Below are 222859 nucleotides of genomic sequence, written 5' to 3'. Positions count from 1 at the left end.
CATTTATTTTAAAGTAATTAAACATAATCTGAAATATTTCAAGGCTTCCTCATTTTATTAATTTTATAATTTCACAATGTTTTTAACTACCAAATCAATATTCTAAATATATATTGAAATGTTAAAAATGCTAGACACTGTTTATTATAAATGTCAGAATGAAAATAACTGACAAAGTAAATCATTTTTCAATGGTGTTAACGCTTTCTTAAAATTAACTTTGTTTAATCTTTTATAACATTTGCAGTAATTTCATTAGGCATCATCTGCTGATCCTTTTATTGGCCTTATCTTGTTGTTATTGCTGCACAGGAGGAAAACGTTTGTCCAGAGCTCCTCTTGCAGGCATTGAACTCATCCCAGTTTGATGCACTCAGGGCATGTGTCTGTGTTCTGTGCTTCAGTAACATATATGGACAATATTTGAAACAAATAAATGGAATGGTGGAAGAAAGGCTTCGAGAACCGTACTTCCACTTGTTCACATGAATCAGTTACTATGTTATGATATTAGACGAGAAAACATGAACAGCATTTGATTGTTCCTGCAGAGGAACCTTGAGCCTTGCTGCTGCCTGTTGACTGCAGTGAGGTTTACAAGTTAATTTCAAATGTTACCAGTCTTGGTAAAAAAAATCATATATGGTGCCTCAGCTGGAGCCAGGTAATTAGAACATACACGGTGTTTATATCTGAAGGCATAAGCATTATATAATTGGCTTGCTACTATGTGTGAGAGTGTTCTAATGTATTTATGACAGCTAATCAGGCTTAGTGAAGCTGGGTCATCCCTCAGTTTTGTTGGTGTGTTTATTCATGGAGAGCGGAGATAGAGGGACACATGTTTTTTTTCTGCTGGGTTAAAACAGACTTTGTCTTCTGATATCAATAACCTAAAGATTGAAGATTCATTAAATGGGATTTACAGCCTCACAGACCAACTTAATCAAAAGGGTAAGTCCTGAACTTGAAAGGTTTGTATATTTATGTTTGTTTTGTCTTTGCAAACTATACACTGTTTGTATAGAAAACACCGGGCAGACAAACAAAATGACAATGCTCATAATTATAGCACACAAATACAGTTAAAGAAAACTGTATCTTTAACACAAACAAACAAAGAATTGTGAAGGAGATTGTCAGAAGTGCGATTTGGTCCCGTGCATTGCATCTAACCAAGGCTGATCTTTCGGTGGGTTTTCTCTGCAGGATGATGCCAACCTTACCCTCACACATACCTGTACCCCGACCCGCCTATTCCCAGGCCAGGGAGAACCTGGTGAAAGCTATTCCTCCCAAGCTCCTCTGTCTGCTGGCCTGTGGAGGAATAGACTGCCGCTATGAAGGACCAGTATGCTGGAAATTAAACCAACAAGTCATCCGAGGCCTTTTCTCCTCCTGGTGGGACGACAGGGCTGTAGGCCTCATAGTAGCTTTGTGGTGCAAGTCATAGTGAAAAAAAACATCATGAGGTGCTTTACAGGTTATCAGAGTTGTATTGCTCAAGTTGCTGAGAATGAGTAACTGATGATAGTTCCAAGGCAATTGCAATTGGTTACTTACTTTGGGAAATAACTTGCAAGATTTCCAATTGTTCTGTCTTTTCAGCACCGTGTCATTCATGACTGATTCACTCACTAAGATGACCTGAGATATACTCTGTTGGATGTTCCTGAAAAATAGGAAGTTAGTCCTAAGTTAGCTTCTCTCAGTAAACAAGAGTTTAGTGAAGCAGTAACAGAGCTGTTCTCGTTGGAGAAAACTGCTAAATTAGTTAACTGGTTTCAGCAGGAAATATGGACGTTACAGTAACTCAGGCCTGTTTAACAGTGCTGAATATGAACCTCTCCATGTCTCAGGGTGACGGATGACATAATTGCCATGGCTCGACCCTCCAACCATCTGATTGAGAAGTACAACATCATAGATCAATTTCAGAGGTATTTGATATTCAGTAATGCCTGTGAAGGGAGTAGTGGTAGTCAGTATGTATTACTATGATAAAAGATAGGTTTGACCGCTTGTTGCCAAGGATACATACTGTTACTTTATTTCTATTTTTTTATTAACTCTTGTTAATATCACATTCTAATGCCTTTAAGCAAATTACTCATTGGTAAGTGTCATCTCCATATTTGTCATTTTGTTTCTCAGATTAAACATCAGATCTGTCATCAACATGCAGTTCCCGGGGGAACATGCTCACTGTGGACCTCCTCTGGACCCGGATAGTGGTTTTTCGTATTCTCCTCAGATCCTCATGGATAATGACAGTAAGAATTCCATTCCCTTAATTAAAAACATGTTTAATGTAGAGGCACTATCTAAAACAGAACTGGTTGCCTTTGTTAAAGCTGCGTCGAGTGAAACGTGTACATAGATTGGACATTTGTGCCAATTAGGCAGCAAGTCATTACAGTAGTATGACTCTCTGATTGTACTACATCCCTAACAAAGAAACAGTCACCTGAGTTAACACAACGGACTTTACATTACACACCTAAAACATCTATTACAATTCAGTTCGTTTATGTAGCACTAATTACAAAACTACCAGCTCACAGCAGGTCACTTTAACATGAAACCTCCAGCAGGATCAGGCTGTGTTTATTCTTGGGATCCTCAAACCTTTTCGCAGTGTGTAGCACCTGAGAAGATGTTGAGTTCTTCACGTACCACCATCAGAACCACCCTGAACACGTGGTTGTGGAGGCTTTCCTGTTTAGATGAAAACAGTTCACAAAGGGGAAATGTTTACACCTCATATGGGGATTATTCAATGCTCATTCTTTGCCAGCCACACTGTACAAATCATTTATAACAGGCGTCTCTTTATCATTCATAAATACACTGAACCAGAACGATAACACTAACAATTGTGTTCCATCAAAGTAACAAAAGTAGACACAAGATACTTTGAGTCTTTTCATATTTGTGTTGTAAGTTATACAGTTTGGAACACAGCAGATATTTAAAAAAAAATATATATATATATCTGCTGTAAGTTTCTACACCTACCAATAGAGGGAGCCCACTGTTGGTAGTATGTCTAACAGTTTGAGACTCAATAAGTTAGGAAGAGAGAGAAGATCGTGACAAAAGGCAGAGAGCAACAAACAAACAAGCTTCTATCAGACAGTGAGCTATTCCCCTCACTGCACATTTGATTGAGTTATCACGCAGACATCACCAACTTCTAGCTCCACAGTCAGAGATCGTGCCGGGAGGTACAATAAGAGCACAGAGATGAGACAGACACATAAAGTCAACTATCATCTGTGGTGACATTTGAATGTGAGGGTACTTAAAGCATCAGTCTATTAATTTAAAAAACAACTTTTTCTTGCAGTTTTCTTCTACAACTTTGGGATGCCAGATTTTGGAGTGTCATCTCTTGTTGGTGTGATTGACGCTGTGAAAGTTTTGACCTTTGCCGTGAAGGAGGGAAGAGTCGCTGTGCACTGCCACGCAGGCCTGGGGAGGACAGGTACGATCAAATGTACATACGGCATCTCCAGTGGTCACATCAGTATCGTGGTATGAGCAACTTCATAATATGCTCTGTGTACGCTCCGTTTATCTGCCTGTACGAAACTTTTGTCTTTCTTTTTAACAGGAGTCCTGATAGCCTGTTACTTGATCTACACTTTGCGCATCAGCCCAAGTGAGGCCGTCCACTTTGTGCGGATTAAACGTCCTCGTTCAATCCAGACCAGGGTGCAGATAAGCCAGGTGTTTGACTTTGCTCGCCTGCTTAGTACACAATTGGTCCAGTATCCAGACCTGAGGCTGAGGCATGGAGTCCCGTTCACCTTGCAGCACCACCTGAACCGACAGGCACTGCTGCTGCATGGTCAGGAGGCCCGCAAGCTCAGGCACACACCTAAGGTCAGAACTCTGTCATTATACTAATTATACTATTATACTGCGCTAATTCTCTGTCGTGGCCAACATCTGTCTGTGCGTTAAAGACATAAATCTACTGCCCCTCTATATGATTCCGTCTTTGCTCACATGCGTAGGTGGTGTACCTGCTCTGTGTGCATCTGTCCTGCTTAGCCCTGGGGCTCCCCCCTCCTCCAGAGGTCCATGCTGAGCTGGAGAAGAGGTCAGAACTGAGGGCATTAAGCAGCACTGTGAAAGAAACCCTGGTTTCCAAACAATACTTGCCCTTGCTGAGGGAAAATCGTAAGTGCTCGTGGACAGGCTCAGGGTCAGTGTCCTCCTGGGATGAACCGCTGGGATTCCTGGAGAGGAAGAGAGAGGTGCTGCTGGACAAACGCAGCTACAGTGACTCCGACCTCAGCAAGATCACAGTAAATGAGGTGAGGCCTCAGAGTATGCATCTAAAATAATTGCATGACTGGATTGTCTCTTACGATAGAAGCTTTTTCTCACTTTGTTGCGTTGTGCCCTGAAGGACCTGAAGCTGAACTCATACTGTACCTTTGCACTTGGAAAGGAGACAAACTGGTGTGTACAGGACCTGATACGAGCGGATCTGCCAGTTAGTCCAGTCCATGCTTTACGTTCGTCAGACCACCAGACTACCAAAAAGGAATCTTACACACTCAACATCACAACATCCAACATGAGGACAGGCAGCAGCTGTGCTAAGAGATCAAAATGTGCAGCGAAAAAGACACTTCTCAAGTATAATTCCAACATTGAGGTAAACTACTCCTACTGGTCGAACACAGTTTAAAAGACACAGGACACTTTGATTTGAATGGTTCACAACACTTTGATATCCATCACACAGTTATACAGAAATCCACATCATCCAAGCCCAACCTCCATGGCCCGTCCCATTGCGAAAGCGATGGCAGAGCAAGGTCCTCCAGGAGAAACCGTTCTGCAAAGGTCGGCTTTATTGCAGGTAAAAACGACAACGATCAATTTTCATTTGCCAACAAAGTCAATGTTGAGATGAACGTTTGTACAATCTTATTATATCAAAAGTAGACTTTGTCAAGTTACTGTGATTAAAAAAAAAAAAAGAATCAAATGTACCACTTCACTCATTTCAAGTCTTGACCACCAAAATATAATCACAACATGCAAACTCCCAACAAAGAAAGTCCACGCTGAGATTCTTACCCAGACTGTCTGGCTGTAAACCTATTTGACAGATTGACACCATGCTGCATCACGTCTATGAGGGGAACAGTAATGCATTGTAATAAACTTGATTTTACATTTGAAAAGTCACTTTCTACACCCTGCCTCTCTTATTTACCAGGAGGAACTGAACAGCAGTGAGTGTGGCTGGGCTCTGCTTGTCACCGAGTTAGACCCTCATGTCCTCTGTTGCCTCTTATGGACCTGGCTGGAGAAGTTAAGGGTCAGAAGGCACCAGAATTTCTAGAAATGCACGTTTTAACATTTCATTCTGTGGAAACTATAGCTCTCGTTCTGTTTTTTCCAACCTTATGCAGGATCCCGTTCTGAGTGCTGAGGATGTGGAAAAGTTGAGTGTTGGAACAGGAAAGAGAAGAGAACTCAGTGGGCTTAAAAAGGTAAAAAAGTAAATATACGGGTGCCATTTTTTCTTCATTCTGTACTACAAATCTCTTTATCAAATATACTAAATGTTGTTTTCCATATTGCACGACTGCAGGCTCAGAGACATACCATCTATTGTCTGCTGAGCTGTGTGAGTACAGTGACCAGCCTGTGTCCTCACAGAGAGGATGCAGTGCTGCATCGGCTGATGAGGGCACTTACAAGGGTGAGACAGTGCGCAAAGTATAAACAAACAAAATACCTGTGCTCCTTACAATATGAAGGACATATACTGATTTGTAGAGTGATTGTACTATATATTTCCACGCCACAGCGCCCCCAGGAGGACGTGGAAAGCCTCACATCTCTAATGAAAGTCTTGAAGAGCAGTATGAGAGAAGCCTTCCACAGCTGCAGACATACAGGGACCTGCAGCAGGAGTGATACACCCTGAAAACTGCAGTCATTTTATTGTCATTGTTATTTCCTTCCTAGTTTGTCTTTTTCATCATCTCATATATTTATTTAGTAAAACCTAGATTTTTGGGGGTTTGTTTGTTTTATGTTTTTGGATTTGATTTCTCTAAAAATAGTCTTAGTGTTGTATCTGACCACAGGAGCATTTTAAAAGAAGTTATACTATTGAAATGTCAGTTGTTTTTTTTGAGATTTCTACGCATGTGTCACACAAAGCAAAAACTTCAATGTATTCAATGTGACAAATATTTGCCTCTGGTTAACAAAACGTAATAACAAAAGACAAACATTTGAACTTTTGAAGTTTCCAAACATTGTGACCTACTGTACTTTTTTTATTTGTATTTTATAAGCTTACACTGTGTGGATTAAATCCAAACAGTATTTCAGTTTCCCTGATTTAATTAAAGTGTGGGATAAATGAAATTTTTATCTAATGTTATAATCATCTAAATGAAGCAGTATCTTATTGTGTCTTTGTTTTGTGTTTGATGTGTTTGGTTGTGTGATGCAGCCTCAACATTGTCAGTTGTCTTTCCCTGTTCACAAAGAAACAGAAATAATAAAATACTGATAACTGTCTGGTGAAGGAGGTTCTATAACGTTTTATGTGTTGTTGATATATTGTATGTTTCAATTTCATTGCTTCAGTATCAACACCATGGAATATGCATGACTGCAATGTGCTGTCACACTGATTGTCTCAGTAAAGCCCAGTATGAATGTTTTTCACAACACCAGTCCTTTTCCCATCATTAGGAATATTAGTTGTTTGTTTTTTTTGCTACTTTTGGGCACAGATGCAAAGAGTATCACAAATGTGTAGTGGAGTTCAATTACAGTTACATTGCTCAAATTGTACAATATTACAAGAAAAAGCAGTGTTTAGTAAAAAACAACAACAAACAAAGTGAAAGCACAAAGCACTTTACTTAAAAACTATCCATCCACCTTGGTTGGAGGAGCTGATCCAAGCTGATGTTGAGGGAGGGCAGGATACACCCGGGACAAGTCTCCAGTTCAATCCAGAGCCACACAGACACACACTCGCATTCACACTTACTGTCAGTTCAGAGGCTCCAGGTTAACCTCAAACACATGACAAGGTTAAGATCTAAGCTTTGAAGTCTCTTCTTCATATCTTGGTTACAGATAGTTTCCCTTTTATACAGTAGCTTTGGATTTAACACCGACTGTCTCACATACCCACCTATGCAACAAGAACAATAAACCTCCTTTCATTGTCAGCCTAATAATCCATTGGAATCACATCCAAGGTAACTTTTATCTGCTCCCTGGCACTGTGACACGTTGTGTTTGTAATGGCTTTGATCATATCATTGTTTTACCAACTACCATTATTTAAAGACATCAGTGTAACCTATATAAAAAAGCTGTATTGATTTAAGACGAAATTTGGGATGATTTATGAATAATACAAGCCTTTGTCCACACCAGGTTATGTATACATGTATGTGCACATATTGCCCAAAGTGTGTCGTGCTTATGGTGTATTTTCAAATGTCTTCAGCCTGGAAAGTTAAAGCAAAGTCATTTTATTCAACACTGAATAAACCTAACAACAGTGACACACACAAGCAATATGTGTTGTCAGAGGTTTGTTTTGAATGGTATGGAAACTCTGATACATTAGTCAGAGCCAGTTAAATCGTCAGAGTGTGCTCACAATGAGTCTCAATGGCTTTCATGCCTCATAAATCATTTACACCATCTGCATAATGTATTTTATGTATTCATGTTCCGGGAATTCCTGCACAGTTCACACAGAAATTCATACCCGGCACAAAATGAGCATGCCGATCAGAGCAGGCGTCTCCATGGCAACGTTGTCATAGTGAAGGTGACCAGCACCAAAACAATCTGTGTTTGGGTTCAATGCACATGCAGCATTCAAGACCACAACCTGACTCTCACAGCAGGACTCATAATACGGTAAAACCATTTCTTAAAGCGCACATCAAGATTTGTATTTATTTATTAGAAAGCTTGTTTTTGGCAGATTTCTCTTGGTGTACAATAGATCTTGGTGCTGTAACAGTCTTTTCTCTTGCCATAAATACAACAGGCCTTCATTGCAGAGCAGGATATCATACGTACCTTACTCAGCCTGAAGTTGTTCTTAGCCCAGAAAATCTGTTGAAATCTTACCGTTGGCTCTGAATGTGCTGTCTTCAATATTAAGTAACTTTTGAGTGCTGTTGAGTGTATAACATTGAAATGATGTCTCTTTAACTGCGGAGGGCTCTGAGAGGAGGAGGCTTTGAGAAAGCAACACATTAGTTTGTTATAAGCATTACCAACTGAGAGTGTGTTTAGATTTATAATGATTTTTGATGACAAAAACAAAAAAATGTCTTTCTCTAAGGGAAATGCCCACCGCTGAACCTTGGGTTGGGACCTGGAGGCCCCATAGGCGAAGAGGGCCTATAGCTGCCCAATATGGGAGCCCTGGGCCCAAGTATGGACTGCCTGGACTTACAGGTATTGCCAAAATGAAAAGGCCCTAATCAGTGTCATACGTTGACCCATCTTTTACTCTGTACCACTTCTCAAGTTAGAATAACACTTAGCTCAGCTAACAGCAGTGCAACTGAGACGTTGTAGTTACACAACAGGGCTAACACAAGCATCGCTCCAAACAATTGGTCAATTGATGACACACTGTCAGGCCACCCGAGGGCCAAATTGTGAGCAAGCGTATGCAATGTACCCAGATTTATAGCTCAAATATCGATGAAACTGTTTTAATCAAATGTTAGTGTAATGCTGTTATTGAAATTGCTCAAGCAAATTATATTTTCCTATAACCTGTGAAACCATGAATGTTTGTGTTTTGTTTTTTAAACGGGCTCATGGGCCACTCAGAATGGGAGCGAAGGCCACTTTGTTAGGTCTGATATATAAGATTCATTTAGTTACTTATTAAAGTTACTCTACCAGGAAAAACTCTTTCAAATATACTTCCCATAAAAGGTATCACTTCTGCACAGAGAATAAACAATACATGAAAGACCATTACCACTCTTGTCTACAAATTTACCTAAATCTGTTGCCTAAACCAATCACACCAAAGTCGATATGTTGACAAACAAATGGGAATTTGTCGCCATCAAACTGTTTTAATATTTCGCTACCTGACGTTATCTTCAGAAACCTGCCGCATGGGTTCCTGGGATATCAAAGATGGTGTTGCAGCAGCTCTCACGAAAATATCAACATTTGACCGATTCAGCCTGAAAAAATAGTCAAACTTTCTCAAAGAAAGAGTATTCAAGTCACAAGAATAGTCTTAAATGTTGAAAAACTGAGCGTTAATCGACTTCGAGTGGGAATCGTGATCTCACGAGATCAAATGTACAAATGGGATCTTGTGACACCCGGGGATTTTATGCAAAATTTAAATGCTGGAAATACGTGTTTGTATGAGTGTAAAGACGAATTTCCTTCAGAAAAGTATTGACAATGTATTAGAGCTGTACGTCGACTACTAGAACTGGCTCCTAAAGTTTTCATTTTTCCCATGTGGATTCTGGTAGAGGAACTTTAATTACATTGGGACTGTGGGGGGTAGTTGGGAATACCTGTAGAAACCCCACAGGCACAGGGAGAACATGCAAACTCCATAATGAAAGGCTCCATGTTGCATTTACAATTCAGTAATGTCAGTCTCATAAGATATACTAAACAATTAATTAGGAATTTGATTAATTACAATTACCAGAATCAGAAAAAAGTATGATTCCAAAAATTGTATTTATTCACAATGAAAACAAGAGCATGGGGGCAGTCAGTGTCTGCAGGAAACCCTGCAGTGAGATCCTCACATTCCTGAGAGTCTGACTCCACATGTCATGACTTTGTATCATGACATGAAGATTGTCTTTCCTTAGAAATGAACCAACTTTTCTGTGGTCTTTTGAGATCCCACCAATAGTAATCTGTCCTTGATACAGGTGGATCCAATCATGACCCTACCAGATTCAAAGCTCCGGCGTTTAGCGTGGGGTTACGTCATTGTGAGGTCAAAACTCAGTGCTCTCCTGGACCAACATATTTAATCCCCTCCAACGTCACCAGAACTGGCCGAGATGGTACACCTGCGTTTTCACTCCACAGCCGTTTGCAGAACCAAATAATATTCAAGGGTCCTGGGCCAGGTCTGTAAAGTCCTTGAAATATGAAAAAAAAAAAGATTTTTCCTTTTATTTCATGTTTTAACAATATTGACACTGAACTCTATCTGACTGGCTGTCATCATTACCTTCATCTTCATTTCTTCTGTGTTTCAGGACACTATGCCCCAGAGCAGGCAGGAAAGTCAGTTTTCCCCACTGCCCCTGCTTACTCTCTGTCTGGGAGGAGTAAAGATCGCAGTCGAAGCCAAACACCAGGTGCCATACTTATTTGAGGCGAGCATATTGTAAGCTGTGAATTAAAAGGACAATGCATGTCAACTTTATCTGTGGCTCGTACTTCAGGTCCAGCTGCCTACTCTCTCCCTCCTGTGCTGGGGTCAAAAACTGTGACTACACCTTCAGCCCCAGCTTCTTCAATTGGTCGTCGCAGCAAATCTGGAAGCTTCTATGAAGACCTACAGAAGGTGCATGGAAAACTTCATTAAAACGCTTTGGAAAAATCTGAAACTCTACATTCATTTAATCTGTACTTTTCTTCCTCATTCAGACGCCTGGACCTGCAGCCTATAAAGTTGTCGACCCCTACAGTTACAAACAAAAACCTCCCAAGTTCAGCATAGCTGGTCGTCACTATGCTCCAGAAGAAACCATAAAGAAACCAGGACCAGGAGCCCACTATCCTGAAAAAGTAAGAAACGTCATGAAGACCTTTGTGATTTCAAGATCGTTACATTCGGAGTTTGTTCATTCGTTTGTGTTTCTTTACAGGTGACTGTCACAAAAAAGGCAGCTCCAAGTTTTTCCTTCGGCCTTCGTCACTCAGAATACACCACACCATTCATTTTGAAAGAAAACGATTAATGGAAACTAGAATCCACATACCAGTCTTGAAATAAAGCCTAAAAAACTAAATTCTGATGGGAACAGAGAATTGGACCGAGTCAATACCTTAAGTAGGTCACAAAAAACATAATAAAAATGAAAAAGAAAAATCTAAGGCACTTTCCATTATCTATGTTCAGAGCAATTTTTCCTTTCTTTTTTTGGGGGGGAAAAACCCAAATTTTTCCAGTTTTTTCCATCTTTAATCCATAATTATTTAAGCTTTGTATATATTTGATCTCAAACAATGACTTACAAACCTGAAAATGTATTCATTTTTGTAAAAGAAACAAGAATAAAGCAGCCTATAGTGGACAAGCAACTGTAGAAATGTATCAATTCATCAAAAGACTGAAGGGGATTTTATTCTTTGGGAATCCCAACAAACATTCTAATCATAAGGAATGACAAAACTAAGAAGGAAAACTAAATCAATGAAATTGCCTTATTCTTCCTCAATCCCCAACTAGAACACATGTTCATTTATACATAAATACAATATACACGTGTATATAAACTGCATGAATAGGCACCAGATTACACATGAATACAGAGTGACTGGTTCAGACAGTGACTTTTGTGCAATTGCAATTGCCTCAACTCCTGACTCAGGAGGACTAAAGAAGCGGAGAAAGATTGTTAAATCTGTATCCACAATGATCAATACCCCCTCCCTCCCTTGGCGGAGCTTTTTAACCAACACTGTGCATGCAGCAGTACTGGCATCATCAAAAACGGTCACCATCTTTCCCACACGGCTTTCTTCTTACTACCATCTTGAAAAGGTGCAGGCGTTTCTTCCAGCAGGCGGTAAGACTCATAAACAATCTGTGATTGGAAATAAAAAAAGAAAAAAGAAACCTAAATAGGCTCTGCGGTCTGAGGTCTGGTGCAGCATATGCATAAGACAGTTGATTCTGGTCCTGGATAGGCTTGTGGAGATGAGAATAAAATCTGCTTTAAAGAGGTGGTTCTTTTGTGATTGTCCCAGGTACTTATGTTCAAGAAAGAGGTGGGAAAAAATGGTTTCAGGGAGGCGTGGTTGAGGAAGGGCTTCAATCACTATGATATGAAAGTGGTCCTCATGGTGGCTGAGTACCCTGTAACTTGCCCTGGTACTGAGGAATGCTAGAAGAGGCTGTGGTATTATCCCCAGCCAGGGCATGGCTTTTCTGTTTCCTCCAGGTCAACCAAGATAACTGTTTGAAAATGCATTCATATATACTTATGCTATATACAGTATGTTTGATCTTATGTGGGCCAGACCCTTAAATAACTTTAATATTTAAAAAAAAAAGTACTCAAAAATCTCTCTTTGTCAGTCTGTCTGTTTGTTTGTCTATCCTGTCCTTTCCTTTCCTCTCCTCTCCTCTATCCCCTCACTCCAACCAGCCAGCAGAAAAGCCCTCACCTCTGAGTTTGGTTTCTGCAAAAGTTTCTTCCTGTTAGAGGGAGTTTTTCCTTTCCACAGTCGCTGTGCTTGCTCACGTGGATCTGCTGGGTTTCTCTCTGTAAAAAGCACCCAGAAATGACTGTGTTGTATTTGGTGCTATATAAATAAAGTTGAATTTAATTGAATCATTAAGAAGTTCATGTTTCATTGACTATACTTTTACAACACATGGTACATTTAAAATTTGTATAAAAAAGAACCACTTTTTCAACAATATTATGCCTCAGTTCACCATGTATGTTACAAATGACACATTTCAGAGGCCTTTTTATTATTATACTATTTGCATCTTGGAAGGCATGAAACATTTGGCCACATGTTGAACTCAAAAATATTGCAGACTAGTTCATATTATTAATGAGTTCTAGAAGTTATCTGCATATGTAGACATATTTCTTTGTCTGTGTAGTAATCCTGATCACCTGAATTGACTCACCACATAATGATGGGAACTCGGTAGAGCGCTTACCTTTCCCAACACCACCTTGCAACATTAAGGTCATATGATGTTCTGTTGGTTCCCATTCTTTTGTGCTACTTAGAGCGAGTTGGCATGTGATTGGCTCAGAGTGGAGAAGGGGGGCAGGAAGAAGAGTTAGCAGTGGCAACAGACGCTGATCTCCTTTGATCTCGTCCATGAGGTGCCTCTTATGGAACGTTGTATGGGACTTTTTTTGTTGTTGCAGTTTTTGGGGGATTTATTCAGAAATGGTTAATTCTTAGCATCACAAAATCTAATGGATTGGTCCTTGGATGATGACAAATCATTCCCGAAGACTTCATGTAATCCAGGTTAATAGTTTTTGCAAAAGGTGGGTCAAAATACACACACACACACACACACACACACACACACACACACACACACACACACACACACACACACACACACACACACACACACACACACACACACTTTACGAGCTGGGATGTGATCTGACGCACCAGCTTTTGCTCGCGGACCGTATGTTTGTTAACCATTGGTCCTCAATGCAGCCATGCCGCTCAGTCATTGGAATAAAAATAGAACCGGCAATAGTTGTTCACTCAGTGAAGAAAAAAATACTTGGAAAAACCAACGAATTGATCTTGTTAGCTAAGAAACGTATATTAGATTTTTTTCCCCAACGAAAACGATGCTTTCGTTGAGCATTTCAGACAGGCACATATAAGGGCAGCAGGATACATATACGGAGGTCCTGCGAGCGTCCCCGTTGCGTAGGAACGAAAATCCTCAGAGTCCCTCGCGCTCCCCGTCTTTACACGTCGATGACGAGAAGCCTCATAATACTTCTAATCACAGGACTTCCAGTGACATTTGATGGAGTTTAAGAGTTGCAGTTGACGGTAAATCTCCTACAGCTGTGGTGTGCAGGCGTCCGGTAATCATTAAAAACCGACACGGTCCACGTTAACGTCAGCTAACTGATGACAAGCTAACTCACCAGGTGACAGTAGCCCTTCAATGTAAAGTCCTCCAGGAGCTCAACTCGATCTACCTGAAAGGACTGAAGTCAATCCACAGGGAGAGAAAGGGCGAACATGGCTGGTGATGCATCCAGCATCCCTGAACTGGACCAGAAGAAATATGATGGGGACGAACAAGTGAAGATTATCTGTCTCGGAGACAGCGCAGTGGGCAAATCTAAGTGAGTATTTATTTATTTATTTATTTATTAGCTTTATTTTAACCTCACATTATCTGCTGAGCTCTCACAGTGTTTGTCCTCCCCCCACAGGCTGATGGAGAGGTTCCTCATGGACGAATAGTATCCTTCTGCAGCTTCACACAGTTCAAATACATGTTTTCAATATTTATATTGAACCACATGTATTCAATCAGAATCACAGAGTCCTTCGTGTATCATCATAAAATATAACCTCCCTGTCAATTGTAGGCTGTTTACCATGATTCATACCACTGCATGAACCAGATTCTGTCCGCAACCCACAAATCAAATAACTGTAACTTTATTAGACTTTAATTTGTAGCTGCTTTCTACTTGCTTGTTGAGTCTCACAAACATTTAGAATGACACAAAGACAATCATCTGGGAAATGAGTTCCAAACCATTTGTCCTACTGAGAAGATAAGGTCCTTAAGTCTTATGGCAGCCGTCCTCAACAGTTATCAACCTATGCGTTGACTCTGTATAAGCACACAGCAACTGTAGGAAGCATGACTGTAGCAGTTGGTATGTATTCTGAATTAGTTGAAAACAATCAGGAAACTCCACATTTGAAACAATCTGACTTTACATCTGTACGTTTTATTGTTGACCCACAGATTTCTGGGATACAGCGGGCCAGGAGAGATTTCAGAACATGCACCCGTCATACTACCACAAGGCACATGCATGTATCATGGTAAGGCAAGCTGTGTAAAACATACATTATTCTCGATAATTCCATAGCACATAGGAGCACATAGTCCTGATTTTGGCAGTGGGAACATAGAAAAATGTTTTAATAATTCCCCTTGGATGTAAACAGGTATCTAAACAAAAGCAATTATAATGTTATGCGATTCTTTGTGTTGAAATGTAGGTAGTGAAAGTTAAAATCTGTCAGTTGAATTGTAAGTAAATGTAAAGAAAGAACAGACATTCTGCTCACCTACGTTAATAAAGTAGCTCTTAAATGTTCAGATGGATCACTTTGGTAAACAGTTATCAGAACATACATCGCTCGACTCTGATCATATGGAGGCTCGCAACGGTATTCATACCCCTTGAACTTTTTCACATTTTGTCAGATTAAAACCACAAACGTAGATGTATTTTATTGTGATTTTATGTGAAAGACCAAAACAGCATGCAGCATAATTGTGTGAAGTGAAAGGAAAACCATGCATGGTTTTCAATTTTCCTATTTTTTTCCAAATAAAAAAACCTGAAAGGTATGGTCTGCAAAAGTATTCCTCCTAAGTTACTCTGATCCTTGTTAATAAATCTCAGTATAAATACAGATGTTCTGTGTGACTCTGGATCATACATTTGTGGTTGTAATGTGACAACATGTGGAAATGTTCAAAGAGACACAGTAAGTACATCAAATGTACCTCCTGAACCTGAGACACAGTCATTAAAAAAAAAAAAAAAAAAATCTGACCTCTCTTTAATCACTCAGGTTTTTGATGTACAAAGGAAGATCACATACAAGAATTTAGCCAACTGGTATAAGGAGCTGAGAGAGTACAGGCCAGAGATCCCCTGCTGTGTGGTTGCCAACAAAATTGATGGTGAGTATGATGATAGTGTTTTATTTATAAAGAGTTACGCTCGCCAAAAAAAACAAAAAAAATGACTGTGACATGATTTATTTGCAGCAGCAGCAGCAGCAGCTTTGTCGTGTTTGTGCAGCAGACTTGATATTTGCTTTCTCACATTCGCAGCTGACTTAAAGGTGACACAGCGAAGCTTCAACTTCGGGAAGAAGCAAGGGCTTCCTTTTTACTTTGTATCAGCTGCAGATGGGACCAACGTCGTTAAGGTCTTTGTTGATTTTTCTCCCAAGGTTTTACAAACATGATTGACTGTCAAACTAATTCCTCTTATGACTTAGAATAGTCTCATTAAAGCAGCACAGTACTTGACGTGCCTCTTTGTGCTGATTGTTTGGATTGTCACTGTCTTATCAGGTGTTTAGAGAAACAATCAAGAGAGCCGTAGACTACAAGCAAAACCCCAGCGACTTCATGGATGAAGTACTGCAAGAATTAGAGGTAAACACAATAAGACGGCTGATGTGCTCAAAGAAACTAGTATTTACTGCCAAAGAGGGACGAGTGTTTCACTGCATGCTCTAAGAAACCTTGTAATTGGTTTGTAATCCCTCTTTCATTGTATGGATAATAGACACTTTACAGACACTTTACCAGGAACTCACTTCATTTGAACTGCAGTGTTTGTGAATCTTTTGTAGAGGTTGTTTTTTTTAAATGTGATGACGTTCATCTGGTTTTTGTGGTCAAAATGAATTGTTGTGATTACCTTTCAGAACTTTGACCTGGAGAAGGAAGAAGAAGATTCCGAAGCAGGTGGAGAGGGATTGAAAGCAGAGAGTCCGCAGTTGGGATGAAACATGTTTAGAATCATCTAATGGATAATTGGTCCTTTTTCTGCAAAAGTGATATTTCATGTTTTGTGACTCCATCAACAGGCAGTGGTCTTTGTTATTCTGGTGGTTTGATAGTGAGATTGTTTCATTGTCACCGCTGCTGCAGGATGGCAGAGTCATTCAGTTTCAGTCGTTTATGTTGTGAATGTAGGAACATCTGACAAAACTGTATTACCCTTTAAGTGATATTCTGTTTTTCAAATGAATTCAAACAAATTAATTGTACAGGTGTGAAATTATTTGATATCGTGATGCAGCGGACAACAATAGTAAGACAGCTCCTCTCTCACTATGTTGTACACAGAAATGTACATATGGATGTATTTATATGTGACTGCAATGTGTGGCATTCATTAATAAACATCTCTGGAACCTTTGTAACGAATGAAACGCTGAAGAAAGAGGATGACACACTTTGTTTTAATTATAAATTTATTACATAATATAACAAACATATATCTCTGTGGTGGAGGTATCCCGGGCAACAGCTCAGATCTTGCCTCAGCCTTCGCCATCGCCCCAGCTCTGTTCGCATGAGGAATACTAGGTAGCTTGTGGGTAAATTGGGATGTTTAACTGGAACTTCCCTGTATCAAAAAATGTCAGAGGAACTTCCATACCCTAAGCTTTCAGGCGAGGGAAAAGTCACAGATGGGCTGCCTGGTTGTTGGATGCAGAGAAGGGGCAGTCGAGCTGTGAGACAAGGTCGAGGCATTGCAGCGATACGTCCACCGTTCTAAACTTCACAGTGCAAACAAGGAGAAAACCAACGATGAAAGAAAAAACCTTTTTGATGATAAGATCACTGGTCCCAGCGCTCGCCGTATCCCAGTGGTTTTTTATTTTTCTTAAAAAGGTCACACTGCTCCCCCTACGCTATGTAGATTGTGCTTTGTTGATTATAAAATAAGACAAAGATAACTCTCTGTTGAACTTATTTGACCTAATGATGTGCACGTCTGTTACACATTGCTCATTTTGCATTCTGCATACGTAGTAAAGTTACACAGCAATCCAACCAGGTATTCACTACAGCATTTATTCTTTTACCCAGGCCAGCCTGTGTCTGAGCTCAGACTGTACACGTGTGCACCTCTCATGTGTTTCATCTGCATCTATTTGGGAAGAAGAGCCTCCACCAGAGTCAAATCAAGCAAGTGTGTTACTGTCGCAACATTTAAATTGAAATGCTGATGCAAGTAGATATAAACAGGATATGTATATGTATATATATATATATATATCCTGTTTTTGTTTTGTTTTACAAAATAAAAATGACTGTCATCCTACCTGCAGGAAAAAAAACAAAACAGGAGGATCTAACAAATGTGTGTTGTTCTCAAGATTTCCAGGAGATGGCACCACATTATCATATTACCTATCAGCAGTAGACTGCCGTAACTAAGATAGTCCTAAAGCAAAGACAAATATACAGTTAAAAGTTCCTTTTTGGCACATTTTTCCTTTGTGTTGTTTGTTCCTCACTGGGTCGCCTCATACCGCACAGCCAAAAACTCAGAAACTGAAGGTCTGAAAAAGGAAAAAGGAGTGCTGCCAGACAGAGTGGAGGGTAAGGAGCGCAAAATGCCATCTGGGAATGGGAGTACAAAACAGTGACACTGCATAAGCTGCACCTACACAGTTACAAGGTGAGTCGTACATATTGGGAGTATAAAATGTGACGGTGATCATTGTTATCTTGTGGTAATCTCTGTTGTTTCTGTCTGCCTGCCGCTCCCCCCTCTGAGGAAGAACAGTCCACTTCTCCAAGGCTGCAAAACAAGGATGCAGAAGGATGACGTTCAGTCAAAGATGACTGTACCTGTGCACTGTTCCGTTTGTGTGTCTAGATTTCTGAGTGTGTTTGTGTGACACAGCCACTGCCGGGAATCTCTGATGGTTTTACAGTAAGGCTATAGTGGACTCCAAAGATGTAAACCCTAACAATTGACCACACACTCTCTCACTGTCACATACACTCACTCTCATTGTCTCACTCCCAAACAAATACACAACGAAAATGAAAACAAGCGTCTTGCACACACACACACACAAACACACACACACACACACGTACACGGTGAAGAGGAACGACCACACAGATTCAGGGAATCCAGATGCACACATGCGCTTGGACGATGGGTGGCTTTTATGTTAGCACCTTGTCACCTTGTTTTGTGCAAAACATCCCCTAGTTCATAGTTCAGAGTTCAAAAGTTCAAGAGTTCATAGAAAGAATAAAATCTGCTCACCTTTTCCACAGGTGGTTAACTATGCATATATGCCAAACATTCATATATAGATCTATATACTTTTGTTTTTCAAAAATTTATATGAAATCTATCATATATACATTGCTTGTGATAAAAAAAAGCAAATATTTTTTTTTTTTTTTTTACAAGTTTAAGTATGTTTAGAATGGACAGGATATTTTTCCTTTTTTTTTTTCTTCTTCTTCTTCTTCTTCTTCTTCTTCTCTGTCACTCTAAAATTTAAATGAGTGAAAAGTTAAAGTACCATGTTCCACACGCTACAAAATCTACCCACAGTGTCCGAGGGTAACAAATCATCAACACATACCTTAAAAGAATAAAAATCAAAAGGTCCAAATGAATCTGAGGACACAATAACACTGAAGTTAAAAGTAAAATAAACAGTGAGGTCAAAGTGAGGCAGTGAGTGCTATTCTTACAACCCCGATACAACAGTATAATCCGCCTGTTGGCATTTACTGATTTGCAAAAAAGAAAAAAAAAAAGTGCACAAGAATTTTCACCAAGTGAGACCTCCTTGGTCTACTAAATGCTGATGCGCAGAAGTTTTTTTAATGGTAAAACACAGTTCTTGTAAGAAAAAAAAAAAAAATGCTTTTAGTTTGTTGCGCGAATAAAACTCACTGTTTCTCACTGCCAGCAGAAGCTACTCATGAGTACAATTGTAGATTTGTATTGTTGAAAGAAAATCTTCAGTTGAGTCTTTCAACTCTTTACAAGCTGGACTCTGGACTATCAGAGCTCTGGCTGCCACCGTGTAAAATATCATGTTACTCATTTGGACAATGGTAACAAAAGAACAAAGCAGCAACAGTGTAAGACACTGCCAGGTTGTAAAATACAGAATTTTCTTTAAGACCTGACAAAGGCTTTCCCATCCCCACAGCCTGAGGATCTACAGACATATACTGCGACAGCGATTCAGCAGGGCATGGCAAGCTTGCAAATTTCTTTTCATTGGTTATGCACCCAGTAAAAGATGTTATGGATTCGCCTTCATTGGTTCACATTCCATGTAGAGGAACCTGAAAAAATGATGCTGATTTCTGTTATCTGGTCCGTCAATGATTCTTTTCTCACTATGGGCGCTTAAAGATATACCAGTGTTCTCTTCCAGGGTCGCAGGGATGGAAATTTTACAAGACGCTCTTTCATTCTTCAGGATGCATTGGCATTTGAACGTAAGAATTTGAATATATCTTGTTGAAAAAGCTGAGAACCTCATCATGCTGGTGCCACAAACTTCCATCCCTGAGTGATAAACAGGCAAAAGCGAAGGAGACCCTCATTAGCTGGCTCATTTGGTGGCCCCCTCCAGTATTTCACGGTGTACAAAACTGTGACAGGACTGCCAGCTGTGAGAATCTGTAGCTGAAGCGGTAGGGATGGGTGTCAGCTGAGGTCTCAGCCTCACATTACGGGATGCCCTTTAGTATGAAGGAAGACCATAAGAAAATAAAAACAAACAACAAACTCTTCATCCAAAACATGATGCAACTCGTCATGCTACGTTTCAAGAAAGGGTGACTTTAAAGTTGTATACCAATGACAAAATTTCATTTCTGTATCTATATACTTTTTTCTTTCAAATATATATATATATATGTATATATATGTATGTATATAATTGGTAGAAATGAGTAAACTATTGGTGGAATAGATTTAAAGATTTGTCTCTGCCTTCTATACTAAAAACCAAAAAAACAGGCGCAGATTAATTTATTACATTTCCTCTTCGGACATTGGATTTTTTTCTTCTGAAAGCTATATTAGATACATATATATTATATAATATAATACCTATATATAATATTCCCTTTGGAAAAACCAAAAAAATTGATTATGAAAAAAGCCACGAGTGTTGGTTAAACATTCTCCAAATATAATAGATAGCACAGTCAGGGTACCAAGGCAGAGGGGTTTTCTCCTGTGGTTTACTTTGTGGAGCTCCTCCTCTGGGCTCTGAAGTGTTCAGTTTAAAAACAACAGCAGGTATACAGAAGACGCACCTTTCAGAGCTGTGTCAGCGCTACGTCCGTATAGCACTGCGTTCATCTTTGTTGATCTCTGTATAAATATTTTTGAAAGGCAACTGAGCTTTCTGTTTGGAACCATTCGTCCAACTCCTCCTTTACTCAAACTGTAAAGGGCTTTCAGAGGCCTAACAGATGGAGGGCGGGTATAGAGGTAGAGAGGAGAGAAGGGAAGAGTGGGAGATAAAGTGTGGTCGTTACTAAGGAAACAACTGAACCTTTGACAAATCAAAAATTTTAACTGGAGCTCATGCGATTCTACTCAGCATAGACAGACCAGATCTTATTTTGAGGTCTGATCTGATGGGCTGCAGGCAAAGGAGGAGGGCAGACACTACGTAGCTGAAGGCGAATGTATTGACTCCTCCTCTTCAGTGCAGTGCGAAGTGCAGGGTGTTAATGCAGAATGAGAACATGAAGTTCACATACTGAAAGTAAAAGCAGCCGGAGTAAAAGAAGAGCGGCCCTCGCTGTTCCTCACATTTTCATCAGCTCTGTTTCTCTCTCACTCTGTCTTCGTCTTCCTCCATCTGTTGCTCCGTCTCAGGGCAGGGGTCAGCTCTCCAGCAGCTGTTTTAGTGCTCGCTCAATGTTCATGCGATGTCCCACCCGTGTCACTCCCAGCTCAGCAAAGTCATCCTTGGTAAGAGCCGGCAGGTGTGAGCCTTCGATCTCATGTTCCTGAAATCCTGCTCTGTGCTCCCCCAGATTGATGCTTTCCAGCCAGTCTCCAACGTCATACTTGTTCCAAAGGTGGAGGGGTTTTTGGTGGAAAGGTCGCAGGGTCAAGAGTGGCGACCCCAGCCCGGGGGAATGGGAGGGTGATGGGGACGGGGAGCGAGAGCGGGATCGGGCACTTGCACTCCGCATCACAAAGCGCACCTCCTTGGGCTCCTGGGGTAGGCTGAGGCTGGAGGATTTAAGGATGGTCTGTGGTAGTGTTGTCGGTGAGGTCGGCAGGCCGAAGCTCGAGAATCGTCCGAGAGGGTCGCCCCGGTCAGGCGAGCCTGAACCTGGGCTCGGGGTACGTCGGGTGACAGGGTAACGGCTGCCAGGGCGAATGGTGAATGTGGTGCCGTAACTTCTCTGGGAAATGGTGTGGAGCTCGCCTAGGCTGCTGAAAAGTCTGGTAGAGACAGACAGAGACAGAGACAGAGACAGACAGGATGTTTGAGGGATGTTGGCAAAAGACATCATCAAGAGAAGAAGCGTATTTATATGAGCTGCTGTCAGTCATTTGAAGGTTTAAGTTAGTGTAGCACTGAAGTTAATAGTCTGTTATAAGATGCAAACCAGTCTCAAATTACAGCCAAATTAAAGCAGCGAGTTTCTGTCACTGATGCTAATTTATGACGTTTCGATGCGATTTACAAGTTGGTGAAAAGATCCAATTGTTTACTATTTTCAATCCGCCTGTTTTTGCTGAACGTTTCTCTCCTATTGTAACTCAGAACTATCGCCCTGGATGCTAGACCATGTCCTTGTTACTGTGACCCACAACTGTAAATGCTGTAGAATTAAACAAACATAATGATAGAGTTATTCTGTTCTCTGAAACTACAATATAACACAAACATATACACACACACACACACACACACACACACACACACACACACACACACACACACACACACACACACACACACACACACACACACACACACACACACACACACATAGACATTCATCCATATAAGTGCGATTTAAAAGTAGATTTCTCTACTTGGTTTTCAGCTTCACATTTCACACGAGTTGCAACTTTTCTCATTTAAGAAAAATCACACACTGTGAATGTGCCTTTGAAAAACCAATGTTGACGGAAGATGGATGACATTTATTATGTTTTTAAGGCCATGTGGGAGACACACATTGCTGACTTTCTTCAAACCTTATTTAGACTCATTTACCATGGAGGAGCAGATGCTAGTCATATCAGCGAACCCAGCCTAACCTCTTAGCATGAGAACCAACAACTGTAATGGCAGGGAACTACAGTAGTTACTCCAGATTTCGTTGCAGGTCCAGTAAATGTTGGTTTTCCACCTTTTTGCATCTAACTCTATATTGACAAATATTAGAAGTAAAAATGTGAGGATACTACTGGCCCAATGAAGGAACTGATGGCCTGAAAGGGGGATGAACTACAGATTCGGGTTAGCATGACAGCTTCACCTTTCTTGACGCAAGCAGGGGGGAGAGCAGAGAGGCCTAAATGTGATAAAGAAACTGAAGTGGTGACACATTTATTCATGCATGTTGGTGAGAGTGCCTCGTGCGAAGTTCCGCTGCGGGTTTCGAATATGGGCGAAAGTCGGGACTGAGAAGTGTAATGGAACAAAAGTGGCGCGGCGGCAGAGGCTGGATAAATGATCAGACTACAAAAAGCCGACGGGTATGAGATGAGCTCCATGCGCACTTACACAGTCGTCCTGCCCTCCTGGGCGCACAGTCAGTTCTAGACCAATCAGATCAGAGCAGCAGGGCGGAGCATGCAAGGTGAGCAGAGAGAGAGCAATGGGAGATAATGTTAGCATCACTCCATGAGACGCAGCCTGCCAACCAGACTGTCAGTCGGCTTCACCGGCTCTGCTGTCTTTGACATGCTCTTTGTATGTTGTCAGCCACATGTATGTGACAGTAACGGTGACCCTGTGTATCGATGTGCATGTGAACATACGTGTAGTTGAGTTGCTGAAGTGTCAGCGTAACAAAGACAACAGAGTCGGCCCGAGCACTAGAGGGTCTGACCAGCGGGCTGCATGAGAGAGCAATGAGCACACTGTTCACATATCAAACACTGCACAAAGGAAAAACAAACAAATAAACAAATATGGAAAGAAAACAAATAAAAGGAAGGCACATGTCTCTTGACTATTTAAATAGCCTTTTGTAAGGATTCTGAATTGATGGGGATGTTAAATCTTCTCATTTGTAAGTGTGTGCAGTTTACATGTGCATGTGTATCACGGCTGTGTATTGTTGTGGTTTTGCATCTTTTTATGAAACTTAGAGTCTGTAATACGCACAACAGTCAGTGACCATGGCCATCCTTAACATAAACACTGAAAAACAAAACAAATTTATGCAATTTACACAAGCAACAAAGAACAGGGAACTAAAGAACACAAATGAAATCTAAAGACAACCACAAGTTTCTGAATCACAAAGAGCGTGTGAACGAGGTGGATACAAGAAAGGCGAAATACAGCAGAGTGGCTTTTAAGAGATTTTAAATGGGGCACAGAACTGATGGGGTAAGTGTTGGACGGACATCACAATAGAAGTGGTGGGATGTTTACATTGGATGCCCTATGCTGGGTGAGGAGAAACTAAATGCAGAGAGAGAGAGAGAGAGAGAGAGAGAGAGAGAGAGAGAGAGAGAGAGAGAGAGAGAGAGAGAGAGAGAGAGAGAGAGAGAGAGAGAGAGAGAGAGAGAGAGAGAGAGGTATAGAGATAATGGTGTGCATGATCATCTTTGTTACAGCCAAGGGAAATCAAGAGCCAGGATGGTGATGAGGGTGTTTTCTGAGAGCATAACCTCAGCAGAGGGTGAGTTTAATCAGAAGAGGGTGTTACACGGAATGATCTAATGGATGCAGTGGCCTTCCCCATCTACCGATGTTGTTACGGTACAGATCAATGACAGGTGGTTGATTTCAGCCCAATCTTCAATCATGACTTCATATTAACTTGTGTGCACCCACGTAACTTATTTACCAAATTGTGACACAGAGTAATAACGAAAGTAGGATACAAATGCAAATGATGGCCTCAATCCACAACAATCCAGCAGTTATGATAGATTAAACCCTTACAATGTTGACAATCAGCAACAAGAAAGCAAAGTGCACTATTACAGGACAGACATTTTGGATGTGTGGTGTCTGTCAGCTCCTCCCGCTGATGTCAGCATGTCAGGAAAAATATGAACGGATCTATTATGACTTCCCTTTTTCAGTCTAAGAAATCAGCATTGAAATAAGGTGAAAAATCTTCTATCCCTGTTATACACATTTAAATAGAGACCAAAGAGTAGGAGGAGCGCGGCTATAAAAATCCACATCAACTGCGTCTGAAGAGTGATTACAAACTCCTGAAGTCTTTGTAAAGCCAAGACAGATGAATGACTTAATGGCTATAGTACTTTTAATTTAATATGCGTAAGTGTCTTGGCAAAACTTCACTGGACGATGAAAAACAACAGCATTTGTCCTAACATCAGATGGCATAAAACCATGTCCAGACAGAGACAGATTATTGCACATCCAAGCCAAATCTCAAAGAGATCTGAAAAAAAAAAAAAAAAAAAGCATCCACCACTGATTCCATGAGTAATCCAAGTCACACATTCAGACCTTTTGCACTTTGCTTGTCATTAACTATGCTGTTAATGCCAACATCATAAGAGGATGGTTATAACATGACACACCATTGTAACCCAGCTATATTCAAATACTACATACAAATACATCCTTAAATCTTTGATGTTATCACTGATTATGAAAGGACGAGGGACAGTGATAAGAAAGAAACTGCAGTTTCTTATCTTATCAGAGGGATAACAGTGATGACAGCAAGGAGCTGTGGATATGAGGATGTATCACGTCTTATTTGAACAAAGACTCGAACAGCGGGAAAAGCTTAAGGAAATGCTAGAAGGGCAGCTACTAGCAGGGTCATAGGTTAGAGGGGAGAGTGTGTAAGAGATGAGGAAAGGCTTTCTAGAAGTACATGCCTCTCAGTCTTGTTACCTTGTTTGCACCAACAGATGAACTATCCCACACACACATATGCACACGCGCACACACACACGCACACACACGCGCACACACGCACGCACACACACACACACACAAATTAGATAACACCAACTTGTTGACTACAACTCTCTACTGTTAACAACAAAGATCATTTCACAGGAGGCCAACGAGTACAGCTGTAACTATGGAAACACGAAGTTCAGACCCAAGACCACAGCTATCAACTGTAATCTCACTGTATTTCTGAAACCCAATTTTTTTTCTTGCAAATAGAAAAAAAAGAAATTCAATAGTAGTGCTCGCTTTCTGAAATCTGCCTCTTTTATACAGATTTCTTCAGGAGCCGCTAAGAGATCAGGTGATGCAAACAAGGTAACAAATAGCACAGAAAATACATGAAAATGTTTAAAGGGGTTGTTTTCCTTCAATAGGTTTAGTTAATCGGCTTGTCATTGGAAAAAATAATTGGAAAAAAAAAACCTTTGCTTTACCCTAGGGTTCATAACCTTAAGGTTTACCCTCTTCGGTGTCCTCACATCTGCAGAAATATAAAGGATTTCATTTTACTTTTGGATGAAGTGTAAATAAAGGGAACGCCACAGAAAACAAATAACAGCACAGTGCTTCAGATGCATCGAATAACTCCATAGTTGTCGGGAGAAAATGTTCTTCTACACCTCATTTGACTTTTTTAGGAATAATTCTCAAACATACTATGTAGTTTGAATTAAGTACGGCACCTATTATCTATGTTGTTGCACTAATACTGTCAAAGACACTGATGGAAACAATATTAGTGATCTCTGATCTAATTAGCACATACAATCACAGTAGACTGGCTTAAATAAAGATTGGTTAGCAGGTTAATATTTTCACAGTAAATATTGTTCTAAGTAATCAAAGTTTTGCACTAGAAAAACAATTGTTTAATCACATTGATAGTTTAATCCATTTTCTCATTGATTTCTCATTGACTTTTCTTATTGTTACAGGGCACTTTAAATGCTTGCCACAACTGAGCTGATTTATATGCGTTAAACTTATATTTTCTTACCTGGCTCCTGCCACTGGGGACTTCCTCCCTGGGTCAAGTGATGCTCCCAGCGGTTCTTCTCCTAATGACCTAGTATCTTTATTTAGCTGCTGCAATCGTGAACTGAGTTCCCCCATAACAGACGGTTTTGCTCCCTCATCTGCACCCAGCCCCAGTCCCAGCCCACCGAGGTTACCCAAACTCCCAATACCAAGCCCTATCCCTGGACCACGGGGCTCCACTGGGTCCCCCCACAGCTTGGACCTCCGCTGGAAGAGGTAGCGTGGTTTGGTGGGGGCTAGACCAGTCACTGAGGCAGAACCACCTGAGGGGAGCCCAACTCCTCCAGCTGCAGCAGCAGCAAGAGCAGCAGCCTGTTGCTGTGATAGCAGCTCGCTGTCAGAGCTCTGTTTGAGCAGAGGGTCCCTGAAGGTGACGGAGCCTTTACTGCCTCCTATCTGGGACTTGAGTCGGGGCTTAGGAGGCACTGGCGGCTTGTCGAGCACAAAAGTCTGCCCGTCGGCATAGGAGGTGTGCGTGGTGTGTGTGTCGGCAGGCTCGCCGCTTTCTGAGGACAATGTGGACATGCTGGAAACCGTGGAGACGGTGCTGGTGGTCTCGAGATGGTGGTCTCGCTCTCTCTCACTGGAACTGCGTGTGTCAGCCTCCTCGACACCTGAGTCAGCCGCAGAGCCAGACTCGCCCACTGGTGGAGGCTCCAGAGGGTCCGAGCGCTTCCCTGAGACAGCTGCTGCACTTGGTGGAGTTGGGGGCTGGGGAGGCTGAGACTGGGTGGGGGTCACAGTTGGGGTTGTTAGCGTTGAAGGAGTTTGGGGTGTTGGCGTTGTCGGGGTGGTTGGAGACGTGGCAGGTTTAGTTGGGGACACTGGCGTCCCCTGTGCCTGTGCCAGCAGCCCATTAGCAAACTCATCTGGTGGTGGGACAACTCCAATCTTACGGAGCTCCTCCCTTGTTTCCTCGTCACTAGAGGACAACATGGCAGCAGGCAGGGTCACGGTATAGGGGTCCACATCCTCCTCCGAGCTTCCCTGAGCCAGGCTCTTCTCTTGGGCTGGACTGGCAGGACCCTGAGTTTTCGGCAGGGCCTGTGGTTGGGCCTGGAGTTGGGCCTGCGGCTGGGAGACAGTTGGACTTGGGGATTTTGCCCGTGGACTAGGTAATTTACTAGGCTCAGTGGATGCTGGGGCAGGCGCCTGTTCGAGTTCTTCTCCCATCCCAACAGCTTGGCCGTTACTGGTTGCATGAACCATGATTAAACCTGCTGTCTTCTGCTGTGATGTATCCATAATGCTTATCAACATACTTTTTCTATCCTCTAGTCTCTTCTCCTCCTTCCTCTCTTCTATTCTGGCCTCCATTTCTTGCCGGAATGAGACAGGTGATGAAGCCCATTGTGATTTCATGGACTGGGGAATTAAAATTGAGGCTGGGGAGGGTCCAACATAACCCACGGACTTGGCGCTTTTTGGTGAAAAATTAGGGGGCGTAGGTGCTCCTTCCCCATGTGGAGACTCTTTGGTCTGACTGTCAATGAATATTACACCCTGGCCTGCTCGCTCTTGTTTAGTCCGAGGCTCTGGGCTGCTAGTTGGAGACTGGCTCTGGGAGGTCAACGCCCTTTCCCTTGCGGCCAGCGCAAGAGCCAGTGGTGAATTGGGGTCCAAGGGCTTACCTGTAAGAGGATGGATAAAGGTGGTCCCACTAGGTGAGGGGCTAAGAGCCAAAGCAGGGGGGGGCAGCTGTCCCAGCTCTCGGGTCAGCATCCGTTCATCGATTGAGTGAGACTGAGTTAGCGAGGGAGCATCTGAGCTGGTTGTAGATGCTCCCTCCATTGTCCCAACAGAAAGGAAGACAGTGGATTTCCTCCGTTCTTCTAGGCGTCGCTCACGGTCTTTCACTGCTCCAGCTATTGCAGCAGCAAAGGGGCCCTTACCCTGAAACATCATCTCCCCTTGGGCACGCAGACGATCCCGCTCAGCCAACAGCTGCTGCTGGTAGTAGTCTGCACGGCTGGTGTGTGTGTGCCCATGAGAATGTGGGTGTCGTCCTGAGGGTGAACTCTCTCTCGAGTGGGCAGCAGCTAAGGCCAAACAAGCTTTTTCTTGTGCATCTTCCACCTGCAGTGGACAGACATACCCCCCCGAACAAAATCATGTTAAGGTATTAAGGATAAGTAAAAAAAAGAAGAAAGAAAGATACATTTCCAAACATGCACTATACCTGTAGCTGTTTCACCAGGGGACTTTTCTTCCTTTGGGGTTTGGTGGGTGTGTACAGTCCTATACTGAACTGACCCACATTGGCATAAGGGTTGTCAATAACCCGGCCCTTCCTTTTGATTCGCTCTGGTGGAGTAGCAGCAGAAGGACGGGGGATTTCTGTAGGTTCCACAGGTAAATGGGAGGAGTCCTGCAGGATGATCATGGAGCGGGCTTTCTTCTGTCTTTCGATGTGTGAGGCTTGCCGCTGCGCAGCCTCATAAGGCAGGTCCAAGGAGGAGGGCTTGAAGCTGGAGCGTCCTCCTGGCTCATGGCCCTGACTCTGTGTCCTAGATGGCGGGGGAGGGGGACAGAATGCTGGGGGAGGACCAGTGTCTAGATAGTAGGGAGGTGGAGGAGGTGCTGTTTGTGGAGGTGGAGGGATGGGATGGGGCTGTGAATGGTCTCGCAGGCTGTCTGTCATGGAGGAACTGCGGGGAAATCGATGTTCGCCTGCAAGTGCAGACAGCCGATCTTCCTCTGTGGCACCTGATGATGTAGGGAAGAACGCAGATCATCTGGTGTTGTGCAGTTACCTCATGGAAAAGCGCAATTTTATTCAAGCCGAGCAAGCACACAGCTGCTTCATGAAAAATGCACTGAAATAGATCTGTAAATCTGTTTACTAACACAGTTAATAATGTATCAGATGCGTCAAAAACAGCTACATGAAATTTGAGTGAAACACATTCCCAATTTATTTAACAATTAATTCAAGATTTATTTTACGAGTACGCTTGAAAAAATGAAAAACACTCAATAATGCACTGGGATATTAATAATGCATTTCTAAATCTACTTTTGAAACACATTTTGCATTTGCACATCTGCTCTTTGAGTCTATCTTTTAATAAACAACGTTCGAATTGACATTTCTTGAACATTTAATTCGATGCAAGTGTGTATTTGTACCTGCTTTTTACATGTTTTATTCTGCCCAGGTTTGACTCAAGGTTAAATTGCATAAGGAAGAAGCTTCACACTCAACATATTCTTTTTGCGGCACTGATGCCTGCTTTCTATAAATTATTCTTTATCTTTATAAGTGTAGTATATGAGAAAAATCCTGACATGTTCTCTGCTGTACATTTAATCTGACTATCGCTATCCTTATCTGAATATGTAAAAGATGAATGTTTGCTTTACCAAAAGACTTGGTCCTGGACATGCCCTTCGGTAGTTGTATGTGACCTCTCTCAATCCCTGGGTGTAGACCTCCATGTAGAGTCATCCCTTGTCTTTCAAACAGTGACTGCAAAACCAAGAATTGACCTTGTTATTAATAACTCATTTAATATTATAGGGATTCGTAAAACGACATTAGGAATACAAACAACAGAGTAATACAAAGCGGTGTTTGTGTGCAGTGTCACATGTTGTGCCGGCCAGGTGTTTGCAAGCATGGTGTCACTTTCAGTTTGTATGGATGCCAGCTCAGTTGCATATGCTGTCTGCCAATGCGCCGTGTGTGGGTGCACTCACACTGATCTCTGCTGGTGTTATTCTCCTGCTGGTAGGCCGTTGTTTGACTGTGGCTGCTCTGTAATCTGCCTCCGAGGGCTGAGAACGCAACATAGACTCCTGGGATGCCAACATCTCATCTAGTCTCTCTGTTGAGAAAGAAATGAGCCTGAACTAAATACTGAGACATAAGACCATGGAAACGTTGTGTCATCAATCGGCATTTAGTCTCACAGTGAAAAAAAATAAATAAATGCAACGCCTAAGACACAGCTATGCACTATGTTATGCTCTCATGCCCTAAGGTAACAGAGGAAATCACTACAGTGTCTCAATAGAGGATTATTGTGTCTCCTTGTTGACCATTGGGGAGTGCATGCAAAGATTTAGAAGAGACAAAGAGAGAGAAAAAAAGACAGAGACAAAAGAAGAGTTTCAAAGTGTTTCATGCATAATTTGGTTTTGATCTATACTGCCTATATTAATGATGAATCAGATGATTTTGACTTTTTAGAGGAGTGCTACTTTGTTGCCCCAGACTCACCTCCTCTTCTCCTCCGAGCAGAAGCTTGGTGAGAAAAAGATAGCGTCAGCAGAGGAGGGAAAATGACAAGAACAAGCCAAGAGAAGTGACTACTCTAAAAGTTAGGAGACACACCAAGTTTTAATGACAAAGCGAAATCAGAAACATGACAGAACAGGCAGAAGAGAGTGCACACCAGTTCCTTGGTACTCACCCAGTTCCTCGAGCTCAGCGGTCATGGACTTAGAGCGCAGCGTCAGGGTGGTACTGGGAGCTCTTTTGGGTGGCGGGGGAGCTGTGGAGAAAAGGCATGGTGTTGAGGATGAGGTTGAAGGGGCTGTAAATCCTTTGGCTTTGCGGCTCAGTGCTCTCCTCGCATCCCCCAGACGGCCAGCCCATCCCGTCTTCACTGCGTGAATTTTGTCGAATTCAGATGAACTTGACGCCTCACACTGAGACAGGACGTTATTCAGGTTACGGTTAGAACCCAGCTTCTTCATGCTTTGTCCTCTGTTACTTTGATGGCTTATGAATCGGTCAGTCTGTCCGTAAGACTTTCAGTTTCTTAGTCTTTGTGCTGCGAGGATTTCTCTCTGCTGAGGAGCCCATCGGCAGCAAATATACAGGTCAGTCCTCTCCGTGACAAGCTTACGTTTCTGAATGCCCCCATTTAACACAGAACAAAATGTGTCCGCCACAGCAGGCAGAGTGAGTAAAACGTGAGAAAAAAGGAGAAGCAGAAATTCGTCCATCTTACTTTTAATATGCTGCCTGTCTGGAATTTAGCTGATGTGCATCAGACAGGGAGGCACCAACACACCAGCTTCAACACACATGCCCACCCTCCCACTAAGAAATAACTCCTTGAGGGAGGACATAATGGCATGTGGGCTGACAGATGAAGAGATGACAGTAGATTCAACAGCTAAGTAATATGATGTGCTGCAGACTTTCTACCCCAAAGCTCACGGGAGCCTCCCAATCCTACTACACACACAAGACAACTGCGCTGTTACCGTCCCGTTCAAAGCGGTAAATCATATCTCCCAAACGCCTGCTTTCAGAATCAAACTGCAGTTTCTGTCTGCAAGAAAAAGCACTACATAAACACTGTAATTAATCAGAAAGAGAATAATGCAGTTGTGTCCTTAAGCATGTTAGGTCTGTGGTAACAATGTAATGCCATGCAATCATACAGTGCTCACAATGTCACAAACAGCAGCCGTCTCTCCCATGCTTTAACATAGCCAAGTTTCCGAACAAAACCCCACAAGAGAGCGAGAACGGCTCACTCTGTGCAAAATCGACCCTCTAACACTGAATGCACCACTGAAGAGCGATAGATCTCCGAATCCCACTGATGCCCAAATGCCTTAGTGGAGCATAACTATCATGCTGTCGTCAGCAGCTGCAGATCTAGTGTACATCCGCCATCCTGGGTATTATCCATGTCCAACATCTTCTTTTCCTCAACAGCCTGCACACTCCGGTACAGGAGCAGAGGAGATGCAGGAGGATGGAGAAAGCGAGAGGAACAGACACAGACTCCGAGGGAGAGAGAGTTGGTGTTGCTGTAATGTAATGCCTAATTCAAACATGCAGTGTAGTCACCATAGCAACGGTGGCAGTAGTGAGGCCATGCATGGTGCAGAGAGTGTGTGTTTGTGTGCCAGCCTGTGTGTGTCAGCATGTGCCTGTGTATTTGTGTAAAGGTGCAGCAAAAAGATGTGGACTAAGTCCCACTAGTATAGGGCACTCAAAACAGACTGTGGACAAAAAAAATACATTATGGAAAGGTTTGAAACAGGAGTGATTTTTTTTTTCTTTCAGTTTGAAAGAACCAAATACACCCTGTCTAGTCTTCTGCTGTTTGCACACTCGTGTCTCATTACCACCCATCATGTGATTTACATTAATATTAATATATATATATGATTTTTTTCCGAAAAAAATCAAGTTGTGTACATATGCTTGCAAATTATACAATATCATTATTGAAAAACAGTGCACTCATGTAGGTAATGAAATCATTTACGTTTAGGAAACACACCTATTAGGATCATTCTTTTAAAAGATATTTCAATAATTAGACAAACAATTTTTTTTCATTAAACATGAGGGTAAGGCCAGTAACTTATTTGCACTGCTTAGCAAAAACAAACAATTAAACAATTAAACAAACAAACACACATAAAAACAAAACCTGAACCAGGGACCAAGCCGCTAACTTCAAAATGTTAATCAGCGTCTTTCAGAGTTTCCTCTGAATATGATCCAAACAAAATCAGGAGTGTCATTATTCCAGTTGTTTATTGGCTATAACTGAGCTGGGTGGCCAGCACCAATGTTAGGCCACTCCCAAAAGGTGAAGGCCCTCAATGAAAGCGTAAATTACAACGTTAAGTAGCTCTCTTTCCACTTTTGTAGAAAATATAGGCATAGAGTATTCCCTAAATATACAAAACAGAGAGAGAGAGAGTAATATTTTCATCGAACTCACAGTAATACTAATGAAAAATCACTTTTACTGAAATTACATTTGGAGAACTGAGCTCAATCTGCTAAATAAACCCCCAACAGGAGAGTTCAAAGGTTAAAACACCTGTGTGTGTTTCATTTTAAAGTCAGATTTTTCATCAAAAGATGTTAATTTGTACATCTTTATGAATGTCTTACCAAGAGGTGTATGGACAAGTCATAAGAAATAGAAAGACGATATAGATGAAAGACAGACAGAATGAGAGTAAATGGGATCAACAACCGTCTGTAACCGGATGGAGTTGATAGAAACTGGCCAAATGAAACTAGATCGAGCTCAGACGTCATGACAAAGGTACCATTTGCCACATGGAACAAAACATAAAAACACACAACTGCAGTACACAGAGTCCTGAGGTCATTGTGCCAGGGCAGTGTGGGAGCTGAGTAATGGCGAGCTATGGTTGACATGGAAACTACACGAGTTTACAACAGGGTGGTAGAAATCACCGAGACAACAGAAACACACATCTCTTTCTGCGCATAAATCCAACTTATATGAGTGTAATAAAAAATACATTTATTATAAAATTACATATTTTGCATGAGGAATCAAAAGCGCCTTGAACTTGGGAGACAATATGTTTTATTAAAGCCATTCACTGAATGTGTCATTGAAAATAATATAGTAAATAATGGTTAAGCCTGTTCTTGGAAAATGCACCTGTGAGGTTATCATGTGACAGAGTGAATCATGTGATGTCGCATGATCTGGGCACATACATTTTTGTGACATACACCCAGCCGTTTTTCATTATCAACATTCAACTCTTTACATCCAAGTAATGATATTTTGTAGGTATCAATGAATATTCATTTTTGAAAGAGAAAGGACTTGAAATTGCAAAATTTGCACCTTTTGTCATTACCTTTCTTGCGAACAACTTCCTCAGACTCCGGTTTGCGTGTGACAGAGACCACCTTCATCAGCAGTCTGTTGCCTCCTTGCCGGATCAAGGACACCACCTGCTTATGTCCCACCTTCACTACATTCACCCCATTCACCTGAGAAGCAAAGACAGAATGAGGAACAAGACCGAGAGTTTTTAACAGTGTTTCTGATATTACAGCACGAGTCACAGCGATATTTGAATGAATCCTATTTTTCTTCAATATGTAATTTTAAAGTCTATTTTGTTAGAGTCCATATACTGTACGTTAGTTGCAAACCTCCTCAACAGGCCTTTTAAGCATGTGCTAAGGTCTCACATCTACTCTGTGTTCAGCCCATGAAGCAAATGTACATTGAATTAAAATCCGTCCTTATTACCTCAATGAGAAAGTCCCCCGTCCTCAGGCCAGCCCTCCAGGCCACTCCCTCCACGTCCACAGACTCCAGATATTGGAGGGCAGGGAATGCTGGGGTGGGTGTAAATTCCTCAATGGGAGTCTCAGCTGAGAAAAAAAACAAAACATTTAATTCTAAAACCAGCATCAAAACAGCAAGTTACAATCTATAGTTTCTGATTCATTTCAGCGTCAAAACTAAATGAGATTTTCAGAGACTGCAGTCGTATCACAAACATTAAGTTCATTGCATGCTGAAAGAATATTTAGAAAACAATTGATGGTTTAAATTTGCTCTATTTTAATTTCCTTGAAGGCAGTAATGCATTTTTCAACCTTAACTTTACCAAAATAAATAAATGAATAAAGTTGCTCTGTGTTTACTTGTGTTCATTAAAGATGGATACAGAAGGTACAGTGTCTGAGCAGGAACACTGGATGTATGCTGGTGCTTCCTGCTGCATCCAAACAATATTGTTAATGCAGGCAGTACCATGCAAACATATGGTCTCCGTGGTATAGTCCAGTTGAATGTATGTCCTCGCAGTACACACACATACAGTACACACACATACAGTACACACATACAGTACACAGGCAGACTTTGTTAAGTGAGTGCACTATCACAAACTCCATTTAATCTTGGAACAAATCCAACTAAATCACTGACACACGAGAGCTCTCAGAGGACCACTAAGTGAACTGCAATTTTTGCATGTGTGTGCACACGTGTGCATGTGTGCATGCATTTGTGTTTGAGTATGCGAGTGTGTGTTTTGGGCTACATGAGAGTAAAAGAACGACTAAAACAAGGGAGCGGGGTGAGCCAAGTTCCATGGGAGTGAGTGATGGAGCAGTAAAGCACACTCAGACTCCCGGCAAGGTGCCTGAGAATGGTTGCCATGGAAACCAACAAGGAGCAGGGAGCTGGCACGTGCATGAGAAAAATGAATTGTGAGAAAATGAGAAAAATGAATTGAAGTATGGCAATGAAGACGAACAGAAAGGCAACTTCAGTTAAAAAGCGGAAAGTATGACAATGTTTGGAGAAGAAATAAACAGGAAGGATGTGAGGAACGTGGCCGAGAACAGAGAGGAACAAAACGGGGACAAAGTGAGCAAAAAATTAGAGGAATAAGAAAGGAGGGGAAAGAGCAATGTGCCTCTACTAAAACTCAATGCCATGTGTGGGGAACAGATGGGACAGCTCGCTGACAGCTCAGCCAAGAATGACGCTACCAAAGGGGCTACATGCATTCACATGCACGCACACACACACACACACACACACACACACACACACACACACACACACACACACACACACACACACACACACACACACACACACACACACACACACACACACACCCAGAAGCCTGGGTGCATCTGAGTACACAAGCTGAGTGTGGACCAAAGCTGGTTGTGTTGTTGACTCACAAAGTAACAATACAGACTGAGCAATACTCCGTGACTCAGAACAGCAAATGACCTCTCAGACCAAACCCTAATGCACACTGAAAACAGAGAGGCAGGCAACTTGACTGCTGATGGTAGGCGTGTATATGTGTGTGTATGTGTATGTGTGTACGTGCATGTGTGTGTGTGTGTGCGCGTGTAGCTCACCTTTAGCTCCCCGCAGGACAAAACCAAACCCCTCATTTTCTTTCTTCTGTAAAACAGCATTCTTCTCCTCTATGATATAGTCACTGTGAGAGAAAGAGCAGAAGGACAGCAGGTATGACTCCAACACCACCATCACACACAAAGAGATGGGGCAAGTGAGAGGGCAGGAGAGTAAAGGGGGTTGGTCAGTGGGGGCTGAGCAGTAGGAGGGGGTTGAGGAGGTACAGGCGCGTACGCACGCACGCGACTTTTTTCTCAATCAAGTTAAGAGGCAAGCAGGACAACACAGCTTCGGATTCCCAAGAGATGTATTAGTATTTGTAAAGCAACACACACAAACACGGAGGTAAAGAAGCTCGGAACAAGGGAGAGTGTGCTGGTGAGAGAGAGTCCTCGTGATTGAAGTGTCTTTGGGGCAAAACCAAAGAGAGAATCAATCTTCGGGCTGATTCTTCAGATGAAACTGGAGCTGAGAGCACCTCTCTGTTGAGGGCTTTTGTGAAGGAAACTGACAGAAATGGCTCAGATGCAATATTGCGCCCTGACTAATGACAGAGGAAGTAGGACGCAAAACTAAGAGAGCAGTTCATCACTGTCTGATCTTCCTGAGTGTTCAGGGGTGGGTGCTGGTAGATGATAATAACTCGTGGTGCGGAATCGTTTTCTTTTTCTTCTTCCTCTTCTGTCAAGCCGTGCATACATGAGTTAGTCAAGAAGTGAGCAAAGCAGTGTTTAACAGCAACGTGGAAATAAGGATTAAATGTTATTGTGAGTGAAAAATACTATTTTTACCATCGTCTGCTCAGTGAACAGATGAGGTTGGGATTGGTCATATTAAAAGTAATAATGGGGTAATCTAAATTTATGATGGTCAAAGAGCGTGTGTGCGACGAGGGGATTAATTAAATGATCTGTATCACGCCTGAGGCTGAACAGTAAAGCAAAGATTTCAATATAAAATGGAGTAGTTAAAAATTTGCCTGAATAGGCCTCACCTCAGGTGTGAATCATTAGACCTGTCTTTAATTTTCTTTCTACACAGTGTGTAAAATGAGTTAGACTAAAAGGTACACTATCATAAAAGACATATGTTTCATAACATTTGGGGAGTCGTAGCATTGTGTGTCCTGGCCGATAAGGAGGCCTTGTGTTCAAGTTGCAATTCAGTGGCTTGCCGCAGCGTCATTAGTTGAGGTACACTTCACTCTTTCAGACTTACCAGGGGAACACAGAGCTCCTGCCGCTGGAGCCAGGAGACCCATAACAAACCTTTCTGCAGAAGGGAGGTCAAAGGTTTGGTTTCATAAAAAGCTATCTATCTACTTCTGCAGTAGTCATTATGCACATTAAACGGTGTTGGTTGAGCGTCACTACGACGCTTTGTTTGAATCCTAACCCTTTTGTCCTCTGTGCTTTCGTCTCTGCTCCATGGCCCGAAATGCTGCATTAATGCACTGTCCTTGTTCAGAATCTCTATCCGCCTACATAACTCCAAAAACAAAAAAACCCCTCCAAAGTTAGCACTTCTGGTTCCAAATGTTGGATGTTTTCTTTTCTTTTTGATGTTCATGACTCTGTTTTAATGCAACTCACACCTAAGAAATGATGTATCTACTCAAGCCTCTGGTGTTCTTAGTGTCGAATGCACCTGCCAGTTCATGCAGACACACTTCAGTCCATATATGTGATGAAATGGCTGATGAGTATTTAATATCCAGCCACATCTATGGCAAACCATTCCTAAATTATAATATATACAATGTGTTGTGTATGTAGATTGTCACAGGTTAATGGCTTTAGTTATGTTAATTCAACTGGCCTGGAGCTTCGGTGACAGAAATGACCTTTAATGTGGCTAAAATGTAGAAAACAAAGAAGCTGGCATTTATGAGAAGGGTGAGAAAGAAAGTAGAAAAATGCTTTTAGGAACAACCTAACGGATAAACTGTGGCAAAAAAAAGTGAAAATTAACATTCAATCAAAAAAGTGCATGGAGAGCTGCTCGGCTTTCTGCAAGAAAAACTGATATGATGTTACTGGGGACACAGAAAGGGAAAAAAAAAAAAAAACAATTCCAGGACAACAGAAACTAAACTTTAAAGCAAATAAATAAAAAAAATACTGCCATTGCGCTGTACAATTTGAAGAGCACTTCTGAACTAGAACGACATGCACTGGCAGCTTAATGCCTTTAGATGGCAGCAGCTCCATTGTCCTCCATTAGCTTTTCATGCTGGACTTTATGAACCCTGCTCAGACGTCTGTGACATGACCGAGGCCTGAAGAGATTACCGCACATGAACTGCACCCTGATATAGCATGCTCGGCAGAGCAAAAGGTTGTACCTGTATGAGGTGAAGTTGTCGTAAGATCCCACAGTGTAGTGTCTGAACAGTCTCTTAGTGCGGTCCTCCCGAGTTTCTGCAAAACAGATCAAAATCCTTTTAATCAAATCAGACAATCTGGAGTCTCCAGGTTTTTGAATGACAATCCCCCATCATCTTATGACTCTGAAATCACGGTCAGAAGATCTGAAACTATTGTTAAGGTCGAATAGAGTTGCTAAAGTTATTATCATTAATCAGAGGTTTTATTCAGAAAATCAAATGTAAATTACGAGTTTTGATTTATTGACTGGAAAAAAGTACACAACTCACAGAATGGACCACAATTTGTACATTATTACTATGACTAAGTATCAGATGCTTGAGGCCTATGTACGGTGTCTCACAGCAAGGTCAGCCATATTCACTGGTGTGTTGTGTTACTTTGGCATTTACCACAGTAATAAATAAATGATATTGACTTCCACATATTTCAACTATATCATGTTTAAATTCGTCCAGAAAGTACTTCATTGTATTTTTGGAGTAATTTTATTTCTGCTTAGTGACTTTCAGGAAATGCAAAGAAATTCCAAAAATGTCAGCGTTATCTGTCCTTGTTCTTAGTTTATTAGAACAAAAATGTTAGTAACGATTTAGATCTGTGAGCACAGACAAGAATTAAGCTGCCACGTCGATGGAATTATCATTAGCATGCTTCATTTATCATAACCTACCAGACTATAATTATTCTAGGGTAATTCCGTGCTTTCTTTTTTAAACACAAAAATAATTGCATACTTTAGCTTATAAGCGGTTTCTTTAATGACAAATGCCGCACAATGGGTGCTCAGTTAATAAAGCGTGTCAGAGTGTAATACAGTGTGGCAGTGCTGATGGAGATCGATGCCTTCCCCCCTTCCCAATAACACACAATACATCCCTGATAAAATGCAATCTGCTGACTACACAGAGTGTGACCCTTTGAGGCCTCGAGCAGATTTCCAACTAAGTGGGGCTGTGAAAGTAAGGAGCACGATAGTTGATGATGTGTGTGAGTCACTTGACCTACCGGTAAAACTTTTTTTGTCTGTTTTAATATCATTAGGTAAAAACATGGAAATCACTTTACATATATCAAACATTGGAAAAACAAAGTGACTTCCCAAAGCGAAAAATGGAAAGACATCAAAGTGAGTGAGCAGAGGTAGAGTAGCTGCCACCCTCCTTTATCCCGCCCATCTGACAGTGTCCATGAGTGACAGCCTGTCAACGGAGGACAACTTGAAGCTCCGATAACTTCACCCACTGACACAAACAGAAGCTCGGCAAAACGGATTCAGCATTTCTCTTCAAGGTTTCTCTCAACTTTTAACTCACCAACCTCTCCGCTCTTTTATCTCTCATTCTCTTTTGCCCCGTGCAGTTTTCCCCCTCACAACACTTAATTTAGTGATTTCTCTTTTTTTTTTACGTCTCTTCTCTTCTATTTGTTAGACCAACTTTTGTTTGCTGTTTGCTGACGATTCTTTTATTTCTTCTGAACCTTTCTATTTAACTGTTCAGGACTTGATTGAAAAGTAAAATAGATGAATCAGTGGTGGTTAAAGGATAAAAGACAAGCTCGGGGACAGGTGGGTGGCCTTTTGTGTGGGTCAGGAGCATCCTTGATGCCCATTCTGGTGTGTAAAGACGTAGTATTTTGTCTGCGCTGTTAGAGAGTAGAGAGGAAAGAAGAAGGCATATCTGAGGAGAAAATTTTGATGAATCAGCGCTCAGCATCCCATACACGCCCAGAGTTTATCTTTTACAACCGTCACTCAGCTTTAACACACATGCGCATGCACGCACGCACGCACACTTCATTCACCGAGCCTCATTCAGGCTCATCGAAAAACATTCAGAACCCAAAAGAAAGTCAAACGCTGAACAATACCGAGAGCTGGTGAGAATGAATGTACATACCACAACATTACAACAGTAAGGTGTGTGTGTGTGTGTGTGTGTGTGTGTGTGTGTGTGTGTGTGTGTGTGTGTGTGTGTGTGTGTGCGTGCGTGCGTGCGTGCGTGCGTGCGTGCGTGCGTGCGTGCGTGCGTGCATCATGTGATGCCAGATGCAGTTTGAAAATGTGAAAATCGGCTCATTCATCACCACTGTCAAGTGTTTTGTACAGCCCAGAAGCACCTAAAGTAGAGCTCTGATCGTACAGATAACCTCAACTCTACTTCCATCTATCTCACTCACTCACGCAGGAAAGGAAAAAAACTGCATACAAATACAGTTGGCAACTCGTTCGTCTATAACAAACACATTTAAAATTAATGTGGCACAAAAGTTGACTTTAATTTTGGGAGTATTGTAATTCTTAAGCTTATTTTCTCAGTCGTACTTCACCAGCTACTTTGTAAAGAGAAAACTGCTGTTTTAAAGCACTAAGTGATTTTAAATATAAAATGTAATCATTGCCCAGCACCACTTTTGTTAGGATAGCACAATTATAGAAATGCAAAAGTCACAAGGCCATCAGCTGATGTTACCTCATAAAAAAAACACTCCATGATCAAGGGTTGGCTCAGAATGCAGTTTAATAAGTGAACAATGATCCACATCTGGTGGCAGAAACAGAGTCGTCAGTAATGGATTTCTGAGAAACACCTTGTGCACCGCATAGAAATTGGCTGTTTTAAATTTGGTCTAAGAGAATCTTTTTTTATGAGTCGCTGGATGGACACGGATACTAGCTTTATTCAAGGTTAGTGTAAAGTGTAAATGTATTCCTTTGAAAACACTTTATTTTTAGTTTGTTGTTTCTTCATGGGAGGAACACTCTCTTGCAACGTAAAGAAATGTACTTCACATTTTTGATTGGAAACAAGTGAGCAAAGAGGTTGAAATGTGTTTTTAATGAAGCACAAAAGCTTTCTTGTCATTCGTGTTGTGCTCTCAAGGTTGCCGATGTTCTCTGAGCACCTACTGGTCAAAATTCACGAGAAAGTTCACTATACATGAGGACTGTATTTACATATAGAGCTGAACCTCTTCATCCTGTATGTAAAAAGAAATACAAATGGAGTATGGCAAAGTATTAGCCGTGTATTAATCAAGTTAAAAGTATATGGTTCTTTGTTGCAAATAGGTGCGATGAGACTCGGCTTAGGGCCTTTTAGTATTTATGTTGTTGTATAAAGTGATTTCAGGTACTTTCTATGTTATCTTAACACCCTTGAGAAAGTATGAAAAATGGTGTGCGAACTTCAATGATGTAGTCTGTTTTTTGCTGTTTCAGCAGTTTCAAAGTGATTTACATTGTTAGTCACGTTCACCCGATGGAGATGGCTGCCATGCAAGGTGCTCGACCTCCACTGGGAAAACTTTAGTGTCTCGCTCAAGGACACTTTGATGCATGGAAGAGGTGAGATGGAGGATCGAACCATTAAACCTTTTAAATTGAAAGGCGACCTGTTTTACCCGAAGGAACAATACCTCTTACAGAGTACGAATAGTTTGATTATGTGCTGTTGTTGTTGTTGTTGTTGTTGTTGTTGTTGTTGTTGTTGTTGTTGTTGTTGTTGTTGTTGTTGTTAATCAGAGAACATCTTCTAATAGTGTAAGATTCCAGATATTTCTAACTTGATTTATTTTTCTGGTCACATGAGACTTTTTATAGTAAATGTAACGACTCTTTTTATGTTTCTATGCAAGATAGTGATTGGCCACGGCAGCACTTTTAAAAACACTTTCTATGCCAATGTAAATGTACATGGCAAAATATGTATTTTCCTTGGTCCTCACTTTGTTTTGACCTAAAAAATATTAGAGCTCAAACTGTTTGTCCCTCACTTCCATTTCATATGAATCACAACACTTTTTTTTCTCAGAGATAAACACTTGGCGTGACTGAAGGTGGTAATGACTGTTTAAATTTTTGTGTTATGAGTGATAACTCGTCCATAAAAATGTGAAGATGGGCTGTTTGTCGGTTCTCGCGAGTGATGGCTGTCAACACATTCTGTTATAACAGCGATGGAAGCATATTTAGCAAATTCAGTTATGAGTCAAGTTTTTTTTTTTTTTTTTTTATTGTCCTGCGACCACGTTACAGAGTTGTGTTTTATACGTCTCCATTGGGATCTCACGGTGCTTCCCTTTTCTGGACAGATTGTGATACCTTTACCGTCCTTGTCTGAAGGACGCCAGAGCCACATCTCTCTCTCTCTCTCTCTCTCTCTCTCTCTCTCTCTCTCTCTCTCTCTCTCTCTCTCTCTCTCTCTCTCTCTCTCTCTCTCTCTCTCTCTCTGTGTGAGCCCTGCAGAATGACAATTAACCTATGCTGTTTTACAGCTGATAACAACTACACACACACACACACACACACACACACACACACACACACACACACACACACACACACACACACACACACACACACACACACTCACGCACCCAGTTCTCATACAAACCTCGTCATCTTCATTCCCCTCCTCCGTTTTCTCTGCTTTCTATGCGTCTCATTTCTTTTTGTATGCTTTGTTAGTCTACTGAACCCACTGGGACGAGGGGTACGGGGTGGGCTCCTCACCACCTTCAGTACTAAAACTGTGTTTAAATTAATCAGAACAATGTCGGACTCTTTGGTGCGACAACTTCCAAAAACGCCAAACAGTCTGTGAGCTTGTGGGAAAAAAAATAAATAAAAAATGAAGTGAGACTATTTCTTTTTTTTTCTCTTTCTCTTTTGTGCTGTCACACAATGCGCCCGTCATCTGTCGCTCCGCGGATCCGACAGGGAGTTGCTGGAGCGTACAGGTGGACACAAGCCTAACGCACCTCCACACAGCGCGGAGGACATACCTACGTCTTCATTTCATTTTTCCTCTTTATCTTCCCGTGTCTCACAGTGATTTCCTGGTGCACTCGCCAGAACGGGACTTCAGTCTTTTGTTATCGCTGGAAGTAATTAGGCATCCTCACAAAATGGGAGAGTGAGTAAGAGGACAATAAATGAAAAGAAATCTCAGTGCAGAAGAAATACTATAAACGTGATCTTCATGTGTTCTATACATACAGAGAAATCAAGAAAACGGTGCTTCAGTGCTCTGGAAGCAATATTTGACGTCAAAGGTGACAAGGTGGTAAACTGACTGGAAAGACAAGCTGTCGGACACGTACCTTTGGTGTTTGTCACAAAATGTTTCTATGAGCGGATGATCAGTGACAATCATGGCCTGGACTAAGAAACAAAAATGTTTCCTGCTCACCTTCAAACTTTGATGGAATCTTCCATGGCCTAATATCTATCTGTGGTGAAAGTTCCGACAATATCTGTGCAGCAGTTTCCACGTAATCTTGCTAACAGTCATAGAGACAGATATACAAATATACGCTGATGAGATTGTTATCATTATTATTATTACAATGACAATTAAATCTGACTTATTTTTCATGCTATGTACAGTAAATCCTCCTCTCAAAAAAATCAACTATGCAGTTTTTCAGTTGACATATCAGAAATATGTTTGATTAACATGAGCATATTGAGTTTCTTGTTGTTAAATGGTTCATTCGAATACACGTTGTTCAGATAATATGAATAAATGGGATTCAATCTACTTAATACGAATAGATGGAAATGTGTGACATGATTAAATTACATTAACTCAACGAATTATTTTTGTGTTTGTGGAAATGACTGCAAATCTTTTTTTTTCAGTGTAGAGATTGCTGAGCTGATCGAGATGATTAAAGAAATATAATCTAACATAAAGAGAGATTTGGAAAGGACATTCCTGAACCCAGTTGAGCCCATTGTTTTGACTTGCATAACGACTTTAAAGACAACTATGAAAGCATGTAAAGGTTGAAGAGCAAACACAATATTCAGCAGCTCAATTTAATTTGAACAGAAACTTGATGTTCAAAGGTGTCGAACTAAAATTTGACTTTTTTGTGTGAAGCAAACACATACATTGAGTTTGTTACCAATAAAAATGATATCTTTCTGATTGAGAGAGTCACGATCCCTCCTCACGTCACTCGTGAATAAAACCCTGAGATACTTAAACTCCTCCACCTGGCCAAGGTTCCCCCCCCCCCTCCTTACCTGGAGAGGGCATACCATCCTTTTCTGTGAGTGGGACCATGGACTCAGATTTAGAGGTGCTGATCTGAATCCCAACCGCTTCACACTCATCCGCAAAGAGCAGAGACGTCCCCCTCCGGCCCCCCCACATGATGCCCTCCTGCGCCTCGACACCCTGTCTATGAAGATCACAAACAAAAGGGGTGACAAGGCGCAGCCCTGGGGGGGTCCAGCGCCCACCATGGACAAGTCCGTAGTCCTGAGTATACGGACGCAGCTCTTTGTAATTTGGAACTATATAATTCAAATGAATGCAATCATTCAGTGTGATATAAACACAATTTATTTCACAAGGCTGAACAGCATCATCTTGTTCATCAGCTGATTAAAAGGTCTCGCCTTACAAACACTGAGATCAAATAACTGTTGAATACGGTCTCATTGCAGTAGAAATAAAGAGCAGGCAGACAAACGGAGTGAATGAGGAAAAACACTGTTCCTAGATAGAAACTCAATATTCTCCTTTTAGTATGGACAGGCACAGTCTAACAAGGCTCTTTGATCAAAGTACAGACTAAGACTATGACATTGCAAGTACGAACGGTTCGTTATGGAAGACAAGGTTTTATTAACATAAAATTGGAGATGAGATCTAATAATGTTAGCAAGGGGAAAAAAAAAAAAGAGTTCTTCAAAGCTATGAAGTGTGAAATATGAATATTTTGCATGAGAACTACAAGTTAAAATACCACCTGCTCATTCGAATTTCATTCATAAGAAGGGAAGATTCATAGCGGAAAGGGAATTCATAATTGGGACACATCTATGTTGAAAAGAGAATCTCCGGTCAAAGTCTACAAATAGAAAAGTAAAAAATGTTGAAGAGTAAAACATTTTTCATCTGTGGAGCAGGGAAGGGCTGAGTCAAGGCGGGGGTAAATGACAGTGCGAACTAAAGGAACTAGAGAAACACTGAGCCCCTCAATTATCACAATGAGTGGACACGAAGATGACCTTCGACGAGTTCCTTTCTGTAAAACATTTATACTACAAATAGTCAAATAGTCTTTCCTGACGAGAAGCTTTCTCTTTTAGTGCATTAAAGGAAGCTCTCGGTCCCAGTGAGACAGTGCAGTAGTGAACATACTCCTCTGCTAAAACTGGAAGGATTTGTACACATGTAGACAGACTGTGCTACTATATCACCACTCATGCTGAGTCATGATACCAGCTCCTCGCAGTTACACATGGGGGCCGCTTCAGGTCATCCGAGACATTATGTCATCCGAGACATTATGTCATCCTGACACACAACCGAACCACACACACACACACACGAGTCATGCAGGCAGGGTGCTGCCATCAGGAGAGTGCATGGTGTGATGTGACTTACCCCAGAACAGGTCATAGAACGCAGAGTTGGTCTGCTCTGTTTTCACCACTGTAACCACTCCGTCTATCCTGCTGCACAGCACAGGCAGATCTGACACCATGATGGGACAACAGTCCATTTTCCAGGTCTGTCTTCTCAGTCGAGACAAGAGGGTTGTCTCTTCACCTTTTTCCTTGACTCGTCGGAATCAGCGGAAAGAGCTGCTCTCCCTCTCATCTTCGCCGCGAGACAATCAAACGCAGTCTGTAGAGGACCTCAGCGCCATTTTCCTGTTCAAAGACTCACAGTTTTCTTTGTTTCAGAAGCGCAAGCAGACTCCATGACCATGTAGCAAACAGAACTGTGCGTGACTGTCACTGGCCCTAATGTTCCATGTTGTTTGGCCCGAAGCAAACAACTCCAGCATATATTTCACTTCAGCTTTTTCTGCTATCTTCCTCCTCCTCCCATTTGGTTGGTTTGTTGAAGAGCTTTCAGAGAGCTCGTTGTAACTGTGTGAGTGTCAGAGGCAGAGACCAACGCCTATAAATACCTCAGTTCCATCAAAGTGGAAGAAGTTTTGAATAATTCACTCAAATTCAGACAAAAAGAAGCAACCACTGTACAAGAGCTTCAAACACAGCGGTGGCTTATTAACACACACCTTCTAGTGAAGGCCAAGTCACCCAGATGCACATTTACATATTATAGGAGGGAAAGGGAGCAGGAGAGCAGAACCGTTAAAAATAAAAATGTCTGTCTTTAACACTGACTTATCAAGCTCAGCAACAAATCAGTACAATCAATGATAAGTTCGACATGGCACAGATTGATCAATGTGAAATGTGTGTTCTGTTCTGCGTCAGTGTACACTTAAACGTGGTATAAACTAATACTTTAGTTCTAGTAATTCTCTGCTTGTATACTTTAATGTGACTTCTTTGCTGTCCACTTGCAGATATGCAATAATAACAAAACAATAATGTTACTGATTTTAGGAGTGTAAACATTGCTTATTCAGTCACAAAAACTTGGTCAATATCAATAACAGATTATTTGGAATTATATTTGGAAACATGCGAGCCACTCATCAGATGTACTGAAACAGGAACACATAGCAATGTTCTGCATACTTCTCATCCTAAAGCTGGGTGCTACATAATCTGATTATTTCACGTGAGATTTCAAGACAGCAATGGATTAAATCTGTATTAAATCTTCAAATGTGTCTTAATAAACGTGAATGTTCCGCATTTCTATAAAAATGGGTCTCTCTAGTGAGTTTAAACTCAACAGAAATGATACAAGATTGCCATGAAACAACGATATTATGAATGGTGATGCAACAGCTCACCAAGAGCCGATGAGTCCATAGAAAATGAGAATAACTCTGTTGTAAAACAAAAGAGAAGCATGCTAGGTTTGGCTTGAACTAAATGTATATATCAAAACATGCTCAGTACTAAATAATGTGGTGTTCTTGGTGATGGGCAAACATTCAGTCAGATGGGGCTTTTTTTTAAGGCTTTTGGTAAATTGCGCTTATGTTGCAGCATCTGTGTCACACAGATGTGAAGTCATGCAGTGAACAAACAGATCCAACCAACTGTGTCTAAAGATTACTTTCATAGACCAACAACAGCCTGTGAATTGTGTGTGCGATCAGTCATGGCACTGTGAAATAGACTTGGACTTTACCAAAATGCAGCAACCCGTCCATGTCTGTATGTGGTTGTTTATGTTTGTATATGTGCATGTGACCCCGCTATCACCCAGCGCAGCCCCTATCAAATGTGCTGTGCCTCCGCTGCCACTTTCAGACCTGCTTCTGCTTTGATTTAGTGTTCAAATAGCTGTGCCATCTATTATGATTTGATATGGATCTGTCCTCCAGAGAGATAGATGGCTCAACACACTTGACTGACTTCTGATGAAAAGTGCAGATAGTGGCCATCACTCTGGAGGGGACAAACAAACACACCATCCACACGCACGCATGCACGCGCACACACACACACACACACACACACACACACACACACACACACACACACACACACACACACACACACACACACACACACACACACACACACACACACACACACACACACACACACACACACACACACACACACCTTGAGCTATGTCTCTGTAGGGCACTTTGTGTAGACTTTTAGAGGGTTAAATGGCAGGACTCCTCTTGAACTGCTCGTCCATAACACTGACTCAGCTAAACTTTAATACCAAAGACATGCCTTCCAATCTGTGGTTCTCTCTCTCTCTCTCTCTCTCTCTCTCTCTCTCTCTCGCTCTCCAATAAGATGGATTAGTTGGCTATGCTAATCTATCTGCTGACTCCACACAGAATTTAGACAATACCTAAAGCGTGTGCTTGTGCATGCACATACAAGTGTGAAACAAAGTGCCAATTTGCAAGCACATGCACTGCTTTGTTGTGTCAGCATTTGCATACCCAATCTGCATTTTACAAGTCACTGCAATCTGGGCCTGTACCGTTGAATTTATGGAGCTGTGATGGGCCTTTTCCACCAAAAAGAGCCAGGAGCTCGATCCGGGCCGGTGCTCCTTTCCCTTTATTTCTGAAAGGTGGAAAAAAAAACCGGTTCTTCGGCGATTCTCATTTAAGAACTGGCCCTGGCACCAGCCCTGACCTGGCTCCTGGTTCTTTTTGGTGGAAAAGCCCTATGAGAGCACTTTGTCATTGAAGGGTAAATGTTTTTTTTGTTATTTCACGAGCCTGTTTAGTTTAACCTTCAGAAACACTAAAATTACAGACTGAAAGATTCGGAAGCAAAATACATGAAGTGAAACTTTGTTCTGGTAATAAATTACAGCAACGGACGGACACAGTGGGCATGAGAACCTGAGGACACTTGGATCAAAGCAGAAGATTTTCATAGTGAAATTACTACTCTTCAGGTGCTTAGATCAGACTGCACAAGGATCAAGAAAATCACACGAACCGGTTGATTATTTTACCCCCCCTTATAAATTGAAGCGGTGCTTTTATGGTTTGTTACACTACCTGAAAGCAATAGATCCCATGTCCAAATCAAAAAAGTTAACCAGAAATACAAAAATATTACATAATTATGAGGGATGAATGTTACGAGAACATTTGAAGTTGATTTTGATGTGAAACCTGATGTTGCTTCGTAAAGGATGAAAGTTGATGCTTAACTTCACAGCTTCTGTCGAAGTGTCACTGAGCACTTTGCTAAAGCCTGAAGCACGGTTGGTTTACAGACGGTTATAAAATAAAAGAAGAGAAACAACAGTGATTTTCTGTCTCCGCGAGCAAGCAGAAGGGAAGGCGCGATAAGAGGGAAGGTGTTGCCAGCATGTCTTTGGTGTGACTGGCCTTGTTAGAACAGGAAGAAAATTAATATTCATCCCGTTCAGGTGACTTTGTCGATGTGAAGGGTGACGACTGGGCCCGGCTTTGATATGAACATTACAAACTAAAAAAAAATGCAGTGAGAGGGAACAGCTTTGGAGTAGAGAGAAGTAGAGGTGAAAGAGCAAATAAATGTAAAGTAATTGTGTCTGTGCTTCCCAGTTAACGTGGCCTGAGAAAAGAACAAACAGTTCATAATTTCTGGGAAGATTCATGTGAGGCTTTATTTATCCTGAACACGTTTCCTTGTTTTGGGGTTTGAAGGATTAAACCCTCAACATTTTCAATTGATTTCTATTTTATCCAAAAACTACTAAATGCTTTTAAAAGCGACATAAAAATAGAGCTGAAGATTGCAAAATATATGTCATTGCATCTTTCATCATGGCAAGAAAAAGAGCTGATCAGCAGCTGATGTGCTTCAGTTCAAACTTTTCATTTTCACAGCAGAGCGATGCGTTTAATGCTTCACACAGGCGGCATAATTGCTCCTCACTGACGGCTACCGACAAATGAAAAATGCAAAGCCCACCACTGCAAAATTCACTCATAACCCAAGGGCAAATTACGATGCGATACAGAGTAAAAGCATTGTTTAATTTTCTCTTTCTTCCCTGTGTTTTTTCAGGCGTTGTTTGGGGCTCTCCGTCCCCAGTGACTTTGGGAACATCTTCTAGTTCTGTAACCTGAGCTGTCCTTTATCGCTCTCTTTCTTACCCGGAGCTCCACGAACACTTATCTCCCTGGCTGACATAATTTATTAAACACAGAGTTAATCCATCTTTCATTCAAGCCTTTGTATTAGATTTTTAATCATGTAAACATGTTGTGGTATGTGGGCAGAACTGCCTTCTCCAGTTTTCCTATGGGGATTTTTCCTGAGCCAGACGTAAATCAGAATGGCTCTCTAATGAGACGACTGCGCTGAACAAAGCTCTTCAGGGCATGGATAGCTTTGACTAATAATAATAATATTTCCAGCAATACAGCAGGCAAAATATTATTCACAATTGTGCCAATTCAAGCCCATGACTAAGTCTTTTAAGCCCTAAATATCCATAAAAGAATTATTGTTGCATTATCAGTCTTTTCTCATTTTACTGTTGTCAATAAACAAGCCATAACAGAAAAACCTGCATTCATCAGGTCCTAATAACAAATAGGAAACAGCTTCTCATGTTTGACCAGTACGATCTCCTCGTCAATCCATTGCACCATGATCCTACCGCTCCTCAACTCTGTCCTCCATCCTACCCTCCACGATGCTCTGTTCATGTCAGTTTCAGCTACCGCAGCAACACTGATGTTTAAGCATTCTAGGAGAGTGCAGACACACTCCAAAACTTCTTAATGGGCAGGCTAAAAATAGCTCAGGCTGGATCTGACTGGGCTGATTCATGCGGCTGTGAGTCATTCAACTGTGCCGTGGTGTGAGCAGAGCAAAAGAATGGAGTAAACGAGCACAAAAGGAAGACAAATCAAAGTTTGCATGCTTGTAAAGATATAATGCCATTATGAAATTTAAGGACTTCTTATCCCATCAATGAGAATACTGTGCATTTTCGTCCTCTCGGGGAGCGTGTAGTTCCTCGAGGATGTTTGACCCTGCAGCAGGGCTGGAATATGAGAAAAAGAGGGCATACAATCTAATTGGCGAAAACGGCTTCATTAGTCATTCGAGAAAATGTGTCTTTCTGAACACAATATGGACTGAGGGGTCGTCTGGCTGGAGGGGGTGCAGGATCCCAACAGATTAACAGTCCCACTGCCAAAACGAGTGGCGTAGCAATTTGTAAGCATCATTAGAAAGGGAAGAGCAGTTCATACTCACATCATTATTCCCTCCATTACCGCGGGTAAACATCTACTGTTAACCCCCAGACACAGACCAGCATGCATGCTGTGTGTACGTGTGGGAGGGAGCTGGGTGGGATCGGCACGCGGGGAATACATTCAGCATGCTTTATTTATTTGATGACCAACATTGTGCACGAGGCAATGACTGCTAATGTGATACGTTAACATCATTACTATCCTCATTAATAACTCGTGCATTGAATTACTAACTCCAACAATCCCATCACATCCATGGAGACATTTCTGTAATCTCAGATCAACAAGAAGCGGCCAGCGAGCTGAAAGAATTCATACTTAGATTCAACAAACTGAAACACCTGAAACTATAACCTCGTAACTTCTGTACCATGTTGTACAATGTGGAGCTCATGGAAAAACACACCATCACCAGGAGTTGCTTGTGGTGACAGCTGTATGTTAGGTTATGTCAAACAGTCCCAGACTCAATGAGCCATTCTAGAGTCTATTGTTTACAGTAGTCAGTCTATTGCTGGAAACCGCAGAGGTAAAAGAAAAAGCAAACAAAAAAAACAAAAACAGACAGCAATGCACTTCTAGAAGACGAGTCATCTTCTTTCCATTCATTCTATTTCATAAGGCAAGAACTGAGACAGGATTTCACTGTCTGAGGTTTGCTACAGGTGCTGACGCTTTACCCTGACACCTGCCCCAAATTTTAGGTTATTCTTAGGAAGTATGGAGATCCTTCTGTTCAGGCCGGGCTGACAAAAAAACCCAGAAAGACCAAAAAAAGAAAAATCCCAAACATGTAGTCTTATAGAATCAGGTGAAAAATAGGCTGTTAGCCAGTGGTTACCTTGACATCCACACACAGGCTCTCGAGCACAGTGTGACTTCGAGGGAGGAAAAGATGCTATTTCACTTTTCCTAGGAGTAATGAAAAAAGTAAATTGTGCGGTAAGAGAAGTAATAGAAAAAGAATAATGACTAATGAGCATAAATTCACCCAGACATTTTCTACACTGCTTTGTTCAATTTATGGATCTTGATCCAACCTGGCTATGAGTGAGTGCAGAGTCCAGTGAGCGCCGACGTCCAGTCCATCACAGAGCAAACATGGACTGACAGACAGTCACACGCACTGACATTTAAGCTCCATTTGGAGTCACCCAGTAGCTCCAGCGGCATGTTTTTGGAGGTAGGAGAAAACTGTAGTACCTGGAGAAAACCAACTCCTTAACTGGGAGAGCATGCCAGCTGGACACAGAGAACATTGCAGGTCCAACTCCCATTCAAACTGGGGTACATTGTCGCTGTGAAGCGGGACTGCAAATCATTACACCACTATGTATGATGGACATCAACTACATTTAAAGAAAATTGTGAGCACATAACAATTTTTGTTCATTTCAGAAAGACAAGTCCGACTACTGTGAGGCTGTGGTAATTGTATTAGGATCGCCGCTTGGCTCTCTGTCCTGGAAAGCACAGATCATTCGTTTGTTTTATGCAGTCCCATACCCACTGATGATGATTGCGCACCAGCAAATAGTTCAGATCTCAATCACTCATGGAATACAATCACGAATCATTCATTTTCATCTTCATTTTCTCCCCATGTTTTTCCTCATTCATTTTTTTCCCCCCCACTTGTACACATGTTGCCATCTCCTTCTCCCCGTCCCCCCGAGCAGTGGTGGAAGATGAACTACTGACTGCCAGTAGCGCTGGCTGCGCCGAGCGAGAGAGGAGCAATGTGGTGACAGATAACAGCTGAGAGAGTCTGTGATGGTTTAAAGGGCCTCTTTCACATGGTCACCTGCTCCCTTTCTCTTTCTCTTTCTCTTTCTCTCCGTCTGCGTGCTCGCTGCCTCTTCCTGACTCCTCTTACAGACTAAAAAAAAGCTTTTCCCACCATGCTCCAATTTTCTTGCTATTCCCCTGCTACATCAGAGCTCTATCGAACCTGAAGTAAAGGAAAGAGATGGAGGGAGAGATAGTTAGGACGGTACTAATGTCAGTCATTGCGACGTAGAGAGGGCAAGGAGGAGGCGGGGGTCAATTTTATTTGGGCTACTTAATTGTTAAAAATGCCCGTCTTTCCTGCTTCACTAAGCTGAGACATATTGCCCTTATCTTCAGTGACGCCTCAATGGCTGCCTTCAGAAAAACAATCTTGTGTGTGTGTGTGTGTTTGTGTGTGTGTGTGTGTGTGTGTGTGTGTTTGTGTGTGTGTGTGTGTGTGTGTGTGTGTGTGTGTGTGTGTGTGTGTGTGTGTGTGTGTGTGTGTCTGTGTGTGTGTGTGTGTGTGTGTGTGTGTGTCCCACAGTGTATGTAACTGTCATCCTGTGTTGTTCTGCTGTGGTATTACCACTGATGAACAATGGGGAAGAGGGGGAGGAGATTAATTTTGGAATCCTTGTGAACTCAGAAATGTACATGCTAATCAACAGTTGATTAAATATATGTTATATAGTGCGCAATTTCATTCTGATTCATTATGCACGAGTATACTTATAAGTACATTAGTTAAAAAAGACACAGGGACACACAGAGGAAGGACAGGAGAGGTGGGAGACACTTTTAATCCCTGAGAAATGGGTATCTGAGGGCTCAGAGTTTTTCAGGATTTATGAGTGAGTGGGGCTCAATATCAGACCCATCTCCCTCCCTCGCTCCTTCTTTTCCTCTCAACGTCTATGAAAGACACGCTCTGCCATCTCCACTTTGCTGTCTTTTAGAGTATGCTCCACCATCCGTCTCCCTCTGCTATCTGGCCCTTTCTTTCCCACCTTCCCCTATCTTTTCCTCACAATGCATTTAAATGGGGTATTTAGAGATTCTGGCCTTTCTCATCTCTTCACACCTACTCTGAGGTAACCTCAATCCCTCAACAACCCTTTGAAAAAGGAAAATGCCCCAGTTGCTCCAGAAAAAGGTCCCAGGAGATGCATGACAAACACACCGGGAATGGGGAGGATATTTATGACCAAAAAAAATGTCCTTGTCCTATTTCCGATGTACCTGCTGCAGTATGTCATATCTCATTGAACTTTTTTCTTTTGCCAGATGGCTTTGATGATACCTGTTTATGATTCTGCGCAGACTTCAGAGCACGTTGTCACCACCGAGACCACACCAAACTAAATGTACCATCTGCTAATGAAATGACAGTCTAAACAGGGACCGGCTCACATCAATCCGGCGTCGTCCCACCTTACAGAGTTAACGGTGTTTACATCAAAGTGCGCCACAGCAGTATGGTTGAGAGTTTCAGCATGAGCAGCATTTATGTGACGCACACACAATTGGAGGAGCTAAAAATAATAATAAATAATAAATAAGATCTTTAAAATCATGTTTTACATTTGACTTCAAGTCATTAGTTCTTGGCCATATACTATGAATGTGCACTACTGAGTTATCATATCCTGTTGTGGGAGGGGCCAGAGTCCGGCATGTTTCTCCATCTCCATGCTCTTTAACAGTAGTGTGTGGCTCAGTATTAGAATTGCTGCAGTACTTGTGGTCTGCTCCACTTCTTTGAAGTGAGAGTTTTAACTTGGAAGACTTTCTTACTTTGAGTTGAGTTTTCAATGTGGCGACACTCGTTGTGATATGTTAGATGTTGGTTTTTTATAGGATTCAAACGTTTCTTTGACCATCTATTGGCTTGTGACATATAATCAATGTTATTTCGTGTGGATTTTAGGTTGTGGTGCTCTTGTAAAGTACAGTTTGAAATATTTTATTTTATGCAAAAAATTAGGTAAAAAGAAGATAGCTCAGCTTTTCTGAAAGTGTCCATATCGTTTTCAGATTTTTTAGTGTTGTGTTGAAGTGACAAAGTCAATGGCAATGTTGTGGGGGAACAATTAACAGAATTACCAGCAGCTGACAAAGTTTTTCTTTTCTTTTTTTTTATTTATTTACACGGCACACAAGGCAATTACTGTATGGGTTGTTTTTGCAAGTCTGAGGTTATTGTATTACATTAAAAAATAGTAATACTTAAAATGCACCTATGACAATATGACTATATTCTATTACACTAAAGTTTAGAAGTATTTTGATTTAAGAATTATTGCATTCTTCTTCTTACTTTTCACCAGGTGAACCTCCATTTGAATTTGTGCTAATCAAGTGAGCCTCAAAGCTTGACTTAAATTTTTTGGGTTAAAAACTCCAGCTGAGAATATTCAGACTGACACAAAACAAGATATGTTGTTGATGTTTTTCCAGGCAACATTTATTTTCAAATGGCTGCTATGCTTGTGGACACTGCGTACGCAGTACATGTTTCTACATAATTTGATAAAGGAATATTTTGTGCTTGAAATACATGAAAATCATTACAATTGTCTCATGGCAGAACTTCAGCAGTTAAAAGAGATGTATTTAAAGTACGACTACAAAGTATGAGAAAAACAATTGAAGCAGACCAAATCGCAACCATTTTGTGTAAATTAAAAGGCAAAATAGAGCCTTTTTTTCGTTCAGTGTTTTGCATTTTTATTGCTTATTTGACCCAAAGCAACAGAAAAGAGGAAAATGCAGACCAGTAGCAGCTTCGCTTGCAAGGAGTCAAACTGAGACTCGTTTACTGTGAAAATATTTGGCTTAAATATGTGTTGCAACACACGGCGTTAGTTTATTTAGAGCTCAAATTTTGGCATTGTTGGTCAACATTTGGCTTAATTATTGAGATGTCTTTTCAGATCCACTTTGAAAACATTTAGTATTTTACCATTATTTTGTCCTTGTTTCTAATTTCATGCTATCACAGATACATTCCAAATGGCTGCTTTGCAAAAGGACTGTTGTGACTTTTTGACAGAATTTTGACAACAAAGAACAAAGAGTGAGAAAGCACTCAAAGGTGTAACACATTTCATGAAATCACAACTCGTTGCACTGTGTGTGTAGTATACAACATGTGCATGCACTGCATGGGTTTAGGCAGAACTCTTACCTAGCCGCGGATCATACTGCCTCATCTGAACTTCTTCCACGCAGTCTGCTGGGAACCAGCCCGTCCTCCCTTTGACCGTGCCTTCCCAGAACCCTCCTTCTCCTATACTCAGCACTGACAAAGAGAAGAGAAATTGGGTCTAAATCAGTCAAATATTTCCATAAAACAAGTATAGCTGTCATCATTTCAAGGATGTGGAGTCTGCTGTTTCTTGGGAAAGAAACCAAAAAGGACAAAGGGCCATATAGCAGAGTGAGGTATTTAGGTTTTTATGTGCTTGGTTCATAAATTATACAGTGGAGTGTGGAGAGAGGGAGAGAAGAGGAGAAAAGACAGGGGCAAAAAGATATTTGTTTCACAAATACACACAAAGTACACTGATACAAAACATGAGAAACTGCAATTGTATAATATTGGTCTGTGACTAATGTACCATCACAAAATGCTTGGGCAACACATTTTTTTTATTTGTTTAAAACTAATAAATACTTTTGAAAATGTAAAAAAAAAAAAAAAAATGACACAAAGGCAGACCTATATTCCATGTAGCAGTTAAAAACAAAAAAACAAAAAAACAAAAACCAAAGGATGTGTGAGCAAATGAGAGACAGCAATATGACTGAGGGTGAAAGAGAGCAAGAGGGCAGGAAAAAAAATAGAGATCCCTTTAAGTTCCGCTGTGGTAATTAGAGATGAATGTATAGTTGATATCGATCTTCCCTGCAGGACTGAGCCAGCGCGCTCATTTCCACAACACTCATCTATAGCGCACGCACGCACGCACGCACGCACGCACGCACGCACGCACGCACGCACGCACGCACGCACGCACGCACGCACGCACACTCCGGAGATCACCAGCTGGAACTGAAGCTTTGCCTCAGCGAGCCCCTCTTCTTAACCGGTTGCTAGGATACGCCTCTATGATGCTGGAGCTGGCAGGCAGCCTGCTAAATGCTGTAGTCTACTTCCTCCAAACTATATTCCCCTCTGACATGGGGACATATCACCCAAGTGGACTTAATCTACAATGACATGATAGTGAATGCTCACACATCAGCCATCCACAGAAACCCCTGCTATTTCTCACGTGTCTGCATTAAAAAACACGTTTTTCTTCTTTGAAGGACCTGCTACTGCACTCGCCTGAAATTCAAGATCATTCACATCCTGTTCAGAGACACAGGCAGAAACATGTCGGATCACCACGTCAGTACATCACTAGTTATAATTTTGTCCTCTCCTATGTACAAGGTCATACAGTGTTTTGTACCACGTCAACACAAATATGTGCTTTTCATTCTCGACAATGGCCCTTCAGGTATGTATATGCGTTCTCTGTCTTATATGGGTTTTCTGAGGATACTGTGGTTTTGTCACATAATCCAGAGAGACGTTTGAAAGATTAAATAGAGAAATTATTTGATCAGAGACTGTGAACGTGTCTCGGTAATTGAATCTCTGGGTTAGCCCTGTGACAGACTGGCGACCTGCATTTTGTCCAAGGTCAGCTCCAGTCCCCATAACCTGAATTGGAATTGCGATAGATGTCATCCCACAGTCTATGTAATAGATTATTATAATATTCTCATTGGCTATACAGAATAAATAGGTAAGTAAGTTATTTTTCTTTACTTTATTAAGAAATAGCTATCAATTAAAAAGAAAGCCAAGGAAAAGATGTTAATGGTTTATTTTTCTTGTGCTGTATAATCTAGTGTGAATAATTGCAATTAATCATGCTGTTAATCATTAATAATTTCAATGTTAAGTGGAAAATTAGCAGCAATGTCTCCATTAGTCAGGCATAATATTAACATGAAGTTTCAGCTAGAAAGAAAGTATCATTCTGCCTATATTTATTGTTTGTTTTATATATTTTAATCATGTAAAGAAGCTAATTTCTCATGTGATGTCATCACTGAAGCAACAAAACCCAGAGAGGCAAGCAAAGGTCAAGTCAAAGTCCTCATAACTTACAAACAAATCTTCTTTCCACTCATGCGTCAGAAGAGAATCTTCCATGTGTCTGTGTCTCACCAGTTCAGCGGTCCTTTTACAAAGTGCAAACTACTCTCCCCTCAGTCGTGGTACTTGTTGTTATCAAGCAGCTAGAAGGTTTTACAATGCTGCTTGATCTTAAGCCCACTCCAAAACCTTTTATTGGTTTATTGGTCCAAACCAGTACTGCTCAGCACCCTTCCTGTGAACCAGGGCACAAGCATGTACGTGTGTTCAAAGCCAAAGAGGAATAGAAGTTTGGGGGGGGGGGTGGATTTTTTTGCATTAATCAATTAATGTGTGAATTGCAACAATCGCATGTTAACTTGTCCTGCTGTGCTTTTTTTCTTTCCTATTGTAAAAATTCACTTGCATACCAAACTAACGCTGCTCGGCTCTGCCAGGCTAAGCTGTCAGGCTGAGCAGGGGAGAAGCTGTGTGTGAGGGGAAGCACAGTTGTTTATCGACTCCCTGCTGTAAAAAAAAAATAAATACATGACACTCCACACACAGAGGATACATGGACTGATCCCCCTCTCTGATCTCAGCTTAACACAACTTTAGCTCGACTGTCTCCTGAGACCAACTCCTCGCCTGTATTTATTCATGTTTAAACCCTTTTTTCTCTCTCTACCCCCTGCTTCCTACTCTACCCCCTGCACTCCACGACACAAGTCTACAACTCTGTGTTTCTGAATGATTTCCCGTGTGCGTGCGTATCCTCCTCTTCGTCCCTGTCAGTGAGTCTGTTTTCATTGTAGTGGTGTCCCTGCAGCAGACAGGCCTGGACTGTAATGTCTGTTCCACATTGACAGAAATGAATGAAAAGGGGAGACCTCTGATTGATCTTCTTAGACGCCCTCACATAATTTCCTCACTACCCGATCCCCCACTACTAATGCATTTCTGGTCTCTGAGGAACATGTACAGGATGAAACACTGGATATCAGAAAATGAAGGAAAACAAAATGATGCTTATCATTAATCTTCAGAAGTCCCAATAATGTTATTAAACATTGCATTTAGATTATTGTTTTGCAATATCACAGCAACAAGTACTCTTTTCACAGTCATAGCTTTTTCTTCAATTCCGTTGCTATGTGTGCTCCAGCATATTCTAAAATCCTAAACATATGTAGTGTAAATGCAACTCAAAGAGCTCTTTTTCTGTGTGAGTAATATCCACCCTTTACTGCCACACCTTGTTGTTAATGTTCAATGCTGGCATGACAGCAGTCTACATTAATTCAACACGAGCTCACAGGAGCTAAGTGACAGGAAAAAGCTGACACGGTGCATACGTATCTGTGCAGGAGGAATTAAAACGTGTGACCTGTGTTGATCCATTGAAACCACTGTGGGACCACTGCCATGTGAAAATCTACAGCTGTGCATAGTCGTGTGGACAAAAAATCTCATGCAGTCATAGTTTTAGAAAAGTGCAAAAATATTTTTGCAATAGATTGACACACTATTAAAAATGTTCCAATATGTACAAACAGGTTTGGATAGAGTGATATAGAAGATGGATGGATAGAATTATGATTATTCCATATTTTACGAGTCCAACATCACTACATCAGTAGTTTTCTTCAATGCAATCTAATCAAGGCTCAGAACAATGTTTTTCTTTCTATGAAGGTCTGCTCGGGGTCAAATAACAACAGCTCCCAACGTAGGGGCAATCAACACCCCAGCTGGACATCAGCTCTTTTCAGTCTACGGTACAATAAGCGGCCGGGCCAAACACAACTGTATCACCGCAAGCTGTGACTGGTCACGCCGAGTCATCATCACCTCCACAGGTGAAGAAGCATGAGTGAGTCCTGGCGTATGTTGGCACGTATTTAGAAAAATGGTCACACATGATCACGCATAGTTTTACACAGAGATACAAATCACCTTAAAGCGGTGTGTCATGGCCGTTACGATTTCACCCGAAACATGCCAGACAGAATTCAGATTCAAACAGTGACAGTAAAACTTGTCAGATGTTATCCGAACTATTTAATAAAAGTGAGTTAAGATGATTATACTGGAGGCATGCATCACCTGAAGTGAACTTGACTTTTTAATGTGTTGAGAAGGCTTTGTTTGGGTCTGTAAAATGAGCTATAATGTGCAGAAAGTACTCTCCATTTACAACCACACAATGCCATTACTAACTTCCCACTCACAAAGATGGCAAGGTAAATGATTTACTATTCAGTGGTTCGCTTTTGTCATTCTATCTGACAAAAACAACCTGAAAGGCCGTATGATACTATTAAAAATATGGATCTGGATGTTTGGTTGACAATTCCTTTGTTGTAACAGTGATATATCTTATACCATTGTGAAGACTGTTTATTGCTATTTTGAATTGCGCGATATTTATATGGCCCAAAAAAATGTAACGACTTGAAAAGTGCTTTGAACTAAATATCTGCAATTAAATTGATTATCGCTGACCAAATGGTGATAATTATCAATTTACATCATGCAGTCTAAACCACCCATGAAATTATCTTTACGCGACGCCTGAAAAGCCTTCGGAGACAAGTTTCTAGAAAAAAATTATAAATTCAAACCGATTTTTACAATTGTTCAATTCTACCTTTAACTGCCTGACCCAGCAGCTGCTTTTGTCGACAGGATTACTTTTTGGAATGAAAATGAAGTCAAGTTGCAGTGGAAGCAAAATAAAGTGCGATCTACATGATTTCTAGGGCACACAGCAGTCACGAGATGACTGCAGGTAGGCGGGCCGTGGCTTGTCCATAGAAGTTTTAACCTTCAACAATGCAGTTTCATTTCCTTTTATAGACTTAACTTTCACACAGTTTTGGTACGCTGGTAAGGTGTGACGTACAGCCAGACCTTTGTAACTCTGAAATCCTGCACTCCAAGGCCTCACAGTTACTTGTTCTACATTCAGTTTTGTTCTCAATGGGTCATTAGTGGGAAATTCTCAGCTTTCAAAATAACATTCAAACAAAGCATGAAATGTGACCAGAAATGAGAGCAGCATAATAGAAAGCAACCAAGAATGAAACAAAGGGAAAGACTGTGACAGAAAGAGATCTGCATTCAGCAATGACAAAGAAAGATGACAGCCAGAAAAGAAGGGCACTAAAAGAAAGTCATTATTCATGACTGTACAAGAAGTCTGCTGTCTGCTGAAAAGTCTCGTACATTATTGTTCTGTGTGTCCCTGGTACTTCGGTGTTTTGCCCTCTGTTAAGTCAGTCACGACTCCTGGTTTAAAAATAGCAACAGTGAAGATGCAGAGCTATTTATACCCTTCACACACCCAGCCTGTAGGCTTCAATGCGTCCCTGCTAGAGTGTGTGTGTGTGTGTTTGTGTGTGTTTGTGTGTGTGTGTGTGTCTGTGTGTGTGTGTGTGTGTGTGTGTGTGTGTGTGTTTCTGTCTGATGGCTGATTGAGCTCATTTAAATTTTTGCTTTGCTTTGTTCTCTCACTTTAAGCTGAGTCATTCATTTTTTTTTTTTTTTTTTTATGCTCCCTCTCGTCGTTGTGTTTTTGTCCACGAACAAGTCAAACACACGCACAATTTTCACACACACGCACACGTACACACTGGTGAGGGTGACTGTATCAATGGAGCTTGTGAGGAAAGAAAATGCCTTGTCAAAACACACAAACATGTTTCTCCCAGCTAATAAAGGATGCGTCAAATTCCTGTGTTTGCTGCAGAAAGAGACAACAAAGGGATGCAGCTGCGCTGAGAGAAGCTGATGGCCTTCTGCCACAGATGCACTCACACTGATTCAGACAAAAATGCCATGGAGGGTTTGCCAAAGCCAAATACACCTTGATTTCCATAAAACGCCATGATAGGATTTCTGCATGCAGGATTTGCTGCAAAAGGCACAGTAAAACAGTGACATCACTATCCATCAAAACGGCATTGGAGATTGATTAACTGTGCAATTATTTATTTTGCAGCTGCTGAAATTAGTTCAAAGAATGCTTAACGTCTCCTTCCTTCACTGATTGCAGTCTTCGAGTAGAATGTAAACTAGGACACTATAATGAAGAATGATCATATTAAAGTGACCGTAAGTGAATTTGAGAATGTAAACCAAGCTTTTCACTTTATAACACACTAAAGCAGACTGGTACAGTACCTCAACCGTATCACTTAACGTTGGGTAATGATGTTACAGATACAAACAGCTGGAATGAGGTTTATCCATAGGTTGGTGGGCCTTTATCTTTGTGATAGAGCGACATCCTCAACAAGACTTAAAGTACAGCCAGTACTCCTCTATGTGAAGAGGAGCCAGTTGAGGTTGTTCAATATTTCTTTCAACATTCTGTTGCTGCTCTCTGCTGTTCACTCCACGAGTGCTGCTCCACTACTCTGTTAAGTAACAACAACACATGCATACTTCCTGTTAATGTGGAAGTGTAGGCATGCTAGACAAACAACCGCCCCACCAAAAAAAACAACTTATTTTACGCAATCAAAGAATTAAGGGAAATTAAAATTACCTAATGAGACTTCACAAGTATAAATGAACTGCATCAATATAACTCCACCTGTGTGTTTATTAAACCAGGTGAAGATGAGAGTGTTTCCAAAAACAATACAAAATAAAACAAAACAAAACAACGAAAGATGCCAAACCAAAAAATGGTTGAATGGACTGGAGTAGTGAAATCGAAACTTGCAGAGTAAGGCTTTGCCGAACAAAGAGTGTGTATGTACCACTGTCCATACATACAGAGACATGTGTGTGCGTGCGTGCGGCAGAGTACAGTTGTTATTAGATTTGGATTCCTGCAGTCTTTATTAAACCTCAGTTCAGTTCATCCTAATAGAGAGAGGAGCAGAGCTGAATCTTTATGAAACAAGAGAGACACACAACTACAGACATGCTAATACATTCCCGCATGCACGCACGCACGCACGCACACACACACACACACAGGAGAGCAAATGCATCATACAGGAGTACAACAGTGACAGCCAATATCGTCTGCAGTCCTTGTGAGGGAAAAGGCATATTGATGACCTGCAGGGACAACGTGTAGATTTAGGACTACGTGGCAAAAGAGGGTGGGGAAATGAAAAAAGTAAGATATTAGACATGAGAAGTTTAAAGAAAACTGTGAAGGTGAGAATGGAAAAGGCATTGAGGCAGTGGGTATTAAAATACTGGGGTGGAAAAGGTTAAATGGACCCCAGAGTAGATACAAGTCTGGATGGACTACATAGGCCAATAAATAACAAAGGAGAGGGACAATCACACTGCCCTGAGTCAAACGTGTGCTGTGATTCCCTGCATGTTCGTCCTCACAGGACTTCTTATGCTTAAAGGAGGGTGAGGGAGTGGTGCAGTCGCTGGCTCATCAGTATTCCACTGAGAGGGAAAGAGAGCTGGAGGGGGAGAGATAGATAGAGAGAAAGAAAGAAAGAAAAATAATTAAAAGGCAGTTGGAGGCAGAGAGTGTGGGGGCCACAAAAACTAAGAACTAAAGATTTAACAATTAAAAAAAAAAATATTGGTACAGTTAAAAGGTTTTTTGTGAATGACAGCAGAAAGAGTGAAGCAATGGAGAAGGCTGGAGGAATAAAGAAGGAGAGAGGAGAGCGAGTGTTGTAAATTATAGTGGGAGGAGGAGGCGGAGGTGGAGGGAGGGGAGGAAAACTCCAAGGCTGACTCAGAGGGATCCCTCTTCACTTTTCATCTCATCCCTTCCTCCCTCACAGGTTTGAAGGGAGCTACATCACATTCTCCATCTTTCATTCTCATTTGCTTTTTATTCCATCCTTCATTCTGTCTTTCCTTCCGTGTCGACCCTCGGGTAGAGACACAAATAGAACAGGCTAATAGTTACTCTTTATTTTGGGTTCTCTTTTTTGTCTCTCACTCCTGGGCCAAATCACATGAAAGGCTGCCTCTTATGGGACAGAAGTAGGAACAAAATATATTACACATCGTGGTGATTTGTCATTAATATGTGTGAGAGCTCACACCAAACATGCTATGAGGAAATCATACCTTTATAATCTGCCACACTTGCAGAACAAGAACCCAAAACGCAGAGCATCTTTCACAGTATGCAAGTGACTGATTAGCTGTGGACCAAACATTGATCGCCAGTTGATTGGTAATAGATGAGAGATAGATTGTTTTTTGCTGACTCATTAATCACTGAGCTAATCATTTGATTGACCAGCCAGGGTGTCACGTCACGTCACGTAAATGGTGGTGTTTCTGCTGTGATGAATGAATATGCTGTAATGAGACGACCAGCATCCAGACCGCAGCTCTCACATTATAACATGAAGGAAAGACCGGATGCTGACTGCAGTGTGACCTGGGTTGGCAAGTTTACATTTAACGGGTTTGATTTCAGGTAGAAGAGAGATGTAAAGTAGTGAGAACAAATAAGACATGACATTCTGTTTAATTTTTTGTTTTGTCCCAATTAAATTTTCTAATCATCATCTAACATTATGAAATTAATATTAGTTTGGTTTATGTGGAAAATTATTGTAATGAACACAAGCATCGTTATATAATATTGTAATATATATCATTATTTATACATAATATTTAGATATAAAATCCTCCTTGAAATTCCTTTTTGTTTTTGTATCTTTTTTTTATTAATTATTATTATTATTATTATTATTATTATTATTTTATAAGCTACACTCTGATGTATAAATACCAACACTGTATGGATTTTAAATAGCTCGGTGTGAATGAACAAACATACTTCAAAAATCTTGTATAAGGTCTGTATGTCTTTGTGGTCAGTGCACCGATGAGGGACGGGACATTCCTCTATCCATCTTTTATTGACCTTATTCGGCGCCAAAACTAGGGCGCAGCCATATTGCATCATTTTGTCTAACAACTTCCGGTAGGTGAGACGACGGTAGCGTTGTGTCGTTGCTCATAGTAGCAGCTCGTTCTGTACGGTGAACGGGATTGACAGTCTATCTCTGAATTAAGAGTTGTAAACATCGCTCATGTGGATCGATGCTCTGTGGCTTGACAGCTGGCTGTGTGTGGATCGGCGCACCGTGTCTAGCCGCGGCAAGCTGTCTGGTTTGATGGTCCAGTGCTTCGTAGCGAGCCGTAGCTAACTGCCGCTAGCCGCCTGTCGCTGCTCCGGTGCTCTATGGCTGGCTGTGTGTGTGTGTGTGTGTGTGGCTGATCCGGTGATCCGTGGCAGGCCGCGGCTGGCTGTGTTTGTCGCTGCTCTGTGGCTAACCGCGGCTAGCATTACATGCTCCTGGCGGAGCTGTCATAACAACTAGCTAACGAGGGGAAAGCAGCTCAAACAACAACGTTGTGAACATAAAGAGGAGAGACAGGACTGTTGTGGAGCAGCATATGACCTGTGGATTTGTGCAGCACTGTGCAACTTTAAAGCAACATAATCTGATGGAGTAGAAGACGAGTTAGTGCAGTTATTAAAAAAAAAAAAAAAAGTTAGTGCAGACTTGTCCACGTCTCACTGTGCAAAGCTCATGGTTGTAACAAAGAATAGCAAGTTTGAAAGGATTTCATCTTGGTTTATTTCATATAATGATGTTCAAACTTTCCACAATATTGAAGCTGCAGGAACAGCTGGTTGCTCTGCTGGCTGGGACTCGTGTCTGCCTTCAAAAGGTGAATTCTCAGTTTCTGGATGACAGCACATGGTCCTCTATGTAGATACTGGTACACCTCAGTACGCTTAAAATGTATCATAGCTGCTCCGTGAGCCGCTAATGAGAGGACGAAGATGTCACCGGAAGTGACCACAGTCCACTTTCTATGTCGTCCTCTCTGGTCAAAATTAAGGATGAGGCAACAAGGATGAGGCAACAAGATGCCAGTGTTCATGTGTTCCCACTTTAATATCCTGGTCGCAGCATTGTTTGTTGTGTTTTATGTAGTTTTACCGACAAGATAAAAGAACCGGGCTGCCGTCCACCACAATGTAATTTTTAGTAACCGGAAATGCTGAGACAAAATACGGAAGAATGGAGAATTGAAAGTTGGCGGGGCGGAATAAGGCCAATACAAGCTGAATTGGAAGTAGATAAAACCCATACCAGCTTACATTGGTCAAAAGGCAAACTGCAGTTGCAGTAGATCCTCAGTCAATCACACGGGTGGATAACACAGTCAGACATGCCTCAAAGTGAGAATGTCCGGTAAAGGCGGAGGATAGAGCTGTTTAGAAGTTGGATAATATATTGACATGTTTTCAGCAGCTGAAATATACTGGCAAGTTTGTGACATTTTTAGATAACTGAAGAAAAACAAGTCATTGTTACCCATTTTAACACTGAAGAGAGGAGTATGTTGTTATAGTGGCAGCTGTATCATGCTGTGAATCGCCCCTCATTCTTGATGCAGTGTTGAAATGTCATTTCTCTTTTATCGTGCGAGCATTAGTTTAACATGACGAGGTCAGCGCACAAGGTTTTTCTCAAATGTTTCTTAAAGCTATTCTGCCTGACATCAGCAGCTGAGGACTTGACCTCTACCTGTACATTTCTATGCCAATGCATGCAAAGTAACTTGTATCTGTACGGAGAGCAAAACGCCTGTTGCTGAAAACCACTTGGAGTGAGTCCAACTTAAACATTATGCACAACATCGGACATGAGAGAGAAATTGTTAGTCAAAAGCACATCAGTATTTCTGCCGAATATGTATCTGCATCAGTCAATGGTTCCTGTTTATGCCGCTCCTGTTCATGTTTATTCATAACCTGACTAACTCTGCGCGTTCCAATTAGCATTTTGCATGAGGCTACATCTCAGTAAGTTAGATGTATGTTAGGCAAGCGTGGATTTTAATTTCAATGACCGGGTTAGTGTGGGATGATCCTGTCATCGAGGCTGCACCATATGGGGATGCTTGGGAAAACAAACAAACTAAGAAAAAAAAAAAAAAAAAGCCTAAAATTAAAAGATGGGGGTGTAATAGGTGGACAGGTGGTGTGTTCAGCAGGGAGCAGGTAGGTGCGTGGGCAGGACTTTGCATCCTGCTGGTCCTCTGATTGGACAGCAACGTCCTTGCCTTGGGCTTGTGACCCTGTCCAATATCAATAACACACACACACACACACACACACACACACACACACACACACACACACACACACACACACACACACACACACACACACACACACACACACACACACACACACACACACACACACAGCTTGGAACAATATGAATGACCAACGAGTAAAATCTGTTAATAAACTGTCTAGCTTCAGGTCTAGTTTGTGATAACATTAATCGCTCCGGAGGAACACTGGGCACAGACACTGAAGCACTCATCCCCAACACGTTTGTTCCTCAAATGTCTCCCTCACACAGTACATTAATCTCTTGAATATCCTTCTGGTTCTGCAGGCACTGCTTAGCAGGCAGCATGAGGACTATCAGCAGATACTGATAAGGTTTTAAAATGCACTTTTTTCAGGACACAATATTGCTTTCGTCTCTCCTGTGGTGACACTTCACACATCTGTGGCACATATCTGGGCTGGAGGAAACATTAGCCTAATGGATAGAAGCTGTTTGGTTGAGAGCACCTGTAGTCAGGTCTCTAAGTGCATGGAGCAAGGAGGCTTTTGGGAAACCAGCACAAAAACATTAATGCATGCATATAAAAAGAGTATCATTAATCTGAAGGTCCCAAAATGTAAAAGTAAAATTTGTGATCTTTCCGCTGACGTTCTGAGGGCAGCTCAAAGTTCTCCAACCTGAAAACCCGCCTTTTATTTGTTAGTTATATTTTATCCAATCCAAATATTTTCTCTAGATCTTATCTAAGGTATTTATAATTCAGTTGTATTTCAATCACTTTCAATGTCAGTATACCTTTTCCTCCTATAGTATTGATTGCTTTCTTGATCGTACACATTTTTGTCTTATTACAATTTCTTCAATTATATGTACGGTCAATTTGCATGAAAGGTGATATGCAAATAATTTCGATTGATTGATTGTTTGATTGATTGATTGATGGAAAAAAAATCTATGAGTATCCAACAAGTTGGGATCAAATATATTTGAGTAATAGAAATATTTCACCTGTCACACTTTAATCAAAGACACCTATAGAATGGCGTCACCATAAATAAATATCAAAGCACTCGTATTTGAAAACGTTTCTGTAAAGTTTGCACAAAAGGTAAGGAAATGTGTGTTTGTAGTATTACTGGTATTTCTTTGTTGTGACAATGTTTCTTCACTGCATATCTTAGGAGACTGGAAAACCTGTTTGGTGTTCGAAAAGAGGAATTGGCAAATTCTTCATAGGTGCTAAACACACAAATACAACTGTGGTAAAGGAAATACGAGCCATTGTTAAAGAAGGCTTCATTTTGAACAACACAAATGTCCTCAGGTTTTGTCCATAGCTTTGAAAACGTGTTTACATTAAGGTTATGTGATGATAAGCTCATATTTGCCTTTATCGATAGTGTAGCTTTGATGTCCTGAAGTCATAAAACGCTGTCAGACTGTCATATCTCATTACTGTAGTTCTAAAAGGCAGTTTATGTCTTTCACTATATAAATAAAGGTCTCTGAAAATTATACAAATACTTCAATTGGCGCAAGAAAACATAAATAACAGATACAACAAATTGCTCAATGTCTGATTTTTAAAATGAGAAAGAGAGAGAGTAAACTACAGATTAGGAGGATTGTTTTTGGTATCGTGCATTGATATCAGGACAGCTGGTTGCTGAGTACTTGAAAGATGCTGTTTATTTAACTTGTGGGAGGCAATTACTTACACTATACTGCACAGAGACCAGTACCAGGCTCTCTCTCTCTCTCACACACACACACACACACACACACACACACACACACACACACACACACACACACACACACACACACACACACACACACACACACACACACACACACACACACACACACACACACACACACACACACACACACACACACACACACACACACACACACACACACACACACGAGTTCGCACGCCCGCACACATTGCTACAAGCAGACTGCGATGAAGTATAATTAATTCACACTAAGCTCACTGTGGGAAGCTAAAAATGATATTTAGTCCAAATTCCACATTGAGAAGAGAAGTGTTCATTTGCATATAACACACAATGGAGAAATAATTCTATATTATTCATCAGGATCACAACCACCATGGTTTTTCACGAAACTTTGTGACATGGTCATTTTTTTAATCTTCATTTCTGCAGAGCTGTAAGTTCCTGTTGCTGGGTAACAGAGAGATGCCTATGTATTTTAGTTGTTGTTTCTTTTAACACAGGCAATGTATATATTAATATATGATCCGAATACTGGCTCTAGGGATGTACAGTGTTGCAGTATTTAGCACTTAAGGTTTCCCGGTTTTTCAATCTGGAGTTTGCATGTTCTCCCAGTGTGTGCAGGGTTTTTCTCCAGGTACTCTGGTTGTTTTTACTACAGAGCCAAATATTGTTGGGGGGGGACAAAAAATGGCGATTCGTCAGGTGACCTTCTCTGCTCTAGGGTTTATCTAAAAGGCGTCACTGTGCAAAACCTTTGGGCAGGTGTTGTAAAAGTAATAAAACCAGCAAGGCAAAGTCCTAAAATACAACAAATAAAAGAAGCAAAGTGGGTCCTGAAAGTGATAGTGTGGCCCCCACAGAGGGTTCATCATCAGCAGAGACTAAACGACATAATCAAGCCTTTAACTACAAAGCCTGAGCAAGTGTGCTGGCAAAAAAATAAATAATAATGCTGCATAGGAGACAAAGAGTGGTCAAGAACTGATTTTCATTTTGTGAATTTAGTTTTTTCCAAAAGGTATTCTCGCTTTGCAATGTTTTTCTTAACTGCCCCCAATTTTTTTTTTTCTTAAGTAAATGTGTACATGTGATCGAATGAATGCATACATTCAGTCAAGGGTGTTTTCTAGGACCATTAAGTATACCTGCTCTCTTGGTGTGTTCCCAAAGTACATAACTTCTACTTGTACAATCGCTGCATTTTGAGCCTGTGTAAAGGTAGACCTGATCTTAACATTTTCGTCCTTAGAGCTGGTCCAGGTATCCTCCATCGCCCACAGCAGTGTTAATATTCTGCACACACTGGGTGCGGCCAAACCCCATTAATCATGTTTGTGAATGTCTAATCTCAACATTACTTGCACTGGTTTCATTTTCATGGCTGTCCGCAAGATTTATAATGGCGTTTGGAGAACGTGCGTGTGTGTGTGTGTGTGTGTGTGTGTGTGTGTGTGTGTGTGTGGGTGTGTGTGTGTGTGTGTGTGTGTGTGTGTGTGCAGGGAATGTAATACACTGTTACGGGAGCATGCATTTAAACGTGTCACCTTGTTGAGGAGAAGAACGTCCTGAACGTGCAGTTAATGCTCCCCGTGGGGTGGTGCAGCGTGTTGACACAAACATCTGTCCCTTTAAATGTGTGCTTGACTCCCTGTGTGAGTTGTGTTACACACTTACAGATTTGAGGTTGTCCAAGTGTATACATGTGTTGTTGGTTGGTGTCTGAGTGGGCAAAAAAGAAAAAAAAAGAAGCTTGACCTGGTTACAGTGGCATGTGTCCTCACTGGTTACCATGGTGACTATAAGTGGCCTTTCAAGAGATGTCCATCCAGATGATGAGATCAGATTACATCAATGGGAAGGGGAAGAGCAGAAACAAACACTTAGGCGAGCAAGGGAATGAGCATAGAGAGGGGCTGCAGGGGCCGTGGAGTTGGGCCTGAGGGACCTTTTAATGGAGTGAGAGCCAACTGAGTCATCACACACACACACACACACACACACACACACACACACACACACACACACACACACACACACACACACACACACACACACACACACACGCAAATCTGCTAATCTCTGAAGCAATAATTTCTTGAAACCGCCATTACTGACAACAACATACAGACATACATTCAAATACCAGTCCTTCAACACGGTGTAGTATCAAGGGAAATGAGAGTTTTGTGCTCCAGTATCAGTCAGTGAGAGAGGAAGGAAGAACAGATCTCATTACCAACAACAGACAGTCTGCATGGAGAGCGGTATGTGGATGATGCCCCCGCTGAATGGTGGAGAGCAGGGTTGTTTGTCTAGACAAACGCTCTCTCGAGACATTGATTGCAGAAACAGACCGATAGACTGACGATCAGAGTGAAGACTGGGAGTAATTCCAAGCATTTCTTCATCATGGATAAGAAACTGGTCAAGGAAACTATATAAACATGGGGCTCCTATCTCTATTAAGTCTTTGAAACCAAGCAATCAGACCAAGCCCACCCACTGCTCTGCATGTGTGAGTTGTGTGCAATTAGGGGCCCGTTTACACCTGGCAGTGACATGCGTTTTAGGTGATGCGGTATGTGGCAAGCCCTGGTGCAGACTGTTTACACTTGTCCGTATCCTGCGTTTCAGGCGAGCTGTTATTCTGTCCCCAGACAAAGAGTAGGTTTGGCTTTATCTCGGCGAGCTGAGAACAACGCAGATGTTTCCAGAGCTACTGGAGATGTTTTAAATGAAAACACGGCATGCATTGATGATTTTTACGTGTGATTTATTTTCCTGCTACGCCACTGTACTGAAAGCACATTGGCGATGCATGACAGATGACCGTGGTGACCCTGACCAGCTCAGGAAGTGGTTTGAGTGAAAACACTTAAGTGCCTGTTTAAACTCGTCTTCAGGACTCGCCACATGTGATCTGATCACCTGAGTCACGTGCTAATGCCAGGTGTAAACGGGCCCTTAACATGAAAAATGACAAAGTGACTGAACAATACAGGCAACTTTTACTTGATCTTGCAGATTATTTGTCAGATTTTATCACACTACAGATTAATGTAGGACACTTCTGATATGTCTTGTTCAAGCTGAATTCTGCCCAAAAAAAAAAACAGTGTTAATTTTAGATAGCAGCTTGATACATATTGTATCTTGCAAATGATTTTCATCCATAAGCACTTTCTCATCTTTCTTCTAAAAACATAAAAAAAAAAAAGAGAAAAAAACTTTACCTTCTTGTTCATCATAATCATCAGAGTCTTTAGCGTAACCCTCATGGTCCTCATTGCATAGGTTGTCAGCTATAAGGTATTACATGCATTAATACACGACTGATAAAAGAATTACTTCAGCGCAATGATCTCTACAAGACACAAAGGCATCCACACTATTCAAACTAAATGTGCTGACTCACTGACTACAATTAGATTCCTACTGCCATTACTAATCTGTTAGTCCAACATCGCACATTACACACAATTCTGCTACTTTTATAGGAAACCCTAACAGGACATGATAGGGAGTTTCAAAATGGAGTTAATGTTTGCCCACTGCCAGTAAACTGCCATACTGTATAAAAAACACAAAATAAATAAAATGGGACTTTTCAATCAAATGGAGGTTTGGAGAGTATGAGAAATCTCTTCGGATACAAAATGAGGCTTCTTTAACTTAACTCAGTCTCATGCAATGAGCAAAAACTAACCACCAACTAAGTTATAGAAAAACAAAGTAATCAGACATGTCACAAAGTGGTTAAGTTAAGCCGTGGTTTTTATATGAACTATCAAACAATATGGGGGGGGGGGGGGGGGGGGATTGCTACTGGGATTGACTGTATTTACCGTCTGAGTCCAGATAGTCATCTGCAACTACAAGTGAAAGTGGAAAAGGAGAAATTATTACACTGTGCAACATTATGCAAACACACCTCACCGGGATTACAGTATACAAAAGCGCTGAGAACTACAGCATGACTCCCATTGAAAAATAATCAGATAAGAAACGGCAGCTGTGGCATTTTGTCCGTAAAACATATTACTGCGCATACCTCTACAACTCTGTCCTACTGGTGAGTGCGCTACTGCAAGTTCAGCTACTACTTACATATTTAAACATATATAATAATCCTAGACAAACACACAGACACACATCATTTCGACATTTTTACCCAGTCTGAGCTCATCATAGAGATGGTCCTCTTCATCAGCTAGTAATTAACAAGTGCGTGTGTGGAAGACAGGAAAACAGAGATGAGTGTATAAGTGGTTGTGTGTGTTTGGGGGGTTGGAGACTAATTATCTAACTATAACTGAATCATCAACATGTTTGCAGTCCAAAGCACCATCATATCTGGCTTCAGGGCACAAATAATTTTGTTGATTTTCACTTCACAAAAAATGCAAATTCACCTAATCCACAATGAGACCCGAGACAACATGTGCCTGTGTCATTTTATGATTAGTTGTGACGTGTGTGGATCTCCCTCAGGTTGCGGGTGTGATAAGAATTCATAATACACGTGGATTTATGCAGCTTTAAGACTTTGCGTTACACTTTTTGGCTCACCAGTCACTGTGGCTTGTGGGTTTCCAAAAGTTACTCGGCCCTCAAGAGTTTTACGAGCTGCAACTTTTTGGTTGGAAAATTTGCTTATTATCTGATTAAAGTTACTGTGCTATCATTTATCCCCAAGATGAGATTTACAATACTGGCTCTCCTGAACCAAGCAGTATTTCTGTACATCTGCCCCAATTTCAGGCTTTTTTTTTTCTTTTTTCTTTCAATCCATGACATGGCAAACATACTCAACATTTCTTTATGACTGCTAATGCATGTTGCTCCCAATTGCACTTTTGAATTATTACAGGGATTTGGTGCCATGGGCATTTGTCACAAACCAAACCTTTCCTCAATTGAAGTGAATGCACTAAAGGCCGTCAGCGAAGGGGGTACTCTTCTATATGTCTGTTATCAGATGCGGCCGCTACATCATTGTGTCAGGAACTGAAAATAACTTCCTCAGGTGCACTGACAAAAGTCCTGTCATTCATTTTTCTAAAAAAACTGTTTTTCCAGTCATTAATTAATTGCAATTAATGCATTTGAGTTCCAGTCAGATATTTATTTATTTTTTTTGTATTAGTTTAATTTTGTTCTAGCGTTATTGACAAGAGAATGTCAAACTGGCACTTAAAAAGGGTTGCAGACCCTTGCTCATGATCTTTGACAGCATGAACCTTGAAGGAGCTTGTCCAGATGACAAACGAGAGGCTTTTCACCTTAGTATCACTATATAACCTGCAAAATGGGCAGCACATCTCTCCCCAGTCATACTCAAGCCATCTCACCGTATAAATAGTTTCTTCTTCTGTTCCAACACCTTCTCTGTCACTATGCCCGAAGCTAACTAATGAATAAATCAATGATGTGCAGCAAGTGCTCATGGGACACGTAGTCACTCACTGTTGCACTGTGACAAGGTTGTACTGGGTTAAGTTTATTTTCCCACCTGAAGTAGCCGGGTTTTAATGTTTGTGATTATTTCAAGTCGAAATTGGTTATGCACAATGATGTAAAGAGGCTAGACTTGGGATACAAATATACTTATTATATTTGTCTCCAAATTCATTGTTATGAAACCAGAAATAAAATACATATCCTCTACGTCCTGCTTCATTTGTCTTACCTCTTTTTGTCCTCATATTGAGAAAAAGAATCATTACCATTCGGAACTTTGCAATTTATGAATGCAGATGAGATGAACTGCATTATAGATCAAACAGAGTCATCCATCTTTAAGCAACGTATTACCTCAGTCCCAACCTCAAAGACTGTGGTCACCAAAACAATTCATGTGTTCAGAATCTGAATCCCCTGAGTAGATACACAATCACTTCATACCAGCGATCTACTTCTTACATTCTATCTCAAGATCAAAGAAGCACAGGGGATAAAATACCATAATGGTTATGGTGGTCATTGTTGCATAACAGAGCCAGATGGTTGATTTGGCTGGACCATGGAGCTGGCAGCCACGTGACTATAAGCTTGTTTCTTGCGTGGCCAACATGAAAGAATGGCAAAACACCAAATGTCCACGTCAGTGAAATGGTTATGGATTCAGTTATACCAACAAAAAAGTCTGCGACAGCTGATTTGTTCAAGTTAGTTGGAGGCATACCAGCCTGCTGTTGAGTTGTCACATTTACAGTAACGTGTGTGTGATCAACCGTATGCATCACCGTTTCAGACAATGCCCAATCATTTAGCAGAAATCAGGAACTGAATTGTTTTGTTTCTTCCTTGCGCCATTGGCAGACACAATAGTACACTGTGGAAGGGTCAACACGATATGAAAAATGAGGACCGCTACTGAAAGTTTGCAAAAGTAAAATAGCTGAAAGGAAAGACGAGGAAACAAGCAGACGAGGTGTACAGGGGAATCCAGTGGAAGTAGACCTATAGCTGTGTGTTGGTTGTAAATAAGTGATGGAACATAAGGAACATTTGAGGTCTGACTATGAGTGTAGTCCTTCTCTCTCTCTGTCCTTTCTACGGACATGGGGAAACTGTTTCCATTAAGCTCATGTGGGTGTGATCCATGGTGACGCATGTGAAGTGACAGGATGTAGGGTGTGGGGTCAATGTAGAGCTGGGTGTCCGTGAACAGGTGAAAAGAGGAGGGAAAAAGGCAGCTGTGCATTGGGTGAGGGGGTGCACTCTCGGAGTGGAGGGAGAACACACTATATGTATGCAAACATCCAAAAGCACACAGGACCCATTTGAATTTGCATGCCCTCTCCTGGAAGTCATTCAGTCATTCAGATTTCTACTGAGATTGTACACAAATCTCAAGTGGATTCAAACAGGGCCAGGAACTAATTGCTACACTGCAGGTGGAGGGTTGGCACACTGAGGTGTGTGGGAGAGATACAGGGTGAGAAGAATTTTGCGAAGTTTACCTTCTACGTCATTACAGTCATAGTCTTGAGTGAAGCATGGATGGAGACAAGAGCACACACACAAACACATAAAAGCAAAGCCACTGCACCTCTTGAGTAAAAGCAGAAAACGGCACATTCAAAGCACATTTAAAAGTCAATGAAATGATAGTTCACAATCTCAAGCCCAAATGTCACTGGATATGACTCCCAGTTTGGAGAGGTTACAAAACCGCTTTGCCAGCCAGAGGATTAGTGAAGTAATGGTGTGTTTTGTATTTGGAGACGCCACGGGGAAGAGGTGTCTGCCGTCTGTCTTTTCCTTCTGCAACAAAACTAACTTTGAAACTCGTGCAAAAGACATGTCGTCACGGATTTCCCAGGAGATCCTGAACTTCACTAGTGGAGGTGATGGAAAGACGGTGACATGACACAAAATATTGTTTATTCGCAGCAAAAGGGTTAATTGTTAGCCGTTGCCGCATTTACAGCAAAAACATTTCAAAAATTAAAAAATCACATGACACCAGACAAACCTACCTTTGACTCGCTCTCCACGGTTCAGTTGAATCTCTCCCTCCCCCTGTGGTGTGTAGGGCTTGACTACGATGAAAGTACGCCCTGGGACAGCGCTGTACAGTTTCCGTTTAGGCCCACGGGGGCCTGTCAGTGCTGGGGGTGTGTGATGAGGTGGGCTTGGGTCTCGCTGCACTGAACCAGGGCTGTAAACAAACACATAGGTTACTGTGGTGATTCCAGGGAGGTGATAACTGAATCCTGTGGTCACTGACATGGTCGTCAGCGGGACAGCAACCTGGTGACACCCCCTGGTTGTTATAGTGGCCAGGGAGGGATTCATTAGCAACCCACAGTACCTGTCAACAGTCAATAGTCAGTGTTCCATGGGAGAGTCCTGAGAGAGGACTGCCCTCCTCCCAGCCACTCTCACCCCTCTTCTTCTTTTAATTCCCTCACCTCCTTCCGTAATAGCAAAAACAATATCCTTCTTGCTCTCTTGTGCCTCCTCCTTCTATCTTTCCCCTCTCCCTCGCATCCTAATCGAGGTAGAAGCAGAAGTAAGTGATGATAAGAGGAACTGCACTGTGTGGGTCTGTCAGATCCGCCTTGAAGCCCCGCTTAGTCAAACACATCCTGAGTTTGTGCTCCAGCTGAAGTCGTCTCCTTAGAGATGCGGAAATGCCCCTTTCGTCCCCAGTTCCAGATGCTCCAGGCTGGGTTACAGATCTCGCCTCGTCCTTGGGTCCAGGTTCTCCTGCTGTGGAGGAGAGAGGCTGGGTCTGCTCCCCAACTCCAGCTCCCTTTCCCGGGAGTCCCACCGCGTCTGCCTCTCCTCTCCCCTCCACCCCTCACACATACACGCTCGCTCACACACACACTCACACACACTCTGACAATGCTGCTGCTGCTGCTGCTGCTGCTGTTGCGCTCCGTCGCTCCCCTCCCCTTTGACGGCTCGCTCACACTCACACGGCAAAAGCCTTCTATGTGCATTCTAGCTGTGCACACAGGCACAAACAGAGACAGCACCCCCCCTGTTCTAACGCCGCACCTCCACTAGCATGGCATACGCCACCACCAGCATGTCGCTAACACATTGATGACACACACACACACACACTAGTCCCAGAGCACGATTGATCTCCTCCTGCCTGTCTGCGTGAGAGTGTGCATGCGCCATGGCTCCCTGAGGCAAGCTGCGAGTTGGGGTGTGTGTGTGTGTGTGTGTGTGTGTGTGTGTGTGTGTGTGTGTGTGTGTGTGTGTGTGTGTGTGTGTGTGTGTGTGTGTGTGTGTGTGTGCGTGTGTGTGTGCGTGCAGTGGGGTGGTGGGCAAAATGCTCCAGCCCATTTGGTTTAATTGTCGCTCCTCCCTCTTTCCCTTTGCCTTGAATCCCCTCCTTCACTCTGTCACTCTCCTGCTTCCAGTTCACCCTCTTATCCCTCTTCTTCTTTACATTTCTTTGCATCACATCTTTTTTCTACTGTTTTGTAGTGCAGTTCCCTCCCTTCTCTCTCTCTCTCTCTCTCCCTCTCTCTCTCCCTCTCTGTGAATTCTAATACAACAGCACAGCAGCAGAGCTCCGCCTAGTCTCCATTCATCACCAATTTGCCACTGCTCTGTAAGTTACATTCAGCATCATTCTGCTGCTTGTGTTGTGTCAGCCTTTTTCGAAGAATTATTTTCCGGCACACATTAAAGAAAAGCACACATAATTCTTCCATCTTAATTGCACCAATGTGTTTTGTTTTTCTTTACCTGATCAGTCTTGTGATCGCATGATTGTGTGTCTGTGTGTGTTTATTTACTGTAGCATGTGATTTTATTATGCGAAGAACAAAGACACTGATTCCATTCTCTGAACCATTTACGACCATTTTTTCTTGTCTCCCTACCTTTCTGTCTCCTCCACTCTCCGCATGTTCCTCTCTCAGCATATCGTATCAGTTACTTTATAGGTTTCATGCTTTCATTCACCTGATTCCTGCCTGCTGTGCCCTTTCCCCTCCTTTCTCCGTCCTTCTCTCGAGCCCTTTCCTCATTTCAAGCCTTATTTGTGTCTTTCTCGCAGCAAGTCTCTATTGCTTTTCTTGCTCTCCCCATCTCACAGAGCCTCTCTTTCTGTGTCCCTCTCTCTATTGAAACAACGGCTTGTTGACGGCTTTCCAATTACCGCAGGGACTGAGGGGCCGAGATGGCTGCCGCATGTTAATGTCTGAGCCCCGCCACTGAACATCAGCAGCACACACCGTGGTGTGGTTGGAGGGTTGAAAGAAATGAGGCTATATCAAGATGACATAGATGTAAAACAATAGAAAAAATAATCTCTAACAGGATATCCATTTCAGTGACTCAAATCTGCCTCCTCCAGGCACTTAATTCTCCCAGCCGGCACACCTACTGTGAGGTTACATAAACAGTCTGACCCCAGCTGCTCCCTGAAATTGAGCTGATGATAGCTGGGGAGACACATGTTATCTGTGGGTCAGAATGACAGGGAAGGTGGTGCTGGCTCCTGCTCTCTTCTTAGCTTCAATGACTTATTTAATGGACTGAGGATTAAACTGTGCCTTAGCATTTTGGATTAAAATATTTAATTTGATTTGAGTAACTGTGGATGAGAAATAAGAAAACAAAACAGCTCTTATATGTGTCATTGTCACGAGGCAAGCTTGTAACCAAATGTTCCTTGTTGCAAATCCTATGTGACCGAGTCAACTTTGATTGTGACGAAGCCAACATGTTGAAGAGATTTTCACTGTTTTACAAGAGACCAGACCGCTTAAGAATGAGCTGGGTTTTATCTTTGATTATTTCAGATCTTGCAGTTTATCAGAACACTTTGTAAGGCCTTTAGAAATGAACAGACTCTTTTTTTTACTGTTACAATGACCCGAAAGCGCTAATAACATTTACAAGGCTTTTCATTTATTTCTCATCTGTTCCCCAGATAGACATTTGAAATAGTATTCTCATTTTTGTGCAAAGCTGTATCATTTTTTTTAAGAATAGTTAAATCAGTGTAATTCGGTAACTGAACCCAGACCTATATCTCAATTTTATCCCCAGCAAGGATTTTGTTTCCCGTTTTCTTTTTGCATGTAATACCATAATGTTCAGTGTTCACTTCACAAGGGGTACGTCCTTTATGAATTTACACACACACACGCAGGTTTCACACACACACACAAGTGCACATTTATACACAAAGTTCTAATACAGTCTACTGTATTACAAAAGCTCTGATAGTTTCCTTGGACACCAGCCTTGCCTCTGTAACGATGGCAACTGTCAATAAAAGGAGAAATCAGTCTACAAATGCTGATAAGTCAATAATATTCACAAATGCAAAATTTCATTTTAATCAGATCACTGACTCACAGTATTATTGCCGTTTTCAGATTAACACAAGGAGACATCAAACTAGATGCCCCTCCAAATGTGTGGAGTTTAGAATTTGCTGAGATTCAAGTGTGATTGTTGTTATGGACCTTTTTATTTGTAGAAGTATAAAGGCAGCTATCCTTGCAAATCCTTGCAGTGATCCTAAATACTGTAATGTTAAATAGACATTTTTTATACCTTACCATTGCACACTTGTATTAAACGGAAACAGGTCTAGATTCATTATGTTCCTGATTTCCCTTTGGATATTTCTTTAAGTTAACTATTGTTCTTTGAGGTAACTACTGTTACTTTGTTACAATATGTGATAAAGTGACCATGCTAAAATAGATGAATCTGATGAATCACTTACTAATTGCAATGAAGAAGCAGATGTAGAGGGAAACAATTTGAATGTATACAACCTAATAGGATATATAATATACTTTAAATCACACATGTAGAAGGGAAAAGATTCCACTTAGCAGTATAAATATCATAAAGATATATAATTGAGAAAGTAACATGATATTTTAGGTGGTCGCCTAAGTTCAAATAATATTTAGCTGCCAAAAGGAAAACAAATTTTCATCAACTACCATCGATGATATTGTTTAGGCATAGTCTGTGGGAAAATCAAGAGCAAAACTGTTTATGCTCAGTATCGGATGCTTCCTTGAATGAAAGAGCCCAATGACAACAGGTTACAATTTGAACAGCTAAAAAAGAAAAAAAAAAAAAAACTGCCTCCATTGGTTGTTTGAAAGCCTACATGCATTTGAGGATGCACCTGCAAATGTTATTCAATGTCATTTCCACTGATGTTATCACAATAAGCCGCATCAATGTGGCCTTTTTTTTTTTTTACATGACTGCCTCATCTTTTCAGGTAAATGGCTTTTGCTTCACATAGCCGGCTCTCTAAGGTGAGATGAGCTCATTATGAACACAGTCATAGGCTAATCAGCATTACACTTTGCATCCTAATGATCAACAGTCCGTCCTTGCTTTGCTGCACATGAATGAGTATATGCTTTCTCATTGGTTCTTGCTCATCGTGGGAGTGTTTATGGCGATCAAAGAGGATATGGACTCTGCCCGTGGGGCCAAACATATTAGGACTGCATATGGCAAATCTGTTTTTACATAGACAGCTCAAAGCTAGATTAGAAGTACTTGTATTAACAGTGTGATAAGCATAGTATTTTAAACTACACTTTTGTTTGAGAGAGTGAAGGAGCTCAGTGAAACGATCTATGGAGCTCAGTTTGTTTGCTGAACAATCTGTTTTTATGACTACCAAAAACTATTTGTCTTAAATAACACCCCCAGTCTTTATATTCAGCAACAGAACAAAAGGCCCATAGGTCTTAAAGCACTGTTTGAAGCAGATCCAGCAACAAAACTAAAGTAAACTGACCAAACTTTATTAATCCCGATGGGGAAATTCCTTTTTTTTTTCACATTGACCAAACCTATTTCAAGGATGCAGCGTGATCCAGGGAGCTGATGGAGGTCAAGGGTCATGTTTAGGAACCCACAGTGGTGGCATGTCAGCTGTGGGATTCAACCCTTCGAACTCCAGATCCCAAATTCACTTTTCTAACCTCTAAGTCACCAATTGTTATGGCTATTCGCCTTAACATTTTGGATAAATTCCCCCAGGGTGCTGCTCCTGTAAGTGTGGGAAGGCAATATGGGCTCCTATAAAGCCTTCGCCGGGGGAAGATGAGTACAGCCTTAAGAGAATCCTAAACAATTCACCTCCAACTGAATCGAACAGATTTAAGTGTCTTGAGGCCTTGTTTGCCAGTGAAGCAAAGACAGCATGAAAAATTGACAGGTGTTATCTCTGTGGCACCTGCAGTGATGTACAGCAGGGCTTGTGCTGGACCGTCATGGTGAAAAAGGGCCCAACACTGAAAATAAGGGTTTCATTTGATCAGTGTTCCAACTCTCACCTTCGGTCATAAGCCTTAGGAACTGACAAAAAGCAACCAGGCAAAATTAGTATCCTTCACAGGAAACCTCAGCTCACCCGTGGGGACAAGGTGAACGATTAAGATATGCAGAAAAGGCTTGGAATGAAACCTTACGGGCACATACGACTGGAGTCCACCCTGAGACAGACCTAGAACACGCTGGAGGCATGACACATCCAGTCTGGTCTGGTAATGCCTCTGAAACTCTCCAAGAGAACCTGGAAGATGTGGCTGGCAAGGACAACATCGAGGCTACCATGGGTATTAAATTGTTGCTTTTACTTGTACAAGTGGGACCACAAGGTGAAGAGTTGAGAGGGAAAGTAAGGCATTGCTTTGTTACAGATGTGTAATGGTCATCAGTATGTCTACTATATGTACACCATAGCCACCTCGTGATGTAATAAGATGATAACACAAACTGTAATACTCAACACAGCATATTGTCGACTTACTGTGTGTGGTTCATGTGTGCACACGAGGGTTTCAGTATGTTGAATAAACTAACACAAACAGCTGAAGGATCACTGCTTGATCATGTCGTAATCAATACCAGCCAACTGCCCTTTGGTTGTGTTAAGATGGCATTAATATTTTTCACCCCGAGAGCCATTGGTGTGATTAATGGAGAGAGAGAGAGAGGGTCTGGGTTGAACAAGCAGCAAAGAAGAACAGGAGCTAACAAAGAAATGAAAGACAATAACACTCTTGGTTGAAAAACCAGGGACCTACTGATTTCCTGTATCAGTTTTTACTTTCTCATCAATGTTGACAATGATGTGTGTGAGGAAATATTGCCCCGAATACTTTGTCCTTGGTGTTTTCAGGAAACAGGCTTTCTTTGACAACCAAACGTTCAGTCAAACCCAGGTGTAGGTTCAGCCTTTTATTCCTATCCAATCACCGGTGAAAGAATGGGTGCTTCTCATAACGAGACGTCCTAGACAGTTTATGAAATCTGAAACGTCAAACTGGAACAAAGAAGACAATTTTAGCTTTCCGACAATCTATGCAGTCCGAACAGACAAGAGTCACCAGGGTGGCATACATTTGTGACACAAGTTTCTCAGTACTGTCAAAATACACAGCTGTCTCCTTTTTGGTGTTTTCCCCATTGAGTTTGTCACAGCAGATCGCCGTGTCTCCTGTCTCCTCTTTCCAATAACCGATTACCTGCTAGTCCTCACTCTCCATGAACCCCCTCACTGGTCTTCCTCTTCTTCACTTACCAGGCTGCTCTGTCCTAAGCATCCTTTTCTCTACACAATAATCATCTCTCCTATAGAAATGACGAGAACAACGGAAACAGGTTTCTGTCACATTCCCCTTAAACAGTACAACATGAGCTGTCAACCGAATTGACTCATTCTTTGTCCTCAGCTCTGCAACCTCCAGTTCAGCCTCCTGTCTTTTGATCAGTGCCACGATCTCCACGCCATACAACATGGGTATTGTCATAATCGTGCTTCAACCTGAACGGGACCCTCTATCGCAGATCTCTCTTGACACTCGTCTCCATCCTGTCCGTCCATTCAGTACAAAACTGGTGAAAAGCTGATTTCACAATCACTGCTGCATCTGATTCTGGTTGAAAAATAACTGCTGAGATAAGAGTTATACTAGGGGTATATTTTGCTTGTGAGGTAAATACACAATCATTAACTCATAGAATCTGGTCACCTGATGCATTTTATTTCAAATCTTGGTATGTAACTAAGTGCTACAATACAGAGTTCGATCTGACACTGACAAGAAAATGTCCCTTTGAAGATTAATTACCTCTTTCTTCTGACGACACATCATGGTAAGTAGCCAATTAGCCTTCTCTGACACTGGTAAATTTGCTTTGTTCTGATAAAATGCTGCTATTTCATCACATTAGCACTCTGCACAATGTCTGGTTATTTGTTCATTCCCCCAGTTAGATTGATTAAGTCTGCACTTTCCAACATTGATCTCTCTTTGTGATTTTTGTTTTGTTTATTACTGTGTTTCTATTTAGTCTCAGTAAGCCTGTCTGACCTATATGTAGCTTCTCTATTGTCTCCATCTCATGCTCTGCTGGCTAAGCTATGGAGCCTTGGCAACGATGCACACATCTGAGGTAAGGTAAGTGATGGTGAGTTCCACAGGACCTTGCTGGAGTCTGCTGTTGGGCACGTTGTTGACCGGCCAAGCTAATTTCACACTCCCCTGGCACCCATAATGCCTCGAGAGTTACCATGGGCATAAACAGAAGGTCAGAGAGACAAACAGAGAGCAGGAGGGAGAAATATTACAGTGAAAATATTCAAGGACAGCATCAGTCTCACTTGGGTGCAGGTTCTGGCTATAGAGACCAGCTGCTCATTTTGGGTTTTTTATACATACTCCCCACTTTTGTATGTGGTATAAAGGTAAAGCGCACTGAAGAACGAGGTCTAAGCTCCCTGTGTACAGAAGGCCGTTTAGGTCAGGACGCAGCAGACACTCTAAACAATGCCAGCCTTCGTTTGATTTCACTTCGGTCTATTCTGCAAAAGTGAATTTAAGCACGACAAGTCCACTGGCAAAGCAAGGACTGTGTTCATCTGTCAGTGAGTGTTGAAGCTCGTCCAGTTCACATCTAGCAACACATTTAACTTTGGTAAATTGAAAATACAAATGGAATGATTTAAAATGACAGTGTGCCTGTATTAATGACCTAAAGCGCATAGTTAAGTTGCATTTCTTTATGGAAGAACTTTACATTCTCCTGATGTTCAACCTTTGTTGCATGACAAGTTATGCTGACAGCTTTCTTAAAGAACAACAGCCCAATGTTTATGTTCTCTATGTGTGTTTGTAAGTATTTTAAAGAAAGAATGCAAGGTGGAAAATGTGAATGTGCAGATGTGCGTGTGGGTGAGATGGAGGGTTTGTTTAACGGAGTAAAGTGACAGCAGAGTATTATAGAAGAGAGGAGCCCAGCCAGAGCTGTGCCTGTAATGCAATTCCCCTGTCGGACATCAGACTGTTTCACACAAACACACACCCTTTCACACACGCAGTGTGTGGCATCAGGAAATCCCATTAGGTGTGAGCTGTACGTTAAGTGATCTTGTGTTGACATATGACCATAATAAAAAGCTTAACAAACTGAGTGTCCGTAAACCAGTTAAATTTTTTGCTCCGAGATGTGATCAGGGTCCTGCTTTACTGTGCGCGTCGTCTAATGGTTCAGTGTACAACGAAGGAGATTCGTTCCAGCACCCGGCAGCAGAACTACATCTGTGGATTTCTCTATCAATCGACTGACAAGCTGTTTTGAGCGGAGCAGCTTATCCTGCAACGTTACTCATAGCTCTAATTTCAGACTGTATCCACCGTCTTTCAGTGTCTCTCGCACAAACTGACATCCCCACACACAGATTGGCAGTCTTCAATTGGGCCCAGTGGTGATCATTACTAGCCCTTCCCATCTGTCTATCTCCACACTGTAAGTACACGGTCATGTGCACATGGCCATGCATACACGTTTCCCCGTGCAACTGCACACACAGACTTTAAGTGTGTTTTTGCCCTCTGTCCTCCCAGCTGAACAAATGGCGCGTTTCAGTAAAGCTTTTTACCCAAACAGGCCTGTTGTTTACGCCTGTTACAAATCATGTCACATGTCACTGATTATGATACAATACTGTGCCACGCACGCAAGCACGCACACAGGGACACAGACACACATTAAATCAAATTGTAACAGCACTCCTTGAAATCTGTGTTCACTCTGTCATTAGAAATCTGATATTAATATATTGAGATACATTTTCAGATTCAATTTTAAGTCTCAAACTCATATAGATTACTTTACTGGGCAGGTTACAAACGCAATTTCGGCAGCGAAGTGACTTTCACATGTGCTAGAGATTGCTGAATGAATAAATAAGCAAGATCCTGCACTGATTGATGCAATGTCATGTTTATCACCTGGAGCAGAGGGTAGCAGATGAACTAAGAAGCTGATGAGGATTTTTAATGCTCAAGATTAGATTTAAATATCAGGAAAGGAGCATAATCATGAGGCCAATCACATATTATCTATTTACAATGAGTGGCTGCCATGTTTGTCTACCGTGGTGCATAATTTAGGAGAAACAGGAAGAAAGAGGTTGTTTGCAAATCTCTGTCACAGTTACTTAGCTGATTCTAGAAAATGACAGATGACTTTGAAGGGATGTCACAGGAATCGTTACAGACCTGAGTCTTCCACGAGGACCATGTCCATGAGGGTAGCCATGGCTGTGGGAGCGTCTGGGAACTGGCTTGTCCTCTTCATGCAAGTGATGTAGTGAAGGTGAACGGGAATGAGATGATCTGGAGCTGCCGGTGCTCTGAAGACTGCTATCAGGCATTTCCCCATGACGGCTCTGACAATGTGCAAAAGATGCATAAAATGAGATTAAATTGGCCTAAATGTGTAATTTCACATCACTCACAAGTTGAAATTAACAACTGCACGGGTCACTTACTTCTCCGAGGCTGCTGTGTTGTTGCCCAAATGCTGGCAGGCTGCGCAGTGAGGGGACCGGTGAGTGACCTGGGCGTCCGCGGACTTCTCGGGGTGGCGGACCGTGAATGTGATCATGGTCACCATTCAGGTTGTTGTCACTTGCAGAGCGAAGCAAGGAGCGTGGCGAGGGCAGGGTGCCGGGAATAACACGCCGACGGTTGGTGTAGGAAGGGGTCTCCCTGAAAGGCACTGAGAGGAAACGGAAACAACATGGAAACCTTAAAAGCAGATCTGCAGAATTATGAATGGACCATATAATTTGATGAGTGAAAAAATGTAAATACACCCCAACTTTTGATGAGTATCTTTTGGTTATGAGGCTGTGTGGCGAGTCAGATACAAACAGTTTACCAAAGTTTACATAAAGTGCAAGTATTGCAATATATCTGGCTCTGCTGGAAACGTAGCCTCAACAAAATAATTTACTAATCTATAATCCCTCTGTACTTTATAATCTAATATTTAATAGACTCCAGAATAACATGTTTTCACATTATTTGTGAATTCTATTCTATTCTTTTGCTTGATAAGAGAGAAGAAATTTGAGGTAAACTATTTGAAAGACTGGGGCATTACACAGTGTCCACACCAGATGGCAGAGTTTTCCTGTAAGTTGTTTCAGACAGAAACTGTCAAACTGTGCAGGGATCAATCAAACCTGGAAAAAAACCCTTCTCCAGGCCGCTCACAATTCATGGAAACATATTTTCTTCTATAAAATTTCCCTCAATCCAAACCCAGTCGGCTTCACATGCACGCTTACATCTGTGCTGGATGATGTCAACGTGTGACCACTGCTGCTTACTTACCAACATCTGATGCTTTGTGGACCTTAATGATTTCTGCCAGGTCAAAGTTTCCTGCTATAATAGCCACCTATAAGTAAGAAATGTGCAGTGAAAAGCAACAGAGAAATATGTAAGTAGAAAAAAAATAAATAAATAAATCGTTCACGTTTGTAAATTTTTCTTCTTACACTCACTCTCATAAATTATTTACAATTAAGCCCTTTGTTGGCACCATTGTGCAGAAATGGTGTGTGCGGATATGTTGTGAAAGCTGTTCGGATCAGCCTGTCTTTTGTACAAATAAATTATGTTTGTTCTGCACAGGAAATCTGTGTCAGTGTCAATTTCACATGTATTTCATCAACCAGAAAGGCAGGACAACTGTAACCCTGTGTGGGCTGGAGGTATAATGTTGCTTGTGTTTTTCCTAATAGCAATGAATGTTTTCAGCACATCACCACTCAGGTACCTGACACACACGACACAAAGAAACATGCTGGTTATCACACAAACCTGAAAAGCAGTCTGGCTGTTGTAATTCTTTATCTCTTTATTGGCCCCCCGGAACAGCAGCACTCGTGCACAGCTATCCTGAATGACAGAGAGAGATTTATGTGTCAGCAGTGCTATATGTCACTGCCTTTGATTTTTATCAGGAACAAAAACGTATAGATACGAACACAGTCAAGCTCCAACACACAGTAATGGATGGGGTTTGTGTGAGTGCCACTTGCACGCTTCTAATTATTCTCTCCACTAGACGTGGGTGGTATAGTTAGTTTGGAGTGTCGTGATATAGGTTGTGTGTCTGGTTTGTAAGACAATTTTCACATATCACAGCAGATAAAGTGCATTTCAGTATCTTATTAGCTGACTGTATGGCAACACCCTACAGTTATTACATATTAACAGCGACATTAAAAAAGTAAAATGAAAAGAGTATTACCAAGACGAGGTGTAAATATTCAAAAAAAATTTGGACATGGCTGTAAAAAATGTAACAACTAGTGAAGTATAATAATTTGTGTGCAATGCAGGCTGACTGTTGTTGCCAGAGGCGGCATTACAAGTAACCTCTTTGATCACTCTAAAAGAAACAGACTGAGAAAATGATCTGGTAACGACACTGACAAAAGATCAGGAATGCTTCTTGAGAAACCCTCATGGTAACATACTTTCTTTTTCTAATTCAGGAGAAAGTATATTCCATTAGGTGCTTCTTAAATCACAATGTCGACAGTTTTGCTTGACCTGTCAAAGGTTTTATGATGAGAGAGCCCAGGAGGAAAAACATTTCAAGTGCTACAACAGTGAATCCGCACACAAAGAGTGCCATCCAGGCTTTATAAGGACAAAGCACAACGAGCCTGCTTTCCTGATATCCTACATGAAGCGTGATAGATTGCATACTCATGTGGATGCATTGCGTTTTCATTTTGCGTGCCATTTGCAGGACAGAAGAATACCGGTGTTTGTCGTGTGTCAGTTGGCACACAATCCTAGGTGTGCCCCATTAGTATATCAGCTTCCACACATTCGTGCACCATATCAACATTTTCAGTTCGGTAGATCAGGCCTATAATCTTGTTTCCATCACCTCAAGAGACTTCACAGATTTACAGTCATCAACAACAGAGCCTTTTTCAATAACTTGATCTTAATCTTCACTCTGAAGTTCAATAGTTTGGTTGTGGACACTTGCTTTACGTCATTAAGTGCTGTAACAGTGAACAGTGATGTAATGACCCTTAAAAAAAAACACTGAATTATTGCGTTTGTCCGATTACGTCTGGACTTAAAATGTGGACTGACTGCAAAAGTAGATTTTCAAAGTCACTAGTAACACATTGATAGAAAGTGAACGAAAGCTGATCTACTCCTGCATATATACAGAGGGTCGGACGAGAACTAGTGGTTTAGGGAATGCACTAAATATTGACCCGAATTGGCTCACACACACACACACACACACACACACACACACACACACACACACACACACACACACACACACACACACACATATATACATATATATCTTTCTGGCTTCTCATATACAGTATGAAATATAATACAGAGAAAAATATGTACAAAAACAATGAGTTTAAAAACCCATTCACTGATGGCACTAAACCTGCAAGTGATAATGGAAATACAGAAAGTATAAATAATAACATAATCAACACATTAGAGCAACCCTGTAAACAGAGCAAATGCTCATCTAACAAGAACACGATTAAATGAATGAAATCAAGTAATGCCAATTTCAACAAACACAAAACAGAGTGTATTGTGTTTCTCACGTGCAGAATATTCAATATTCTGTTTGGAAATGAGCACAGCCCTCTGGCAAATCAAAGCCCAACTGTAGATTGATAGACAGGGCTCTGCGCCCACGTGCCCTCTGACTGAGGGTCGATATGTAATTTAACACGGAGAGCAGAATTGATAGGACGAGGCTTTCTCTACAATCAGCACAATGACTCCCGTCATCATGAAGTCACACATTAACTGATAACATGTGACTTATATATTAATATCCTTAAAGTTTTGTTCAAGTTGGGCATGTCTGACAACCCATTCTCATATGGACCAGAGCACCCTCTCCTGGTGAATGACACAGATAGTAGCAGCGTGTGTGCTGTCACTGAGACTGTCCTGTCCTGAGCTGCACTGCATGACTGGGGGAGTCAAGTAAAACACACAAAACCTGCATAAGGCCATGTAGACAGAGATAGTAAAGACACCAGAAAATATATAAATACTGCAAATTTTATCCTTAATGCATGAACACTCTTGCTGTTTGAGGCTCCAAACTAAAACAACTAAAACCTACAGTATATGCATATGAATGCCTGTGGCTGTTATATCAGCTAATGCTGATCATCAATGAATAATGCAGCTGCATAAATGCGCTACACGCACTCACATAGAGTCAAATCACAGAAAAACACACACTTTTCAATGTAATGTAAAATCAATATGGCGATAATTATTAAATAAGTCAAAATATGTTCAAATCTCATCATTGTGCATGGCCCTACATGTTTTAAACTCTACCAGTTCATGGAAAAAGAAAACCAAAGACATAATCCAATGGGGCACAATTGCAATGATACAATCGTTTCCTCTAGGCCTGGAGGTTATGTGCAAAATTGAATATGTTAATGTTATGTACTAGATACGTCAATATTATGATTTGTAGCTATGACTCGTCCTGCTTTCAGACTAATTCATTCAAAAATGTACACCGATAATGAAGCTTTTAACAGCAGGAAAGCACAAAACAACGTAGAACAATATAATGAAATCCAAAATCTAGGACAATAGCTGGTCTCATACCACAATACAATATAATATCCACTTGTGTCTCCTACCAGTTATTTTATTAAAATAAGCATTGTTGTCTTTCTTATTATGTTTGTGAGTACACGATAAGTATGAAGACAAGGTTAATTTAATGCATGAATGTTTTATTATGCTTCTTCAAGTGCGTAATTAACAAAATATATCAATGAAATCCTTACTGCTACAGTTCTCTCAATGTAAAGCTGTGGAGACAGGAAGATGTGGTTGTAAAACAGATGCACAATCTGAGAGACACTTGAATCTCAGCTCATTGTATTGTGTCTGATCCTGATGATTTCAAGCATTAGCGTCATAATCAGATATTAGGAATGTCAGGTAGCCACACCACAGTTGAGCTTTTCAATTTGAGTGATTTGGCCACATTTTTTCGAATACAAAGACACACACACACAAATGGAGAGGCCAATTACAGCCTGAGCCATCTGTCTTGCTCTCCTCTCTAAGGCGTCCTATAGGAATTCGTTAGGAAAACCATTCCAGTCCTCCCTGTAGTTGCTACATGTGATTACTTGAGGTAGACAGAAATGCATACAGTAGCGAGTTCGGTCAACTACATCACTCTAACGATGCAGGTCATGTGTAAAGACTGACAGATGGATCATCCCACAGCCACATTTATACTTTGGAGATTTCCTCTTGTGATTAGAATTGAGGCAGGAGATTTGTTTTTTTTTGTAATGGATTGTGACTAACGTTTAAATCACGTAAGATGTGTGATTCAGAATGGAAATGCTTTAAATGAGAGCTGAAAAACACTTCACTGCTGAGCTCAACAGCAGCATAACATAAAATCCCTTGCATAAATGGATGCAACATCTTTTCTTCATGGCTTATTATAAAGTAGTCCGGAGACTTCTTCTGTCCGCCTTGTTGGGGCAGTTCTACTTGTGACTTCTTCAGTTTTACTCATCAGTGTTCTCATTTCCTGTTTTTTTTCTCAATCTTTCATCCATCCAAACTACTGACCATTGATCTTTGGTGCCAGGCACAAGAACCCCTCTTTGCCTTTATTCAATGCCGTGGATCACATCTGCCGATCTGAAGGGTCAGTAAGTAAATGTTTATAGCCAGCCAGACACTGAAAGTGGGATTTTTAAAGCCCTGTGCAGGCCTCTTCTGTCAGTGATTACTATATGTCGTCCGGCCATTCATCCACTCTCTACCTCCTCATTTATCGGTCCCTCTTTCTGACACTCTTTTTTCTCTCTCCATATGGATTTATCGATTTTGTCACTGGACAACTAGTTTCTCAGCTCATTTATTACTGTGATTGTACATAATCATCCAAGGCCGGTCTGCTTCAGGCCTGCTGGAACCCTGCTAAGACACACCACGCCTGGGATCAATCAGTTGAAAGTGGTGTTTGGTCTCCACGAGCAGAATAACAGCCATCCTCATCAGTGGGAAAACACATGAGCTGGGGTAAAGTCTATTACCAAGCGGAGGACTTACAAGAAGCACTACAAGAGAGTGTAAATTAAGCTGTCCATCTTTTCTATCTTTGATTACATTATGCTATCTCAAACACACACAGTCACTTCAGATGACAATGCATTAACTTTATTTTTCACAAAAATGTATTGGAGATTCAGCCATTAAGTTTCAATACAGGCTGTAGCTCATGGTGGGAAATGGGATACCATCTGATCTGGATGTGAGCAAGGGGCATGTCACACCCTGGACATATTGCCAGTCCACCACAGGGCAAGCATCAAGAGACAATTGCACACACTCAGCATGTTTTTGGATTGTTGGACAAGTCTGGAGCAAATGGCAAAAAGTCCCTTGCGCACACAGGGAGAGCATGCAAATCCCCCAAAGTTCAACTGAGTACCTCCCACTACACTACACTACAGTGCTGCAGAATCTAACCCATCTCACTTGAGGAAATCCCCCACCTCGCCCCCAAAACATAGTGTAACTCAAATGCAAAGCACTATTGTACCTTGCCTGACCCTTTTTCAGGGGTGTAGCAGGGCCTCACAACACATTTTCTGTAAAAGATTCATGTTGTGGGATTTGCCGGTCTAAAACAGAGGTATCGCCCCACAACGTGACTGAGAGAACACAGTTAGGTTCCTACAACATGAGTAAAACGAATGCACACTCGCGATGAGCATGTACTGGCATCAGTCATGTGGATGTGTTACAAATGGCTTCAGATAGAGTATTGATATGACACACACACACACACACACACACACACACACACACACACACACACACACACACACACACACACACACACACACACACACACACACACACACACACACACACACACACACACACACACACACACACACACACACACACACACACACACACACACACACACACACACACACACACACACTCCAGAGACTATGGTGTTCCAGTTGAATAGAACAGGGTCATTCAACATCGCTAGAATTAGCTGTGCAGCAGATAGTTAAAATCAAAACATGCAAACACACACAGACGCACGCACACTTGCATGCACGCATACATGCACAAGCATAGGCACGCGCATTTTAACTGTTCATTTGCAAGATAGACTGATGGAAAAAAGGGGAAGATAAAGACACCGAGAGAGGAGAAAAGTGCTCGTTCAATGTTCAGAAACAGGACACCAATCTCTATTTTCAAATGAAGTTACATAAAAGCCTCTTCCAAAGTGCCCAGGTAATTCATTCTTTTCCAGATAGTTAAAACCAAACACACGGGTTTGCTTTGCCTAAGTACCATCGTGGAGTGTACTACTTTTTCCACTGACCTCTTTCCTCAGTTTTTTTCTCGTACTTCTCCAGCCATATTACACCTTCATATATATTTTAAACATGCACTCTATGTTTCTTCTCTATATTAGCAGAACTCCATAAGTGTCCATAATCATATTTTTTTCATTTGTCACTTTGCTCTGCAGGTATATCACACAGTGATATATTATTACCTGAAAAAAAATTGCCTTACGTGGTCAAACTTCCCTCGTGAGGAAGATCTTATTATATAAAACTGGCAGGTATGTGTTCCCAAGGTTTATTTCTGTACAAATGCTTGAAGATGACAGAAAGGAAGAGGAAGCCAGTGTTCTGTCTTTTTGCTGATTACCAACACACACAATGGAACTGAAACAACTGTGAATTCCTTTGTAAATCCAGCCCGATGGATCTGATTCGTCTTCACAATGGAGAATTTAGTTTATCTAAATACTCTTAATTACAAATATTTTAAATTCGACTATGTGGCATTTGTTACCATGACAATGACCGACCTGTCCAGGGTTTATCCTGCCAGCACCCATAGTTGCCTGGGATTATGGGTCATATGCATGGCAGCAGCACGGGAGGCCAAGAAACAAGAAGAACATGCTGAATGTGGTCACTGGACTCATGACTAAACCAGTCAAACATCAGGTGTTTGCAGTGAACGCTGACTTTTTGATCAAGCTGGGGCAGTTTACAAGCCAGCAGGTCCTAGACGTGTTGTTGTTAACAAGCGGATCAAAGGCTTTAAAATGCTGGATGTCAAATTCTTTGGACGGCAGCGTGGGTAACCCGCTGTGTTAGGAGCAGGTGGAACCAGGGCAAGAGAGGGACGAACACGAGTGAAAATCTGTGCGAAGAACAGGATGAGGACACTGGAGATTGTATACTGTATAGAAAACTGCTTGTAATGAGGGAACATTAAAAAAAAAAAAAAGAAACACACGATTTTATTTGCAAAAATGTTTCCAAATATGAGCTTAGTAAAATAGGTGATTTGAAGAATACCAGCTTTAGGACACGTTGCTCAAAACAGATAATTGATGTAAATACACAATAAAACAGAGCCCTCAGTGTATGCGCAGTGTGTGTCTATGAGGACAGCTTAGGAATTATCTTGTCCAGGTCCTCAGTCACTGTCTGACAGCGACTGTCTCCAAGGCATCCATCATAGACAAAAAGCATGAATATATAAAAAAATAAAACAAACTCTGCTTTTGCATTGTCACACAGATTGCATAACAAACTACATGAGAAAAACCTGCCTGGTCTGTAGCCTTTGTACTGTTAGACGTCCACCTGGAACACTTGTCTTTAATATCTCATTTCAGTCCAATATACAAACAAATACAACAGGGAAACTTGCCAAGCGAAGCATTTGCATTAGACTGTGCTTAAGTGCACACATGGGTGAATGTGCATCACACGCCTAGTAGAACAACACGTGGAATGCAATGACCCTTCTAATCTGAAGAAATCTTATTATGACATGTATTTTTTGGATTACACAATAATCCCTGAGAGAGACACGAAGGTTTCACCAGGATCGATGGAGCAAGAAAGTGACGACTGGAAAACTACTGAAGGACCAGCAAAGACCAATACGTACACACTTAAACATCGACCACCCAATAATTTCAAGAAAACAACAGGATATGATGAAGCTACTTGAATTAAGGGCAAAACGTCTCATTTGACATATGACCAAGTCTTGACTGACCTGATTCCGTTTGCTTTGAGATACCTCCTACCTGGACAAATGACAATATGCATAGACACCAAATAATTCAAAAAATCGTATCATATTGCCGCAGTATGTTTTCTGACACTTTTACACTAGGCTAAATTGAGTGTTCTTGAAACTCAAATGATGGGACAATACATCCTTAATGTCGGAAAATCTACAAGAACAAGAAGCTCATATTGTTGGTGAATTATAGATTAGGCCAATAGTTTTAAATCATTTTGAAAGCTTTGAGTTTGTTACTTTGCGCATTTTGCTTTTGTATCCTTGTAGAGAACAGCCAAACTATCTTCTTCAGCAATGAGGTCAAAGACATGATGAAAAGTGCCATTTAATCGTAGGTTCAGACGCTGCCCACATCGTGCACAGATGAGAGAAAGACAAAAAGACGACGATCTCGGCAGCACTCCACCAATTAGAGTGTTATCGTACAGTAAGTAGATAGAAGCCACTCTTAAGATGAAGGCATGACAACCTGTTATTTGTTTGAACTTGTGAAAGTGTATACAGCATTATGATAATGTGAAGAATGATGAAGATGTTGATCCAGAGAGTTTCGAGAATGTAGCCTGTTCCAGACGGAAGCAGCATTAAACTAAAGAAACAAATTACATAATAGCAATTTTCTGAACCAAAATATACAGCAGAGAAGCTGAAGCGCCGATATAATCCCCAATGAACATCTGTGGAGAGACCTAGAGATAGCGGCCCAGACACTTTCCATCTAATTTGATGGCGCTTGAGTGGATCTGCCAAGGACATGAAGGATGAATTAAACTGCTCAAATCCAGGTGTGCACAGCTGCAGATACTTAAGAAGAAGCAGCGCCAAAATGGCTGACACAAGGACGTCTGCAATGAAGTCGCTCATTTGTACATAAGTGACTTTTAATAATTTTGAAAGTGTTTCCACAGACATATATTCACTCTATCATGATATCTGAGTCGGAAGTGGTGACGTTCTTCGTTCCTGCACACACGCCTCATGTTTCACTCTTTACTCTTCACCTCACACGAGCCATGAAGTGATGGTATTTATTTTTACCTGGTTGTAGAGCGCACACACATGCAGAGCCGTGTTTCCAGATGCATTCTGGGCCCCCATGTCAGCTCCATAGAATAGCAGGTGCTCCAAATGCTGCACGTGGCCATAGCGGCATGCCTGAAAAACAAAAAAATACAAAAAAAGATTAAGACATTGTCTTTGCAAGAGTCACTCTGCTGAATTTCCATCAATCTTCTATATTATTATCTCCTCAACATAAACACATCTTGAGTCCGGGTTCAAAAACATACATTTGAGGTTAAATGATGAACTCTAAACTGCCTTTCAATGTAAATGTGAGTGTAGCTTCTTTTCTGTCTTTCTGTGTTCACTCCATGATGGACTTGCAAACCGTCCAGGGTGTGCCATGCCTTCGCTCATTGTCAGTACAAATCGGCTTGAGCGCCTCATGACTTTAAGTCTGATAGAGCAGCACAAAAGATGAATAGATGGATGAATGAACAGCCTATTTCGGCCCGATTTTGTTGAGAAATGAGGAGGTGAACGACAAAGAGGCCATGTTGGATTGTAACCAGAAATATAATTGTTGCACGCTTATGTAACCCAGCGAGGCAAAAGGACATAGTACTGTTTTTGTCAGCTGACCAACCACAATAAGTAAAGGTTATTTAAACAATGAATTAAGACGGCACGCCTGCAGCAAGCCTCTGGCTCTCTCTATTTCACCATAGTGTGTTTAAACAACTGTTAAAAAAAAAAAAAAGCCTACCTGTTCTCTTTGCACCCAAGTTCATTGTAAACTAAATGTGTATAGCAGCATATCATCAAAAACCATATTTATAAATTCCAAAACATTTAAATAAAAAATAAATGAATAAAAAAAAAGGTTCAATCCATTGAACATTCAGCAGAGACATTTCCTTGGGCTAATACCTTTGTCAAATTTTCCTCTCTCCACAGCCTCTTAAAAACAGACAAAATCTTGTTTGTATCACCTTAGGCTAAATGTAAATTTGTGAAGTTTACTCTTGCAAAAGCTGTGCCTTTTTTTTTTTTTTTTTTTAGCTCTTTGGTTTCACCTAACTGAGAACAATAAACTTTTTTATCTGATCTCATCTCCTCTTTCTTTTCTCCCTGGCATACTGAGGTTTCGTCCTGTGTCATTGACAAAAAGAAAAAAAAAAGCACACGGCTCTCCACAGCAATTGTTTTCTCTCTCTCCTGTGTTCTGTCTCACTAAGAGTGTGTGACAGCACACAAATGATGTTGGGATTGTTGTTGGTTATCAGCTTGACTGCAGTGTATTCTATTGTACACAACATATACCACGCGAATACTAATACCGGGAAGGACACAGAAAAAGGGGGACACGTCAGGAGGAGGATGTGGAAGGAATGAAATGGGGACGGACATTTGTGGGCCTGAAGGTCTAGTGGATTTGTCATGCAGTATCTTGTAATTGTAAAATAATTATGACCTGATTCAACAACTCCTCCATTCAAAGCCCAGCTGTGTCCAAACACTGATATGATACATATAAAACCTTATCACCATTCTCCTTTTGTGTAAGTCCCAGCCACGTCAGCACATCAGTCATTGTATTTTTATCTTAAAATCCTCTCACATGGGTGGTTTGTTCATGAAAGGTTGAATTCAACAAATCAAATAACTGTAGAACATCGTCATTAATCACTTTTTTTGCTGCTACATAAATGGCTGCTTGCCACAGAGCCATGCCAGGGCAAGTGTTTCTGTCGCTCCTTTGTGACGTTTCCTCTGTAAAAGTGCCCTGAAATGACTTTGTTGTATTCGGCGCTATATAAATAAAGTTAAATTGATATGAATTCTAATCATATTATGATTGATTAAGAGGATTAGTAGCGGTTTCATTTATGTTCAATAGGTCAAGATGCTTTGTGTCTTCAGAAAATAAAGGAACACTTTAAAAAGGAAGATAATAACACAAGGAAAAATGTAGCTACAACTTTTGTCTTTTTTTTTTTTTTAAACACTGAACTTCTACACACACACACTCATTAGACCCATTTACGATGACAGACATTGTGAATGATTCAATATTAACTGAGATGCTTCCTGCAGCAAAATGGCCCATTACTGAAAGAAGAGTCAGAAGAAGAATATTATTATGGTGCAGCTGTTCAAGTCAAACTGCTGGCATGCCACTAGTCATCGACTGGCTTAAAAACCCCTAGGCAGTTTTCAGAGCGATCAACTGTTGAAATTCAGAAATTGAGTGAATGCCACATTAAATGAAAGAGGAACTCAGGATATTGAATGATGTGTGTATTGGGGAGATGTTATCCTGCCATCACTGTGATGTCTGTGTGCTCACCTGTGCCTTTTATTTTCTTAACAGCCCAACTACACACTGTTTAATAATGATCATTAAATACAAAGAAAGAAGGGAAGATTGCCTTCTCTCTCACTCTTGAATTCACCTGATATCGACAAGCGTTTGTGTTTTGTCCAATGCCACCAGACATCTGAAACGTGCCTTTTGTAAAAGTCTAACTGGCCAAAACTTTTCTCTCCAGTTTTTGACTCCACTGTATTGTGTATTCCTTTTCCGAGCAACATTTTCCCCAAGTTTTCAATCAAATCTGTAATAATTCAGTGTAGCATATTTACTGACCTTTGCTCTAAACATACATTGCGTAGGAACAACTCTTCGTACAGAACACCAGAAGACTTTATTTCCAGATAGACTGAGTCAATAAACAAATAAATAAACAAATGTTGAGTACCAATGTGTTCAGCTCAATGTCGAGCAGCCATGTGCAGGAAGTAAACTAATGTGAATCTCTTTCCAGTGAGGATAAGTAACACATTGCTCACAGGTGCTGCCAGTAGCTTTTGATATTATCAAGAGGAAATAGTGAGAAGGTAGTGTGAAACACATGGGCCAGCGAAAGACTGATGACAACTGTATGCATACACTCTAACAAGGATCTGTACAGAATGTTACATTATAAAGAAGAAATTTGTGATGTATCTCTACAGAACTAACTCCTATGTCATTATAAGTATTATATGTGTCGCTTGGATTTAGTTTCTGTCTTCATGGATTGTCTTTACCTGTTGTTTCTTGTGGTTCTAGTGTTTAATGCGTTTACAGTAAACTGTTTCTCTCTCTCTCTCTCTGCTTGTCAAAATATAATAGTATTCGTGATAATCATGTCAAAATGTTCAAATTGTGCTAATGCACATGATAATGTTGTGTGAATGATCCAGTGCCACTTGAACAAAGTGAGTGCAGAGCCTTGCGATATTTGTTGCGCTTCTCCCTTCGCAGCACACCGGCTCCTCCCACTGCCACATATGCATGAACACACTGACTGTGTGTGGCAATGTTAGAATCCCAAAGCAACTCTACAGGAGTCACAGGTCAGGACGGTTGCGTGGCTCCCAGATAACTTCTGCCCTGATGTTGAACTGCTAATGTTCTGTAAAGTGGGCTGAGAGTTGAACAACGCATTAGTTTGCAGAAAATGTCAAGTCAAATTATTTTGCGTAGACCTGCTCATCTACCTTAAACTCCGACTTTGTGAGGATTTTGTAACAAACAAGGAGAGCAAGTTGCAGGGAACCTTAGAGTTGTGGTTGTGTCTTTAAGTTGAAAGGATCACGGTGCCGGTCAGACCCAGTGATCTGCACCATCACACACCAGAGAGAGTCATCTGAGGTTGTGAACACAACTCTTTTAGTCACAGCCGACATTGATGGGTAGCTGGGATAGGAAGAATTAGTCCGCCGTGGCGACAGTAAGATGGACGGCAGCTGGACAGAGTTCAGTGGAGGTTGGAGCATCGAAGGCAGGGACCAATGGGTGAGCTGGGACTAAGAAAATAAATCAACTTCATTGACTAAATAGAGCCAAATATCCCAAACCACACAATAAAGAAAGTGAAAGCTAAGCTTGGTAGACTGTGCGATTTCAATTAGTTTTATTATTGTTTGAGTTTCTGTATTCCATATTTTAATCCTGGTGTGTAAATTAGATTGTGACAGCCCTACTTGTCTTTATGTTTATAATCATATCATGTTATTGAACTTTAACATTCTGAATCCTTTTTTGGATCTCAAGCCTCGGTTCCATTGCGCAGTGCGTGCCAGTACGGTACGGCAAAGCGTACCCAGACCCCACTCTGTTGTGCAGTCCCACCGCGGAGAGTCGGAGGGGTTAAAAATGTAGGAGGGGTTGTAAATGACGTAAATGATGCAGGTATGTAACGTCATCACGCGACAGTAAACATTGCGGGACCAGCCACAACAAACAAGTTGCACTGCAGCTCAGGCGTTCGACTAAAGACGGGAGCCTCCGTTCTCTGTGACACAGCTTGGAAAACTTTCTCATCCCGAACAGCGATTCCCGCTGAATCTCCTCCTCTCCTGCTAGTGAGAGAATCAGTGTCCACCTCGTCAGCACACCGGGGTGCTGTGTAGCACCGACATTTCAATAAACCCAGTTACGGTATGGTTCTTTCGGTACATCCACAACTTTTGCAGTGGGAACGCACAAAAACCCATACCGTACCATACCGCACCGTACGGTACCGTATCGTACCATACCGCACCGTACTGTACCGTATCATACCAGCCTATTCTGTGCAGTTGAATCGAGGTTTTAGTCACATTAGCATTACATGCTTTCAGTGTCATCTCTTTGTTAATGGTCTAGTTTGTTCCTCCATGTCTGTGTTCATGTGTACTTTAAGCCATGGTCCCAGCGCACTTTTTGTGCCGGGACAGGGCGGGGCGAGATGGGTTTTTGTGAGGTTTTTGTGAGGTTGTTTAATTGATGTCAAGTTTTGTCAACCACCTCTCCAGTAATATGGCTTTAGTCTTGCTGTGTTTCTCCTTGGATTTTCATTATTTCCTCAGATTACATTCTTACTTTAGCGATTGATTGATTCAATATCTTGACCCCGACAATAAGTATTTCTACACGTAAGAGGCTGTTAAGAGATGTTATGAAGAAATGTGAATAGTGTTAAATGTTGTTATACCTCTGAAGTTGCCACTCTTTTTGCTGCTGTTTCTAAGCCATTCCTTATTAGTTCAGACATGTGAATTTATTTCCGATTCATCACGAGCACATGCAGCATATTCCCAGCATTTTACACACACACATCACCTCAAGGCATGCCCTGCTCTGTAAATATCATAGAGGCTAATTGTGCCTACATGGTGTTTTTGTTTGTGTCGGGGGTTTATAGCTCATATCTGCGCGGTGACAGAAAGACACGGGAGGTCTCAAGGTTTCTTGTCCAGTAAACTGAACCAAATAGGCAGCTTCGGGATTCAACACTTCTGTGGCTGACCATGAGTATGGACATAAACAAAGTAGATGCTGAATGGCAGCCTTTAACGTAACTAAACTGTGATAGCATTTCAATCAAATCGTAATTTGGATCAGGCTGAATCTTTTTTTGACAGAAGTCTTTTTTTCAGTACAAAATATTGCACCTTGATGCACTGCATTGCATGGCATTCGCTCCTTTACAAAATTAGTGTTTATGATGTTTGAGCTCATGTGATATCAAGAAAGGATAGATAAACAAAACCAAGTACTTCAGTTCAGACCTAATTGGCCTACAGAGTGTTATTTTATCAGCACTCCCAAGTCCCACCATTTTGCAGCTCTGAGAGCGCATCCACATACGGTTAGTTAAATCTGAACAAACACATTGTTGGCAGTAAATCTGCTGTGTTCATCATGGGACTCAATTAAATCAACATATATACTTAAAAAAAAGCTGGAATATATTAATATGTAAATGAGAACTATAGTGTGAAAGTGTGGATGAGTGTGAAAAGGTCATTCAGCTGCGGCGTAAATATTCAGATCTCTACGCGTGGCATTCCCCTCACTGTGTGTCTTCTCAGGTTTTCAGAACCAGGGTAAAAGAAGAAGCCATTTAACAAACCTCAAGACCACAACTGTAAAAGTCTGATTCATACAGCAGCTGCAACATTATCCATGAAGCATTATGTTTAGTTTTTTTGAATCCTGTCTGTATTCTACTTGTTTCTCATCAAACAAACAAAAAAAAAGGGTCTTTCTAAGACATGCTGCTTTTGTAGCTGTGTGCACTAGCCAATTGAAGCCAAACAAAAGAAAAAAAAAGAAAATGTGTCAGCCCCATTGACAGCTTCGGGAGGAGGAACAGGAGGGGGGGATGATTGCCTCCTCACTTTTTGTTTAATTCATTTGGATAAAAGAGATTGATTTCTTCCCAAAGCCAGCCAGGTTACACTGAGAGGGATGAATGCATTTACTCTATTAGCTAGCTACACAGCTCCCTTCAGGACCGGCCAAACAAATGCAAATTTTGAAATGAAATTGAATAAGAGGAGACGTTACATGTGAAATTCAGAATTTCAGTTGTCTCCACTGTAACCCTGTAACGTGAGCAAAGACAGCTATGTGACATTCTCACACACCTTCATGGATGACCTGTACAAATCAAAGTGATTCTCTCTTTGCATTTTCTTGAGGACATACTTATATGTAGTATGTTGTGTTGCACTACCTGTGTATCTTAACGCAATTTTGTTGTGCGCCAATGGCAAATAAAAATGCCGCATGTTATTTGGTGTTTTATTGAGACACACAGACACATTGTGACAGACAGTCGTCATGTGAAACATCGCACCAGGACAGATTTCCTTGCTTTCATATTAGTGCACAGCGAAACGCAGCTGAAAAGGAAAATGAAAGGAGCAAATGGCATATGTCTAACTCCTTGAAGTTCCCACCAGCACATAGTCTCTACTACATCTTCAATTATGACAAAATAAATTATTGGAAAGAAAATCAATTCGATGAGAACTTGTAGGACATTTCAGACTCGTGATGTCATTTTGAGAAGAAAGAACTGTTTAAGGGTTAAAACCAAGTTTAGAAACAAGACGTTAGGTTTTAGTAGTTTAGCTGATGTTAAAGTTGTTATAGAGTCCTTAGTCATACATGGAAGTGTTAAGTTATTACCTGGTGTATCTCCTGCCAGCCGTTCTCATCCACACAGCCGACCTGGGCGTGATCATGCAGCAGCAGCTCACAGCAGTAGGGGTCTCCTCCCACCATTGAACTGTGGTAAAGAGGAGTCAGCCCCCTGCTGTCTTTGTAATCAGGAGACGCACCCAAGTCCAACAGTGTCTGGTGGGCAAAAAAAAACAAAAAACAAAGTTGCCAGTTTCAACCATGTTTATCATCACCATGAAATGAGAATTTCAGACAGACTTCCAAGTGGTAGTGAAATACTCTAAACTGGACCTGGTAGACATCACACTACATTCTGTATGAATCAAACACTTGATGACCAGTCAAATATAGAAGTTAATTCTAAAATGTTTGAGTAGCTAGTGAATTAAAGCCAAAAGGGTTCATGAGTATTCATTCATTGCATTTGTAGAGATGCTGGCAGCAGTTGGATTTAGTTCAACAGAGTGTAAGTCCTTGTTGCAGGTACAGAATGTACTAAATGTGGAAATGATCAGTTCGAGGAGTAAAAGATATGCAGATTGCTTGGATAGTAGCTGTAGAGTGTAAGTATAGTCAACATTATTGGTATACACTTTTCACACTTTTTTGGAGACACTGACCTTTTTATGTGCTGACCATACTTATGCATGTTACATGGTCGAGTGACATTGGATATTTGTATTATTATGATGATGATGATGAAACTAAGAGGAAATGACAAATTCCAATTTTAACAACTTTGTCTCAGCAGAGAATCAGTTATGTGACGCATATAAACCCTTTCATTTAGGTCACAAGCCTCTTCAAACCAGACACATGCAAGGCCCTTCAGTGGTTACGCTTTTCAGAGAGGGATGTTCAGCCTCACATATTTTGTAATTGCTCAAGCGCCCTCCGTACTCAGCCACAGAATCACCTGCTTCCATAGATAACCTGCGTGCAAGCTCTCCTTCTCCGGAGAGAAAGTTTCCAAGATGGTACTCGGTTGAGCAAAAGAAATTAAAGAGATGAGTCAGCTCCCGTTTGTATGAGTTATACTCACAATAAGCGCTGTATGGTTCTTGCTGCGAACTGCCTTGTGTAGGGCAGTAATACCATCTTTTGTTCTGAAGTCCAGATGTGCCCCTCCACTTTTCAGCACCTTGATGAGGTCTCCACATCCCTCCAACTGTGTTGCCAGCGTTAGAGGACATTCTGTGAGATCCAGGGAGGAGATAGAAAATAAAAATCGATACATTTTCCTCTGACAACGGTCTGCATCCATCTGAGAAAATAAACATCGGTCATTTGAAGCTGTGAGCGTCCGATGACAAAGACGCTTAAAACAGTGATGGTTCGAAATGCAAACTGTGAGTTTTCATTTTCCGCGACTCCCGTTGCTGCAATTGTCACCCTCCGGTCTGACTAAGTGACTGCTTCCTGTTGGTGTTCCACCAACCTACTTTCATGTTGCCCTCACTTCCCGGCTCATCTGCCAGACTACAGGTCACCCAGCAGAGAATTTCCCTCCATGGCTGGACAAACATTTGCATATACATGAGAAGATTAGCAAAGAGAATAATCCAGCTTTATCCGGAATGCAGAAGGCTTATTTCAAAAAATCCATACATGGTCATTTGTGATGAAGACAGAAGAAAAGAAAAACAACGAACAAGAGAAAAGTCAACTCAAGGTTGGAAAAAAAAGACAAGAAAAAAAAAACCAAAGCAAAGCCGAGATTGGTCAATTCCCACCATAGATTCACTCACCTCCTGTGTCCGGGTCATGAAAGTTTGGGTCGAGGCCTCTATCCAGAAACCTTGAGACTTTTTCAGTGTTCCTTTGCTGCACATACTCCATAAACTTCTTCAGGTTTGCCTAATGGAGGGAGACAAGGGAAAAGAGAGAAGGGGAAGCAAAGGAAGAGACAGCTGTGATTGGGTGATGTCAGACTCATGTATCTGGGGATGTTTAATAATGCAGCCCAGAGATGAAAGCTAAAGTCATTGCGCTCTCCTTCTGTGTTTGAAGCTTTTATTTCTGTTAGTCATGCCAAGTAAATGGACCATGTGCAGAGGATATATCAGCTATTATAGGACAGGATAAAAAAAAAAAGAGGAAACAGCCTGTAAAGTGGCACTGAAATGCAGATTCCTCCTTCAGAGTTTTTGATAAAAATGAGATAACAGAGCGACATCTTTCTTCCAGTTCAAATCAGGTGAAAATCATTCAATTATTGTGACAGTGTCTCAAAGTAACTAACACACATCGCTGGGTTTCATTATGAAGGTTTCAAACCATTATAACAAATGAATGAATAAAGCATAATCACAGGCAAAAAAATACAATAAAATACAGATGCAAATCCTACCTTCCCCTGAATATTTGTACATACGCACACAAAGCAGCTTTACATCTGACAAATACCGTTCCAAATGAGCTGCGAATTTAAAGACCATTAAAGGTCTTTCTGAAAAATATGCATTTGAAGGTTGAGCACATCGTGAGCACAAGTGTGATGAAAAACCTGGATAACAGCATCATATCCTTATTACTCAGTTATTTGATAATTGTGCAATGTGTGCAGTATTCAAAGCTAACTTTCATTACTCCCGCATCCTCTCAAGGTTTTACAGCCTCACTCATTACATAACAGCCACACATGCAAGATCCTTCACACGCACGCGCACACACACACACACACACACACACACACACACACACACACACACACACACACACACACACACACACACACACACACACACACACACACACACACACACACACACACACACACACACACACACACACACACACACACACACACACACACACACACACACACACAGACAGAGAAACTACAAACAAACTACATTCTAGAGTACTAAATAGCAGTAACACCTTAAAATGGGCAGATATGAGCATTTATAATTGCAGAGCAGAATAGTCAGCGGATACAGAAGCTCACTCACCATGTGCGGCATCATACAGTGCGTGTCCCTTGTTCTGAAAACTGACACCTTCCAAATTTCAAATCACACACACCCTCCCTCTCCTCACACCAAGGCATCTGCAGCCTGCTTGCCTTTACAAGCCCGCTTCTCCCTCTTACATGCGCCACACTGACACGCTGTGAGGAACTGCCGACTGCTACTCTGTACCATCCCCAAGTCAAACTGAGTGAGAGAAATTCACTATGACTTTTTCCTTTTTTTTTTTCCTTTTTTTTTTTTTTTTTTTGATGTGCTGCGAGGCAGTTGTTATGGTGATGGGACACAAAGACAGCTCTGGTAGCCAATGTACACATGAGTGGGAAGAGCACTGAGGTTGTGTTTGTAAGTGTGCGCGTGTGCGCTTGCGTGCGTGCGTGCGAATCATTTGTGTGCCCTGCATAATGCCTGAGATAATGTCTCGAGGATTGTTTGCCAGTGATCAGCAAGATCTGATGTGTATTTTATTGCCTGTTGAACAGACGAGTGATAAAACAGCTTTGTAATGATTTATCTTCTTCGAAGAGGGTCTTAATAAAGTCTTGCTGTCAGTCTTTCTCCATAACTCACACTTACAAAAATGCACATTTCTGGCAAAACACAAAGAGCATTTAATCCCCAGTCATCCTGACACACTAATTAAATATTCAGAAAATAATCAAAAGGATGACAGTCTGTAATACTTCAAATCATGAGCAACTGGTGCGGTGACTATGCGCAATCTGTGTAATTTGCAAGACCAGTCATTTGCAAAAGAAACTGAACAAAAATATGTTTCAATCATATCCACAATTAGGAAACACGGCAAAAGAAAGTCGTTTAATAGAGTATCTGTTAAGGAGCAGCCATTTGACTCACTTCAAACCCAGTTACATTAACGTGACTTTATGATGAAATGAAAAGTTGACTAGGAAGAAATGAAACCAGAACTGCCCGCACACCAACATTTTACACTCTATATTTCATGCTCAATACATTTCATTCTTTCATCTCTGAGCAATTTGTAAAAGAAAAAAAAAGAAAAATCATGAAACTTTATTCTCTACACCTTTTGATGCCTCCTCTTTCAGTTGCAATTCCATTTCTTTTTGACTTAGTCAAATACTTGTTGTCATGCTACCAGCCTGGAATAGAAACTGCGGGGAAGCTATCGGGCACTAGAAAGAGTGAGTGTTGATGTTATTTCAACCATCTGTGCATGGATAAGTTTTAGTAGAAACCCCTAATAGCAGGTTTTTCTTTTGCATTTTCATTCCCATCCATCATGCAAGCCCGATAACGCACACCCAACATCACCTCGCTGGCAGTCTGACAAGATAGAAAATCTCCCTACACAGTAGTTTCTCAATTTATTCACATTTCATTCGATCAATTGCCAGGTTTTGTATCATGCACACAGCGGGAGGTGAAAACGGTGTTTTTATATAAATCACAGTGTAAGTAAAAAGTAAAAAAGGTACATGAAGGAGTTGTGACAATGCTTTAGAGAATTCCTCCAAAATCCCCCCCCAAATTCTTTCTTAAAAACCTAATATTTATAGCCGAGGTCCAACAGCATGTTTGGCATTAAATCTTTCTTCAAATGGTTTGTGCACCCTAACTTGTATTCCCTCACTCAGACACTCAGTCTCACTTCCCTGCAGATATGTGTAACTCAGTTAGCAGACTGTAGCCTGTGGCTTCTGCTCAAATCCTGCTGCGAGACACTAAAAACTTTGTTGATTGTGGTTATTTTATCACTTCAGAATTCCACACCTACACCGAGCAAAGGTACTCTGGCTCCAACTGTTGTTGGTTTTCAATCAGTTAAAATATTTTTTCATTTTTAAAATTCAGCTGTGCTCATAGGTTTACGGCTTTACTGTATTGTCTTGTTATTTCACATTAATGTGACTTAAAACAATATGAAATAGATATGTAATGATACTGTAAATTTAATGAAATTGCAAATGAACTGTCCTTTATGTAGTCTTCACAAATTCCATCATCAAATGTTGGCATGTCGGCTTTTCTCGCAGTCAGCTCTGCAGCTGCATGACAGACTGTCTGAAGTCACTGCATGAACTGCTGTAAGCTGTCATACTCCGCTAACACAGGAACGCCAATCAATCACAGTAATGGGCGCTCGTCGATAAACTTTGACGGACTCACTGTTGAGGAATAGACATGGACAGGCACTGGCTAAACCAAGGAGCCATAACCAGGCAAAAATATAACTTCTGCTCGTCACTGACTCTAACAAATGCAACAGATGAGCAGAATACAAAGAGAGCAGATACTTTTCTTCACTATTAGCCTTGACAAGAGTCATAAGGAACTTCATATCTTGAGCAGCAATAACAAGAACGAGTCCTGCAGCAGGTTTAAAGCCTACAGAGCCCTGATCCCTACAGCGACATCAAGTCCTGACTCAAGAGCCTCTAAAACAGAGATTTTGTTTAGAGTCTCACCTCTAATATTGTCCTGTGCTGCTTCAAGAAGTTGTACCTTCGGTAAAACATGTCAGAGGGTGTCTATGTGCACGGCTAAGCCAGGAGTCTGAGAGAACACACACAGGAGCTATTAAGTGTATAAAGCGGTGTGCTTGAAGCCTTAATTTTATTTATTTATCTAGTAGATCATATAGAGAGAAATACGTTTTAGTCGAAAGCAACAAAGGAGAACTTATTTCCAAAGCTATCCAAACCTCAAGGAGCAATTTACCTGCCAGGCATCTAAAATCAAATCAAAACCTATTGTATGCACATGTGTATTTCTATTCACAAAAAACTATTGCAGAGTTACAAAAGAAGCTCTGATTGTCCATCAAAAAGAAAGGTACATTTCAGCCAGTGAACTGGCGGGGATCTCCTCAGTCACCACTCAATAATGATAACTAACACAGCAGGAAAACCCGAGTCAACGCTCATCCTTCACTCTGGAGCAATGGTTGTAACATGTCGCTCATCTTAACAGACGCAGTCAAGTAATGTCTCATCTCAATTCCTTCTCGCATTTCACACTTCATGCTAAGCGAAAAGTGCTTTGCACTGGTGTGATAACGGTGACAGTGCTGCAACTTCACAATTATGTAGCAGAAAACTGCATGGTATTGTGGTCTTACCGGTTAATGATTCCATAACATTAAATGAAAGTTAAAAAAAATATAGAGATATACATTTTTTTCAAAGCTTTTCCATTAAGATAAATCTCAAAAGACCATAATGTACTAGATACATTTTCTGATTTATCAGTGCTTAGCTGCACTCATTAAGACCTACAACTTTGAGTCAAAGTGAAACTGATGGTCTCTGCAATTTCTGAACATACAGTCCAGAAGCTCCTTGCTGTGCTGGATCAAGAAAAAAGAGAAGGATGGAATAATGAAGAAAATAAACAGCGAGAAAGAGACAGAGATAAAAGATAGTTTCTCATTGCAGTATGCCAGAGCAAAAAAAAAATAACCCAAAAGAACCTGCAGCAATAATCACTTCCTAGAATCTATGGCAATTTACCAACTTGTTAAACCAGGAGGATAGCCTGTAGTGAAATCTTGGTTCTAGGTATAAGATGTCCTTGCCTGCTTGTGAACGATTATAAAACACTCTTTAACTGCATCATTTGATTTGTACTGCCTTTGATGAGAATTTCATTTTCTTGTCTCAAACATTCTTTTCACATTTGACTCTGAACCTTTGGCTCTCTCTGATATCTCTTTAATATTCTGTTGTAGCAGCGACTACATCTGAATGTGCAAGCAGAGGCAGAGGAGTGTAACTGAAAGCTGACCACAGAGTCACAACACGGTTTAGGGGCTTAGAACAGTGGAGAAAACAGTGCATGGCTTACGGTCTTCTCTTGTACGATTCAGCTATCTAGCTGTTTCACCCGTCTGTTGAACAGAACATTTTTTATTTTTTATTTTTTCAGTGAGAAGCTAGTGCTTAAGAAAACCTCCAGGACATTGAAGACTGGCTTTATTATTCCGAAACCCCATTTCATTCAGGAGCCGTAAATTACAGGTAATTGTCTCTGATCATTTTGGTTCCTGAATATAAAAACGTTGTTGTCTCCTGTAGATATGTGAATTTCTATAGGGACACCAATGAGTGGCAGAAGTTGAGTCCAAGAGCTTCTTTCTAGTTTGCAGGGAAAAGAGGATAACAGCTTCGTCTTTTTAGTTTAGTACCCTGAGGAGGTTCTCATCTCCTTCACCACTGAGGGGGATTATCTGCAACTACCTGATAAAAGCCTGGGTTGGAGGCCAGGAATTACAGGCGGCACACGTCCTCATGTGCCTCTATTCTTTCTTACATTTTTGCCATAGTTTCATCAAAAAGGAAATAGACACTTAGTCCCCTGTTCGATAGCTCCTGTGCAGCCATGCGTGATCTGTGCAGAGCTCAGGATTGTGACGCAAATACAACACTGTATACAGGATGAACATATGTGTGTCAGACACTTTCGCTGCCCTATATTTACACTCATTACCACATGGCCACATAGCCCCTGGTCCCTCACAGCTGGCCTACAGTACGCATCGCCATGGATGAGTAGTAATTAAAATGCTCACCAACATGACGCTTATTCGGGAGGATCATATACTGCCCTGATGTGAGCTGGCCCATAAAATACACACATGCTCTAAACCGTCACAACTGCTTAGGCAGTAAACACGGTGAGCGAGTGCAGTGGGTCACCGGGATGCTCTAGAGAGTGTCAGACTGAAAGGAAAACAGCCTAAACACTAGGGAGACAACGTGAGCTGAGAGCGAGCGTGGATCTAATGCTTTACACCATCAACACCGTGCCATTCTGTCAGCGCCAGAAATATCCCCCAACAGTGTATTGCGAGGACAATTATGACTACATTAAAAAAAATACTCCCACATTCTCATTAGGAAGTCCAGAACTACTATTGACAATGTAAAAGTAGCCATATCGAAAGGTAACAGCTCATAGTACAGGACACTAAAAGTAAGACAAATCTTATCTGTGCCTGTGTTGCAGCTGTGACACAACCGATTTACATGCGACTTCTCTGTGCCTCCAACTCATCAGGTAAACCTTGTCAGCATGAAACTGCCGCCTCTATTCAGCGTGACTGACAGTGACACGGAAACCACTCCTGACAGTGAGTGATAGACTGATAAATCTGACCCAACACTGTCGCTGGGACTCATGCATGACCAAAGCAGCTTAAACTGTTGTTAATTTGATTGAATTAATCACTTGTAAGCACTCTGCTTGGACCAAATGTATGCAGATATTTCAATGTAATGAACAAAACATGCGCAAAAGAGCAATCGCTTGCAAACCATTACAAGAAGGATCACACACTAAAAGTGCATTTCTGTTTTTGTGTGTCATTACATCAGCAAACAGAAACAACCCCATCTGGCACAGAGTGTTCCCGATTCTCTGTCTACTCTTTGTTGACCGTCACTTATATAAAGGCTGAAGTAAGAGCAGGCAGGCCTTGACCCTTGTCTCCCAGATGCTTTGTACTGAGGGCGTGCTGCTGAAGGGGCACTGCATTTTAATTAGACACACAACTTCCTGGGCGATACATGCAGAATCTGGCTATGCAAACAACTCCCACTTACACAACAGTTTTAAGAGAAAAGTGAAAAGGCAATTCACACATCTGCTTAGTGACACAACCCCAAACAGCGTCGTAGATCTCTGTAACAAACAACAGAGGCCGATGTCACAGAATGACCTTAAACGTAAGGATATTGGTTTCATACTTCACACTGAGGCCAATACAAATATTAAAGCTGATGGATAAAAATGTCTTGAGGTTGAGCCGATTCTAATCACAGTGGAGTAAAAAGACAGATTATGTGGTAAACACCACAAACATACTCCCTGTAATTAAGAGTGATAAGGTGAGTCATCTGTGGTAAGAACAAAAACATGCTCAGTGAGAAAGGACGAGGTTCATTTGATTACTTAAGCAAGCAGGGGAAAGGGGTTTATGAAATCCAAAGTTGAAAAACAGACTAAAGCTGGCGCAGCTCACAAAATGGGCTTTGTAGATCGCATAGCATAAACATGGGCTTAATCATTCAAGGCACCAAATGAAAATAATGAGAAGCACACAGTCTTGCCGAAAAAGATAAAAGCGAGAAGGATCATGCAAGCAGACGAAGATGCACTTCAAGTCTTTGGAGAAAGCACAAAGCAGACGGAGTAGAGGTGGTATGCTGAGCAGAGACTGGTCCACTGCATCGTCCGGATGACTCCGGGTTGCCATCAAAATAACACAGGCTTCTGTGTTTGAACCTCTGCTCAAATGGCTTCGCTAGTTTTATTTGCCAGTTTATTCTATAATTCATGGATTTTTTGCAGAGCATGAAGGTCTAGAAGCTTGTTTCCATTAAAAATGTAACACAATGACACTGTGTGGCAGAAACACACCAAAAATATGGGTCACGTGAGATGAAGAAGTAGAAGAGAACACATATGATAAAGAAAAAAAACCCAGAGTAGATAGTGGTAAGATTCAACATAATCTTACCAACAAGGAAATAAATTGCCTCACTCCGTGAATGAACACATGCTGCTATTACACATACACACATACACACATTGTTTTATTACTTCAGGTTGTTTGATCTGTCATATTTTTGTTTCATTAATGACAAAATTGTATTGCATATTAAGTTTGTCCAGGGTCTTTTATGGACAGTTACTTTAAGATCGATGGATTAATGGTTCAAATGTCCAACACGTCAAATAATATAAATTACTTCACAACAGACATTAAACACTTACTTGTCTCAGAATACGAAAAGTCCTTACAGACATCCTTGCCAAGGTAAAACACCAGAGGATAACAGCATTACATACTGGCCAATAAAGCATTTATACGTTAGGGTCAAACTGGGAAGAACAACCTAGTGCCAACTAAAGCCATGTCATGGCAAACAAAATGTGCTTAAATTGCATTTATGTAGTCATATATTCAGACTTTAAGAAAAATGGAAACCAGCAGGGCAGGGATTACTATATGTCATAACCACTGAACAAAGACATGACATTACAAGATTACTTTGGAGGTTTATTACTCGTTCTCAACATGCATGTGCACCCAAGACACGAGGTCAGTAACCTGTTGGGTTACAGTGTGTTTGGTATCCTGCAACCTCTTGTGGTGGGTGGATCAATAATTGCTTTGTGCAAACAGGTGCGTGTCACCTGTTTGCAATACAGCAATTGAATTTCCAATTGCTGTATTGCTGACTTAGCTCAAGGCTAAAGCGCAGCGACTATAGCAGAAGCTAACATGGCAAGCAGTGAACACTTATCCCTTTCACATCTCATGTGGTCACACTTTGTACAGCAACTCCTTGTATAGGAGGTGATATATACTGATGTTTTAGCAGCATCAATTTCTAACATTCATACAGTCCATGTATGTTGAAGCTTTTTGAGACTTAATGTATTATGATTTAGTTAGTTGTATTATAAAACAAAAGGACAGACCCTGAAACCTTGGATAATGTGGTTCGTAGGACATGGAACAACTCGACAATTTGATGTTATGTCTCAGCCACCTCGAGACAAGGTTCAGTAGGGATGGTCCTGGGACATTGAAGTCCACAGTGTCAGGGTATAACACACAATACCTTGATGGTATTGCATACACAGCAGAATAGAATGGGTCACATGATATACAGGAACATCTAGGCTTAATGTGGGTTAGAAGACTTCAAGCCGCAATAAAATATACAATCCAAAGTTGTTGAGAACAGCAGAGATAAGAAGCAAGCCGGAGCTGGTTAAGAAAATCAAACACCGCTGTGGTTGCCACGGAGCAGGAAAGGGGCAGCAGTGTTTAGCAATGTTATGTGAAATTCCCAACTGACAGCAGCACCTGAATGACGCAGCTGGAAGAGATTGAGAAGATCCAGGGCTGAGCGGAGATACTGGAAGCAGTTGTACAAAGTGAAATTCATCATAGTGGCTGTGAACGAACTACATCTGATCATCCGGAACTGAAATGCTGAAAAAGCACTATGATATAAATGTATTGATGTTTGGCATCAATGGCAATGCTATTATGGTCAGACATTATGGTTGCTGCTCCAATCCAAGATAACAGTCTTTCTAAATATAATCCTGATTTCACTTATGTAAGCTCTATACAGTGGAGATATGGTCAACATTCTCGCTTGCACAAGCGTATTCCAGGTAAAACTACAGGTTTGGTGGAATTTCTGTGCCCCTCTTCATCTGAGCAAAGGCAGGTTAAACATGTGGATGAATTCACACAGTGGTACACAGTCTGGGAGTCTGGAGAGCTTTCTGTGCTAAGGTGTTGTCAAAATGTATTTGCATATGTTAAAATGAAACCGTGACACTTTCTAGAGTCCAGAGCAGACCAAGGACACTGCCCAATGTTTTTATTTATATATTTGTGCAAATGTAAGTGTCAATTGGTTTCAGTAGAAAGTTTTCACAAATAATGAATGAGAAAAATAGGCTTTTGCCCTTCTTAGAGGAAACTCTCCGGGAGAAGAAGGTTGGAAACTACTGCATTAGACAGCACGAGATGAAATATTGAGGTATGTATGTACTCCTGTTGTGTATTCATCAGTACATTGTGAAGATATTGTAGTATTACAAGAGGGTAGAGGTGTGACGTTAGATTTTGATACTTTGTGAAAAGCAAGCTATTCTAGCTAGAACTATTCCGACATGAACTGTGAAGTATCAAGTTCATATTTATTTATAATGGGTTTTTGTTGACAATGCTGGGGGATTTTCAAGCTTTACACAAACAAACAAGCACATAGAGTTTAATTTCTAGTTGGGTATAATACTTCTACTACTTTTTGTTCTTCCAGCTCATGCTACTGAATTCCATTCTCCATTCATATTTTCACCTGTTTATTTTCTCTTCATGTTTTCCTGATAGTTTGCCTTCCCACTCCCAGAGTATTTACAACCCATCAGTCACTGCCAACGGTAACTATTTCTTTCAGTCCAACTGCAGCTGCAGTCTCCAACAAGGGACCAACCATTTATAAGCACTTTTTAAGCCTTTACTGGATGACTGTTTGAAGCTCAGAACAAAGACTTCAGTGACATACTAATACTCATTTCCACAGAGACTGTTAGAAGTACATTTAACATCTCATCTCGCTGGTGGATTTAGTCAAGCTGTCAATTAAAGGAACATATTAATTAACATTCTTGGTTTCGAAAGGGTGTTTCTAATCCCCAAAGACACAGGGCCGCTGTAAGCTACTGTAGCTTGGTTAATGTGTGTTTAGTCTGTATTAAGCATTGTGTTCCCGTATTTTTCTATGTCTGTTTGGACCTCAGCACACAGTTTGTGTGTGTGAGAGAGTGGAAGCCTCAGTAATCTCCACTATCCATACCTAACAGGCTTAAAGTGTAATGCTGTCAGCAACAAAAAAGACCAATATACAGTATGACAGAGTGTGGGTTTGATCCCAAGCAGTAGGATTTCCTGTGAGAGGAATCTTCAACCTTTACTGTATGGCAGCAAAATAAGTCGCTGAGTAATTTGATACACCCCTAAGCTTATAGGGAGACTAACACCACACCAAAAAAAATAAAAAATAAAAAATAAAAAAAATGCACTGAGTGCTGAAGTACGAAACTCGTTACACACACAGATGTGAGTGTGCACATAGTCACTGTCACACACACACACACGCGCCCACACGCACAATAACTGATTCATAATTTAGTGCACTAAACACACACACACATTTTATTCATGATGTATGAGTGCAGTAAAAAGCCCACACTCAAAGACAGTGATGGGATGCTGTTACCGTAGCAACATCATCTTTCACATCATTCGACATAAATGTTTCAGCTTCACACCCAATTCACCTTTACACCTCTCAAGCGAAGATTTTGCCAAAAGCTCAATCTTTTCTTCACAGTTTACTCAGTTCACACGAGCCAGTCATTTTAGAAAGTCACTTTGCCATTAACATATCTGCTTTAAATAGCTCGCTCTTTCTATTATCCCTCTGGCCTTTTTGACAGTTAGCATTTTAAAGGGTTCTTTAAGTAAAATTTTCTCGAGTTTATCTATTCTATGCAGGTGGTTCAGTCACATTTTATTGGAGATTTTAAATGATAATCCAAAAAGATAAAAGACAACTACAGAGAGTGGCAAAAACAGAAATGTTCAAATTAAACCATATTGTAGAGCCAGATTCAAACAATCTGCTGACACAGCATACACATCACTATAGTTCACGATAGTATAAAGCTTTAAAAGCATATCTAAATAAGAACACAGTTGGACAGGTACTTTTATTGCCTAAATGTGACAGTAACCTCCACTAACACCGGATCCTCTATGTCATTTCATTGTAATGTGTTGTGTCTAACCTCAGTGGTCCAGCTCCTGGTGACTCTTTCCGAACGAAACAGCATGATGTCTCCTGAGTAATCCCTCACTGCAGCTCTTGATTGATATGTATATTATCCAACGCTCCTCTTGGTGAAGCACTGTTTGGGCAGGCAGGACAGCACCGGCTATTCTCACACATTTATTTGGCTGAAGGCAGTAACAAAACAGACTAAAGCCACAGCTTGCTGTCCTTACTCGACAACACACAAACATGCACAGGCTTATTGTATGGGACCCCACAACAGATTCTGCTGCACACTCAACCACAACCAATTCCACCCACCCTCCTGTCCACACTGGCAGCAGAGCTTTGTTTTGCCTTGCCTATTCCATTGGGACAATTGCGCTTTCTTTTTAACCAATGAATGGAGGAAAAAAAAAAAAAAAAGAAAAAAAAAAAGGAATATTTCAATGTGTGTATGTAGATATTTCCTCTCTTTTGTATTACAAGGCAACACATATTCAGGCACATCAGTCATAAGAGTTTCAGAGTTCCAACAATGGTCAACGCTTCATGTCGATAAAAAAACAAATGGCTATAATGTGAAAATAATTAGGTCAATCACTTTCTCAGATATCCTTTGATGAATGATGGATGAATTACAAAGTGCCCACATTCACTTTTTAAAGCCACATTTGTTAGAAAGACACTGATAAAGATTTTCTTTTCCTGTGTAACATATAGTAATCTGAAAGTTGTTGTTGTTGTTGTTACTATGAGGCAGCAAGTTGTTTTAGCTAATATACAGTTAAGTAAATCGTCTTAAGCCTAATTTTAGCACAAAAATAACTCCAACTTACTGACAGCACACTGCACATACACAAATGAATGACGCACGAGTAGATTGTGACAAAAAACGGATTGAGAATCTGATTCGGACATTTTCACATATTTCCTCTCGAAATATTCCAAAACCAGTTACGCAAGCTATTCACATATTCTGAACGGTCAGTGTGGTGTCTAAGTTACAATTCATAGATTCTACCACATAAAGTAGAAGCGAAAAGCTCTCCTGTTGTTTACACGCATGACTGTCATTTTGTATGTTTTGTAGCTGGTCGGGGAGGATGAGGGGAATGCATGCTGTCATCAGAATCAAACAGTCCAGAGAAAGAAAGAGCTGAATCAGGTCCAGTCATGTGCTTTCAAACTGACACCAGCACACAAGCAGGCAGGCAGCGGGCGGACAGAGCTGGTGGATGAAACGCGAATAAACAGAACGAGGTAAACTGGAGCTAAGCCAAATAAATCCTGTCAAAATAAAGCTGAATCTTTCCCGACAGTTGAACCCTGGCTGCAAAATGGCCTACAGGCTACAGAGAGAGGGTCACCAGTAAGCTCCAGGCGGAGACATGAGGGATGTGGGTAGTGTATTTATTCAGCTTGATGATTATTAGAACTCTATTGTACGTCTTGCCGCTGGCATCCCATTTTACAGTCATGTATTCATTCAGTCTGACCTAGAATGGTATGCCTCCACTTAGCAGTGTGTAAATGCTTTTTTTTTTTTTTCATTCTTGCATCAACTTGGGCGATGAGGTCGTGTCGTCAAACTACAGTTCCAATCAAGATAGAGTTTGATGCGAAATGTTTGTTTTTTCTTGAAACTGTTTAGATAAAGAGTCTTTTTAGAGGCTTTACAAACGAGACATTTGAGTTTGCCCAGAGAAGGCAATTTTATACAGATGAAATGATCTTTAGTCCTTAAACGTTAATCATTAATCTTATTTGAACACAGTATGCTTCAGTTTGTACAGAAAGAATAATAATAATAATAAAAGAAAAAGTATATGAACCATGAATCCAAGCGGTGGAATCAAATTCGATCATGTTCCATTTAAAGTTACAACTCACATTCACATCACCAATGTGAATGACTAAAATCAAGAATTTCACAAGTGTGTAATAACATAAAATAATTGTGCAAATGTTCAGGGAAAGTTCAGTAAGTCCAAGTAGATCTGGTTTACACTATGAACAGCTGCACAGACACATACTCCACATGAGCAGTGCCTACAAGCAGAGAACCACATAAGGCTTACTGGGGTGTAATATGAACAGCCTGAGGCAACGGTTTCTACATGGCCTGGTTTCAGAACATACTGAACAAAACACAATCAATTCCTTTTTTTTCTAATCTGGCAAATCATTGTCGCTTTCTCTTTTTCACACATCCTTCCTCAACACAAAAAACCCAGTCATTGTGAGTAAAATTAGAGGGGGGGGGGGGGATTAGACACTCTTTGTATTGAAAGTTTAACTGTACAGTGCAGCAATTCTTAAAAGAAAAGTCACAAACATAAAGTGACAGCACAGATGTGTTTGGGATGTGTTTGTGAGCCAGTTTATGAGAGATTAAATATCTGTAATTTTATTTAAGACGGTCCCTTTGCAAACCAAATGAGGCAAAGTTGTCTTAAAGGACTGTTCCCTAAACCGGATGAATTTGTAAGCATATGGAATCTAAGTCACTAATAAATAAACTATAGTTTTATGAAGCTCGAATCAAGAATTAAACCCAATTGGAAGGCAGAATACGCATCTGTGTGGTAGATTCAGTGTAGGTGAAATAATCCAGCCCAGATGTGCAGTAGCTCAAGTCCGGTTGTCTGTAGGCTGTCGTGTTGACAGCTGCCACCTGCCAAAAACCTTCACCAACCAAAAGAGACAGCTCTGGGACCTGAAGCTAAGAAAATACTGAATGAACAGCGATGACTTATCCTAACAGATTCATCCAGGGTGCTTTTTCAGCCCCTTAAAGCTTTTCCAAGCAGAATACACGCAAAGTGCGAATATTTCTGCCCGGATTATCAATTGCAGGTGTAGATAGCAATCTGACTACGACAGCAAACGATGAAGAGCACAAGGTGAAGCAGATTTTGTCACCGGGCGAGATATGCATCTCACGCCTGATGTTAATGCATGTGTAAACAAATTTTTCACACGCATACACAAAATCACATTAAGCATGTGTCTGTCACATCCACACACACACACACACACACACACACACACACACACACACACACACACACACACACACACACACACATACACACACACACACCTACAGATGTTTGCCTTACGTTGAGATCAGACAGCAAAACACAACCACTCGCACTGTTCACAGCTGGACACGGACACCGAAATATCACCTAACGTAAACACACGTGCGAGAACAACAGACACACACGGATGCAAGCCCACAGTGAGTAACTGAACCGGTGCAGGGAAAAAAACATTAGCATTCTGTCAGGGTTTCAGACAAGACTGCACCAGCTCCGCTTGCAGCCAACATGCAGCAGAGCATAACAACAGATCCGAAGCCACAGAGAAGGAGAGACGGCGAGAGCACAGACAGGTATGTCGGGATGGGCTGGGGGCTGTTAGTGAGTAACTGAAGACAGATAGTGTGAAAAACAATGAGACAGCAGGGGGGGTCGGGGTTGTGTTCGCACACGTGGAAATGCCAAAAGAAATTAAAGAGATGATGAAAGCAACTGGGGTACCTTACTATTGAGCCTGGCCTTCCTGGCTCCTTTAGTTTTTCTTCTCTTTTTCTCAGCCGGTTGTCTTCTGCCCAGAACGGATCCCATTTCACACACACATGGACGCACTCCAGCATCACACACGCAGTCCCATAGGTCAGCTACGGCTTGAATGCCACAATATACTCCACATGGCCATATCCATCACCCCCCCCCACTCCTCCTCCCCCACCTCTTCGTCCACCCTCCTCCTCTTCTCCTTTACTACCTCTCGTCTTGTCCAAGCAACACGTGCACTCACATGGTCACTCAAACTGTCACCTAACCAGGACGCAGGAAAAATTCTGTGCACGCACAGACAGATGAAGAGACGGTAAGCGGTGATTTTGCGGGAAACTGGAGAGAAGAGGGGGAGAGAGAGAGAGAGAGAGAGAGCAGGAGGGGAGGGAGGGAGGGAAAACTGAGGGAGGAGAGAAAGTGCAAGATAGAAGGAGGGAAAACCACACTAGGATAAGAGAAGTGGGTGTGGTATAAAACTGATGGAAGCTAGAGAAAGAAAATAACCCATATTGTAGGAAGTTCATGTGATCCTAATGTTCCAATAACATGGTAAACTCATAACATTTGAAAATATGTTGGACTACTATGGTTTTATATCTTTGACTTGATAAAATTACCGTCGGCAGAAAATAATATTTTAAAATAAATCCACACTTATACCATGAAATACACGATGAACGTGATGAAATAAAGTACACTTCTACAAATTCACCATCCACCTTCAGTACATTCACACAACGCTGTGTGATCCAGCACCTCTCTGCTGTACGTTCTGGATTTATAGTTATAGATATCTAACACTGTTTCTTGAAATCATCCAGAGAGAGAGAGAGAGAGAGAGAGAGAGAGTTTTCATTTAAAAAAGAAAAAAGGGTTCAAACTTATTTAATTCTATTTTTTATTTTATTTCCAGGAGCTGGCTGCACTCCTGTTTATCTGGACTGAATTGTATTAAGAGATGCTACTACTATTTTAGCGACCCAAATAATATCAATAGCATCAATAACTTACATGTAGTAGTGAAATATAAAAAAAAAAAATTAAAATTGGTTTCTTGTTTGTATTTGTTGGTGTATTTGAATACGTGTTGAGTGTTTTTTTTTCCCCACACAGATATTTTTCCACTTTCTTCAAAGCACTACATTTGTCTTTCTTTCAGAGGATTATCCATACGGGGAGTTTTGTGTGTGAGGGATTCCCCACTGGAAATATTCTCTCATCCTGTGCCATGCAGTTGTATAAGAACATGTTTGTCTGAGTTTATGTGTGCCGGTATGTGGAAATCCCACATCAAGTTTTCATACTGACTGCGGCTGCAATAACATCACATTGATTGAAGGGTTCAAACTGTACAAAAGCGCTGTGGGATCTGGCGTTTCATAACAATATCCCACTGACAGTCAGCAACAATTTCTGTGTGGCTTTATAACAAATTAAAAATAATGCAGGAATTCTCATTCATGAACACAAAAAAGCCGTGCACAATGATACAAAAGGCTCCAGTGTAGGAGGACCAGCAATAGTATGCACTATGTGATTATGGGTGAGAATGTTGCCATGTTGCTTTCGGGCATGAAATCACGCATCATTTTTGGACCACACAGATCGTTACAGCGAAAGATCCAGAACCTTTGACATTTTGATTTCACAGATCATTCATGACAAAAGCATATAAGAGATTCCCTCATTCTGATATATATATATATATATATAAACTCAAAACCTCCAGTTCAATTCTAATATGAAATTTTTTTCAAACAAAATATTATTGGGATACTGTATGTCTTTATTTTTATGACTTACAACATCAAATTATAAAGTGTAAAACATTAAAGGCTTGAAATATTGCAGGTCGCGTGAAATACATTTAAAATACATAAACATTTAACTGTTTGACTTGAATTGAGCAATGTTTCTATTATAGGATACTTTTGTGAGATGCACGTGTTATTCTTATCACGGTGAAATCAAGAGGGTGAAACTTCTAACATTTCTTCTCAAAACTCACATCCATCTTGTGCAGAAACAAAATTGAAAATCAGAATGAATCTTTTTTCGGATCAACCAATATATTTCATTTTATTTACATCTTATTTCATTTTGATTGGCTCCGGAAGTCTGAATTGTCCCCCCCAAAAAACCTGCAGATTTCATGGCACAATTTCTCACATAACCCCATAGATTAGCACCACTGACAGCCTCAGACAAGCTGTTTCAATTCCACACGTCATATATAAGACAACAAGGGCTGATGCTGTGAGGAAGTGTTCATTCTTTTCTGGAATGCAGGTTTTCATGAAGTTTTAAAAAGGGTTGGATATTTATATATAATAGATGTATTGTGATCCACTTTTGTTCACTCTTCTTAAAATGGAGAAATGAATAAACTTCATTAATAAACTGTTTTCCCTATCACTGGAAGCCCTTTGTCACATTGCATGAAAGCCCCTCTTTCTGCAGGCCTGCCTATCACATGGTCACCAGCCCACGCTGAATACCCATACGCACACAGTTTTTTTTTTTCTAATATATACTATGTAGATTTTCCATGAAGCCACCGTGCATGGTTAACCAGGACAGTTGCAGGGTGACAAGGTCTTATCCGGTCAGGCAACTAGAAAAATGAATGGGAAAATCCTATAAAGTATGACCTAATTTTAAACTTTAGCCTGCAGCTAATAAACTCCGTACTAGTAAAGTAGGCTAATGCTTGACCCTTTCTGCCTTGCAGGATAGTGGGCTGCTGGCTGAATGGGGAGCATCATGAGTGCAGAAGCTGCAGCAGCCTCTCATAGCAGGATTTCCCTTTTAAATCTTTAAGTTGTTTGCCTGTGAGAGAAAATGTAGTATTACGGGAGAAGAGGAGCAGGCGACATAAACATCCGTTGCTGTATATCTTTGCAGTCACACTTGGTTGGAGCTAATCTTCACTGATGCAGAGGATACATTTCTTTTTTTTATATCACTACTGTCTAGACAGAAACCTGCAAGAAGAGCTTTTAATATTCAACAACTGCGTTGTATCTGGGAAAATTAAGCATGTGCATTCGTCAGAAATATGAAAAACATGACAAAGGCAGAGCACACTGCTTTTGTAACTTAAATCCTTCAGTAAAATAGGGTCAAAAGCTGGTGTCTGCCTGCATTGACTGCACTGAAGAAGCATCTGAATTTAATCTTCCAAAGACTCAAATGTCCTCAATGGCTCAGCGCTAAAAAAAAACAAAAAAAAAAAAAACGGGGACAATCCCAGACAATTGACATATTATTGTTTGTAAAACACTGAGACAGTAAAGGTGTTTTTCACGTCATTGTTCCAGTGACCTGTGAGGCAGGTCAGTCACAATGAAAGCTATATATAGAGATGACAGTGCATCAAATTAAATTACCACCTAAATTGTGGCTGGGCAGACACTGATCTTGGCTGAGTACATCAGTTAAGTACAGTCACTCATACTTTGTCAGAGTAATGTAGCACAGAAGCAGATGGAAGCAGCTCCCACCAGACTGGTTAAGCAAAGAGAAATATCTGAGAGCATGAGTCATCCCCATTCCCGCTTTCTACATCTCCGTCTCATTCACTCGTTCTCATTGTCTTTCTCTCTGCCATGCTCAGCAGCACATGAGAACACTGCTTGACCAAGAATACAACCTCATTTCCATATTTCATGCAAAAATAGACTGCATGTTCAACGTTTAAAGTAAAGTTCTGGATGATTTCATATATATATACGTGTGTGTGTTTGTGTGTGTGTGTGTGTGTGTGTGTGTGTGTGTGTGTGTGTGTGTGTGTGTACAAATGGTATTTTACTTCTGGATCAAAACTTTATGTATCGTCCTGAATACTAAATTTAACTACGATGAATATACTAGGAAACCAAAGTTAACAGCTTTATAATGTTTTACTTACAGCCATTCAGCCAATCATGAGTGTTAAACCACTTTATGTAGCACACCGTTTTGCTCCCTAAACTCCATTACCAGCATTAACAATACCATCAATCTGTATTATGGGATAAAGATTAGGCTGTCTACAAAGCTAAAGCAGCAATAAGCTGGTAAAATGTTCTCACAAGGAAAAGCATACCAAATAACATTTGTCACACACCCGTTGTAATAGTGCCTTGTGTCGTTTTGCTTTATACTTCTTTCCATGTCATTATGATTTGAAGGCGTCATATTTTAACAGTTTTATTAAAAAGCAGCACATGCCCGATAGCTTTTTCTTTAATCAAGTGGAGTAATACTTTGTACTGCCCAATAGTGGATTATTGGTTCACACTATTAATTGTGTCTCATGTAGACTTCCTGTTGTCCAATGGGGTTTGATACAAATGCATTTTACTTCTCTATTACAACTATGCACAGATAGTTAGATAAACAAATACACCCAAAAGCCACACAAGCAGACTTCAAATATCTACCTGTCCAATAGTTGTCCACACCGAGTTCCTGCTTCAGCCAATTTCCTGATTTATCAGCTGTTCTCCATTGTTTCAACAGACAGTGTATAAAGTTTGCATCACTCTTCTCAGTATGTAAAGTTAATGTAACACAAATACAATTGTTTTGTGATTTATCAGATTGTGTTTTCACTATGAAATATTCCGTTATCCATATTACCCATAACACAAAACTATCAAAGTTGCTGCCGCTACTAGAAAAAAGGAGTCAAGGGCAACATTTAAAGGAGATTTCTTGGCACATTTGAGCATAAAAATCTGTTGTGACGCCTCTGACTGGAAAAATGAGAAACCTTGATGTTTCATTGCAGATTTTGAGGTGGTTTAGCAACAGAAACAGGTTTGATTCACATTTGAATTACATTTATCATGTGTCTGAGTTCACATTTTTCTTACACAAGCCTCTTATTGATTTGCATGAACTGAACAGAGAAATGTGCATTTCTATTTAAATTTTTTCTTTAATAAGTAAAGCAGGAACACACACATCTTCACAGAGAGATTTGGGACCAAAAATTAACTAAAGGTGTTCAGGTCAAGTGTCACATTTAAAGACAAAAAATCCAGCATGTGAATGTGAAATTAAGCAGTTTACGATATAAGAAAACAATAACTTGTATATGTCACGATCAATTGTCCAACTTTTGAAACACTATTTTCCCTATTCCCGACGTTAGTGAAATCACCACCGAGGTGACAAAAGACAGCAAGTTAAACCAGGGTCAAGATTAGTGGGTTCCCGGGATCAGTGTGAAAGCAACATTAGAAAAACAAGAACACAAAGGTTCACAACCATCTGTATCCAACCCACGCCAGGGAATACACAATTCTCACTGCAAGCTGTTGTGGTACATCCGCTCACAAATACATCATGACAAACAAAATATTTTGTGTAATTCACACGAGGCTTTCACTCACTTCACAAAGCTGCACATAAAACCTTATGGCATGTCCAAATAAGAGCGAGCACCGGTCTTACCTTGGTGTGGAGCTTAGATAACTGCTTTTCATCCAGGTAAGTCTGAGTGTAGACGCGTCTCTTGTAGCGAAACTGCAACATAAATACAAAGGTACTTAAGTTTATTTCTTGTATTTGTGAACTGGCTGCCTCACAAAAGTACTAGACCAGAAAGAGACGAGTACACATATATTAAAAGTCATTTAAAAAAAAAAAAAAATAATAATAATGTCAGTATCAGCTTCTCAAAAGACCACGCAGAGTGAAATAATTCATCCGATATTAGTTTGCCTTTTGAGAGAGCAAGCGAGAGACGGGAGGAAGAAAGAAAATGAGAGTTTTGACTCAATAAACTTTGAGTGACATCTCAGGAGAAACTATTTATCTGTGTATGGTTGTCACAACTTTTCATGCTTATCTTCTCCACATATTACATCTTGCTTGAAAACTGACCTCCTTGAAGCTTGTGCATAAAGTATCGATTGCAAAGCAACAAAGGAAAAGATTTCCAGTCTCAACTAAAAATAAAAAAGGCACCAACAAAGCACTGCTCCGAGGGTTCAAAGATGAAAAAAAAAAAAAAAAACGACTTCATTCATTACAGACGGGTGGAAGTATTTTTCAATCCCTCCAGGATATTGTAACTTATTTCTGTGGCCAAAGACAACACTTCATTTAGTTGCCGGTTTTCTATTTGAAGAAGTTAAATGCACTTTGTGGCATTTTGGGGGATTCTTGCGAGGGACGTTGTGCAAAATTGAGGGAAGCTACTAAAAGGAGGTAATATATTTATTAAGTATAATTAGAAACTACAACTGTATTAAGAAGCAACAAAAAAAGTGCTTTTTTTAAAAAAAAAAAAAAAGGTTTAAAAGCAATTTTTGAAAAGGGTCCAACAATAGATGAGGACCATGACAGACTTGACCCACACAGGGTTATACCTTGACAAATGCATTATTCTGTTTTAATATTGGCACAATTGCTTTCACCTCATCATTAGGTTACTTATTAGGTTTAGTTTCTTCAAATGATAAATTGAGGTGATCTGTGTTTTTTTAAGTACGGGGGTTGGGTTTCAGAATATAATAATAATAATAATAAATAGGAATGAGAAGGTACAAACAGCTTGCTTTTGTCATCAAAAGTCAATAACTTAGGAAATTAACCAATAAAAAATGATGACATTTTATAACCATGACAATAACATCACAATCATCAATTAGCATGCAAGCAGAAATTTGCATATTGTTCAAATACCCGCAAACATTTGTATTGTGCCCATCAATCTAATTCAAACAGCCTTTCTAAAGGAGTGTTAAAAAGATGTTTTGATGTTTTATTATGATGGTTAACTCAAAAGCCATAAGACTCTTGTGCTTTGACTGCTGCAAAATGGCTTAGTGATTCAGCACCACTCAGCTCTGATACGATTTTTTCCAACTTGTCAAAAGCCGGATCATTCGATTCATTAGGTCTGCTGAAAACTGCTTGTTTAGTGCACAAGATTTACTGAACTCTGACAGGCTGTAATAGCTTTCAAAGTTTTGTGAGTTCCACTGCCCAGGACTCACAGGGTACCTCCGGTCTCTTGGTGTCCGAGTGTGTGCACATTTAATTACACATCCTGGATGTGCACACATGTGCAGGAGTGCAATCGTAGTCGTTAGGACATTTAGGCTGCTCGTCACATGTAGGTTAAGGGTCGGCATGGGGAAATAAAACATTTGGAGACATATACTTATTGCTGAGGTTAAGATTACAGTGTGCAGCTAAGGGAACTGATGTGTGTCACTGAATGATCTTACAAAGATTGAAATAATGCCTCTAGGTGTGTCAGTATGTTCACATCTGAGTCTTCACTAACGAGTAACAAGGATTGTGAGCTGCTAATCCAGACCTGTCAAAGATCTACACACTGGCCTGAGGGAATAACAGGTTTCTAAACCATACACACACACACACACACACAGACACAGACACACACACGCGCGCGACAACACAGCGTGGCAGCATACACACAAATACAAGAACTGATCAGGATCAGTGTCGGCGCCTGTACATCTGCACTGTAAGCTTTTAAAAGTCAAACTGCGAACTTGAGGGAAGAGAAACAGATGAAATGCTGGGTTCAGACAGAACATAGACAAGAACGAAAGCTATGACGAAAACACAATTGTGGGAATAGTTTCAACTGTTATTTTATTGGCTTCTAAATATTGTATGTCAGACCTGTCCCATTAGCATATCATAACTCTAGCTCTAACTGGCACGCCACCCGTGTCTGACATTTATGATATCAAGAGACGCCATTTCAAACTCCTGCTCCACTGAATTTAATCCTTAAACAGAGACATTAGATCCCATCAGGTTTTTATTCACCATCTACAATCTCCTAAAGCGATGTGCAGGCTTTTGCAATGACATCCACCCCAAAATTTCCTACTCCAAAGATTTTACTTTCCTAAAATCACCCAACACCTTTACACCACTGTCTGTAAAGTGAAATAACGCTAAATACCTGTGATTCTCTCAGATCACAGAGCCATGATGGACAAGTACCACAATTACCTCTAGGAGACAGACAACACACTGTCACCGAGTGCAGCATTATTGCCACAAGGTTTGACTGACATATCATGACAGACAAAACATAGATTGTGCCTAAAATGATTCGCACACACCCTCAGCTGCAGTGTAAAGCAGTGAAGGGCATGTGCACACATTTGCACAGCGTCATGTGACCAGTACAGACACACTTCAGTGGCAATGAGCAGAAATTAATTGAACAACAAGAACGGGAACCATGTGTTTATGAAAAAATATGACCTCAGGCACTCTTGTGTTTTGTGCAGGAAGGTCACCGTGATAATACACGAGATACTGGGGGGGGGGGGGGGCATTCTCCTTTGCCAACTAAAGGCTAAAAGTACAAAAGGCTGCACTTAGCAACTGATTGTCTGTTGTTGTGAGCCCACCTTATATACTATATGAACGCGATTTATCTAAAAACAACCAAATATAATTCTTGTGTTTGGATACTAGTTCAAAACTACACAGTGTTATGACAATAACAGTTATTTGGAAGGAGAGAAAGCACGCGCACACACACACACACACACACACACACACACACACACACACACACACACACACACACACACACACACACACACACACACACACACACACACACACACACACACACACACACACACACACACACACACACACACACACACACACACACACACACACAGATTATGTATATCCCCCCCGTTTCACACTTCTTATAGCCTCATACATACACATGATGCACACCTACCTCCAGGTAAGGTACAGGTGCAATGGATGGGAAGGGATATTCCCTTAGCTGTCTCTCCTCATCCAGAAACTTGCCAGCCTTGCCGTTGTAAGCCGGCTGGAATAGGCCATAGTTGAGCACATCCTTCAGGCTCTGGTTGAGAGTGCACAGGATTCTCTGCTTGGACCGCCAGATTGGAGCATCCACATTGAATTTCATACATTTCTGCAGAGATAAGAGCAAAGAGGGAGGAAGGTGAAGCATGTGTCATTTTTCGGACGATCATATGTTCCATTTTAAATGAAGGAAAACAAAGAGATTGAGGAGTAACAGTTCACTGATATGATTTCACTGATATCTCAAACTTTCAGTGCCAATAAAATGCCCTTGTATTATCAAACCAGTCATAAAAGAGCCTGCTACAACCGAGAGACATTAAAAGAGTATTAAACCTTCATTGTCACGCCTGAGGCAGGATGAAAGCTTTTTTCTTACAACAAGCAACTCCCATAGGTAAAGTGGCATTTGACCATTCGCCATTAGTTTTCTCAGAAGGTCATCTGAAGAGCCAGTGGTAGCTATTACAGTAAACTAAACTAAACTGTAATCTAAGCAAAAACGTTGACAGAATGTTCTTACCTTGCTGACACCCCTTTTTCAGTATCATAAATGTGTATCTACATAAGTGTGCATTATTCATGCTTGTAAAATTAAGTACCGGTATAACAATATACAAGAGCTACTCCAGGTCACAGTCTGGATTCCGGTGGGAGAAATATGGCACACGAAAGACCGTATACAATATGCAATGCATACTGCGCACGCAAATACATCTTTGAGATATCACTCCTGCAGTCCCTCCGAATAGTTTAAGCCAACAGTTAATTATTAGTGGATTATGCTTAATTTAATATGTAAACAAAAGGGCTGTCCACTTTAAAACTATCTGGCTTAGACTGGAGAGCGGAGGGTTATGATGAGGGCAGAGCACTTCCCTCCAGTTACCACATTGTGGAGCCGAAGCTACAGATCAGAGAGAGAGAGAGAGAGAGAGAGAGAGAGAGTCAGACAGATCCATGATCATTCAATCAATCACTGCCAATTGCTGTATTGACTTCAGAAAAATCCGATTCTGCACGTTAATTTTAACTCCCAGACACAAGTGTAGAGAAAATACTTTTTTTTTTTTTTTCTTCTCATGGCAATACAATAAGATCGTCACATGCAAATATCCGAAGCATTAACTTTTGACCTGATGAAAAGTGGCATAACAAACCATTATAAAATCTGTGGGTCAAATGTCATAGGAGTATGCATAATTGGCAGAGTATTACCACAGAGTTGGAGTTTTAAAATATTTATGAGTTCGCTAACAATGACTAAAGTGAGTCCTTTCTGTACTGCTTCAGGCTTCATATAAGGCGTCCGACTGTGGCAAACATAACTTTGTTGTGAAGGGACCAAAGTAATCAGAAATATGTCTGCCACTGAGGCATTCCCATTACTTTTGAAATGGAGGTAGGTTTTGTTTAACCCTCTCCCCATGAGACAAACATTTTAAGATTGGTGATGCATAAGATCACTTGCGGATCAGGACAGCAACCTCTATTTCCCATTATGGCAGTCTTAGATAGCAGTCAGTAATGGAGAACTGCAAACATGCAGCTGCCCTTAATATGATAAACTCTGAAAAATTTACAAAACACAGCAAATGACAGACAATTTATTTCCTTCACATGGGTAAGAAATAATGATTTGGAGCAATTATGAAGAGAAATAATCATTGTATTGTCTGAATCTTTTTAACCAGGTAGAAAGCTTTCCGATTTGGTTGAACCTTGATGAGTAATTCAAGCACCGAGACATCCTTACATGGCCCACTTTTGACATTCAATAACAAATAAGCCCACTCATTATCTGTTCGATTTCAGTCGTGTTTACAATGATTGAGACTCTTTTTATTTTTCCAGTTATCAGTTGACCAGTCAATCCAGGCACGTGCCGTTTTCAGGTCTGCCTCCGTGCCATACTAACATAAAGTCCCATGCAGAGAAATTGAAAGATTTATTATTATTTATGAAGGAGGAGCACCAAAAAAACCTTCATTCCAAAAATAGACCAGTGGCCATTAGTGGTTACTTCTACAGTATATGTAAAAAAACATCCTGCTGATATTGGGTCTTTGTTTTTCACTTGTGAAACATCTTTTTTTTTTTACCAACTCTCTCAGTGAATGCTTTGAATTTTCTTCTTTGAATGCAAATGCTGGAAATCAACCCATTTGAAGTGAGGAAAAATAATGAACCTCTGCAAGGTTATATTTAATCAGTTGCGTGGTGCCTTACCTTGATTATAGTTATAAAAGTGATGGCACAAGATGTACATTTACATTAATACATTTCTGAATAAGTTGTTCTCGGTGGTCCAAAGGAGGAAATAACATGATAAAATAAATACAAATGGAAGTCGGAAAATGATACAGCCTTGGCCAGACAACTCTGAAAATACACATATAGCAGCGCAGTGGTCCAGAGGTTAGCACTATGGCACTGTGATAAACAGGAAAACTGTAGTAATAAAAGCAGGGCTGCTTTTGTTTTAAGTAAACTTATCGGCGTTCATTACCAATGACCATGTCATTATTGTAATTTCTAACAACTCCACGTCGCTCTGTCTTTCTTCTTGTCTGCAATATTTGATTATGATTTCACAAACTAAATTGGATATTTTCTTCCATGACTACTTTATACCTATTGATGAAATGTAGGAGGAGAGATTAGAGGAAAGACATAATCATGAGAAAAGACACATATTTTCTCAAAATAAGTTTTGCAAACAAGCAAGCAAGAAGACCATCAGCAGGAGCGTCACTTAATGCAAATGCTTTATAAAAGATCAATGGCTGGACGTTGTCCAAGACATTTTCTTGGATGGAGCAACTGACTCATATTATGACCGTATAATAACCTAACTGAACTTCATATAAAACAATGGATTTAATTTCAAGCTGATTTTGGAAAAACATTTATTTTTGAAACTCGATCACAAAAATCTTTCAACCGTTAGTGACGTGACCTGATCCCTCTTAAATGTGTCATCTAACTGTTGCATCAGCTGCTTCTTTTGAGTCACTGCAAGTGACCAATCCTCTATTACAGTTGAAGGCAAGAATGAGATAGTTTGTCACATAAAATAAAAAGCTGGGAAATAAATACTCATGAAAAATCAACCCACAGAGCTCGAACAGTTCTTGAAACCAAAGAGCGGCACAATGAGGGGAATTGGCAAGTTTAAACAGATGAATGCAAATTAGTTTTTTTAGGTCACACTGCAACCGTCTGTGCAAAACAAATTTCATTAGCTCATGAATCACATGTAAGGTTCCTCTGTTTCTGTTTTTATGGTTTATACAATAAACCAAAAAATCATGCGGTATCACTATACTTTGTTGATGGTAGTGTCTAGCGCACAAGCAAGGCAGCCACTGTTCAACAAAAACACCACAATCTTAAATCATGTTCCAAGTACTGTTGAATAAATTTGAGTCCCAATTAAAAACCATTAACGCGAGGCTGGGCTCCTCAAGACAAACAACGAAAACAAAGCAGAAAGAATACATCGAATGCACTAGGGTGCAGGGCGATGGCAGGACATTTTAAGCTATTAGGTCATAACAGAAAGTTTCGAGACATTAAGGATATGCATAGAAGTGCTTAGAGCAAATACCACAAGGATCTGCAACAATAACCAAAGCTAAAAGAGAGTATCGCTGATCAAAGTTAGAACTTGACCATAAATCAGACAGAGAAATTCACTAAAACATTATGAGTTACAGCTCAGTAAGGTTTATGCTACAATGGGTGGAAAAGACAGTCTCATAGTAATATACCATTTTGTGCTCTCCTTCTTTTGTGAAAAGCCTAAATGTGAATCCTCGTTACTACAAGAGGTGGCAAGTCAGCAGATATACACTGTTTTGCGATCCGTTTTCTTGTGCGTCTGAAAAACAGGCTTTTCTCAAAAAGTCTAAATGTAAACTATGAATTAATCTCTCCTTTTACTTATAGAGGAAAAGAAAATATATTACTGGAGAAGAAAAAGGAGAAACCAATAGAGTTACACAATCATAGCCTGGGGGTCCGGGTGATGGAGCAGAGTGAGATAGTGAAAAATGTCATTAAACTCTAATATCAATTCATATTATCTGCATTGAAGGACTGTGTGTATGTGTGTGTGTGTGTGTGCGTGTGCGTGCGTGCATGTGCGTGTGCGTGTGTGCGTCTATCAAAGGACACAATCTGACAGCACAATCCATACAAATTTTGGAAATCTTCAGATGGTAGAAACTATAAGATGGAGATGGTTCTTTTGAGAAAATGGACTGCCACTCTTCCAGACTTAAACAAGATTTATTCCTTCTATGTTTCCACAGTACCTACCTCCTCCATGTATGCTGAGCTGGTGCCACAGTAAATGGGATTATGACAAGGATAACCATGTCATTTAACACGGCAGCAAGAAGGTGTCAGTCTTAAAGCACTGCTGCCCGATGGAGCCCAGATATTATTAACTTACAAAAGACGCAGGTGATGGGAGAGCAAATGAGCAACCAGAAACTCTGTTTAACCAGTAATAACTGAAACCAACGACAGTTCAGGGATTTTCTGCTCATTACTTGCAATAAAACAGACACTAAAAGACCCATTAAGAAGATTATGCTACAGAGACAAAACCTACAGCTGCCTGCCAGAAGAGGGGAAGCAGTAGGTGTGCTGATGTGAGCCACTGGTAGGCTTTCTACTGTTACAGTCCTTCAGATAAGCCATCGTTCCTCTCCGGTATCTTGATATGTGACGGTTTATATAACAACTGGTGAGGCGTAGCTAACTGCTGCTCCGTCACATAATATTGTATTTAAAAATGCATTTCATACATTATAAATGAAATACTACTGCGTCTGCTGCCTCTAGTCTGTTGGAAGGCAGGTCATGCAGCTTTAATCCCCAATGGCCAGTTGTTCCTGAAAGATGAGAAAGATGCTGACCTCAAAGTGGTCCTGAGGATGTTAAAACAATTTAAAAGAAAAAGTGTTCATTGCGAGCGATCCATGTAGTTTGTTTTCCCCCTCCAAACCGTCATATATCTTGTTCAATTCCAATCACCTTTCTTGATGATGGAGCAAGTAATTGGTGTTAATATGTATGTGGTAAAAGATGCATGATTCATAAAAACAACACACATGTTGAGTTCTATATTCCCCAAATTAGGGGTGGTTTGAACAATGACAATAATAAAACCATATATAATTTCAGTGTGCATCAGTAAATTATATATTTGATTAACTATACGGGCTAGTAAAACAAACAACTAAAACTATTCAGAAATCAACAATTCTTCAAATGTCCAATCAGACGTATTGCAATAACTATAACATATGACAGAAAGAACTTGCTCATCTTGTGATTAGTATTATATGTAGCACTATTTTTTGGCATTAAAAATTCCTTAAAGAAATAAACGAGGAGGAAACAAGCAGCAGCTGTTATGGCGATGCACAGTTATCTGCTGCTCCAGCCTGAGGTAATAATGTTTCTGCTTTTTCATCCGACTGAGTTGGACAGCCATGTGACAAAAGCAGCTTCTGCCCCAACCCAAGGAAAACAACCGAGAAACCAGCTTACAGAAGATTTACCTGAATTATAGAACACCGCTCTCCAGCAGTACTCTACAAGCATATCAATTTTTAAAAGTGTTTTTACGGGGAAGCATCTGTTTTAATGTTTGATTATCTGTTTTGGACCCCTTTTACTAATTTGCCAAATTAAATCAAAATCACAAGTGCAACCACCTTGCAACTAAATTGTGTAACACAAACTGAGCGGTGGAGATCCTCAAAACCTATTAAGTGCGTGTGAGTAAAATACACCTGCGTGTGTCAAAAAGGTAAATCCTCAGTGAAATGGTCACTGAGTCTTCATCCACTCAAGCGTTCCGTGCTCAGCCATGTGTGACTACATTCTCCAGGAGGAGTCAAGCCCTCGTCTTTATCCTGCACTCACACACCATAACAATGTCACAACAGATCCAACGTAACTCAAAGAAAGAAACTAACACGAAATGTGAACCAATGTTGGATATGTAGTTTGATCTAAGAGTGTGTTTTAACATTGCAGATCATAAATATGGACACGTTTGTTTGAGGGACTATTTACTTTCTATGTGTAAACACACTTATTTCTTTCACATTATACAAATGTAACTGTTAAAAGAAAATGTCCTTGAAATCATCAGAGCCATATAATCTTAATATAACATTCCTGCTTTAATGACTGCAGAAGAGAATGGGAAAAAATAAGATCCATAGGGAGCTGTGGTTAGTTCATGATGTGAGAATAGCAGAATTAGAACAGAAGATACAGCGGCAAGTATATGTATGAGGAGTTTCATAAGATGCCCCACTACAACCACAGAGACATGACTGGTCACAGCACTTTAAGGTGCAGTTGTCATAAATACTGAATCCCAGGTTTTTCTTGTTGTTTTTGTATTCCTACACCCAGTGTTGCCTTTTGTGTTTATCATTGTACCTCCACAGCAAACTCATTCACACTCCGACTGAGATCCGACAACGCGTAACCTTCATATCTTCAGCCTCCCCACTGAGTTCACACTCTCTCCTCAGAGGCGGCGCCTTGATCTTTTGTCTGGTTAAATTAGACACGTTAAGTGAAGGCTGATTGGACAGGAGAACATAGGCTTCAGTGAAGAAATGTGACACAAGCTGTGGTTCAGACGTGTTGAACACGGCAGAACAATGAGCACAGGAAGACAGAGAAGATTGTGTAATCTCAATTAATTACTGTTTGAAATAGTTTGATGCGAGATATGGATCATTGGGAGTTAGGAGATATGAAGCTGACAGGGTTTAAAAGGTATTAGCCGCTCCTTATGGATCTAAGTATCTCAAATAATGGTATTTTCGTTCCTCTTTTTTTTTAACTATGACAGCTACAAAAAGAAGAAAACCGCAACTCATACCATGGGACTTTAATCAAGGGTGTTATTGTGATTTAGCACTAATACCTCAAAGCAAAAATACCCCTGGTTCAAACCTGCTGGCTTTCAGGCTGGGGAAATTGCATATATATATCTTTAGTGTTGTTCAAAAAAAATTTAAGGTAGCAGTTAGCACTCCAACCACACAGAGATCTCAGTTTAAGTCAGAAAGGCCTTTCTGTGTCGAGTTCGCATGTTTTCGTTGTGTCTGCAGGGTTTTTATACTACGTCTTCCTCCCACTACATAAGTATGTGTGTGAGTGTGTTTTAGAGTGATTTTCAGCAAGACAGTGGAGGTTACTGCCTTGATGGACTCATGATGTGTTCAGATAGGTTTACATAACCCCACGACCCTAACCTGGGAAAAGTGGGTATAAATTAGGGAGAAGAAGGTCAGTGAAGTTAGTGTTGGCATTAATACATGCCTGATCCCATGCAGTACATTCACAAAGCTTTGTATTGTACGTAATATATATTTAGACAAACATTTATAATTCATTATAAATATAGATAACGTCCAGCTTTACATTTGACCTCACCAAACCAAAACCTAGTGAATTTGTGGCAGATTTGAGAATTAACCCCTCGTGTTCATAGAGTGATGAATACAGATCTTCTCAAAATATTAGTTATACTAATTTCTGGTTGAGAGCGGTCTGTGCTGAGGCATAAAACTACAAAATATATAGTGGAACATTCTTCACACCTATTCTAAAGACTTAGCACCTGTAAATATTACACAGAGTCAAATTTATAGATGCAATAAAGGTTTTAATAACTCAGTAAACACGTTGGTAAATATCATAGGTTTTCTTCATTAAAATTAAACACCCTGGATTAAGGATGAGCACAAAAATTTAAAGATAATAATATTAAACAATTGAACTCTATACTGAAAATTTAAGCTCAGGACTATTTTAGAATTGTTGTCCAACATGAGTGGCATCTCCATCACGGGAAAATAAAAGACAACCCAGTGTAGATTCAAGCTCAATTAAAAAGTATAAACAGGTTAAGCGAGTATGCACAAACACAAGACGTACCCTTTAAGAGATTACGACAACTGAATTCTAGACAAAGACAAAAAACACCCTACTACTTAAGATGTAGTGTGTGTGTGTGTGTGTGTGTGTGTGTGTGTGTGTGTGTGTGTGTGTGTGTGTGTGTGTGTGTGTGTGTGTGTGTGTGTGTGTGTGTGTGTGTGTGTGTGTGTGTGTGTGTGTGTGTGTGTGTGTGTGTGTGTGTGTGTGCGTGTGTGTGTGTGATGATGTAAGCAAGGATGATGCATGGAGGACATCACTATTGTATCTCTTAAGGCACAGATGGCATCCAGTATCAATAGGAGGAGACAGGGGCATTGTTGTTGCCTTTTAGCACAAAGTGATGCATCAACAGAGAGGAGAAAGAAAGAGTGAAGCATAGTGGTGAAAGAAGAAGGGAGAAGTGCTGAGATGATGGAGTGTAATGACTCTCACACAGCCGTGTCTTCATCTCCCAAGACCTCTGGCTGTCGCTGCCCAGATGACATATGCACTAATTAACACGGCTGAGCCTCCTACTGGAGGTGGGGAGAGCTACGAGTCCTACCCAAAGCTCCGAAGGGATACGGTAATACAGATCACAAATAGAGCAAACATGTGTTGGCTCCCTTGTAAACCAGATTATGCAGTGGGTGAGCTTAATACAGTTTAGTGTTCAGATACTACGATGCATGGTATGTGTGTGTGAGTGTGTGCTCATTCAGTCCATGTCCATCCTAGGTTTATTTGACAGATCAAATTAAAACGCCTCTGTCTGTTCTTATTCTCTCAACTGGTTCTTTTTGGCAGCAGTCCAGAACAACATCAGATGCATGTTTTTGTCTCAGCCTGAGCATCCTTCAGGCATACACTGCCCTGGGATATAAACTAACACTGTTTGACCTTGAAGACCTCTATATGCAGAGTTCACTAACAGCAGCTCTATATAATGAATCAACAGCAAGAAGTATCATTTAAAGAACAAATCTAATTAACAAACAGCAAATATAGTACTTCTAAATTCGGACTGTAGCCTGGAGTCTGCCAGTTTCCACACTATGTAAGAAGTTTGGAGAAGTAATGCAGTCTGACGATGCAAGTTTGATATGGGTCAATGATCAAATGTTCAATCTGCCGCTGCTCTTAAAAAGATTACCGAACCATCTTACAAGATGTAAAAGTTCAGGAAGCAATGCATGCCACAACTCTTTTCAAAGGGGAAAAACGTTAAGCCAAAGAAAGCCCGTCTTACACCCTCATCAGAGGAGTGCCAGAGTGTAAGAGGAGACAAACGCCATCTGATATTAAACACGACATTAGTGGCGTCAGGTTGCACATTACATTCGTGCCACAACACAGAAGAATTAGCATGTCACTTCGCTTCAGATACATGTGCCAATGCAGTGCACACACGTGAAAGAATTAGGAAGTATAACCATCATCTAAAGGACCAGGCATCCTTTTGGTCCTTTGAGTAATAGTTCGATGGGTTTCTTCCTCATTAATGGAGCTTCCTAATGTATCACAACCATGTTAAAGGATTTTTTTAAATGCTTTTGTCGTATCTCCATCACACTACTTGTTTAAATGAGTAAAACTGTATATTAAGACAGAACCTCAGAACAGTGTAGTGCTCTTTAGTCACAGCAAGAACATTCTCGGTTCGAGTCGGAGTTGGGCTGTGGCGATCCAGCACGTTGTCTCTGTGCTGGATTTTACACAAGTTCTCCAGTATCATCCATCCATCTATCCAGGGACCTTCTCGCTGTTAGAAAGAGAATGCCAATCACTATGCAAATGTGCAAGCCTAGTTTCTTCCCGTAGTCCATAGTCATCCATTTGAGGCTAACTAGTGACTCCAAATTGTCCCTTAAGTGAAAGTCTGAGGGTCTCATCTACTAAAGGTTTCCACATAAAAGAAAGAGGTGCAGAATGTATACTGTGCCCACATACACAAAGCGGTAGCTGATTTACTAATAGGACACGCTGAAGATTGCGTCTTACAGACATGCAAAATGAAACACTATCCATTTGGAAAATTTGCCGTCGTGAAAATAGTTTATCTGGGGTGTGATCCAGAACACACAAAATACTGGACGGAGATGAATTAGAGGAAAGAAGAAAAGAGAAGAGAGAAAATACCATTTGAAATATTAAAAATCAATATTGACTTGAATTCATCAATTCCCATGAATTCCCACTTCAACTCTCCTTTTTACGTTGTTGTATAAGTCTGACTGACTCATCACTGTGACATGGCAGCTGTCACAAGCATATTGGAGCTTTTAGGAAAGCTCAAATTCAAGCTTTACATGTTTCTGCTCACCCCTTCAAAGAAACATGTTAACCATCCTTCACTCAATGAAATATGTGATGGCACTGGAGTGCTTGCAAATGCCACCCATTTTTTTTTTTTTTATTTTTCTCCGCTTCCAATCACTGCATGACAGGTCAACCATGAAGCATTGCTGCTGCAAGTAAACACATCACAAGGGCACATCTGGCTGTGGCCAAACTAATAAGAACACAGCATGTCTCCATTTATGTCCATCACGGGCAGCACCACCCACCGTTATAGAATTAGACAGTCATAGATCTTTTGGCATTCACAGGCGACGTCTGTTCACATGCATTGACGTGCGGTATTTGGTTTCAACGTAAATGCTGTGAACAACCCTCTGTTAATCTCAAGCCTAATTGTCGGAAAGTAACAATAGGTGCATACAAAGTGGACTCTCGGGTAAATCTCCAAACGCCATAACACACACTGAACATTGCCCCCAAGGGTTTACATCGGCACTATTACCATCCTGCACCCTTGAGACAAAAAAAAGGGGAAGAATGGCATTGATTCAATTAACTCAGATTAATTGCTACTATCAAGAATCAGACACCTTGAAAGGCACGGTGTGAACACACACTGCACACTCTATTCTCATGGAAATGCTGAGGCTGGGCTTTGCCTAATTATGGACAATGGTGCGTGTTTCATGCTGTCCATTGGATACGAATAGTTGGGTTTAATTTGTGGTGAAGTGGCATGTTGTCAGGAAGCAAAGGTGTCCGTTGGTAATGTAATGCTCAGAGCTATAGCAGCATTATAATCGAGATCTCGGAAACATAAAGGAGCTGGGGTGCCTAATATAATACCAAAATGTGCAGACAATTAACTTATCTACAAAGACAGCCAAAAATTGCAGCAACTCCACAAAAGAATGGTCAAAAGTTGACCGCATTGCCATGGTTACCCTGTTAAAAACTACGCAGCTTGCCGATGTGTGTATCTTAATCTCTTAAAGAGCTTGAACTCTACCTGTCAGTCATGTGCAGGCAAAATTTACAGTGTTGGCTACAAATAATGGTCCTCCAATTCTTGACTATTGTTATTCTTATAGATGGAAATACTTGCAAATGATCCAATCTTGAATAATCACAACATTTATCCAAATGTCTAAAGTTACTGAAAGAAAAAAGGGCTATTGTTATAATATTAGACTAATATTAGAAAAAGATTTTCACAGAGAATAAAAATGTAGCATCAATAGTACCTTACTGCTGGGAAAGTGAAATTGGAGCACTTTCACACTGAAAGCATTCCCACGGCAATGTTCAATAAGGCAGTCCGACTAAAGATTAATGGCAATATCATCACCCACACATGAAATGATGATCGTAATAGTGTGAAACACACAAACATAGAAATCCTAACTATGTATGCCAGGCTAATACAAATAAGCTGTAATCATTTTAACTGATAAAAGGTTTACTTAAAAATGAAAATGGAAATGATGCACAAATGCTGCCGCGGCAGTGAAATCTAATGTATTACTTTTTGACCTTTCCACTGAGAAATTGGAACATTTTGAACTTAGAATGGATTTTGATGGATTTTTTCCCCCCCCCCACAAAAAGATCTGAACTTTGTCACTTGCCAGGTACTCATGAACACATCAGACTTCATTAGGTAATTGATTTATGGGCAGTGCAATCCTATTGACCTGGGAATTGTAGGGTTTGTTTGTTTGTTATGTGAAAAAAAAATGAGTGTCGATGTTGAACAATAGATCCAGTAAACTGTTACACATGGAAGAGGATCCATCACGTCTCTCTGCTTCTGAACCCAGAGGCAGTGAGCATATCAAAGGAATCATAAAGTCTAAGGGCTTCCAAGACATTTTAGAGAGGGACGTGTGTTGAAGCACCGAGTGCGAGGCGACGTTCCTGAGCCTTTCAGCAGCACAATGACCCACAGCACACATCAAGCAGCGCAAAGAAATACGCCAAAAAAGAAAAAGTAGACCTATTTTAAATTGGACTGCAACGCGACCTGACAAAGTCTAAAATAAAACTTTTGTCACCTGTTTCACACAATTGCCATGGTTTTTAGAAACTTGACATCTTATTTAATAGTCCGATCATACAAAATGTGTTTATTTGCATTTTAATGAACTTGGAGTTTGGGAGTCATGCTGTCAGCATTGTAATATACCTACGCCTCCAAGTGTAAACAGATTAGACGCTTCTTGTCAGCGTCTGACCAAACTAAAAATGACTGTACAAACATTTCAGCAAAAAAGCATAATTCCATTATTAAAAATGAATCAAAAGACACAAACACCACATGAGGTTCTCAAGGCCAGTCAAAATCAAATTTAGTGCGATAATGAGTTGACTTTAAAGGAACACCAGTTGTCCTTCATGCACTCACTATAAACTTTGAGGCTATGATTGTTGCTTTTTTCCGACTTAATTTCAGAATGCTTTCATGATGATTTTGATTCCAGAAGAAAAGGGGTGAATACAAGGGAGTTCACATGAGGAATGAAAAGATGTGTCAACAGGAGACCAGTGGGTTGTGGAGAGTCTGAGGACAAGATAAATGTGTATTTCAGAAAAAATTTGAACTGAGAAGCTTAAAAACTGAAACTCGGGAGGGGGAACATAGACTTTCCTCGACAAATAACCCGGCATCTGAATTTATAAAGAGATCACAGACTGTAGACTCCAGCCACGGGATACTAGCAGTCTCTTCAAATTCAAGCATTTAACATTATTTGTACTGCAAATGTGGTAATCTCTGAAAAAAAAGTGTTTAGCACAAGTCAACATCACTTTGGCGATTCACATACAAATAAAAAATAAAAAAAACACTAGATACAAAACATACTTTGAGTCATCAGAAAAAAAAAAAGTGGTCAACTATACTTCAGATCAAAATTGTCAGGTAAGCATGGAAGTACAAGAAATCTGGAGAGAAACTGCAGGTCCTTTAGGCATTGTTGAGAAAGTAATTCCAAAACAAACAACATAAACGCACAAATCATCAAGAAAGGGAAAAAAAACAACAACAACTTAAGTGTGGCAGTCGTCCTTGCCGCCCCGGGGGGGGGGGGGGGGGGGGGCCCACACACACAGACATGGAGCCAGTTCACCATAATTTCTTCTTTAACTAGCACAAATCACCGACTCGACTCACACAGCTACGTGCACTGCTGCACGTTCCTCGGCCTGTCACCGCATGGCCGGGCGGCGCCTCCTTTATGGGTAGAGAGGTAATTAGCACCTGATGAGAGTCAGGTGCGCTGCCTCCGCCTCTCTGCCACATCAAAACAATGTAAAGACGGAACGATCGACACACCAACACATGTACAGCGCTTCGAAGCAGAACTATTCCTGCGCACAATTTCTCCGCTTCTGTCTCCGAAAAAAACTTTCTGTGTGCTTCAAGGACTCCGATGCACACTGCATTTCAAATCTACTCTATATTTTGCTGCATCCTCCACAGAAACAGGACATCCTGCATCTTAACAATCCTATTACACAGCACAAAGCTGCCTGCAGTCTGAAAACAAATCGAAACGCACAGAATACATTATATCATGATTTTTATGGGAGAAACGCCGCATTTCAAGGGGACGAATTCATGCTGCCTCACAAGCTTTTTTTTTTTTTTTTTCTTCCTTCTAAATCTGGTTTTCTTAAATTTGCATGTCATCAGCCAGTTACTTTCGGGGTGTGCCAAGGAGCAGCGCACCCTCACTGGTTGCCAGGGAAACGTGCTGAAACAGTTCAAGAGGGCTCCCTGGTTAAATGTTTGTTGGCACCAATTTTTTTCCATCAACTGTTGAGTAGAGCACACACGTCTCACCATGTCAGGCCGTTATTTCAACAATGCCACAGATCATTTAAAATGTCACGTTGATGAACACTTCTTCTTGAACTTTCATATACACAAAAAACCCATTCAAAAAGTTTCAATAAATGACATATTTCTCTTGATTTCAAAAACGCTTTGGTCTTTTTTGGGGGAATATTGCGATCAAATAACAGGCCATAACATTGTCAAACTGTGTCAAACATGTGTCCACTGTCATCCAAGCAATGTCATTCCTTTAATGGCACCGTCATGTTTGGCAGAGGGGCTGATTTTATATTCTGAATTGAAGCTGCCGGGGAGAATTCTGAACACAAGTCATGATATAGACGCATCACCTGCCAGTGTAATGTGTGTGATTTCCATTGAATTTGAGCTTTTTGATTCATGTTGCTGCCATCCTGTCTTTCCGCCATGACAGCCACATCACTGTGGTAATGGCTTACCTCAGAGCTCAGACAGCTCAACCAGTTGCTAAAGATTTTTCATTTTCACATGCCTGGCACACATGATGTCTTTCAGCCCGTGTCATAGGGTGGCTGATTCTCATGGATCAATTTGAAGGATACTCATTTCCATGAGTCAGTGGCACCCTACCATGGGCAATTTCTTCATTTGATCTTGCACCAGCTGCAGGTGCCCCTTTTTTGTTCCCCTACACTTCGGGGGGGGAAAGGGTGCGCAAACTTTCCAGATTTTAGAGGGCTGACGGATATGTAGGAAATCAACGATGCAACTGCTCTTTTTGTAAATGTGAGGTGATAAAACCAGTTCTGTCAAGATTTTGTATTTCTCCACAAAGTTGTGTTCATTAGGGTTCCTATGAAGTTTGTGTGAATGAGAGCCTTTATTACAACTGCATCGTCTGTTAATCTAATCCAGAGATGAACATGCATCTTCTTCCACTTCCTCTGACTGAAGCACACACACACACACACACACACACACACACACACACACACACACACACACACACACACACACACACACACACACACACACACACACACACACGCACACACGGTGTGGGTCTCAAGTCTGTACGTTTGGTCTTTAAAGCTCACAGGAAATGTCAACACTGTCCACTGTGGCCACTGTGGCTGTTCCTGTCAGACCCGACCAGTCCAGTGGGACAAGGAGGACAGACTACTCTATGCAATCCTGCTGCCACTTCCACGGCTCTGACACTTCACTTCAACAGGTTACTTGCGTCACCCTGGCCATGCATTGTTTAGTTTGGCGTCGAAGATTGAAAGAACTGCCGTTACTTTCATTAAATTCTGATTTTGGCCTTGAGCTAAGAGGTGATGCATTAGTTGCAGAGTGCAGAAACATCCTCTCTGAGTGTGCATGGCCACACTCAGGGGTCAATGCTCCGTCTAACCCACACTGGATAATTGAGTGAGTCACTGATTTAAAACAGTGAAAGAATCAAAGGTCACACTTATCATTTTTTCAAATGGACTGTTAATACGTAAGTCAAAAGTGTAAAACAACACAAAGTCAGGGGACATTATTCTATGAAAGAATGTTACATTATAAATGGACCCTTCACCTCACCACTTCACAATATCTACATATACAGTATGAAAAATTAATGGTGGAGACTTGAATTAGAAACCTTACTTTCTGAATTTACTATCAGGCCTGGGTTTGACATATTTCAAAGGTATCACTCAAACATATTTCACATTATGGCATTAGTATCCTGAAAATGTTTTGTGGTTCTTTAATAGAAGAGACTGATAATGTGGACAATCAGCATGTGCAATATCGGTATATTGTTTGTATCCCAAAGCTCTAGTCAGTTTTGCATACAGAGTACAAATGTTCAACATGGTACACAGAATAAATTGAATCTAGATATAATCTGGATGCACACTGTATAATACACAGGATATCTAGTTGAACCTGTAAAAGAGCTGTATGAGCATTCTGAAAAGAGAAATAGTTTGGTCCATTCCAGTTGCATCAAAAACATTAAACAAACCCTAACTGACATAATCCCTTTCTAAACAGATCTCAGACAAAAACTCAACCCAACAGCCTTAATGAAGATGAGATTTACTGCAGAGCTGCAGGGTTGGTTGAATTAGTATAAACTATGTTTGCCTTGTAGCCGATTACAGAACCAAGTTTATGCAGCATTTTTGCAGCTTGGTAAACATTTGAATTTGTCCCACTGCATCACACAAAAACTCTGAATATTAAGCTGCAGTGACAAGTCACCACACACACACGCACACACACACACACACACACACACACACACACACACACACACACACACACACACACACACACACACACACACACACACACACACACCTTGACATGAACTTGATTTAAAAAGAACCAAACCACATTAGTATCAACTAAAATTCAAACTGCAAGAAAGTGCGACTGGTGTTCCTCTCATCAATAGCTTGAATGAAAATATTGAACTTAATATTCTATGGTTTACTTTTCTTCTTCCCAGGAGCTTCAATCTGAGACTCGACTGAGCCACTTGTACTCGTCAATATATATATATATATATGAATATTTATTTAAGTCCTCTCTTCCATTATTGCTCGACAGAGTATGCCAACAAGATTTATAGTTAACATCAGGCATTAAGAAATGAACCCTCATATTGAGACAAACATCCACAAACCGAAATCAGATACAAACAAAGTCGCCCTGAAATATTGTTTCTTTGCAGTCTGTTTAGGTTCTTACTTAATGTTACCCTTCTCTTTTTTATTTGTTACAGAAATAAAGTAAAAACAGTAAATTGAATGACAACGACAATACATTTTCTGTTTTTCTACTTCATATCAGTGTTTTTAGATTTCTCCCAAGTTTTCTATTTAAATAGCTGCCACCAAAAAAAACTTTTTATTTGATTTTCCCATAGAAATGTAAAAACTTCTAGAAATTTGTCATTTCTATAGAGGAAATTACAGAAACTTCAAAAATTTCAAGTTGGAAAAAACCCTCTACTTTTTAAATACATTCCACAAAAGTTGTTAATGCTTATTCAGTTTTTTGGAGCTTAAATGGATTGTTAGAGTTCCAAAACTTTATCCTGACAGACATCGATACAATGTGACTTCTCAACAATATGGGAGCGAAATCTTTGAAATAAATGCATCACAACTACAGTGATAGTTAATTGGCATTGTACACATCAGGGCAATAAATGCATTTCCTTTTGCCTCAGAAGGAAAACCTTCGGTCCACACCTTTCTCTGGTTCTCCGTCCCAAAATAGTGTTCCCCACTTTTGTAAAATATGCTTCAAACACAGTTTGCATAATATTATATTTATATTTCACTGATTATTTTTGGCCAAATTATATATATATATATATATATATATATATATATATATATATATATATATATATATATATATATATATACCAATTAGCCTTAAGTGCATGCTTAGACTGTGGGAGGATGTGGGAGTACCCAGAGAAAACTAAGCCAGAATAAGCAGCCCTGACTGGATTCAAACCCACAACCCCCTCACTATGAGGTGAGAGTGCTAAATACTGCACCACTGTGCAGCTATTAAAAGGTTTTTAATTCAAAGTTTTAAAGTTTTCTCCAAGTGTTTGCATAATGTCAGGTCACTGTAAAACTGCTGGGCGTTGAACAAATAACCACCGTATATAGTACATAATTAAAATATTTTTTTTTTAATGGATTATGGGAAGCTACAGAAGTACAGTCTTAAAATAGATGAGAAGTGAAAATGCTAATAATACAGTCCCATTTTGTAAAAGTGACATTAACCCTTCCGTGTTCTCTAAAAGCTCCAGTGTAGCTTATCAAGTTATCCTATGACATGGAAATAATTATAATATGAGTGCACAATGTGCATCCATGTAATCAAACCAAGTAATGTGAGAAGCTCGAGACAATATCAAGAACTGTGCTTAAATAATATGAAGCTATGCCTTTGAAAAGAAATGGTCAAGTTAAGTCAAACTGACTTAATATTTTAACGTCGTTAATGTGAATTGTTCTCGTGAAACATGTGTGATTAGGTATTTCTTTATCATAGTGTGTTGTGAACATGTAACCGCAGTCAAAGGTAAATTGTTGTCGTTGTGGACCAGAGTGTGACAGAAAGAGCCAGAAACAGAGATTCAGTTGCTGAGAAATTCATTTCACCTCATATAAAACAGAAGTGCCTGATCTCCCCTGCTGGAAGAGGAATGAAGCAGAGTACTTCTGTAGTGCTGCTTACAGTAAGTGTCTATATTGCCAAGGGATGGTATTGTTTTCCCATTTGCAAGGAAGTGGATAGTATTCCTGTGTTGGCTCAAGGATTGTCTTCAGTGAATCTCAAGAGCACTTGCTACTGTACATATATTATTTCACCTGAACTGCAGACAGTCTCATGAAACACTCCATAAATAGACTGTTTTGTCTCATGGTAAAGTGACACACCAGCCACTAGCTGGAAAAAAGAATCCATATATTAAAATCCACTGTCCCTTTTATGATCATAGCTTAGAATATTACAATGGAGAGCAGTATTCTCCCTTTGCAAATACAATTAATATCTGGACCGGACCTGTGAAAGAAGGACAGTTTGACTGGGCCAATATTAATGTCTCCATATATTCCCTGGCATCTCTCAGACTAGACTCAGAGAAAGACGGAAGAAAACAAAAACACCAAACGATGAAGAAGAAAAGAATTACAAAGAGGGAAGAACAAAATGAAGAACGCCATTAACTGAGCAAAAGGTTAATGAATAAGTAAACTAATCACAGAATTGAATGAGAATCGGCAATTACTGAGTTGAAGCTAACATACTAAGAAAATACTAATGACTAAAAAAGATCAGGTGATTTGCATGAAGAAGATCTGTAAGAACCAGTCTGGTGTTAAATTTATGACATCACTATTTTTAAAGATTTAGAATTAAACAAGCACAAACCAAATATTTCTTGTCCCTGTAGATCGTGACTTTCTCCGAAGGATGACTTGAAAATCCTGGCTTGATATTTTGGTCAAATCTTTACATTGCTGTATATCACTTGAAATCAAATCAACCCTTCTTAAATACAATTCACCTAAAGGGTTAAAAGATTTAAAGGTTTATTGAAAGAAAGAAACAGTGAGTAAAGACGACTACATACTATGTTGAAGACAGCTCATCACACGTAAAAAAAAAAAAACTTATTTAGCTTTAACGTCTAAATAAGTTAACAAAGGGTTTTGTTTGGCAGTTGTGTCTTTTCAAGTGGTTAAATGAAGGGGTCTTGACCACAGAGTGGAGAGAAGACGAGGCTGACCTCGACTTTGATGGCATCGATTTTGTTTTGTTGGGAAAAGCAGAAGATGCTCGCAGCTCAGAGTGAATCCTACGTTTCTTGACATTAAAGAGAATTAAAAACAAAACCAATGGTTTTGACTGCAGCCCTATATTGTCGTTTCCCACATTGATGCTGTAGGAGTAGGATGGCCTGAATTATTTTAAGGCTTTTTTGAGTGATAGTTTACTTCATTTATTTTATGAGTTTCCAAATTCTCTGTTCTCATGTTACAGCATTTACTCTCACGTTGCATCAGAGTCACCACGTTTTCCTCCATTGCCGTGTACAAAAAGCAGTGGACATCTGCACGAAAGACATACTAGGTTAGAACAGACTTAAAAGATAAACCAACAGAAACCCAATTCAAAAAAAGGTTGGGATGGTCTGTAAATGTAAATAAAAACAGCATGCAATGACTTGAAATTCACATAAAAGCCTCGGGCCTTGCAGGACGTGTAAAATAGGTGCCGATGCAACCCCCGTGCCGTCAGAGAAACTAGTTCCTGAACGGTGTGCTAATAGGTTGAACGGTTCATTTCCTGCTTAGTTCTTGGGATGCATGGATGAATTCTTCCCACGAGAATTTCATCCATGCATTAATCCGTCCATCCATCCATCCATTCATCTATTGTCTATACCGCCTTGTACAATTCAGGATTGCGGGATGTTGGAGCAAATCTCAACTGACAATGCGTCGAAGGCAGGAAACTCCCTGAACAGGACACCAGTTCATTACAGGCCAAACAGAGAAATACCAACAGTCACACAATCAAATGTACATCTACAACACATCTTTTCAGACTGGGAGAGAAAAAACAGACAGGCACAGGGGGAACAGGGAAACTCCGGATTTGAACCACTGAACGTTTCATTATGTGTTCGATACCCACTCCACCTATTTCAGACAATTTAAGTAAAGTTTAGTACAGCAAAGAGTTTGGTTTTTGTATTGAGTTTACATGCCTCTTCCTTTTAGCATCATACAGCTTTAACTTGAATTCATGGATTCCACTCGGACTGAACTCACTGATTGTTCTAGTGTCCCTGAGCCCCTGCGGTGGGTTTTAAAGCTGTGCCACCTGTAAGCCAAAGGATCATCAGTGTCCAATATTGACTTCTGGCCCTTATGCACAAAGATTTGTCTGAATGATTTTCTTATACTATATACAATAAATGCTGAGATCAAATCAATGAGGACCACTGCTGGAATTTCATTTCAGTTTTTTTTCATTGGTGAACATGGGTCGGCCCATCTTCACTTCAGGAAGATTCTGTCTCTCTTAAATTCTCTTTTTATACGCATGATACTGACCTGTTGCAATCAAATTGCACAAAAATGTTCCACTGCTCTTTTTGTGGTTTTCTTTAATGAACTGGTGACTTTACTTACTTCCAATATCTGGTTTGTCGTCTGCGTGGTATGGTGACTAAAATATGCAGTAGTCGGAATAGCAAATCACTGCGTCGTGTTTCTATTCACATTTAATACATTGTCCTCCTAACCGTTTTGTAATTAGGGCTGTAAACAAGAGGGAAAGTAAAAAATTGGTCCTTGAACAACTGCGCTTGTAATCATTAAAAATAAATGTTGTTAGGTACACACTATGGCTGTACCTGTCTTATCCTCTCTCTCTCTCTCTCTCTCTCTCTCTCTCTCTCTCTCTCTCTCTCTCTCTCTCTCTCTCTCTCTCTCTCTCTCTCTCTCTCCTCTTTATCATTGGTCAGGACCTTGTGAGCAGACGGACGGCAGCAACAGAGAAAGAAGGAGGAATGAGAAAAAGATGAAAATAAGGGTAATAGGTGTTATACAGGGTCACATTTCTCTCTCTCGCTCTCTCTCTCTCTCTCTTTTTCTCTGTCCCTTGATGGCTGTTGTGGCCAGATGGAGGTAGGAATATGCTAGCCACGTCTTGCGCCTCTACCGCCACTGTGAATGAAACCAAAAATAGCGGCATGAGGACATGAGAGGCTTTCCAGAGGGATGTCCAGCTATCACCGATATAACGTTGCATATGTCAGTCCGTGTGTATTTAGAGAAACTGTCAAACCACTCTTGCGTGAAAGACTAAAGACAGCAGGGAGTTGAAGATATGAAGTGTGGATAAAAGACAGAATAAACAGAAAGAAAGAAAGAAAGACAGGAGGATGCAAAGAGAAAGAGGCTGTGATAAAAAAAAAAAGATATATATCAACACAAGAATTACAAAAGACAATAAGAAGAAAATAGAATGACATAAGCAATAGAAGTAGATATCCAAAGATATCCAAAGCAAGCTCCAGTAGCAGCAACCAACCTGGTGTCACATCATGACTTTATAGTTCATTGCCATGATTTTCAGTCATATCACACACAGTGCTAATAGTACTTCTTTCTCCACTGCAATGCCAACATCTATTTAACCAAACTAAAACACATATAATTCTATACTAAACAAATTAAAAGTCTGAACAAACAACAGATGTACACGTTCTTACCATCCTCTCAACCAACTTAACAGGCCAACCCTGCCGGTTTCTTCCTCATCTCCTCAACAGCAGGTCAAACATGGAGATTTGACTTCACAGGCTCCTCACTGAATCCTCAAATCAATGTTCAGATGTTTCTTCTACTCGGACTACGAGAGGCAATAGAGTGGAATATTGAATTTGCTTTGTGATTCATTAGGCTGCTGACCTTAACTCTACTTTTGTGATGACAAAGTAATTATTAGAATAAAACAAAGTGACATTTATTAAGCCCAACTTTTTTTTTTTCTACATATATTTGCTGGGATTATATGTCGCCATCATGTCGAGGCTGCCATGTATGACTATGAAACTAAGGCATCAATACCTGTCAGAAAGCACAAAATTCAAGTTAATTTCTGACAAGATGGCTGTTGATTGAAAAGTGCACTAGATTACCATTTCCTGAAACAGGGTGGACAATGACCAAAAAGAGGGATTTTATTTTTAACATCAGCAAAATGATATCAGTATTCAAAAACTGAAAATAATGATTTGGGATGTTAACGGAAATGTACAACTTAGGAATTCTAAAATTGAGAAAGAGCAGTGATTGGTGTCATATAGGCTGGAGGCTGTGGCCAGCGGTGACGCGATCTGGGAAAAGACACTACAACTTAGAATGATGAGATGTCCGTCACTGGAGCAAAGTGTTTAACAATGTGGACAGCCGGACTACTTAAGTACAAAGAGAGGCACATGCAGCATCAATAGTGAGGTTGAACTGAAAAGAACAATCCACAGAGCAATGGTACCTGCAGTGCACTAAAACAAAAGCTTGAAAAAAGCCACCAGATATACAAGGTGAACAGTAGTGGCTGAGTATATGGTAGATATAACCCCACAGCGCATATTCCCACAGTGGAAAAATGTCATTACTATTGTAGCAGAAGTACTGGATGGTGACGGGATGCTGGTCGCGTTTCTCAGGTAAGAATAATTTACAGTAGTTTTTAAAGTACTGCGTTCATATAACAAATTACCTGAGAATCTGATAAATTAAGAATAATTGAATTGTTGGCTTGTCCTAATATATATAATTCTATTTAAACTTTGCCAGTCCACAACAATACCTACATGTTCAAAGTTTAAAAGCTGGGCAGTCGAATACCAAAAAAAAAGGAACTTTGTTGGTAGCTTTGACTGCTGACATGACATTTGAAGAGTAGACTTTCTCCAATTTGTCACTTTGGCTCTTTTCACACTTTTAACTCAAAGTGCCAGCTATTTAAACTTTAAAAAAAAAAGAAAAAAGAAACAAAATCAATAAATTCTCCATATAACACCTACTCGGCACCTAAAAGTAAGCAGACAAACATTAAAAACGAGTTGCTGAATATGATGCAGTATTTAGGAGATACAGAGTAATATTTTCCTGAGGTGTAGAGACCAGAAGCATTTCTAAGAGTAGCGAGGATATTGGAGTTATACCTGTAAAGTGGCAAGAAAAATAAATATAAAAACTATGCTGCTGCTCAGTCGCTGCTAAATGTTGGAATAAGTCAATGTTTGCCCACAGGTTTGACTGCAGTGTCTCCAAACTACGCCTTTAATGCATTCATCTGGACCTGGATTTTATGGAGTCTGCTCAAAATCAAAGAAAAGGGCAAACTTACTGCTGCATTTAGCAACATGTTGTGAACCGGTGTGATAAGTACCTAGGTTGTGTTGATTTTGTATTTATCTTTTTTTAATTGGCAAAGAAAAAAAAAATAATTCTATCAATATGCAGTTTCTTAGGTGGATTTCAAAAGAAATTTCACTTTTCGACACCCATTAAAGAAAGTGTCTTTACATAGAGGGAACACAACAGTGGAGTGGTAAGCATATGACCACTGACAGTCGAGGAACACCGTTTCACTCTTGATCCTAGCATCTAATGCTATATTAGGCAAAAAGATAACATTTTGTCTTTGTGAAACAATGGGCACGCCTGGAGATTAGAGCTGGATTGAATGTCTAATTTATGAATGTTAAACTACTGGGTGAGAGCTTCTCCTGTACCGCGGTTCCTCTTCAATGTTCCTGTGTCTGTGACTGTGGCGGTCAGTGTCGAATTAAAGTGATCAAAGAGAGAAAAAATAGTGAACTCTTGAAAGGCTCATGGCTCACTGGGGTGTGTGGTCCCATGAAGGTCCCACCTTCAAGGACTTACAGGCTCTGCGGCCCACATCTTAATCCCAGATCCCACAAACACCTTCAGAGGTCTAGTGTTGACCGGACCTTGAAAAGTCGGAGACGTTTCAACAGCACACATTGGACGAACACAATATCATGTAGGGGCCACACTGTTGGACGTCTTCATGTAATTGTATAATCTCAACGTCAATCTCATTCTCTTAATATCTTACAAATTACAAAGGAGACGACAGTGTCACAATGTTGTGGAAACACAAACTGAAAGTGTGATTAGTGATTCGTGTGATTTTCCTTATTGAACTGTTTTCAAGGTTCCTCCTGAATTTCAAGTGAAAGTTCTGTGGACAGTAGACGTGATATTGGTCTGAACGAGAAGATGCTCAAAGAAAGTTTTGGGGGTTTTTTTCAATGAGGAGAAATTGATAACAGATTCACCCAAACAGGTGTCAAAGCAGCGTGACTCACTGCGGTATGACCAAATACATTTGCAGACTCGAACGCGGCAGCCTTCACTGTCATAAGCGGTTAAATGCTCACATTTCAAAACTTGACATGACATTAAGGAGAGGACCGCAGCAACACTGAAGCAAAAGTGTGGGGGGGTAAGGAAGGCTAAGAAAGCTACAAAAGCAATAGATCTTTATGGAGAATTAATACAAAAACAGTTTAGTATTGTTCCTAATATCTTAGCTGCTGATGAACCGATGAACCAAAATAGAGCACATGAAATTGTACATTTTTCAAGAAGTCGCAAACAGCTTACATAACAAATGTGGATTCTTTTTTGTTTGTTTTCACATTCTCAAAGCGCTTCACACTGTCATATTCACACGTCCACACGCACGTTCACACATCAATGAGGACAGCACCATGCAAGGTGTTCCATTGTGAGAAACTTATGATTCACTATCTCGCTCAGAGACACTTTTGCTCATAAACGTCGAAGGTCATAATGAGTGACAGGAAGCCCCGAGACACTCAGATTGGAAAGTATTAAACCTTTGTATTGTGTAGTTCCAGCTCCAAAATATGATCCGGAGCGCCCTATCTCCAGTGCATGTTTATTCATTGAAAGTATTTGTTCTGGTCACAACATAGACAAGAAATATTGAGACTGGCCTTGAGATTTACTTGGGCCTTCCATCATGAGTTCACATGAAGAAGTTTGAATGAAACGACCCACGAGTAAGATGGGTCCTTGAATTAAGGCAACATCGAAAGTATTAGGAGGAAGAAAAATGTCTGCCAAGAAAAGGGCACATCTTGAAAATGTAGACATTCCGACTGTAACTTTGGAAACAACACATCAATTCAGGTAACATTTCCCCTGTGATGTTCCCTTAAAGTTGATTCATTAAAAGATACTACTAAATAGATAATGTACAGCAGTTCACATCCAAAAATGAAAACAAGAATGAAACACACACTTAATACTAATTACACAGCAAAATTATGAACAATTTAAGATAAAAGGGAAAGATTGAAAAATAAAGTGTGAGGATGAGTTAATTTATACTTTGGCTTCGCCCCACATGGGGGCTCGCACCTCACTACTTTTTCCAGCTGAGAAGAGAAAGTGTTGCTTGGTGTGATCATTGCATGGTACCTCATTGTCCTGATCCAGGCTTGAGACACAGCAGGAGACGTGTAATCCTACTTCAGGCAGACTATTCTAGTGTAATCTGCTGCTCACTCTGAGTACACACAAGTCACTTCTGAGTGCTCCAGAAAAGATTCAAACTGTCAGAATCTGCCCATCTGTCATCTGCTTCAATGTTTGTCTCTCAGACTTTCAGACACTTGGTCTGTTTGTCCTTCCGTCTATCACTATGTCACACCATATGGAGTCTTGGCTTTTTGTTCTCAGACAAAGATTAAGTTGGTGACTGACTCCCTGAAAGTGAAACTAATAATCTGTTGAGCATCTTTACATTACATAAGACAATTAAGGTAAGTTCTCTGAAAATGGGATTAGGATTTATGAGCAGCGGTTCATGTTGGTGTACACGTATCTGGAAGCATGCTCAGGTATGCTCATATCTGTGTGGATGTGTGAAATAAAATGGTGCACGTCCATGTGTGTAAGTGGCACATTTGTGCACGCATGAACGCCTGTGAGTGTGTTGCTGCCCGACTGAAAAACGTTTTTGGGTTGTTGGGGTTTTTTTTTTTACACGCGGCTATTCTGCAGCACCTTTGGGAATTCTTTGCTTTCTTTTCAACTGCCCTCCTTTTATTTCCTGTCTTTATTCCTGGCATGTGTCTGAGCCTCACAAAGACACAATGGGTCATTTCACCAAAACACAATGAGGTAATCAACAACAACAATCAGCCTCTTGCCTTTTCCATCAATGTCTGGATAAAGAATACAGCACAGCGGTTAAACTAAACATCCATCAAAAAGCCAACTTGCTCACTGAGCATAATCATGTAGCAACTATCCACTGTGGTTTAATTATAATATTGCTTAATATAACTCTTTAGTAATGTGACAGTAACAGAGGATGCTATCGTGCATGCCACATGGTATCTTACTAATAGGGAGATCATATGTGCAACACTCACATGGAGAGAAAGAGGGAGAGCACCAGTGCCAGACAGAAAACATGGGGGACAGGATATGTGGAAGTGGGTACTTTATTCTATTCTACAGCCAATAAAGAGAGCATTTTGTCATCTCTGCATTTGTGTGCGGTCCAGTCTGTTTCTGTTCACCACCATTTTAAGATGTGACTTCCAAAGGACATTTAAATGGGAAATGAAGTACTCATAGAGTAAAATAAATACAACAAAACAATTCAATTAGGAATGGTTACTGTTGAGCAGCCCAAATGTGTATGCATCAAGAAAACTGCACTGTCGAGATGTATGCTTTGAAATTATTTAGGATGTGGATGTGTGCCCGGTTCCATATCACCTCCTGCACCAAGCACATTTACCGATGGAGACATTCTTGGTCACGATTTTGGGAAGAGATGGCCAAAGCTCACTGTATACATGAATCATCATAATAAAAGAAATGACTGCCATTATTACAAAGGCATAGGTTACATTATTAGAGAAATGACTGCTTCATTGAAAAAAAAATAAAATGAAGGTTTGGATCCGTTATTTTTTTGGGGGAGATGGAGAACCCAAATCCAGATGCTGAAAGATTGAGGTGAAGTTTCACAGTTCAGGTATAACTATCAAAATATACTACTTTAAGTTATCCATTGAAACTATGCCTTGTCTCGTGCCTCCCTGGAGCCTTTCTCCTTCTTCTCCCTTCCCTCCCTCTCCTGCTCTCACCCTAAGTGGCCAGTTGTCAAAGTCAGCTGAAGCCCAGTTAATGAAGAGGCAGATTTATTAGCGAGACATCAGTGGAAAAGCAGAGGGTGGAATGGTGGAGAGGAATCTCCACAAGCCAGCAAGCAAATACAGACAAAAACTGTGCAATGCCAAAAGGCAAAAAAGAGAGGGAAATGGGAAAGAGAAGTGCTGAGAGGAGAAAGGGCGGTAGGGAGAGACAAAAGGAAAGGAACTGGATCAGTTCAAAAGAAATAAAACAATCTGTAAAGCTGAAAGCAGAGAGGTGGAAAGCATCCAGTCAGAGAAGAAGGGGGAGAGGCAGCTTCCCTCTCTTTTATACTCTGTCTCCAGCAGTGGCTCCAGAACGTGCTCTTACCGTCTGTTGTAGGTCTGGGATTCCAATGCGGATGACCACCGTGTTGCCTGTCGGCTCCTCCATGTGTGCTCGTGCACTGTGACACTCTGCACCGGGACGGAAAGCTGGAACACCGTGAGGAACGGCAACACCGCTGTCCTCTTCCCGGGAGCTGCTGCTGTCAGTGCTGGCCCCCTGGCTGCCGTTTGCTGCGTGTGTGTAAGGGTGTGTGAATGTGTGTGTGTGAGTGTGTGTGTGCTGCTGCTGGTCCTGCCGTGGAGGGCTGGGTGGCTCATGTTTGCTGGCTGCCGGACGCAGAGGCATGCTCCGTGTTAGGGGCTCGGTCTATGTCTCTCTCTCTCTCTTCAGACACACACAAACACGCTCACACACACGCACACACTCGCTCACACACACAGGCACACACATACACCGATGACTGTTGCTCACACTATACACACACAGCGTTTGCAGCATGCATCACTCGCCTGGGAGAGAAAAAGAGGGAGGGAGAGAGAGGCAAGGAAGGAGGGTGGCAGAGAGGGAACGGGCAAAGAGGAGGGGTAATATGATGAAAGAGAGATAGAAGTAAAAACAAAAAAGAAGATAAGTGCACAAGAAATATGAAGCTGACACAACCCAGATGAATCTGGGCTGAAGACAATACATTGATGGGATGGTGGAGACTCACTAATCTGTATCAGTTATCACACTTAAGTTAATAAGCAAGGGAAGAAAAAAAAATACTGTCTCAACAACAAGGATACATACAGAAGACAATAAGAATAATGACGAGAAATAATCCATATTAATGATGATGACATAAAATGAAATCACCTGTGCATGTGTTCTCATTCTTTATTCATGGGGCCATTATTGGTTAATGTGATAAATGAATTCTGGTGTTGATGTTGCACTCTTCATTTTCTGATAATGTCACTGGCGTTGTGGTGGCTTTCACACTGAGGTGACTTTAGGACAGCAAGAGTGTGTGCGTGTGTGTGTGTGTGTGTGTGTGTGTGTGTGTGTGTGTGTGTGTGTGTGTGTGTGTGTGTGTGTGTGTGTGTGTGTGTGTGTGTGGTGACACACTTGTGGTTTCTGGATTGCCTTTTCAGAGCAAAATGATTGACCCCATGGTATTTTGTATGTGGGTTAAGATAGGAGTTTAGACCAAGGTCGTACACATTTTATGATGACAGTGAGGGTGACACATTTTGTTTTCAAAGTTACGGTTGAGGTGAGGTTCTAGGAAAGGCATTTTGTCAATGAAAATCCCTCGTAAAAATAAAGCAGAGAGAGAGAGAGAGAGTGTGAGAGAGAGAGAGAGAGAGAGAGAGAGAGAGAGAGAGAGAGAGAGAATGTCTGTATATATTTGTTCAAATCAATGCAGGGCAGGATTTGGCCTTCATGCTTCACTATCTGTGGGAAGGGAGTTCACTGATCAAAAGCTTCCCTGGTAAACAGTAACACAGGACAAACAGTCAAAAATGTTAATATGTTTTGTTTGTTTGTTTGTGTGTTTTAACCTAAAGCATTTTTCAAATGGGGATCATTTCATTTATGTTTTTGGCATCCAAGTTCAGTGAAGAAGCGAGAGTTTAAAGTCATCCAGGGTTAATAACTGACTTAGTCTAAATGTATAGTAAATTAAGAAATACCAAAGCAGTTTGTTTTGTTTTAGAAAGAAATGTTCTATAGTTTTTATCTTTTTCTTTTTCACATAAGCCAGCCAACGTGATTAATAGTCAAATAATAGAAAAGGGCCAAAGAGGTAAGATTAGGCTCTCAAAACAAACCCGTTTGCAAGGTTACATAAAAATGTAAACATGAATTCAGGCCACATTTAGTCATCTCACAGAAAATGAAAGCATGCATACTCATCCAGTATCAAATATCATCATATTCAACATGTGTTTGCTGCCAATTCTGGAAACTCCATTTGTACTGAAGACAAACCATGGCAGTCTTCCCGATGTTGGGGAAGGTACAATTGTTTACACTATATCTTATAATTATACTCATTCTTCACAAAGAAAGCAATTCTGCCTTTTTTTTTGTGTTGTCTGATTTAAAAATATCCCAACAAGTTTAAAACTAGATTAAGTTATTTATAGAGTGTGCCATGCGTCAGTCCCCTGAATACAAGACTGTACCCTCCATAAAACATTTACATTCATACATATAGTTGGGTACATGTTAAACAACAACAGATCACAGATTAAGTTCAAGCAATGTTGCAAAGAGAACTCAGATGGTTTGCCAATAAGCAATAATGATTCCCCAAGATAGCAGGGGCAGGGCCATATGGGAATTTCATCCTACTTGCATCATACAAGGATAAACTGCGTGGGCAAAAGCGCATGAAGAGATCTACATACAGGGAAAAAGTTATCTGGAGTGGTGAATGAGAGCCAGGTTCAATGTGAAATATAAGTTTTAATTTAGCTTGTTTAAACCACTCTACAGGGTAAATTCAGAAGCTTTTTGAACATTTTCATATAAAGATAGAAAAAAAGGTTTGCTGAATGTATAAAATATGTAAAATACGTAATGAAATAAAACATGTAAGCACAAATATCAAACTACAGTAAAAAAAAAAAAGTAGTCAACTGGAGAAGAAAAAAAATAAAGTGCACTTAGTTTGGCCGTTAAATTGATTGTTTTAACCACAGTATCTCAAACTGGGAGACAACAGGAGCTCCTGGTATAAGGATGGGAGTAACTCAGAGTAGAGTGAAGTTTCTAGGCAAACTAAACCGGTGGGACCAACAACCGGAGATAATGAGCTAACATCTTTCCTTTCAGTAAAATGGTAAGACGGCTTCATGGAGCAGAGAGACTCTTTGGTTAAAGAAAATAATGAGTCAGGGGGAACTTTGTCAGCACACATCGGGTCAGTTTCACAGTTCAGTCTGCTGCGATGATTCACATTTTGATCCATTACACCAAGACAAGGCTGGCAAAGGACAAAAGAAATACTGTGCACGATTGCTTGGTTTTTTTAAAATGACAAATCTAAATATGTGCAGTATTCAAGAGCTTTAAAAGTAAAAAAAAAAAATTTAAACAAAAAAAGCGGAATCACTGCAGTTACTTCATACAAAGCAAGCTGGGTGAACATTGTTTGTGTCTATATTGAATCTATTGGTTTTAGTAATTGTCACCATCAACTGGTTTCATCACCACAAAAGCAAAAACTAGTTGTCTTTAAACCCTTACCCTTTTTTAAATGACAGAAACTCAAATACACTTGGTGTCACTTAAATTGTAAGACATAACAGTCAGACAATGTACTGGCTGTTTTGCACTACTTTAATCTGTAATTCTGGAAGAAACAAAAAAGATTGATGGACGAATAAAATGAAATAACAGTAACTTGCTTTTACACTCATATATCTATGTTTCACATCAGGCTATGATGTTGTTTATTAACTTTGATTCCATAAAATATAAGTACTTGCTTCTGATTCACCTGCCTAACGAAATACATGGGACATAGCTTAAAATATGATAGACCAGGGGCTGAACTACTCAACAATATCGCTCATCATCTCTTAATGAAAGTTTAAAGTTTCCAAAAAATCCAGCCTCTTCAACAGTGTGTCATGGCATCTTACACCCATTGCAATATTTCCCTCACAACAGAGCTATCTTAAACCTACACTGCAGTTTTAAGGATAGCTATAGGTTAACACTGTAGTCTACTGTATATTCTCAGTCCGGCTCCAACTGGTTGCAAACATTAACAGAGTGGAATGGAATTACAAGAAGGCGAGCTCCAACGCCTCAGCTGGCAGCTTCGGCTACTTCTTTCTGCACCTCAGATCTCTTTCACCCCACCCCCTCTCACTCCATCTCTTGCACTCCAGTCCAGTGAAAACAAAGTGAATAATTCATGACCATGCACAGCAGTGTGTGCATGGATCCAGCGCAACGTATGCGAGTGTCTGAAACATCCACAAGGCTTTAAAAGTGAGCTCTAGTTGATAACGTTCACGAGACCCAATGAAATCCACTGCAACCTGGACCTGGACCTGGACCCCTCGTGAAACATTGGTGCTGTGGAAGAAAAAAACAAAAAAGGGAGACGCAGAGGGATGGGGAGAGATAAAAGTAAGCAGCTGGCTCAGGTGGCGTGAAGCGGGGAGGGTCAGAGAGAATGTGGCTGAAACAGTCATTGGGCCGAGAAAAATAAAGAAAAGTGGAGGGAAAGGAGGTGTGGAAGAGAAAAGGGAAGTTCGCAGAGCACTGACAGAAGAAGGCGGCAGAGCCTGGGAGGGAGGGAGGGAGGGAGGGCACGATTACATACAGCCAGTTTTGACAAACCAGCTACATCGCCCATGGGCTGGAGTAAATGTGATAACTGTTCACAGACCCCATCAGAGTCTGCTTCACGCTCCTCTACACCTGGTAAAGCAAATGTCATGGCCACTCACAAACTGAAGTCACCCAGGGCCACATCACACTACACACACACACACACACGCACACACACACACACACACACACACACACACACACACACACACACACACACACACACACACACACACACACACACACACACACACACACACACACACACACACACACACACACACACACACACACACACACACACACACACACACACACACACACACACACACACACACACACACACACACACACACACACACACACACACTTTATCTCTATGTTCCACAACACATTTTCTTGTGTTTTGTTCATCTGCTCGTCTATCCTGTCTGCAGTACCTCACTCTCTCTCACAGAGGAGATGAATGGCGGTAATAAATCGGCGAGGCTCAAAAACGTCAAACAAAGATGAGAAATTTTGATTTTGCTTCTTCAGCAGGTGTTTTGCAGTTTTTGTTTCGTTTAAGCTGTCAGATTTAATGAGCTAATTTTCGTATTTCAATGAAGTTGACTTCTGTAGATATCTATTACGAAATTGTAGTCAATTCATTCAGACCTCCATGCAATGCCATCTCTTTATTCCCACAAAAACCCTGTTTTTACCAGGCGAGAATAACTTGTCAGACTTAATTCCTTCTTTTTCTCGTTTTTCGCTTTAAGTGGGGAGGCAATATTTCTCCCTTCACTCTTTGGTGAGACCTGAAAATGGTGCATGTTTCTGCAACACAAGGTTTCTCAAAGTGCTACACTTTCCTCAACTGCTATCAGGAACTCGGTTGGATGACCAATGGACCGTCAGTGGAAAGCACTGCAGTGTCAGAGTTGGAAAGAGGTTCCCTTTTTCCCAATAACTGAGTAGTCTCAAGACAGAATCTCTGACAGTGGAACTGGAACCTATGCGTCTGCAGCGTATGGATTTGTCTGCAGAATTGACTGGAGAATTTCTACCCCCCTGCCTGAACTGGGGTTTGAATCCCTCCCCACACCTCACCCCAACCAGAACAGCAGAAAGACGCCGCCTCTGAGCCTGGTCCTGCAAAGGCTTCTTCCTGTTAAAGAGTTTTTCCTTTCCACTGCCTCCTATGCTTACTCTGGTGGAAATGTTGAGCTTTTCTTTGTAAAGGTGCTTAGAAATGACTGTGATGTACTGGACATTATAAAGATAAAATTGAATTGAATTGAGTAGCGGTGTTCCAGGTGAAGTGGAGGTCAGTTAGGTACCTCTGTAGATACTGAAAGACTGTACGCGAGTCATTAGAAGCATATTTGATTATGGGAAGTTGACGTTTTCTGACGACGTAATAGTGACAGATTGTTAACATCAATTTATTGGCTCAGTGCTTTATCATTTGACTATGCTAACACCGTACAACAACTATTTGATGGATATTTTTCTTTGGTTTGGACATTAATGACCAATGACAGCAGTTCTGTTCTACCAGACTACGAGGCAAGATTACAATGACTGACAAGTAAAGCAGCAAGTTGTACTTGACATCCCACAGCAAGACTAAGGAGTACACTCCACACAGTGTGATTCTTGTATACATGGATACAAAAGTCTGTTCTTCTATCAAATATGACAATACGTTATCCTGCAATCATGCGAAGGCAACATAGCAAAGTTGACACACAACCAGGTCCAGACTGGTAAACACTGTCATCAAACTATGGCACAATCCACATCATGACAATCACTCAGGGAATCACATCATTTCATAAAGTTGCCGTAGCCAAACACATCACCGACTGAAACTTGTTGAGTTACATTTAAATAATATTATTCACATAGAACCTATATTCCTGACTTGTGTCATGTGAGCAAAGTCAGTCACAGACTCACCTTTAGGTGTTACTTATCCTTGTGTACAAAGTCAAACAACTCGAGGGGATGCCGCAAGTATTTCTGCAAATGACAACTCAAGCTCACATTTGTATGTGAAGCGTAGGGTTGTGTATTTCTCTCTGAACATCAAATGTGTCAGCAGACGTCATGCACAGTCTGAGCTTCTCTTTCTGACACACACGCATGCACACCCTTAAATACAGAGCCAGCTCGCATGGATTAGCCACTCAGTGTAAACAAAACGCTGCCTGACCCATCCAGAGCCCCGAGGCCACATGCAGAGGGCCCCATATGGAAAATTAGCCATGCGCTAAAAGCTTTTGGAATCGATATTCTACAGTAGCTGCACCACATCCCAAAGCCACTGTCTCTATCCAGTTCACATGGGCTGACACAGCAGGCAGATGTGCTCCTCCTCCCATCTCTCTTCGACACACCAACACCTACACACAGCTGACACGCATAAAAACTGCAATGATATTCCTAAGCAAGGAAATCATGATTTTACGCAGCCTATGAGTTAGAATAATGTATGTCTGGATTCTATTGGCAAGGCTGAAAATCTGCTCAGCAAGCTCCTTGAATATGGCTTTTCATACCCCCCCCCCCCCCCCCTGCAGGCAGACCTGGAAATATGGCAAACTGACAGAGAACCCTTTTTTTTTTCTCAGAGGAAAACATTTTTTTGAGGACACTGAAATTGCTATGCTTTGTCAGAAATTTAAATCTGTGCAATGCATCAGCGGAGCAAATGAAACTTTTTGAGGCCATCATTTATAGTGAGCACCATCATTTACTGACACAGCGGAATGCATATAGATCCATAACAATGCAAAATTAAAACACTATAGACAGATCATTTTGTTGGGTAACTAAACCAGCAGCGATTGAATTACATTGCTATGGGATGCTTGCAGGAGCTCAGAGAAAAGCAAACAACATCATTTGTAATAAATCCATTTTCTGACAGGATCTTCACAGATTTTTCTCTTCCTATTCCGGTGCTCCACTTCCTCTGTCTGCCTGTCTACAAATTCTCTCTCAATGGCCGCGGAAAAGTTGCAGACATACCGTATCTGTTGATCTCATGCGTTTCAAGGGATGCTGCTGGAGTGGCAGTGGACTCTTTGATGCAGTCTGCCTATTAATAATCAATAGGGTTCCCCAGAGAGAATTTTCATAAAGCCTGCCAGCCAATTAAGACCTGTTTCACACCCGGTGCTGCATTATCTCTCCACACACCAGCACAGCTTTTAAAAGGAAGGCTGGGGATGCTGGGAGGTCATAGATGTCACTGAGCCAGATTCCAATTAGCGTTATCAAATATGTGTTACATGGTGGCATCAGGGTCACTGCGTTTAACCAGGCAATAATATCACAGGGCTCAATGCTGGTTTTTGTCAAACTATACAGAGGCAGAGAAGGACTAAAACGTTGCAGAGTTACGTCTGATAGATCAAGTTTGCAGCCATGTTTAGAAGATTTGTTAGAATATGAAAAGGCCTGTTCACACATTCTGATGTTTCTGTAGAGACATCTTTTAACATTAAACTGCATTAAACTGACTAATTGTTCAACCCCCAAACCCCACAACAAAGGTAATAACATAGTTCAGGAAAAAAATTCGGGAAAAACCTCCCTACAGTTTGCACACTGATTCGAATGACCACATGACAGACCAAGAAATGATATATATTCTTTTTATATGCATCTATGTTTTAAATGTACTACTAATGCATGAAGTTGAATGAATATTTACAACTTAGGAATCCATAACAAGGGTGAAAGACAATCATTGTTCATTTCCTTCCAATGCTATAGAGACCTAGATGATATGTGTATTTTTTTAAATAGTAACTGAACTTATACATATATATATATATAGTGTCTGTTTTGCGGATCCCAAAGAAACTTGCAATAATAATCACATTTCATCCAGGCCCAAAGTTACCATGACAAAAAAAAAAAAGATCTAGATCTATCATTAAATCACTTGTGGTGAGTGTAACACAAGCATCAAATCGATGCTTACAGATGAACGCTGGCCAAGAGCCAACTCATTTGTAGTGGGTTCATAGCACAGAAAGACATCAACCATCACCTCAAAGCACAGGTACTTGTAAGGGCAAGAAGATCCCGCTTGTCCATTAAACTGCCTCCGTGGCTACCTGACTTAAAAAAAAACCTACGACATTTAAAGGCAAATGCTTGAAGCCATGAGAAACTGTTAGAGAAATCTTGTTTTGTCTCATAAAGAAAGATGTGTAAGTTGCAGTCTTTCTTCAAGGATGACCTATGTCAGCACTTTTGGAACCTCTGTGCTATGTTTTGGTGACCTTCAATGCAGTCTCAAAACAATTCAGCCTTTAAGAAGGCGCTATCTGACTTCAGATTCAGACCACCTCTTGTACAATCATGCAAAGATTGTATTGTGACATCGTCTCGCAAGAATAATGTCATAAAATTGTCTTAAACTTTTCAAATCGCTGTGTGTGATTTCTGTGTATTCTGTCTCCCTGAGGTTATTTTACTTGGTAATTCTCCTGACAGAAACTCCCTGTAATATCTGTGTAATCTGGTAGTTGTAGCCTAAAAGTTAAAGAAGTGGACTTGGTATCGGAAGATTGCAGGTTCCAATCCCACAACAGACAGGGGTCCTCTGTAGGTCTCTGAGCAAGATCTTTGACCCCCATCAGCTCCCTGGAGCACCGTAATGCGACTGCACCTCTGTATCTGAGCAATAGGATCGGTCAATGCGGGGAAAAAAGGAATTTAGCCAAGGGGGATAATAGAATATGATTAGTTTAGTTTAGTTATTGTCAGCTGATTATGAGGTGAGAATACAGCCCTTGAAGATCAAGTACCTGGAATCCTGATATAAATATTGATAACAATAACAACAGTAATAAGGACAGGCTGAAAATGGTAAATGTGCAGTTGATCACAAAGCTCTACCAAAGGGAGATAAATCAACTGAACCTCATTCACAAAGCATCATTTCATCACAGCACTCTTACAGTTCTTTTCATTTTCGATTGAATTCACCCAACTTGTCCAAGGATACTCCCAAACTCGGAGATGAGACTGTTCCTGCCATTTGATTAGAGGATGGGCCTTTCAACCACCTTGCCTGGCTTTCTGCCTGCAAATTACACAATTATATTGCAGTTGAAACTGGCGCACGCTGTATGTACTGAACATACTGTACACAATGAGGCAGACAAAATCTCAGTGTTTACAGAAAAACTGCAATATGTGCTGTCAGGGAAAAAAAAAAGCAATATCATCTTGTTTTAATCAATCTGAGGATTCATACCGGTTCCATTGGCAATTCTATCCCGGTGTTAAGATTCAAAACAAAGCTAAGGCTTGTGTTCCTTCTTCCTTCTGTTGTTTTCAAATGAACCCTGTAAAACCCTATAGGTGTTAATGCAACAGGAGGACTGTGGGAAAATCTCAGTAAAATGTTTAATGTCCGTCTGATAATAAATCACACGTCTGGACAAAAAAATTAATTGTTGACAATAAATCTGCATCGCACATCATTTGAATTGAATATCTATAAGTGTGTAAGTCATACAGTGTTTGATATATTAGATGCTGCAAGTTATATAAATAATAAGGAATATGACCGGCCGTTATACAAAAAGCATCATAGACAGAATAGATAGAAGACAGTTGTTGAAAGTTTGTCCATTTTAAGAACGTGATCAAATAAATACCGGCGGCAGCAAACATAAAGTGTGCAGACAGGCCATTAAAAACCAAGAAAAGTAAATAACCCAATAAAATGGCTGGTCTGTAAATAGGCCGCGTTAGAAGATGTGTGCATATGGGAGTGTTATATTGGTATTATTTCCCTTTAAAAAAAAATTATTTATACTTTGTGAAAATGTGCCAACGAACAAACCACATTCCCAGTGAAGAAGCATGATTGGAACTTGGGTATTGGAGTATCAATGTATTTCACATTTGATCATATGTACGTCACTATACTATGGTGCCTTCTTCCACTGCTGCTCTTAAAGCCAACACCATCTCATTGTGTGTGCTTGTCTTCACCCTCATTCATGTAAATTTCAGGGAGCCATAATACCTGCAAATTAAAGTGCAAGGGGAAAAAAGAAATTGCCAGCTACTTTCCTTTACAAGAACATGTGGGAGAAAACCTTGGGGCAGGGACACTAATTATATTAACCCATTTGGGCTGTTTCAACTTGGGACTTCAACTATAATTAAGCCTCTGATTCCTGATCTTTTATGGCTATCGATTTGATTTGTAGCTGGCATTTATATGTAGGTCACAATAAAGTCCACTGGTAGTCACAGATCAAACCGGGGCTCTGGTCTGGGACACTATGCAAAGACACCTCATTCAGAAGAATCTAAAAGCAGGATTCTGTACGGTATTGTACAAGCATTAATGCTGGAGAAAGATGAAGATATCAGGACAACTGCACAGGCAAATCGTCCACACATAACGACTTTCTCCATTGACAGGCACAGGTTGGTAGTCAAAAAAGTAAAAAAAAACAAACACATTGAATAGTAAATTCAGAGAACTACATGCCTTCATGAATGTGTTGCTAGGCAACTGTCAATACTGCACAATACAAAATCTTATCTGACACACACACACACTGACATATTTTCTTCCCTGATTTTATTTTATTTTATTTTTTTTGTAATTTCAAACAAAGCAGTTTAACAATTTTCAATGTCATAAAACTTAGTTCTTTCAATTCATTCCAACCAGAATGTGTCCAATCAGCAACTGTATAAACAGAAAACAATGACAGTTTAAAAGGTGGTATTTACAGAATTCATTCATTCATTCATTCTCTTCCGCTTATCCGTTTCCGGGTCACGGGGGTGACAGTCTGAGCACCGTCACCCAGATCACAATGCACCTATTAAGAACCTTCCTGCAGGTGGTGAGCCCACGGGAAGGTGACGCCCGGCGTGGGACACGAACCCACTACCCCTGAGATTGTGAGTCTCATGCTCTACCAACTGAGCTAGCCGAGGGACTATTTACAGAATAAATTAAAAGAAAATAAAAAAAGGCATGAAAAAGCTCAAATTAAATGTTCCGAGTTTGTGGTTGGATCAAAGAAGCTTTCTGGTACAAATATACTTGTATACGGTTATTTGAATTATGTTTGCTGGTGGTTATTTTACTGAAAAACGTACAAGCATTTACTTAACCTGTAAAAAGATGCCTTTGCTGCAGCCTTGTCATGCCGGTTGAATCATCACCGTGAACTAGAAACAAGGTAGGGGATCGTAAAGAACTGAATACTGCTCCCCAGACAGTCTCCTTCTACTCTTTTATAAAGACGGGTGAAACTTGGGGAAAATATGAAGAACGCTCTTGTGTTCAATTTGTCTTGAACTACAATGGAAAAACAGCAACAAAGCCACATCGACGGCATAGATAGATGGGATGTAATCTCACCTGAGGTGACGAAAACAGTCTAATTCCTAATTACTTAAAAGTCTCAGGAGTTCTTTTTAGTCATCTGTTGTTATAAACATAAAGGTTGAAAGCATGTCTTCGGTCTAAGCCGCCCATATCACAGTGATGGGAAAGAATTAGAACAGGAAAAAGGGGAGAGCGTAACACATTACTGTTGCACATTTCCTAACTAGATAAGGCTGTTTATTGCAAAAAGCCTTAGCCTCATGTCTATAATTAATGAACCAGATTTCCTAACATCTGTGAATTATACACTGATTTGCTTGACCGCATTCAGTTAATGCAAATGAGAAACTGTTGGAAACAAATTAAGCTCCAGTTGAATTCTAAAATAAAAAAAGTAACTCCTTGAATTTGGAATCTTGGGATCCTGGTTTGTAGCGGCTGAAGCAAACATGTGATTCATCCAAAACGCTCCCTTACAAATAATAGTACTTAAGCTTTTGCAAACCCATGAATTTAGTATCAAAAACTTCTTACACAAGCAACATACAACCGGATTTAAACCTTTTACCATTTCTTTCAAGAAGATCATCTCAGGCTTCATTCAGCTTTGTAAACTCCAACTACCAAACCTCTCCTCTGATGGTGTGCACCATCCATTCACGAAAAAGAAACCGGCGAAACATTAACAGAGCCCTCACCCTCGTGGCACTTATGCGTATGGAGAGAAATCCCCAAGAAGTTTTAGTTTACATCCCACATACTATTTTTGCTGTGTTTTTCCATTGCCGCCACAAAGCATCTATTTGTTTGTAGCGTTAACATCGCGCTGATAAGTGGTTGCCTTTGGTTGTAAGACCATGACAACATCCGTCCTTCAACCTGTCTGAAGGAGTAGATCGACTGATTCAGAGCCAAGACAAAAGGTTTTTGCCACCATTCTCTCACGATTGCTATCTTTCATCTGGGACGGCTGAAAATCACAGTGCGTAGCGGGCATAAGAAGAGACATCTTGTCCCAGTGCCTTCATGACGTTATCATGACAGTATGAGTTGTCACGCTGGAATTCTAGGATTTGCCTCATTACACATGTAAGGTAAGGTAGGACCTCGGTGTTAACTGTATATGACATTCACCAGATTTGTCACCTGGAGGCCACGCCAACAACTTTACGATTTAAAAACGCAGTTAAAATGAGATGGACTGCCTCCACTCAAGAGAAGTTCAATAAAAGCCTGCCTGGTGCCTGCTTTTGAGATAATTATCTCTGTAACAGGAACCCACATTTCTGCAGGAGACTCCTGAAGTGTGACAACTGAGTTATTGGTCCCCTCCCTGACCAGGACCCTTTCTGCTTACTCAGTTTGGCTTACTCTTGCTCTCATTTGTGCTGCACCACACTTTTATTGCAGATCGAGTATTAAAGAGAATCTCTTGGCCTTTAATGAACTCTTTTTTTTTTTTTAATATGCAGTGTGATATGTGGGGGGCCTTATTATATAGTGGCAAGACCAAACTAAATAAACCTTTGGAGTTGTCCTAGTGTTTCGAATAAATCGGTTACAAAATGTAACTTGATCTACATCTGAGGTACAAATATACAAGACAAACAATAATATTTTATGTCCCAATCAAAGTCTGGGGTTGGATGTTTACAGTGCAACTAAAAAAAGGAAATACACCCTGGGATTAATATGAATGGTAAAAAAATATATATTTCCCATATAGAGTTCCCACCCCCAACACACACACACACACACACACACACACACACACACACACACACACACACACACACACACACACACACACACACACACACACACACACACACACACAGGTCTTGATGGCTGCCATGCAAGGCACTCAATCTACCCATCGGGAGCAATTTGGAGTTTGGACAGTGGAATCACACGTGCAACCTTCCAATTGAAAGACGACCAAATCTCCAAACTGAGCCACAGCCGCCCGTTTAGTAAAACCGCCTTTGGCAGCAGTAATGTCAACTGAGTGTTTGCAGTAGCTGCTAATCAGTTGTGGACAAAGTTCAGTTCTAACGATAACGCATTCCTCATTACAGAAGGGATTCAGATCGTTCATATTGTCTTAGTTGGTTGCTGTCAATGGCTCTCTTAAAAACTGAATTCTTAATTCATTCCAGAGTAGATTTCTATGGATTATTTTCAATAAGATTTTCGTCACTAAAATGTTAAAAAGAATAATAATTTAAAAATTGGAGGAGGATTGGCAAAAAAAATGTATTAATTAAATAAATGAAAGAGCTTGATTTGCTATTGAAAAAAAATGTTTAAAACTGTCAAGAACAGAGCAATTGGTTAAGATGGCTAAAATAGCTCAAATAACCAAACTGAATTAGTCAAAAGAGGCAAAAAAGTTTCAAACTGCTAAGAATTGCTACAAAAGCTCAAACACTAAAATTAATTCTAAGTGGCAGTCATGAATTTTATTTGGTGGAAAGTGACAGAAATTACTCTTTTGACAGAAAAGGTTGCAGATTTCTATTCTATTGCCTCGCTGTTTCTACTCTATAAAAGGAAGTCCATGCAGAAACGCCATACTCATGGTGGGGGATAAGTTTACAGGTTGGTACACAGTCCCTTTGTGTCACGCTGCATGATTTTCACCAACAATCTGATTACTTAAGTAAAATTACTACACGAAACAATCAGTAAATAGTAGTATTGTAGAGTCACGGTGGTCTTTGGCAAACTTAAGTTGTGTTGTTTTTGAACGCAGCAGCTTCCTCTGTGGGGCTCCACCCTGGAAACCACACCTGCTGTGTAGCAGACGTATAAACAGAGCCCATGTTTATTTGAAGCTTTTAACTTCTACTCTGGACTGGGGTTTTTTTTTTTTTTATGTTTGTTTTGTTTTGGCTGAGCATTGTGCTTCTTACCTTTGGAGTTGATCTAATTTGGCACATAATTCTCAGGAGCGCAACCGAAGTATTAAATTATCCAAATCGACTTAACCGTTTCAGCTTGATGCAAATCTACAGTTCTTGATTAAAAATCTTTGGATATATCATTTTTACCAGACTTGGTTCCCATCAGAAAATACGTGAGGAGCCTATTCCTATAACGTAAAAGTACATTTTAGAAGTTAAATTTGAAGCTCCACCTCCTATCTCACATAGAATTTAATTTATTGAATGTCAACCTGCGACGGCCTAACTTTGAATTTGGTCTTGGTTAAGACATTAATCTAATTCATAATTTACATTATTTAAGCACCGTTGTGAATATACTGATATAATTATGATTATTTCTGTGATACTAGGTTAAGATTAGGGCGAGGCGATTAAATATATCCAAAGTCAAATAGCGACGTGAGACATTGAGACCTGGAGAGCGACATGGGCATTAAAGGAATCTGCAGAGCTGGTTGATTCCAAAGAAACACAGCTGCTTCAAGAGCGTCCCAAAAAAGAGAGGAGGTTTAGTCGCTCTGTTATAACAATGTTGAATAAAGGCAAAAAAACAAACAAACTCCAGTCTGTAACTATGTGACTGAAACGCTCGCTGTGTCTTCATGTCTACGAGTCACAGAAACTTGACACTGCACCCCATTAGGGTGCAGCTTTTTGGTTGTATTTGTTAAATGAAAGTCAGTCGGGCTTACTTGAAGATGTTTGCCTTTTATTTATTTGTCTTGACATTTTACACTGATATTTGCTCTAATATTGTAACACTGCTAATTTAAAGAAAAACTTTAAAATAAACACTTGTTTCATGTAATCCATGTCTTTTCGGGTCTAATTTTCACATGTAAGTCTTAATGTATGTGGTTCTTAAGAGCGACAAAAAAAATCAGTCACTGCATATATGTTTGAGGTATACTGTACAGGTTTTTTTTTTCGAATCAACCTGCCATAGTTGCAATAGATTGTTGTCTTTTTAGGCCCTCACATGCTCAGTTAGTTTCAAAGGGTTTGTGCACTTTTTTTCTGACGACTGTGGACATTCAGTCTTTCTGAACCGGGTGAACCTCAATCAATTTGACCTCAATAGTAATTAAAGCAAATTGAATGCGCCCAACAATAAGTTGAAACACAACAGAAAATGGCTGGTGGATTTCTGAACGTGACACAAAAGTGTTTGATTTACAATACATTTGTCACAGCCATGCCTTTACCAAACAGTCCTGAAGACAACAATACACCAGTCTGGTATCGATTGCAGTGTTTGACTTCCACTGTGTGCTCGGTATACAGAGAGTGTTGAGAAACCACAGGCTGCAGTCGCATCTAAAATGTCCCTTTACCTCCGTCTGAGCTGATGGTAACACCAGATTTACTGATGGTGAATAACTACCTGGATTCCATAGCTTAATATCCCTGAGACCCTCCGATGTTTTTTGCAGTACTGTCAGCTGCTTGATGTAACACAATTAATTTGCATACAAATAGACTCTGGTGACATCAACAGTTACATATTGAATCACAAAACCTGGGAGGAAGTGAATTGCTCTGTGCAATGCCGCGCTGATTGCTGTTTAAAAACCTGGAATTGGATTTACTGTGAACCTGATGTAATTATTTCGTCTAGAATCTGCATTTACCTGCCCGTGATTTTAAGGCCAAGGCATGATAAGACACTGTTTTGTTCTCACATCCAAGTCATGTGCAGACTTGGCTCAATTTGATTTTTCTTTCATATACAAACAGGATATTTGCTGTCACTTATTTCATTCCTGTTTGTTACATCAGCTTCGATATTTAATGGACTGTCAAAACAAAGTGACACTTAACAAAAAGTATTTCATGGTTAGGTTTTATTCTGTTTCTTTTGTGGATTAAAAGGCATCCAGTGTCTTAATCCTGACAAACAAATGGTACAAAATCCGACGTATTATTAACACAGGGAACAGCAAATGTTCTCATATACTGATCTTCATTCTAATTATTGTAAATCCCACTATTTGCATTTTTGCAACCCCAGAATATTTATCTGTTGAAAGTGTGTTATTTTGTAGCTTACATATTTTGGATTTCCAAGTTTGGGATTGGGCAATATCACCCTGAAAACAAGTCATTGTGCTTTAAGGTAATGCTCCAAGATGAACGCATTTTAGTCTTTTACTCTATTTAATATTAAGCAAAACATTTTTTGCATTTTATTTATTTACCTTTTTTTTTTCTTTTTCTCTTTTTTTTTTTTACTTCCACTTGCATAATTCTTGTATACTGGGCTGTGAAGTTTTCTTAAACACATGCCAAAGAGTCTTTCAGGTTTGGAAAAACAGATTATATGCTACGTTTTGATTTTGATGAACTAAAACATTAAAAACTATTAAAATATGTTTGGCAACAAAAGCTAAACATGCAGTTTAAGTGCAAACTTTGCCATTTAGAGCTCTCATCTACATCTTCAACGTGACATCTTCCTACGTGCTCCGGCGTCCTCTCAGGGGGTCACACAAACAAATATTAGGTTGATTGGTGACTCAAAGTTGCCAATTGTGTGCCGCGCTGTCTGTCTATGTGACAACCCAGTGCTGAAAGGCGACAGCCTCCTTTGTCTCATCTCTGTCAACAACCATGGAAAGATTTGCCACAGTAAATCCACATCTGACTGGTAGCCATTCTTGGTTCTTGCAGGCGAATCGTACCTTTTGCTAAAACCCAACGCAACATAACGTTTTTTTTTAACACTTTAGCTTAACTGCACAACACTGATCCAGAAATACTATACTAACAACTAACTGCAAACCTTGACGGGGAAAATAATCAGTCATGTGACAATATGAAACCTGGTGTACTTTTCGAAGCAGATTCTCCTCATAGCTGCAATATCGGTATCGCTGAAGGTTATTCCAACATAGTTTAGGTTTTAATTAATAACAAAGCATGTGCCGACATCTTAGCCTATAAATAAATATACCCATCTGAACATCTGTTTTTATTTTGAGTCGCCATCCAACAATGTCGCAAGTTTATAGTAAACAAGGATAATTTAATAAAATCTAAGATGAGCAAAACTGTTTTCCAACTCAACAGATTTAAATGCATGTATTTATTATTTGCAATGCGATTTAGAATGTTTATTTTAAAACACAGATGATGGATTCCTTCTGCCTTGATAGTGTTGGACTATAAGTACTCAACAGTACTTAACGCTACAGTACCTGTAGGCAGAATGCGGTATCACAGAATCTGTCACACAAAACCAGCAGCATCAGAAACTGTAACTGTAAATGTAGCCTGATACCCTCAGCGATGTCCACTGTACATACTACTCCCCAAAAACAGCGATTAGAGAATCCATTATTCCCGGTCCCGAGACGCTCCTTCACCAGACTCTCTGTCCTCCAGGATCCCTGCTTCCCCTCCGGAGGTCCTGCTCACCGTTCATCCAAATGTCTGTGAACTCCTCAGCTGCAATAACCATTCAGCCGCGGAGCTTGGAGCAGTCCAGACTCCCACACAACACTCCCTCTACTGTGACAGCCCGCTGGAAGTTTCAACATTAACCAGGAAAGTTTCTCACGATAGAGGAAGGCTTTCACATTTCAGTTAGCCTGTTAACCTCTGCAGAACAAGGAGAGCGTGTAGGACTCTTCCATCCTGCAGCAGAATACCACACAACGTGTTTGTTGATGTGAACTATTGTACTGACGCGTCTCACCGACACACACAAAACACACACAAGAGATACACACAAACATTCACCTTAACCTCGCCAGACTCATTGTCTGGATATAGTCTGGACATAAATCAATGTTTTTAACTACAAATGGTTCCTCAATGTCGTACACCTTTAAATTACCTAGTATCTCTTCTGTGCAGAACTCCAAATCTTTCAATATTTTATTAGTGTCTATTTCTAATGTTGGTTAGGGTTTTTTAATTATTAATCACTGTTCCAAATGAGTTGACACTTTGTAGAGACTGATTCAAGTGACCTAATCATTGTTGTCCATTTTCTCTTCCAGGGCCCAGTGAGATGGCACCTCAGTGGTCAAAGCTGCGTGATACATATGACACCTGAAATCGTCAAGTAACAAAGAAGAACACAGTTCATTAGCACATAGTACAATATATCACACTCTGTCAAACTGATGGCATTGGAAATTTCTGTGAAATGCCATCTTCAGGGCTCTCCACAGACGTTATGTAAGATTTTCGTCTGGATTTTAAGGGCAGTCACAAAGTTGTCCTGAAACCACTTGCAACTCATACGCCTGGGCTGTTGGCAGATTCGTGCCACAGTTTGAGGTCACATGTACTCAAGGGCCTGTGCATCTGGCTGTATTCATTCTTCATTTAGTGCCGATCGCTACTCCAGTCTCTGCAGCAGCCGAGATGGTATTCTGTCGGCGATCAGCAGTGTGTGATGTTAAGTAGACTTTGAGTTTGTGGATCTTCCCAGATTCAGAATGTGTTCCCTCAGGCTGGTGGATTCTTCGTGCTGTTGGACAAACCGCAAACGGGCCGTCTTATGTCTCCTTCTGTCTCGCTCCTAAAAAGTGGCAGATAGAGTTCTGCCACAGTCGGTCTCCTTCCAGACAGTTTTTTTGGGGTCTCTGCAGAGGACCACTGACGTTCTGCTGGACATTATGGACTTGACTTATGGGTGCTTGGTCATTAGCACTGCAAGATATCAAGTGTACATGCAATATGTGATAATGGTGGTGAGTATTATGATCATGATATGATTTGCGATAAACAAGTAGAAAATATGCATGTCTTCGTTCTTTGAGATTTATTCTTCGAAATAACAGTGCTCTTTCTCTCGCTCATCCATGTTTCCCCCATCATCAGAGGCTCACATTTTCTGACCTTAGACAGGGTCGAGTGGGTGAGCATTTAGTGCAGCATCTGTTGGGTCAAATATGTTGACATACAGACCATGAAGAAACCCAATTTATCAGTCAATCTTTTGCAATATATATAATGCACATGCTAATATTGAGATAACAATAAATTCCCAATATATTTCGCAGTCTTATTGGTCACCAACAGCTGACTACTTTTGTAAGAAAATGGTAGCCTTGGGATTTCTTTTTTTATTTCTAAACTTTAGAAATCTAAAACTATTTTAAAGACTGTTTTCACAAGTATAATGCTGGACTATTGAGTGTGAATGAATGGCACATCTATTCCTATATTATACAACGCAAGACAATGTGCTAAACATTTTGTGCTGTGAATATTTTGTACAGCGTCTGTTTAAAATCATGTCTTTTTTGGGGGGGGGGGGCTATCCTCTGATTAAATGTGCTTTCATAGTAATTCAAAAGGGCATTGAAATATGTTCAGCTTGTCACATTTCCAATTATGACGAGGTATCTCTATGGTGAGGGATTTCTTCATTGTACCTTTCCACAGAACAAAACAGCCTCACCACTATAATCGACTGATGTATCGCCGGTAAAAAAAAAAAGGATCTTGGGAAATATCAGACACAAACACTGCCACTGAAAGTAGTTAATTATCAAAAGAAAAGCCACTGTACCATGTCACATCAGACACAGACACAGGCGCACACTGGCACTCAACTGCAAACATATGTCCACCTGTCACTGCTCAAACAGCTTGTTCTGTGACTAAGGTCCTCACTGCAACATCATATTTCTGTAAGAAGTTGCTAAACTAAATATGTGGCCTTCCCCACCCCCACAACTCCCTTCTTCCCCTTTCTTTTTCCCATCCAATCCAAATGTGTCTGTTGTCGATGTGTCGTGACTGTCTGCCAAGCGCAGTAATTACAGTACAGCGGTAGGAGTTGAGCAACGGGGAGGAAAGCAGCATATCAAACATGACTGCACAGGGCATCGGGTGTAAAAAACCATTCTCAGGACTGTTAGCTGCTACATGCCAGAGTCTATCAGACCATAACTATTAGTCCTCATTTCCACTCGTGTCATCAGAGTTAATAAATGTGATACACCCACTGAAACCCTTTTGAAAATATTATTTATACAGCGCATAGATTAACGTGTGCCTCGCAGACAAAAAAAGATGAGCAGTGGGAAACACCTAGTGACCCTCGACTTCTTCATTGGTACCTCACGTCTGAAATGCCGAGATGTCACCCAGTGACACACAAACTCGGCCACAAGCAGACGCACACGCTTGCTGATGAATCACCTATTACACCACAATGACAGCACTGGCAGAGGGCCCAGAGTAGTGGATAGTTTATGATGGTCGGAATAATAGACGTGGTTTGGATTACTTTATCATCGAATGCAGCTCTGTGACGATAGTGACGTATGCAAAAATGGGCTGAGTGTGACAAGAGAGGACCATGCGGCTCAAACAGTACAAGTAGGTGGGGTTACATCATAAAGCATTATCAAGATTGTAGGGATGAAAGCAGAGTAAATCACCAGGGAAAGGTGTGGAGGTAACCACCCTCCCCTACTTCTACTGAAATATTTCAAGCACCACTTGAGAAGAGAATCTATGAGCTTGTGTAATATCATTTGCAAGTCAGCATGCGGATGTGAGTTTTTTTTGTCAGAACATAAGAGTGTCCTCGTATACACCCCGTGATTTGTAGGATGTGAAAGAAAGAAACTGATTTTGTCTGATCACATTCATTAATTTGACACATACATTTGTGCATTTCCGAACAGTCAAGTGAAGTAGCTGGTTGGTGCTTTTACCAACTTGACCTGTGCTGTCTGAAGCAGCTGAACTTCAAAAATGCGGACGTTAAATACAGAAAAGTGCAGTTTCCCATTTTGTGTTCATTTCCTGAGGGGAGACTATAACCTGACATTCTACGGGAATAATGTCAACCAACAGCCTCTGAAAAGAGTTGAAGATGAAGTGTTCATTTCTCCAAAGTGACAATAATGACCTAACACCTCTCCGCGTTTGTGTGTTCGTGCCCAATTGTGTACGCATTTGCATGCATGTGAAATTGGGGCTCTTCAGCCCAACAGCAAGCAGAGAGAAATGATTATTTTCTTTCTCAGGGGCGATGAATTGAGAGCCGTTGCATCCACTGCCTTTTTTTCCTGCTTCACAAAACACGCCATGTCTCGGAACAGGACAAAACTATCGAAAGGTGACGGTGTAGATAAAAGTGACTGTGTAATGCAAGAAAAAAAAAAAGCAAAGCACAAATCCTTCACCTTGCTGTGTTGAATCCACGAGCCCTGAAACAAACATTTACCACATAAATGTCTGACCATTTGTAGGAGTGCCATTACAGGGACGATAACATTTATGGGAAAACTGTTTGGTTAGGAATGCACTGATACATGTAAACTCACATAGAGAAAGAGAGAGAGAGAGAGAGAGAGAGAGAGAGAGAGAGAGAGAGAGAGAGAGAGAGAGAGAGAGAGAGAGAGAGAGAGAGAGAGAGAGAGAGAGAGAAATCAGTACTAATCTTTAAGTGGCTGTCAGTGCATGCAGTGAAAAAATATCAAATGCCTGCTTTTGATGCCACACCATCACTGAATTAGAAGACAAGAATTGTAGTCTGCATAATCTATCGCGAATACTGCAGTGTCTCACAACATGCAGTCTAAAAAGTACTTGCAATGAATCAAGTATTGATTGTTGTGTTCATTTCAAAGTGAGAATGCTAAAGATGCTCTTTTCGGACACCAAACCGTGAATAAAGTATCTAAAATAATAACGTTACTGCTAAGTACTGCAGCTATCTCGGTCATTTCAAATTAACAAAAGGTTTTCTCACTTAAAATAAATGATTCAGTTCATAATCACTGTTTAAAGTTATGAATTAACTTTCATGTTTGTCTTTAATCCACAATTTCCTAAGAGTGTGTGGGGTATATTAACAGTGCTTGCGTCCTGACTTTTATTTCAAACATTCACATCTGCATACCTCTCCTGTGTGTTCTCAGCTTTATCCGACACCTCTAATCTGCTCAGACACACCGTTTAATACTCCTTCTTTAACATATATCTTCTTGAAAATGAATACGCAAGTTAGATTGGTTGTTATGGAGACATAACCTCATGAGAGGTTAGGGGCTTGCGTTTCAGAGTTGGGCCCGACTCCACTATTATCTCAAAGGTTGATCTGAATAGACAGTAACTAATGAGTGTCCTTGCCTGTCTTGGAAGTAACCTTTTATATTAACCATAATGCAGGATGGTATACCAAGTGGAGCACGAGTTCAAAATCATTTCCAGGTGGACCTATATGTATTGATGCCTGTTATCCAGTAATACGTCAGATATCAACAGCCGAGTAAAATGCTCATACTGAACGTTGACACAACATTTTGCTGAAAACCATGGCCCTAAGGCAAAAAAAATTAAATAAAATAAAATCACAATACAGTTAGTTGGGAAAAATGTGGGGCTAATTCAGTTTTCAAAGGCGTCTAAATTCAGTTTATCGTGTAACCTTTAGCAAATAATGTGCTCCTTCAGCTCGCTACAGGCTTTTGAAGATGCCTTTCTGCGAGACAGAGACAGCTGCAAGAGCTCTCCCTTTGGAGCTGGGAGGCAAACAACACAGCTGCACCTCTCTCACACACAAATGACATCACATTCAACACTCACGCGCACACAGACATGTAAAGTTCATTAAACACACTCACCGCTACCGCAGGTCTATAGGAGAAACAAATTAGGAATAATTTAGTGGAGTATCTCCACTCATCGCTTCTTAAATAGTATCAACTCCTGTCGACAAGGGCAATTTACCTGTCACTCTTTTAAACCTGAGAGAACACTAACTGCATCATGCGTGTGTGTGTGTGTGTGTGTGTGTGTGTGTGTGTGTGTGTGTGTGTGTGTGTGTGTGTGTGTGTGTGTGTGTGTGTGTGTGTGTGTGTGTGTGTGTGTGTGTGTGTGTGTGTGTGTAGATATATTTGTGTGACTGTGTACATACAACAGAAATGCTAGTAAAGTAACTGGACGGACAAGTAAAGAAAGAATACGGTATGGTAAAATGTCACAGCCTTTACATGATTTTCAACATTTCTGCTGTTACATAATACATACATTATTATTGTATGAGTATTGTAGTGTTCACAGCCGCTCCTATAACTGATATGTATCTGGTGAACGGTATGCTGGTGTAATCCTTACAGCCCTTTGGGACAACGCAGACCCCAGTGACACTTGCATACACAGACTAAGTGTTGAGGCATTTGTTAATCTTGTAAACATCCCTTCACTGATCTCTCATTAATTCAGCCCGGCAGAAAACAGTGTGGAAAAGGGATAGAGAAAGAAAATGGGGGGGGGGGGGAGGGGGAGAGAGAGAGAGTGAGAGAGTTTGAAATTAAGTCAATTAATTACCACAGGAAAGGCTTCTAGTTCCTCTCTTTTAAAAAATATGGTAATCCTGATCATGCTAATCTCGCCTTTCCTCTGCTGCTGGGACAATTTACAAAGCAACAGCTATTGTTTTTTTGGTTTTTTTTCTGTGTATCTGTGATATTTTAAACATATACACATACACAATTACATTCAGTACAGGGATGGAAAAATATGCCTGAAACTACCAAATATACATTAATTAAATATCTAATATGAGCACATCTGAAAAATCTATACATTTCTCATAAAACGATCAACACGAGGTTAAACAGATAAACCAGCGAGTCTGGTTTAGGGTTTGCATGTTCCCTCTGTGTGCATGAGTCTCTCGGTTTCCCACCACAGTCCAAAAACGTGCGATGGACCGCTGCACGTCAGTGTGAATGCATGCGTGTATCATTGTCAGTCTCACTGCTATCTGCATTGTTAAAGCTCTAATTGGTCTGAAATCCATTCTACAGTCATGAAAACACTTATTTTTTTCCTCACTGAGAAAAAGGCAAATGGCACAGATCTCATAGAGCCTTGATCTCAAAATCAGCAAGATAATCGGGGATTACATCTGGCGATAGATCTGATCATGAAAAGAACCAGAGAAAGAAAGCCCAGCAGCTGAAGTGATTAGAAAAAAAAACTAAACAAAAACCCTCATTTAAAAGGTTTCAGATACATTTGATTCTGGTCTGTTAGAAATGCCACTCTTATTGAAAATATTAAAAGAAATAATGTTATTTCTTCTAAATGAATTCTTGGTTGTTGTTTTTTTTTTTACAATAGGCACACTGTGTAAAATTGTGAAGCTTTACAGGGTGTGAAGCTTGGCTTGAGTGTATCTGCAGGTCGCTCCGGCAGAGAGACCACTCAAATCAGAGCAGACACTGAGACAGATGGTGATTTTACACCAGCATGGGAAAAGAAATGGCTCTTTAACATCAAACCTCAGCAAATTACTTTGAAACCAGCTGGCCAGACACAAAAAGGGATCATGAGTCTGGGGAAGCGGCCAGCCTCTCAAGCAGAGGTGCTTGCGAAATGGTAAACCAGGCAAAATGGAAAGGAGCCCTTCTATAATTGTTTTGTAGTAGTCCGCAAGATTGTGTTTCAATTTGCCTGTTCTGGAAGATACTGATTAATGCGACTGTTGAACAGAGAAAAGTGTGGAAACGTTTTAATCTGAATTACGAATGGGCATCAATCCATTTTTTCAGGTCGTCGCTCAAAGACGAGACTATCAAAGCAAAGCAGTCAAGTCAGACATAGATTTGACTGCTTTTTGGTCTCAATTATTTGGAGCTCTGCTCTTCTGTGCAGTAATATCTTTGTTTAATATAAAGCAATTCTTCACAGTGAGGTCAAATGCTGACGCTAAATTGGCCATTAGTGTAAGTATGTGTGATGAACCCTGTCATTGCCCTTCACTTCCCACCTGGATACAGTGGTTTAGATGATGAGAGATGAAGTATATAGTGAGCAATTACTTTGTTTACCTCTTATAAATAGACGTATGTTCTTGGCTGTTACTCATAAAATGTTGTACAGCAGATACAACGATATTCTGTACACATAATTACCCATCAAGTAGAATCACATTACAGGTGACTGCAGGGGATGAAAGATTTTCCTTTATTCAACTCTGGTTTGAGATATTAAATGGCATCATTTAAATGTAATACTGTACACAGTCCCTCATAAATAACAACAATTTTGCATTCAACATCCCTGTAGTGTTTATGTAAATGTAAATGATTCAGTAACTTCTTTATCCGAACATAAATTAGCGTATCCTCGAAACCTCACACAGCCTCAGAGTTGGGTCCATACACCCAATCCCACAGGCTTCCACGGCGGACACGATCAATACAATTTAGGAGTGTATTTATGTAGTAAAAGGCATATTGATTCTAAAGGTATAGCGAACAATCACACCTATAAGACTCCGCTCTTCCTTGATGTAAAGTCGAAAACAGGTAGTCAAGCTACAAACCTGTATTTGAAATAGAAATTAATCAGCTGATGCACCTGACTGATTTGAATTAACATGTCATGGTCAGACGTTTATTCAAAGTCACCTACAGACATGTTAAGTTGTTCTGTCGCTATTTCTGAATGAATGAGTTCCAATTGTATGGCTTTAAAAAATAAACTGACAACAATGCCTACTGACCCAAAAACAAGTCAATTTATGCAACATTTCAGCCTTAAACAAATGTAAGTAAAACAAATATCCATTAGAACTTGTCAAAACATTTTGTTCAAATCTTTAGGATCCTTTACTTTCCCTGCTCTTATTCAGCCTGCCTGTGAAAAAAAAAATGAAGATATCATATTTTATCCTTCATCTCACCACATTTCCCGATCCACCCACCACAGGACAACATGAAACAGACTATGGGAAAAGTCATCATACATATTTAAAAGGGGTGTGATGAAATGCCTCAAATGTGAATGCATCCTCATGACAATCTGGGCCGTTTTATAGACAGCCATTTAAACAATAATTACAATGTTTCGTTTTTTTATCATCATCATCATCATCATCATCATCATCATCATCCATCTTTAAACTGTACCTCCTGTGTCATTTTTTGTCGCAGGTGCTGCGATATTAAGCTAAAGATATGCACATATGGAAGTACTACAAGAAAATGATCCCCGTCTTTTCATTTAAGGTGCCGAGTGTCTATCATTCATGGAGCATTTAGTGTGGAGTGCTGCCACATTATACTGCTTATCAGAACATCTGGGATGTACCAATCCTATTAAAGATGCAGTCCTACATTATATTGGTGCAGAGTCATGTTCACTCCACCAATCAACACTGTGTGACACATGATTCAACATCTATAGGAAATACAGTCGTTACGCCAGAGAATCAGAGAATGATGCACCAACAGGAGTAGTTCATTACAATATCAACACGTGAAAAAGACTTACCAGGCAACAATCTCAGTCCTGCTTTTTGAATAAAGAGGCGGGGAATGTGAAGGTCTTCTCTGAGTTAATGAATAGAAAACACCGAAGTTGTCCATGCGTCCACTGTGGGAATGCAGGATCTGGAGGCAGACCCACAACCGCGACAAGTAACAGAGATAATAGGATCACAGACGTCCATCTGGCCTCATCCCAAGACACACGCTACAGGCTTAAAATAACATCTTAACAGTTAATACTGTTGATTTACTAATTCTGTCCCCACTCTTACACAATTCCATGTGATCATTAAACACAAATGTGATTTATTTTAAAGTGACTACTCTTGAATTGTTTAAATTCAGACAAATAACACAATATGTCAAAATTGTTCATGAGAACTGCGATGGAAAAAGTCTGTCTATATTTGATGTCCTGAGAATAGGACATCTCATGTTTTCATTTCCTAACCAGTCAGGACTTTTCTAGGGTGTCTACTGTAATGTCAACAAGCCCGTTATCAATTGTTTATCAGCAACTACACACTGGACCGATTTGACTCTACAGCATTGAAAGCACATGCACCACTGAGTGGCACAAACAAAAGAATGTCAGAATTCTATCCACACAGACAGCAAAGTGTCAGTAAGTGAGCGTCGCCCGTTTCGACAGAGGCCCTTTGCCTCTGTTTGAGCAACATTTCATGAATGACTTTGGCATTCAGCCCTCCCTCGTAGGTGAGTGGCGTGGTCTGTATCTTCACCACCAGGACACTGAATCCATCAAACAGATGACATGACATCAGGCTATGAAAACTTGTCTGAAGTCTTCCTACCATATCAATTCCAAACTGAAACATCGGTTTACAGATATTTTTGTGTGCGTTTGAATTTTTATTCCGATGTTGCATCTGCAGTGTAATATTTGGCCAAAACAATGGTCCCAGCTAAAATCTAAAATCACTTTTAGTCAGCAGTATTCAAAGACTCTAGGACAACCCATAACTTAACTGTCAGTGAAAGCTACACATGAGAAAAAAAACTAAATATGATTGTTTCAGTTTTACTGGGTCCAGTAAATAATAATAAATAAATACATCTGTTTCTTTTGTTCTTTTTACATTTTTCCCCTCTATGTAACATTACATACTTGAATGGTTGTACAGTTTGACAATATTTCTGTAATTTACTTTTTTGGCAAAATGCATCAAGTTGATTTTGAATTGTTATCTCTAAGTAAGCTTGTCCTCTAATTAATTCAAATTAACATTTTTTTTTTTTTGCTTTAAGTTGTCTTAAGCACTGAATATGATAGAAACATACAAAGACCTTAATTAGGCAGAAAATGTATCCTGATTGAAAAAAGTGTGCAATTCCCCTAATGGCCGTTAAATTAGTTGATTTCCAGCAGAAATTCATAAGCTTTCAGAGTCATGTCCTGCTCATGTCCATGACATCTGCAAAAATAGATGTCATCAAAGTACACAAATGAGAAAAAATCTCAAATGTCAAGCAGCTCACCTCTGAACAGCTGCATGCAAATCTCTTCTCACTGTCACACTCAACGCCGTAACATAGAGAGACACACCTCCAACATCACACACAGCGATCTGATTAAAAATCAAATTACAGCTTAAACAAGTGACAACTCCTGTCCCTGAGGTCCATCACCAGTTTGAAGTGTAGGAGACAGACAAGATAGGAGAGAGAGAGAGAGAGAGAGAGAGAGAGAGAGAGAGAGAGAGAGAGAGAGAGAGAGAGAGAGAGAGAGAGAGAGAGAGGCAGTTGAACCGAGTCTTTGGTGTCTGCATGTCAAATGCCAGTGCACTCCATAGGAATACGATAACGAGGGGTGCGCACAGAGGGAATGCCAAATTAGATATCAAACACAGAGGAGAGCTCAGAAACACACAGCACAGCACTGAGCCATTTAATAAGACATCGAGAGGCAGCCTGCCGCATTGTACTTCAATGCCGTTGTATTCAACTGGTTTGTGACAGGAGCTGCCACAGGACATAACATCTGACTAGAAAGATGAGAATTTTATTCAATAGTCTTATGATGACCATATAACTTAGCTAAAGTACTTTAGGGCTTTAAGGGCCAGTTCACTGTCCAATGATGTCATTAAAACTTCCTGAATCTGGGATTGAAAATACACTGATTGTGTTGCTCTGATTGATAGTGCCATTAGGTTTCCTCCCAAAGCACATTGTTCTTGAAATCCAAGAATGAACTATATTTCCCTATCATTGTATCACTTCCATCATTTATCCATATGCTATTACACTTCATATGTTAATATATACCGGTTTGGACCCTCATGACGAATCAAGAGCATATTTGCTCACAATGTCTCCTTCAGTTCAGTAATAACAAAACAACTCTATTAAGCCATGATGTCATGTCCATACCATTCACATAATGTGTAATAATTAATCAATGATTCTGGATTTCAATGATAATCAATATGGCTGACTTCAACTGGGACATTTTTGGAATTATCGTCCCATGCGCCAGGAAAACATGGCATTTTGCCTTGACAAATTGAGGTCCCACTCCTTTTGCGGGTCTCCTTTTTTTTTTTTTTTTTCTCGGTGCCCTTGTCCTGTTCGGCAGCTTGGGCCAACAATATGATGTGATTGAGAGCCTTCGGAGTCAGAACAGTTTTTGGTCTTGCAACAGGGAGAGACCTGGAGTCTCCTCCTGTTGCCTTCTCCGTCAGAAGTTGGCATGGCTGCCGTACACGACCGGGGGGGAACGCACAAAGAGAGAGAGAAGAAAGTCGAGGGGGGAGGGGGGAGGGGGGAGGGGGGAGGGGGGAAGGGGATAACATACAATGTCCTTGTTGTGCTACATATATTATTTGCAATAATCACACTCATCCAAATACTTTCCAACTGTTATTAGATTGAACCAGCCTGAGCAGCTCTATCTAAACAGTAAGATGATTTCCTAGAATAAACCAGCCTGAGCAGCTCTATCTAGACAGTAACGTGAAGCAGGAACATGAAATAACAAAGAGGCAACAACAAAAGAGGAACATGATTTTTAAAGTTTGAGCAAATGATGACAGACAACAAGCAACTTCAGAAGCACCTTTCGTGAGGAGTGAAAGTGTGTGTGTGTGTGTGTGTGTGTGTGTGTGTGCGTGTATGTGTGTGTGAGTGTGTGTGGCTTGTCCACTGGGTGTGGCCGGAACTGTTGTGGGGGGACCCGTGGTGACACCCCGGGGTCCGAGGCCACCGCGCCCGGACACCGCCACCCCGGCAGACAGAAGCCCCCCAGGCCCGGGGAGACCCCAGCGAACCACCCCAGAGAGCCCCGCCCCCGCCCAAAAAGCACCCGACGGAGAATGCAGAGAGGAATCCCCCCCAGGCAAGAGGGGCCCACAAGAGAAGGACAAAGGGCACAGGGCCCCAGGCCCCGACCCAAGCCGCCAAACCGAGAAAAGGCCGGAGCAGGGCCCCCGGGCCGAGCGGGCCGAGAGCCCCCCCAACCCCGGCGGCGAGTCCCACCGCACCCCCGGGAACAGGCCCACCCACCGCCCCCCCCCAACCCGGCAAGGCAGAGACGGCCCCAGCCGCCGCGCCCCGGACCAGCCCCGCCCCCAGACCCAGGAAAGCGAAGTCCGGCGCAGGCCCCGGTCGGAGAACAGTCAACTCTACACCCCCAGGAGCCTCATATTCCACCCGCCCCATAACCCCTCCCCCCGGGTCTTGATTGGGAAACCCAACCCATGACCCACCCCGCACACACACACACACACACACACACACACACACACACACGGAACGGGGGGGGGAGTGATGACTCTCGCACCCTCTGGCCGCCGGCCGGGCCCCCTCCCGGCCACCGCGGTATCCCAACCTCCACCAATCCAACAGCAAGTGGAGAAGGAGCACCGCACCCCAGCCCCCCCACAAGCGCCACGCCCGAGGGAGCGCGCCCCCCGCGCTCCAGCCGCACTCACCCCGGGCCGGGGCGGGACCCCAGCGGGAGGTGCTGGGGGGAGCCACGTCTCCCGCCCTTCCCCTGCCCTATATGTGTGTTGGATGTATGTAAGGGTGTGTTTTTGTGTCTTGAAAAGGTGGATGCGATGTGTGTGTCTATGGTGCGGTTTAAAATTGGGGGGTAGCGGGGCCCGGGCGTTCTACCGCTTTTGCGGGTCTCCTTTAAACTGGAGAAAGTTCCAATTAAATTGCATTACCATAAAAGATCATGTTAATATATCAAATGTAAAATTGTTTGCGTTGCAGTCTTTCTAACTCCCACCCAGTCAAAGGAGAAAAACAGTTGTAGCGATCACACATGCACACTAGAATTAAGATGACAATCCGGTGTTATCGAACGATTCAAGTCATTAAGTAAACTGATTAATGTGACATCTTTTATGAGATAACGGCATCCAATTAACACACAAAGATTTCACCGCAGTCTCAGTGCATGTATAGCCTTTAATCAGATATCATTTCCCTCTTTCACGTCTGCACGTTTGGAAAAAAAAAACGTTGATTTAAAAAAAAAAAAAATCATAGCCACAAACACAACATGCAGCAACCAAAAGTAGATTAATAGCCACAAAGTGACAAGGAGACAAATTTCATGTTGAATCATATAAAAACAACAAATGTGCATCAATTCCTAGAAAGCAATCCAGTAAAGGACTGAAACATGTAAACCAGGGATTTTCATTTAGCACATTTGTGAAGTGGATGTAAATGCATCTAATTATTAAAATGGTCTCTGAATACTCTCAGATATAAGATTTCCATGGTTGTGCAAAAGTGTTCACCTTTGAACTTGTGATGCGCTGTGCCTTACAATGCAACTATCACTTAATCTGGCTATATTGGAGGAGGAAAATACAGTACCCGACAATCAAACTAAAAACCCAACTGAGACAAATTCAGCAACAAAACACAAGACCTTCTGGCACAGTGAAATACACAAAAGCGGCCATTTGTGCTTCAAAAACATTTCTGGATCAAAATTCGTTCAAGTGAACCTTAAACTCACTAAACTGCAGCTTGTTTCTTGTTGTATTTCCCAATAAAATGAAACTTTATATTTTCTCAGAACTTATTATCAAAAAAATAAATAAAAAAGTTATTTATTGTCATCATTATATTGAATAGAAAACTGGTAAATGTACTCACTGTTTGGGAAGCGAAGCATGGACTATGACTTGGATGGATCTGACAAGTTTGAGGAGTGCCACCTCGCAGGCCCGATGACATCTCTACCGTTGATTTGCATATTTGCCTCCACCTGAGCTGAATATAAAGCATCTGAGGAAATCCTGGCTCTAAAGCAAAACTATTATTCTTATATATTTATTTTAATAAATAAGAACATCATCCTCAAGTATAACCAATCATTAATTAACTAAACCTCTGGTAGAGGGAGACGTTTTATTAGTTATATTTTAGCAATTAATTCAGTGTACCGCCTTGGCACCAAGTTTTTATCTGACAAGCACTGCTACGCATGGCTGTGCGGATTTAGTCTTCTTTGGCTTCAATGAGCCAAATCAGAGGAATCACATCTATAACTAATAAATCTGCTTAATTAATAGAAGTGTTCCATTAAGCTGCAGGGCAGGCCCTCATGAAAAACTACTAGATGACCACAGCGTTACACCCAAACGGTAAGAGACTGTGGTATTTTATGTCTTATCCAGCTTTCCATTAGAAGTCACAGAGGTTGAGGGAGAAAAAGATCAACCAAACACACAACTGGAAAAAAAAAAACCCATGTAATTTCACATAAATTTGAATAATCAAGTTTCTTATGTTTTACATTAACACCATGACCATAAGTCAAATATGATTAAGACCCATATATATCATAATTAAGATTCTTAGATCATGATGTAGACTTTATCTGGGATTGGATGGATGGATGGATGGATGGATGGATGGATGGATGGATGATTGAGATCGTGACACACTGACTCAGATAAAGCCATTTTAGGTCATTTGAGGTTCCCTCGCCACATTCTCCCTGCACAGCATATAAACACAAATATCCCCTTATTCATCAAAATCATATCCATGAAAAGTCACTTTAGTCTGGAGTGCTGCAGCGTGGGCGAGTTTGACAAAAAAAAGAAAAGAAAAAAAAAGAATAAAGTTGAGGAAATTGATCTTTGTACCCTGTTTTAGTATTCTGTTTCCCCTTTGGTTGACGGTAGTTTGCTCTAAAAGATTCATAAACAGAACTTTCACCAAGAAATGAAAAAGCTATCTGTATGCAGTAAATCCTCCAGCTCCAGTCAGTTATCTCCTCCCTTTCAATCCTCTGTCAGATCAAAGAGACCCACTTAGAACAACGCTAATGTACAAAGCTCCAGAGGGTGTTCCTGAATGCAATATATTGAATCAGGCTGCATGTGGGAATGTTTGTGCATGATAGTGAGGTTGCACTTGTTTCAGCACGCAACAAACTTAAAAAAAAAATAAACAAAAAACACTTGCATGCTGGGAAAGGATGCATTTTTTTTTTCTTTGCATTTTAAGTTAATGGCAATGTCAAGAAGTGCCAGGAGTCAGCTGTGCATTGTTTCACAATATATTACATAAACAAAGAGGACACTCCAAAGAGGACAAATTCAACTATTGCACGCCCAAAGAAATACGGTTAATCTGAATGTATTAATTATCCCAACTTCACAAACAATCGTAAAATAAGTTGCATTCTGGTAGGAAACTGTACAAGGAATGACAAGGAAAACTGTCAACAATAGCATGTTATTTATGTGCCGTAAAAACACTCATTATACTTGATACAAGCTGAAACAATGCGTTAATAATAACTCCAGCAGCACCACCCTGTACAACATAATGCGCCCCGCTCAAAACATGCAAAAGGAAAGGCTGATGCCGTGCCTTTAATTCCTGTCTACCGGAGCAGAACAATAAGGACGACTGCCCTTCACTAAGATGATGTGGACAGCGGGTTATTGAAGGGCTGTATGTAAAGTATGGGCTTGATTCTGCCTTTGATTATAATTCTCCTTGGGTCTGAAGAGAGCCTGTAAAGAGGAGGGCTACCGTAGAATATGATGCCATTTGAACACGATAATGACAAGACACACAGTGCCCTCTCAAACGGCTCATAGCTGTTGAAATGATTGAATTGCACCCCGTTATACGGCCTATCATGGCTTTAGTGCTCTGGCTGCAGGAAGAAGCAGCTGAAGGCAGAGAGGCTGGCTCTTTGAGTGGTCAGCTGCTAACCAAGGGGTCAGTATATGAAGACAGAGGGCCGTGAGGTCCCGCCGTTAGCCTTGCGGCAGATCCTCAACAATAGATCCGTGATGTCGCAAAATGTTCCTCTCCTGCTTGGTCCCACTCATGGGACAGAAAAGTTGACCCATAACAACACAGAAACAAACATTCCTCCTTTCTGCCTTGGCAGGAAGGAACCTCTGTCCCGTTCGCTTCCCCTTTTCTCCTCACTCCTCACTCTCTTTCCCCATTGCCACCCAGCAAGCAGAGCAAAGTCTCTTTTAAACCTAAATTTGAAGGTGAAAATGAAATTGGTGCGGTATTAGAAGGTTAGATTACAGCAGATGTCAAAACAAAAGTAGATAAAGGAAGGTGACGATGCAAAACACTACTTGTGTAGTTGTATGGATTGGCTAATGAGACAAAAACTCAAAGGAGTAATCATCCATGGTGACGTTGAAATAAGTAGAGGTAGCAGAACATGTGCTTTAGCTAATGGCCTACATTTTGGTAATCATCTTGTCACTTTCTGAGAAGAAAATCATTGCTTGAACGAATCTGAAGACAAACAAAAGCTTACTGAGAAATGAGACTGAAGTGTCAATGATGAATTATATCTGAAGCCTTTCTGTACCAACTGTTCTCTATATGTTAATGAAATATCAAGAAAGTTAGGACCCTTGAAGTTTATGGCATATAGAAAATAAGACATTCTTTGAGTGTTGACTGTCTAGTATGACATCCCGAGGACATCACTCAGCTGTATCACTCTGCTTCAACACTGTTTCAAATGTTTTTAATAACACTAATAACGTAACTCTGGCTCACCTGCAAAACACCAATGAAATTCTGTCGATTTGTATTTTTTGGCTTTTTTTTTTTCAGCACATGGAATATAAATGTACAAATAAAGGCATGAAATGCCTGGAAGGAGCAAAGCCTCTGTTAATATAGAAATAGAAATGTAATTAGGGGAAATGTGGGGAAACGATTTTGTGTCGTTCCTCAACAATCACAATATTGTGGACAGGGGTGTAGCAGTGAGGACTCTCACCTCACTGCAAGGCCATCGGTGTGGCTCCAGTCAGGCCTTTGCAAGCTGAGTTTGCAAATTCTCCCTCCGCACGCATGAGTTTTCTAAGTGAACTCCACAGTTTCTACAGTGCAAAACAATACTTTGAGGCTTGTAGTTTCTCAGTGTGTGTATCTCTCAATGTTTTGCCTGTGATGGAATGGCGACCTGTTATGGGTGTACCCTGGCTTTGCCCATTGTTAGCTGGGGTCGACTCAGGAAGCCCTACCATCCTTAATTGGATGTGGGAGCGCTGTTGTAGTTGATGAACACAAAACTAATTATATAAACTATCTATTGCAGTGAATCAGCAACAAGGCATGGATGCAATGTCAAACATGAGGGTGTGCTGCTGTACTGAATATCACCACTGTGATGCTTTTTTTCAGTAAAACAGCACTCCCTCTTGTGTGATCCTGTTCAGTCAGTTCTGCATTATTACAGCCAGAAGCACAGACATTTCTCTTTGCTGTCCTAGAACAGTGTGTTGCGATAGAAGGGCTACCCTGGACTTGGGACCATCACTGGAGGTATAAAGAGCTTGTGACAAGAGTATATTAAACAGGCAGCAAAACAAACAAACAAGAGGAACAAGAAATTGTTTTGCATCTCCTTTTTTGTTGATACATGTTTGAATTGTAATGACATACTGTTTAAGCAAATTTATTTCATGTGTCCTTTAGTAAATAATCATATTTAAACACAATTAGCTATTGTAAAAATCCACTCTGTTACAGCAGATTTTCCTACTTCTTGCGACCATATGCACAACAAGTTTCAGCCCTGTTATTTTAATGGAGGTTCTGCCCCTCCAAAACCATTTGGATTACAGCCTGAACCTCTAATTTGTACACTGTCAAATTATAAAAGATTTGAGGACATAATTGTCCACCTGTGAGGTGGAGTTGGGGCATATTTACAAAGGATTATTAGGAGTTATTCTCTTTATGAGTCATTCAGTAAATTACCTGGATGCAAATAAAGTAGGATCGCTGGTATTGATCTGTGAGAACGTGGGTACTGAGAAGCATAGTGTTGGTGATGAGTGCCTATACCGAGGCTATCAATCAACTGTTGTCTTCTCGGTAGAAGCAAGCATATGCAAGATAACAAGACACATCGATCACAGCAAACAGGGAAAACACGGCATCGCACTGCATCCTCTCTGCGGGAAGTTTAAATTCCACACACAGCCACTGAGGAGACAGACCCAGAGAAGGAATTAATGAATGGGAAAAAAAGACAGCGAGCTTAAAGAAAGACCAGCATGCAGATGAGGAAGGAAAGGTGGAGAGACAGAGACATATACAGCATGTAAGGGTAAGATTGATTAATTGTTTGTGAGGTTGGCAAAGAAAATTGAACCGATAAAAGAAAGGAAATACATGACTAAAAGAATAGTTAAAATGACTGTGAGGCCTGTAGAGCACGAGATTCTCATCAAATGTGGTTTTAGATGCAAATAAAAAAGGGTGATAAATGTGAAAGATGTGCCACTTAAAGTTTGGAAAATACGAAAGGGGCTGAAGGATGGCATGTCAGAGAGTGTGAGACAGTGCAGAAAAAGAAAAGAAGGTTTTGGGAATGAAGCATAACGAACCAAATCACGGAGTTCATCTCCTGGCATTACACCAATCCAAGTGTCTTCCTCTGTTAATCCATCATCAACTGTTCCCACATCTCTGCTGCCAGGATGGAATGTGTGTAATCCTGAGTGAATAAACAACCTGATAAATGAAGGTCAAACCTGGACAAAGTGCCCACTATCACAACTGTTGCTGTGTGGCCAGCGGGGCCAAGTTAACCATTTCTGGTTGGATGAGATTAGACATTGCTTAACAACAGTCCTCAGTCTGGCTTCTTGTCATATTCATGCTTGAAGTGAAATAACTATTTTACATGACGCCGTAAAATGTGCTCACCTTGTAGCAGACATATTACAGTGTTTATATTATCCAGTTCTGATGGTTTTTGAACAGCTGGCGACGTAAATAACCTGATCTGTTCTGTGTGTGTGGGTACGCGCGCACATGACACACATGCTGCTGTGAGGCTCAGTGTTCAGCCGTGTAGAAGACAGAGGGAGGGGAAAAAAACCACTGACGACACCGCCTATCACTCATTTGCCTCGGCTTCAGTCTGGGGCCTACATCAAGGATTGCTATGTCAACAGACGTCGCAGCACGGGTGTATAGTTAGCCATTACAGAAGAACACACAGTTAAGACGCTGCTGGTTTATCAAATACAAGATAAAAGAGATTTCTAATAATCCCAAGCTGTATTACGAGCAGGATCACGATTGTGTAGCGTAGTCCTCTATCTGCTTTACTAAATTAATCACCAACAAGAACGGCCCCCGGGAATTGTATTTGTAAATTGCATTTTCATAACCAAGTCCAGTGAGAAATGTTTTTTTTTACTGGGTTATTGAGAAAGGAATATATCTATTGTTCAAACGTGTGTCACTGAGAGGAAATGGGGTTTTGCATCACTGAATCGTCCCCTGTCAAAAAGTGGTAAGTTAGTGAGTACTTCAAGTTTTGTTGTAGTTGTTTTTTTCCCCATTTGTACATGAAAGACTGTTACATCTTGAGGGAACTCGTAGGACTTGGAATCCATTTTTGCTTAGTGCACCTTTTTCCTGCATTAGTAGGCAAAGTGCGCATGTGTCTGTCTTCCAGGTGTAGTTTGTATTTTCGGGAGAGTTTCAAAGCCTCTGTCTGTAATGCTGGACCTGCTTCTCTCTCGAAAGACAAACGAGCACACACACATGCACGTACACGCAGACATTTTGAGTTTACTTCAGAGGGGGGAAAGTCACAACTTGTAAGGCGCCAAAGCAACCCTCAGGTCAGGGTTGTTGTTTGTGGCACTGCGACACAGCGAGAAAATCAACTGTGTGAGTTAAAGAAAATAAAAGTATTCAGGCAGATTAGATTATACTCATCTGTGACATGCAGCCGTATGTTTCTGATTTGGATTAAACCTGATAGAGATCATCACTGAAAACAAACAAAAAAATAATATTTCTGGGATGGCGCTGGTCAGAGAATAACTTCCATCACGTTTACTGGTACTGGTACACCATTTGATTCAGTAATCACACCTACATCGAAACACCAAAGCCAATAAACAAGGTTCAAATGCACGATGACACATTCATTTACATACAAATATGCTCTCTCTCTCTCTCTCTCTGTATGTCTCTCTCTCTCTCTCTCTCTCTCTCGCGCTCTCGCTCTCTCGCTCTGTCTCCGACCAGTAATAACTACTGATTAGCCTTATCAGCATCATCAGACTTCAACGCATCACTACGGGATATAGATTACACAGACAACCATACCCATGATGACGATAATGGAAATGGAGAGTCCTCATCATCAGCCATGAAATAAACTCTGATTACAGTCATTATTAGTTATGATGACTTGGGCTGATTAATAATTTAAATAATCAACTTGATCAGCCTATGAGGATCACAATTACTTTCTTCGTCTTATATTTGATTCTCTTGTAACCATTTCAAGTGTTTACTTTGAATCTGAATTATTTCATATGTTGATTTGAGTTTCAATATTTTTTGATGCTCTCAAAATGTAAAAAATATTGCACAGTAAATTTGTATTGCACGCCTGTGTGTAGAAAGCGTGCATCCATATGTATGTGGGTTTTGTTTCCTCTGCTGACAGACTGTTAAACTAGCAGAACTAAATTAGGTGCTTCCTCATTAGCCTCATTACGCTGAACCCTTGTTGTGTTAATTGACATAAAAACAAACACTTGCTCATGAAGAAGAAACTGCAAGTAATCTACTGTCTCCACCCCCTCTTTTGTGTTCCGCTGTGTGTGAGTGTGTGTGTGTGTGAGTGTGTGTGAATCAGTTCCAACTGATGGATGATTCATGCTTTGTATGAATCCTTCATTCAATTCAAATTTGCTGATCTCCCTCACACTTCATTCATGGTCACATCTGTGCAAGAGGCAACGATTCGCTCAAAGCTTTGAGAAATAAACAAATAAGCAACTAGCAATATATATATATATATAGATCTATATATATATATATATATATATATAGATCTATATATATATATATATAGATCTATATATATATATATATATAGATCTATATATATATATATAGATCTATATATATATATAGATCTATATATATATATATATATATATATATATATATGCACGATGACACTGGTTGCCATATATATATATATATATGTATATGTATATGTATATATATGCATATGTATATGTATATGTATATGTATATGTATATGTATATATATATATATATATCATTTAGTTGACAGCAGTGCAGTGTGACTTGACATAGGTGCTTGGCTGATTCAATTTTTTTTTAAGATGGCAAAAAACCCAGATGGAACGGTTTAGATATACTAAAACAAGAGAGGAAATAGTGCAAACAAGGGACAATTTCTGGCATAGTGAAAAACACACTCAGACATCGTTGCATACTGTTTGTATAGGTCAGTGTATCAAATACTGTTTGTTTTTCTTGATTTACACACTTGGGAGAATCTTGCTCTACTGAAAATAATAGAAGGGAGAATTCCTGCTGGTAGGCATGGAGATCCCACAACATTTCTCTCTGTGAGCAAGAGCGTGCACTGCAAACACACACACACACACACACAAAATTGATTATCGTAGTGGGTTGGGAATAAGTAGTCCGGCCCCGAACATGTATGCAGCACTAAAACTAGATACCCATTACAGTTTTCACCCAGAGTCTTCTCACTGTCTTCTTTTCTTCTCACTGCTATAGTAAAACTATATTACTGACTTGACACACTGACATACCGTATAATATTAATGTATTTAAAATATGGCTGTATGTTCAGATGCCTAAAACAATCTCTCTTAACCAATCGATGATACAAAAATCACTTCCAAATCAGTGTCAGTAAACTATATCAATAAACTCTCTCTTTTCAAGTGTAACTGGACAAATAAATAAATAAATAAAATGCTGCACACCGTTGATATGGATTTTTTTTTTCTTAAGTTAATATTGAAGAGCAGCACTTTGGCTTTCCCAGTTCAGATTAGAAGCAATGCTGCTCTGTCTGCCTGCTCTTTTTGTGGCCACAATAAAGCCATCCATAAGTCAGACCCTTGGGGATTATGTACAATACAGTAGTAGTTTGGTTGAAGTGCCACTCAATTTAAATATATGAACAGGACATGAAAGGCAGACAGGTCCAGACAAAACAGCATGTTGGGTCACCCAAGTGTGACACTCGAGCATCTGAACTAGATTACGTCCACTGATTGAATATTTCGATGCTGTCCCTATCATTGTTTGGTGTTCCACCAAATTTTTCAAAAGGATGTGAAGGATATTTTTCAGCAAGTCACACACATACAGAAGCACATCGGCACAGCCTGGACTGGATCTTCTCCCTAGGACTTCGAACAGCCGTGTTTGATTTGTTGCGATGGCGACAAATACATAGGAAAGGAGTCCAGGAGAGAAATGAGAGTTCTGAGGGAAATGTTTAATCTCCTTCACACGTGGTGCCAGATGACACAGCAAGCAAACACACACACACACACACACACACACACACACACACACACACACACACACACACACACACACACACACACACACACACACACACACACTCACTCACTCTGAAATGGGTGTGAACAGGAAGCGCTCTGACAATCTCTCCAAAATCATAGCTATCAAACACAGAGTGTTATTGTCCATCCATAACAGCAGAAAAAAAGAGGACCTCATGTTGCTGGAGAGAGAAAACGTGACAGCAGAAAAGTCATGTTATGCAAACTTGAGTTTGAATGACATTTCCAAAGTCTCTCCAGAACATACAAACAAAGTAACCCTTGAGCCATGTTCTCCAACACATCGTCGTGGAGAGGGGCAGATATGCAAACACAGGCACGCATGAACACAACAAGAGGGTGAAGGATAAACCAGAGGTTGAACATAAGTACTGTACTGCATTTTTCAATGTTGCCCTTAACTGCAAGTGCTGTAAGTAAATGGATATCTTGATGTTAGTGTATAATATTGGTAGAATAACTTGCTGTTTACTATCTCAATCAATATTTTGAACATAATGAAGCCAAACACCCTGAAGATGACTTTAGAAAAAACTGTTAAAACATGTCTCTACAACTAAAACAAAATAAAAAATGCACTGTGTCAATATGTCAACAGAATAAAATGAGTTTTTAATGATTTTATGTGTTGACATGGTCCCAACCTGCTGCGATAGCAGATATTACTATACATGCAAGGTCATTTACAAGATGAAAAAGAGTTGTGGCATCTTCAGTAATCTTCCCCCGCCATGTGAACGTCTGTTGTTGAATCTCACGGGAGATGGATATCAAGATCTGAGTATTTCCAGCAGGTCCTGTTACACAGACGGCTAAACCTATCCCCAGACATATTCTTTTGAGTGTCTGTAGTAATGTGTGCTCGTGCTCGCGGGTTGACATTACTGCTGTTTGCCATATGATTTTATAGCGGTGTTAAGTTCACATTACTGTGTATTTATACACTGGCACTATAATTATAAAAATGTATGATATTGAAATGAGAAGGAGGTGATAAAGTAAATTATTACATTTAAGGTGAAGGACTGTTTTGAGGTCTAGTTCAGTTTAATGTTAAACCTAGAATTACAATTTGGCAAGTAGTGGTTTTAGCCTTGAGAAAGAGTTCATGCACTGGAGTGATCGGAGTGACGGTTGTGTGAGCGCGCACGCATGCATACGGATTCACTTATCCCCTTGGTTGTCTACTGCTGAACCCCTATCTGAATCTTCATGCTGGTGAATAAGCTTATTAAAGGCATTGGTCCTAGCAGCCGTGCTCATCAAAGACTACCAATTACTATCCACAATGCAATGCCTGTACTGATGTAAAAGGATGTGTAGTTCTGCTTCATATCCTTTCAAGCACCAATTGCCAGGCTATGGAGCTGTGCACTGATGAGCCTAACAGGACTTTGATGAACCTGGCTGGGCCGCACTAATGAAGGAGACAAAGTAACAGTTGGAACCTGAGTCCCCATAATATTAAACACTCCATGAATGTGGTTAGTGAGTATTCATCAGTACTGATTGGCGAACGTGCACCCAGTGAAAAGCATCTCTTATCTTTTAACGGTAATAGAAGCAACGCACATGCTTAAACTCTTGCACAGCAGAAACGATAAAGTACGAGATACAATACCTCAAGGTCTCACTTCCCGTCGTTAGGTTTTTCTGTTTCTTTCTATCGCCTCTTGCTGCAGCGCAAGGTTTTCACCAGGTCGCTATGGTAACTAAGGTTTCCTGCCAAGATCACTTTCCAATGCACCAGATCTGACATTCCTCCCTTCTCCATTTCCTCCTTTTTCCTCTCCTGCCCATCACTCTGTCCTCCCTCCATGTCCCCACCTCTAGAAATGAAAGACTTGGGAGGCTGTCCATAATCCACCTGAATCCACCGCTGAGTTCAAACAGGTACAGAATTCATCTTCCTCATCTTTCACCTCTTCCACAAAGTGGATTCATTCTTTGTGTAGCTGCCAGATGTTGTGTCATTAAAGAGGTTTTAAAAAATAATGTCCTATAAATCCAATGTATCTTAACCCTTTTGTAGAAAACCACTATACAACATTCACCTCTATCTTTGGTAAAACACCAAATGTAATCAAGAGAAAGCCATTGAGTCACAGATGTACACCACAAATACGGTTAGAGAGGCATGTCTGTGCCCTTTTATGAGTTTAATTACCTGTGATAATAGGTGTAATTGTGTCAGATGTTTGGGGAGTAGAGCTCCAATCAAAGTGTGATTATTAAGGCGCTGCTCCTCACTGGTTTTCCAGAGTGAAGGCTTCTCAAGGGTCTCCTCTACAAGAGGGAAATCAAACGCCTCGTGCCTCACTTCCCTTGAAGCCTAGTGACCTTATTGTCCCAGACTGTGTTGTAACAAAGTGTAATTTCTATTTACTGGACGAGTTCATGTCCCTGCAAATCCATATAGAAAATGAAGGATTTGACTCAGTCAGTGTGTCCGGCAGTGCTTAATACACAACTTTACCAAAATAATAAGAAGAAAGAATTTTAGCACATGGCTAGGATGGCTACATTAAATGCTGTCTAAATCAATATTTTTTTGTTGCATCCTTGAGGCACAATTGATTTTATCATGGGAAAATCAAGGCTTACTTTGAAAACCGATTTCAAAAAAAGAAAATAATAAAGAAAATCCAAGATTGGAGATTTTCTGAATTTAACAAGTGGAAATGCTTTGTGCAAAAGTATATTCACAACCTTGCTCAAAATGGCAATTACACAATTTCTCTGACTGTGATTGACAAAACAGCAAGCAATGCAAGAAATAGAAACTCAGAAAAAAGCTAAATACAAATGAAATATAATGTATTTTATTATCACTGTCTGAAAAGAGGGGCTCAGTCTTCGTTAAATGTATATGTTTGCATATGTCTTAGGGAGTAAAACCAGCAAAGATCACTGCGACTGTGGCAAATCACATCTCCAAGTATAATTAGTCTTATGCGACCGTTGAAGTTCATAAAGTTTTCATCAGCAGGAAGTTATCCGTGGCCGTTTTGTGTTCTGACCTTAATGTCCAATGCTGTCACTTCGCAACAAACGCAGTTCAGGACATTCAGAGGACAGAATCAGACTGAGAGACACACTTAATGAAGACACAGTGAGCGCTGACCTACACACACGCACCTAAACTTTTCAAGGAACATCTGTTCAGAAAGCAAGCAGCATGCTGAGGTCAGTTGGTAAGAAGACAGACGGGTTGAATGCACACACACACACAAACATGCACACAGGAGGATTTTTTTTTTTTTCCGAACACATTCACACGTTTACTTTCCCAGCTCTCGCAGCCTCGATAACCACTACATACACCCTTGAGGACATCCGGGTCTGAATTCTGATTCATAACCTTTACCTCATGGGAAACCATTTCGCTAATGAGGTCTGGAAAACCGTCGGCACATGCGATCACTCCATGGTTTTCTCACTGTTGTGGGGCACGGTCATTTCACAAGGACGTCCCTCTCCTTGTATTTGTCGTTTACACTGCCCCTCCTTTCTGTCTAGCTCTTCCGGTTTTTTCCTTTGCCTGATACACACCAAGAGAATAACACCAAAGTATTGAGCTTAGCACTAATTACTCAGTCTCCTCTGTTTGGTGGTGTTGAGTCACTGAGTGTTCGGAGAGGAAAGACAACTATATGCTGCCTCTGAAGGGCTCGCCGGGACCTTCTCCTGACTATGAGATGAGAGGCTCTAGGAGCTCAACCTGCCTGTGTCTGTCCAGTGGGTCACTTCTGGAAAATCAAAAACAGACAGCGAGGACGCAACTTGGGCTCAGATCTGATGAAGAGACATCCATCTGAGAGATGTGACAGTCTCACATTAATCAGGCTGGTTGCCGAGTTCAAATATAGATTTCATGATTTAAAAAAATGGAACTTCTGTGAGCCCGTTTTTAGTCTCTAAAAAGAAACATTGATTCAGCATGTAATGGTTGATTAAACCGCTGAAATGACAAATGTATGTAGATAACACTGCAGAGACAGGCAGTGTTTGGAGCAGTCTGTGAATGAAGAGAAGAATGAAGAGAAATCTACAATTATGAAAGGATAAACTCATCCTTAAAGACGCTTCATCTGGTTTTATTGCTCCAAGTCCCATAAACAACTCATTTTCAACAGTAAATGAGCAAATATACAGTATCTATGAGCAGCTCTGCAAGACGAAAGCTTCTTTTATACCTTGTGTTCTTACATAATGCTCCACCAATCTATGACTGAACAGGAAGTTCAGCGTATTTATTCCTTAGTTGTTTTTTTTATGTTTGTCATTTTTACATATGTAAAGATGTATGTAAATGTGACTGTATGCAAATCTTGACCACATCAAGATACAGTATCTCAAGACTGAATTGTTCAAAATGAAGTAGTTCATTTTAAAGTTTCATCGTTAATTAAAAATTTACAATGAAATCTTGAATCGCAAATGTATGCACAGCCCCATCATCCCTTGAGATAGCGACTGTGGATAACTGGGTTATACAGGCAGACAGACAGGGTCAACGACAAAAGTTTTAATTCTTTCTTTTTGCAGGAAATATTTTTTTTTTTCAGATTCCCCCCTGAAGAAAGAAATTCCAACTGGAATGCCAGAAGAGCAGTAATGAGTTTCTGTGTTTTCTTTGTTTTTGGCCAAAAGCTGAATCGTGATCAGAGTGAGAGCGCTACCAAGGCGCTAAGCGGGGGGTGGGGGTTGGGGGTTGGGGGGGGGGGGGGGGGGGGGGGGGGGGGGGGGACGACTGTACAGAAGAGTCACATTTTTTTTAAAGTCCATGCAGAGGGCGAGACTTCAAAGACAAACCCTCAGAACTTAGCTTCAACGCTGTTAATTAAGTAAGGTCATTTTATATGAACAAAACAGTATTTTTCAATCAGATACAGGCAATTGTCAAATTCATTTCACTAATGTCACATTCATCCATTTGAAAAGCCCAAGCATTGTTGAAATTGTTAAGAGTGAAAGTCTAATTATCACAATTCTCTCTGTGCTCCCCTATAGCTCTCTGTAATCCCATTTATTTTATTCTCTGGTCGTTTGCATGCATAATCAATCACAATAGCTATATGTCTGTTCTCCTGTCAGGTACATGGGACCTCCTCATTTAATGGATGTGGCATGATTCTTGCAAACCCAGAAGGAAAATACTCTCAATCCCGTTTCTCTAGGTAAAATCCTTAGGGCCAGGAGCTGCGGGATTCAGCCAGAACCTGTTTAGCGTCTCTGCAGCATGCAAATTGCAGCCACTCAATCAATGTCCAACTGTGCGCTTTTCATATCCAAGCCCAATCATACCGAGGCCAATGAGTTTCTTTAGAATGTAAACAACAGTTTATGGCAGCAACTTGGCCTTCAACTGGGTCTACGCTGCCTCTCCTTGCGATTCCAGCTCTCACTGATTATAATGGAGCCACTTAATTGAGTGAACTACTGCTGAGTGCTCAAGGCTACTAATAAGAGTGTAATAGATCGATGAAGACATTAAATATGTTAAACCAAAAGCAGATACATATTGTAGCTGTAATATAAGGATCCTGACGTTAAAGTGTTTATGTCTTCTTTAGCATAATCATGGCCACAGAACAATTCGCGACGTTGACTGGTTTCTGCAGATGTAATCATGCGACCACTCCTACAAAAAAAATTTAAAGAAACGTCAGAAAAGAAACCCTCTTACCTGCAAGTTTGTAAGTAATAGAATGAAACAATCAAAAAGAAACTGGTCAAAATAAGACAAGCAAACTCGTTTGGAAGCTATAAACCTGACTCATAATCCAAAAGTCTTGAAAAAGATGTTGCTGGTCTCAAAGATATTCAGATATATGACAAATGTTGACTCTGCGCCAACCATCTGGTATCAAAAATAAAACAAACCGAAAACACACCAACAACCGCTGACAGAACACCGCTCGCGAGTCACACATCTCGGTGCCGTTTAACACTGAAACCAACTCCCGCCTCAAGCACCGGTCAATATCGGGAGTGTCAGCTGGACTGTACCTACACAATGCAGTGCACAGATATTATACTGAGTAAACTACTGAAGCTCAACAGACTGTGAAATACCATTGCATACTACAGGAGGGTGATAGCACAGCAGCCCATCTATTTCCCTGGCTTAAAGCACAGCTTATGTTCTGCTGCTTTCATAGCAGCGAGTGCAAAGTTGTGCTTCGAATACAGGCCCGACAGCTCCTCCGATCACTATAGACTCCAGATGAGGGTGCAGGAGCATTTCCTACAATCTGTACATGTTGGTGTCATTTCTTTATGGCTCAGTGTTTGGAACACTGCCAGTAAAAAAAAAGTTTTAACTCTGTGTAAAACCAAGCCAAGTGTGAACCAAGTACTTGCTGATACACTCATTTTAAGATGTGATCCAGTACAACAGTTGTGCTTTTACAACGATAATAACGAGTTATAGTTTGGCTGGCTCACTAACATGCACAAAAGAGTCAGACAATTGGAAACATATCTCAGTATGTGAAGAATTCAGGAAAGAAGTCTTTTACTGAATTACATTAGCTTGCATCACATTGTGTGAGTATTTCCTCTGGTATTGGCATTTAACTGCATACGACCCCCCCCCCCCCCCCAAAAAAAAAAAAAAAGAAAAAAGATAAATTTACCTCCGAGATCTTAACATTAAAACATCATACCACCAGCATGGATTATTTTAGACCCTTTCTACTCATGTAACTTCCATCCAGGCGTAACCTTTCTTCTTTCAAGCTTTGATAAGCCTTGAGGCACGAAACCTGTTAATTTGCTTTGGAACCACAACCCAACCATAGAGAAATGTCTGCCATACCTTTCAATAACATGAGTCATGTACGAGTTCTTTGACGAACTACATCGCTTTCAATTACATTTGAAGTGTTTGCCATGACAACAGCCTCGAGTTTCCAGAAAACAGATGTTCAATCGCATTGTTGTGTGATGATCCGGGTGACACGCAATGCTGCCGGCTGTTGCAAAAATATAATAATTGCATTTTAAAATGATACATGACTTTATTAAAGCCTGTGTTTTATTGATTTACATGTAAAAAATATTAGACGTGAGCAAACGTGGCCTCTCCATGTTTTTCATCAAGGTTGAATGAGTCAGTTTGCCACATTCAGGCAGCAGTAAACAATATTATTATACAGTATGTCACAAATGTTTATACGCTGACGGGATACCTTTCCAATGATAGACAAAGGAGAAAAATCTACATTTTATAAAGAGCTTATGTTGCTTAAACCTGAGCACCTTTCAGAATTTGTGAAATTTCAAACTCCTTATAGAAAAAGAAAACTATTATTCAGGTGCACACCTACAATGGAAAAGGAATGAATCCTGCAGAAACTGCATCTTTGACATTTAGTCAATTTGTAGGAGCAAATCAGAGGTATGTTTATGCATTCATCCATTTTCTATCCAGCTTTACCCAACAAAGAGTCACAGAGCACATGGACCTGAACCCAGCAGGTCTGCAGTCCATCATTCATTCATTCATTCATTCATTCATTCATTCATTCATTCATTCATTCATTCATTCATTCATTCATTCATTCAGTGTCAAGTACCTGCCTTATTTTCCAGAAAACAAACATGAGCTTGTCAGACACGGAAACTAAAACTTGAACTTTGCCAAAAAGTCTCCACATCCCAGTTCATCTTTGACAACTTTCCAACAACACAATACAATCTTTTTTAGTCTACGTTCGTCCACTTGTAGTGTATTAAGAAGTCTATTTAATATTTTTCTCTCTACTATTATGTGTGTTTTATCTTTTAACTGGGTTGCAAAATGAATTCATTGATTTGTGTCATTGCAGCTTATATATTATATTTGTACCTTTGCTTTAGTAAAAGAGTTCATAGGATTTTTTTTTTAACACTACATGTCTTCTTACAACCCTGCTAGGGAAACTTTACTTTGGTGATAGCCTCTCTTCAGTTAGTGCCAGTGAAATTTGGAAATAAATACAAAGTGTTTAATATTACTTATCAGACTCGATATGATAAAGACCTGCATACTACTTGGATTTTATGTGCCGTAATGAAAAAGAAAGCAGTGTCTTTTGGATAATTATTGGGTATTATTATTATCAGTATCATCATCATCATCTTTATAATCATCGGTGCACACATAGACGATACATTGTAACATTTGCTTTGTTGGATTTTTCCCATTTGAAAGAAAATTGAGAGTTAAAAGAAATTGAAGAAAAGTGGCGGTTCACTTAAGTGTATTTCTGAGGTCATTCAAATGTTAAATGCCAAATCAGTCGAAGCTGAAGGAGCCACAAAGAGTAGACACAAAACTGAAAGAGATGAAGAAATGAAATGACAGTGAAAATGAGAGGCATGGAAGCCAGCGGCAAAGTCAATGCTGCCATTACAACGATGATTACATCAGTGAGAAGGGTGAACCAGGGAGCAGAGACACTAAGCACCTCACTACACTTCCGAGAGGTTTGATGTGACATTCACGCTCTAACCAAAACAGTAATCATGTGACCCTGTCACACTAATGAACCAATCATGTATATATAATGACCTGATAATCAACAGTGTCATCTGAAATCTCACGACTCTGCATTGTTTGACAGTGGGCTAAACAGAGAGAGACCCAATTACATCACGATGAAAAGATCAAATTTATTGAGTGCACGATGGCTTTGTTTTTAGTTTTTGGTGATGTTTATTGACGCCTGAGATTAACTGTACAGGGCTGCGCTTGTAAGTTATGCAACACAGTTGAAGAATTGGTTTCCTCAGTGTTCAAGGTCAAGATCTGATGCCACACAGCGGTGACCCATCGGCAAGTGAGATTCATACCCTGACTCTCCCGTCTCAGACCACTTCTCAGCCACTAAGCCACTACCTAAAGCACTGCAGTTAAGTGAAACTGTGAAATAAATACGAGTGTGCTTCAGTAATTCCATTTTCTGCTCCTTCATGCTTGTGTAACAGCACATTTTAGTGAGAACTATTTTCCATAATGTGTTTAGCTGGCAGATGGAAAAACAGATTATTTTCCATATTTGCATATGATATATAAAACACACGGACCATTCTGCTGCAAACAGAAGTCAGTAATTCAGGTGGATTGAGTACTAAAAAAACTGGGAACAAGGGAAAGTGCGGCAACAAATGACAAACAATAAAGCAGACAAAAATGGCACTATGGTGAAGAAATGTATAAAGCATGGATTTTCTCTATTTTCAGAATAAACTTTTGACAAAAATGCAAACAGAAATGTTTGAGTTGTAAATGGAAGCCGTGACCTATGGTTTCTTAGAATAATTAAATACATTATGTATTGTAAATTGTACTTCAGTATGGGTAAATTCACACACTTAAAACAAATCCTAAGCTTGCAAGTACTTTGATACTACTTAATCAAAGTAATGTGATTATTTGTAATTATTTACTTCCACTGGTCGCTCCGTTTTATATGACTCAAGTCATGAAAGTACTGAGTCTATAAAGATCATATTACAACAGGCCATCTCTCAGTGTTTTTAAGGATTTGTCCCACCTTTAATTTATATAATATCAAATGAAAATACTGACTATAAACTCATTAGATTTAAGCTGAATCAAGTATTATAAAATGTATTTATAGGCTATATAAATTAAGGTGATGAGTAGACACTATGGAACGCTTCTCTCAAGATCACTCAGTTTGTTTTCAGGCATCGTTCCTGTCACGGTGGTGGGGAGACGTTCTTCCCTTTGCTCTCAGGCTCTGGGTCTGGTGTTCTAGTGACGGTACAAGAGAACAGGCTTTGGCCTGCGAGCCTAACACGTCCATTTGTTTTTATTGATCGGTTACAAATAAACATATTGTCATCATTTTTACACTTACTGAAATATTATTGCAAATTGTAAACTCTTTTTTAGGACTTTGGTGAAACGGTAAGGTGGCGAGGAGATAGCTGTTGTGGGTGGACGTTCTGGTGAGTACATTTGTAGCACCACAAAGTAACTTGTGTTAATTCTGTTAATACTTTTGTTGCAGGGGAGGGGCGACAGGTATATGCAGACGCTCCTCAGGTGATGCTGGTAGAGGCGTCTGCCTGAGGAAAGCTGACAGAGTTGGTTGGGGTTTTTTTGAGACATGGGCTTGACCTTAGTTGTTACTGGCTGTTCGGGGCTGAGTTCCCATTTTGAGCTTTTTGTTTAAAGAAGTATTCACTAATTATTTTTGTGGGTTTTTTTCATCATGCAAAACAACCTGAATTACTTTCATATCCTCTGAGATAAAACACCTGGGAAACAACATTCGTGCCTCACTGTGTGCTTCCTCCACCGGTCGGCCAACCATCACATTACGAAAACAGGATGAACAGATGTCCCCTCTTAAATATTCAAATTCTTTCAGATGTCATTCACAACTGATTTTGCACCATGAGTTTTACTGCAACTACAACAATGTCAAACAAACTGCCCCTTTCTCAAAACCCAACCTGTCTGAGAACTTTGCCTTCCAATCATATCCCAATCTTAAACATTTTATTAATGTTATGTGCTATAGGATTGAGCCTTTAAAAGAAATGTGGAAACTGAAGAAGATGTACTGAGAGTCTGACAGATGTGCACAATAACAGGTAGGCTACTATTGATTTTGCCATCATAAAAATGAAATATCCAGCATGTGTTCCAGGTCGCACAAATACAGGTAGTAGTATATACTAATTGATTTATGTTATTTATATTTATGTTATAGCAGAGATGATGATATCATTGTGGCGATTTCCTCAGCTGGCGCGCCGCAACTTATCTTTGCAGACTTTATCATAAGATATATTCTCAGTGGTATCAGTGACCCCACGTTTTTTTTTGGTCCTTTTTGTTTTCTTTTAATTTCCAGATACTCACATATACTATACCGCAACAGCTCCACGTGCAAAACCTTCATTCATTTCTTCATTCTCCTGTTTTTATGTGATGTCACTTCTTGTTTTATTCTTAGTTGATCAACTGCAAAATGCAGGAGAACTGAAGTCTGTCACTTAAGTTTGGCACCGTTTTTGTAGGATTTTAGTAAATTAGGCCCTTTGTGTCATTAAGCATTTCATTTCTCTCAAGACTCCACAAGTGTATAGTGTTGTGAGGGTTTTGGACTCCACAACGAGTTTGTTTATGGTTTTATATGTAATGTGTTTGTCTCCACATGAAGGGTGAATTCTAAAGATGCCTCTCATTCTTCATTGGTGTTGCCCGTAGGGGGAGCAGAGGATGATTGAAGGTTTGTCTCTCACCCCCCATCCAGTATGAGATGAACACTTTGGGGCGAGAGTTGGACTCATCTGTCACGTCCAGACCCCCTGTTTCTTTCTCTCTTACACATAGTTCAGTGATGTTAAAAATGTGGAGAGTGAGAAAAACACACAGGTCAGTGAACCCTCGGTCAATCACTGTCGGAGGTTAAACTAACTGTGTGTGTGTGTGTGTGTGTGTGTGTGTGTGTGTGTGTGTGTGTGTGTGTGTGTGTGTGTGTGTGTGTGTGTGTGTGTGTGTGTGTGTGTGTGTGTGTGTGTGTGTGTGTGTGTGTAGACCTGTTTTCATTGCTCTTGTGGGGAAAAATGCTGAACACAGTATTTTGGCCAACACAAAATACTGAACATAATATTCTTAAGGCTTAACATGTTGTTTTAGGATAAAGTTTTCAAGTTAGGATTTTGGGACTGAACCTGACCTGAATCTCCACATGTTGACACACATGGATGTTTGTCACACTGAAGAAAATACAGTTACATATAAATGCAAAATACACTTGTCCAATACATTTAAGTGGAGACATATCTCTGGCATAGATTTTGGTCCGTTCAAGTTTTCAGTTTATTGGAAATTGCATGTTCTTGAAAGAAAGCACGTCACACTACTCAAGCAACTTTTTAGGAACCAATCTGTGTCACCCACTGGGGTTCGATGATTTCCTTAATCATGGAAGGATTCTCTGAGGAGCAGAATGTAATATAACCAATTATTCAGGTTCACACCACTAATGATGACAGATATTAGTTTGGGGGGGAGGGGGGGGGGGGGGGGGGGGGGGGGTAGCAAAAGCTATTAAGATACCCCTTTGTTGAACCACAAAATCACACAAATACACTTTACACTGCAGTACGTCCTATTTCTTCGTGTCAAAGATTTTTTTTTCTTTTTGAAAAATACATGCAGGGACTCTTTCTTGCTGCGATGAGAAGATCAATAAAACAATATGAAGTTACAGCCAGGGACAGTTAGCTTCATATAAAGGCTTCAAAAATGTTTCTAGGCAACCAGTCGCGGCTCCAGGAAGCATATGCTTGCAACGGAATAAAAAGATAGTATAAAGGCCATGTAACGTCACGGTTGGCCATTTCTTCACTGTAAACAGATAAAACAAGGATGCCTGTGATGTTGCAGGTTCTCTGGGGGTGTTTTCATGTGAGCTATTTGGGGTCCTATTTATATTGATTCCCATGTAAAGTACATATGTACAAACAAGATTTCTAACAGCATCTACTTCTTTGAGATATACACAAGAGTCGAGTTACTGTCCAAGAACATACTGTTTTAATCTGTGTTCTTGCAGACTCTTATGAGGGTGTACTATGGATAAGGGGAACCCCTCTGGTGGGATCGCCTCAGTACAGTTTGTTTTCCATATTGATGTCATAAACGTTGTTAATTTCACTCATGATATTAATTGCTCAACATTTTCTGCGTGTAGACGCCTTCAAGCCCTCTTAACATCTTGTTGGTCTGTTATGAGAATTAACAAGCTGTCTGCGGACTTGCTCATGGCCACAGAGGTAGAAGGTTGTTAGCGTTTCTCTGTCTGGATCTCTTCAGCTCTTCGGGGAGAACGTCATTAGCATTTCTCCGTGCATCTGACAGAGAGTAAAAAGAGCATCTGTGTCTGTTCTGCCAGTATCACGTCCTCTATCGCTCATTCCTTAAGGCCCTCAATAGTCTGGTGTCGTTGGTTGACCTATCTGCTATTCATTAGGCTTTTCACCAAAATAGAGGTCCTCCGCTTTATTTCAGTGGCGGTGCGAGGGGGTCAAAGACGGCCCTTATTTCATTGGGGGCAGTATTTGCAGGGCACACAGATGTTTGGATCTAAAGGCTTTTGATCACTTCCATGACAACATTGCCAATAACCTGTGAACCTGAAAAGACTGAATGAATTGATCTTGTGTGGCAGCAGAAACATGAACTGGCAGACGTCAGGGCCTTCACATTTCTTAAGAAGGCAATTCTGAGCTTTAGTTTTATCGTTTTCTAGAAGTACAATGATTTCATAGTAAATCAACTTCTAGCAGCCATCCATCCATCCATCCATCCATCTTTATCTGATTTAGGGTTGTGGTGAAGCTGAAGCTGACTACGGGGGGAGGCAGGGGGCAACCTGGACAAGACGCCAGTCCATCACAGGACAAACACTTTCTCACTCATGGTCAATCTAGAGTCACCAGTCAACATGAAACACAAATTTCTTAGGACTGTGGGACAAAATTTGACAACCTGCAGAAAACCTCCGTGTGCACAGGGAGAACACACAAATCTAGCACAAAAACAGTGCAGAGCCCAAAGGGAATCAGTGATCTTCGTACTGTGAGGTGAGAGTGCTTTCTACTGCAACTCCTTGTTCTGAACCAGTTGATATCAATTCGTCGGTTATTTCTCCATTCACAATATGAAAGCATAAGCCCCGTTTAGGTGGTGGACAGAAAGTGCTTCCATGGACCGTCTCTTCGAAGCAAAGTTTGATTTACCTCATGAGTATGTTGGGTGTGTTGTCTGACAGTGAGAGATGTAATTGGACGTCAAATCAAATCCTTCCTGTTGTGACCAGCTGCTCGTTTGCAAATACTTTCTACAGGCTGCTATACTGAAAACAAATCCTCAGACTTCAGAGTTCTGCCCAGCTGTTTCTCCGTTTCCAGTCGTCACACAATGCAAAGCTAACTGCCTCCTGGCTGTGACTTCATATTTAGCGGATAGACATTAATCTTATCCCATCTCTCTCCAGGAAAGAAAGCAAATAAGTGTAATTTACTCTGCTGTGAACTGTTTATTGCCGCATATTATTTCCTTACGGTTGCCAGTAAAAGAGTGATGTCGGAATGTTTGAAGTACACAAATACTAAAAAGTCAGCTTCTGGACTTTCAAAATTGAGATAACGTTCAGGCTTGAAAGAGTTTGACAGTGAAAGACAACATGTATTCAATTGTTCGTCTTCTGTAGCTGGAAAACCACACCGACGTTCAACATTTTCAGAGCTCACCATTACAATGTATGGCCAAAAGGCCTGCAGACTATGTATCTACAAACACTGCACAGTGTTAAAGCCATCACTCCTGGGGTATTAAAAACACTAAATACAATATATCTAGTATTACAATACACCAACACAACATGCAGCACAGGAACATATGCAAGCTAAAAAAAGCAGGACAAGGTCGACTCACTCACCAGAAAAACTGTGTAAATATTCAGCAATGTTTCCCAGAACTCTTATCAAGGTATTTGTCATTCAGCGGCACGGGAACATCAGAATAAAACTCTGGGAGGCATATTCACAGCTATTCAAGTTGAAGAGATGCACGGACACGCTGTCGTATGAACACAGCAGAAACCCCGACGCACAAATGAAGTTCAGCGTGTGTGAGATGGAGCCGAGTCCGGGCTGAAGAGATAAGTACAGGAGAAGAGGTGAGGGTGGGGGAGTGGCAAATGCCTGTGGGTTTTGTTGTGCTGCTTGACACTCACTGCCAGTCTCCGTGTGCCCAAATGATCCCGGCTTCCCTACAAATGCTCCTGGCAGCACCTTTATAGTACTGCCAGCCTCAAACTCTCACCTGTGACAACGTGCCTCTGAAAGGGCTCAGAGCGACTGCTGTTGTTCTGCTGTGTGTTATACTGGCGGTGCCCCTGCAGCTCTGTGCCCCTGTGATCGACCTCCGTGCTCCACCCTACTCTTTGGCTAATTGAAACGGATGGAGGAGTCGAGGAGGGTGAGCTGAGCCCTAAGGGCACGTGTGATGAAAGGAGAAAAGAGGTACGGACCATGTTGAGGCCACGGGGAGAGAACTCAGAGAGGAACACTTTTCCTGCCTGCATAAACAAACAGGAACCAGTAAAGGACACTTTGTCACACTGAATACACATTTTGATCACAAAATGGTAACAGAGCTATTACCACATCCTCTGATAGTGATTACTGTCATTTATTCCAGTTTATGTATGTATGTGTATATGGATGGATGGATGGATGGATGCATGGATTGTAATTTATTTGTATGTGATGCTCTAAAGGTAAAGACATTACAAAATGTGCACACCCTCACAGTTAATTTTGTTTATGCAGAGTCAACCCAGGCTACCCTGGGAGAACCATCCATGCGTCTACTATACGGCTGTATTCAGTTCAGGGTCACGAGGGTCAAGAGCTGAACCTCGATGATTATAAGTTAAAGCTGCGTGGCTCTTGAAAAGTTGCCCCTCAATCACAAGGCAAACACAAATACAGTGAGTCCACACACTAGTGTCACCATTTAATCTCAAATACCTTTTTGGGACACAACCAAACACATACTCAAAGAGAGAGAGAGAGAGAGAGAGAGAGAGAGAGAGAGAGAGAGAGAGAGAGAGAGAGAGAGAGAGAGAGAGAGAGAGAGAGCAAGCGAGAGAGAATTTTTCAATTTTTTCTGTGAGGAGAGTGAGCTAACCACTCTATCAGCTCCTGAAGTAAATCTGTTTTTAGTTCTTTGTATTGTCTTTCTTTGTTTACCCTCATGTCATTCTTTCTGTCACAGTTTCAGGGTAACGATTGTATCAAATGTTTTCACTTCAAGGTTTTGAACAGCTTGACAGTATTTTACTGCACAGTGCTTTGTAATCTCAGTCATTCCCTACTTTCTGTGTCAGCTTTTAAGTTTTTGAATGTGATTCACTTTTTGTTTTTCAGGACATTTGTTTGTTGGACTTCATCCTTCCTTGCTTTAAACACTGTTTTTATCTGCTCTTTTTCCATAGTTTTTCTCACATCAACTCTGCTGTCTGCACTAATTATAATAGACAGGGTCATAACCTCATCAGCGGATAGCCAGAAATCATTTGTACATGATGTATGGATTTAGAAAATATATATTTTTTAGGACTTGAAAATAGGTCTAAATTTAAAATGGAAAATATTCATAATTCAGTTACAAAGAAGTTCAACATGATGTTAAATGAAGTGTTTTACTATGAATGTAGTCACGTTGAATTTGGTCAAGTAGCAAAATGCATTTGCTCTCTTGTAATGGTGATATGGCGTAATCACAAATTCTTCTGGGATTTTCATGTTTTCACCTGCATACAATTCGTTTTTTACACATGACCTCTCATCATGATAATGTTCAGCCTTGTTTAAGTTCATGAAAACTAATTCTGATCATGGCTTATGTGCCGTTGACATGTAGTTTCAATCAGTTGCTGTATCTTATGTGTTCTAAAGTTAATCTTTTCTTTAAAAAATAAATAGTTTGATGGAGCAGCATCTTATTCTGTTTCATATGTTGGTTTTTCCAACTCATTTCAAAGGAAACACAGCTGAGTTCTCATTCAGCTCCCCATGCCTCTTCTTTTTTTTAATCTCTGATCTAATAGTAACGTTGGGATATTGCCATTTTTGAGGGAATTTTGTCTTTTTTCTGGTGCAGTTATCATTATCATTACACTGCTTCCTTTATTGAAGTTGCTATAAGATTGCAACCTAGATGGAAGGACAGTGCTGTATTCACATTTGCCGTTTCTCTTTTTTTCCCTTTTGAATGTAATAGTAATATTACAAAACAAATTTAAGTGCTCACTTGAGATATTTCTTATTGCCAGAGGTCAATTTAATGCACTGAACCTTCGGTGAAAATGTAAAATTATGTAATAGGGCTGTGAGCTAATTGCTCTATATATAAATGGCTTATTGTGGAGTGCATCCAATTAAAAGCAGTATATTTCAACATTACTTAAACAATGTGAGTCAGTCAATGCTGAGTGGTCATTGTTTGAACACACGATTGCAATAATAAACAACTGTGCAACATCAGCATTCAATGTTTTGTGCTTTCTTACCTGAGGAGGTGCCCCCACAGAGCAGGAGGAGAGAAAACTCTGCCGACTCCCACCGGCAAATTCACTGGTGCATATGGACAGAAGCTCTTAATGATTCTGTCGTGAAAATGCAACAAACTCCAATCGCCGTAACCAAAAACAGTCTACACCTCTGAGGAGCTGGAAACAACACGACTCCCATTGAAGCTTTTGGAGGCAGACAACAGACTGCTGCTCTCAGACTGTCGACCCAACTACTCCGTGTGTGTGTGTGTGTGTGTGTGTGTGTGTGTGTGTGTGTGTGTGTGTGTGTGTGTGTGTGTGTGTGTGTGTGTGTGTGTGTGTGTGTGTGTGTGTGTGTGTGTGTGTGTGTGTGTGTGTGTGTGTGTGTGTGTGTGTGTGTGTGTGTGTGTGTGTGTGTGTGTGTGTGTGTGTGTGTGTGTGTGTTGGCATGACGGCCTCTCTTTGTTGCCTGTGGTAAGAGGATCCCAGCTAGTGAAACAATACGTTACCTTTCAAAAGGAGATGAACAGCCTTAACTCCTCCACTGAGTCACGCTGAGCCTGGCGAGGACAAACCACCAGGAGATTTGGGGGTGGGGGGTACTGAATGCCTCCTCTGTGAGGAGAGGAAGGAGACAAGCCTTTCAACAACTGGCCAGCCATTAGCTGTCAGTGTGTGTGTGTGTGTGTGTGTGTGTGTGTGTGTGTGTTTGTGTGCGCACGTGCACGTTTCATCACGAGGCAGATTAAAAGGTCCTCTTATGGGGTCAAAGGGGCTGATATGACTGAGGGGATCCAATGGAGATGAAAGTAGGAAGAGGAAATGGGAAAGATAGGGTGAAAAAGATCACTTTTTTTTTCTTTTTTATCAAAGTGTAATCTCTCTCTCTCTCTGCAGAGGTAATCCACACCTGCATTAATAATTGAGGAATGCTCTGTGTGTGCATGCCTGAGAGGGATCTAGACATTGTTTAGCTGTACTGTGCAGTAAATATTTGCACCCTGTGTTTTCCCCACTCTTAAAGTCAGCAAAATTCTGTTTCGCCAGTTGGCAATTTAGCAGATTTAAATTAAGGGAAGGAAGATTTACTTCTGATACATACTAACCTCAACTTGCAGCATGGTTTCCATATCCAAGCAGTTGCTTCACTTTACATACTCAGGGCTCCCCTCGCACATTCACAGATGCTTACTCGACTGTCCTAATATTCCTCTCACTCTCCCACCTGAGAAGGGCAGGGGCTGTCACTCATGTCAATGAGATTTCTGGGTATTTAACAGTCCACGAGTCAATCCACTTCAGCTTCAAATTGATCTCATCTCAAATGGAGCCAAAAGAAGACAATTTACATATTCATGGTGAAACAGAACAATGCTGACTTAATCTGATGAGGGTCACCTTCAAGGAAAGCTGCCTCTGATTTCAGCTGATCAGCATCAAGCGTTGTCCATATAGACGGCGGAAAGCCCAGGGACAAAAGTTAATGGGATGTGAACACACAGCCAGCATGAAAAGTAATGTTTTTTATAAGATGATGCAGGAAAAAGTCAGCTTATTAGTAGGGTTGACATATAGTATCTTTGCCAATAAGCAGATGAAATTACATTCTAATTAAATCCAACTATGACAGGATTCTGTCGTGGAGAGCTTCATCAGTTCTTGTGGCTACTACCTATCTATTTGAAAGGAACATTGCACAGTAATAAATATGTCATGTTTTACATAACCTCGGGAGTGAAGTGGTTTTTCTTCTTTGCCCCAGTGACTGTGTGTGTTTTGAAAAGCATTGTATTTTCTGTCTGCATCTGCCAGAGGGCTGTCACGATAAGAGTAGGCATAATATTATGTTAATTCCACCGCGTGAAAGACTGAAGGTTGTCTGCTGTTGACGTGGAAAAATGTGTGCATGCTGTATGTACGGTAGCCCTAAACCAAAAGGTGAAAAGTGAGTGAAAAGAGTGAAAAATATTAATATTAAAGTTTTAGTATTAATGTTGTGCGGTTTTTGCTATGTTACATATATTGGAGTGCAGGTTTGTCAGTTTCTAAACACAGACTGCGTTGTTGCATTTTCCGCAATGTGTCTTTTTTTTTCTTTGCTTCGTTTCTCAAGGAATCATGACTAGAAAAAAAAAAAAGAACGTCACTTTAAATACTACATAATTATTTAAAAACATTTTTCATATACTTAATGTAATATAAAAAGCGAATGAACAGTGAAGTGTAACAGGTATGAACGTTACCGATTATGAAAAGCCTCAACGCAACAATGGCCAATAACACAATACCATTCTGAATGTAATAAAGCCAATAACATAATAACTTGTGGCTAATGTAATAAATACAATTTAAAAAATATTATAACTATGACTGAGAGAGAGTTTTGCAGGGTATGTATCCTATTACTACTATATTATATTATATTATTTTTGATAAGTAAACGGCATAAAACCTACAAAAAACATTTATATTGCATAAGAAATACAGCCCTGTTTATGTTTTATTACAATACTGACTAAAGAATTTACATTTTGAAAGAATTTCAATTACGAAACACTTTATGACACTATTGGCAAAATATTATTCCAATAATAGATATAATAGCGTATTATGTTATTGGCATGTTATCCTATTGTGGGCTTTATTACATTGAAGGAAGGCCACAGTTTTTACATTTTTGGCAGGAATTACATTATTGGTGCGTGCGTGCCTGCGTGCGTGTCGTGCGTGTCGTGCGTGCGTGCGTGCGTGCGTGCGTGCGTGTCGTGCGTGGCGTGCGTGCGTGGCGTGCGTGCGTGCGTGCGTGCGTGCGTGCGTGCATCCATCTTCTACTACCCTTTATCCAGTCCGGGGTTGTGGGTGCTGGAGCTAGTCCCAGTTGACTACGATATTAATTATATCATGACTATATGTGCCACTAAAGTTAGTAGCTTGACTTTCATTCTTGCTTTGTGCGAGTTGGCACCTTCACTTGGATTTTGAAGTATCTTTATATGATGTGTTTTGTCCCACCTACTGGCTGTCGTCAGTGGAAGGCAAGAGATAAATTTTATCCCCCCACACTAGGAAAATAATTGAGCAGACGAGGGGATGAGTCAACTAGAGCAAGAGGGGGGAGAGAATTTACCAGGAGGGGATGAGGGAGGAAATAACATAATTGGCCATTGAAAAAAGCGTCCAAATTGAAGTACTGTGTGCAGGTTTCTTCAATGCGCCACTGAGACTTTATATTGTTATTTCTGCTTTGTCTGCCCTTAATCCACTTCAAACCAGTGCACCATTTACCTCAGCACTCTCAATAGACCACTTTGATGTGTGTTTTTTTGTAATATCACAGCATCACCCTCCTGTTCATTTTTGAACGTTATTATATTTGACAGTATTCGGTTGAAGATGAACACTTGATGTCCATCCATCTCACTGGGGACAATGTAGGTCTTTGTTGTCTCTAAAGCTAAAAACTGAATTTTCATCAAGGAAAACATTGCACTTTTCTCTAACAGAAATGAAATGTAGGTCTCTTTTTGCGTGTTCACTCACTGTAGCGTTAATAATAAGAATGACAGCTATTGATGATCCCTTGTTTGAAATCATTGCAAATCTGCATATTTGGAGGGATGGGGATTTTGCACTTGAATGAAAGGCAATTTATTTTAAGAAAAAAAAAAAAAAAAGAAACATTAAAAGGGCATCGTAAGTTTTATTTTGAAAACAGACTCTGACTTCTTGGGAAAGCATCTATGGCAATGCAACGCTATAAAGCTGTGGGATTTCCAGGATTCTAAGTGTATAAGAATGAAATATAAAAATGCCAGTGAGCATTTGACTCCGAATGCGTCTGCCGCGCTTCAGACTGGTAAAGTGCGATGGGAAATAAGAGTCAGTGGAGCATCTGAAATCTAATTATATTGACAGCTGGACATCTTTTTGCAGAAAAATAGAAGGTGGGTTCATCTTGTGAGTGCCATGACAAATTAAGGTAAAAACATAAGGCAGAAAGTATGACATTCACACCTGCGGGACTTGTCTTACTCTAGTGAGAGCTCTGAGTAACTTCACAAAAATGTGAAATCGGCAACAGTTTAAAGATATATGAAACAAATGAAAAAGCAGCTAGGGCACTGAGAAATGGACAATGTAGAGAGACGGGGAATAGCTTTTATCGAGCGTGACGCAGAGAAATGGGATCTGGGTTTGGGAGCATTGAAGTGGTAATTGATTCGAGGTCTGGATCTGCTTTGAGGCGAACCACGGGAACGTTGTTCTATGGGAGCCGATGAGAGCAGTGTGATTGCTTAAATATCCATCTGACAAGAATTGAGAGGCAACACTGTGAAGTCACTCTTTAAAAATATGACGTGACACTTTGCTTATCATGCAAATCCAGAGTCAAAACTGTAATTAGACACTCTGTCTCACCAGACTTGTTAATTCATTGACATCCCTTTCCTGCTTCCTCGCCAGATGAATTCAAGTGATTACAGCTCACTGGAATTGAAAACAAGGTTGATGAGCGTCACTATACTGAATGTACTTGAAGTCAGCACAGGAATGGTGAGTCCCATCACGCTGTTGAGAAACATTAACACAAAATTAATGCAACTTCCCATTAACACCTGTTGGTAATAGCAGTATGTGATCAATTAGTAAATGATTTACAACTCTGGGTTATCAACAGTGCACTTCATTAGGAAAAAGCACTTGCATAAGAACGTCAGCAGCTCTGTCGCGAGGTGGCACGGGTGGGTAGAGGATAGCATGATGAATGGGGAATTTTAGTTGAACATGTTTATATTACTCCAAAGTGCACGAAACACTTTCATAGGAACGTCCCACAGCTCGGTCACCGGGCTGCAAATGTGATTGACTGTCTCTATCAGGGTCTTTATGTACTAGTAAACTTTCCAGGGTCCTCTGCCCAATGTCAGATATGAAGCAGCTGCGATACTAAATTTAATGTATAACATAAACAGACTTGTGCCACAAACTCAAATTACAAAAATGATATGTTTTGTTCGCTATACAGATTACAGTGCATTGTAATACTCTGTTGTTTGGGAAGAATTCCAAATAAATGTTTTTTGAAACTATTAATAATAAGAAAATAAAATCTTTTCAGACACATTGAATTACAACTCAGATGTCAAAAGAATTTCTCACTGGGATTAATAAAGTATTTTCTATTCTATTCTATTCTATTCTAGCCTTATACTTTAAATGGTCCAATGCCTCTTATAATTGTGTTTATTCTGTAAAATTATATTATTAAGTGTACACATACTCTAGATGAAAGTAACTAATGCAGAAACCTGTAAGTGACACTGATAAGGACACCTTCTTTGTCCCTACACCCTGCTGCTCGCACATCCAAAATGACTCGTCTTTAAAGTCTGTAACCTTTCTCTTTGCATATTATCATCGCTTACCTTTATCAGATCCTTCCTGTACCATGGTTGTGCCGCGCAGGAAGCCACAGGCTGCCAACAGCTGATCAAGATACACTTTCAAATGGGAAAATAATCATCAAGGCAGCTCATGCGTTTTGCATTCATTACCGTTTGTGGATGCAAAGTCATTAGGAGTGATCTGGTCGCGTATTGTAATGCAGGAAAGTACCAAAGCAGCTAATAAAGAGCTTAACAGTCTTGTTTACACCTGCTCCTGTGAAGTATGTTCAAATCACGTTACTCAGGATCTGACTTCAGGTTGCTGTGTGTAAAGAAGCATTGTACATATGAATACTATATAGTTTCATTATGTTTTCTTTCACTTTGCTTCCATAACGTCAAAATATCATTTGTTTTGGTTTTTTTAATCAGTAAACCTGAGTGCCATCAATCTGAAATGTTCAGTCCCAGACAGCTTAGCACATTCTGACGTTTGGACAGTGAGATGGTTGAGAAAGAACAGAGGTTGAGTCGAGGGGCTGCATGACACACTGTTAATATATGCATTCATTCACTCTATAGCGCTTTGATCCTGTTCAGGGTCTCAGGGTGCTGAAGTCAATCCCAGTTAACAGGGTATTCACTACCTCACGTGCACGTTTTGGACTGTGTGAGGAAACCTGAACACTCAACATGCAAAGTCCCCACATGAAGCTTTGGCCTGTATTTAATCCAACAAACTTCTCACTCGGAGGTGAGAGTGATCACCGCTGCACCACTGTAGGGTTTTCATCGTTACAATATCAACATTGACAATATCAACTAGACATCACAAAAGACTAAGTAAACTGCAATAAGTGATGTCTCTAAATGCACGGTGCGTTGGTGCTGTGCATGTCAGTTCACCTCAATATCTCAACATTACATCATATCTGGCTGCAACAGACCGAAATTCAGAAGCACCAGGAAAATCAAGGAAAAATGACTGAAAACAACTAAATCAACAAGCTGCTGAGTCCCTGAAAATGTCCTGGTGGCAACTGCAGACGCGCATGTGATCAATATAAAAAAGGAAAACAAACACAGCACTGAATCTGGTTCAAATTGGGCCTGAGAAGAAAACGAGCGCTGTTATGAGAAGAGACAGCAGGATGCTCCTTGTGGCTCCGACGGGAGCAAAGTGTCAATAGCTCCTGACACGAGGCGGACCTCGGCCTCACTGGTTATTTGGGAGTAAATATTCCAAAGTACAAAAACATCAAAAGCATATACTTAAAGTGTTTATTTATCCCAAGTCACTTTGAGATTGCAATATTTGTGCATATCTCATGTCACAATATAGTGGAGCCCCAGTTTGGTCAAGTATTTAGGAGAGAGGATGTAATGAAAAATGAAGTGCAATGCAAGAGGAAAAGAGGAAGGACAGTGAAGAGTTCATGGAGGCAGTAACGGAGGGCAGGCGATTGGTGTGTAGAGGGAGGACACAGGAGAGAGAGGTTACTGGGAGAAGATGATCCGCTGTGGCAACCCCTAATGGGAAAATGCAGAAAGAGGAAGAGTGTTTCTTTATCGCAAGAAGCTGAGGAAGGAGCCCGGCTCAAAAGTGGTCTGACTGTGTCTGTTCCAATTAGAAGTGATGACAATGCAAAACACAAATCAGAAAATGAAAGAAATTAGCATTCTTTTTCGACAGCAGCATTTGCATGAATTTGGAATTAAACACGAGGAGCTCGTCTTTGCGATTATACTCTCTTGGCAGACGATAATAAATTCAGACATAGTTGTTTACAATCAAAGCAGAGAGTTTTCCTGTCCCTAAGGACAAGCCGAGCCAAAGCATATCTCAAGGTGAGTGGCGCATTGAAGGACCTGGGACGATAAAGCGCATTTTGGCATTCTTCTCATGAAACGTGTCTTTTTTCCCCCAGCTAATTATACTTTATTTTGTAATCTAACAAAAGCAGCGAGATCTACATTTTAAGCCGACCTTCCCCTTGACTCATCTCTGTGTCCACCTTAAGTCTGTCCATCTGCCTGACTAGAGCAGCAGCGATCCGGGACTCAGCCTGAAAAAGAATAAATCACTTATGGAAGCAGCTTTGTAGCACGGCAGCAGATGACAGCCAGAGGGTAGCTTGAGGAGGGCAACAGGCACGAGTGCCAATCAGACTTGCCTTTCTTTATAATATTGCCAGTCAGTTGTAGAGGGAACTAATGTATGAGCAGGTCATAATTATCAATATGGGCTGAAGAGGGAAACACTAAGTTTAGGTGCTGCAGTTGCCTTTTTTTTTTTTTTGGTTTTGTTTGTTTGTATGTGTTTGAATGAGATAGAAGAGCAAAGACAAACTGACAGCCACATTCATTTTCACCGGAGCATCTCTCCTGTGTTGTGTGCACAGGTGACGCGAAGAGAACATTCACTCTATGTTTAGTACAATGAGAGCTTCGGCGTGTGAGCCGAGAACGTCGACAAAAGCCCATATTACCCCGGCAGGTCCTCAAACATTTATGAGTTCTTCAGCTCGTGTTGCTCCACGGAGGCCTGTTAGATTTCATTGCATAATTCTGCGCTCTGTTCCTGCCTCTACTGTGCCAATGAACCTCTGTTTATTTGCCAGGATGTTTTCTATCACTGTTCCCTCAGCTCTCAAGCCAGAATAACAATGACTTTTTATCATCCAAAGCACTGGTTGATCCCAACTCATACAGTAGATTGTTATGAGATGGCCTCACACAACTGCCTTGATTTCACAGTGAACTGAATGCAATCTTGATATTAAAGCTGAATTAAAACTTTTATGATCCCGTATTACTGACAATATGCACAGTAACTCATGTATCACAATGAATCAGTGTTATCGTGTAACGTCTATATTGAAAAA

General features: G+C 40.6%; 4 protein-coding genes across 8 annotated transcripts; 3 read left to right on the top strand and 1 right to left on the bottom strand.

Annotated features, from left to right (window-relative positions):
• Window positions 1–800: 800 nt before the first annotated feature.
• LOC308116835 (protein tyrosine phosphatase domain-containing protein 1) lies at window positions 801–7578 on the top strand. Of its 4 annotated transcripts, none has more exons than XM_080475266.1 (13): window positions 801–954; window positions 1210–1401; window positions 1860–1940; window positions 2155–2273; window positions 3350–3487; window positions 3617–3888; window positions 4023–4325; window positions 4463–4672; window positions 4763–4879; window positions 5243–5344; window positions 5439–5519; window positions 5621–5731; window positions 5840–7578. In XM_080475266.1, exons 2-13 carry the CDS (start codon window positions 1211–1213, stop codon window positions 5957–5959), a joined length of 1845 nt encoding a protein of 614 aa, XP_080331392.1. In that variant the 5' UTR covers window positions 801–954; window position 1210; the 3' UTR covers window positions 5960–7578. The 4 variants fall into 4 exon arrangements, with proteins under 4 accessions (XP_080331392.1, XP_080331391.1, XP_080331394.1 ...); XM_080475265.1 differs by having other exon boundaries at window positions 813–954; window positions 4421–4672; window positions 5840–6713; XM_080475268.1 differs by lacking the exon at window positions 1860–1940 and having other exon boundaries at window positions 813–954; window positions 5840–6580.
• Window positions 7579–8372: 794 nt separating this feature from the next.
• cimap1b (ciliary microtubule associated protein 1B) lies at window positions 8373–11000 on the top strand (the record flags this gene model as incomplete). Its single annotated transcript, XM_080474789.1, has 6 exons — window positions 8373–8484; window positions 9957–10160; window positions 10293–10394; window positions 10482–10603; window positions 10687–10827; window positions 10908–11000. The coding sequence occupies 6 exons, from the start codon at window positions 8373–8375 to the stop codon at window positions 10998–11000; spliced, it is 774 nt and encodes a 257-aa protein (XP_080330915.1).
• A 2667-nt stretch (window positions 11001–13667) lies between these two features.
• rabl2 (RAB, member of RAS oncogene family-like 2) lies at window positions 13668–17490 on the top strand. 2 transcript variants are annotated; one of them, XM_080476052.1, is made up of 9 exons: window positions 13668–13856; window positions 13948–14123; window positions 14214–14243; window positions 14590–14669; window positions 14762–14841; window positions 15604–15715; window positions 15869–15966; window positions 16115–16198; window positions 16474–17490. In XM_080476052.1, the coding sequence occupies exons 2-9, from the start codon at window positions 14017–14019 to the stop codon at window positions 16552–16554; spliced, it is 672 nt and encodes a 223-aa protein (XP_080332178.1). In that variant the 5' UTR covers window positions 13668–13856; window positions 13948–14016; the 3' UTR covers window positions 16555–17490. The 2 variants fall into 2 exon arrangements, with proteins under 2 accessions (XP_080332178.1, XP_080332179.1); XM_080476053.1 differs by having other exon boundaries at window positions 13691–13821.
• Window positions 17491–21454: 3964 nt separating this feature from the next.
• shank3a (SH3 and multiple ankyrin repeat domains 3a) lies at window positions 21455–183700 on the bottom strand (the record flags this gene model as incomplete). Its single annotated transcript, XM_080475300.1, has 26 exons — window positions 183580–183700; window positions 156703–157169; window positions 128867–129070; window positions 125566–125637; window positions 104964–105072; window positions 104258–104409; window positions 103222–103389; window positions 96249–96365; window positions 87861–87938; window positions 87369–87435; window positions 86519–86748; window positions 86247–86416; window positions 76692–76873; window positions 76173–76196; window positions 56397–56510; window positions 38755–38830; window positions 36410–36492; window positions 34767–34891; window positions 34366–34501; window positions 31173–31253; window positions 30980–31003; window positions 30457–30584; window positions 30121–30226; window positions 28937–29463; window positions 26717–28833; window positions 21455–22025 (listed from the first exon to the last, which is right to left on the bottom strand). Exons 2-26 carry the CDS (start codon window positions 157003–157005, stop codon window positions 21455–21457), a joined length of 5964 nt encoding a protein of 1987 aa, XP_080331426.1. The 5' UTR covers window positions 157006–157169; window positions 183580–183700.
• Window positions 183701–222859: the final 39159 nt, after the last annotated feature.

Source organism: Lipophrys pholis, assembly GCF_963383615.2.
Source record: "Lipophrys pholis genome assembly, chromosome: 11".
Lineage (NCBI taxonomy): Eukaryota > Metazoa > Chordata > Actinopteri > Blenniiformes > Blenniidae > Lipophrys > Lipophrys pholis.
Note: the sequence above shows the minus strand (reverse complement) of the source record. Positions and strands in the feature narration are given on the sequence as shown.

Coding starts and splice junctions, on each gene's coding strand:
- LOC308116835 (XM_080475265.1), top strand. CDS start 1,211: ATGATGCCAACCTTACCCTCACACATACCTGTACCCCGACCCGCCTAT. Junction 1,402..1,859: donor CGAGGCCTTTTCTCCTCCTG/GTGGGACGACAG, acceptor TCCATGTCTCAG/GGTGACGGATGACATAATTG. Junction 4,673..4,762: donor AGTATAATTCCAACATTGAG/GTAAACTACTCC, acceptor TCCATCACACAG/TTATACAGAAATCCACATCA.
- rabl2 (XM_080476052.1), top strand. CDS start 14,017: ATGGCTGGTGATGCATCCAGCATCCCTGAACTGGACCAGAAGAAATAT. Junction 14,670..14,761: donor AAGCATGACTGTAGCAGTTG/GTATGTATTCTG, acceptor GTTGACCCACAG/ATTTCTGGGATACAGCGGGC. Junction 16,199..16,473: donor AAGTACTGCAAGAATTAGAG/GTAAACACAATA, acceptor ATTACCTTTCAG/AACTTTGACCTGGAGAAGGA.